At 42.5% G+C, this 238,017-nt stretch overlaps 3 protein-coding genes and 2 long non-coding RNA genes across 8 annotated transcripts; 3 read left to right on the top strand and 2 right to left on the bottom strand.

Annotated features, from left to right (window-relative positions):
• Nucleotides 1–3,513: 3,513 nt before the first annotated feature.
• Nucleotides 3,514–26,847, bottom strand: SCGN (secretagogin, EF-hand calcium binding protein). Its single transcript, XM_082236222.1, has 11 exons — nt 26,160–26,847; nt 24,570–24,640; nt 18,862–18,954; nt 18,431–18,520; nt 15,530–15,586; nt 15,250–15,327; nt 6,946–7,001; nt 6,584–6,629; nt 6,425–6,484; nt 5,234–5,302; nt 3,514–4,168 (listed from the first exon to the last, which is right to left on the bottom strand). Exons 1-11 carry the CDS (start codon nt 26,230–26,232, stop codon nt 4,040–4,042), a joined length of 822 nt encoding a protein of 273 aa, XP_082092348.1. The 5' UTR covers nt 26,233–26,847; the 3' UTR covers nt 3,514–4,039.
• LOC309539863 lies at nt 10,277–15,219 on the top strand. Its single transcript, XR_014223011.1, has 3 exons — nt 10,277–10,489; nt 12,723–12,852; nt 15,130–15,219. It is a non-coding gene; the product is annotated as an uncharacterized lncRNA (long non-coding RNA).
• An 8,790-nt stretch (nt 26,848–35,637) lies between the features above and the next one.
• CARMIL1 (capping protein regulator and myosin 1 linker 1) lies at nt 35,638–180,317 on the bottom strand. Its single transcript, XM_082234939.1, has 37 exons — nt 179,635–180,317; nt 174,672–174,769; nt 121,565–121,615; nt 118,408–118,467; nt 114,886–115,007; nt 113,490–113,587; nt 113,041–113,111; nt 112,804–112,877; nt 109,997–110,072; nt 108,667–108,755; nt 107,845–107,939; nt 106,304–106,390; nt 104,362–104,465; nt 102,200–102,277; nt 102,032–102,108; nt 100,704–100,808; nt 99,898–99,967; nt 98,409–98,490; nt 97,433–97,532; nt 97,281–97,335; nt 91,707–91,879; nt 91,338–91,406; nt 89,382–89,475; nt 87,952–88,050; nt 86,718–86,846; nt 86,410–86,541; nt 83,297–83,472; nt 81,420–81,507; nt 80,313–80,462; nt 62,504–62,570; nt 61,545–61,741; nt 60,707–60,813; nt 58,685–59,114; nt 55,458–55,530; nt 51,339–51,572; nt 50,555–50,695; nt 35,638–36,680 (listed from the first exon to the last, which is right to left on the bottom strand). Exons 1-37 carry the CDS (start codon nt 179,672–179,674, stop codon nt 36,559–36,561), a joined length of 4,113 nt encoding a protein of 1,370 aa, XP_082091065.1. The 5' UTR covers nt 179,675–180,317; the 3' UTR covers nt 35,638–36,558.
• LOC309538532 lies at nt 122,254–133,306 on the top strand. The gene is made up of 3 exons (XR_014222279.1): nt 122,254–122,343; nt 130,298–130,420; nt 132,371–133,306. It is a non-coding gene; the product is annotated as an uncharacterized lncRNA (long non-coding RNA).
• An 18,393-nt stretch (nt 180,318–198,710) lies between the features above and the next one.
• LOC309539136 (cytidine monophosphate-N-acetylneuraminic acid hydroxylase-like) lies at nt 198,711–228,899 on the top strand. Of its 4 annotated transcripts, none has more exons than XM_082234985.1 (14): nt 198,711–199,148; nt 205,301–205,504; nt 207,108–207,199; nt 214,524–214,633; nt 216,889–217,079; nt 218,188–218,335; nt 219,812–219,893; nt 220,230–220,367; nt 221,580–221,715; nt 223,040–223,183; nt 223,852–224,026; nt 224,697–224,813; nt 226,460–226,575; nt 228,482–228,899. In XM_082234985.1, the coding sequence occupies exons 1-14, from the start codon at nt 199,138–199,140 to the stop codon at nt 228,618–228,620; spliced, it is 1,803 nt and encodes a 600-aa protein (XP_082091111.1). In that variant the 5' UTR covers nt 198,711–199,137; the 3' UTR covers nt 228,621–228,899. The 4 variants fall into 4 exon arrangements, with proteins under 4 accessions (XP_082091111.1, XP_082091110.1, XP_082091112.1 ...); XM_082234984.1 differs by lacking the exon at nt 198,711–199,148 and adding an exon at nt 203,354–203,454; XM_082234986.1 differs by lacking the exons at nt 198,711–199,148; nt 224,697–224,813 and adding an exon at nt 203,354–203,454.
• Nucleotides 228,900–238,017: the final 9,118 nt, after the last annotated feature.

Here is a 238,017-nt window from a genome sequence, read left to right as displayed (position 1 = left end):
AAGTTGGAACATGCTGTTCAGTAAACAAAAATCCTCTCTGTGTTTCTGAGTTGTTCAGCATAGCAGGATAACCATCTGTGTCGCTAGGGAGAATCTTACAAACAAAAAAACTGCAAAGCAGGGTGGGGGGGAGGTCCCCCCCAGTTTCTCTCCTCCCCCCTGCAAGACTCTTATCAACAAAGCAGCTCATAGTTCTCAATGGGTTTGTTTTTTTTGCTAAGTTTTTTTTGCAGATTTGTAATACCAGGAAGGCCAGATAATTTTAGTTTCTTCATATTTTAGACAATTTAGCTAAACAATCTATTTCTTCTGCTTCAGAAAATGCATTATTCTTGACACTCTGTTTGACGGGAACTATTGAAGGCTTTTCCAACAGTTTCAGAAATGAATTTGGAATATTTTTCATGGATGTTAGACTTTCATCCCATCACACCGAAAAGTTGATACGGATAGGCAGGCAGCAAATTGAGTGTGGCCAAGACAGCCATTGACATTTGGATCTTATCCACCCCAGATGGCTTGTGAAAGCTACTCTTCTCCCTTAGCCACAGCGGCTCTACTGGAAAATGGACATGTTCTAAGTTTAAAATTCAGCTGCTGATCCACTTAACTTCAATACATGGAACGGGGAAGGAGGCACCATCTTGTCCTTTGCCTCAGGTGGCAAAATGTCTAGGACCAGCCCATCGAGTTAATAAGGTTCTTTTAGGTACAATTTTAATCTGTGTGCCATTATTTAGGCATAAGGCATTGGGAGCCAGACACCCATAAGCAGTTGGACTGAAACTGGATTTCCATTTCCCACAAGTATGCCATTTAGGAAAGAAGGCATTCTCCCATTGTGCTTTCCGATCCTGTCCAGCAATTCCTAGAAGGCACATATATCTATTGCAAACTCACTGGTTTTGCATGTGCAGCAATTATTTTTGAAATAAGCAGATTACTAAGGGCCTCTCCAGACTGTTTTTTAATGATATATTTTGCAACATGTCATTGATACAATAATAGAGCATTAGTGGTGGGTTTCCAGTGGACCATCCACACACCTGTTTGCTTTATTAGTTGCACACTCCTGAACTATAACACAACAAAAGTGTGACAACTCCCCCATTTGCCCCTCCATTCTGCTCCCAAAAAATTGTGGTGTAAAAAGTTGCAGGATCTTAGCAGGAAGTTATGGGATATACACTGATTGACAACATAAAAGTATGTCTGCCTTGAAACATTTGCAGTATTGAAAGGGGATCACATGTAACTGCCCCAATACCATTATGAGCACAAATCATATTGAATACAGAGTAAAAAAAACATCTGGAGGAACCACAATTATGCACTAGGAATGCATGTGAAGGGCAAAGTCCTTTGCCTGTGTAAGGAAGGGCAAGACAACCGATCTGTGTTCATAACATATTCTGCGGCATTCAAACAAGGCGAAGAAGGAAATAACTTTGTTATGTGTCTTCCCCTCTTCCTGAAATGGTAGTCCCTTTTCTGCCCACCAAGGTTTCCCAACACTCAATTATTTTACAGCTAGAAGCAGTTTTCTTGAATTTTAAAAACTTCTAAGTTTTAAAAACTTAGCTGAACTTCAAATATGTACCAGGTTTTGAAAGTAATCCCTCTTGGGGGCCATATGCGAAAATCACTTAAACCTCCCTGATGTTTTTCCCGGAGATGAAAGCCATCATATTTCTTATGTCCATTGGTTTCCTGTCCTTCCTGCCAGCAGCATAGAGCAATCTAGGAAAGTTAGTGTCTTTGCTCTCCAGGTCTCCAAATGAACTTCAGAGCTGGTGGAGGGTGGGAGGGAACTGGACATGGGTTTTGCACATCCAGCCCAACACTCTGGTCCTTAGCCCACCTGCTGCTCTCTCCAGATGTTCTTGGCTTCCAACGCCTATCAGCCCCAGCCAACATCTGGAAGCCACCAGGTTGGTGGCTACTGCTCTAGGCAGTGCCCCGTACTGGGGAGTTTTGCTGGCACTTCTTCTGATTTTAAATTTTTTGAAAAGAGAAAAGATTCTGCCCGGTTACCAAAAAAGGTGAAATACATTTCAGCCCCAGTCATTGTTTAAGTGAGCGATGCTTAAATTTTACCTGGATTGCAGCCAATCTGTTTGGCTCACAGTGAAGGCTCATGGAAGGTGGAGAAAAGCTGCAGCTGGTTAAACAGAGAGGGAAGCAGTGAATAACATCATGAACAGAGCCACAAAACCAAATCTTTCCCATTCTCTCTACTGGCACCTTATATAGCTGGTTGAGCCAAATGAGGCCTTTGCTTTAAGTCTCCTGTTTGGCATTCTATTTGCTTGTAAGCCTGGTTTGTTTGCAATAAAACAACTCCCTTGTATATTGAAATATCATAGAGGCATGTGTGGTATGCACATTCAGGACACAAACCCATATTTCAAGTTCAAATAGCAGCATGACTTCAATTGCCATCATCAGAGTTGGGAACATAAAAATGCAAAAAAAAAGTATTAGCGGTGGTGAAAAGGGGAAAGGAAGAGGCAGTTATCTTTAATTCCAAATTATTTTGGAACCCAGAAGTGTAGACCCACTGGAATCAATGGACTGAACTAACAAGCTGATTTATTTGAAGGGCTCTGCTCTGAATGTGACTAACTTCGATGCTATCCAAAATATATTAGACTTACATTGTATAGAAATGCAAAGGTTAAAAAAAGTTAAAGGTAAAGGCCCCCTGGACAGTTAAATCCAGTCAAAGGCAACTATGGGGTGTGGTGCTCATCTTGCTTCAAGCTGAGGGAGTCAGTATTTGTTCACAGACAGCTTTCTGTGTCATGTGGCCAGCATGACTAAACCGCTTCTGGCACAATGGGACACCGTGATGAGTGCCAGAGTGCACAGAAACGCCATTTACCTTTCCGTCGCAGTGGTACCTATTTATCTACTTGCACTGGTGTGCTTTTGAACTGCTAGGTTGGCAGAAGGTGGGAGAGAACAACAGGGGCTCACCCCACTGCAGGGATTTGAACTGCCGACCTTCCAATCGGCAAGCCCAAGAGGCTCAGCGCCACCCGCTCCCCTCATACAAATGTACCTGTTTGTGACTCGGCTAGCATTTACAAAGCCATAGAGCAAAATATGCTATTGTGCCTTAAAGTAGGGAAAAGCAGGATGGATGGATTCAAGCATATACCTCAAAAGTCTTGCACAAAAGAGAGCTGAGGTTTTTTCTTTTTTTGAAAAGAAAAAGTTGGAGCATTGTCAATTATCAATCTATGAGTTGAAGCACACAAAAGAGATAGTTCACACTAGACTAGAAGGACAGTAGATGGAGCAGAGACTTGATCTTAAACCAGAAAGACTTGGGACCCTTGAAATGAGACCCCTTGATCAGGATCAGCTTTGGTGCCAAGATTAGCACCACTTGGGGGGATATTTCTGTCCAGCCAAACCCTTGCTGTTTTCCAGCTTTGTCCTCCCCTGCCATTTAAAATCAGAGTGGAGGGTGTTACATATTATAAGTAATACACACACCAGTTGTACTCTGATTTCTAAACGGTTGCTTTTATTCTTTTACAAATACACTGCCTCCAACACCATCAAGCTTTTGTGCCTTAAAAAAAAGGGTGGGGGAGATACTGTGAGTATCACACACTACACAGTTGTCACAGACATGGACTACCAAGAAGGAACCAAGAGTTTTAGGGATATAGCTTAGGGAGCAGAGTACAACAAAGTATAGCAGTAGTCCTGGTACAATGGCCATGTATGGTAGCTTTCTGACAGACTGGGTAGTTTGTAGATATGAAACATGTTTTTAAAATGTGTAAGAAACCCCACAGACGAGATCTCCTTTGGAACAGCATGTGTGTCGTTACTGTTCATTACATGTATTCTGCTGGGCTGAAGACTTGCAAATGAAGATTCTCATCTGCACTGTGAGTTGCCTCTATCTTCTAGGCTCGGCATAACAGAGATTATTAACACAGCACTGGAAATGCTCTACGAGGACCAGCAGGCTCTCACAAAAGACAATAACTGGGAAGCCACAGGAGAAGCACATTCAGGTCTATGGGGCAATTTTGATTCCCAAACACAAGGCGAGTTCGGATTTTTGAATTTTCCCATCCTTGTTCACATCACAATGGCGAAGCAGGATCTGGCGGAACTTATCCAGGTCAGTGCCACTAATGCTGGGCTACAATGGGAAGGAGGGGAAAGAGAGAGAGAATTACTTTCAGAAGACAAAATATCCATTCTCAGGAGTTATTTTTCTAACATCAAGCACGAACGAGAATTCCACAGCAAAGAACAACAAAGAGGACAAAGGAAGAGAAGAGCCAGCAAATAGGAAGCCTCAGTACAGCTTGAAAGAAGGAAAGAAAGAAAAACGAAAAGGAGAAAGAATGGATTTGTGATCTGCAGCAGATGGTGGAGTGGCAGCACTTAGTTGCTCTCCTGACAGTTGAATCACTTCTGCTTAACATGAGGTGGAGGAGAGAGGTGGCAGTGAGATTGGCACAGTGCAAACACAGCAGCACCGGACTGGCTCTGCCAGTGCATTTGCACCACGCAGACCTTCTCACTGCCCCAGTAAACAGCAGCGGCTCAGTTGACAGGAAGTCAGGTAAATACTGACACCGCACTCCACTGTCTGCTATCTAAATAGAATGATGCTGTGTGTGTCTTCTCTAAATGTATAAACATGAATCTGGCCAAGTTTATACTACTAGTACTTCACTTGTGTGCCCAGTTTGGAGGATTTGGAAGAAGGGGTACAGGCGATGATGGTGCAAGGTATGTACAGCAAGAGAACATGCCCAAAGCCCTATGGTACACAGAGCTCTAGATGGTCCAATGCTTTCCATCCTCTTCTATAATGGAAAATGTTCCACATGACACAAAGCATTTGTGTGTGTGTGTGTGTGTGTGTGTGTGTGTGTGTGTTGGAACACTTCCTGGTTCAATGAAAGTATGAGGAAGCTTTTTGTATCTGGAAAACCGTGTGCACCTCAGAGCTGCTGTATTGGGTCATTCATAAATCCGTCACAAGGAAAGCTAAGTCCAGATGATAATTTATCACTTCATTAGGTTACCCAGGCACCCAAGTTAACAAAGTGACGTTCCTCATTCTTTATTGTTCCACAAAAGACCTGGAGTCAGTTATTTGTTTTGGTGCCTTATGATTTTAAGCTACTGAAACCAAGCCACATTTGTCACAAAACCTATGGGAAATAAAACATGGAAACCACTAAGTAGTCACCTTGACAAGTTCCATCATATCTTTTACAAATCCATCCACTTCTGGACCTTCAAGTGCTCCTGTCTTACTCTGGAATATATACATGTAAAAATCATACATTTTTGCAGACTAGAAACACATCCATCCATGAATACTTGGGTGCCTGTTCTCTTTCTGGCAATATTATCTCCAACCTCCCAAGCTATATGCCTATGGACATTCCAAATCATATGGAAAATCCACTGAATGCTCCTTGCTGTCTTGATAAGGTTTTGTCATGGCAACGATGCTACAAGGAAGGTGGTCATCAGAGCTGATTCAGACACTCCGATTCAGAAGAGAGCAAGACAGCTGTAATCCTAGTTGTCCCGACTTCTGCTATAACGGGTCTACTTGTGCATCTCACAAATAATCTGCCAGTGGCAGATCGTTCCCCACCTGTGCCCCGGGCATGCACCAGGGCACACCATGGGGCCGTGGGTGGAGCGCGCCACTGCAGCAGCCCCTCCCCACTGCTGAAAAGCGGGGTGCACACCTGCTTGCGGTGCCCCAAGAGCCCTGTGTCGTTTTTGTGTTTTATAGTTTTTACTAATAGATTTGTTGTTTATTCTCTTTGTAAATTGCTTTGAAGGTTTTCTTAAAAAACAAAAACAATCAAGCTGTATATATATTTTAATGAAATAAATGAATCCACTTGATTTCCCTGCATGCTATTCTAATGCAAAGTCTTGTAAAGTCTGATGTGCCACATACCCTCCAACAGTTCTCAGATGAACATAGGGACTTCCTATTCTATTTATTATTATTATACCCCACCCATATGACCACATTGCCCCCCCCACTCTAGGCGACTTCCAATATATATAAACACATCATAAAACATTAAACATTTTAAAAAACAACAGGTCTGTCTTCAGATGTCTTCTAAAGGTTGTATAGTCACTTATCTCCTTAGGTTGTTTTGCTTTTTGTTGTTGTTGCAAAACTCCATCCCTCCAACATTTCTCTGATGAAAATAGGGGTGTCCTACCATACCCTCCCAACATCTCTTTGATGGAAACAGGGACACCCTAAAGAAAAGGGGGACATTCTGGAACCAAATCAGAAACCGGGGTGGCTTCTGTAAACTTGGGACTGTCCCTGGAAAATAGGGACACTTGCAGGGCTTGCAATAATCCCAAACGCATGAAAGAAACAAAAAAATCATCTTACAACATCATAGTGTGCAAAGATTTTTTCAAAATCTCTCTTCCTTTCTTCTGTACTACAAGCCTGGATGGAGGAGAAAAAATATTTTTAAATGTTTGGGGATTTTTTTTTAAGGGAAAAGGGGGAAAGGTAACTAAATGCACTAAAAATTACTGTACTTACATCCAGTTTAAATTGAAGGAGAAAATTTTCCTGAAGAGCCAGAATTCTAAATGGAAAGAGGCACATGGTCATTTTCTCAGATACCAGTTATACAGAGATAGGCATTTCTGCCTGATAGATCTCACAAAGATGAAAGATGAACAGTCTGAGAAACAAAAGCCTGTAACATTATGAGTAGGGTTGTCGTTTTCTCTCTCTAGACAAATTCTAGAAGTGCTGGTTCCTCATGACAGGCAGGAATTCAACAGATTTAGCATTCAGGGTAGAGGGAAGACACAGCAATGGGGAAAGTTTTGCCTGTTGAAGCTACCACAGATTCAACACTCCCTTTCTGAATAAGCTGAAGAATCATTAGAAGCTACCTTGCTAGGTCATTGAGATCCAGTCGTCCATCTTTATTTTTGTCAAAGAGCTTCATCTAAAAAGCAAGATAAGAAAGCCTTTATGAAGCTGTCATTAATATAGGAAACCTGGCATACACAATGAGTCAATATACAGGGGCATTTTACTATTCGTAGTGATGCTGCCCACATTGCGGAGTCACATAGCCCTGATGGGCATAATGTCAGAAGGGGATCGAGATATGGATATGCTCGTACCCTTTCCAATCTGCGCCCCATCCCGAGGGACGAGGGTAGGGTGAGCAAGGATTACTCACCTCCGTCACTGGTGCTGTGCAATGCCAGGTCTATAGGCAATAAAACCGCCACCCTGCGAGATTTCTTTATCTCGCAGGGGGTCGACCTGGCTTGTGTGACGGAGACCTGGGTGCGCGAAGGGGCAACAGTTACCTTATGAGAGATGGCGCCCCCGGGTTTCTCTGTCCTCCACCAGTCGCGGACTGTGGGCCGGGGGGGAGGGGTGGCATTATTAATCCGGGAAGATTGTCCTTTCAGGGCTCTACCATCACCATCGATCCCCGGCATTGAATGTGTTGGCCTAGTGTGGGGCTCCGAGGAGAGCTTGGCTGTCTGGCTGGTGTACCGGCCACCTAGCGCACCAGCAGCCACCCTGTCAGGCCTATTGGAGGCGGTGGCCGGCTGGGCCTTGGAGTTCCCTAACCTATTGGTATTGGGGGACTTCAACATCCATGCTGATGCCACTCCCTCCTCACAGGCTCTGGACCTGGTGTCTTCCATGGCGACACTAGGGCTCTCCCAGTTTGTTTCGGGCCCCACACATCAAGCAGGCCACACGCTGGATTTGATCTTTGGCGTCGGTATAGATGTGATCATGTCTCCTTCGACGAAGGTGCCATGGTCTGATCACTACGCTCTGAAAGCCAGGATTGACTTTCCACCCCCACCCTGCTTAGGTGGCGAGCCAATTTGGGCTCGCCCGCAGAGGCTGATGGACCTTGAGAGATTCCGCCAAGCCTTGCAGGACCTTGCTCCCCCTGGCGACTCATTGACTGAGCTTGTTGAGGGCTGGAATGCCCAGCTCCTGGCAGCCATCGATGAGATCGCACCTAAGCGCCCTCTGCGACCCCGCAGAAACCGGGCTCCCTGGTTTACCGAGGAGCTCCGGAAAATGAAGCGGGACCTCAGACGGCTAGAGTGAGTATGGCGGGGTGCCCGTGACGGAGCCTCAAGAACATCTTATAGGGCTTTTATGAAAACCTACGAGATGGCGGTGAAGGCTGCTAAGAAGTCATACTTCTCGGCCTCCATTGCATCCGCTAGCTCTCGCCCAGCGCAATTATTTAGTATAATCAGGTCTTTAACGTCCCTTGAGGGACAGCCAAATTTAAATAACAAATTGACACACGGCTGTGAGGCATTTGCGAGCTTTTTTGCGGAGAAGGTCTTGTCGCTCCGCCATGACCTCCCTGCCAATTTGGATACAATAAAGGAACTGGAGGCCCCTCGACTGTCCTCGGGTCCAGTATTGGACCACTTCGACCAGATATCCCCAGCCGATGTGGACAGACTCCTCCGAGCTGGAAAGCCCACCACTTGTTCTCTCAACCCGTGCCCGTCTTGGCTGATTAGAGCGTGTCCAGACGAGGTGCGGGCCCTCCTGGGGAATATCATCAATTTGTCCCTTGGCACGGGGACATTCCCAGGGGAACTGAAGGAGGCAGTGGTGCGCCCGCTCTTAAAGAAAACATCATTAGATCCTTTAGATCTATCCAATTACCGCCCGGTTTCGAATCTTCCGTTCCTGGGTAAGGTGATTGAGAGAGCGGTTGCTGAACAGCTTGGTGGGTTTCTGGATGAAACATCGGCTCTGGATCCATTCCAGTCTGGCTTCCGCGCTGGTCATGGGACCGAGACGGCTCTGGTCGCCCTAACAGATGACCTTCGTAGACAGCTGGATCGAGGCGGGTCGGGGCTGCTGATTCTTCTAGATCTATCAGCAGCTTTCGACATGGTCGATCACGAACTTCTGGACCACCGCCTTGCCGACGTGGGGATCCAGGGCACAGTCCTTCAATGGCTGCGCTCGTTTCTCTCTGGTCGGGGACAGAGGGTGGCGCTTGGGGGGGAATTGTCATCGCGCCACTCCTTGGTGTGTGGAGTACCTCAGGGTGCAATACTCTCCCCGATGCTTTTCAACATCTTTATGCGCCCCCTCGCCCAGCTTGTTCGGAGTTTTGGGCTGGGTTGTCATCAGTATGCCGATGACACCCAACTCTATCTGTTGATGGATGGCCATCCTGACTCGGCCCCAGACACACTGACCAGATGTTTGGAAGCTGTGGCTGGATGGTTACGTGGGAGCCAGTTGAAGCTAAATCCTTCGAAGACAGAGGTCCTGTGGCTGGGACGGGGCGATATGGGATTGGGGGGGCAACTCCCATCTCTTGCGGGGGCGCAATTAGTGCCAGCACCGTCCGTTAAGAGTTTGGGTGTAATCTTCGACACCTCCCTTTCCATGGAGGCGCAGATTGCAGCTATAACAAAGGCGGCATTTTTCCACCTCCGCCAAGCTAAGCAGTTGGCTCCTTACCTCTCTCGCCCTGACCTAGCCACTGTGATCCACGCGACGGTCACCTCCAGACTGGATTATTGTAACTCGCTCTACGTGGGGCTGCCCTTGAGACTGACCCAGAAACTCCAGCGGGTGCAGAATGCTGCAGCGAGACTCCTTACGAGGTCTTCGCTGCGAGATCACATTCACCCGGTGCTATACCAGCTGCACTGGCTCCCGGTGGAGTACAGGATCAGGTTTAAGGTGCTGGTTTTAACCTTTAAAGCCCTATATGGCCTAGGACCCTCGTACCTACGGGACCGCCTCTCCTGGTATGCCCCACAGAGAAACCTACGGTCTTCAAATAAAAACATCTTGAAGGTCCCAGGCCACAGAGAATTTAGGCTGGCCTCAACTAGAGCCAGGGCTTTTTCGGCTGTGGCTCCGATCTGGTGGAACACTCTGTCACAAGAGACCAGGGCCCTGCGGGACTTGACATCCTTCCGCAGGGCCTGCAAGACAGAGCTGTTCCACCAGGCCTTTGGCCAGGGCACAGCCTGACTCCCTCCCTCGGCAATCTTCGCAGAGCTCTGGCCCAATGGTTGCTAGTGGCTTGAATTAATTAATTTTTATAATGAATGATTTTAGAATGTTGTTTATGTTGTACTTTGTACTGTTTTATTGTTGTTAGCCGCCCTGAGCCCGGCTTCGGCTTGGGAGGGCGGGATATAAATAAAATTTATTATTATTATTATTATTATTATTATTATTATTATTTGCCAAGGACTGGACAAGCAATCCTCTCTCCTTCTCAGATTTTATCATGGGACATTTGGCCAGATCACAAAACAGTTTTGAAAAAGTGCATTGTGTGCCTGTTGGATGTATACATGAGAATGATACCAACTTCCTTCTGTCTTTCCCAATTTTTATGGAACTGTCCTTGGAAAACATGGTGGAGCACCATCCATCTTCCTTCTGATAGACAGATAAGTGAGCGTTTGATCCGACTCAGTTTCATGATGAGTATGTTTGACAAATGCTCTTTCCCTCCATAAGCACGTGCTGCCGCTGGGAAATTTCAGGCTCTTAATGTCAGAGCACTCATGCTGATGATTGTAAGAGGTTCTCCCTGGTATATTCAGATTTCCCTGAACTATATTTTGATTGCTCCCCTCCAGGCTGAATCACTTCTCTTCAAAGTCCCCCCTCCCCCCCGGTCCTTTCCCAGCTATAGCCCTGTTGCTATAAAATGGCAATCACTTTCAGAAAGGAGAAAAGTAGCCTGAATAATTCATGATAAAAGAGGGTTGAGAAACTGAATTTATTTTTTTTAGGTGTTGGGAGATGACTACACTGTGTATCTCATAGATTAGCTGTAAAATATTCACCACTGGAATAGTGTTTAACTTCTCTTTTATGAATGCTACCTCTTTCGGAATGATGATGCTCTGAAAAACCTACAGGGGAAAATGTTATTGTGTATGTGTTTGTCTACACACACCTCAAGATGCATAAGGAAATATCTCACCCTCCCAGGGTGTGAGGCCAAAATTTGGTGTCCCTCCTAACTCTTGCCAGCTGTTCTGCTCAATTCACTGCATCATAGTTGTGGTGGACCCTAGGTTCAGGGTCCAGTGCGACAGAACTGGTTGAACTGCCCTAAATCTGCCTCTGCTGTGTCAGCTATGGTTAACCTTCACTAAGCTCCCTTCAAACCATAGTTTACAAAGCCTCATTGCCCAGATTGGACCCTCTATCTGGCCAAGAGGTTCCCCATCCCAGAATCAAGCAACAGCTCTCTCTCCTTTTCCCCACCCCTGAAATTTGAAAGACCAAAGTCTACCCCTGGACACAGAAAGCTGTAGTTAAGCTACAATGGAGGTAAAATATCCTGAACTTCCCACTGGAAAAGTCATGCTGAAGGACAAGGGAGAGGATGGAGTGTACAAGTCTAGGGGAAACAAGACTCATTCTCATAACACTAAACTATGGTTTAGATTCACCTCCAAGCCAGCCTAATATGAGCAGGACGCTTTCTCCCCTACCCCTTCCCGACACATTCCATAATTTTTCACAAGTTTCATTTTTTTGCTAGTGTCATGGGAACTTACTGCTCATAGTATTTTCCCATACAACTGTGGCGAGAGCTTGGCTACAAAAAACAAAGGGATGGTTTAATTTGAATCGGGGCTCATCTCCAGAACCTGTTGTTTTGCATGCCTGAAACCCAATATATCCAATAACAAGCGTAATCAACAAACATTTGGACAGATGTGGAGACAGCAAGGGAAGGAAGATATAGGAAGCACAGAGTTAATCCAAACAAAACCTCCATGGAAACATAGCACATGGATTTTTCATATGCCTTAAACTACCTGTGATTCTGTAGACAAACTAGATGCTGTTTTATTCAGTGGAAGCATATTGTGTGGTGCAAATGAAAGCCCAGCACTGACAGCTTGTCTGATATTATCATGACCTCCTACTCTAGCCAATGAATAACAATAGCCTTAGCCAGGATGTGATAATTTTGGCAGGCTAGGTAATGTGATTTGCTGATGAATAAACCAGTAATGAGCTTGCCTTGCATATGGCATTGACAAGATGTAGCTTTGTGAACTGCAGAATTTAAAAACATACTGGTGATTTAATAATGACTGTACGCTCTAATGTATCTGAATGTGATTGGGGAACATTAAAAACACTTCTAAAATCTGGAAGTCAGATGTAAGGAAGTAGCATTTGAACTTAGAAATTAAAAAGGGTTACACTGATACAGGGCACACTGGGATACAATAAGGGACACAGAGACAGTCAACAGAGCTAAGTTTCCACAAAGTGAACTGGATACATTTCTGAGTGGTTTTGAGTGATAACACCCTATAACCTTTTAAATGTGTTGGGGGTGGGAGTGGGAATGGGATGGGGTGGTGTTATTGGTTTATGGTTTTTTATGGTTTTTGTGTTCTTATGTTGTATTTTAAGCACTATAGAAATGATCCCTAAAAGTATAGTCTTTTTATGTTGTATTTTAATGTTGCAAAATCTGTGATGATCTATGGATGAAGGGCAGGACACTTAAGAATAAGAATAATAAGAATAATTTTAAAGTAGGTTTACTTCTTCCCTAGTTGCATGATTAAAGATAGAACTTAAAGGGGACATGACAGATGAATGCTAATGGCAAGGCACTTGTTGTTCATTTACCAAACCTTTTCCTTAGCTGATGATCACTCCTGGAACAACATGGTCTTCTCTTCTCCTTCAGCCTTTGATCCCACTTAAACTGAACGATGTGCTCAGAAACACACTTGCCCTCTAGAATTCATCCTCTCGTAAGAGAGTTTCAACAGGTATTGAAGGATAATTGCTCGTCACCTCCTTGGGACCTTTGTGGTAGGATTCCTTCCCTTGTCATCCCTCTTGTGCAATGTATACTTGAGGAGGCCACTTGACAAGGTCAATTTTGCAATATAAGGTCAAGCTTGTGTAACAGCTGCTTCCCATTTGCATGAAGTGCCTCAATGGCTCTTCCTTAAAAACAATACATCTCTGGGGAATGAGCCCTATCTGAAACCAACTCTCCTGTGGACCAATAGGTACTGGAACAACTTATTGAAAGACACAAGAAATAAAAGGAACTCACAAATACCTGATTCAAAGCCTACTGAAATCAGCCAGGTTGCTGCAAGATTACAATGTTAACATATGCAGTAACTCAGCAGATGGTATCCACAAATCAGTTGTCTGGGCGTGGATAGAAAAGATTTAGTGCCTGTTCAAATCCTTCTTGTGTATATCACAAATATTCTTAGAATCATAGAATCATAGAGTTGGAAGAGACCACAAGGGCCATCGAGTCCAACCCCCTGCCAAGCAGGAAACACCATCAGAGCACTCCTGACATATGGTTGTCAAGCCTCTGCTTAAAGACCTCCAAAAGAGGAGACTCCACCACACTCCTTGGCAGCAAATTCCACTGTCGAACAGCTCTTACTGTCAGGAAGTTCTTCCTAATGTTTAGGTGGAATCTTCTTTCTTGTAGTTTGGATCCATTGCTCTGTGTCCGCTTCTCTGGAGCAGCAGAAAACAACCTTTCTCCCTCCTCTATGTGACATCCTTTTATATATTTGAACATGGCTATCATATCACCCTTTAACCTCCTCTTCTCCAGGCTAAACATGCCCAGCTCCCTTAGCCGTTCCTCATAAGGCATCGTTTCCAGGCCTTTGACCATTTTGGTTTCCAGGCCTTTACCATCTTGTAAAGTATAAGTTTTCAGTCTAGTCTAAATAGGTTATAATGGGTTCCATCTTGATCATAATGCAGTTTATTTTTTTAAATAGTTTTTTGGGGGATCCATGAAATTGTAGTCTGTGCTTGTGATGGAGATCATGCTAAGTCCAGGCTGAAAGCAACTACATAGGCCAAGAACAATGCATATGAGAGAAAAAAGCCACACTAAATCTCAGTCAGATTGGGCCTGTGGGTTGGTGTGAAATATGGGAGCAGTACACACCGCAATAGTTTTATGATAACTGCTCTCAGTTCTTTTGCTATGATTTAATCTTTGCTTATTTTTCTGCTTTTCTTTTCCCCGTCTCATAATCCGGAAGACAGAATCCCTTTTCCCCGAGCAAGATGTTATTCTGAGGTACAGTCCAATTACTTATTCAAAAGCAAAACACAAGTCATCATAAAATAGAATAGGGAATAAATACTGGTAGTTGGTACCAGATGACTTCTGAGCACAAAGGAGATAACTTCCAACCACCACTGACAGCAGCTCAAGGCTGGGATGACAGGCTTCAGGGACAATGGCCACATTGGCCTAATTGGACTCCCAAGCTGGCCAAGAAGTTCCCCATCCCAGGATGAAGCAACAGTGCTGTGGCGTTTGCCCCTAGGATGCGTCAAGGAAAGAGTTAAAAATGGGTGTGATGCGATTGGCCAGTGAGAATGCGAGGGGGGAGTAAAAGATAGAGTGGGAGGTTTTGAAAAGACAGTTGAGGTCTGGGAGTTGACAGTTGAGGTTTGGGAGTTGGGAGTTGAGGTTTGTCAGTTGGGAGTTGAGGCTTGGGTGTTGGAGAAGGAAGAGGGTGGAATAGGCAGTGGGTTGGTTGAGTTGTATTGTGAGAGAGTGAGAGGAATTGTTAGGGAGTTACAGTGGCGTAGCGTGGGTTGTCAGCACCCGGGGCAAGGCAAGTAATTTGCGCCCCCTAACCCGTGGATTTGCGCCCCCTAACCCGTGGATTTGCGCCCCCTAACCCTAACCCCCAGATGTTGCGCCCGGTGCAGCCCGCCCCCCCTGCACCCCCCACGCTACGCCACTGGGGAGTTAGATAGATAGTTGGGAATAATTCAGTTTGAAGTTGCTAGGAACTAAGATTTAAGAAACTGACAAGAGTCAAATAAACCGAAACCATACGCTTATTCCTGCACTTAAAAATAAACTTGATTATTTGTTTATGTTAACAACCGTCTGGACTCCGTGTCTTCCCGTGAGAAGCGGGGTGGTGGCAGCGAAGAAAGCAACCGCAGTGGTGGCACAGGGTCAATAGACCGTGAAACGTCTGGGGGCCTTGTGTGATTGCCACAAGTGCTCTCTCCTTCTTTCCACCACCCCTTAGATATCCCCTGACCATCCTTTGCAACGTTGGTCCATCTTGTGCAACTACCATATTGGTTATCTAGAATTTCTGAGAATTTCTATAATAACATAAGTATTTGATAATATGCACTCTGCTCACCATGGTTTCTGTGTATTCTTGCAGCTTTGCCTTAGAAATGGTTTTTCCATGCTGCCGGAAAAGATCTTGCAGGAAGTTCTTTGTCAGGAAAGGAGAGAAGTAGTTTTTACTGTTTCAGATTCATACTAGGAATAATATAAAGGAATCAAGGCCTGTTTCATCAGACACTTCACAAAAACTAAGGCAGTTGCTTAAATGCACTTAATACGTTTTATATACGATCAAAATATACATATTGAGTAAAGAAGGCATCTGGATAAAGACTTCCTAGAGAACTTACTCTGAGTTCGGCAGCTGAAATAAAACCACTGCTATCAACATCATATTGGCGCCAGATCTAAAGGGGGGAAATGAGTGAACAGTTATCATCTTCAAATAGATGTTCAATACGTAACTATATCTCAGTCTCATTTATGAAGTACTATAGAACATAGCAAATGTTTGGATAGCGTGAGTTTGGATAAGTGATTATATTTTTCATAAGGGTTGCAACCAACATGGGAAGGATTTCAGACGATGGGAGTCTGTTGCAGCCCTTCAGTGGGCTCACTGGGTGGCAATTGTATGCCCACTCTCCTTTGTACTTCAGTCACAGGGAGCCACTGCAGAAAGAAAGGGCTGCTCTACAGTATCAGATGGAAAGTAGCCACCATCACACCAGGCCTATTGCTCATGAATCAGATAGTTTGGGAAGGAGATTCTTCTGTGCTCATGTTCCTTCAGGCTGTGCTGAGTCTCCTAGTAGATGAACATGCCAGACTCATTTGGAGCTATCCAGCAGCAGGTCAGAGTCAAAAATACGCAGGCAGGTGGAATTACTGATTTGCTTTTCTAAGACTGAGCATTTATTTAGCTTGTTCTCTAGATCTTGGCTATTACCACACCATCTCTAAAATAAACTGTTTGACGTGTACACATGCATGCGTGCACATCTAGGGCTGCCATATTTTGAAGAGCAAAAAAAGAGGGCACATTTGCCGACTTCTACTTTTAACCATGGATCGCTATGATGACTCTATCCACGAAAAAGAGGATGTGTCCTGGAAAAAGAGGACATATGGCGACCTTGAATGGCTCATCTCAGCATTGACATCGTGGAATCATTAACTAACATTTTGTTTCTTTCCAAAATATTTAGAAAACAAGGATTTTGAAACCTGGAAAAAACCTTATGTGTCACTGACAAGTTCCATCTAAAAGAAGTGTGTAAACAGACTTAAATCAATTTACATCCTTAACCTGGACATGTTGTTACCATGGCTGCATATTCAGATTCATTATTTGTTATGTAAACAACACAGCCAATTAAGGGACTAAGTGGCTATTTGTATTCCTATTTGTATCCCCTTGTTCTTAGTCATCCTAAGGTGGTAGTTGACATTAGATGTTATTTTTAGATTGAAACACTAGGCCCAGATTAGAAGAGATTTTATTTTGTAAAAAAAAATTCCCAGTGCACTTGATGGTACCCACCTGGAGCTGATTGATTGTATACACCTTGGATAGGGCAATATAAACAACTCAATGCCTCAGTTACAAAATTACAGAAGCTGAGTATTTCCTCTGTGGTGTTGTTCCAATTTATTAATTTTTTTGCTGCCCCTTCACTATGAAGCTCCAGTGTGGGTTATAACAATTAAAAATATAATATTAAAACAGTTAAAACAAAGTACAGTCAGGATAATAGGCTGGGTCCTAAAGTATACATCTCAGATGTCAAATGGCAGGATAGAAAAAGGTGCATCTTCAGCATTTGAGGAAAGTGACAGAATGAAAGTGTTCAACACACTTCTGTGGGGCGGGAATTCCACACTTTAGAGGCTACCACAGAGAATGTCCTCTCCTGGGCCACCACTGTGAATTTCTGAGGGCAGTCGAACTCCCAAAAAGGCCCTCTCTGCTGATTGTAAGACCTGAGAAAATCTGTAGGGAAGGAAGCTGTGAGTCATTTAGGATTTTAAACACTAATTTGAACACCTTGAATATGGCCAGAAGCAAACTGGCAGCCAAAACAGGGTTTGTATGAATTCTAAATGTAATCCCAGCCAGTAATCTGGCCACTGCATTTTGGACCAGTTGAAGTTTCCACCTCATTTTAAAGTATTGCTTAAAAAAGAATCAGGAGATTCCTCAGAGATCTCGCGAGTAATGTACAGTTTTGTCTAGTGCTCACAATGGACCCATTCTTGCCAGGACTCCAGAATGGCCCTCCTTCAGTGTCAATCCCATGTTTTATATTGGACTGAAAAGACAGAGAGTGATCTCGGAAGAAGAATGAGAATTGTTAGCTAGATCTTTATACGGTGACTTGAAACATTAACGTAGTAGGTATATTCTTTTAAGCGTCAAGCCTCATAATCTCATTTCTCAGATTCCAAAGTTCAAAGGCACACAACACTTTACAGCTTGTGTTATGTAATGAAAGCTGATAATATTATTCTTGAATTTAATAAACAGCTGTGCAAAAGATCCCCACAGACCATCTGTGGCCAAAAGCTGCACACTGCTTCTTCCATGGCTGATAAGTTCCGCATCATGCAAACTAGGCCATCGTGCTTCACAACGGAGAAGGATGATGAGGCTCAACATATATGTGATGGAGGGGGCAAATTAGAGATAAAGCAGGAGAAGAAAGGTCTACTTTTGAGAGCAAAGGTGTAGGTGTATGGGAGGATTCTGAACCTGCCCTACACCTCTCCCTCACTTACTTCCTTGCTCTCTATCACCTCCAGAGCTCTTTCCTGGACAAAATTCTAATATTGGAAGTGAGTGTAACTGGGGAAAGCACTGGTTGGGTGGAATTCAGAGCCAAGGAAGTGATAGGTACAAAGAGCAAAGTACAAGGTTACGCTTCCTGGAGTCTTTTCTTGGGCTCCCAGAATCTGATCCTCCATCTCATGCTTTGTACTTGATTGGGAAAGACCTGGGTTTAAACCAAGTGTAGGGAAGCTATGGCCTTCCCCAAATCCCTGGACTACAACTCTCATCAGCGCTGGTCATTGGCTATGCTGGCTTCTGGGGCTGCTAGGAATTGGAGTCCAATAAATTCTGGAGGGCTACATGTTAGCTACCCAAAGGTTAAACAAATGTGAGCCTCAGCGTGTGGCCAATATACCAACTAAAAGTATGCAATGCAAAATACTTTGAAAAATGGAAACAGACAGCAGGAAATTACACCCACCCGCATGAATTCCACGCTGTTGTCCAAAGGTGTTTCTCTTCGGAAAAGAAGCAGGAAGTTCTCATCCTCCGACAACAGAATACTTGCAAGCTAAAGTTTGGGGGGGCAGGGGGGAAAAGGTTACATTTCTCAAACTGTTCTCTATGCAGTTATTTTCATCATCATCATCATCATCATCATCAATGTTATTGTTATTCAGAATTAATTGCTATACCACAAGGACAGAAGCAGGGCAGAGCAGAGCAAAACTACAAAATCTAGCAGCAAAATCCTGACAGATGCTTTTGACAAAAGGACATTTGGACAAAAAGTTCCAATACTACATTATCTGAACGAACCGGTGAACCCACTCTTTGTAAGAGTGCAATTCTTATTCCTCAGCTGCCTGTCTTCTATTTTCTAACACTGCAAAATAAAAGGCAGCTAGGTACCTCTTGTATTTGTAGGCGTCCATCTGCAGTCAGATCGTAGGCTGACATAAATCGTTTTTTCACCCTCTGCACCTTTTCTTCTGTTACGGGGCTCTGTGATATGAAAAGCAACAGGTTAAGGATAAAACCAATTTCCCCGAGTACAATGTGTTCTCTCCCGTCTCTTTTAAGACCAGCCATGCAGAACATGCAGCGAATGTTTCCTTTAGGCTGAAAGGAGGGGAGCCTGCAGCAAGAGCCATTTTGTTCTGGTTTCCTAACACCCTGCCTTGAAGTCAACTTTGGAAGTGATGTGCACGCACACACATACATTATCAGAAGCGACTTGTTCCTTACCAAAATGACAATAGTCCAAGAGCACATGAAGCCACCACCTAACTAACATTAAGCAGGAGTGGGTCTGATCAGTGCCTGGATGAGAGACTTCTTGGAGGCCACATGTATGCCATCTTGAGTTCCATGATGGAAGAAAGGCAGAATATAAATGTGAGAAGGAAAAAGATTATCAGAAGAAAAGACAAAGTCATGGCAGCTAGACACATTGACCTATATTGCAGTTAGCTTAGCTAAGATTGGGAGCAGTTGGTGTCATGGAAGGCTCTGGTGAACAACAAGACAATAACTTTATTTAGACAAGAATAGAATAGTGGCAGGAAATGTCCTGACCATACCCAGATATAAATTAAGTGCAGTGCCACTTCGTGACCAAACTAGACACTCGCACTATCCATACAGATAGAAACAAGAGCTCACAGGTTCAGGACCAGACAAAAAAAGGAAGATATCAACCTGGCCTCTGAAATCTTCAAAGAGCAGATCGAACTCCTGGCTGGGGGCCATTGTGGCCAAAACATAGAACAGCTCTCCAGGTGATAGTTGCAAAGGGAGGCACCTAAAGGCAAAGCAATACTGCTGCTCCTGAAAAGGATTCGCTGCTCATATGCATCCACCCAGAGCAATAAGATGTTGTAGGTATATGTAGCTGCCTCTGCATGTAAGACGACCAACTCACCTTGCAGGTACAGCTAGGGATCTCTGCCTGAAACAGTGAACAACTTTTTGCACCAGAAGGGTGGGATATAATTGCTCAAATAAATGTCACCAGGCAGCCAAAACAACAATTTCACAGTGTTCCACACTGTACACAAGAGGACTCCTTATGTACCAAGAAGCCGATGACAGCTTGTAGAAATAAGATGGCCTTATTTCTACAAGCTTTAATACATTATGAGTAGCCTTTAAAGCCAGTCAGGAGAATATCAGACTTCAAGTGTTAAATACCCCTGAGCTCTGCCTCTGCTCCAAAAGTTAATTCTATGGGAGCCAGGTTAATTAAACTTCATGACACTTCCAAGATATTTTAATCCCATATAAAAAGATATTGTCTGCTTTAAATTCTTTGAAGACGTCATTAAAATAATCTTGCATACAACTGAACAATACACCAGGGGGGTTTTTTAAAAGAAAAAGAAAAAGGGCAAGCTTGGTTTCCCTAGTATCTTTTTAAAAGAATACCGCATGTTATTATAGTTTAAAAATTTCCAATGTGAGACTGTAACAGAAGTTTAAGACCAATTTAAAAACCACCAAAAAAGTAAAATAAAAGTGAGAATAGAATAGTACATATTTAAATAGACCTTCCTTTGTATAGTCATCTTGATCTTTTAAATTTAGCTTTCTTCCCGCAATGCCACGTGTATTCCATCAGCTAGTAACAAATGTAAGATTTGCTCCTGTATTTTAAGTAGAACATATATATGGCCAACCAAGAACTTCTCCTTGGTGTTTCAGTGTTCTGTCCTTATTTATGGGCTCTCATTTCAATGTGATATCAGCAAAGAGATTAATTATTAAGAGATTGTTTAATTATTTCTCCATTAAATATGAAATTAAGTTGCTAACTTTACCAGCAATCCTGCTGGATTGTGAGTTAAGTTTGTGAAGCCATTCTTCATTATGCTCAGAGGATGGATTTCAATGCCATTTCCATTTAAAATACATGGAAACAGTAACCAGGAAAAGATTGAGCCTAACTTCCAGGTCTGTTAGAGGGAAATGCAGCTATTTTGACACAAGCACACCATTTCAAACTGTCACCCTCAGCCACCCTGAAGGAGATATAATGGAAGTTTGCTGGCTGAACTTCCAGCTGAACAAATATTTTTAAAGAGGAGACTTCCAGTAGCCAATATAGCTGTTCCTTTAAAAAGTCTGAAGCTATGCACAAACTCCACAGATCTCCATTTGAACACACACACACAAAATGGTCACCACTGTAGGGCAACCAGAAATGAAAACAAACACAGACTCCTCCATTTCCTCATTCATTCCACCCCTTTCCCATTTTGCATGCCCACTGAATTCGGTCAGTCTTTTGTTCTCCCAGCTGGGGTTCCTTTTCTTGCCTTTAGCATTAGTTGAGAATGCTTCAGAGTAGATGAAAGAGAGGCAGGGGAAACATAGCGCTAGAGACTACAGTGGGCATTAGGGAGAAATAACAACAGGGTGCACAGAGGTTAAAAACAATAATTATGGAACAGTTTGCTATTCAAGCAGAGACAACTTTCGGAGTGCATAATAACTATTCATTTTATTTCGCCCGACACTTTTAATCTTCAAAGCATATAAGTAGAAATGGTTATTCTTGACAACAACTTAGTTAGGTTGCTTGGTAAGCAGGATCGTCTCATTCTGACGCACACCAACACGGTATGACAAATTCATAACTCAATAAGTCACTGTAAAACAATCCCCACTGGGAGATGCTCTTCCAGCCTCCAACTTGCTGCTCTTACAGAATTACAACATTGTTAGAGTCTACACTACAGAACTCTGCAGGACATCAAGGGCATGTAAAGGCAGAAGTGGTCCACACAAGAGGTGTGGCAGAAGAAGCACCAAGACAATGGAGAACAGGGTCACAGGGTGGCACTTGGGTGAAGATCAGTGAGCAAGCAAGAAGGAGGGATGCTTTATCCCCCAGATGCCAGTCATGTCTCACCTGCAAATGCCAGCATTGGCTTTTCAAGAGGCCTAGGAGAGGCAGAGGCAACCTTAGGATCAGGGGCTGAATCTGTCCCCTGGCTTCTTTAGCCAGCCTACCTACTCACAGGACATTCCCCAGGCCATGCCCCTCACTGGTCCTGCCCTCTGTCCTTCTCAAGAGCAATTGCTGGGCCAGGATGTGTCCTTGAATTGTGACAATGCCTCTTGTTTGGCTGGATGAAGCTGTTTGTAAGGGTAACCTCTGAGTTTTGCACGGACGGTACAAAGAGGACAGTCTACAATCTTGCTTTGCCCACTTGCCCCTGGCTCCACCACTGTCCTGTGACCTCTGCAAGCTTGCCCAGGGGGACAGGCAGTCCTTAGGTTGAAACAGTTCCCTGCTCCTACCCTGGGGGGCCACCTTGTCCCCTGCAGGATCTTACTTCCCACAAACACAAGCCTGCCCTATTCACCCTGCCCTTTAACCTTCATGGTGCCTGGTGTTTGAGGGGAGGGGAACAACACAAACATAACAATGTAAGAAGAGGCACCTGGATCTGACCAATGGCCCATCTTAGTCCAGCATCCTGTCCTCAAAGTGGCCGGTCGGAAACCTGCAAGCAGGACCCAACCACCAGAGCATTCTCCCTTCCTTTGGTTTCCAGCAACTGGTATTCAGAAGCGTTCCTGACTGTGAAGGCAGGGCATAACCCTCATGGCTAGCAGCCAGGGGAAGGGAATCTTTCACACTTTCCACTCAGTCCAAGAGATGAGAAGCAAATGATGTACTCTGCCCTTGCAGTCTGACTTCTTTTCCTTTCCCTCTTCCAAGTGTTTGGTAGGGAAGTGTTTAAGAAAGCAGGGCTTTGTTACTGAAACAGCAGAAACCCATTAAGATGTAGAGAATCACCTGTTGTTCATATATTATGAAATGCATCCTCCCCTTTAAGAAGAATACCAGCAACTCAACATAGTGGGAAATAATGTCTGAAGCAGCTTGCAGTGTTTGCTATGAGTAATTTGAGGCCACTTCCCCTCATTGGAGGTACTAAACCTATTACCAGTCATTCTAAGGTCACACAATTGCAGTTCAGAAATAATTTCTAATCATCCAGGGGTCTTTCCCATCTCCCTTTAACTTACTTCTCTCTCATGATTTTTCCTTGGATAGTAAAAGGAGAATCCAAAGAGTTAAGGTTTTATGAACGCAGGATATCTGATCACAAAAACAAGATCACAGTAATCAGAACTCATTTCCCTTTTTGGTGGTTTATGGCAACTGCAGATAGTCATATAATAGACAGAAGAAAGTAAGCACAAGTTGAGAGCATGGCTTTTTGCTAGTGGCAATCAAAAATAAAGGGGCAATATGTCAGGGGAAATGAAACAGAACCGCAAAGAACAGGACATGCAAATAATTGACTGTGCTGTTGATTCTACCATTCATTTTACAGCTGTTTACAAGCAGATCCATTTTCCTACGCAAGTGTCAATTACCTCTGGAGAAAGACCCATGTTAATTGATTTTGGAAAGCAGAATTTTGCATCTGCAAAACTAATCAGCAATGTTTTGAATAAGCAAAAGACACCTGCTGCCCTAACTCCCTTCATCCAGATTAATGTGTATGCAAACCTCTTGACTCACCTTCATTAATCTAAATGTGTTTTTTTGTCAGTAGCCTAGCATTTGCTTCATGCCAAAATTATGACCAGTGAGTGGGTGGCCAGTGCAGAGGGACTCAGAACACAAACAGTGATAAGAACGTTGCCACACCTGTTGCAAAAGGAACCTGAGCAGAACTCTCACACAAAGAACGTTATTTACTTTAGAATGTTGTTACTAAGAAAAACAAAGTAGATGGGGAGAGAAATATGGTTACACACTCTTGGCTTGGTCTAAAACAGTATGGACAGCATTGCCAGTGCCATGCATGGGGAGTTCTCTTTCTCTCTCTCTGGGTAGAATTTATTTATTACTGTATCTTGCATTTATACAAAATATTCAATTTTCCCCCAAGGAGCTCAAGGCATACAGCATGAGTCTCCCTTTCTCCATATTGCCTTCACAATACGAAGGTTAAGTTGAGAGTTGGTGATTGGCCCAGGGTCACCCAGCAAGCTTCATGGCTGAGTGGATATTTCAACTCCCAGGTACTAGTCCAATGCTCTAACCACAATACCACATTGTATGTGTCTTATATGTCTCATCAGGTGTTGGACAGGAAGGAGAGAGGTGAGTCACACACACCATACATTTAAAGTGTATGGCTTCCCTCAAAGAATCCTGGAAACTGTAGTATGTTAAGGGCATTGTAACTCTATGAGGGTTCCCCCACAATTCTTTGGGAGAACCATGGGCAGACTTTGGTAATCTTTAGTAATACGGTGAGCAAGGCTAAAATTTGGCACCTCCAAATGGATCTTTTCAATTATAGATCTTCTCAGTTTTGCGCCCCCTCAGCTCAAAACCCTGTGCAGGGAAACCTCCTGCACTGCCCTAAATTTGGTGCTGGAAGAAGCCATGCGATTTAAATGTATGTTGTGGACAATCCATGTTTCTCCTCCCCCTACCAAACAGCTGAGTGGCAGAATTCTCATCTTCCTGGAAATGCCTTGCAAAAAGAACCCCAGTTTTTGGATCTATGTTCAACACCAATTTGCAGAAAACTTCTGCATATGCTCATGGTTATATTTACATGCAGAATATAAGACACAGTACTTACTTCACTGCCCAGTGTCTTCAGCAGATGATGGAAAAAATTATCAAGCTCTTTCCCTTCTATGTAACCGTTGTCTAAAACCGATTAAAAACATATTACTGAATATTGTACCATTAATGTTCAGAATCTAAATTGAAGAAATAACATGCAACATAAACATTTCATAAATCTAGTAACAACTCAAACATTTAGCCAAACTGACACACATACACATAAAGAAAATGTGAATGTTTGTTTTTTACTTTGATAGATTGCTTAAACATGCAGTTACTTTATTCCAGCTTTCTAAGTTTAAATATTCCTCTTCTTCAAATAAATAAGAGATATGAAACTTTGTCCAAAATCCACCAAGAGCTTCTCTTGTTTCAGCCTCCTTTGAAATTAATCAGATAGCCAAGAATTGTATTGATACAAAGGTTGGAAAACATAGGTACAAGGTGCCAGGCTGCATATGCCAGAGCAGGCCTATAACTTTAGACTGCAATACATTTTGAAGTACACGAAAGAGGAATAAAGTGTTCATGCATGTATAAATGCACTAATCAGAGAATTAACATGTTTATTTAAAAATAGAATAAATACATCTAAATAAAAACAACAATAACAACAATAATAATTTATTTATACCCAGTCCATCATGTTCCAGGTTGTACACAATCTAGGGTTACAATAATGTATTAAGACATTTTGGGATATGTTGTTTTAGTGTGATGTTTAATGAAGAAGAACCATTTAAATCAAACTTGGATCAGCCTTGGAAAGCATAAATGGCAAACAACTGCAGGCAGGCAAGTGAGGGGAGTAGTGCAGAGGTCTCCCCACTTTCTCAGTCTCCAGCATAGAAATCAAGCAGACAGCTGGAAGCAGAGTGGGATTCTGCATTCCTCCTTTGTCAGCCTAAGTAGGCTGGTATTTTATGATTATTTTTTGCATGCTAGTAACTTTGGGGGTCTAATTTACAAGACTGGTTGACAGCGTAAGCTCCTTGGAGAAGGGACCTGTCCTTTTGCTTATGCTACTCAACACCATGCACACTGATGGTGTAAAACAAGAACAGTAAGTTCCTCAGGGTTAACATCGGTATTGAAACACAGCAGTGTTTCTTTTAACCAGCAAATTAATAAATAATAATAATAATAATAATAATAATAATAATAATAATAATTTATTTATATCCTGCCCTCCCCAGCCAAAGCCGGGCTCAGAGCGGCTAACAACAGTAATATAATACAGCATACTAAAATCAATAATAGGTGAAAAAAGTCAGCTGATCGAGGTCCACGAGGATCTGTAATTAGCCTTGCTTCTCAAATAAATGGCTTTAATCAGACCCACCAACCACCCTAATGTCCTCTGCACACCCATGAACACAAGACACTCTGAGATCAGGGGAATACAAGCATATGTCTAGTCGAAAATCGAATTGGGACGTGCAACTTGGAAAAGCAAAAACTTCCTTGCAAAGCAGAAAGAGAAAACTTGGACAAAGAAACACCCCAGCTAGCGCCCATGCCTACCGCCTTTTCTAGTCGCGCTCCGTCCCTTCCCTATTTAACTCCCGGGGTGGAAAGAGCCTCTCCCGGGCGCACTCACCGTCGGCGTCGAAGCGCTGCCAGAGTCGCAGAAAGGCAGCCGCCTCGAGGGAAGGCAGAAAGTCGCTGTCCATGGTGCTGACGCCGGAGAGACCGCGATGGGCAAAGGTCAGCGCGTCGCGTTGGCAAGTCCAAGTGGGCTGCGCGGCGCTGGGGCTGCTGGCCTCGAGTGCCCAAGAGGCGGGCGGGTTTTCAGAAGGCAGCCCAGCCGGGGACACGCCCAGGCTCCCCCCAAGATCCCACCTGCTGCCTGGAGAGAAGGTCGGAGCGAGCCAGCAAGCGAGGCAAAGTCGGCTGCTTGCTGCCCCCTTTCGTGCCAAAGTTTCCCTTGTCGCCTGCTTGGAGGAAGAGCTGCTGGGCTCGCCCTTGAAATGAGACTGCTGCCACCAACTTTTGTTGTTTTTTGTAAGGATATATCCTTGTAAGTAAGGCGAGAATATAAGGGGATTTATTGGTGCACGGAGGTGCAAGATGGAATTTAGAAGGCAGTCAGTCACCAGCTTAAAGGGACTTGAAGAAGCTTCCTCAGAGGAAGTCGAAACAGCTGCAGTATTAAAAGCGGTTAATGAGTAGGATTAATTCAGAACTGCATTCGCGGCAGGCAGAAGGGTCGGTTTGAAAGCTCGCTTTGCATGGAGCTCTCTCACTTTTTCTTCTTTTTATATTGCCAGAGTTTCAGAGCTGCAAGTACAGCAGCTGTAGAGGAGCTAAACGTGCATCACAAAGGTAGCCTATGGAGCTGTTGCTACTTTTGGAAACAATCCAAAAATCACCTGAAATGAGTAGAATGAAACCCATAGGGTGACTTTAAATCAAGATTTATTTATTTTAAATGAGGAATATAAATTAGTTATCTACTTCACAGAAAAGTACATTGTTAATTTGTGATGGGCAAGGGTGTGTGCATTGCTTTTGTTTTTTAAAAACCCTTCACAGAATTAGGGGTAAATAAATATTACATAATTGTAATGTTGCTCATGCACACAGTGAATTATTCATGAGTTGCTCTGAAGCACCACCTCTGTTTTTAGTTAGTTTTCAGAGTGGCATCAGAGAAGGATATAGCTGTTGTGCCTGTTTTTCAGTACAGTGGTACCTCGGGTTAAGAACATAATTTGTTCTGGAGGTCTGTTCTTAACCTGAGGTACTACTTTAGCTAATGGGGCCACTGCACCACCACCACACAATTTCTGTTCTCATCCTGAAGCAAAGTTCTTAACCCGAGGTACTATTTCTGGGTTAGCGGAGTCTGTAACCTGAAGCATCTGTAACCTGAGGTACCACTGTATTCCTCATTTGAAAAGCTTGCAGGTTTTATGAACCACTGGTGGCAGACTGAAATAGACTTATCTATTGCTCGGGGACAAACTGACCATGGGTTTCTGCAAATTATGGCAAACCTTGGTTCTTACGCTTTGATTATCAACTGGTCTGTGAATGCAGAAGATAAGTTATTAATGCCATATAACTCTTATCCCACATACTGGTGTTTAGAATTACATTAGTATGTGAAAGAGGAAAAGGAAAACAACAACAACAATTCCCTGTAAGTTTTCCATTCTACATATCTGTTAGTGTTGGCAAACCTTAGCAGTTTTGAAGATTAGGATGTGAAATGGCATTTCCAAGTTAGAAGTTAGAAGAGTAATGCATTGCAGGGGGTTGGACTAGATGACCCTTGGGGTCTCTTCCAACTCTACAGTTCTATGATATCTCAGGCAAGCATCCTGCAGAACTGTACTTTGTGAACACATTTGCTCTACTGCAATATTAGCTAATGCGCAGAATTTCTCTTGAGTGGATCACTATTCTAGAAAGTCTAAACACACACAAGCACACAAACAGATGAATTAAATCTGCCCAACATATAGTAATTTGGCAATTTGGCCCGATTGATAGCAAATGGCATAAAAACAAAACAAAAATCCACCCACTATCAAATTACACAAATAATGACTGGTGTGATATAGAAGCTTCTGAAAACAGACACAAAGTCAATGTTGCATATTGAGGTCTATGAGAGGGATTCTTAGCAGCATGGCTACAGTTAAAAGCTTGACTTGCTCCCTTCTTGCATGGCAACTGCCTATTTGAAAAGAAAGAAAGAACACCACCCTTTTGCTTTTCCTGTCTCTCTTTTCCCCTTCCAATATTCATTTTGACAGTGAGGCTTAATTTTTAAAGGCACCCTTTCTCAAAGGCTGACAGTTAATTGAAATACAATGGAAGTGTTGAGACAGCAATACAAAAGATTTCTAAATGAAAATTCCAGAAAAACAAAAGTACTTACACAACGCAAGTCCACGTTTGTCCAGCTGCTTATCCAGTTGCTTCATGCATAAGTGAGCAAGCTCCATTTGCAATTTTAATACCAGCTTTATTATATTTGGTGTGGCTCAGGGGTAGCTAACTAGTAGCCATACATCCGGAATTTCCCAGACATATCTGTGATTCATCCGTCGAAAATAGCATTTGGGCAGAATTCTCAGAAATCAGTTAAAATGTCCTGAAAAATCCAGGCATATGGCAGCCCATATCGGAAGTGTTGGAATTTTATTTTGGGGGGAGATTTTGCAAAACAACAACAACAACAACCCACCCCTGGTCTGCATGATGATGCATATGATTGACATGTGCACACCTGTCCATGTCCATACGAATAGAACCTTGTGTTCCCTGCTGGCAATTGGGCAACTGTTTGCTGGAATGTCTAAAATACCCTACGGTTATTACTTTTACACTGCTGACACCAGAGAGTAACCCGTTAGGTTCCAAAGGTATTTAAGAACTAGTACCAAGCGTCCAATCACAGAGATTTGCCTCTGGGCAGGTTAAGTTGGGAAATGGCTGGAGTCTCACTGGTACTGAGCTTCGTAGTACACTCAGAACCTATATCCCTCCAGATGATGCTAGACTACAATTCCCATCATCCATGTATGTAGGCAATTATGGTTGGAGCTGATGGGAGTTGCAATCCAACAACATCTGGAGTGCCACAGGTTTCCTGCCCTTGCTATATAAAAAAAGACAAGGGCAAGTGCAATAGACGCAGGTTTGGATCTTCTGGGTTCCAGTAACACTGTACTAGCATTCAGTGGCAAATAGCTGTCAGCTCAAAGGCTGTGCCAGAAGCCTGCATTCAAGAAAATCTTGGAGCAAGTTTGGCAGAAGTAATAGTTCACACAGAGGCCCCATTTTCTCTCACACCAGCCTGCTATGACAGCTCCCCTGCATTAACATTTTAATAAAAGAAATATATAGAAATAATAGAGCTAATCTTAAGTCAATAAAACCCACCCAAACCTTTTATGCTCATTGAGCAGAAAGCATGTGGCTGTTGAAGGCCATTAAAGAGAAAGGAAACTTGCCACAAGAACCGAAGCATTCAATTAACCCCATGAGGTCCCAAACTGACTAGAATCACTATTGTGCTCTGGGGTAAAGGGTTTCTGAAATATTAAAAGGGATGTCTCGAAAAAGAATTTCCCCCACATCTAATGAATGGGCTGGAGCAAACCCTTTTCATAATTCTCCACTCCCAGTTTTCAAGAGTTGGAGAATGGCAGCAATGGGGGAAGGTAGAGGAAGGGACTGGGAGGGGGCCACGGAATCAGGTAGTTTTGCTTAAGGGGTCATTTGGGGCATCTACAAAGTTTGCTTTATGTCAAATATGGGAAGTTCACACACACACCCCTATTGCACATTTCTCTTTCCCCACAGTAATTACCACGTGGGCTTGAGCATCCAGATCCCAATATATCTGTTCATGTGCTCCAGTTCAGTGCAAGGGCTCTGATAACTCTTCAGCACCTGGATAGCTCAGCTGGTTAGAAAGTGGGGCTGAGAATGCCAAGGTTGCAGGTTCAATCCCCATGTGGGACAGCTGCATATTCCTGCATTGCAGGGGATGGACTAGATGATTCTCAGGGTCCCTTCCAACTCTATGATTCTATTCTGCCACAACCATTGCATCATGCTACGAACCACTGATCCTGGAACATTTTCATACAGATTAGAACAGCTGTTGGGAACCTTTGACTACCCAGATCCCTGGCCATCGGCCATGCTTGCTAGGGCTGATGTGGTGCAGCAACATCTGGAAAGCTAAAAGTTCCCCACTCCTGTGTTAGAAGAACCAAAGGCAGCCTCATATTCAATATACCCATCTTGTGTATGGCTTTTTCTCCACACCACCCACCTAACCCCACTTTAGCAAGGTACTTGTAAAGAAGGACATCATTATTACATGAATAGAATGAAGATTATCACTATCATTATTACTATAAAATGTATTGTTAAAATTATTATAACTCAATCTGAAAAGAAATATTTGAAATAGAAAAGGTATTCTGAGTTTTAAATTTAACAAGCATTATGTTAAAGCCTGCAAAATGCATTTAAGTGCATTGAAAACTGGATAGGCTATTATGAAAGAAAATAAAAGGCACTAACTAAATTGTCTATGTTTGGTTGTCTCAGTTATTGGCTTATTTTGTCTTCATGATTGTATAGTAACACAATGCAAACAAGCTAAGCTTCTCGCACAGTACTGAACAATAAGTATTGACAAAAATGACTGCCGTTGCCACACTACATTCTATTTGCTATTTTGTAAGAATGTTCGCAATCAAATTCTCTTTTTGCAAAAGAAAATGACTGTCTCGCAGATGGATAAGTAAAGCCTTATCCAACCTCCCAACCCTCAAATTATCAAAAGCTGTTACAAGTTTCAACAAGCTTTTCTTCAAGCTGTAAGATGCTGCTAGACGTAGAGTGAAGCATTTATAGGAGTACTGAATTGTTCAGCATTCAGATCTGCCTTCCGTTGAACAAAAGCTTTCGATAAGAAGTACTGCAGAAGGCCTGGAATCCTAGGACTTGAACCCAAAACTTAGGAGAGCAGAGGGTAGATTCCTCTCCCACCCCCTGAGGAACATTATTTGCTTGTAAATATGTGGAGTACAAACTATATTTCTTAAAGATACTAGTCTCTGCTGTGCCTTGATTTCCCAATGGGAACACAACCCTGGGTGAGTACCTGGAAACCCCTGAAATCTTGTTGCTGCTTGGCAGAGATTAGGGGTGGTGCACAATCTCTGTAACAATGTTACTGGTGCAACATGGGAGCTGCTAGCCCATGTCACTCACCTGAAATTAGCACTATCACCTCCCAGATATAAGCCTGAAAGCAAGTTAGAAGCAGCAGTTACGAGAAAGAGTCGGAAACCAGGAAGTCCCTGGTTCCAATCTTGTTTTGGGTTTGACCTCAATAGCTGGCCTTAGGGCAACAGTTATCTCTGAGCCTCAGACATGCCACCTGAAAACAGGGAAAGTGCATCCTGTCTACCTTAGTTGGGGTAAGGTTTACTGTCAACGTATGTGAAGTCCTTTGAGCATGCAGGAAAAAGTAATTATTTTTTGCTGAAAGGCAGCTGTGGTCTAAATTATTCCACCACCATACAAAGCTCTTAAATATGGATTATGTCCATTGCCTTGGTCAGCATATCACAAGGTGTGAATACAAGGTCAGGTCAATAGCTGTGAATACCAATACTAACTTTCTTCAACAGACATACTTGTTAAGGGGAATAAATATAGCCCAGGATAAGTATCACAAATAGCCTCCTAAAGTTCAAACAATTCAGACATACAACTGAATGCAAAATTATGTGGAATTTTAGTTTTAACTTTATAAATGTGGAATGTTCAATGATAATATACAATTGCATGTCTGATGGATGATTTAAGACTACAAAGAAAACATGCTTATCTGCCTCACAGCATACAATTTAAATTGAACCTGACACACATGGTTCTGCCAAACAAGCCTTTTCAAAGCAGCTGAGAAGATATTTGATAGGAAAACAGGCAGCAGCCCACTAAGGGGGTCTTTGAACGTTGAAATAAACAGTCAGAGTGGGGGAATTGATCAAAGACATGCTGATAGCTGAACAAAGTTGACACACCACTTTCCAGTCAGACCCTGCTATGCAAGAACAGCTAAAATAAAGATTTGATTCTGTTTTGTTTAAAAAATGATCAAATCCTAACCTTATTTTATTTGTAATATTTATGCTGAACACCTGTGGTCTGAAGAACAGAAAGATATGAAAGCCTGCAACATTTCCACCAACATATTTCCTGCATATCCAGCAACAGTGAAAAGCAATTCACCAAGGCACCTATCTTGAAGAAATATGGAGAGTGGAACTCATAGCTAGATGCTGCTGATGAAAATGTGTTAGCCCCCTCTGGTTAACTGTTGGTGGAATGCCATGGACTTTTAGCTAGGGTGCCACAAACTTGTCTACAATGCTTTTATGTTGAAAGGAAGTAAAAGACTGGTCACAAGGATGCAATACCATGTAATGTGGGATAGTGAAGATGACTGCAGTGTGTGTGTGTGTGTGTGTGTGTGTGTGTGTGTGTGTGTGTGTGTTCAGTGAAGCTACATTGGTGCAACCCACAATCTCCCTCTGTTCATACTCTTAGTCCATTCACTCCCTTCTGTGTTGTGGCTTTGGGTAGAGAAATCTTAGTCTCACACTGTCTACAGGCAGTCTGTTTTAGCTCCACCCCCTAGTGATGCTCTTACTAGAAGACTCTTGTCTGACAACCAAGAGGAGGTACTTCCCAGAATTGAAAGAATGCCCCATTCTAGAACTACTAGATAGATCACTCTGTTACTAGCCAGGCAGGCAGGGATGAGTTGGAGAGCTGGACAGGCCCTCCCCATAGCATCTCAACACTACCTGTAGCCAAGAGTAGTTGCGACAGCAGATGGAAACAACTGCCTTTGCCAGCAAACTTCTTAGGAGAGAAAGGGAGTCTCTGCCCTTCAACTGCTGTTGCTTGCTGATCTGAATTATGTTTACACAAAGAAGCCTTTTTCTGTAGTGATTGCCTGACTTTGAAATACCCTCCCTGGGGAGGTTCAATTGGCATTATCATCTTTTTGATGCCTGCTTAAGCCATTTTTGTTTGCTCATGAAGTTTAAAAGGGTTACATTTGTTTTTGCTGCATTTTTTTTAGCTGTTGTCGTTTAGATGTATGCTGGGTTTTTTCTTTGAATGATTATGTTTCACTTTTATTTTATTTGGCTATTATTGTCAATTTCCTTGGAATCTGTTTAGATGAAGGGTGGCTTGAAATGCAATTAATTAATTAAACCATTCCCCCCCCCCCCACCATAGCTCTGGAAGGGAAAAAGCACAACAATATAAGCAAGCGTGGTCCCTTCCATTGTTGGCTCTGGAACCACATAAAAGAATCAGCAACCATCCCTCCAACTTTTTAATTTCAAGATTAAGGTGGCACTGAAACATAGTACTCTATGGACACTGATGGGACAATCATATTGGCAAACCTGTTGGGTTTTACATTGACTGGTAATGTAACAAACATCTATGCCACTGTCCCTTTGCCGACCTATAATGCTCCAGTCAACACTGCAAGCTGCATTAACTTCCAAAAGGGTTTTTTCTGCCAGAGGGTTTTGGAGAAAAAAGCTTATGGGAAATGAGGGGAGAGACTTACCGGTACTTCATTTCCCCATCTGCTGTGCCTTTCAGCAGTCATTTAGAGAGTTAACTTTGCTGAATTCAAGCAAATTGGATTTGTGCAGATAGCAACCCTATCCCTTTCCTGGACACGGTCAATCTAATTAAAACAACAGTTCTTCTAAGAGAGCTTTTATATCCTCCTCTGGTTCTACATGTTCACTTCCTCATTGGAAGAAAGAAAGAAAAATGACTCGAAAGATGGAAAAACCCAGGGTCACTTTGCTCTGCTCACCAGATATGGTTACGAACAACCTTCCTGAAATAATATTACCTAAACGATTATTGTAGAGGAAAAGATTAACGTTTCAAATGTTTAACCTTACCTTTCTGGTTTGCTTGATCCCATTTATTTTCATAGAACCCACTTATACTAATAATAATGGCTGTGGCATAATAGATTAAATAATGGTAGAGTTGACCTCTGCCTTCTTACGTGTTGAATTACTTCATTCGCTGTATATTATAGGTTGAAAGAGAAGATTGGCAGTAGTCCTCTAAGGTAAAGGGCTTGTCTTGAGGGCAAACCATGTTACACGTAACTGTCTGAACAGTCTTTATTTTTATTTTTTAAAGCAATTTTAGGATGCTACATTTTTTAGCAGAGAAGGATATAATACTTAAAAACTCTCCCTATCCTTTGCCAAAGCTATCCCTCTTTATGCAATTGCAAATGTCTATTTATAAAAGGAAATTACATACTGGGACCTTGCATGGAGGAAGCAATGCAAAGGGGCAGTGCTGAGCAGGAAAGGGTTAAGCATCACTCGTTTTTCCACTCAAAATGGCAGGAATATTTTTCATTTTTCTAAAAAAAATATGCTGTGGATTCACTACTCTCATTTGCATGTAACATGCCTTTTAACTAAGGCCTGGGCAGCCCTGCACACAGAGCCCTCCCCTCTTAAACCAAGGCACGCCTGATATGACCAACTTTTCTTAATTTAGCCTCCATTAGTTTTGATATTTGGTTAACAGTAACAGAACATTTTTTGTTACTGTTGGTTAAGCAAACCAATTAATGAACAGAGAGACATCGGTGTTTGATCCCTTGGTGACAGAGAAAGGTAGACGTGAAAAAAAATCTGTCTGGCAAAAAATCTGTCACTGGCAGAAACATACAGAAAGCATCACAATAGAATTGTGTAAAGATGATGTGTTGTTTTGCAGCAATATGCCTCATATTCTGCAATGTAACGTTCAGAAGAAATGATTGACTTTAAAAATAAAATAACGAAGTTTTTTTTTTGTCCACATGAAGTTACTTGCTACATTACGTACAAAAATGATTTGAAATAATTTAAATCAGTGTTTCCCAACTTTTTTTGGGCAAAGGCACACTTGTTTGATGAAAAAAATCTCAAGGCACACCACCATTACAGCCCCGTGACGTCAGCGCGCAGCGTCACACCGGGAGGGACGCACGAAAGTGTAAGTTTCAATTTCCCCCCCTCCCCCTTGCCGGGGAACCTCCAAGCTTTGGGGGTGGGGGGGAGGAGGCAGCAAAACGAGGCAGGAAGGAGAGCGCGGCTTGGCTGGGTGAGCTTTGGCAGGGGCAGGGAATGAGAGCCGCGAGGCGGGCGCTGCAGACGGAGGCGCTGCCCGCTGAGCTCGCAGGCAGCCAGGCAGGCAGGCGACGAGAGCCCTGCGCTGGGCGGCCTCTCCTCGCCGCCGCCGCCCCGCCTCTCGCCGCCCGACTCGCCCGCCTCCCTCCAGGCAACATCTCGCGGCACACCAGGCAACATCTCGCGGCACACTAGTGTGCTGCGGAACAGTGGTTGGGAAACACTGATTTAAATGCTAAGTTTGCCTATATTTAGGGTTTGAAAAAAATGTACTGGAGTATGGAACTATAGATTTATAATTTATAAATATACAAAGGCTTCGAGAGAGTATTTCTTTAAAATTAGAAATTCAAATTCCAGTTGTAAAATCATTTTTATTGGTACAAATATACATTATGAATAAACTCCCTTCAGCGTGTATTATAAGCAGATGCCTGTGAAATATGCAAAGGAAAAAAAATGAAAGATTGCTTTTACAGACAAGAATCTACTTTTCTTTCAAAAGTACATGTTAGAAGCTAGAGCAAATGCAGACCCAAGGTGCCCTCTAGAAAATACCAACAGTAATAAAATGTCCATTGGCCGCATTCCAATCAACAACAAACATTTACTTATGGATATGGAAGCATATCAAGTTATTAGTAATTCTGGGTTGTTGTTTTGTGCTTTAGAACAGTACACAAAATGTAGGATATTGTGTTCTTATATACAGTACAACAAACGAGAAAAAGGGTCTCCCAAAGGAGAATGTAAAAATCATATCCAAGCATCTAATATATATTATTTATACAAATTATTTTATTAGTGTGCTCTGTTGATATAATTACAATGTGCAATTGCATTCAGCAAGAATATATTTATAAAGTAAGTTGCGTGCAAGTTTGACACATTTACATTCAGCAGTACAACACCTCTCATGCTGTACAGTGTGGGTTAGTGTAAGAAATTGTCCAGTTCCTTTGCTTGGGGTTTCCTCCCGCAAAGCCCCGCAAAGCAAGGCATTATTTTTATAGCTGCTTCAGAGAAATTCAAGTAGAAGACATGAAAAAGTTGCTGGCTTTTGCAAAGGCGTGAAAGGGAATGTCTGGAATAGTACAGATCAGGAAAAAACAAAGGATCAGAGTCATGAAGTTCAGTTACCAGTGCAATCACCGACACTCTCCCCCCCCCATTTCCAAATGCTCCTCTATAAAAGGAGAGTAACTGATCAAAAAAGAGGGATAAGTGGTACCCTTACTGTTACAAAAGAGCACTGCCAAACACACAACCAACCAACTAAACAAAAATAAAATCTTTATCAGCTTCTTCACCAGAGTCACTGGACTTGCTTCCCTGCTGACCATCTTTACTTAAAGACCTCTGTTTCTGCTCCTGGTGTCCTGGGCTTCTCTTTGGACCTGTATCAGAAGACAGAATGTTGAGTTGGCAAGTTGAGGAGTGGACATCTTCATTTGCTATGACCCCAGAGCTATTCACTATGACCCCCAATATCTGCTCTGTTGCTCCAAATTGTTCATTGATTAGAGTTCTGTGTAACTCAAAAGCTCATATCCTACGTTCCAAATAGAAGCTGGTTAAAATAGTAAGATACGGCCAACATCCAAAGGATATCACAGATAGTGGCAGGATTTCCACAGTTATCATGTATGGCAGGGCACAATCAACATTGACAGGAACTGTCACATTTTCCTGAGCGGAAAGCTCACTAAGAGAACAGGCACTTTCAAAGCGGCACAAATCAAGTTAGGCCCTGCACATGGGGCCCTATCAAACTCAAAGAAGCCATGGCTGTAGTGCTTTTCAATAGTTTGGTACTTCTTGACCAGAAAGGGATCCATGTGCAACTTTTCCATGATTGGAGAGCAGAAATTACCTCATTACTATGCAAGTGGAAACACTAACTTGAAACCAACAGAAGGTGGCAGAAATACATTAATTTAAACCAAACCAAAACCTATGAGAACTTGTTTACATTGTAAATGTAGCAGCAGCTTTTATAATAAATGAACACAGCAATACTTAACATCTGTTTAAAAGGACAAGATATTGGTAGTTTTTAATCATATATAAAATCTACAACTAGCCTTACCAAGCAGCCAAGTTGTTGTTGCTGTACAGACAATTTTATCTCCCAAGGAGAGAAATGGTTTGCTTTTGACTTCCAATGCAATCTTCTTATATTGCACACATTGTCAAACTCATTTCATCATAGGCAAAAAGTGGGTAAATATAACGCAGGAGATTAGAGCAAATTGTTGCCTCCTTTTTTTTGCCCACAGCAGAATGCATGTTATGTGGAATGCATTATAAAGAACAATGTGCTTGACTATGCACAGGTCAACAATTATACCAATAATCCTTCCCTAAGATAATAACTGAAATTGCTCTCATTCTCTTTAAAGCTCTGATGAGTCACATATGGAATGAGGCATATTCTCAACACAGAAGAAATTCCTCCATGTTTGGCAAGTGAGCACATCTGCTTGTTTCCTATTATTCAGAATTCACCAAAAAGACAATTCCACTCTATTCATTATCAATGTGAAAACATACTCACTGGAAAACTAAATGTAAGACTAAGAATTCTGAGAGAAAAGAAGAGAATGGGTGAAAACCCGTTTTTTAAAAAAACTAATGTCAGAGCTGCTACCAGGTCCCAGCTCACATAGGACCACGCCACACAGCGTCCACTTTAAAAGAGTCTTTATTGAGTTACAGGTTTCATTTCCGAACTGCAGCGTGCAGCTCTACACCTTCTGCTCTAGGTCGGCGAAGACCCGTCTGAGTCCCCGCCTCTTGCACACCAGCTTAATACCCTAGCCTTGCTCCACCTCCTTCGCCTCTCCCTACGTCTCTGGGTCCTTCTGCCCCCCTGGGCCTCCTCCCTTCTACTCTCCTCTGACGCTGACCCCCCTGATCCTTCTGCCTCCTTGCGGCGGGCTTTAGGACCTGGCTCACTCTCCGGGCTGCTTACTGCTCCAGCTTCCGCTGCATTTGAACTTGGCGCGCGCGCCCAACTCTCTACTTTCCTCTTAACCGTTGCCTCGCTCTCTGAGGAGGGCGTGACCACCCCTGACTCGTGCCCTCCCTCCTGCTGACAGCCTCCGGAACCCGATGCCTGGCTACCTTCCTCCCTGCTGCTCTCAGTCTTGAGCGTGGGTCCCGACTTCCAGCTGCTGCCGCCCTCAGTTATGAGCGTGGGTCCCGACTTCCAGCTGCTGCTCTCTGAATCTCCTCTGTTCCCTTCCTCCTGGGGTGTCCCCCCGGATCCCCCCCTTGCTCTGCTCACTGGGGCTCCCTTTTGGGAGTCCTCTGACTCACTGCTTAGGCTTGGAGATCTCGGGTCGTCATCATCACTCATTCTCCCTTCGGCTTCCTCCCCCTCGCTCTCTGTTTCCACCCTTCTCTGCGTCTCTGCTTCTGAACCCCTGACATCCATCCCCCCCTCGAAGCCCCCCCTTCCCCCCTCCCCGCTGTCAGGTGTGGGTGCTGGGCGCTCCATCATCATGGGAGGGAATGCTGGATACAGGTCGCTCCCCGTGGGTGGCCGCCAACTGAAGACCTCCGAGTCTTCCCCCTCGCGGTCTTCGACGTTGACTTGTTGCTCTTCCATCTCTGTACCGCCGTGCTCGAACCCGAGGTCCTCCCCGAACACGTCCATGTCAGTCTCTGCGTCGGTCGCTCGACCTGGCATCTCCAGCCACTTCCTGCGCCATCGCTCCTCTGGTCGATCGTCCCACCAATACGAGTTGCCTGATGCCAAACCTGCCGGTGAACCTTCTGGGGAACGGGTGCTCCGTGCGGGTTCCCCTTCTGAGTCGAATCCATGGAACGTGCTGGAAGAAAGTGTGGGTGTGAACAACCAGTCGTCGAAGAAGCTCGCTGGCATGGGTTTGTGTGGGAAGAGGGCATGAAACTCGTCCTTGAGCAGGGGTTCCTCCAAAGCGTAGTCTGGTACCCAGCTATTGGCGCTGGCCCGGGTGCCCTCTCTGGCTAAGAGGTATTCGACTCCCTCTTCCCCCCATCTGGAGTCCAAAATCTCCGTGACCTCGTTGATGTGGTCCTGGTGCTTCACCTCCCGCGTCTCCGTCCGTTCCCGGAGCGGACTTGGCGCCGTCCCTGGCTCCTGGAACCTGTGAGGTGCCTTGTAGGGAGTGAGCACCGACCTGTGGAACACCGGATGCATTCTGGAACCCTCCGGCAGCGCCAGTCGGAAGGCTACCGGGTTGATCTGCGCTTCGACTTGGTACGGACCGATCTGCTTGTGCCCCAACTTCTTCTTGGCAAGCGACCTGGTCGGCACTGCGTGGGCTGCCAACCAGACCCAGTCTCCCACTTGGATCACTTCGCCAACCCGCCTGTGCTTGTCAGCTTGCACCTTGTAGGCGTGCTTAGCTAGCTCCAGCTGCCGTCTGAGTTGATCGTGGACCGCCTGCAGCTCTGACGCGAACGCGTCCGCCGTCTGTGGTTCTCCTTCCCCCACTCTCTCCAGTCCCGGGAAGGTTCTGGGATTCCTCCCATTGTTGGCAAAGAACGGCGTCACTCCTGTGGACACGTGCTTCGTGTTGTTGTAAGCGAACTCGGCTAGCGGCAGGTAATCCACCCACGTCGCAGGCTGTTGATTGGCATAGCATCTCAGGTACTGCTGCATGATGGCATTGACCCTCTCTGCTTGCCCGTTGGTCTGCGGGTGTCTTGCTGATGCCAGATTGACCTTGACATTTAGAAAACCCATCAGCTTCTGCCAGAAAGACGAGATGAACTGGCGTCCGCGGTCGGACAGGATAGACCGTGGCAGGCCATGCACTTTGAACACGTGATCTATGAACAGTTTGGCGGTTTGTTCCGCCGTGGCCACCTTCGCACACGGAATGAAATGTGCCATCTTGGTGAACAAGTCCACCACCACTAGCACAGCTGTCTTGCCTCTCGAGTTGGGTAAATCCGTCACAAAGTCCAGGGCCACCCTCTCCCACGGTTCAAACGGTGTTTGCAGCGGTTCTAACAGTCCCGCCGGTGGTCTGTGTACCGGCTTGGCCCTCTGGCAGGTGTCGCACCTCGCGACGTAGTCCGCGACCTCTCCTCTCAGCCTGGGCCACCAGAAGTCTCTCGCGACTAATTCCATCGTTTTCTCTGTGCCAAAGTGACCGGCCGTGGGTGCGTCGTGCAACTGTTGCAGTACCTTGGCGCGAAGGTCGTCTCCTGGTACATAGACAGCCCCTTTGCGTAGGAGCAAGCCGTCCCGCACCTGGAACTCGTCCGTGGTAGCCGTGCCTCTGAGCAGTTCCGCCATCTTGTCTTGCGCGAATGAGTCGTCCCGCAATGCACGTCGCACCGCATCCAGGTCTACTGTAGCTGAGGCACACGCCCACGCCGTTGGTGCGAAGATGTGCATGGCCGCCGCTGGCGTCACCTCTTCTAGGTATTGCGGTTTTCGGGACAGTGCATCCGCCATGATGTTGGTGTCGCCTGGGACGTACTCTATTCGGAAATTGAAGTCAGCAAAGAACTCCGCCCAACGTATCTGCCTCTGGTTCAGGAACTGAGCCGTGCGCCAGTGCTCCAGATTCTTGTGGTCCGTGCAGACCTGCACCGTGTGCTTGGCGCCGATTAGGAAGTGCCTCCACGCCTTGAAAGCTGCATGAATGGCCAGCAACTCCCTGTCCCAGATGGTGTAGTTCTGCTCCGACTTGCTGAGCTTTCTGGAGTAGAACGCTCCCGGCCGCCACACCCCCTGCGGGTCTCGCTGCAGCAGGACAGCTCCCACGGCTCTGTCTGACGCGTCTGTCTCTACCCTCAACGGTTTACTGGGGTCGATATGCAGCAGTTGCTTCTCCGATGCGAAGAGATGCTTGAGCGCTTGAAAGGACTGTTCCGCCTGCTCCGTCCAGATGAATTTCTTTTTTTTGGAGCTGAGCGTGTCCGTAATTGCTGCCGTCTGCATCGCGAACCCCTTGATAAACTTGCGATAGAAGTTGGCGAAGCCGACAAACCGCTGGACCTCCTTCCGGTTGCGCGGGCTTTTCCAATCCAATACCGCACGAACCTTGGTGCTGTCCATGGCTATCCCCTTGTCCGACAACTTGTATCCCAGGAAATCCACCTCCGTCGTGTCGAACTGGCACTTCTCCAGCTTGGCGTACAGTCTATGTTGTTGCAACCTGCTGAGCACCTCCCTCACGTCTCGGTCGTGAGCTTGCTGCGAGTCAGAGAAAATCAGGATGTCGTCCAGGAAGCAGACGCATGTCTTGTAGAGGAGTCCCTCCAACACGTGATGCATAAAAGCTTGAAAACAGTGAGAGCCATTTTGTAATCCAAAGGGCATAACTCTGTATTCGTAGGTGCCCAGCGGTGTGAACATGGCCGTCTTCCACTCATCGCCCTCCCGCATGCGGATGAGATTGTACGCCCCTCGCAGGTCCAACTTGGTGAACACGCGTCCCTTGCGCACCGTCGCGAGGAGGTCGTCAATCCTGGGCATGGGGTAATCAGACGGTTTGGTCATCTGGTTCAAAAGGCGGTAGTCCACAACTAGTCTTTTTTGGGGCGTGTCTTTCTTTTTCACGAAGAAAACGGGACTGCCCCCCACTGCCTTGGACTCTCTGATGAAGCCACGCTCCAGATTATGCTCGATGAACTGTTTGAGTTCCTGCATTTCATCTTCAGACATGGAGTATAGCCGCCCCTTCGGCAGCGTCGCCCCCGGTAGGAGGTCAATCTTGCAGTCATATGGCCGGTGAGGGGGTAGCTTGTCCGCCTCCTTCTCGCAGAAGACCTCCAAAAAGCTCGCGTATTTGTGGGGGACCGCTTGCAACGTTCCCAACTGCAGTTGTGATTCCTCCTCCTCTCCCTCCCGTCGGGGCAGGATGCAGTGTTCTGCGCAATAAGAGGAGCCGAAGATCAGTTGTCTCTGGTACCAAGCCAGTGTCGGACTGTGCCTGTCCAGCCAACTCATGCCCAACACAATGGGCGTGTCCGACAGTTGGGTGACATTAAAACTGATGACTTCCCTGTGGTTGCCAAGGCGCATCACCATCGGTGGCGTCTGCTTCACCACCTGCCCCCCTAGCAACTCTCTGCCATCCACTGTGACGACTTGCAGGGGCAGAGTGGCAGGCAATAGCTGTATAGCGTGCTGCTCCACAAAGCTCTGCGCTATAAAGTCTGCGTTGCTTCCAGAATCCACAGAAAGCGGCACTTCGATAGTGACGCCGTCGGGTAGCTGGAGAGATGCTGTGAGCTGCACTACTGGTTTGGGTGGGAGGGGATCCGTGGGTTGCAAGATTGCTGGGGACTGCTTCACAGATGCGTCTGGCTGGGCCCCAGTGCCTCCGTCTCCAGCCAGACATCGTCGTTTCCCTGCTGTGGTTCTCCTTGCTGCGTTGCTGCAGTCACCATTGCTGAGGCTGCAGTGTGCTTGTGGAGCCTCCGGGGACACTCCTTCGCCAAATGGCCTGGATCCTCGCAGATGTAACACTTCCTGTTCCCTCTAGGAGGCTTCGCTTTCACTGCTGCCGGTGCTAGGGCTCTGGCTGCTGACTGAGCCCTTGCACCTCCAACCTCCATCGGTTCCCCTCCCCCTCCTGGCGGAGGTGTGGATTGCGCACGCGCTGCTTCCCTCGGAACGAAAGAGAAACTTCTCGCTGCTTCGCGCCCTCCACGTCCTTCATCTCTGCACCATGGACGTTCTTCCAGCCTCACCCCCACAGTCAGCGCCCTTTGGACCACCTCCTGCGTGCTTCGGGGCCTCTCCCCCCTTGCAATTTCATCCTTAACCGCTGAACTTAGACCCTCCCAGAAGAGGTCTCTGACAGGGGGCGAATCCCGATCCCATTCTAAAGCACTGACCAGCGCAAAAAATCGGGCGTGATACTGCCGGACGCTCGCCCTCCCTTGTTTTAGTCCATGAATCTCCCGTCTGGCAAGATCCACATCAATAGTAGACAAAAAACACGCATCCATCGCTTTGATAAAGGCATCTGCATTCTGAAGCGCCGGATCTTTATCCCTCCACAAATTGCGCAGCCAGGCTTTGGCATCCCCATGCAAATGGGACAATATGAACCCCACCTTCTCTTCCTCATCTCTAAAGTCTTTTGCCAGCAGTTGCAGTGCGCACATTACGTCTGCTCTAAAATTAGGGTACTGTTGCAAAGTCCCATCGAAGTGAGCCACAAGCCCTCCTGCTCTCCGTGCCAATCCCACGCCCTCCGGTCTGGGTCCCGGTTGCCCTTGCTTAACAAGCATTTCAAACCTGGCGTGTAGGTCTCTGTAGGCGGCTGTAGTCTCCTCCTCCCGTTTCTTGGAAGCCAATACCTCTGAGGACAACTGGGTCACTGCCTCTTGCAGCGCGGAGATCCTCTGTTCTTCCGTCATCTTGCTAACCTTTGTGAGCTCGCTTACAGACACCCCTCTTCCTCCCCTAGCGGCTTCTGCTCCCGCTGCGAGGTTTCAGGTTTCTGAAGCTTTGAAGAGACGGGTCTTACTGTCAGAGCTGCTACCAGGTCCCAGCTCACATAGGACCACGCCACACAGCGTCCACTTTAAAAGAGTCTTTATTGAGTTACAGGTTTCATTTCCGAACTGCAGCGTGCAGCTCTACACCTTCTGCTCTAGGTCGGCGAAGACCCGTCTGAGTCCCCGCCTCTTGCACACCAGCTTAATACCCTAGCCTTGCTCCACCTCCTTCGCCTCTCCCTACGTCTCTGGGTCCTTCTGCCCCCCTGGGCCTCCTCCCTTCTACTCTCCTCTGACGCTGACCCCCCTGATCCTTCTGCCTCCTTGCGGCGGGCTTTAGGACCTGGCTCACTCTCCGGGCTGCTTACTGCTCCAGCTTCCGCTGCATTTGAACTTGGCGCGCGCGCCCAACTCTCTACTTTCCTCTTAACCGTTGCCTCGCTCTCTGAGGAGGGCGTGACCACCCCTGACTCGTGCCCTCCCTCCTGCTGACAGCCTCCGGAACCCGATGCCTGGCTACCTTCCTCCCTGCTGCTCTCAGTCTTGAGCGTGGGTCCCGACTTCCAGCTGCTGCCGCCCTCAGTTATGAGCGTGGGTCCCGACTTCCAGCTGCTGCTCTCTGAATCTCCTCTGTTCCCTTCCTCCTGGGGTGTCCCCCCGGATCCCCCCCTTGCTCTGCTCACTGGGGCTCCCTTTTGGGAGTCCTCTGACTCACTGCTTAGGCTTGGAGATCTCGGGTCGTCATCATCACTCATTCTCCCTTCGGCTTCCTCCCCCTCGCTCTCTGTTTCCACCCTTCTCTGCGTCTCTGCTTCTGAACCCCTGACAACTAAAAATCAGATTTAAAGGTTTGATTGCTGAGCTGCAAAACATGGTAATTTGGTGATATAAGGCCCATTTATTTCAGCACTGATTAGGTAAAAGATCGAACTTTTTTGCTGCAGTGCTTTTGTTCAACACAGCATTTAAAAACATGCAGGGATGAGAAGTACTTCCTAACATACAAAAATGAATAATGTTGTTGGAAAAGAAATATTTTTACGTCAGATATATATATATTTGCTATTCATTAAGACTGCTACCCTGTGAGGAACATGTAACTGTCTCCAAAATTGATACTGCACATTAGAGTTCATTTTCAGAAACTAACTTTCTCAGGAAGAAGTCTGAGGAACTGAGGCACATAGTGGTGACAATGGCCAAATTAAAAACTGAAACATCACTAGGTCTAGATGCCATCCACAGAAGAGTTCTTAAGGAATTCAAATGTGAATTTGCAGATCTTCTAACAAAAACATCACATGCCCTTCAGATCAGCTCTTATACCCGAGGACTGGAAGGTGGCCAGGAGAACAACAGTTTTATGAAGGGAACTAAAGGGGAGCTGGTGGGAGGTTTAAATGCAGAATTACCATGCATACAGAAGAACAAGTCTTGCTAAAGCAGAACCAGCAGAGCTTCTACAAGAGTAGGTCCTGTCTCACTAACCTATTAGAGATCTCTGAGAGTGTCAATGAGCACACAGAGGAGATCCAGTTGACACTGCGTACTTTGAAAATGCTTTCATAAAGTACCTCACCAAAGACTCCTGAGTAAGTTAATCAGTCATGGAATAAGAGGAAACATCCTCTTGTGGATCAGTAGGTGGTTAAGGAACAAGAAGCAGAGTGTGGGAATAAATGGACAATTTCCCCAAGGTACAGTTCCTAGAACAGTAATTCCAGTTAGCTCTTTTCTAGATTCGCTACAAAGCTGTAGTTCTGAGGAGCTGTCCAAGCTGAGCTGGGCTGTCCTGATGGCTCTTAAATCAGGAACTAGATTGGAATCAGGGCATCATTAAGGCAGGATTAAAAGGAGCATGATTCTGAACACCAGTTGGCTAGGAATCACAAATGGGGAGGGTGCTGCTGTGCTCAGGCATTGATTAGTCACGGTGGGAACACGATGCTGGTCTGGATGAGCAGAAGTCATCTTTGGCACTGATCTATACGGAAGTGCCCATGATAGCTGTTTTTATTGCAATACTATGTTTTCAGTCTGTATACCTTTGTATGTGAGAGCACAGTTTATAAATAAATATTTAAATAAATGCCTCTGGCCCTAAGACATTCCTACGTCTAGCATGTGGCAAACCTTTAGCATGTTTACACATACTGTTATTTTTCGCTCTATAGGACGCACTTTTCCCCCTCCAAAAATGAAGGGGAAATGTGTGTGCGTCCTATGGGGCAAATGCAGGCTTTTGCTGAAGCTTGGAGCACCGACCCCTCTCTCTCTCCAGGCTTCAGGAAGCTATCCATAAGCCTGGGAAGCCCGCAGGAGTTCCCGCAGAGCTCCCTAGGCTGCGGATAGCAGCCTGCTGCCCGGAGCGCGGGGCGCACTGAAGCAGAGCGCCCCACGCTTCGGGCAGATATCCGCAGCCTAGGGAGCCCTGCGGGAGTTCCCGCGGCTAGGGGCGGGGAATAATTTTTTTTTCTTTATTCCCCCCCAAAAAAAACTAGGTGCGTCCTATGGGCCGGTGCGTCCTATAGTGCGAAAAATATGGTGAATATATCCTACTATGCTCAGTGGGGCTTACTTCTAGGTAATAGGATTCCAGCCACAGATTTTGAGAATCTAACCACTTAATAAGGTTTTACAAATATATATACACACACATATAAAACATATATATACACACACACACATATATATACACATATATGGAATTAAATATTAAAGCACTTAGTCTGCTTTATACAGAGGAGAGTTACCAGAATTGCTGTGCTGTTCCTTCAGCATAAACCTGAGAAAGGAAAGCACTGAACAAAAATGCCTATTAAGTTGACTAAAGGTTTCAGGAGGGATGTATTGTAACTGACACTAATGAACTTCAAGCTCAACTTGTAAATACCGTATTTAATTTTCTAAGTACAGCTCTTCAAAGAGACAGGTGCTTAATCACTAGGCGTAATCAAACCGCTGAGCAGTTCATAGAATCATAGAATCATAGAATCATAGAATCATAGAGTTGGAAGAGACCACAAGGGCCATCGAGTCCAACCCCCTGCCAAGCAGGAAACACCATCAGAGCACTCCTGACATATGGTTGTCAAGCCTCTGCTTAAAGACCTCCAAAGTAGGAGACTCCACCACACTCCTTGGCAGCAAATTCCACTGTCGAACAGCTCTTACTGTCAGGAAGTTCTTCCTAATGTTTAGGTGGAATCTTCTTTCTTGTAGTTTGGATCCATTGCTCCGTGTCCGCTTCTCCGGAGCAGCAGAAAACAACCTTTCTCCCTCCTCTATGTGACATCCTTTTATATATTTGAACATGGCTATCATATCACCCCTTAACCTCCTCTTCTCCAGGCTAAACATGCCCAGCTCCCTTAGCCGTTCCTCATAAGGCATCGTTTCCAGGCCTTTACAGTTACACTGTTTACATTTGGAGTTGAGCATGGAGAATTGAGAGTGCTGTTGATTCTTGAGAATGTGACCAAATGTTAAGCCAATGGACTGGTTGGCATGTCATACTAAGCCAAACCATGGCTTAGGGCAGGTATCAGGGCTCCTGGTGAGGAGATTGTGGCCTCTTTGTTCTTCCCTTGTTGTTTTGCTGAGCTAAGCAGCAGCTTGACTTAGTGCAGCGATGGAGAAATGGATCTAGCTGGCCAGCTAAACCAATAAGCAGAAGTTTGGACTACATGCTAAGTCAAGCCATGGCTTAGCTCAGTGTTGTGCAGCAGCAAAAGAAGGGGGAGAGCAAAGGGACAGCTATCTCCTCCCCAGGAGTCTACACACTCATGTGTTCGCGCTTACAGTGGTACCTTGGGTTAAGAACTGAATTCGTTCTGGAGGTCCATTCTTAACCTGAAACTGTTCTTAACCTGAGATAACACTTTAGCTAATTGGGCGTCCTGCTGTCGCTGCACGATTTCTGTTCTCATCCTGAGGTAAAGTTCTTAACCCGAGGTACTATTTCTGGGTTAGCGGAGTCTGTAACCTGAAGCATATGTAACCTGAAGCATCTGTAACCCGAGGTACCACTGTAGTGTGACATGCAAACGAGCCCAATGTTTCGTACTGAACCAGCCTTCACTGCAGAAGCAAGAACCTCTCATAAGGACATTCCTTTTCTAGAGATACGCTACTGGGTCAGAAATGAATTGGATTAATATTACACTTGGAGATTTCTACAGCAGGCAACACCTGATGCCAAACTGCATAGGACAAAGACCTATGTACTACTACCTGAACCCATATAAAGGATGTGACTGTTGTGTCCGTTGCAGAGTTGCAAACATTTCCTGCCCCTTTAATCTGCAGCCCCCGCAAGGCACATGTATCACTCACTGCAGTAAATGACCGTGGCAAATTATTTCAGATTTTGAAGCCTGATTAGCTCAATCAGCAGCATTCTTAGCCTCATTTGTTTATACAGTGGTACCTCGCAAGACGAATGCCTCGCAAGACGAAAAATGCGCAAGACGAAAGAGTTTTCTGTTTTTTGAGTCGTTCCGCAAGACGAATTTCCCTATGGGCTTGTTTCGCAAGACGAAATGTCTTGTGAGTTCTTGCGAGTTTGTTTCCTTTTTCTTAAAGCCACTAAGCCGTTAATAGCCGCTAAGCCGCTAAGCCGCTAATAGCCGTGCTTCGCAAGACGAAAAAACCGCAAGACGAAGAGACTCGCGGAACGGATTAATTTCGTCTTGCGAGGCACCACTGCATTATACAATTTAGCAGCCCTAATAATGAAAATGTCATGCTTTACATATCCTGATATTTTGCATGCTTAGTAACACAACAATACACAAAAGAGAGAGAGAAAATAAGATGGCATTATTTCATCATTTTTGCCAAGCAAATCATGTCAATGATTTACTGGTAAAGGAACCAATTAACTGAGTGTCTTGGTCCACTTACATTTGTTTTGAACTGTTTTCAATGCTGCTTTTTAAAAATCTGAGGGTGTTACGGTGAAGAGTGGGGAATAAATAAAATGAATAATAATAAAGTTACGGGGGCAAGCGTGAAATGGGAGCCAGACATAACACAGAAGTATAGGTTGCACAAACAGAACTGTAACTTAAAAAAGGGGAGCAGGAGGATATAGCTTTTAACCAGTCCTAACATATACCAAGAGGTAACAATAGCAATACACCTAAAATGTTCTAAACGTACACTTCATACTTGCCAGGGAGCTGGGATGGACTGCAGGTTTCTATAGGGGCTGAACATGTGGTCAAAATTCATGGGAGGAGTGTTTTCAGTTACCCCACCCCTTGCTTTTGGAAACCTTATAAAATGCTTCTAAGCAGCTGCTGCTGCTGCAGGAGACGGCCTATGAGCAACATCATAGGAGGTGTGTTTCTAGAACAAAGGCGAAACCTTGGAGCTCCCTTGTTATTTTTGCTATTGGATGCTGCACCTTGTTTCAGTAATCTTGTTACATTTATAGTATTGAAATGTAGGGTTTTTTATGTTCTTATATTTGCTATTGTTTTGCTACGTTATTTTGGAGTTGTTTTGCAGTGTTTGTTTGAAATGCCCTCCTGTTTTCTTTGTTGTACGCTGCTTTGAGCATGGTTGTGGTGGTGTGTGTGTAAACGGGATACAAATAAAATGAATGAATGAATGAAAAATCCAGTTTTGCCTCTTTGTAATGTGTGAAATGTCTGTGAGCATCACCATACCTCCCTTACTCAGCAGATGGAGCACTGTAGAGCTTTTTTAATGAAAGAACTTATGAAGAGTCTGCTAGAACAGGTGAATGGACCATCAAGTCACCTCCCTCTTCTCACAATGGCCAACCAGAAGCAAGACCTAAGTGCAATCTGTATTGAGATTCGACTTCTGCCAGCCAATGACAGGAGTTCTCTGGGTCAAAGCAGATGGTACACAGAAGGATTCTTTGTATCTAATGCGCAGGTTTTTAGAAATGCGAATACTGCACCAGCTTAGGGAGTGGGAGTGATATTTATCGGGATAACAACAGATGAGGAGGGGCAATTTAACCTTGCCCTTGCATGCTGAGGTCTTGAGGAAAATCCTTCCCCACAAATTGGTATTTGCACTGGGAGGAAATCTGCATTTGATGCCCAGGGAAAAAATCAGCTTCAGAGGCAGCATTTTCTGCAGGGCTGCAGCAGGATTAAATTCAGTCTTCATGCCTCCTGCTGTCACAGTAACTACCAGCCCCTCTGGAGAATGCTAGCTGAATTGTTTTGAAAACCCTGCATGTTAAATGTAAAGATGCATTTAACATTAGCCTCCTGCCTAGCTTGGCCCTATGACCGAGAAAGAAATGATGGAGGCTGCAGATAACACAAAAGATAATGGGAGATATAATTAGCACCATGGGCTAGAATGGAAACAACCCCTGCAGAAGGGCGAGGCGTGTGCGTGCATGCAATTAGAACAGATAATATAGGTAAATTAACACATTATTATGACCAGACATTAAGGTCATATTCAGAATCGGGAACTTTGCAAACTGACTTCCAATAGCTGAGGACACGAACAATTATACCATGGGCAGTCAAACTAAGGCCCGGGGGCTGGATCTGGCCCAATCGCCTTCTAAATCAGAATTGCGGATGGTCCAGGAATCAGTGTGTTTTTACATGAGTAGAATGTGCCCTTTTATTTAAAATGCATCTCTGGGTTATTTGTGGGGCATAGGAATTCGTGCATTCCCCCCCCAAAAAATATAGTCTGGCCCCCCACAAGGTCTGAGGGACAGTGGACCGGCCCCCTGCTGAAAAAGTTTGCTGACTCCTGAATATTATACAAAAGGGGGGGGGGGGCTGGAGAAATATACTAGCATTCTCACCTTCGTGTGAAAGAGATCTGACAGCTGGTTTGGGGCTGCTCTGTCCATCTTTTTCTTTATCAGAAGGAACCCTCTTCAGAATGGGGGGAAGAAGAGCAGTTTTAGGGGAACCTGGACCAGATGGAGACTCTGGGATATCTTCTGTGGAAACACAGTGTGCACACAGAAAAATTCAGTCACCAGCTGCACAGCATCTAGGAAATTCGTTCACATAAACCCTCACACAACCAACCAACCAACCCACCCAAATGTACTGATTTAGTTTTTGAAAGCATGATAGAGGAGGAACAGCCTCAAAGCTAAGAGTCTCCTCTCCAAAGTGGGTAAGCTGGAAGAAATGAAAGTGCTGAAGGGCTACGTGGCAATAAAGCACAATAGAAGGGCCTAAGAAGTTGTTTAAATATGTTCCAACAAAGCCTCAAAAAAGTTTTAAAAATCTGTATTTCAATATTCAGAAATGTGGGGAAACAATTTGCCTAATCAGACACAAGAAGAATGTAGTAATCTTTGAGACCTTTAGGGCAGTACTATAATGCAAAGGCTACAAATTAGTACCTCAGTGTTTAGGGGAATATCTCATTCTCTCTTATAATTTACCATTGCAATCCCATTTCTAGCATTTAAAAGATTAGTCAGGATTAGCAGAGAACAATTGAAAAACGCTGCCAAACAAAATAATAACCATTATCTTATCTTCTGAATTTTCTCTTCGGTATTTAACTATTGATTTTTCCACACATAAGCCATTGTGCTAATGCTAGCATAGTGTACAGAGGCTTCTCACCAGTCCGAGAGGCAGATCGTGGCTTCTGAGGAACTGTTGGCCGTCCTGCTAGGCTGGGCTTTACTGCTTGGAGTGGAGGCTTTGGGCTGGTAGGTGTGCTGGAAGAACTTCGTGTCCTGGCCCCAACTTCTGTCTTTGGTTCAGCCTTTGTGATTTTCTCTGATGAGGTTACAACAGAGTCACCTTTACTCAGGGCAAACCGGTTCTCCGGAGAAGACTGGTGGAGCTTGGTAACTGAAACAAAAGGACCCAGCGAACATTGAGACCAGGGGTGCAGCATATTAAAAAGTTTCTAGCCTCTAGTAGGTGCAGAGAAAAACACAGAGGGATGTGTGTGGACTGAAAGTTACTCAGGAAAAATAAAAGCTGCTACTTTCCCCAAGTGTCCTCTTTTCTGACCAATGTGAATATAGTCATTGACAAGCAATATCAGTGAGGCATCCAATAGATTTTCCATCTCTGTGGGAGCTTTAGAAGGAGAATGTGCTCAGATTCCTGGAATAGTTTGGGCTGATATATCACTACTCTGACTTTAGAAACTGGCTTGATTCTCCTGGTCATTAGCACTTTAAGCAAGAGTTATGGTACATGATTGGCTCCTCAATGGGGCCAAGGTTGATGACTGTGACACATGAGGGAATGAGTGGGATAATCTGATATAGTCAGTTTCCATGGAGGAACACCTGAGCATTAGACACAAGCCTGATGATATGGAGAGTGGGTGAGTGCAGAATACTCACTCCTTTACTGTCAGAAAATACCACCACCAACCTATTATTCTCTGAGGTCTGGCAACAGCTGTGTGCTTCAACAGAAAGCTTTATGAGGCAGAGAGAAACTGGGCTGAGGCTTAGAAAGCCCCCAAATATCTCAATGGACCTTGGGCAGATCTACTCTCGTCATTTATAACATTAAAAAGGTGTTGTGAAAATGTGACCAACAGAGCAGCGAACCACCGGCAATGGAAAACTGCCATTAAGCTTTCTAGAGTGTTATATTGAATAGCGTTCAGAAGAACAATGTAGATCCAGCCCTTATGTCAGTGAAAGTCTGAAAATCGCTGAGGAGCTGCCCTGAAGACTGGTGTCCAGACAGGTCAACAGAGAAAGAGCCAAAATCCCTCAGTAAAGTCAAGGGATCTTGATTCACCCACCATTCAACCTAGGATGGCTAATTACATAAACATCTTGAAGGTTGTTTTGGGGTGGATGTATTTCACAGTTCTATAAAATACAATGGCCTGTGAATTACCATCCTGGAATTCCTCAATCACGTACTGAATTCTAAGGAACATAAAGATACTTAAGTCTGCCTGGGTGATGCTTTCTTTTTTTATTCTCAAATATATATACCGTAGATTCCGGCATATTAGGCAACTTGGCGTATAAGACGACCCCCCCAGCTGCTGCAGTGGCGACAGCTTCGGCAGCCTCCAAAGCAACAGCGGGTGGCAGTCTCCACACTGGGAGGAAGCTGCCCGGTGCCCACTGCTGCCTCGGAGGTAGTACCCGGCGTATAAGATGACCCCCCGACTTTTAAACCTCTTTTCCAGGGTTAAAAAGACATTTTATACATCAGAATCTACGGTAGCTTATATATGCTAGGCTTATATACACACACACATGTATAACATGTAGGTTTTTTGTGTCAAATGGAGAAAGCAGTTTTTCTACTTACTGAACATAATGCTATCCTACTGAAGCTACTTGGCCAGTCAACTAATGCAGAACATTATAACCCAAACTCATAACTTGGCCCAGCTACCTGCTATTTTACTTCTAAATTCAGAGCTAGGTGATTCAGGATGCAGGCCACTTTCCAAGACATTCTTCTAGCTTACATAGATGTTTTTGTACTTTGACTTGTACATGTGTGCATGCATTCTGTGGCTAAAAGTGTATTATCTATGCGAACAAGATGTTCTTCCAATTTTTAATTCACATTTTTGGGAGAGTGTTTGAGAAATACTGGTATATGTTCAAACATTCTTGTAAGATAGATCTGTGAGAACTAAATGTTCTCTATCCCAGAATTATTTAAATATATGGACCACATTTTCCCACCAGTAACATCTTTCTTTCCAATATATATTCTGTTGCCTTCAAAACCCTCTCCCCATATCCATCAGCTAAGCTCGTTTCAAAGAGAAGGCTTATGTGGTCAAAACCAAAAAGGATCTTAGCACATGCACATTGTATATATAGGGAGCAAAGCAAATGTTTGTGCAGCTGTTTATGTGTCATTTAGACACCATTTTCTCCCTGGAAGCATGAAACAGAACTTCCCTACCGCCTGAGCATTGCACAAATCAGCTCTGGAGGAATCCTTAGAACAGATTTTATGGTCACACACAGAGGTGACAAGCCACGTTAGTTCCACTGCGCAGCTTAAACTCCTTGCATTAGCAAAGGTGGAACTTTTGGCCCTTCAGATGTTGCCGAACTACAACTCCCATCAACCCCAGCAAGCATAGCTATTGACCATGATGGCGACTGCAGTTCAACAACATCTGGAGGGTCAAAGAATCTCTGCACCCACACTAGCAAAACTGTTTCTAGGTGGTCCAACTTTCCATACCAAGTCGGCCACAAGAGTACTTCAACATGGAACCCCCCAGGCCACACACTGCCTTGCTGTGTGTGGGGCGTTCAAAATTTGATACACCCTAGCCTTTGTGCTGCCTTTCCAAAGCTGGGTAAGTGAGGTGCTGGCTTTGGGAAGAAGGAGTGAGGGCTCTGGCAGGGTCCCAAAGCTCTCCGATCTCCTCCCCAAAGCTGGGAAAGCACTAACTAGGCTTGGGAAGGAGGTGGGAGGACACTAGGACCCTGTCAGACCCCTGATAGCTCCTTCTCAAAGCCCAGTGTCTTCCTTACCCAGCTTTAGGAAGGCGATGCGAGCTAGGGTAGTGGTGTGTCAAATGGGGCCACATGTTGGACCAACCTGTTTTAGCTGGATACAGCCCAATCTGTCAGGGATCATATAGTAGGTATACCAGCCACAGCCAAAAACAAACAAGACCACCTCTTCTCTTTATGCTAAATGCTTTCCCCAATTTCCCCTCTTCTTGACACAGATAAGAAGTTCACTAGGGCCACACTTTGCCCAGCTGTGCTTCGCACAGATGGAGTTGTTTGCATTTAATAAAAAGAGAAAATACACAGTTAGGATGTTTCAGGAGTTAAGAGAAGACGAGAAGCCAAAGTAGCAGTGACAGTGGCTACATTTTACATATTGGTTAAAGTCAGGCAGCCATTTTATATCCTTGAAGTTCCTTAAAGGAGTTACATACATTTTGTGAGGAACCATGGAAAAATGCCTTTTTTCACCCACAGACAAATGAACATTATTTCTGGCACTAATAGGTTCTATTCTACTTCTTAGCAGGTGTCTTCCACTCTAAAATTCCTTAAAAACTGAAATGTGTTTCTTCCGTCTCCATCTGCATTCATAAGGCAGATCTATAAAGGCTGGAGGGCAAATCCACAGCACACTCTTAGAACCACTTTCTTCTGTGTTCTGTGTTCCCATTCCCACTGCTGACTGGAACTTGATTTCCAGGCCTGGCATAGAGGATGCTACTAGTTAATTACTCCCTGTTGGAAGCGTTCTAGGTTAGCTTCCCCACAGTGTAGTGAATGAAAATGAAGCAAACTGCTAAGCAACTGACACCAGCTACACGTAAGACAGATCAGAATTCTGCCCTACAGAGGGAGTCAAGGAATATAGCAAAGTAGGTCAGCTTTCACAAATATACACAACATGTCTCTACTATGTAAAAATTGGACAGGATATGAGTAATATAATTGCACTTTTTTTTAAAAAAAGCAAGATTTCAAAAGGGGGTTGTGTCAAGGAGGCCAGATGTAAAAGAGGGCAGTTGTGCAGAGAATTTGAGCAGGTGTAGTTTGCACGGCAAGGTGTGGATATGAGGGAAATGGAAACTAATTTCCATGGTATTGTGCAGATAAGGCTCGGTCTGCATGGCTGTAATCACTCTAACAATCAAGTACATTCACAAAAACTATATTACTTTTAATCATTCATTTGTACTAACTGATCAGCAACAGCAAGCTTGTGGACACTAGTTAATGAAGTAGCATTTTACTAATAGCAACGCACCTGTAGCACCTCCATCCAGCCGTTCTGAATTCACTGAGAGATCTGTTGAGTCTCTTGAATCATTCCCTAGTTTCTTTAAAACAGAAAGAAAGAAAAGTGTGATAAGGAATCCTTGAAAATTAGCAGAATTCTCTGAACTTGGTTGATAGACCACCATTTTCCAAGGCTCTGGACTATGATTACTAGCATCATCAACATCCCCATCATCATTAAATCAATCATTATTCATATTCTTATTTCAATTATATCCTGTTGTTCTTTTTGCAAAGGACTCCAGGGGAACAAACATGAAATTAAAACATCTCTCTGTCCATTTTATGTTGGGCAGCCTTTGAAGAATGTTTGAAAACTCCAATTGGTACAAAACAGGACAACCAGACTGCTAACAAGGACCGGTCAAAGAGAATATATTTCGGTGGTATAAAAATACCTATAGTGGCTGCCAGTATGTTTCTGGGCTAAAAGTGGTGAGATGAGTGCCTTAGCCTTTGAAGCCCTGAATGGCTTGGGGCCCAGGAATCTTAAGGACCACCAGGGGGAAAATTCATTCGAATGGTGGAGCTCCCTTCCTAGACATGTGCACCTGGTACCTACTCAACAATCTTTTTTGGGTCCCTGGTAAACTCCATCCTGTTCACCTCTGCCTTTGGTGGCCTTTATTAAGGCCTGAGATCCTTGTAGCTGCCCTTTGCTGGTCTATCAGCTGTGTTTCTTTCTTTCTTCTTTACATCTAGCTTTCTTATTTTCACTGCAGGTTCACATTTTTGTTTTTAACTTTATTCATAAAGGTGTTAGGAATTAATTCAACAAGGCTGGATAAATATTTATTCCAATCTCGTTGCATATCTGCATTTCTCTTGCACTTTCTTCACTCTGCAAGGGGGGGGGATTCTGAACAGCCTTTTTTTTGGCCTCCATGTACTTACGGTTTCATTAAAAAAATGAATCTATTAACAGAACATCATTTCCCCATGATGATATCAAAGTAGCATTGTGCGCAAACTTAATTGTAATCCCATTCAAGCAGTTTAAATCCCATTTAGGAACATAAGAAGCTGCCTTATATGGAATCAGGCTGTTGTAGCACATCCAGCTCAGTATTTACGCTGAATTGCGGTGGCTCTCCTGGGTTCTATATGGGGGGGGGGCCCACCCTACCTGGAGGGGCCAGGGCTGAATCTGAGACTTTCCATAAACACAGCAGATGCCTTACCCCTGAGCAATGGCTCTGCTACTTCTGTACTCAAACAGGTGGCAACCAGTCGCGTGAACTCCCTTGTCCTACTTTAGATTTACTACCACCTGTGTGCCCCGACTTGATTAGTTTTTATATGGCATTGAACGCTTTTCTTGACACTGTGCTACATCACATCTGAACAACAGTAAATAACTATCACATTTCAGCAGTCCTTGGTTTACAAGTACATCTCTGCATTATAGGATGTGTAGTCTAAATTAGTTGTTATTGAACACCCTGAGTTGACATTTAGGTAAAGGTAAAGGGACCCCTGACCATTAGGTCCAGTCGTGACCGACTCTGGGGTTGCGGCGCTCATCTCGCTTTACTGGCCGAGGGAGCTGGCGTACAGCTTCTGGGTCATGTGGCCAGCATGACTAAGCCACTTCTGGCGAACAGAGCAGTGCACAGAAATGCCGTTTACCTTCCCGCCGGAGCGGTGCCTATTTATCTACTTGCACTTTGACGTGCTTTCAAACTGCTAGGTTGGAAGGAGCACGGACCGAGCAACGGGAACTCACCCCGTCGCTAACCTTCTGATTGGCAAGCCCTAGGCTCTGTGGTTTAACCCACAGCGCCACCTAGGTCCCTGAGTTGACGTTTACCGTAAGCAAAATCTACGCTTTGGGAAGATGGCTAGCCTGTGACAACCCACATGTTGCTGAACTACAACTCCCAGCATCCTTCACTGTTGGCCATGCTGGCTGAGGCTGATGGGAGTTGGGAGTCCAATAACATCCGGGCAGCCACAGGTTCCCCACTGCTGCTTTGAAAGCATTCTTCTCCCTGTATTTTCTAAAAGTTGAACACATCTTCAATGTGTGCACGTTTAGCTTTACATGCTTGGCAAAATTAAAATAAATAAAAATAAAAATGGGACGAGCATCCGGGAAATTTGTCCCCCCCCCCCAATCCCACCCACCATTAAACCCATTAGGGACACCTGCCTCTGCTGTAAATCAACTTCCTAGATGAAATTTCTAGATAACAGAATTTCATCTTAGTAAACTAGGCCACAAATAAAATAGATTTACTATCATGTACCCATATCTTATAGCTAAAACCATTTCTACACATAAATAAGGTAATGCACATAAATTACAAAGTAGGAACATACATCACACAGGAATAAAACATTAAATAACTTTTATCAACTGCATCAAAAAATCCTGGAGGTTAAGGCTCCACCATAAAAGCTTTTTGGTTGGAGTTTCTTCACTCTTTCTAGCCAACACCAGATTTTGTAACTTGTTGGATTAGGCCAATAATATCTATTCCAATTTCACATATACGTGTGGTACTCGGGAACGTAATCCCCACGTAAGTGGGAAGTCGCATGTATTTTTTTAACCTATTTGATATCTAACTGCACTTCATAGGAACTGCAAACAATACCATCTCCCAAATCTCATTAGTCTTACCGTTGCTTGCTGGAGAGTTCTGTTTTAAACCATCTCAAGTGCTAACTAAGCCATGCTACTTGGTCTTATTTGCACTGCATTTGTTCCTAGAGCTAATATTAAAATGTCTTCAAACACTAGGTGGAGCAAGACCACTGCCGAATATTTGCTTGAAGAGAAGACTAATCCCATATTCACTGATCTTTCACTGTTCCTGCAAATTCACACAAAAAACACCCCCACCCCGCCCAACATTTGCCATCTTTTCACCTAGCACACACCTGCTCCTTACCAGCAACTGTAGTAGGATTGTACTAGGTCGCACATCAAGTAGTAAATTCCTTATAGTTTTTGTTCCTACCTCAGGTACGTTTAAGCAGCCAGCTGTCACGTCAACACTTAAACAAACGTGCTAATTTTTTAATAACAAATACAAAAGTATAGAAACCATAAGTCCTAATGGCAATTTTGAGTATAACCATTTTGGTCAGAATCAAATGCCTCAAGCTGGCCGCCATTATTTAGCTATGTTGTTCTGTGTAAGCCCTCAAATGAACTGCTCGGACCATTAAAATGAAAATATCACTCACCTTTTGTGCAGATGCTGCTCTGCGCTCCTGCTTAGCTTTCATTTCTGCTAAAAGTCCACTACCCATCACTTGCACCCCATACCGACGTCCTCCTTGAGGACTGCCTTTGCTGTCACTCTTCTCAAGCTTTGAGGCATCCTCTGAAGACCCCTCCTCTACTGAGTCTGGCGTTTTCAGTTCCTCGTTTTTTTCAGTGTTGCCATTCTGTTCAGTCGATTTAACCTCCTTCTTTGCAGTGTCTGCTGTGGGGCCTTTGGCAGCACCTTTGGGTGCTGAGGGGTCCTCCGACACCAGAACAGTTGGAGGACGTTCAGATTTTGATCTAGATTTGATTAAATTGAGAAAGCCGCTTTTCCGAGAATCTCTTTTCTTCTTTTCATCAGTGGCTTCGCTGGAATCATTTGTGTCCGCGCCTTTTGTTGAGGATCTCCTAATAGATGAAAAGGGCACATAAGCCATAATGGCCTCATTTGGACATAATGCTAAACTACGGTTTAGTGTTACATAGACTCCTGTGCTTCTGCTCTCCATATCTGGCGAGATCACAAGGAGATTGGAAGCTTTCAGTGGTATTTTGACTAACCACAGTTTTGAGCCATCATAGAACTGTAGAGTTGGAAGGGACTTCAAGGGTCAACTAGTCCAACACCCCCTGCAATGCAGGGATCTCAGATAAAGCATTCATGATAGATGGGTACCCAAACTCTGCTTAAAGCCCTCCAAGGAAGGAGAGTCCACAACCTCCTAAGGGAATCTGGTGCAGTACTGTATTAAATTCTCCTTGCTTAAATTCCATGGTAATGCTGGCTCTAAATAAAGAATGCATTTTATATTACCAGAGAAGTCAATCTTCTCTGGTAGATTATGTCTACCAGAGACATAGTTATGTGGAGTTATCATACTTCTCCCTGGGGAAGCTCACCTGGTGCCTTCATTATATACTTTTAGGTGCCAGGCAAAAACATTCCTCTTCAACCAGGCCTTTGGCTGGTTAATATTCTACAGCCTTTTAAATGTGTCTGTGGGAAGGGGGTGGTTTGTTGTTTTGCTTTAATACTTCTGTTTTTATCTTGTATTTTTATTCTGTGAGATCTTATGACAAAGGGGTTTTGTGTGGTACCGAATTTTGATACCAACCTCAAAATACAGTGGTACCTCAGGTTAAGTACTTAATTCATTCCGGAGGTCCGTACTTAACCTGAAACTGTTCTTAACCTGAAGCACCACTTTAGCTAATGGGGCCTCCTGCTGCTGCCGCGCCGCCGGAGCACAATTTCTGTTCTCATCCTGAAGCAAAGTTCTTAACCTGAAGCACTATTTCTGGGTTAGCAGAGTCTGTAACCTGAAGCGTAGGTAACCAGAGGTACCACTGTACCTGCAATTGCTTCAGGTGAGCAAAATCATCCCTCCTACCCTAAACCACTTTGAAGAGGAAATGCAGCATTTAAGTACTGCTTGGCACACTTGTTTCACTGTCTGCTTTTCCTCACCACTGCCTTCCTCCTCAGCCTCCCTTGCTTATGCTACTCTTGAATCCTACACAATGCCCTGCAGTGCCGTGCCATGGCATGTAGCACTGGAACGTCACCAAGATAGGGTGAAGCATAGGTTTTGCATGCAGAAGTTCCCAGGTTCGATCCCTGGCGTCTCCAGATGTGGCTTAGAATAGACTCCTTGCCTCAAACTCTGGAGAGCCATTGCCAGTAAATATGGAAGATGCTGAGCATCAATGGTCTCAGTATAAGGCAGCTTCCTAAAAGAATGGCTCTTCTGCTTAAATTGCAATCATAAAGAATTCTAATGAACTTAAGTGGCACTATGGTGACATAAACCCAAATATATGGATATAGACATATTTAGCATATATAAATCACTTTAACTTACTATTGGCATAATTACGTCTATTACATTAGTGCTAGCAGTGTCATGTACTTGCTATTTTGAATTTTTAAAGACAGAAAACACCCCCCAAATATCTACAGCAGCTTCAGCTACTGTACCTTGCTGAAGAATAAGACTTACTTTGAATCCATTTTTGTCACCTTCTTAGTGAAAAATTCGTCAACGCCTTCATCCACTCTTCCCATAAGACCATTCTGTTCGCCATCTTGAGGTGCTGTCGTACTCACCTGATAAGACACATAAAGGTAAAGGGACCCCTGACCATTAGGTCCAGTCATGGCCAACTCTGGGGTTGCGACGCTCATCTCGCTTTATTGGCCGAGGGAGCCGGCATACAGCTTCCAGGTCATGTGGCCAGCATGACTAAGCCGCTTCTGGCGAACCAGAGCAGCACACGGAAACGCCGTTCACCTTCCTGCCGGTGCGGTACCTATTTATCTATTTGCACTTTGACGTGCTTTAGAACTCCTAGGTTGCCAGGAGCTGGGACTGAACAACGGGAGCTCACTCCGTCACGGGGATTCAAACCACCGACCTTCTGATCGGCAAGTCCTAAGCTCTGTGGTTTAACCCACATAGTTTTACTTAATATAGAAGCCTCTGGAGGTTCTATATTGCCAGTTATGGCTGTCAAAATCCGTAACTGTGTATGGGTTTGAGAAGCAACAAGTTTTTCTTATGAAGAGTGCTGACAAGAGGAAAGAAAAACGTGGCTATCAGAAATCTTAAAGCATGGCTTAAAGCTTGCACACTATTTAAAGAATGGAATAATAAGAATCCTAGAATTGTAGAGTTGGATGGGACTATGAGGGTCATCTAGTCCAACTCCCTGCAATGCAGGACACTTTTGCCCAATGTGGGGCTTGAACCCACAACCCTGAGATTAAGAGTCTCTTGCTCCACCGACTCAGCTATCTCTCCTATGAAGTAAAATATCACAACCAAGATTTTCACTCACCGCAGCTTGCGTGGGCTGTTGTTTTTTATTCCTCTTAGGCCTTAGTTTTGTAAAGTGCTCCAGTTTTTTCCCTTCCTCGGAAGGCAGCTCTGAGATAAGCCCAGAAGTCCGTTTGTCCACTCTTCCGGTAAGGAATGGGGGGTCTTCTATGTGGATGGGAACTTCTTCCAATGCTTTGTCCAAGTCAAACTCCATCTCTAAGAGAAATATTTGAAGTTTCTTATATTTGAACCTCTCCTTTTCTGGTCAGGTTTGTTAACATAGGCATAACCCTGTCAACAAGCCCCCGCAGTGGGAAATGGCATTTGTAAACAGACACGTATGAAATAGTTTGGAATAATTACAAATCATGCTTTGATGATTGGATCTGAGCCTCTGGATCACTTTTTCACCCCACCCTTTCTGCACTCCCTGGTTTGTGGCAACCCAGAACTGGAAATTATGGTTTGTACATAGTTTCCAATTCTGGTTTGGATATAATGGTGAACTATAGGATGTCTTAAACCAGAAAGGGTATGAGGGGATCAGAGTCCATAAGGGAAGGAAGAAGGGAGGGAGAAGCATGCGAGGGCCTGAGGCTTGACAATGACCAGGCCTACAGCATCTAAACTATCTTCACTCATAATGTCTTTAAATATAGAATTGTAGTTATCAAAGTATTTCATCTTTTTTTGCAGACACAGGTTCCTGCACAACTAACACTCCTAAAGAAGCTTGAGCATCAGTATCTATTTTGAATTGTTAATTTGTATAAGGTTAGCTGAGAGCAACAGACCAAATAATGCTTATATTCTAGAACAGGGATGGGTCCTTCATTGTAGTCCATCATCATATTCCCCACAGTCACAGTTTCCCCCTCCCTGGTCTATTTAGGTAAATCTTATAAAGGTCAATTTATGTAAATCTTATAAATCTTAAGGAAGTAGCTTAATAAATTGTGAAAAGAAACAACCACTTACCAAAAGCTCTGGATACAGGCCTCAGCATTCTACTGTGGATACTCTTCCTTTTAGACTTAGGAGTCATCTGCAGAATGAAAAGATGGCAGAACTTAATGCCATAAGTGGGGACAGAAAAGTTAGCTGTACCAGTGCAGCTGTTAGCTCTGAGTAAGACTGGAATATATTCTTCATATTATGAAGTCAACACAGCTGTGAAAGATGGAGCAAAAGCAAAGCTCATTTAATTCTGGATCAGAAATCAAGTGATCTGTTAATCAAGTAACGGTTAATTAAGCTTTCTGTCTTCAGAATCATTCTTAATGATCATTTATTGTGCTGGAAAGCATTCAAACCTGGTGTTCAGACTTTATAATGAGTGCAAATTCATCACATTTGATGAAATGTGGTTGGAAAAGGAGCAATGTCACATAGTGCCATCTGATTTTTAAAAAGTTACTGAGATTTCACAAAAAAGTATTATTATTGAACAATGGAAGCATTATCCTAAGCGTTATTTTTAGTCAAGCTACCTTTGAATGGTGTTTTCTATTTTTAGGCATTATACCGACAAAGAAAGAAAGAAAGAAAGAAAGAAGACACACACACACACACACACACAGAGAGAGAGAGAGAACAGATAAATTCCTTACTATAAATTGTGCATAGTGTCGTTTTTGTGAATTTATCAAATTTTGGTGATATCCTTATACAATGCTTTGGGGATTGACTTATTGTACCGTATTTTTCGCCCTATAGGACGCACCGGCCCATAGGACACACCTAGTTTTCAGCGGGGGGAAATCAAGGAAAAAAATATGATTTCCCCCCCGCAGCTCTGGGAGCAGCGGACAGGCTGCACGCAGCCTGTGCGCTACTCCAAGACCTTCTCCCTGCTTTTGCGGGAGGTGGCGGAATTCCCCCACCTCCCGCAAAAGCCCACAGGAGCCCCACTTGACTCCTGCGGGCTTTTCGACCAGGAGGGAGAAGGGACTGAAACGGCCAGTCAGTCCCTTCTCCCTCCTTGGGGAAAAGCCCCCAAGAGCAGCGCGCTCTTTAAAGGGTGCGCGGCTCCTGCGGGCTTTTCTAGGAGGTGGGGGAATTCCCCACCTCCTAGAAAAGCCGGGGAGCCCCTTTAAAGAACACACGGCTTTTGCCTGCTTTTGCAGGAGGTGGGGGAATTCCCCCATCTCCCGCAAAAGCCCAAAGGAGGGTTGGAGAGTAGCGGCAAGGCGTCGCGCGCCTTCCCGCTGCCCCCCATCCTCTGGGGCTGGCGATGGGGGAAGCGCTGCTTTCCCCCACCGCCAGCCTCAAAGAGCAGACTCTCCTGGCTTCAGCGGAAGCAACGCGAAGCCTCCGGAGCGCAGGCTTCAGAGGCTTCGTGTTGCTATCGCTGAAGCCAAGGAGTCTGCATTCGCCCCATAAGACGCACCCACATTTCCCCTTCATTTTTGGAGGGGAAAAAGTGCGTCTTATAGGGCGAAAAATATGGTAGTTTTAAAATGCTACAATAAAATAAGCCTAATGTTTTCTACTCAAAGCTGACCTTTGCCACAATATTCACAACTTTCCTTTCTATCTTTTATGAGTTATAACAATATATGAAATACTCATTGTATTAGGCAGCCTCAGCATAAAGGGTTTCAACTGTAACTGGTTAGTAGTTCACTGTGTACACTTTTGCTTAAAACCTGCGCTTTTGGAATCACTGTACTTGAATGCATTATTTACTTTAAAAATAAGAGTAGAGTTCACAGTGATAAATCAAAGCCTGAATGTAAAGACCAAAAAGAAATTAATGAAACGATGATCCTACAAATATACTTGTTACTCATTCTAGAACCCAATGAACTCTGAATGGGAGTTTCCTCTTTGATATGGCAATCTAGCCTCCAGTTTAGTTGATCTACCTGTTCACACCAGCTGAAAAGAGAAATGAAGCCCTAGGGGATTATCTTGCTCACGTTTTTCTTGCAGGATCAGACGGGTGAATTCAAGTCTAGCTAGAGCCTTTTCAGCTGTCAGTGCCATTAGAAGGGATAATGAACGGAAATTCCAAATGGCTGAATAAATAAATAAATAAATGCTACTACTGCCCAACGATGAAAGTATTGCTAGGTAGCATTATGCATTATTTGTTTTAATCAAATGTAAGTCACAGTGGAGAAAGCCAGCACAGAAAAAAATTGTTGAACAGACTTCATACAAAGTTTATCTGGCCAGTTCACACCTAAGCATGAACATCTGAGGGTGTGCGTACTCACAACAGGAACTGTGGTTGCTTTGTTCCTCCCCTGGTCCTCCTGTTGTGGTGTGACCTAGTTGGGCTTAGTGCTAGGACTTAAGCACTTAAGTTTGTTCTTGGCCTACCTATACCCCTCCGCCCAACCCCCCCCCAAGACAAATAAAGCACAGACAAAAAAAGAAGGCAAAACACCCTAAACAAACAAAAGCCAAAGGAAAGAATCCAACTCCCTCAAGTAAAAAAACCAAGAAAGAGCAAACACAATAAAAATAGGGAGGGGCAGGGGGAGGGCCACAAGTAGAGTATCAAAGGGCATTGTTGTGCCCATCAGCACCCTGCTGAGAACTTCAGGTATGCACCATCATCAGAATAATCTCATTATAAGCAACAGTAGTACTCAACAGGGAAGGCTTCAGGTGAAACCCCTAAAATACCGTATTTTTTGCACCATAACACTCACTTTTTTCCTCCTAGAAAGTAAGGGGAAATGACTGTGCGTGTTATGGAGGGAATGCCTACGGGTGGCATACCTACGGATTTTCCTCCTCTAAAAACTATGTGCGTGTTATGGTTGGGTGCATGTTATAGAGCGAAAAATACGGTAATTTACTTCATACTACTGTGGCAAACACAAAAAAGCCACAGAATCAAAATAGGAAAGGATACAGATTTAGGGTGGGGGGTGGGGGTACCTCTTCTGTAAGCTTGATGAGCCTATTCCTATTATCTTGTTGTTGTCTGGGTAACCAGTTCCTGAACCAAAAAGTACAAGTGAAAAGAAACTAAATGATGCTAACCAGTTAATTAGAATCTGAGGTACTTTGGTGCACAACAATTATGAAGGAGAACAGGGTCTGATTAAATGCACACAGAGAGCCCCGAGTCCCCCTGCCCAAATTTTCCTCCTCGCTCCACATGAGTTTCTTTTGTACTGCCTTCCGTTCATGCAACACAACATGCTATTTTATGTTTACAGTTGTTTTCCTGATATTTCCCATGTCACCCCCACCCCCAACACACACACTCACTCCATGTACCCTCCTTGAATCCTGCCTCTGATTATTCCCCCTTCTGGTCTCAGCTGGTCATCAGGATCTACAGCTTCCTGGCTCTTATTACGCTACATTTACGACAATGTCCAATATATTGTTAAAGCCATGCAAAGTAAACAGATAATTAAACAAAAGCCTAGATTGAAGCAATTTCTTTAATGGGCACTGAGAGGAACATTCCTGCTTAGTTAACTGAGCTTTTGATAGCAGGTGGATGGTGGCTATTGGACACGCTCCACCTGCTTTGAGTAGGATTGAAGAACGTTGTTAGATAGATGGGCTGTAGTCAGTGAAGGAAAAAGGAAAGGAGGGCTTGATAAACACACTGTTTGCTTTTGCAGGACTGAATGCTGCCTTAAATATTAGCATGGGTGCATGTTCCCTCGTGCACAGCGTGCATATTTATAAAGAAGCAGACATTCCAAGCATGCCGAATGTCTTCAGTACTGCCTTGTAACAATAAGCCAGACAGTGTAAAAGACTTTCTACTGCTTATGGAAGTGGGGGATCATGAAACAATATTATTATTCTAACTGACTAAACCTAAGAGTAGTGGCACCCCTTCATGGATCACTGCCTTGCCGTGGCGAAGGGGCTTGAATAACTCGGAGAAGCTATGAGCTATGCCGTGCAGGGCCACCCAAGATGGACAGGTCATAGTGGAGAGTTTTGACCAAACGTGATCCACCTGGAGGAGGAACCGGCAAGCCACTCCAGTATCCCTGCCAAGAAAACTCCATGGACAAAGACAACAGGCATATAAAAGTTATGATGCTGGAAGATGAGCCCCTCAGGTCGGAAGGTGTCCAACATGCTACTGGGGAAGAGTGGAGGACAAGTACAGGTAGATCCAGAGCGGATGAAGCGGCTGGGCCAAAGCTGAAAGGACGCTCAGTTGTGGATATGCATGGAAGCGAAAGGAAAGTCCAATGCTGTAAAGAAAAACATTGCATAGGAACCTGGAATGTAAGAACCATGAACCTGGGTAAGTTGGATGTGGTCAAAAATGAGATGGCAAGAATAAATATTGACATCCTGGGCATCAGTGAACTAAAATGGACGGGAATGGGCGAATTCAGTTTGGATGACTATCATATCTAATACTGTGGGCAAGAAACCCGTAAAAGAAATGGAGTGGCCCTCATAGTCAACAAAAGAGTGGCGAAAGCTGTACTGGAATGCAATCTCAAAAATGATAGAATGATCTCGATACGAATCCAAAGCAGACCTTTTAACATCACAGTAATCCAAGTTTATGCACCAACTACTGGTGCTGAAGAAACTGAAATTGACCAATTCTATGAAGACTTACAAGACCTTATAGAAGTGACACCAAAGAAGGATGTTCTTCTCATTATAGGGGATTGGAATGCTAAAGTAGGGAATCAAGAGATAAAAGGAACAACTGGCAAGTTTGGCCTTGGAGATCAAAATCAAGCAGGGCAAAGGCTAATAGAGTTCTGTCAAGAGAACAGGCTGGTCATCACAAACACACTTTTCCAACAACGCAAGAGACTACTCTACACATGGACATCACCAGATGGGCAACATCGAAATCAGATTGATTATATTCTCTGCAGCCAAAGCTGGAGAAGCTCTATACAGTCAGCAAAAACTAGACCTGGAGCTGACTGTGGCTCAGATCATCAGCTTCTTATAGCAAAATTCAAGCTTAAACTGAAGAAAGTAGGAAAAACCACTGGGCCGGTAAGATACAATCTAAACCAAATCCCTTATGAATACACAGTGGAAGTGAGGAACAGGTTTAAGGATTTAGATTTGCTGGACAGAGTGCCTGAAGAACTATGGGTGGAGGCTCGCAACATTATATAGGAGGCAGCAACTAAAACCATCCCAATGTAAAAGAAATGCAAGAAAGCAAAGTGGCTGTCCAATGAGGCCTTACAAATAGCGGGGGAGAGAAGGCAAGCAAAATGCGAGGGAGATAGTGAAAGATACAGGGAATTGAATGCAGATTTCCAAAGAATAGCAAGGAGAGACAAGAAGGCCTTCTTAAACGAGCAATGCAAAGAAATAGAGGAAAACAACAGAATGGGAAGAACCAGAGATCTGTTCAAGAAAATCGGAAATATGAAAGGAACATTTCGTACAAAGATTACCATAATAAAGGACAAAAGTGGTAAGGACCTAACAGAAGCAGAAGACATCAAGAAGAGGTGGCAAGAATACACAGAAGAATTATACCAGAAAGAAATGGATGTCTCGTACACCCCAGGTAGTGTGGTTGCTGACCTTGAGCCAGACATCCTGGAGAGTGAAGTCAGATGGGCCTTAGAAAGCACTGCAAATAACAAGGCCAGTGGAAGTGATGGTATTCCAGCTGAACTATTTAAAATTTTAAAAGATGATGCTGTTAAGGTGCTACATTCAATATGCCAGCAAGTTTGGAAAACTCAGCAGTGGCCAGAGGATTGGAGAAGATCAGTCTACATCCCAATCCCAAAGAAGGGCAGTGCCAAAGAATGCTCCAACTACCGCACAATTGCACTCATTTCACACGCTAGCAAGGCTATGCTTAAAATTCTACAAGGAAGGCTCAAGCAGTATGTGGACCGAGAACTCCCAGAAGTGCAAGCTGGATTTAGAAGAGGCAGAGGAACCAGAGACAAAATTGCAAACATGCGCTGGATTACGGAGAAAGCTAGAGAGTTCCAGAAAGACATCTACTTCTGCTTCATTGACTATGCAAAAGCCTTTGACTGTGTCGACCACAGCAAACTATGACAAGTTCTTAAAGAAATGGGAGTGCCTAATCACCTCATCTGTCTCCTGAGAAATCTCTATGTGGAACAAGAAGCTACAGTTAGAACTGGATATGGAACAACTGATTGGTTCAAAATTGGGAAAGGAGTACGACAAGGCTGTATATTGTCTCCCTGCTTATTTAACTTATATGCAGAATTCATCATGCGAAAGGCTGGGCTGGATGAATCCGAAGCCGGAATTAAGATTGCCAGAAGAAATATCAACAACCTCAGATATGCAGATGACACAACCTTGATGGCAGAAAGTGAGGAGGAATTAAAGAACCTTTTATTGAGGGTGAAAGAGGAGAGCGCAAAATATGGTCTGAAGCTCAACATCAAAAAAAACGAAGATCATGGCCACTGGTCCCATCACCTCCTGGCAAATAGAAGGGGAAGAAATGGAGGCAGTAAGAGATTTTACTTTCTTGGGCTCCATGATCACTGCAGATGGTGACAGCAGTCATGAAATTAAAAGACGTCTGCTTCTTGGGAGAAAAGCAATGACAAACCTAGACAGCATCTTAAAAGGTAGAGACATCACCTTGCCAACAAAGGTCCGTTATGGTTTTCCCAGCAGTGATGTATGGAAGTGAGAGCTGGACCATAAAGACGGCTGATCGCCGAAGAATTGATGCTTTTGAATTATGGTGCTGGAGGAGACTGTTGAGAGTCCCATGGACTGCAAGAAGATCAAACGTATCCATTCTTAAGGTAATCAGCCCTGAGTGCTCACTGGAAGGACAGATCATGAAGCTGAGGCTTCAATACTTTGGCCACCTCATGAGAAGAGAAGACTCCCTGGAAAAGACCCTGATGTTGGGAAAGATGGAGGGCACAAGGAGAAGGGGACGAGAGAGGATGAGATGGTTGCATGGTGTTCTTGAAGCTACCAGCATGAGTTTGTTTTTTTTTTTTTTTAATCATATTTATTAAAATTTCCAATAATAACAGAATAGGAAAATAAGAAAGATAAAGGAAAGAAAGAAAAAGAGAAACTAACTTAGACCCTTCTTTTCATAACCTTCTTTCTGGGACTTCCTCCTTCCCCTCCCGATTGTATTCCCCTTTATCCAAGTTGGTTCCACAAGTTCTCATCCCCAATTAAACCTAATATATTATACTCATAAACCAATTTAAATTTACACCATCTTAGCATCACTCCTCGTCTTATAATAGAACAAAATTTTCCCCAAGATCCGCTCTCATTTCTTCCACGAGTTCCCCCTTTCTAAAAAAAAAAAGAAAAAACAGAAACGTAAAGTATCAAAGTTATAAAGAATATAAGATAGAAAGTATAGAGAAATTCAAAAAGTTGGTTACAAAGCCTTTGGATTCTAAGGTTCCCCCTCCCTTCCCCGGTTTTGATTCCCCATGTCCATTTGTCTGTATGTTGTCGGCCTGGAGATCTTAAGTCCACAGCCAAATTTATCTCAGTCCATCATGCTGTTTTCTTCGGATTTGATTGTCTTAATGATGTTTAACGTCGAAAATCCAATCTAATAGAGGCCTTTAATTTTCTTTAATCTTTTGTTGCTCCTCCCATTATTCTTTCCGTGTCGTATTCAGTCATCTACTCTTTTATTTCTTGGTTTCTCAGGTTTCTGTCTTGTTCAGCTGTCAAAACATTCTTGTTCCAAAATTTAACGTCTCTACAGAGGTTTGTTATTCAGGGACACAGACTTACGTCCAGTTCCTTTCTTGCTTCAATGGAAGATTCTATTGTGTTATAGTCACCTCTGTAGACAAAATAATATTTCAGTTCTGCAGCTTTCCCAGGAGATAAGACCTTTACACATCCCAGAGTAGTTTTCCACATACGACACTTGTAATGTCCCAAATCCCCTCTAGAGGGATTACAATAACTTTGTATCCTCTAATCCAAAAGTCAATTTGTTGTTTCTTTTTCCCGACAGTTTATATCCATATTTATATCAAATTGTAACAAAATTAACCAGCAAAGAACTTGTAGCAAGGTCCTCTTTATAATTTCCAGTTTTGACAGCTCCTTTGACAGCTGTCAAAATCTCCATCTCTCTTCGCCAGGCTGTCCGAATCGCCCCGGTTCCCAGGGGGGGGGGTTGCTTTTTCCTCACCCTCGACTCCTCTCCTCCAGCACAGTTCTTATAATTCACATCGTGGAGTTGGTAATTTTTATCATCAATAAGCTTCTGAATAGATCTTGGTTTCTCAGTCCTTGTTTTAGCATGTTTACAATCAGGGAGGGGACTGACTTCCTTTTTTGGATCCCCTCCCGCTCGTGCCAAATCCGGAAAAATTTTTCTTTTTTCCTCCTTTTAAACCCGGTTGCCCAATTACTCACGGGTTGTTGATCAATTGTCCGAATTTCCTTTGGAAGAAGCCAGCGCTCTCCGCCGAATGGCATGCGGCTGCGCCCGGCAGGGGAAGCGGAGGACTCAAAGCACCACGCTACTCCCCGGCGCCCGATCCGTAGCCTTTAAAAAGGCTCTTTCACAAGCCGGGAGAGCGATAACGGTGCCAGCCGAGTCACCATGTCCACGGGATCCGTTCCCGTGGTTTCTAAGGGTCCCCGCGTCGCCGGCGCGGTAGGACCCAGCCCCTGCCGAGCAGACTCCCTCCGGAGCTCGGAGGGAGTCCGCCATTCGGCGATGGCGCCAACCCGGAAGTCGAAGCTACCAGCATGAGTTTGATCAAACTGCGGGAGGCAGTGGAGGACAGAAGTGCCTGGCGTGCTCTGGTCCATGGGATCACGAGGAGTCAGACACGACTAAACGACAACAAGAGTAGTGGCAAGGCAGAGACAGTGATTGTGTCCTACAGCCACCAGGCTGGAGCAATTAATAACTGTTACACTGATACACTGATCAATTTGTCCCAGCCATACAAAGAAAGCACAGTTTATCTAACTTATTTCATTAATAATTTCTGGCACGAGATCATCTACGCATTTTCTTGGTGACTTTAAATCAATAGGTCAGTTTTAGTTGGTAAAACTGAATGCAAGTAATCTTTTAAGACATGCTCAGTGCTGCCATACTAAAAGCTTAACTGAAGATTGCTGAAAACGGCAACTCTTCCGTTTTCAGCAAAATGGGATGGAGCAGGGAGGAATCTTGTGTTTACCTATCTATGGCAACTATTACGTTTTGAGTGAATATGGTAATGAAGTGTATACAATATAATCTATTTTCTACCTAATTAGCATTTTGGTACCTGCAGAAGCTCATGTTCAAGCCATTTTTTACCTGCATATGTTAAGACAGCCTTCTCCAACTTGATGCCCTCCAATGTTTCGAACTACAACTCCTATTGGCCCCTGTCTTCTCTAGCCAATGTTCATGGATGTTGAGAATTGTAACCCAAAACACCTGAAGGCTGCTAGGATGGGGAAAGCTGTGTTAAGACATTCTTCTTAAAAGTTCTGCCCATACAGCTGAATTTGAATGGCATTTGGTTCAGCAGAAAGATTGACAGATAAGCAGACGCCATTCATACATACCTAAAGGCAACCCAATTATAGTATGATTCTAAAAGATATTTTCATTATTAGTCTACTGTACATTAGTCTAGTGTAATGTAGGATGCATGAGAATGCACGTGTCTGCTCATTTTTCAGGATGCAGTATGAATAGCAAATATTCCATCAAATGTAGGAATTGTAGAACATATATATGATTTTTACAGGTGGCAATGCATATGGGTTTACCCACACCTGCATAACCACTTTTGATAAAATATTTGCATCTGTGATGTGACCGTAACTCTTTTCATAGAGACCACGAAAAGCAGAAACAGTATGCTGAAGGTGATGCAAACCAAACCTTCACAAATTGAAAAGGAAAAGTCCTACAGTGCAGAAGGAGAGAAAACATGTTCTTCCAAGTACTCAAGTTACACTCCAACTCTAAAGCAAAATGGTGGCGCACGCCACTCCAGATTTCTGGTTGCTTTGTTTCAACAAAAAGTATCACCTGTTGTATCCCACTCTATAATAGCAAATGTCACCTGCAGCACTTGTGTTTGTTGCTCCTCCTGAAACCATAGCCTGGCTGGCAAACGATCAAGAACAGAAATGGAAGTGTAGAATTGCCAGAGGGTGTGGGCATCTGAGGAAAAACTGGCAAGAAACCTAGTGTATTGATTCTTCCACTGCCCAAGGGGAAAAGTAGGGATTTCTGTTAGATCCTCTTATAACTGGAAGTGGAAATTATATTTTAACACGTACGGAGAGCTTCAATCTTGGTATTAGGGGGAAACTTTACACACCATTGCTTAGCATAATTAGACTTGAAATGACTCCAGAAGAGGTTATATACAAACGTTTCCCTGTTTCCGCTGCCTCTGCTCTATTCCTGTTACATAAACTTGCTGAATGCATTTTCATTCAGATCAGATCCAGTCTCTTTTCCTTTTCTCCCTCTCCCCGTCAAAGGTACGAATATTGCATGCTTGAATGGCATTTGCCAAGCAGAGACAATGCAGTGCAACAGAAAATATGTCACCTGTGCAACAGCTACAGTGGGGCTAGCCAGGGTTTTTTTGCCCTGGGTGAAGTCTCCAGAGGGGCACCTGTATGTGTGGGGGTGGCGGTGTGCTAAACTGGATCTCCGACTCAGGTGTAATAAAGCTTAGTTTTGCCCCTGGGAAAACCCTACCTTCTGTTCCTTTAAAGCTTTGTTTTCAATAAACTGATCTTAGCATGAATGCACAACTGAATCCAGAGATTTTCTTAGCCATTAACTAGTGCTATGTGAACATTATGCTTGGTATTGTTCTCATGTCTTCTGAGGGATATTTCAAATTCGCCACACTTTACGCTGGCTGGAACATCTTGTAAAATCCAACTTCGCTTCCAAATTGTCACCTGTTTCTGTTAATAGCTGCACACTGACGGTACGGCATTTCCCCCAACAGATTAGTAAGGCACTACAGAAGCAAATGGAGCAAGAAAAACAAAGTAGGTAAGAAACAGCAAAGCTTAAAACAAAAATACTTACACTTGTACAGCAGAGAGTCTCCATGCAGCCAGAAGAGAAAGATAAAAGAATATGAATGGGCAGAAGATAAAGCAAGAGCAGTTTCAAGGGAGAAGAGTAGGGAGAAGCAAGCAGTGCTGAAATTTGGCAAATAAAAAAAAAATTGAAGCAGAAATACTGAAGCAAAGATAAGCAGAAGATACAAACCTTTCACATTAAGGCAAAATGGGAACAGATTTATATCAGGTGCAGGCAAGCTCTCTCTGTGCTTTCATTTATGCTTTATTACTATTCCCTGAAGAGGTGAAGATGACTAAAAGGGGCAGGGGAGCATGAAGACCTCCAGTGTAGAACCTCATGCACTTTCAAAACATTTGAGGATCATGATTTTTAATTGAAATAATGTAAGCTCCTGGCTCAGATGACTGAAGGGCCAGTAGCTCCTTGAACCTGAAGTTATTATTACTATTATTCTTTATACTGCAGCACAGTTCAGTGTTACATTTCAAACATCTGGGAGAAATAGACACTTGGTAGAAGACATCTTCTTCTGGTCTATGTCCAAATGCCATTAACAGAGTTAACATAAATGAACAAACAAACAAACAAACCTCCCAAAGCTATGTGCGTTATCCAGAAGAGAGTTCAATAGAGATTATTCCCAGGTAAATGAATACAACTATACAATGGTTTTAATCGCAGTAATAGAAAACAAACAAACAAACAAACAAACAAACAAACAAACAAACCATGTTCCTCCTTATTTGTAAATAATGCATGTGGTATGAATACTAGTGTTTCCACCAAATTACATGTATGTTGCATTTTAGTTTTAACACAAGGATATTTATTTTAAAACAGTTATCTAACAGAGCATTCAAGTAGGGGAAGAGAGGAAAAGCAAGTTCCTTCAGCATTTGCAGAGGAGTTTTACGTAACTTCCTTAACAGTCTCAGTCACATAAGGAGTATCCTAAATAATTCCATTTTATGGAATGCTAATATAGCATCTGGTTCACTGTATGTAGTACAACATACTTCACTGTAGTTCAAAACATTTCAGAGTAAAACACTCCTCTTTGGGAGATTGAAAAGCTTACAAGTTCGTAAAATTGAAACACACCTTATTCTCAAACAAACAAACCCTCCAAGAACCAGCTTGAGACAGAGTAAAATTATATTCTCTCCATATTTGTGTCAAACACCTGCAATTTCATGGAATGCTATACACATATAATTTATCATCTGGTTCACTGTATATAGTCCCTCTTCCTACAACTAAGACAAAGTGAAATGGTTTAGGAAATAATATTTCACTATTTTGTTTCGCCACACGCCTGACATCTAGATTAAAACAGAATCATTTTGAGTCCATTTCTATCCTCTGCTGAGCAGGCAGGACACAATACACAGCTCTGAATGCTGCTGCAAGTGTTGGGAGCTGACATCATACTATTTTAAAATTTATGAATGGATTTTTATCCTGGTCTTCATGCCATAGCCCTCCCAAGGAGGCTCTCAAAATTAAAACAACTTAAACAATTAAATACATTGTACTTTATCCGCCCCAATCAAAAATCAGCAGCAGTTAAAACTCCTGGCACACAACACTTCAGCCAAAGAGAGATTGAAATAAATATTTCTTCAGAATCCATTTAAAGGTAAATAAAGATGGGATCGTATATATCCCTGTAATGAAAGAATGCCATAGGTGTGGGGGCCACCACCCAAAAGCTCCTCTTGCTGGTATCATCCACTGGACTGGTGGAACTTTCCAGTAAGCCAGAGATCTCATCTTTGAAGTCAATCTTAAGGCTGGGCAAGCTGACATAGGTATGGTTGGTGCCTTTGCTGAAGCCTTAGTGCAGGTGGAACAGTCTTAATTACATATACAGAAACTTTGTATACTTCAGAAGAGGAGAGAAGGTTGCCATTTGTCTCTTGCACCATTCTATGCCTATGGTTCTAAATTGACAGGAGTTTTGTTCCAGCTAGCAGCTGTAAGCAGAGGATTTCCCTTTAATTTTAGGTGGAAATGGAATGTGCCATTCTTGTTTCACCCACACTGAAATATGTGTTCCTGCTTGGGCAGGAAGAGCCATAGAAGGCTGCCCAGAAGGGAAGTGGAAGGCAAAACCTTTCCTTACTTTTTTTAGACTGAACAGCTAAATACTTGTGTGTTAAACACCATGGCAGCGAGATGCATGGAGCAACATTCCTCTTCAGGTATCATTTTACTAGCTTACTTGCTGCTAGATCCAACAGTTGCTCCAATACCAGTCACAGAACATCTGAAGTCTACCACTATGAAAGTTGCTGCCACGCTGTCATTAACAATGTAATGTCTGAAGAGCCTGGTTGTTGTTTTTTGGCAGGTTTAGCTATCACACAACTAAGGGGTGCATCCAGATTGTACAATGTTCCTAGGCATACGTCCTGCCTTTAAAACTCTGTGTCTGAGCGTTGCTGAGGGTGTTTTTTTTTGGTCCCAGAGCTTTCCCCAGGAAAACCCACGTTTTACTATTGAATCACAGCAAATGGCAATTGGGTTTTCTGTGGGATAGCCATTTACTCCAATTCAGCAGTAAAACAAGGGTTTTCTGGGGAAAGTTCCAAGACAAAAAACAGCAGCAGCCTGCTTGAACACGGAGCTTTACAGCGGGGGACCTGTGTCTGAAAAGTGTGGAAGCAAAAGGAGGTATGGATGAGCTGCAAGAGAAGTATGACAAGCACTAAATTATGCCAGAGCACCACGCAATAGCTCAGCTTCCCATACAATAATCCTCGACTGAGTTTGACCATTGTCGGTTTAAGAGCTCACCTGCAAGTCAACTCCACAGAGCAAAAACAAAAATACTTAAATATCCTGTTCAACCTTACAAGGCCACTTCAACTACAACACTAACAGCACTAAGCCTTTATCCAACAGTAAAAGACAAACTCTTAATTTATAAAGTAGCCTTTAGAGAGAATCTTCTTCCTTTCCTTAAGTCTGGACATTAATTCTGTGCCAGTGCCGTGTGAAGATTGCACAGTCATAAAGAAGATGAAAAAATGCACACTTGCCTCTTCTCTTCAGGCAGGTTATGATTTAGTGCTGAAATCGAAGTGAATGAACCATGAAATACTGTGAAAGAATAATGGAGAGTGATCTATATTTAGCACATAAGTGTGAAGTCTCCAGGCAAATTGGAGTGGTCTGAACAGCCTAGGAAACCTGACCAAGGGCTAAACTAATCATGAAAGACATTAAAAAGAGCATGTTGAGGGTAATACTAAAAACAAAAAAACAAAACCCAGTACATAAAACATCAGAACAAAGTGTAAGTAAGCTTGCTCAACATTAGATCAATCAAAGAGTCCTAATTAGCATTTGAAACTCTGTGGTATATTCTTCTTACGATAGAAGTCAAATATCCTTTAACGCATATTTGAACACACCAAGATCTGCAGTGCAAATCCCAGGAACAAATTTTATTATGGCTAGATTCATAAGATGTTTCAGAAGGTAACTCTTTCCCCTACTGATGGGATGAGGCCTTTCATCACAGACTAATTTTAGATTTTCTCGCAGTCCTTTTGCTGCTGTGCTCAGAGTGGGAGCTTCTCCTGGACATGACTTCAAATGCTTTTCTTGAATTCTTGGACTCAAACAAGAGCCAGATCTCTCAAGCTTGCACCAGAAGCAAAAGCTCCTTAATGGAAACACAAGCAGTGGTTTGAAATTTTTAAGTAGGGGATCATCAGTTTAAGCTTGAACTGTTATTTGCTTCTCAGAATAACTTCTACCTATCTGAACACTCCCACTGTCACACAGAGAAATCTTTGAAGTAGCAATACAATGCTGAAATTGTTACTGCATTAACATTAAGGACACAACAACCATAGATCAGACCAAACAACATATAGCTATTTGCAATAGTTCTCTTATGGCTATTATATCAAAAACTATTGGGGTACAATCCTATGGTCCCCCAGGAAAGTGTTCCAGGGATTATGGGTTTTTCAGATTCCCCTCTCTGATGTTGGGGAGAGATATGTCTACCCTCGAGAGGGAGATTTGATCTCCTGGCTATGGAAAGATAATACTGAGAAGTATATGAAGGGAAATGTCCCCATCTTTCTCTTATGTGCATCACTGAGCTTTTAAGAGGGAACAAGAACTGAAGCAGATTTGAAGCCCTTCTCTGGCAAAACCCAGCGCCAAATCATCCACTCTCATTAGCTTCCACTAGAAAGATTCTAATTTGGAATATTATGCTTTTCTTTTCTCAATTTTTTTTAAAAAAACATTGATCCATCAGTTAATGCAGACATACCACTTTAATTGTAGTTTGTCTTACAAAAGAACATAATAGTCTGCTGGTTGGGATGCTTGATTCCACTGCCAATGAAAACTACACATTCCTGAGTAAACAGCTCATTCAGAGTTTTGCAGATGTAGTGATCACTTTGCCCCTCAAGTATTTTATAACTTCTGATGGTAGCTGAGATGTATGTAAGGGGAGGAGCTATTGCTCAGAGGTACAAGCATTTGGTTTGCATGCAGATGGTCCCAATTCCAGAGGTCTTTAGCGGAAAATATTTCATGTGTCAGGGTTGATGAGGAATTCTGTCCAAGGATTTATCAATCTAATTTATATCCCACCCTGTTCCCCAAAGGACCACTGGGTGCCACACAACAAATGATACAACAAAAAATCATTATAAAAACAAATCTGTTACAGATGCAAACTGGGAAGCATACTAACTTAAAATACTTGTTGAAAGAGGACAGTCTTCAGTAGGTGCTGGAAAGACAACAGAGATGGTGACTGTCTAAATATTCAAGGGGAGGGAATTCCAAAAGGTAGGTGCCACAACACTAAAGGACTGATTTTTACATGTGCTGAACAGACTTCCAGATAAGATGGAATGTGCAGGCAGTCCTCATCTGTACCAGCCAATGATCAATTGAGCATACAAGGAGGGAAATGATCTTGTAGGTGTCCTGATCCTGAAGTATACAGAGCTATACACACTAAAACCATCATCTTGAGCTTGGCCCAGTAGCCAATTGGCAGCCACTGCAATTATTTCAACAGTAAAGTAATGTGTTAGTGATATCCTGTCCCTGTAAGTGGTAGAACCACTGCACTTTGCATTAGCTGCAGCTTCCAGACCAGCCTCACACGGAGAGAATTGCAACAATACAGTCTGGAGGTTACCAGAACTTGGACAATGCTGCTCAGGCTATTCAGGTCCAGACATGGCCATAACTGACTGACCAACCAAAGTTGGTAGAAGGCACTCCTAGCCAATGAGGTCAGCTGAGCCGCTGGCAACGATGATTAATCCAGGAGCACCTCTAGACGATGAACATGCTATTTCAAGGGGAGCATGACCCCATCCACAGAAGGCAATCTGGACTCAGGAACCACCCACACACAGCACCTCCGTCTTGTCAGAATTCAGTGTTTATTCCCCACAACCAGCCCACCACTGAGTCCAGGGCTTGAATGGCCTCTCCTGATTCAGATGTTACAGAGGAGTAGAGTTGGGCATCATCAGTGTACCTTGATCCAAATAACCTAATGACTTGAGCAATCTTTTGTCAAACAAAGCTCAATGGTCCGACAGTGTGAGTCAGTAGAAGACTGTTTTAGAAAGTATAGCCAATATTGTTCTGTAGCCAATGCATTTTAAAAAACATTTTCTTAAATTTGTAATTATGGTCAACAAACCACTGCCAGCTGCACTTACTTGATTCTGAACTGTGATACAATTGCCAAGACATCTATAGTTAGGACATTTGGAAAAATAAGAGCCATGAAATAAAGCAATGACAGGCAGTTATGCCCCTTATTTACAAAACCGCCTACAAGAGCTAGTTAGATAACATGTACCATCAATAATGCAGCATGCAGAATTCATGCTGCTTGCTGAATGAGTTATTTGATTATTTTGACCCAGTTTAGCTCTGTATAAAAGATCAGTCTCTAGTGTACATAATAAATAATCAAGAGTCTTGCAGTACCTTGAAGACTGAGATATTTATTGTGCCATAAGCTTTCATGTAGTAAAGTCCACTTCATCAAATGAAATGTTATTCTCAGTTGAAAGGCATGTGTGTGCATATGCACAAACACTGGACAGAAATGAAAAAAATGTGTACATCACAACTCCCTTGAGAAAGGTCACTTAAGTGTCAAGACTCAGCCGCCTTACTTGAGCTATCTGCTGAGCAGAAGAAAGATTCACACACACAATTTTCAGTTTCCTTAAAGCCATGAACAAAAGAAATCCATATAAACAAAAAAGTCTGAGCCAGGGGCAAAAAGGATCTATACTATTTGTAAGAACAGATTTCCAATACATTCATGAGATTCATAATAAGCCTTGGAACGACAGCAGCAGCAACCAAAACCTGCCAAGCATCCGCCACTAAAATGAGCATATAATAAAAAATGCAACTACAGATAAAGATAGCTCAATGGCTACCTGGATGGAAAGTTCTGTGCTGACAGAAGCAACAGTTTGCTGCTGCGGAATGGCTTGATTTATTGAGGTAATCATTCCCTGTGTACTGCCAGTCACTTATAGAGAGGTAGCAGCATAGCACACACTAAAAGATACCATAAAAAGATAACTACAAGAAATAAAAGTGAAAAGGAAAGGAAAGTGCTACCTTTCCTTTTGTCTGCAATATGTTTCTTGGACAAATGTTTCACACACCATCCATATTTACTAGCTCAATTTTTTCAATAACAACAAGCAGAAGTTTAAACGAGCCAGAATGCCGAGATCTAGACAAGGGCAAAAGGTGTCTTACCATGCATGTATCTAGGTCTTCCAAACGTTCGATTTCAGTTAGCTCCTCAACTGTGATGATGGAACGTTTTGCAGGTTTTTCCTCTGCTAGTTCAATATCTAATGATTCCTGACTGGGAAGGGGCTTGCCTCGCCGGGTCAAATGATCAGCCTAGAGGAAAGGTTGAAACAGGAGAAAGTGCTCTTAGTAAAAATGAAACACTGGCCAAAAAAAAAGTTTGATGCAAATGGTGCCAAAGAGCAAGAGTCAACTCAAGAGCCCTTCACAGAGCAACTCCTCCCAGAATTGCACAGGGCCTTGTAGGAAATCTAGTTCACACCCACCTCCATGCAGGAAATCCAGAACTAGAGCATCTCCCAGAGATGATTGTCTAGCCTCTGCTAGAAGAGCCCATTATCCCTCCAGGTAATTGGTTCCTTGCCAAACAGCTCTTAATCTCAGGATGTTTCTCTTTATGTTCAACAGAATCTACCCTCCTGCAACTAAAGCCCATTATATTTAATCCTGCTCGCTCTCTCTGCAACAGGTGAGAAGAAGACTTTGTCCTCTTCCAAACAACATTCTTCAAGTATCTGGTTTTCCTGCATTCTAGTCAAAGATCTGAACTCTTGAGCAACAATTCTCTGACTATATAACAGAGATTACAGAGGGTTGAGGATGTATGCCACATGACAAGCCTGTTTTTAAATGCATATCCAGTTGAGTCTTTGTCCCCTTCATCCTCATTCACATTGCTACCTTACTAGTATCAATGTACACAGTATTATACAGATATTTTGTCCATTATGGGTGTTAGGGACACTGTGGTCTTCATTTGTGTAACTACAACGTGTTACACAATCCTAATTGCAATTACACAATCCTAATTACACAATCCTAATTGTTACACAATCCTAATTGCAATTATAAATTGATTTCTTACCTGTCCTTCACCCTAACATTGTTGGGTGGATTATAATTAAAAAATATGATATAAAAGAACAGTTTGAAACAAAACAGATGGGTATATATTTGGAAGCTACAGTGCAGGTGAGTGCAATGTAACAGGCAAATCATGCTGAGCTGTTATAAATATCTTGAAATACTCAGATCTGTGTCAGCACTCACCAGTTTATGATGGCAATGTGACAGTGCGTCAAGGATCTCATCTACGATTCGGTCTGAGAGAAATGAGGCCACTGTCAACTTCACTTCACTGTGTGAAAGTTGAGAATAAGAAAATGAAAGCTTAATTCACACAAGAGTTTCCGTTATTCTTTACACTACTGGCTGTATGATGTAAAAGTTACAAAGATCTCAAAATTTCTCCAAGGAGAAATGTATGAATGTGTATGTAGAAACAGAGGACATTTAATAATTATTATTAATATTATGAAAATACACAAAATGCCACACACTCTTTCAGCAAATATGGTGAATTATTTCTATCACAAAGAACCAGATGTATTTCTACCTTGTTCCTATCCTTCCATTTGCAAAAAAATAAAAATGAGAATAATTTATTCCTTCCTTCTGCGATACCAATCAGACCATTATATGGTTGTAAATTGCACTTATTACAGTGCAGTGTGACAACAACTTCAACAGAAGTATTTGTACTACAAGGCTGGAACTTCTGGAAGTGTTATGTTGATGTTGTCTCAGGGTCCATTTCAAAGATCTGGCACTCTATACAGATGGAGTGCCTTAAATAAACCATACAACAACCAATGTTGATACATGACATAGTTCATGCAATTGTGCCACTGCAGAATGTGACATCAGTTCAGATGCATGTGTGCCACTGGTTTGTACCAAGCTGCAAAATGTGAGAACAGAGTAGGAACATATGCCCTAGAGCATCGTATGGCACTTCTGAGCCATGGATGCTTAACAGTTATGTGCAAGTCTTATAGTATTTAGGGGAGCACAGTTAGGCTGCCCTCGTTTCCTTGCAAGGTTGCTATAACATCTGCAGTGGTCCTGACCATTGTATCAATAGAATTAGATTATAAACTTTTTTTAAAAAAGCTGATGAATTTGCAATTTTGTTACAACTTATCTCAGGGCTTTTGCTTTTGTATTAAACAAGATATAAAACAGAGACTAATTGGTGTAGTAAATAAACCAGGTTACATAGAGTACATGGACAGTAAATCAATATTTCTTTTGCTGATTTGTACTCTGTAGAGGTTTTATAGGAAACATTTCCTTTCCAAACTGTGTTCATCTTCATTTTTATTTGTGAAAAGGTGTATCTGGAATAGAGATTCTAGGGGATTTCATTCAGTCTGCATTTAAGATACCAGCCTGAGTTGCATTTGCCAATATACAGATTGGAATGCATTATCTTTTGGTTTTCACACTTCTCTGAAGTTTGTGATATAGCTCTCAACTAAAAAATAAAGAAAAAAATGCCTTCAAAAATAATGTGGAATTATTTTTTTGCAGTGTTTTTTTTTTCAAATTTCAAGACTGATGTGGACTCAGAATGAAAGGGACATATAAAAGAGCATGTGTAAAATTGACACAGACCGTAAATAGATGGTTCTACCCATCCCTAATCTGGAAGCCCCCGCCTCAATGGTGATAGCCAACAATTCTCAAGAGATCAAACTAATGAATCATATTTAAAAATCAAATAATGAAATTAATTGTATTCTACATTAGCTGTGGTACCATAGCCTGAACTTCAATTTCTATACGTGTTTTATAAGACCTTAGTTCTGTGTCAACAAAACATTCTAATCAGAAAACAAAGTTGGACATGCAAGAAACCAGTATGTCTGTTAGGACTTTCTGGACCATGAGATGAGCCATCAAACACTTGGGACATCCAGGGCATAAGTGTTTGACTTAAGGGAGGTAGAAACAAACTAAGTCTAGAACTGCTGGTATTCCCCATTTGCTGTTGCAGGGACAGGTAGATGTCTGTTTTTAACAATGTACAATTTAAATATGTGCCACTGAATCCATAGGCGAACCGATAAATCATACCGACTTACCTAATTTTATTACGAATGTCAATGCCAGACTGCTCCAAGAGAACGTTTTTAACAAATGTCCGTGGAATGGAAATCTTTTCAGTGCCTGACTCAATCAGATCTTGTCTTATGTGCGCTTTCTTCATTGCACTTGGACAGAGATTTTCCGCTGCATCAACCATAGACTCAAGCAGTGTCTGTTGCACAAAGTGAAGGAAGGCAAACTTTTTCAAGAAACCATCTGAAATACTGCATGTGCTGCTTTAATGCTAGGGCCTGGTGATGTGCAACTCGCAAATTATGAAGAGTCATCAAATTAAGTGCCAGTTCCTACAGACACTTTCTTCTACCATGCAGTTTATCCCTAGGCAGATTCATATGAGAACGTCTTTTGAAATTACCCAACATATTTCCAGCATGAATTGTGATACCAGCTCTAGATAACTTCAAGTTTGTGTGTTGGCAGCAGCTGAATAAGATCTACACAAATCTTAGCAAGAATTGATTGCAAAAATGAACAAAAAGGAGCAGCAGCAATGTTTTTAATTGAATATAAAATACAGAAGAGGAAATGATATTTAATCAACACTGATCTGCTACCCACTAGACATATGAATGCTAATTCAGTTGCTTCAGTATTAAAGGGATAGTAGCGTAAGTATAGACCTCTATACCATTACCTACAGCAAATAGTGACCTGTTTTAATTTTTTTAACAGCTGTCTACAATAAGGAATTTGAGTTTAAGCAGAATGCACTGCAGTCTTAAGCAGCCAGACATTGCTCTCTTACATGAAAGATCTCAATAAAAATCTGAACAGTGGCTTTGTTTCTAATAATTCCAAGATCTTAACCCCCCTCCAAAAAAAAACAACCCATCATCAAATAATGAGCAATGACAGTACAGTGGGATTGAGCACATCTATGAAGTTTGCAGATCAGATTACTTGAAACTGACTTTGGTAAAATGGAAGTTGGAAGAGAAACTGAAATACTTTGGATGCCAAAAGTAATTCTGAATTTACAAAAAAAAAAAGTGGTTAGGTTTTTCTAATAAAACAACTTTATAGATAAACATAATGGTGGCACTTTAAAAATTAAAAAGGGTCAAGCAGCCAGCCAGAAGAAGCAGGGTGATGGGGTGGTTTGAGTAGCAAGACTGACAGCAGAGCCAGCATTTGATTCACTGGGGTAAATGTCTGTCATTTCAGTTGTGCAGTCAGAAGAAAGCTGAACTCACACACCCTAGCAGAACCACTAGGAGATCCTAGTTTTGCAACTGTAGCTTTTGGCATTATCCCACATACTAGGCTTGGATGAAAGGCTTGCTCTCAAAGGGTTATTTCTTCGGTGCTGCATTGGCTAGGATTTCATCAAGTTATACATGGTCTACTTTGGTGGGGGGAGGCTGGAAAAGAAGGTCTTTCCAACTCTATGGCCATGTTCAGACAATGAACAAGTTGGGTTTTTTTTGCCAGTGGACACCTTCTCTTTGCTCCTTCGTTCGTGGCACCAGCAATCAAACCAGAACACTTCCAATTAGCTACAGTTTCCTGGTTTGGGCAAAATGGGAAACTGTGGTTTACTTGCTTTGGAAAAAGCCAGAATATTAAGGTGACATCAAACTGTGGCTACCCTGCCTTGCTCTGAAGAGATAAGCATAAAATGGGATTTCCAAGCCCTACAACATAGGAAAGGGCTGCACGCCTGGAAGCCTTAAATCCTGGGAACTTGTGGGAAGATTTAAGTTTGTCCCTTCAAATACTTCGGCACTCTGGGGATTTGAATCAGTACTTTAAATTGTAACATTTTCTTCCTCATTAACTCCTCTAATTTAGATTTTTTTTAATAGCAAAGTGGTGTTTCTAAAGTTCTTCATTACCTTCCCACTGACTGAGGCATTTTCTTTTTTTGCTTCTTATGAGCAGAAGTCCAATATGTAGCTTTAGAGCTGCTACTAAGTTCTCAAATACACTAACACAACAAGCAGTTGGAAGCAGAAGCCATTGCAGGAGAAATTCTAACACTCTATGTGTGATGATTATGCTTCCCCACAGATAACCCTGATGGTGACAAATTTCCACTGAATTTTAGGCATTGCTTTTTCCACAATGGAATAGATGCTGCTTACCTTCTCCTAATAATACCTCCAAGGGCTGATTGCAACAACTAACATAATGCCGCTGGGCATTATGATTCCCTTTTAAAATGGCATGATACATTCTCCCTAACTTAGTTTTATTCCAAGTATTACTACTGTTGCTGGATTTTCTTTTAGGCAGTGAAATAAATTACAGCAGGGGTGGGGAAACTTTGGACCATGTGCACGCTGGGTCGTTTGTGGAAAGTCACGGCAACCTGTTCTACATACAAGACGGCAGGTAGGTATGGGCAAGACTTCAAAGGAACAATTGAGAACTTGAAGTAAAGTCCTGATTGTTCCTTTGCTGGAGCACAGCACACTCCCCCTCGCAATGGAAACTGCTTCTCCTTCCTTACACTTCTCTTTGAACCTCCAAAAACTGGAGGTTCCCTTTCCAAAATAGTTTTAAACTGCTCTTAAAACTTCATGTTTTCTGAAGTTTAAGGAGCCACACAGGACTGTTTGCAAAAGGGCTTTCAAGCAGCCCTGTGCTGAAATTTGAAAAATCCTGAAAATCAGGGCATCAAAGCGCAGCATCACCTGATGTCACTCTGACGTCAGGTGATTGACAGGTGGGTGCTTTCAACCTGCCATGAACCACCATTTGAAGCAACAGCAGCAGGTATGTTCTATGCTTAAGATGACTTTTTATTCCCTTGTTAATTATGCTGTTTTAAATATGCATTTTATATTTGACTTCCTTCAGCAATGTTTTCTTCTGAAACTTTTTTTGTTAACGTTATATGTGCATTCTGTTAGCTGACATACTTTGTACTGTTTTATTTTATTTCTTATTTTAATCCTTTAAGGTAACATTTTCATTTCCGGTTAATTATGTTGCTCTGACTGTATACTTTATATCTGACTTCCTTCAGTAAAGTTTTACTCTGGATTATTGTATTCAAAAGTTTTAATGTGTTGTAAACTGCTTTGCTTTCCCCCCTTTAAAATATAAAGTGGTATAGAACGGAACTGAAAAATAATAATAATACCTTGAGTTGATCATCAACGACTCTGGTAACCTCCCCAGCCATCGATTCTAGTGTCTCCTGGATTGGGTTGGATAAGGAACCATTTGCTCCTGCCCATGAAGGTCCACCAAGATGATACAGATTGGGCAGCAACTGTAAAAATTATTGCAACAAATTAACTCAAATTAATCATTATCTACAGAATCCTGTTAAGCAGGTAAACGTAAATAATATATATTTAAAAATACTTAATCTACATTAATATTGTAATAGTGATTTATTCTATTGGAATTAGTACGCCAGTAACATAAAAGCCTGGCACCACTTACAGTTTTGGAGTTCTTCGCATCTTTCATAAGTCTTTCTGCCGATTTCAGATCTTCCTGTATTGTATCAACACCACAGTTTCTTAAAGAGTTGATATGGTCTTGCACTTTGACACATATTCTGTCGATCATCTACACAGAAACAGAGCGGGAAGAAAAGATAATATTAGCAACCGTCAGAAAAGCTCTAAAACATTTTCATTCCCAGTATTCTAAGTAACCTTATGGGAGTCACATGACGGCTAGAGGCAAAAATGGGCAGAGCAAGATTAATCCAGAATGTGGCAGCTAGACTAGTGACTGGGAGTGGCCGCCGAGACCACATAACACCAGTCCTGAAAGACCTACATTGGCTCCCAACACGTTTCTGAGCACAATTCAAAGTGTTAGTGCTGACCTTTAAAGCCCTAAACGGCCTCGGTCCAGTATACCTGAAGGAGTGTCTCCACCTCCATTGTTCAGCCTGGACCCTGAGGTCCAGCGCTGAAAGCCTTCTGGCAGTTCCCTCACTGTGAGGAGTGAGGTTACAGGGAACCAGGCAGAGGGCCTTCTCGGTGGAATGCCCTCCTATCAGATGTCAAGGGAATAAACAACTATCTGACTTTTAGAAGGCATCTGAAGGCAGCTCTGTTTAGGGAAGTTTTTAATGTTTGGTGTGTTATTGTGTTTTTAATATTCTGTTGGAAGCCTCCCAGAGTGGCTGGGGACTCTTCTCTACTCTCCATCCAGGCAAGCAAGAGGCATTATCAGAATTCAAGGACACAACCCAACCATGCAAAAACAGTAAAGAAGGGTGTAAGGCAGAGCTAGTGAGAGATGTGGCCTTGGGGGAGCCCCATGGGTCTGGCAGTGATGCTAGGAAGGTCACATTTGGCTCCTGGGTCAAATCTTACTTCAGACTTAGAATGGCGGTTTAGCAGGGGATGGAAAGAATCTGATGCTCAGGAATATGTGTTGGGATCCAGAGTTCTACACATAGTCAGTTCAAATCATACTCTTAGGTTCAAAATCTCCCTCCCCACTGAAGCACCTCTGAAAATATGCTCCACAAGGTTGGGAACCCTTCAGAATAGAAGGTTGGGCAGGAGGTTTTGTGGAGAAATTAGTGAAAGTTATCTCCCCTCCACTTCCATTTCTGAAAACCTTTTCTGTGAGTGGAATTTTATGAAGAGCAATTTAAATCCAACCCACTGAAAATTACCATAGTTGTTTGTTTGTTTAAGTGAAATGCATTCACCTGCTGTGTTGTGCTAGTAACTATGCCCTGCTGCAGTCTGTATGCTTGTTCCTGTAGATATTTTCGGGTCTCATGATTGCGAAGCAAATAATTTTCGATCTAAGAACAGAAGTAAAAAGTAAGTTAGGAATATATGTGTATGAGTATGCACACAAACAGTTAACGTATTTGTTTTTAAAAATCAAGTGAGAAAAACAATGAAAGAAATGCAATTTCACACAACTGAAACAAAATGAGTAAACGAGATTGGATCAAAAATGAGTCAAAAGAAAAGGGGAGTACTATTTGAGGCAGGAAAAGTATTATTATTATTATTATTATTATTATTATTATTATTATTATTATTATTAATTTATTGAATTTATATACCACACAACACCTGAAGGTCTCAGGGCACTTCACAGAAAATAAAGCAAAACGTGTTTGCCATCACCAGCTGTTCTGATACATCCCAATATTTAAAGCACAAAACTCAACAGCCACATTTCTCTGATAATATTGTTAATATTCTCTATATCTGCAGTCACTAGCAATCAGTAAACAGAACATGTACAAATGGCATCACACATACATGTATTTAGATTGAGGGACAAGTGAAATCCTATGGAAAACTTCAGCAGGTTTCCTTGCATTAAAATGCAATTGGGAATTCCTTAATCCAGTGGATTTAGATAGTAACAGGCACAAGTCATTGGTTCAGTTTTCTCCATGGTGGTGCCTTCCTTTGCAACTTTTGGGTGGGGCCCCAACCACCCAGTCACCGGAGACGCAAAATTGTTTTTTTTAAATAATTACTAACTGGAAAAGGATTTCTGTTCCGTTGTTTTTAATTTGTGTTCTAACTGTAATAACAAATATTATTTTCAACATTGTAATTACAAGTTGTTTTGAGTACTGGAAACAGAAAAGTAACTAAATGTATTTATAAAATGGGATAAAAGTGGCAATCACCATCATGTCCAAAGGTACTTTCAATTCATTGATTTTCACATATGTGAAATCGGGGGGGCGGGGCGGACGACAACGACCCTTTTGTTCCTTAGATTGAGGCAAAATAACTGTTCCAAAAATTAGTCCGTTACCTAGGTGCCTAGGAGTACACATGCAAACATACACATCCATTTTATTTGTGTTACGTACCAAAAAATTCCGCTTAATTAGCACTACATGGGACTGTTTACTATTATGCATTTATTTCTGTTGTTTTCACTTCCCACACTTCATTTGGAGGGAGAGTTATTTTCACGCACTTTTGGATATCATAACCTTTGCAAACATACTTCTATGGGCCCCCAGGGTTAACACACACACACACACACACACCCCTCAAGAATTTTGTTCATTCAACCGTGAAATGACAAGCATTTAATAATATTAGTTTCTTTGCGTCTCCCTGTCCATCCCAATCTATAAGTAACTGTAGGCAATACCTTTTGAAGTGCCTCTTCGGTTTTTTCAGGGCTTGTTTTAAGTGCTTGAGATGCATCATTCACAGGTATAGGCATGAATCTTAATGTATAATTTCTTTTTTAAAAAAAGATGTAGAAAAAAATCAGGTTAGAAAAAACAATTATTTCTAATGTTTCTGTAAACTTCCTAGTCCCTTTATCAAATTCACACATTTTGTTACACACAAGCTGAAACGCTGTGTCAATATATAGTTTCCAGGACTACATTTCAAAATGGCTTTGATACATAGCTGAGATGTAAAAAGTGATATATATGGTGTTCTGCAGTTTGCAAGTAGACAGAAATAAGGGGTGCCACTGTATATGTATTTTATAAAGTAATGCAGGATATATGTTATTTAAATAGAACAAGCAAATAGGAAAAAAGAAATTTAAGCAGTCTATCAATGTTACTCGCATGCCCAACAGGTGTACTGCTAGCCTATTTAAGTTTTCTGACAACAGATGTAGCAACTAGATCTTCCATGCAAATATAAACTGCAGAGTTTTCCAGTATAAAAATTTGGAATGAGGGATAACAACCTACTTTAAAAATATGACTAAATAATCCATAGGCTTCTGCAGAATTAGCTTGCAAAACTATAGCCCTTTGTTTAATGAATACATTACGTTATCCACCAAAATGTCAGTAACTGTGGGAGTCTCGACCTCTTCCTGTGTTATATATTGACTTATTTTTCACTGCTGTGATCCTAATCTATGTTTGGAGTTTTTGTCTCTTGGATTATAACACATTTCTAAAGAGTTATTTCCCACCCTGCAGCCCTGATACTGTCCTGAAAATTCCAATCATCATAATGCACAACAAGTGGGTTTTTTCATAATTATCTCAACCCGATTCTAGACTTTGCATTTTCAGTCCTGCAGTGCAACCATCAATAAATCACTCCCTATTGAACCAAAGTAATTAAGATGAGAGAATGCAACACTGTTTGTTGTTCTTCATAATGGTTTTCATATTTCTGTAGCAAATATATAACTTCACTGTTACAGTTTGAAAAACTCCCAAACCAATCATTTTGATGCTGTTAAAAAGGAAAACATTGTACTTCTTTTACTCTGTTGTTGCCAAAAAATGGATACTTTGGAAGAAAGAAATAGTTTATCTAAAGTAAGGTTAATTTTATAATGCAAAAAACAACTACCTTGAGAACAGAAGAATTAGTTACATTACTTGATCTGGTAAGAAGCATACGGTAGAAAATGTTTTCTAATAAAGATGTGATACACACACACACCCTTACCAATGTTAACATAAAAGGCTGTCTTCCCCGCTAAGAACTTTGCTGATCACATCTGGGGCCCCATGAGGGAGACAGAAGGTGACCTGAACTTCTATGCTCAGTAAATAAGATGTCACCTTTAGAAAATCATAGCTGTTGTATTAGCACCAACATTTCCACTTTCTGTCAGATAATTTCATTCTCAATCTTAAGAGCAGCTCCCCCCTTTTCATTTATCTTGGCAGATGGAAGAGAAGGCACATATTATAAACAGGATGCCAGAGAGTATTTTCCTGTCAACAGAATGTATGTTGTCAGTCTGTGAAGGGATTTCCTCACCCCAAGTTTGCCATTGATCTCAGTACTGCCAGTTAACTTTTCATTAACTGTAACTTTAACAAGATGGCACCGTTTAAGCATTAAGTGCCACTTGACTATTTTTTAATTCCACACATTAGGATAGAAAGTGATAATGAATTTGAAAATTGGTAATCAGCCAACAAATGTTTTAGTAACAGAGTACATCCATCAGTACAGATGAGAGAATGCAAATATTAGGGATTCCTCTGCCATTCAGACCGTGCAGATCAAAATGATTCGTTGTCTATTTTTGCAAAGCAGTATTGTAACATTAGCAACCAAAAATTGGGTCCATCTTTGTGACAATTATAATACACAACTGGGTGGAACTTACTTTTCTAGAGCCACTGCTATATCTTGGAAACCCTGGGCAGAGATATTATTCTTGTCCCATATAACAGTTCTGTTGAGAAAATAGAAATGACACAGGTGCACTGATGAAGTTGTTTTTTAAAAACAAGCAAACAAACAAGCAAGCAAGCAAACAAACAAACAAACAAACAAACAAACAAACAAACAAACACATATTAAAAACTATCAGTACTAGTGCATTTCCAGTATTTAGAACAGAGTAGATCTGTATGTTTGGTCTGGGAGATTAGACAATATGCAAGACACTCATGAACAAAGCATGGGTTAAGGCATGCAAGACAGACATCGTTCAAGTTAAGGAACATGTTATGTTTAAATATGCACATAATACCTGAGTTTGGTGTTTATTTGAAGAGCCTTTGCTAGCATTTTTGCTCCCATGTCTCCCATGCCGTTTCCACTAATATCCACTTTTGTAAGAGATGTATTGCTGCCCAAAGCATTGATGATAATAGTAACCTCCGTCTTCAGCTTGGAATCTGCTAGAGACAGCGACTGCAAGGGCTGCAGAGTAAATAAAGAACAGGCAATATCACTGCACTACCCCTTAAAGGTAAAGGGTAAAGGGACCCCTGACCATTAGGTCCAGTCGTGGCCGACTCTGGAGTTGCGGCACTCATCTCGCTTTATTGGCCGAGGGAGCCAGCGTACAGCTACCGGGTCATGTGGCCAGCATGACTAAGCCGCTTCTGGAGAACCAGAGCAGCGCACGGAAACGCCATTTACCTTCCCGCCAGAGCAGTACCTATTTATCTACTTGCACTTTAACGTGCTTTCGAACTGCTAGGTTGGCAGGAACAGGGACTGAGCAACGGGAGCTCACCCCGTCGCGGGGATTTGAACCGCCGACCTTCTGATCGGCAAGTCCTAGGCTTTGTGGCTTAACCCACAACGCCACCCACGCACTACCCCTTATGCTAGCCCAAATACCGCCTTTCGAGCATCATTAGATCAACCGGAAGCACAGTTCTGCACAAGATGCCTTCACAAAGAAAGTTCTAAGTGAACTGCTACAAATGTAGAATTTTACACTACAAAAGAGTAATACATTCCATCATATTATTTGGAGCTACTGCGAGGCGCAGGCCTGGTTCATATGATCATCTAAATCAGGGGTGGACAACCTGTGGCCCTTCAGATGTGGCTGAACTGCAACTCCCATCATTCCTGACCATTGGCCATGTTGGCTGGGGCAGATGAAACGTCTAGTTCAGCAGCATCTGGAAGCCACATATTCCCCACCCCTGGGTCCAGACCATGGTGCAGATGGCTGCAAATGAGCTGCAACAAGTTCTGGAGGTCCCCTTCCCTTCTCCTCGTCTTTTGTGCACATGTTATATAGAGTAAAAGGCTTTAACCTTTTAAAAGGAAAAACACACTAACAAAACCTAATGCTCAATATATCAGTTTCTAGACATTATAGACAAGAAGAGTGCTGCTGCACTGAAGTCCTGCTTGTGGGCTTCTTTTGGGGATCCAGTTGACCACTGCTAAAAAAACAATGCTGGACTGGATGGGCTACTGGCCTGATCCAGGAGGCCTCTTGTTATAACTATGCTTATTATTATTATTATTTTGACAGCATCTAGAAATATAACATACCCTCTGCATCTGAATCTGCAGCTCACTGTCCAACACACAAACACAAATACACAAATACACATGCTGCAGGAGATCTAGAGATGGCTTGAAAAAGATTATTTTTTTCTTGCCACCGCTATACAGTAAGATTAAAAACCCAGAGGGATGGCGCTAAGTTGGAGCTTGCCATTATTCAAACTAGGAAGGCAATGCGCTGTGACTACATAATTGAAAAGCCTGTCCTTGACAAAGAAATGTAACCGTTTTAGTTTTAATGACAGCTATCAAATTACTGTATTAATTCTCCTAATCTCCAAGTGCGCCCTTACTTTATTCGCCACATAATTTAGAGAGCATTAGCTTCACATTAGCCTGGTGCTTGGGAACGGTAGCAAAAGTTTAATTGAGGTGCTTCGTGCTTTTGTCGTAGGTTCTAGCACAAAACTGTAACAGTACAGCTCATCCTTCTGAAATAATAATCAGCTCAGCAATGCTTGTTTACAGCGTGCACAGCAGAGGAATTTTTAAAAAAGTTAATCGGAACAGAATGCAGGAGTTCACCATCATTACTGAGAGTGAGCAAGGGATAAGCTTATCTCTTCAATAATATGTACCATAAGGGATGGGAAATCTGTGGCCCTCCAGATATTGTTGGACAACAGCTCCTACTAGCTCAGCCAGGATGGCTAATGCTTGAGGATGATGAATGCTGTAGTCCAGTAACATTGAGAGCGCCACATCTCTCCTGTGGGTGCAATCCTCCTTCCACACTAAGACCTTCCTGTTCTGTAAACTTGCTTTCTCTGCTTTCATACTAAAAGTGGGACATCTGGTCTTCAATCACAGTCTCAGGAAGAGCACAACTTATTCCTGCATCCAATTGACTCTCAATTAGCTAATTATCCTGGTCATAGTGGTAGTTAAAGGTAAAGGTAAAGGTACCCCTGCCCGAACGGGCCAGTCTTGACAGACTGTGGGGTTTGTGCGCCCATCTCACATCTATTGGCCAGGGGCCAGCGCTGTCCGGGGACACTTCCGGGTCACGTGGCCAGCGTGACATCGCTGCTCTGGCGAGCCAGAGCCGCACACGGAACGCCGTTTACCTTCCCGCTGGTAAGCGGTACCTATTTATCTACTTGCCCCCGGGGGTGCTTTCGAACTGCTAGGTGGGCAGGCGCTGGGACCGAGCAGCGGGAGCGCACCCCGCCGCGGGGATTCGAACCGCCAACCTTTCGATCGGCAAGCCCTAGGCGTTGAGGCTTTAGCCCACAGCGCCACCCGCGTCCCCTGCATCCTGCATCCAATTGACTCTCAATTAGCTAATTATCCTGGTCATAGTGGTAGTTAGGCCCATGGAAAAATTAAGAACTATTCACCCCAAACATCCTTGAAAAGAAAGCCTCTGTGTTTACCAATCTTAGGCCCTATGAGGGGACTGGTAGAGGCTGGTAGCCTGGCTGTGAGGTAAATTCAAAAACCCTGAATAGGGTCTGCCAAATGATCACACTACTATTTTAATATTTTAGTATTTTGACACTGGATAGTCATTGGTATAAAACACACCCATGTAATAAAAACCACAAGATTTCATGATTATTATACAAAAAATCAGATTTTAGAATGAATGGATCCAATACTCCCAAACATTCTTATGTCAACCTAAGGCAGACATTGCACTAGTCTGTCAAATCCAATAAAATGAAGGCTTTAAATACCATTTCATATGACAACTTTCTTACACACTACTCTGCATGAAAGCATCTATGCCAATATGCAGAGTAGTGTGTGAAAATGGCATGAGTTTCTGTGTTATCATAATTATACCCTGAATTGACTCCTGCACTTGAAACCAGGTGCTGTGCCAAGTATCATCAAGTACTGTAATTCCAAAATTAGAGTTATTTTATTCTTAGGGAACCCATTCCAACACTTCACGCTCCCATCATGTAACACCAGGAAAATTAGAGGTTTGTCTGCAGACTGAAGTCGTTTATCTATAGAGGGGAGATAACTGTCCTCCCCTTTTCCAATTGTCCAGGTGTGGATATTTGTTCCCCTTTTCTTGCTCAGGATTGTTTCTGTGCGTCTCTGATACTCGAGGGACCTTTTTGCCTTCCCTATTCCAATAAATCCCTAAGAGATAAATGATTACAAAACTCTGGATTTTTTTTACCTATTTAAGGATGTGAAATTGCACCCTCCTAATTACTATTTGACTCATCCCTAGAAGGAGACCTCTCCAGTTCCCAAAAGAACTTTCTTTCTGACTCCAAAATTTGACTCACTCCTCTAAAATTGGGAATGTGGCTCTATTCAGAGCTTAATAGATCACAATTGCCCTCATCATCATAATGCCCCTGGGGGGAATTTGAAGGAGAGACAGGGATAAAAGAAAAATCAATCTGCATTAGTGGACAAATGGTTGTTAAAAATAGCTCAGAGCTGTTTAGTGGTCATTTTGTTTGGAATATTTCTCCATATAGTCGGTCTTATCAGTTGTCCAGTTCAGAGACATTGGTTGCCTAATAAAATCAAAGACAAATAATCTGCACTTTTATTAATACTGGCTTGAGATGAGTCATACTTTGATACATTAAGCTTAATATAATGATAATTTAGAGGGCAATTCTTTGCTCTTGAGTTTTGAAAGCAAGAGATCATAGAACCCTGAACCAAATCCTATGAGGGTCTGGAGATCAATTATCCCTGGAAGAGAGACATGAACTGGCATTTAATGATTAGGATGCTCCAATGATTTATTAATATACTGTTAAGATTTCAGCATCAAATTAAATCTCACTTCTAGAAATAAGGTATCATTGGAACCATTAGCCAGGTTGTTCGAAATCCCCTGGAAAATATCTACAAATCCAGTTTCTGGATAAGAACAATAGGCTATAAAAACCAATTACTCATATGGGGGAACTGCAAGGAATCTTTCAGTTTTTTAAATGCTCATTCTGTCCAAGTGGTCACATGAAATCAGATTCGATTTTTGAAGCAGCTTAGGGGACCTAAGGCAATATCTAGTTAGTATTAAAATTAGCCTGTAAAATATAAAATTGAAATAAAAATGTATATACAAACAATAAAACAGGAAACAGCCCTGATGAAGTCAATATAACAGAGAAATTTTTGATCTTGCAAAATTTAAATCACTAATAGTTTCCAGGAGTTCCAAAAAGTCTCTCAGAGGTTAAACACACAGGTTTTCATACTTGTATTTGCATGAATACTTAATACTTAACATAACCTCAGTGTTATCAATGACAGTTCTAAAAATATAATAAAAAATCTTGTGGCATGCAATAATGAAAAAATATAAAAGCAAACTGTAACAAGCATAAATCCCCTTAAAGACCCAAGCAAACTCTAACTCTGTGCCACCCCAAAGTTTGATGTCTTTTGATACTGTCTTTTGGTGCCACTGCCCCTTCCCAGAAGCAACATCTTTTGAAGTTTCAGCCACGAGGGACGGGGGACATGACTGGTCACCTGGCCTAAATGGAATACATATGATCTTGCTGTTAGTAGAAAGAATTCATTTTTGGCAAGAAGCCTGGCAGTTATATGGTGTCACTTAGCCCTGGGTGGAACCTACACTCCCATGCCAACAGCTAGTTGCTATGTACTACCTGGAACTGTTTGGTCCTGCTGGTAGTTAATGTAGGAGAGACCAAAGGAGGACAACCCAGGCTTTGCTTTCCTACCAGCAGGTGACTGGCATTGTTATAGACAACAATGCCAACCATCTGCTTGACCGATGTAGGAGGAGAACCAGTAAATATAGATAGATAGATAGATAGATAGATAGATAGATAGATGGATGATAGATAGATAGACACAGACACAGACACAGACTCATTCTGCACTCAATTCTAAAGCAGTCAAACTGTTGATTTCTATATTCTTTGGACCTAAAAATGAAAAACAAGCTATTTATGGTGAGCAGGTAAACTTCATATCACCTCATAACATCAACCCCAGACAATTGTAGAACAAGATTTGGATCTCAGGAGTAAGGGAAACTGTTGTTAAAAAGGCAGGGAAATGGATCTTTGAATATTTGTTACTATCTATAAAGCACAAGTGTAGCCCCAAAATCAATCAGACCCTGCATAGAATCTTAAAATGTTTCAACACTTTCAAAAAAAAGGTTGTGTTTTTTTCAGTGCATAGCTCATTGTTTGCTATATAAATTTGAACTGGTTAAAAAATAAACCTGACTAATGCTTTTGCCTAGTATATATTGTTGACTAATAGCTGCAGGTGAGAGATGGTGGTGTTTAAGACAACATTAAAGTAGTAGGGTAATGATACTCACCGAATCTTCATCTTGAATCATTTGTACTAAATTATCAAGTACAGGGGACAGATTTCTGAAAGAGGCAACAAGCAAGAGAAAAGGTGAAACCAGCAGTTTTTATTGATTATTCCATTTTAAAAACCCCTCCCACAAATAAATAAAAATCTTACTTGGATTTCATGTTGTTAAAGTTTTTTCCTAATGCCAAATGCCTTATTGATCGGTTTTTACTAAGCCAGACTATAAGGGTTGAAAGGTCAGATTCCAGGCCTGCGAGGAACCAGATGAAATGCACAGTTAAAACAGATCCCCACAAATGCATTTTGTCACAGGGGTTTCACTCTATAGTTAGAGAGTACTTTCACACCAATTTCCTTAATTAGCAAGAGCACATGCTTTGGTGGATGAAAAATGTGATCTAGTCCCTTATTTTCCTATGGAAAAGCAGTTTTGAGAAGACAATTTTAAAAAGGAAACCAGTAGGTGGAGAAAGGGTTAAGTGGCTTCTTTACTTCAAACTGCCAATTTCCTGAAGATGCTTTTCCCCAGGAAAGCGAACATTGAGCATTGGTTACATGCACAATAGGTACTTGGGCTCTCAGCATAATGGCTGCTATGCAGACAGCTATGTGTTTCAGCAAAGGAAGACTCTCTCATTCTTTTGAGAGTTATGGCCACAATATATTGTTTAGCTAATTTTAGTTGTTTTGAAAAGCAATATAATTCTCCAACAATTTGATCCTATTTTGAATGGGTTCAATAACTGCTGCCCAAGAAGATTAATAGCATGAGAATAAAATGATGCAACAAGTGTTTTGCTCTGTGTTTAGACTAAAAAAGAACATCTGACGGAAGTATATTTCAGCATTAGGCTTTTAAGGGTTTTGTGGAAAAATGAGGTTGATTGTATACTTAATTATCCTGTTCTTCAATCCCCCCCCAATAGCCTATTATATAATGAAAGTAGACTTACTGCTCAATGCTAACTATGTTTGCTCAGCAAGTCAGATTGCTTTCAATGGGAGTTTTGTTCAAATAAAGCAAGTCCCATCAGGTATGCAGTCTACTTGCAAGTAAATATGCATAGGATCACACCATAAATCACCCACATTCCTTAATCCTCTGTGCAGACATATGAGCCCTTACCATTGTCTGAAATATCAAGGCTGGCAATATTATGTATTTCTGCTATGCATCCTTCTAAAACCTGCGCACCTCCTGATCTTAGCTAGAGGGGGAAAAGAAAGCATTAGATAACTTTTCACTGAGGGAGTGCTGAGAATGTGGAAAGCAGAGGTTTTAAAATAATGCAAACTATAGTACGAATAAAGCTGAAGTACCAGTACTTCATTTTTTCTGAAAGTAGCTGTTAGCATTTTGTTTTTTGCTGCCCTATCGAACAGGAATAATATCTCATGACAAAGTGTATGCTATAAAGGATGATGATGATGAAGAAAATACAAACTACATGCAATATCCTGCTGCTCCTTTCATTAAGTTCAAAATAGCTTCCCAATTCTCCCTGATCTAGGCAGTGATCAGCTTCACATCTGCCTAACCTCTATTCTATGAAAGTATGACACGTTCTGCTCTAAAACAACCAAAGCTCTCCTGCGCTCAAGTATCAGCAATTAAAAAGATGCTCTGCAGAGGGAACATGCGTAGTGGATAGACAGGAAGTGAGCTGCTTTGGGGTTAATAGTTGAGAGGCTGCAAGTAATAAATGATGTGTACTTACACAGTGACCAAGCTAATGGAAGCAGGAGGGGGGAAAGTTAAAATACATCAGAGCTGAGCAACTAAAATAGAAGTATTTTCTGCAATAAAATCAGCAGTACATAGCAACGAAGTTTTGGATCAGAGTTAGTAAGTCAGCAGTTAGTCACAAGATAAAACTGAAGCGGTGAGGAAAGGAAATATTTGGTTTTTTTCTAGGCATGATGAAGCCTTGGCTCTGTTGTGTAGACTAAAATGACCAAGCAGCCTATAAGGAAAAGCAAAGCTGATATCCCGCTTGATATTAATACATTCCTCTCAGAATCAGATAAAACTAGGAAAGGTTCTCTGGCTGCTTGTTTGCTAGAAGCTGGGCTGGCACTGGGGTATTTAAAGTGGGCAGCTGAAAACTAATTGTACTACTGATAAAAACAAAACATTCACAAGTTTTCAACAGCACCAACAAGACTACTGTCATGCACAGAGGGCCTAACCACTGGGGTCCTGCTAGCTAGGGATGATGGGAGTTGTAGTCTAAAGGAAGATGGAGAAACAAGTTTGGGAAACACTGGACTAAGATAACCTTTTTCAGTTTTGCTTACAGTGACTCTTTCTTTCAACAGCAAGGCCATAATAAATAATAATAATAATAATAATAATAGACCTTCATCTGAATTTCCTCAGTTTCAAAACAGATTGTCATTTTTGCTGCTGCTGTTCAGAAAATCACAGCATAACAGATGCATGTCTGTACAATAGGTGCAATTGTACACAAGGCCAGGCATGTTCTGTAAATGTGCAACAGGTTTTAAAATTGGCTTAATGCTTCTTCAGCATGGCCAACACAAAATATACAGAAACCATTATGTTTAAGGAGTATAATATAATCATGACATTATAGATTGTAAGCATTTCCTACCTCACAGCTGCTCAGATCCAAAAACACCTCCTTCACATTTTGGTTACAAGCGAGACCCAGTAAGAGTGCTCTGAAAAATGAATTAGAATTATTATTATGGAACAATCAAGTCACAAGAGAAATTCTTGTTATTATTTTTTTTTTGTATACTGTATGTGTTATTGTTGGATGCTTCTTTGAGAACTACATGGTGGAAAGCGGGATACGTTTTAAAATAAACAAACAAAATATTTACTGAAAGGCATTGGCAATGTAACTAAATGCACTGTATACACCGTATAATTAAAACATGGTTTGGAAGTGTCTCCGTAGGCCGGCACACTTGCTCCCTCCTGTATACAGGTTGCTCCTCTATGGTTAGAATATGGTGCCTACTGGATAAGGTTTGTCTAGGACCTATTATAAAATGATAAGTTAGCAAAAGGGAAGAGGGGCCACATGAGTCTGCAGTGTCCTGAATGATCTAAGCCAAGTCAATAAGTTCTAACACCTTTCAGTTAAACAGAATTAAAGTAGAACATTTATTAATGAAATACTCAAACATCAAAAATCAAGCAAATTAAACTGAACATGAAAGAACTGAGTAATTTTACTATTCATAAAACAGGAACTGTAAAGAAAACACATAACACTGCAGGGAATCAAATACATGACTATTTATAAGCCAAAATCTGCAGAACATTTTTTCGGTCTATTTTATTCATATGAAATCAACACATCCTACTATCAACTTTCCTGCCTACTCATAAATTTACACAAGGGAGCGTCACAATGCAATTTAAAATCTTATGACAAAATTCACTTACTTTAGCGGCTCAGGAGGAAGTTTAGTCCCTGAAAGGTTGATTTGCATCAAAGCAAGGGAACTGCTGAAAAATTGCTTGAAGGATGGGGGTACTTCCTTGCCCTTTCTGTAAAGCAATAAGCAGATAGAAGTCAGCATCCACAAACCTCTAAGATATCCTGCTAAATCTGCTGTTTCCTACATAAGGCTTGTGATCATTGTTATGTATGTTTGCAATCCAAAGAGATACAATTGCTAACTCTTATCAGAATGCAATAGCAGCATTAATTCATCAGCCTCAAATGTCTAGATCAACAAGCATCAACCAGCAGAAAACAAACAGGAACCACTGGGTGGTATCCAGTGTGGACTGGTGCTACAGAACTTCAGTTTCCTCCCCTCTACCACCAATATCTGCTCTGAAGGGTCCCCACAACCCTATGGAAATGAATTTGAGTGCATGTTGGAGCTGGAGGGGACAGGAGAGGAAGAGAGAACTCTGCTCACATAACTGCCTTGCACAAGCAGAGCTGCAGCTTTGGATATGACCATCTAAAAATAAACTTATAGTAGTGCACATGTTTTATTGATACAGGCACCCCCCCATTTACACACATTCAATATGTGCGCAACTGTGCGTACATGTATCATGCCGAACCCAGAAGTGACCCATGAATGTCGCAGAAAGGGGCAGAACAGGGAGGGTGGAATAGAGTATTTGCAGACTTCTTCAATGGCATTTCAAAAATATGCAACTTCACTTAAATATGTGGCTTAGAACATAACCCCCACATAAATGGGAAGTTGAATATACAGAGAAGCTAGCAGCAAAACAGAGATGAAGTAAGAAAACTGCTTTGGTCTTGGATCTCATAAGAGGGGTAGGAAAGAACCAACACCCAGCTGTTTCACTTTTTCTTTGCCCAGCCCTACCATATGACACTTACAGTAAATAATCCCTTTTCAAGTATAGTTAGCGTGGCAGAGGTAAAGGACAACTGTAACATGTACAAGAGGTATTTTACAAATGACTTTTCATACACAGTTATCACATGATATACAGAAATCATTGCACGTGGCATACACCTCCCCAAATCACCACAGAGTCACAGCATCAGCAAGATTCCCCACCTTTTTTATTCCTTTTTATCTTCTAGTTTCCAGCCTTATTTACCTACACTGCCATTTAATCCAGTTTCGCAGTGCATACAACCTAAATGCTTTAGTTTACAAGTCCTGGTAGTATCATTTCACCAGATAGAGTGTTTTTACAGCTCTAAGATTTTTTTTTGGGGGGGGGGAGTTTCATGATACAGTATCTAATTCACACAAATAACGATAAATGCTGACCTGTGAGAAAAAACTGTTCTGGATAAGTTGAGGATGGCAAGATGCTGAAGGCAGCCATGGAGAAGTGCTCCACACATCTAAATTGTGAATAAGAAGATAGTAATTTTACACATAAGATAAGCCAATATGAAACAGGAAAAACTGGACTTCTCTTTAGTAAATTATTACCATGTCTAATGCACACTCTGTGTTGGATAAATCCAGATGAACAATCGCGTTTGGCTGGGCCAAAAAATTATACAGGAACTATAAGGGAGAGACAGAAAAAGGAATTTTAAAAAATAAGCTTCAGTTTTCTTCTGGTATTCATATCCACTTCTCTGATCTTGAAGGTAACCGCTGCCCTGACAAATATTCATATTTCACCCTTATGATACCATAACATTCTGGTCCTTAAATACCAAATACCTCATAAGTACTAAGAAAAAAATACTGCCTACATAAGATCAAATAGTAGCCTTGACACATGCATGCCTCAGTTTTAAATAATCAATTAACTACTCAGTTTCAAGGAACCATTATTTTTAATTACAAAGTAGATTAGAATACCAGCCACCTTTCAGCCAAATAATGCAAAACAATTTTAGTGAAACTCTCACACAAAGACAGCTATTAAATTGCAACTGGATCTAGTAAGCCAGCTGCATCCTCCACCCAGAATTAATTCCCACAAGGCATTTCAGAAATAATTTCATAGACTGAAAATCTGAGAGGTTTATATATATATATGTATGTATACATGAATAAACATTCTCATAAAAAGGGGGGGCTGACATGGGCCATGTTATTTGTCAAGGTGTGGCAGTTCACAGAAACAAGCAGCTAAATTAAGAGCCACTTTCTTCTTTTGCTGAGGGCTGCAAATCCCTATAAGGACACCACATTGGCTACTCCCTGCATAGAACCTACGATTGGGGTGGAAGAAAGCAAAATCGCATTCACCCCACCCACTGGTGTGGCTACCCTGCTTTTCGGCCCACAGGGCAGCCACTGGATTCTATACTAGGGCCAAAGCAAACCAAATTCAAACTGCGCCACAATTTGGAGAGAGCAAACTCTGCCCTCAAATGCAGTTTCATTCACTTTTCCTGATGTTTCTTGAGGCAGGGTTAAAGAGAGGACATACTGAGGAAGCCAAAACCTTCCTTCCACTTCTAGCCCTTCTGACACAGCAGTATCTGCACTCAGCTGAAAGGGATTCAAGTACACCTCACTTCCCCTCCATCTTACAATGAGAAGTACCATATTTTTCCGTTTATAAGACTAGGTTTCCCCCCCTAAAAAATAAAGTAAAAAATTAGGGGGTGTCTTATACATGGAGCTGTCTTAAATATCAGTCCCCCAAAATATATACACGTCTTATACATGGGGGCATCTTATAGATGGAAAAATATGGGATATTGCTGGTATTGAACAAAACTAGTGTTTCCCCCTGGCGAGAGGCAAGGGGGTGCCGAATTTTGAAACTGCACAGGGTGCCGCTGATTATTTTTTAAATGATTTCATACATTTCAATAGTTTTACAGTCATTTTAACATTTCAAAACTCGACTTCCTTCCTCCTCTTTCTGCGGTTCCTTAAATTTATTTTTATCATTTCCTGCAAATTCTAACTTAACTAATTATTTTATTCATCTACTTTAATTAAATACTCTTACGAAACTGCAGTTTATTACAATAACCATGCCAATGTCCTTATCTGTTTACAATTTCCATTCTTTTATAAAAAGTTCATTATCTTGATTTCTTAGTTTTCCAGCAAGTTTAGCCATTTCTGCATAGTACATAAATTTTTGTATCCATTCTTCTTCTTTCGTTGGAGGTGCCACTAAAATTTGAGAACGCAAGATCCACCACTGGTGAAATAAAGCATGATATTTGGTTCAGACGTGATGCTAAACCAAGGGTTCTCTTGCTCATGGAAGAACAAAGCCAAAGTGATGTGCTCATTCATGGTAAGCCATTTACTATGGTTTACTATGATAGGTGAACCAGCCCATATTATCTTCCACAACAACCTGAGCCATAGGTTAGGAGCTTGCTATGTTGCTTTCTTCACAGGTTAAGGAAAATAATGGAAGATAGCTGACAACCTCAGGGGATTATTCCTTTAGTCCCTATAGATTGTTATGCACATCTAGGATCAGAACTAAAAGGTGGTTCACATGACACATTCGATTGGCAAACTGTCTAAAATTAGGCAACTTGGGAAAATGAATGTGCTTTCTACTATTTCCAATTCTCTTGCGATGCTGCCTTCACTGGTATTTACTTCACTGATTGCTTTAACACAACAGATTTGTTTAGGAAGTAGAAAAAAGTAGCACCTACTGAAAGATCATCACCCCGAAGAACGTTCCCTGAGAGATCAAGGTGGGTCAGCGTGGTAGCTAAGAGCTGGTTGGCACTCAGTGATTGAGAAAGGCTGTTTACCCCTGCAACAAAATGGTCAACATTTGCCTTTGTCGTGCTCAGTAAAGTATTAACATACACTCTGCAAATATACAGTTTCTATGAAACATTTAATGATTTCCTGTTCTGCACCTCATCAAAAGAACATGAACAGCAATGAATATTTAAGATAACAGCACTGCTGGAGAGACTGTGCTTCCCACATGCTGATCATATTCAGTGGAAGCTTGGTACATATAGAAGATGGGGGAAAAAAACAAGTCATGCAAAAGTCTGTGGGAGGCTGATCTCAGAAAATAAACATTTCCTTTCTTAAGGTCATAAATGTGGCAGCTATATGGAATTGTTACAGTCCTGTTGAAATAGGATCAACCATTTCACAAAGAAAGAAAAGAGTGATAGGTACTGTGCAGGCTACCAAAGGTCTCCAGTCTGTATTCAACAGGCTTATAGGCTAAATGAAATTTTTTTTAAAGGTAGCATGGGAAGGAGTTAGATGGGAATGAACTGGCAGTACAGAGGAAGTCAAGCTTCAGTGATCCAGGGAAGATTCTGCAGAAGAATTAAGTTTTCAGAATCTGATAAGAGATGAAGGCTGCTTCAAGTTAGAGGCAGCCGGGGGGGGGGGCATTAGGAAGATTGGAATAAAAATGAAACATCACAGCATGCAATGCTATAATTTATTAAGAAAAGCATTAAAAAAACCCCGCTCTTAATTGCTGTGCTCCAAAAAGCAGATCTAGGACAACCAACAACGAAGCTGCAAGGTTTAAACCAAACATGCATTGCAATTAACCATGAAAAGGAGCACAAATAAGGAACTCAAGAGCAAGCATGCATGTGCTTGAAAAGTGTGTGGAGGGCCAGGCTAAGGGAGAAGAAACCCACTCCTGTATTCTCCTGGGATGAATTTACAGGTGATAAGCACAACCAGTTTCTGCATCTAATCTTTAATTGTAATAAAATTCAGCCTTTAGGCTTCCGATTAAATTTCCCAACCATGGCTAAAGCAATGAAGTGTTGTCCTTAAGCCAAGCGAATGTTTTAGAAGATAAGCTAGGCAGAAAGCCACAAAGCTTTAAGAGACAAGATTGAAGGGGCTTTTTAGAGACACACACAGAGAGAATGGAAATCACGGGTTTTTGTAAGAAGAGCATCTCACATACAGAGACAGACATAAGAGCTCAAAAGAATTTGTTTTTGTTAGGAGTGCTATTTGAGTTTGCTTGCATCTTTGTAAGAACACTGAAGGGCTGACCTAGTATAGTGATTATAGTTTAAGGTGTGGTGCTTGGAAGCTTCCTGTACCTGATTCTAAACAGAACGTGCAGAAAGAAATCCTTGAAAATGGCAAACACAACATTGACTAAGGTTTCCTGTGCAACTGCTGCTCCTTCATCTGCCTTGACCTGCCATTTAGACACATCCTCCACTTTTCTCCACCACTTTTTAAAGCAGAGGTTGGGTGGCCATCTGCCATGGATGCTTTAGCTGGGATTCCTGCATTGCAGGGGGCTGGACTAGCGGACCCTTGAGGTCCCTTCCAACTCTACAGTTCTATTATTCTACTTGCCATGCAAATCATGCACTGTGCTGAGCAAACTCACTGCAACTCTACCTGTGTATTTTTGCAGTGCTTGTGATGGCAACTGCTACTGAACTGGAGCTCAATTAATCCTGATGGTCTAGATTACAACATCCAACGGGGCAACAGCTCATAGTGTGTTGCAAAACATTTCCGGCTCTATTTTGCCTGCCTGATCATGAAAGAAAAGTTCTGAACTGGAGAAAGCACTCAGATAACAGAAGGGAAAACAAAAGCTAATGTGTCATAATGACTTGTACATTTAATTGAACATACCTTTAGGCGATAATGAGGTTTTTGATAGATTTAATTGTGTCAGCCCCTTTGGTAGTTTGGCAAACTGAATACTTAGTGAGGACACACCTGCAGAAGAACGAAAAACAAAAAAGACTCAGGAACTAGAAATGGGGAGGTGTTTACATCATAAATATTTATGTTTCAATATTGAGGTACAGTGTGGTCCAGTTGACACAACAGTATGTCTGGACCTCAAAAGCTAGGTTCAAAGCACTGCACATACAGTGATGCATAGTTTGGCTTCTGGCAAGTTGTTTTTACAAAATGGAACAGACTTCTATTTTGCATGGCTACTATAAGGCTAAGTGGAGAAAGAAGGGAAGTGCCTTGCACATCCACAGACAAGAGGTATATAATGATGCCTTAGCCATTAATTACGATACACCTACGCTTCACTGTAATTATCAGAATAATCACTTTCCTCCCCTAAGGCTACCCTGGGAGCTGTAGTTTGGGATGGGCTAAAGGTTTGCAACAAAACATTCTGCACACTGACTAGAATCTTCAAAATTATTTGGGGTGAAACCATAAAAAGTTAGGTAAAGGTAAAGGTACCCCTGACCGTTAAAAAAAGTTAAACTGATACAAATATGATGGATTTGTACTGCAGATATGCCATCAAGAAATGACCCTAAGTGCACTTACTGGGAATACATTCCAGTAAAGTTAAACATTAACGGTAAAAATAAAATACATTTCAGCGTCTCTTTTATCCCAGAGGAGAAGATCAGAGCAATTTCCTATATGAAATGAGTATTTTTAACAAAAAGAGTGCACGCTAATATGTATGTGGAATGTGTGAGAAAGTTAATGAGAATTCCTACCCTTTGATAATGTGCAAACGAGGTTTTAAATATTTAGATTTAAGGAAGGAACAGGAAACCAGATGATGGGCAAGTATCCAAGCCCACCAAATTACTTAACTGACACTTCCTAGAACTGAAACTGAATCCCTGGGATTGAAACATGATTCAGTGTTATGCGGAACAGCGATAAGCTTATCATTCATTATTTCTGTCCTGACTGGCTGCTCTAGATGCTTACTATACCAGTGACAGAAAGGACCTCCTCTTTCGCCCAAATTGTATGAAATGCTAATATTTAAGCTCATATTACCAGATACAAATGTATTATTTACTCAAAACAGTAACACTTCTCCCTAGGGTGAATATTATGGTAATTCTAAAGGCTTTGAAAAATACAACATTTGTGGCCTATTAATTCCTACCTCAGTTCCAAACTAATTACCCGCTATTGTTTTTTACTTAAATGCCAGCAATTTTTGTGAAATCAGAACAAAGCTAGGCTTAATTAAATTTATGACCACTATAACTACTAAACATGACTTGCAGTTTAAAGGGACAGTGACTAGATCTTCAGACATTTGTGAACAAAGGGTATTTACGAAGCAATGACATCCGACAAAATGTTGTATTGTTCAGACAAAAGCTGAATGAAACCACACTAATCCTCTTATTGGGTGTGTATTAGGAATGGAGAAAATTTAAGTGCTACAGTACCTCTGTCCTCCAGGGGGTTGCCAGCAAGGTTAATTGTATGAAGTCCTGAGTTGGGATTATGGGATAGGGCATTGGCCAGTTTCTGTGCAAAATCTCTTTAAGAAAAACAACAACCACAAAACATAGGATTATATTAAGGCTTGCAAAGTTGCATCACACCATATTTAAAAGCTTAATATGAAATGACTACTTAAAAAGAATGAGCATAGAATTAGGGAAGCTGTGTACAACACTGCCACTATGTACCAATTCTCTTTTACATTAAGGGTGGCTTTGCCTATACACTGGGTTATGCATTAGGTTTAGCTTCTGCGTGTAGCGCTTAACTAGCCATGCAAAGGCACAAGCATGCAAGGGAAGGAAAGATGTCATATTTATTGGACAATGTAATACACATTAGTGGGCTTACAAAAAAAAAAAGATGTGGTATTTTCTTTTTGCATATCTGCCTCTATGAGAGAAAAATTACGTAATACAGTAAGAGAATTTGTGCAAAGTTACTCTAAGTCACACCTGTTCTCACAAAGCAACAATTTTCTAGGTCTGGGTGGTTTCTCCTGCAAACCCTAAATATTTATTTTGAAGCATCACATATCTTATTTACACTCCTATCATGCACTGCAGTGTTAGGTAGGTAAGAGGCGCAATTTTGTACATTTTAGCAATTCTAGGTATGCCTACTCAGAAGCAGGCCCCATGGAGTTCAGTAGGACTTATTCTCAGGTAAGTGTGTATCGGACTGCAATTTCAAACTCAAAGCTCTTTCTAGCAATATCGGGATTTGCTAAATACTTATGCTATTTAAAGAAAAAATGGACTTACGTTCTAAGACCTGCATTCTCCAGTACTAGCTCTTCCAGTCTGTTAGATCTGCTCACCACTCTTAGGATCTGCTCACAAACATCAGCAGACTGTCAAAGACAACAATGGTGTAATATTATATATCAATGAAATCAAGTCAGTATGAGAATGCAGCAAATAACAACCTGCCTTCATACCCAAAGCAAGTGCCTGAAACTATTTTAATGTGGTTGGGCTCCACAGAGGGGCTCTAATGTTCTCTTAAGTGAATCACCACATACAAAATGTCCACATCAAAGCCAGAAGCCCACAGAAAGGCATGGATTGGTGGACATTTCAGGTGTGAATACGCATACCATGTAGAAAATAGAAAATAATTGGTTCTACTGAGCCTATGGTTAACAACTGGAAGCTGGAAACTTAACTGTCATTGCAACTCTAAGAGATATGACAATATTTATTGCCAACTGTTCTTTATTAGTCCCTTCAAGGAAAATACTAAAGGGGTCTCCAAGGTTCAAGGAAACCTCCTTTTAAAAAGATAAATATGTGTTAGCTAAGCCCTAGAAATGAAGTGACAGATTTAAAAGGAAATTTCTGAGTTGGGTGTGATTGGTGCATTCAGTGGGCCTTTATCCATTCTGCCACATCAACACTGGACCTGCTTTCATGATAAGTCATGCAGACTTTTAAAACTAATGTGAAAGTGAACTGAAAACTGGAAAAATGAGAAACCAAAATTGGCAGATTCGTCCATTGCTAAGCTCTCACAAATGATTTCAAATTAGATTATATATATTTTTAGTGCATTGACTTTGAAAATTTCAAATAATAAAGGTAACTTTCACTCAAAAGGGCTGCTTAACTTATAGATTGTTTAGGGGGGAAACCCATGTCCCTCTTCATCACCTGAAACAACTTGAGGCATCTAAGATGTTTCAGGATGAACCAGGAGATTCCTGGCATAACCAGGTTATGGTGGCTTAACTCCCTCAATCCCTTGGCTCAGTGAGGACCCAGCTGGCTGATCTAAGCCTGTTGGATGTTAAGCCCTGAAAAAGGGCATTTTCCCTTTGCTCAGCCAGATGCTAAACAGAATAACTATACACTGGTTTGCCTTACACTGCTTACTTTATGCCAGCTTCTTGTGTATAGGATTTCTCCTTTCATCAGTGTTTGAAAGTGAACATTGCATATTTAATTTCACTACATTCTACTGCATGCAGAATTAAAGCAAAAACATTTATAGCTGCAAATCCCTCTTTTCATTTGGATAACCACACCTTCATAAATTCCACAACACTAGTTATTTTATATGAACCAGATAGTCACCCTTCACCCTAATACTTACTAACTTTAGATCCTTGGAGGAAAGCTTTGTAAACCACTGGTTGTATTCCAGGGCAGCAACTATTGGTATTAAATCCCTAGGGGGGGAAGTATCACATATTGAGAAAAATGAAAATTATAAGCAATGCATGAGAGCGATCAACTTGGTAAAATGTTTTATCTTTATGAGAAGCTGCAATTGTCAGGTTTACAGGCTACATTCACATGCAGAAAGGATTGACCCTTGATAGGTTAGTAAAAAGGTTGGAAGTCTTTGTCCAGTACCAGAATATGTATTGCAAACATTCTATTTTAGGAAATATTATATTCTCTCTTTTTAGCAATACTTACTGATTATGTAAGCTTGTTTTTGGAATATGCATCGTATCTTCTCTTTTGTTTTTCGTGTGTATGTGTGTGAGCCCCGTGTGTGTGTGTGTGTGTGTGTGTGTGTGTGATGTTTTAGTATTTCAAGACAAAGTACCTAAAACGTGCAATAATTACAATTTTAGAGAGCTTTGTAGATCTGTAATAAAAAGTAGGTGGTAAGAGGGTATGCAAACAATTCTGTTTAGTCTGGTTTTTCAGACTGGGCATATTAGATTGGGCATTTTATATTCATTAAAAAGTGAGCACCTGTTTAGAATGCGGTTTCAGCTACTGAATTGCATTTGGTTTTTTATCAGCTTGTGTCACATTTAATCAGTGTAGTAATCATAATTGAGTGCTAAAGGCTTTTAGGCAGCTAGATGATTTAACATAATCCTATGACTGAATGAATCCAACAAAGCATCTCTTCCAGTCACCTTTTACTCTAAAGATACTGGTGTCTTGTGAAAAGATAATAAAACTTCCCACACGGCCTCTCCTTTAATTGTAAAGGATTTTAAAAGTAAAACCCTAAAATGAAATTCATTCCTTTAATCCTAGACTCCTTAATTTGATATGCTGTCTCTCTGTCAGCTTCTCCATTAAATTAATACCAACAAAGGCATACTGTTAGATGCTTCCATACTAACTACAGCAAAATCGTATTAAGTGTTACCATAGCATTTAGTATGCTAGATAGCTCAAAATAGATCTTTAACATTCCTGATCCATACAATAGGACCTTAAAGTTCTAGTTCTCTATAAAGCAATTACTCTGGAGGAGAACGATTTGTACTAAAATTGGTCTGAGTTTTAAAAGTAAATTTTCATCTATTTTGTTCCTGATATTTTATTCTCAATTTTTTTATCTGATACAGATGTTTTTATGTATACAACATCTCCTCTAAATGTCTAGCCCAAACCAGTACATGTCTACTCAGATGTAAGTGTCCAGTGTGTCCAGTGTAAGTCTGCATATGTTTTTGGCTGTAATCCTATGGTTACTTCAGATTGAACACATGTAGGAGGTTTCATCGTTGTTTTGGTCTATGCCCCACGTAAAAATGACTGTTCAGTGTTGCGCCTATTAACAACGTTGTGTGCTATAAAATACAGAATGTGTATGGTTCCTGGGTCCCTCGGGAGGAAGGGCAGGATATCAAACTATAAACTTATTTATAAATTAATAAGTTTCAAATAGGAAATAAGGTTTATTTTGTACGAGCTTACACTAAAAGCTAAAACGAAACATGTGAGAAAGGTATACATTAGCTCACTTCAGATGTGACTGGCAAATCAGTGACTGGCCATTGTGAACAGGATTTGGGCTCATGCCTTCAATACCTCCCTCCCTGGTTTGAACAAACTGTAGCTTTGCTATGTTTCCTGCCACCCCAATCAGGCAAATTATGGTTTGTGCATAATGAGATGACAATGGGTCATTAGCACCCTCAGCCAGTATGAACTGGAGTCTGATCATGGCCACTATGATTAGAATCCAAAGATCTAGCTTAGGTACGCCTGAAGATTTTCCCAGAGAGATTTCCTTGAGTGTGCCGAATGCTGACAACAGGCTGACATACAGTTTTAAATCCCTACAAAGCTAACTTACTATTTGCATGCATGGCTAACTTGTGAAAAGATTTCTGCACCACAGTCCTGCATTGCATTATATTCTTCCAGTCTGCAATTATCTCCTAGGCACTGAAATTCTGACCAGACGTACAACATCAAACACCATATACATTTTTGTTATCATTATCTAATGCCAGTATCCTAACTGTGCCACAGATACAGACATATTAAATGCCCAAGAACAAATAAACAGTAGCCTGCCATCTGAACATAAGAACAGCTTTCTGGAGCAGGCCAATGGCCATTTAGACCAGCAGCCAACTCGCTGCCTAAGGGAAGCCTGCACACAAGACCTGACAACAAGAGCACTTTCTCCTTCTGTGGTTTCCATCACCTGGTATTCAGAAGTGTGCTGCCTCCAGCCAGGGGGGCAGAGTGTAGCCACTGAGCTACAGGGAGCACCATGTGGGAGTGTTTTCTGTGGTAGTGAATTGCACCCTTTAAGTGCAACCAAATAAGTGTGTTGGATGGAAGCATACCAGCAGTTGCTTCATCTCAAACACTGCAGATGATTATAGTAAGGTTACCAGATTTTTTTCAGTGAATCCGGGGACACTTTTAACTTCCTACTAAACAGATGGATTTGGTCAGGGGACTGATTTGTAAATCCGGGGACTGTCCCCAGGAAACGGGGACGTCTGGTAAGCTTATAGAGGCATCACAGCAAGCTCACAATGTCACCACTAGACCCAAGCATTGCTCTACATTTCAACGGTATACTGAAAAAGTAAGGTTTACAGATGCACGCAATACTGAGTGCTGCGAAAGTAGCATGGCATATTGCTTTCGACCATGAACAGTTTTTGGAATGTCTCGGGTGCTTACCTGTGGTCAAGATGACTAAAATCTTGTAAATTCAGCTCCCTGGTATCTTGAGTCAGATAAATTGTATCAACATCCTGGTTGGAAAAAAAGCACAACAAAATATATTTTACAGCTGGGATGGTAGAAAGGTGGTGTTTGGGTTTGGTTAGGGCTTTTATAGAATAAAATAAATAAAACCCCTCTGTCTTTGCACAGCTAGGTGAAAACAACCTCTGCCAATGAGATTTCTGTACTTACCCACTGAACTTCTTCCCTATACGGAAAACCAAGCCAGTCACAAACACACGCATACATTTGAGAAAAACCTCCTAGAAACAAAAGAAGCAACACAAACCATTTGTCTCCTTTGGGAATTGGTACTTCAAGCTGATGCACATATCTTAAAGACTCAGTATATTTTCCTCTCTTCTGAGCACAAACATGCTGCAGGCACAATGTGAAGCTAGCTGAGTCTAGACCACGTTGCCTGTACAGCAAGGCACAATGACGTACAAAAATAGCACCTTCCCAAGCCAGTCGCAACGGCACTCTACTCTAACTATACCTTAGAGCTAATTATACCTTTACCAAAAAGCCAAGCCTCTCCTAGAAATAGAACTAAGCCTACCATAAATAGAATACTGTTTCCCAGCACTGGCGATTATACTTTTGTACATTTCAGTCTAAAAAAAACCATGCACACTCACCACATGGTCCTAACTCTGCCACGGTTTGGCTGTCCCACAATGTCTGGAGATTAGCCAGTCTTTCTGGCGGCTCCATAATTACTTTTTTCATTATCCTTCTGCATGCAAGAGGAAAATGCACATCTGAATTAGAACACAGGTGAAAATGTAGCCTGCCCATATTTGGGTGGAATTCAATGTATGTAGTGCTAAGGAGATTGTTCTGCCAGTGCAAGCATTTCCATGTGTTGCTCTGGATTCTGCTAACATAACCAAGTAGCTGAATTCAGCCCTTTATAAATTTAAAACATTTCTACGCCATCCTCCATAACAATTACAACTATATAAATAATAAGTTAATTAAAACCTGATACAATAAACCACAATTATTGAGGCACATGACTGATTACATGTTTTAATGTGTTTCATTGTTTTTTATATTTTTTAACAGTTTTTAAACCTCACACAGAGAGAGAGAGAGAGAGAGAGAGAGAGAGAGAGAGAGAGAGAGATGTGTGTAAATGCCCTGGTCTCCTCTGGGAGGAAGGGTGGGTAAATAAAACAAATAACCATAATAAAATACAACAGACGACAAAGCAGACTGAGGGATTATGCAAATTCAAACACTTGGGTACATAAAAACATCTTAACTCGGTACTGAAAAGATTGCAAAATAGAAAGCAGGCATACTCCTTTATGGGAGGGCATTCCACAGCCAGGGCACCATCACAGAGAAAGCCTTTCCCCATTGTGATTACATAAGGAAAGCATATGGAATATGGCCTCATGGGAAAGTTAAAACACAGGAGGGATGGAAAGAGGTGTTCCTTCAGCTACTTTAGTTATTATACTTATCTACATAAGTGCAGAGAAGGGTAAATTGAAGAAGTTAAGCTTTCGGTTTCTCTCCCCCCCCCCAATTAATCACACTTCAGATTTATTACATTGGCACTTGCAACAATCAGAGCTTTCCTGGAGTGAAGTGGTTGTTGAACACCTCTCTGCTAGGCCAAAGGGCTGGTTCAACCCACACACTGAACCATGTGAGAAGTGTCCTCAGTCAAGTATATTGTGTCAACCAAGTGATTACAGAAGTAATTCTCTGCAATTCCTGTGATCACAGCAACTTAGAAAGTAGGTAACAGTCACAAAAACTGTTGGTGATGATTTATCGATCAGGTATATGCTGCAGGCTTGTCCACAGTAACCATAGATTGGAGTGATATCCAAAGAGGGCAAACTATGGTCACTGCTAAAACTGCACTTTTTGTCTCCAAATCATAAGCTGAAACCCACTTCAAGCCATGGATGTCTGAACCCTGATGGGGTCACACATACACATACACAAATATAAAGAGAATCTGGCTGACTAATCGAATATCAAATATATGTTACAGTTTTCCCAATGAGTACCTACACAGGAGACAGACCAGGGAATATCCTCCTAAGGCATGTTCCAACATGTGCCAAAACTTCATGCACATCTTCAGATGAAGTCAACTTCATAGAAATGTTGCATTTTTCAGTTTCTACAATCAGCTGCATAATGAAGTAGGAAAAATAATGTTTCTTGTGTATATCATTTCAATAATAAATATTATGATGAAAATCTAATAACATTACTGTAAAAAACAATCAATCCAAGTAATAATCTATGTTCCTAGAAATGTGTTTGCTTCATCAACCAATAAAGCCACATATTCATGCCAAAACAGCACTGTAACAATACTGTTGGTGTTATCAGATCAAAAAGTCTTGACTGTGGTGGTTACCACCCGGCCATCTTACAAACCTAAAGGTAAAGGGACCCCTGACCATTAGGTCCAGTCGTGCCCGACTCTGGGGTTGTGGCGCTCATCTCGCTTTATTGGCCGAGGGAGCCAGCGTACAGCTTCCGGGTCATGTGGCCAGCATGACTAAGCCACTTCTGGCGAACCAGAGCAGCGTATGGAAATGCCGTTTACCTTCCCACCAGAGCGGTACCTATTAATCTACTTGCACTTTTTGTGGCGTGCTTTCAAACTGCTAGGTTGGCAGGAGCAGGGATTGAGCAACGGGAGCTCACCCCATTGTGGGGATTCGAACCGCTGACCTTCTGATGGGTAAGCCCTAGACTCTGTGGTTTAACCCACAGCGCCACCTGTGTCCCATCTTACAAACCTAGCAAGGAACTAACACAGGACGCTAGACTGAGTAGACTTGAATGGGCTTTGGTTTGATGTACCAGGGCCATTCTTGTGTTAGTTCCTTACAAACCTAGCAAGGAACTAACACAAGAATGGCCCTGGTACATCAGACCAAAGCCCATTCAAGTCTATTCAGTCTAGCATCCTGTTCTCACTGTGGCCAACCAGATGCCCATTGGACACCCACAAGCAGGACTTGAGCACAACCAAACTACTTTGTCAGTCTCCCACATCTTTTTCTAAGTGATAACACAAGAAAGAAGATTCCACCTAAACATTAGGAAGAACTTCCTGACAGTAAGAGCTGTTCGACAGTGGAATTTGCTGCCAAGGAGTGTGGTGGAGTCTCCTTCTTTGGAGGTCTTTAAGCAGAGGCTTGACAACCATATGTCAGGAGTGCTCTGATGGTGTTTCCTGCTTGGCAGGGGGTTGGACTCGATGGCCCTTGTGGTCTCTTCCAACTCTAGGATTCTATGATTCTATGACATCACAGAGGATATGGGAATGGGGCTGTATCAGCACATCACTGCACCATTCTGCGGCCACCATCTTCCTTCGCGGGAGGAGGAAGAAAATGGAGCCCGGCGGGGCCCGCCGCGAGAAGCTGCCGCCGCCTCCCATCCCGCTGCCACAGCAGGGGACGCCTCCCAAGGGCAAGGACGGTCCCAACAGCCGCCTGGAGAAGGCCAAGCAGTGCGCGGCCCAGCAGGAGCTCAAGCAACGGCAACGGGCCGAGATCTACGCCCTCAACAGGGTGATGACTGAGCTGGAGCAGCAGCAGTTTGACGCCTTCTGCAAGCAGATGCAGGCATCCAGCGACTGAGGACGGAAGCCACGCTCCAGACGGGCCACTCGGAAGACCAACACTTTCCCACCCATGGCTGCAGGCAGCGGCCAGGCAGAACTGAACACCCAGGAGCAGGGAGGAACAGCCAAGCTCTGCTTCCGATGACACATAGCTGACCCTGCCTTACTGGAGTATTCCCCTGGCAGACCTTCCTTGAGTGGAGTTCTCCCTTGAAAATCTGTTTGTTTGTTTGTTTGTTTTTAAAAAAATCCTATTTATTACTTTGGATTGAGAAATAAAGTTGTGTTTTTTCAAAAAAAAAAAAATCACTGCACCATTCTCTTGGGAGAGAAGAATGTGCAGAGATCACCGCAACTGATATCTTCCCACTTGTGGTGATGGGATCACATGTGAAACGTGTGTATGTGTGTGTATGTTTGTTCAACCTCCAGGTCAAAAGTGCTAAGCTATGCCAATCTGATGTACAGGCACAGAAAAAACTGGTGACAACCTTTACTTTTAAAAAGAGACTACTAAAAATAGTAAACAATTGGATTTATATAGGCCACTTTAGAATCAAATTGTTTGGCGCATATGTAATCCAATTTTGACTTTTGTATGTGTGGCTGTAGGCACTCCAATATATCAAGTGAAATATGGTCCTAGCACTTTCAAGAGACATATTCGAAGAGTGATACACTCCATCTTCTCTACTAATTAATCCTATGCCCCACTTAAACATACTGACAAGTGACAGTTGTGTGTAGGGTCTGAAACTTGAATATTCCCTGCTTCCTTTGTACACTATGGATCCCCTCCCGACTTCCTGGTTTGAGACAAACCTAGTCTGCTGTTACATCTCTGAACATGGCAGACCACCATAAATAGAAACCATAATTTGGTATCCTGTTTATGGTTTGTAAAAATCTTGGGTTTGCTCAGAAATGTCATAGCAAACTATGATTTGCTATGAAGCAAGAAGTCAGGGAGGGAATTGTGTGTGTGTGTGTGTGTGTGTGTGTGTGTGTGTGTGATATGAAGGAAGTGTGGGTGTCTGAGGTTTAGGCTCATCAGTCAAACCACATTTAGATATATTACATCTGAACTGACTCAATGCTTTTCTTTGAAAGGGTAACACATACGGAAAAAGGATGTAACGGAATGCAAACACATGGATTTTTACACGAAAGCTTTGCAAGTTGCAGACTAAGTTGAGACCTCCGTGTATAGGGTGGTATATATATATTCAATTAATTAAATAAATTCCTGCCTCCTCCTTCTGGAATACTTTCAGATTCTGCTTTCACAAACATTTTTTTTATATTTTATTTTTACCAAGAAGGAATGAAGTGACATTGGATCCCCCCCAAAAAAAAATCTTGTATGAAAGCAAGCATGCATTCAGTACAAAGCCAAGTCAATCTGATTTATTGTACTCCAAGTTACAAACTCGCCCCCAATTCAGTATCTACACCTGCTTGCAAATAAAGAATCCAATTGGTGTCCCTTTGCTGACAGAAGACGCTTTAGTCCTAAGAGTCCTTCTAGTATAATAGCAATCAAGGCAATCTTTGCAATTCCCTACCCCCTGCCTGCCCACCATAATCTTCCTTTCCCTTCCTCATGCTGTTCTCCAAAAGATCCCAGAACCCTCTGGAGCAGATTTTTGGAACATATGGTAGGGGAAGTGAACAGCCCAAGATTGCTTCAATTCCTATTCCATCAGCAAAAGGCTCTGCTGGAAACCTCCACTTATGTCAGCAGAGGAACACCAATCGGTAATAAGCTATTACCAACATAATTCAGACAAGGCTGGTATTCCATGCACATTTCTTTCTCCATTGGTTTCACCTAAATTAGCATTGGAAAGTGGGGGTGGGGGAGCACAGCTGCCTAATTAGAACATTTCTAATCTGCTATATAGGATTACTGCATCGTTAAATACATTCATAACTGAAAAATTCACCTGGCCAGGTTTATTGCAGGTGATTCCTTGGATTTCCAAGTAGCTGAAAGTTAGTTCTAGCTGTAATTCAAACAGAAAATTACTTCGCTTTATATCGAAACACAGCAGTAAAAGGACAACAAGCAAAGATTAAACTATTCTACATAGAATGAGCGCCCAGCCAAGTATCCATTAATAAAGCACATGTCCTTAGCTAGTGCCCTCCCATTGTTTTGGACTACAATGCCCATCAGCCCAGCCAGCACAGTAATAGGGTAGTTATGAACTTTAAGCTTAAAGGCTCAACTCATCTAAGGAGCTTTCTAGTTAGCTAAGTATGGTGGATCCTCTATTTTCCAAGAACCAAGCCATGGACCCCCTACTTTTGAAAATTTTTGATATCTCTGTTATAGTTTTTGTTATGTGAATGGTTCCATGGAGCCCCTGGGTGGGCTACACAAACCCCCAGTTGGGAACCACTAGTCTAGGGAGCAAAACACATGCAAGATAATGAGCCTGAAGATGAACTTGATAATGAATCATTCGGAGTTCTACCCCAAATGAATTTAATTCACAATTAGTTCACTTTGAAATTATGGGAACTACTTTCATGCATAGTTCTAAGATTTTTGAACTAATTTGTTAAACCAGATTTGTTCATTGCAAGCACTGGTTAAGCAAGTTCTAAGTTTATTTATGAACAGCGTTGAGTGTTTATTCCTTTAAAAAGGGATACAGTTTCTATCTTACAGCAAAGAGGGGAGGGGAAACGGCATCTCTCCTCCATGCCTCAGCAGAAAACTTACTGCAAGTATATTAATTTGCAGATTGAAAGAACAAATTTGCATTGATCATATGTTTCTGTCTGGCTCAGCTTTTCTTTTTTGGGGAAAAGAGATCGGGTATTTTTTCAACAGTGCTAAATGTATTTGACTATATTCTTATACTTCCTAATGTAACACATTTTATTTGGCATGTTTACGAGAATTCAAATTTGGGTAAAATTACTATACTATTACTATAATATTAATATTACTATACTAATATTTCTATACTACAATTAAACCGTGACTAAAATGTGCATGCGCGTATATATATATATATATATATTCATTCTCAGGAAAGAGAAAATCAAGCTTCACTCATGTTTTATTTTGTGAGTCTTTCTGAATTTGTTTTGTATAAAAGCAGAAACAAGGACATCTGCCAACATCATGTTAGCCAGAGTCCATATGGAATGAACGATTATCTCCAGATACAAATTCATCATCTGCAAAGAGCACTGGAGTCTTTCCTCTGCCAAGACAATCAGTTCCAATTGTCAGGAGAATCAAAGCATTTCATGGAATATGCTGTTAGACAAGTCATAAGATGCAATTTCGGTCTCTAGAGAACAGCAGACACGATTCCACTGATAATAAATAATGTGGCACAGCAGGCTGTATAACATTCATGTTTTTAAGCTGCAGATACAACTAAGATTGCCAATGAATTCTGGGGGGCGGAATTCAACCCAGCAGCAGGTTTTGGCCCAAACAGATCAAACCCATGGTACTGTTGAGAAAGGGATACCCACCAAATTATTTGGTGAGTCTCTATATAGTTCTCCGCTGCTGTGTCAAGATGGTGCAGGATGGGGAGGTACCAGCACTCACGGTGAAGATGGCAGCAGCAACAAGCCCAGGCATTACTAATGACATCAGACGTGTGTACCAAGGTCTCAAAAGCATCAAGTTTTCAGAAGTTGTCGCCTCACAAATTTTATTGAAAAATGTACCCAAAAAGAGGATTGTTTGATGGAATTATCTTAATACTTGCAGAGTAGTTTAACCAGCTATAAGTAGTATTCATTATAGTACTCACCTGCAGACACAGCACTAGACAATGGGCCTGTTCATAAATTGCATAAATATATGTAGATGAGCTGTGGAGGAACTTCAACTCTTGTTCGAGACACAACTCCATGCCACATCCAGTTGAAAATGTGAATCCAAAGTGTATTTAATACAAATATTCACATTTCGATTCATGGTAATCAAGTTTAGAAAACTTGTATATACAACCGTTATAGAGGCTAGTTTTTCATGTATCTGGATTTAAAATAACAATATGTGTTTGTGAAAAGGCGGTTATTGGATAGCTTTTGTTTTATTATGCATTTTTGTGTTCTCATTTTGTACTTTTACGCTGTGAACCATCCTGCGATCTTCGGATGAAGGGCAGTACAGTCGTACTTTGGTTCTCGAATTTAATCTGTTCCAGGAGTTCGGTTTCCAATTGGCTACAAGAGCTTCCAGCATCCAATCAGAAGCCGCGGAAGGTGAGTAGGATGTTTGGCTTCCAAAAAATGTTCGCAAACTGGAACACTCACTTCTAGGTTTGGGAGCCGATTTGTTCAACAACTAAGGTGTTCAACTACCAAGGTACCACTGTATAAAAATTTAATAACTATTACTACTACTACTACTACTACTACTACTACTACAGATGATCCTTTAAGAGATCTACTTTGCCAATAGTTTAGAGTGCTAATACAAAGAGTTCAAAAATATTGTAATGGCATGCTAAATTGGCTTCCAGGATACTCAGACAGCTAGCTACTTCACAAGTTCAACAAGGACAGACAAAAAAAAAGAAAAAGAAAAGGAAACGAAATCCATCTTTTTAAAAAGTTTGGTAAACTAGGCCCTATGTAAAATTGAAAGAACCCATCAAAAAGCACAGCAATACAAAGCTTTTCCTGCTAAATGAAATGTAATAGGGCTGTGATCTCTTAGCACTCCATTTCCCAACAGCCACTGCTACTCTGTCTGTATTCTCTGACCTCTAGGGCAGAGGGCTGAGTTTCTGGGGAAAGGAGGGGAAGCAGGGAGAGAAAGAGAAAAAGTAGGTAAAGTGGTAGAGCCTGAGAGTGGGTCTGTGGGGGCTGGCGAAGCACCACTGGAGATTCAGAAGTGGGAGGAAAAGAGTAAATCTAGCAGTTTTGAAACAAAGATAGCCCTGACTTTGTTGCTAGGCAAAAGGAGTCTGCAAAAAAGCCTTGAAGCAAGTCCTTAAAAGTCTGAAGTTGTGCAGACAGTTGTGTACCATTGAATTGATAAACAGCGAAGCTCCCACATGAACAACATTAACTTAAAAAGTGAAATTTACCATGCTACTGGACTGAAAAATGCCTTACCTTGGTAGGAATACGAGAAGTTAACAGAAAGGCCCGACATGATGTTAGCACCTACAAAGGAAAGAGCAAAAGTTGAAGTCAATGTTTAGCTGTTTTAAAATAAACGTCTACAGCATGATATAAACTCTTGTTACCAACAAGTAATTTTATAAACCCATCTTTGCTCAGGATGCAAGTCTCAGTGAATTCATTGGTATTGGCATCCAGATGAACATGCACAGGTGAGCAGCCGTTTATCTGACGGTTTGTAAGTACTGCAAAATATATACTTCCATCACTGATATTTTCAATTGACTAAATCTTATACATGCTCGGAATGATAACAGACCCCACCACCAGACCTTCTTTGAGTCTAACTGGACATTACTGGGAGCAAGTGGTTTCCAATGACCCACATCTTCCCTGAAAGATATGATGACTTCACTGTGCTCTGGGCATCATTTTCATGATGCAGGGAAACAATGAAAGTGTTGATGTCATATGACAAGTTTCTTGGATGCTACTGGGAATATTCAACAGGTACATCAAAGTTTGTCACAGCGACATGCTCCCACAGCATGTTGAAAACTATTAGTGCATTTTGTTTTCAAACTGCAAAAAGAATTTGTCGCTCCACATTTACCAACAACTTGAAATACTTTTTTTCTGCTAATCTCTAAGGAGAATTAGGTTTCCATGAGACCCCAGGATTATCAAAACATTTGCAGAATCTTCAAAGTGAACAACAGGATTGTAGTATCAACATTTCCAAGATGAAAAGATTAACTACAATGCCAGTAGTAAGTGCTATTCATTATGGTAATGTATTAAAAATAGATTAACTATTTTTTTAAAGAGAAGAATTCATGACATCCACAAGGAACTGAGCATGGTACAAAGACTCTGTCACATGTTACTTATGAGAAGGAAAGTTCCATTCATTGAAAGGGATCAGAGCAAGACCACTGAACTTGCCCTCAGTCATGTGCACATTGATGTCCGCAATAAGGCAGCCATGAATGCATCTTAGGGTGCCAAACATATCAGGGGGTAGTCAGTTGCATAGCCTTGCCTCTCCAACACAGTCTCCACCTTCAGGTGAGTAACAATTGAAATGAGTTTTAGACATAGCATCCTCTGCTGTACAAAGTAACTCTCCCACAATCCTCTGTGCTCATACATGAGAAGACTTACCCAATTTATTTATTTTTTAAAAGATATTTATTGAAGTTTTACAAATTATATCAAACAAAACAATACACAAACACAAACAAAAAAAAAGAACAAGTATAATTTCAGAACCTTATTTTCTTAAAACTTACTTCACCGACCTCCTCTTTCTGCATTCCCATTTTAAATATTTAGTTCAGCAAATCCTCACCCTTAATTTTATCTAATTGTCAACCCTTCTTTTCTTTAGACTTACCCAATTTAGACCCAGTCCCAGCACCAACACTTCTTGCTGCAAGACAAATCCCTTAATAATAGCTGCTATAAAGTTCCCACTCTGCAAGAATTCAACGCTACAATAGCTAAAACTGAGGAGGGAACATTCTGCTCCACTCTGACAATGTCATGCTCTCTCCAGCAGGGGGAACAAACCCATCAGGCATAAACAAGGAAGAATCACAGTGGCCCAGGCCATCCCCCCTTTCAAGCAGGGATGGATAATTTATCCACTATGAAATCCACAAGGTGCATATGTGGAGCTCAGTGACAGAAGGTTGTTATACCATACCTCTAAACTACTTTAATTAACTTTCAATGAAAAATATAGTTCTGCAGAGAAGCTATTGGAAAACTGATTATGGAGTGATTTAACACACATGCTTTACATTCATGGGATGAGCCTCAGGATTATTCCATTGTCACAAGGTTGCATAAACTGCTGACACTGGACCTGTTCCCAGATGGCTCTATTAACAGCAACACACTGCCTTCCACAGAATTAAGTCAGTCTGAGAGAACTATGAAAACAACCATTTTAGGTTGTCATGAAGGGATGGACAGTATGTGGTGCTTTTTTATTGATTCATGGAAAACCACTGTAGAACCTTTAATGCTAAAGAATCTTCATTCTGTTCTATTACAAAATTTGGCTTGGTCACTTTCAGAGCCATTTAAATATGTCCATTTTAGCCAACTATTAAGGGATCACACAGGAAACAGCATCAAGGGGCCTATCTTGCATTTTATAAGTCATACCTTATCAAGTATTTCTTGTAATCAATCATACCTACTCACATAAAATTCAGACCACCTGTGGTCAACTAGGATAAGAGGGGATAGATAGATGATAGAGAGAGAGAGAGAGAGAGAGAGAGAGAGAGAGAGAGAGAGGTGTCAATAGAGGCACAGAAAGAGAGTCTACTCATCATTAAAGGCCAGGAATAGCTCAGCTGGTGGAGCACGAGACTCTTAATCTCAGGGCTGTGGGTTCAAGCCCCACCTTCGGCAAAAGATCCCTAAATTGCAGGGAGTAGGACTAGATGACCCTTGTGGCCTCTTCCAACTCTGCAATTCTACGATCTATGAACATAACGTAAAAATAATTGATTGTTCATCTCTTGTATTACATACACTACCTTTTTCCCAGATGCTATGATTTTTGTTGTCTGTATTCACCAATGTTTTGAAGCTTGACTCAAATCCCCAAAGTAAATGCATGCCCTAGCTACTGTAGCTTTATCCATCCCTGATTCAGATAAGCAGCAATGTAACTTTTAACAGTGGGTAGGCGTAGGTATGATTTCATGCAAGAAAGGGGGCAAGCATATGCTCTTGCTTGTGATTCCTTAACTGTGGTTTAAATATTAGGATCTCCACAGCCACCAAGGACTCCTAGCTTCAGACACATCTGAATCAATTAGTCAACTGCTTTAGCAGAGGCAAACCACCAAATTCCCCATCTTATTCCCAGCAGCATCTTTGTATCTCCTTCAATGTAGGATAAGCAATTTACTATTACAGTAACTGTTTATCACAAAAGTTATCAACATTATTCTGCGCACAGCTGTACTTTGTTTCATAGCTAAACAAGGATCTGCTACTGCTTAACAAGGATAACATGTGACTTCTATCATGATCTGCAGTATTTGAGCACCTGAGATTAACCTAACTGAAACGCAACAAAAACGGTTTACTGTATAAATACATCATGGCCAAGTGTCTATCAATGTATACAATGTTCTGCAATAATTTGAATTGATAGGTCTTTTAACTTATTTTAAATATTTCGTTCATGTGTGTATTTAAACAACAGAATAGGGAGAAATTAATGCAGTAACGTCCTTAGATGCTCCCAGGAGTATTTGGAAGGTGACTTGGATAGGTACCAGCAAGCACATAACAACGAGCTGTGACCTGCATGCACAATGGCATATTTTATTGATGCCAACCTTATATGAGGCAACAAATGTCAGTCAGGCAGCAGCTTAACATCACACAATGAAACTTCAAACTGCCCTTGAGGTACAAGACCAATGGTAACCATTAAAAATTGCATTGAATTAGATGTGTATTTTTCTAAACAACATCAACTCTAAACTGTCTGTCTTCCAGCCTCTGAAAAACTGTGGTGTGTTAATTATTTTAATGTATTGTTCCTTTTTTCATGAGCCATTACTTGTTCATTTTTAAAATATATTATGGCTTTGGAGTGCATTTGCATGTAGAACCAGTATGGTGCAGTGGGTTAGTGTGTTGGAGTAGGACTTGGGCGACCAGGGTTCAAATCTCTACTCAATCATGAAACTTGATGGCTGACCTTGGGCCACTTACAGTCTTTCAAACTTATCTCCCTCCTTCACACAGTTGTTATGCATGGAGAGAAAACAGAGGAAGGGGGAGAGACAGTTTGAGCATATAGCGCCAATCCTGGCCCCAATGCACTGGCTGCCAATTAGTTTCCAGACCCAATGCATAGTGCTGGTTTTGACCTATAAAGCCTTTAACAGCTCAGGACCTCAATACCTCAAGTACTGCCTCTCCTCATATGAACTGAACTGGACCCTGTGATCATAATCTGAGGCCCTTCTTCATGAGTCTCCTCCAGAAGACATCTGGAGGATGGGCAACTGACTGTTGATAGGAACAGATAATTGCTAGAACCCCAGTGCTTTAAAACTTGAACTGGTCCAAGTTCAAGGTCCTTGTATTAATTTGCAAGGCTCTTAACTAGAGTCTAGGATTCCTCAAGCACTGCCTAATCTCTCATATCCCTGCCCGATCAGTGAAGTTTGTGGGGAAGTCACTGTTAGTGGTCCTTCATGGTTCAGGTGCACAATCCACCAGTGATCAGTACTGTTGGCCCAATTTTATGGAAATCCCTTCCGGTTGAGGTCAGACAGGCCTTCTCCCTGCTGAACTCCTGACACTCAATGAAGACTTTTTTTTTATTCTAGCAGGCATTTTTAACTGGTCTGGTTTTATAGAAATAACTGATTTTTTCCCTTTTCTGTATTGTAATCTCCATACACCGCTCACAATCGTAGTATATAAATTGTTTAATTAATTAAAAATTCATTGCCTATAGGGATATCACAGGCAGCATAAATAGGAGTTTATAGTGCAATTCAGAACCAGTAAAATCACTGGGAAATTGGAAAAGGGCTTGTGCTGTGTTTTGCACTACCACCCCTTCCCCCTGCATTTCATGAACTCTCAGCTTAGATCTTAAAAATGTATTGCATGCTTACATTTTTCAATTTTCTAGAAAATAAAAAACTTAATTATTTTATTAATAGTTTCGTTCCTGTTGTGAAAAAATCCTGCAAATGTTTTACTAAAGGCAATACATATATCATTTCAACACAACCCAATGCATTGAATAAGCCATAATAAAAAGCATATGTATATAAAATTTATTGATGCGCTTATCACTTTTGGTAATGCTATAAAAACTGTAATGGTCAGAACAATACATTTCACTGTAGCACCACAGCTTCCTTACATTACATTACTCAGCAACCCCCTCAATTCCCAATTTACTACCTTTCCTTTTTACTTTTGAATACTACATGCTTTTCTTCATCACATGTTTTTCTCCTGCACAGAAGCAGTACAATCTTTGAACCAAAATTTAAAAAATTCTTCCAGTAGCACCTTAGAGACCAAGTTTGTTATTGGTATGAGTTTCTGTGTGCATGCACACTTCTTCAGATACACTAAAACAGAAATCATCAGACCCTTATATATAGTGAGAGGGTGGGGAGGGGTATTACTCAGAAGGGTGGTGGGAATGGGTGATTGGCTGATAGGTGTGGTAAACCTGTTGACTGACTATTAATGACTGCAATTGGTCTTACAGGAAAAAGCAAGGGGTGAGATGGCAAAAAATAGCTTTATCATGTATAATGAGATAAGAACCCAATGTCTCTATTCAGACCAGGTCTCTCCATGGTTTTAAGTTTGGTAATAAGTTGCAATTCAGCACCTTCTCTTTCCAGTCTATTTCTGAAATTCTTTTGTAATAAGACAGCTACTTTGAGATCTTGTACAGAATGTCCTGGGAGATTGAAGTGTTCTCCTACTGGTTTCTCTGTCTTGTGATTCCTGATGTCAGATTTATGTCCATTTATTGTTTGGCGTAGGGTTTGGCCTGTTTGCCCAATATAGAGCAGAAGGGCCCTGTTGGCACACACAATGTTAGAAGATGAGCAATTAAATAGTCCTGAGATGGTATGTTTGATGTTGTTGGGGCCAGGAATGGTGTTGTCCGGGTGTATGTGGCAGCAAAGTTGGCATCTGGGTTTATTGTAGGCTCTGGTATCACTGTCCATGTTACGTCTGGTTGTTGTATTATTGTTGGTGAGGAATTGTTTAAGATTGGGTGGCTGTCTGTAGGCAATGAAAGGTCTTCCTCCCAGAGCTTGAGGAAGAGAACTGTCATTGTCTAGGAGAGGTTGTAGATCTCTGATGATGCATTGAACTGTTTTAACTTGGGAGCTGTATGTGATTACTAGTGGTGTTCTGTTATTTTCTTTTTTGGGTCTGTCTTGCAGCAAGTTCTCTTTGAACCATTTGCTATGTGCCAGGAGGTTCTTTATTCCTGAGCAAGTCACAAAGGTGCTGTTTTCAACTGGAGGCTTATAATAGGACTTCTATACATGCTTACCCAATAATAAGTTTTACTTCTGAGTGGACATGCCTAGATTACATTGCTAATCTTGAAACTCAAGGTTCACTGAAATTGCATTGGAGTATTACCTATATCTATCTTAATAAATTAAAAAATTGTCCAGTAGCACCTTAGAGACCAACTAAATTTGTTCTGGGTATAAGCTTTCATGTGCATGCACACTTCTTCAGAACACACTTCTGCCTGCACACGAAAGCTTATACCCAGAACAAACTTAGCCGGTCTCTAAGGTGCTACTGGACAATTTAATTTTTATTTATTTTGACTGCATCAGACCAACACGGCTACCTACCTGAATCTATATCTATGTTATTTTACTTGTTTCAGACCTATTTTAGTTTTTACCATCATGTGTGTTTTAGATGAGACACATTTGCCATTTTCGCTTGCATCCTTAGCACTGGATAATTTCTAATTAAGTGATTTCTTATTATCTATGCATCAAGATTGGAGTGGCAGCTTGAAACTCAATTTATCCTTGGAGCAACATGGCTGCTTCTCCACCTATTTCAATCAAGTATGTTTACAGCTTGTGGAAAACTGTCTCCTCACCCCATGTTGTCAATCTAGTTTTAAAAATTCCAGAAGGTGACAAGAACGTCTGTGCTAACCCTCCTCTATCACCCAAGGACATCACATTTCATTCTACTGCTTCTATTCAACACCCCCCTAAATGGGATAGAAAAAGTTCTCATCACCCATGTCTATCTTTCAAATAAATTAGCTTATGCCTGCCCATTTCCCCTTGGCACAAATCCAAGGTGAAAACACACTAAGGCTTTGTTTAGACTAAGGATTTGCCTTTCCTATCTGCTTACCAGAGTGATTGTATCGGTTTGCACCTTTAGTACAAAAGCACTTGGCTGCTGCTGGCATTGGTGCCAATCTAATGTAGGCTGCCTGTGCAAATTTAAAAAGAGACTGTGATCCTATGCCATTTAAAATGGAGTGGAACTTTGTCAAATGTCTCTGAGATCAGGATTTCAGCCTAGATAACTTGACATGCAAGTAGAACAAGTACCAATGCAATTGGTGCACAGGCTTCAACCCATGAATGGGAGCAGTAAGAATGAATACTGCTTTAGAGTATTTACATAGCAAGCTTCTCTCTCAACTCTGAAGCAACGCTTTCAGCCAAATGGGCAGTCATTCCCACATCCAGCTGGGTGTACTTTTTATTCAAAGGGGAACTTCCGCTGGCTGTTAATCTGGATACAGCCGCAGCAAATTTCCACCAGGCAAATGTGGAAATGACTATGCTTTTGACTTCTACCGTGCATCCCAGCCACTCTGAGTAAGCCCCAGCATGTGTGGTTGAAGCAACGGTTCTGCATCACAAAATGCAGGTTTGAGCCCCAGCATCATTTTAGAATATATGTTCCACATGAATTGCCGAGATTATTCTGTGAAGAGATTGTTAGAGAGAAGATCCATCTTTAAGAAAGATTAGACCAAGATGGCCTTCCAGCGTCTGTAATCACCTGCAGGGGTGCCAAGTTGAATAAAATGGAGGGGGGGCTCAGGTAAGTCCCACCCCACATAATTGATCACAATTATTGATAACATACACCATTTAAATGACAATGTCGATCAATTTGAATGGCAATGTCCAGGCCCCTCAAATAATTTTTTTTTGGAGGCGAGGGACCTTGGTCGCTAGGAGTTGGTTCTTAAGATCACCTGAATATTTAACTTTATGTATTTTTTCCCCTGATTTTGTTAAATCAAGTGAGATCTCTGGTCTACCCAGCATAGAATTGTGTAAGAAGCAACTCTCAGACAGAGGCTATTCCCAGCCCCATGTGGTCCTTTAATTGAATATTTCAGAAACTGAACATGGGAGCTTCTTGCATGCAAAAACATGATCCCTCTACAAATCACAGAACTAGTAACAGAAAACTTTTTCCTCCGTCTTTTCGGATACATCTGTTTCTTTCTGTACATAGATATGAGACATTCAGATTGCTATTTCTTAAAACTTATTCCAGGCACACATAATATTATCATGCTGGCCAAAAGTTGTATTCCAGTTCTTGAAGGTAACCAGAGAACTAATACACAATTATAACAAGTACGATATTGCTTACAACATTTTAAATATAAACTTCCTTGTGAGCACTTGACCTAAAAAGAGAGGTAAAAACAAGTAAGTGAAGCAGCAACATGGGCTGTAGCCTCATACATGTCATACTCGTACTTTTTCGGGTCCCAACTTTCTCTTTTTTCTTTTTTAAAATGGGAGACCACCATAAATGACTGCATTGTTGCTTTATTATTGACGAGTTTTAAGAATTGTATGTAGTTGTGAATATGTATTTGAAGTGTGTGCATACAGAACCAAAATCACAGTTGTATTCCATAAGAAGAGCCAAGTATACATTTTACTGAGGACCAGGCAGATATTAATGATGGGTTTATATTTAGTTCCTTGCCTACTTTCCTAACTTTCTATCTAGATCTGTAAACAACTGACAGTTTCACTAGCAGATAAGACTGAAAAATACTCTTGTGCACACAGTATGCAGTTTTGGTTCTATACAAAAAGGAGTCCAGCAATATATTTTGCTTATTCAGTAGTTTTCCTCACCCAATTCCTTATTTTTCTCCGATTGTAGATGTCAGTGTCAGTATTTTACAAACCATACCAGGTTGCTGAATGACAGACTTGCTGAGCTTAAAATATTGTGGAGGAGGCATGAAGTCAGCATATGAGAATTTAAGTGGAAACTGAATGTTCAGTAAGTGAAGAATACAGTAATTATTCTAAGCACCCTTTTGTTGTTAAGTCTATAAAATAGTCAGTATTCGAGCCAAAGAACCTACCGTATTTTTCCAGCGTTACAGGACTAACAAAACAAATGAAGTTTGGTCAGTGGCGTAGCGTGGGGGGTGCAAGGGGGGCCAACCGCACCGGGCGCAACATCTGAGGGGGCGCGCTCGCCGCCTCCGGAGTCTCCGAAGAGCCTCGGGCGCAGGCTGTAGCACCAGGGCCACGGCCAAGAAGCCGAAGCTGAAGAGCCCGCTGAGCGCCGCGCCCAGGCAGGGCGCGCCGGGAGGCACCACCGCCAGGGCCCGGCGGCAGCTGCAGCACCTCGCCACCATTCCGCCGCCAGACTTGCTCACACAGGCACGGCCGCCCACCGCTGCTGCCTCTGGCGGCGGACACGTGGAGAGAAACAGCGGCAGCCGAGCGGGAGACTCTCCCTTTCTCACTGCAACGCTCCGGGGAGGGGGCGAGGGAGAGAGTCAGGTGGAAACGCGCACGCGCCCCCCAAGCCGCATCTTCGCGGGGGTTGGGGGGCGAAGCCGCCGGGTATTTGCGCCCCAAATTGGGGCGACCGCAAAAAGCCACCCTGCCAGCAGCAAGCTTCAAGGTCAAAGGCTCCCTTCGAGGAAGCTGCGATCCTCTTTCCAATTAAGTCCCCCCCCACCCCAGCTCAGTTCAGTGGGAGGTGGATTTCCCGGGTCTCTTGTCCCTTAGAGGGCGCCTCTCATCATCCCGCCATTCTGAGAGCAGGGAGGGCGCCTCTCAGGAGACTTTCCCCCGCATTTGCTTTCCCGCTCAGGAAAGCGCGCACGGCCCCGGCTGGATCTGCAACTCTTCTGGTGAGCGAGGTTTAAACCAGAGGCAGGCGCTCCTTCTTGGACGGATGCCTGGAAGAAAAAGACCCCGCGGTCTCTTCCTTTCCTTCCCCTGCAGAGACCAGCCACGTCCCTCAGCCGAGGCCGCCTTGCTTCTCAAAAGAGCCGGTCTACTACAGTTCGTGGCTGCATGGGAGAGCGCTGCTTTCCTTGCAAAAGGCCCCCAGGTTGAGTCGCCGGCACCTCCAGCTATGAGAGGATGGGAGCAGTGGCGTAGCGTGGGGGGTGCAGGGGGGGTCGGCCGCACCTGGCGCAACATCTGGGGGTTAGGGGGCGCAAATCCACGGGTTAGGGGGCGCAAATTACTTGCCTTGCCGCGGGTGCTGACAACCCACGCTACGCCACTGAGTTTGGTATTTTCCTAGAAATAATCCATAGAAAGTCCACCAATTCACTCTTCTACATAATAAATTTAGAAATCATTAAAAAATAGAAGAGAAGACATCTGCTTATGCAGGTTCAACACAAGAGCTTGTTAAAATACAGGGATGTCTGTGGGAATGTTGATTTCATAATCAGACCTCTTTCCCAGGGACAAGATCACTAGTAACAGCAAGAAACTTAATCAAAGTCTTCTAGCATTCCTGGTCCTTTTTCTGTTTTCAGTGGCTAACATTTTGGCACTATGTGCCCTACAGGAAGGTACCCCAGAGCCAGGGAGGGCACATGCCATCAGCACCCAGTTGGCTTGAGAGGAGTCTGGTCACCCTTCATTTTATACCACCTTGGCAGAAAGGCAGTATAGATCGGCAATAAATAAATAATGGTAAAGAAAAGGGCAATTATCTGTCTATAGGCTAGAATCCCCATAGCATTTAAAGTTTTCGTGAAGATTTTTCATTTCTTTCATAAATATGTTTTACAGTAGTTTCTGTAGCACAATTCCTTCCAGCTCTTGAAGTCATTATATCATAGACTCAAGCACTGTTTACGCACAACAATCTGAGTACAGATTTGAAAACCAGCTGGTATTGATTAAGCAAACTTAAATCTAGTGATTAAACAGCACAAAAGTCAGACTGTAAACAACCTTTTTTTTTTTTTAGAACATCGTGTGATCAACGGCAAAGAGGCACAACAAAATATTTTTGGCTGCCTTCACAACTGCAACTTGTTTCGATCAGAATAAACTCTCCCGCCCTTACGTGACATGAACCAGATATCTGGTTAACAGTAGATCAATGGTTTACTTTCAGACAGTCTGCAAGATCACAGTTAAGGTCTTTCCCAGAACAAAAAAATGGCCAAGACAAAGATAATGCTCATCGCATTCTTCACTGCTGCACTGGATACATGGCTGAAAAGGATGTAAATATGAGGTTTACACATTTTCCATGTCAAGAAATTTCTATTTACGGTAAGTTTGTACAAATGCACCAAAGTTTTAAATTTGATGCCTTTCAAGACAGACTTCCAAGAGAAAACATAAGGCAGCCATCCATCAGCTTACAACTCTAATCAGCCCCAGCCAGCAGTGCCAATGGCTAGGAGTCGGGAGAGTTTTAGTCTAAAACATCTGGGAGGCACCATGCAAAAGATGGCTGACATTAGGAAAAAGCAAATATCCAATTATCGTTTGCTTGGTTTCTCCAGTTCCCACAATACAATGACAGCAACAAAGGCTCCCTTTCCTTTCACTCAATTCATCCACAAATAAAATGACTCACTTTGCAGCCAAACAGGGCACTGCCACTTTACTTGTTCACAAGTAAAACACAACAATGTCTTGGTGCGCTATAGCAACTAACAATGATAGGTGGTACCAAATGGTAGCAGGTGGATGATTGCTACACTTGCCAATTCTGGGTATTCTTTACTAACTGAATGAAATCCAAAACTTTGGTAATGTTAGTTGCTGAAATTGCACTTTTAAGGTTGTGTTACAAGAAAGCTCAAGGAAGTGTTACTGCAATTTGTATCTTAATTCCAGTGACTCTGCGTCCATAGTGAATGATGATTGTATCCACTGTATTTCCTCACACAGATTCGGAAGAAGATGGGCACCGAATCTTTCAATAAACTGCTGTACATGTTGCAGAATATCTGCTTCGATAAAAGCAAAGCTTTACTGTTTTATCTTTCTTCAGAAAACTGGGCAACAGTTGGAAACATGAATAGAATTTTCTGAACCACAGCTCAAACCAGAGTTTCAGCATCGTTTTCACTATCTTTGATGTTGAGAAAGAGGACAAGTTATCATCACACCATTATGCTTGTGTTTTCTTACCAAAAAATAAGTATCCATTACTTCCAGAAGGATTCAACTGTCACTCATCTTCTGTCTCTTCTCTCACATTCTTCTACTTTCATCACTTTCCTGTCTTTCTGTGCCTTTCTGCCTTCCTACCTTCTTGCACTATCATTTGCTGTTCTCTCTTGCCCAGATTCCTGGATCTGACCAGTGGCCACAATCTATGGCTCCCAGGATCAGGCCAATTCAGTCTGTGCCACATGGGAATGAGGATGTTGCAGCACCCCTGCTCCTTATAATTCTCACATCCTGCAGCCAGACTTCTGTCATCACCTTCTAGGCCCCCAGATACTCTCATGACGGCAACCACAGAGCAACCAAGCTACCTACTGCAGTAGACACTTCTGAATTCTAGTTCTCAGCATAATTCCATTTTTTGGAGAAATCTAGAAAGCCATAGAAAGTACAGTGGTATATCGGGTTAAGAACTTAATTCATTCTGGAGGTCCGTTCTTAACCTGAAGCTGTTCTTAACCTGAGGTACCACTTTAGCTAATGGGGCCTCCCACAGCCACCGCCACACGATTTCTGTTCTCATCCTGAAGCAAAGTTCTTAACCCAAGGTACTATTTCTGGGTTAGGGGAATCTGTAACCTGAAGCATCTGTAACCTGAGGTACCACTGTATCAAGAAAGTGAAGTGTGTCTTTACACTCCACAGAGATCTTCCTTGCTACAGGCATAGAAAGGTGGGGCATATGGCTGGACTGAAATCTCTCTTATTGAAAAAGGTTCTTGCAACTCTCATGGAAATTGATAGAATGAGTGTCTCATCAGAATAATGTGTTCTAGCTCAGATGCCACATATAGCGCTCCTTTGGTTTGGTCAGCCTTAACTGGAGGGACGAGGGTGGCGCTGTGGGTAAAACCTCAGTACCTAGGGCTTGCCAATCGCATGGTCAGCGGTTCAAATCCCCGTGGCGGGGTGAGCTCCCGTCTTTCGGTCCCAGCTCCTGCCCACCTAGCAGTTCGAAAGCACCCTTACGTGCAAGTAGATAAATAGGTACCGCTTTATAGCGGGAAGGTAAACGGCGTTTCCGTGTGCTGCGCTGGTGCTGGCTCGCCAGAGCAGCTTCGTCACACTGGCCACGTGACCCGGAAGTGTCTCCGGATGGCGCTGGCCCCCGGCCTCTTAAGTGAGATGGGCGCACAACCCTAGAGTCGGACACGACTGGCCCGTACGGGCAGGGGTACCTTTACCTTTACCTTTAACTGGAGTCCAACATGGCAGCAACACCTTTGCCATGACCTACCTGCAACAGCCTCACAACCCACCTGTTTCTCCCAACTCACTGGCTGAAGACCAAAGGTCTAATGTCTCTGTGGGTATGCAAATGCTCTCACCACCACGGGTTTCCAGATGTCTCTCCCAGCCAGTTAAAGCTGAAAAGAGTTATGTAAAAGTTTAACATGCTTCTGTTTGCCCTCCAAAAGTAACAGGGAGAGCCAGGGCTGGCAGTGTACGGGACTTCTACTAAAGATGGGTTGTAGTTCTTTTAATTAAAATGGGAGTCAGTATCTAGAACAGGCATCCCCAAACTCAGCCCTCCAGATGTTTTGGGACTACAATCCCCATCATCCCTGACCACTGGTCCTGTTAGCTAGGGATGATGGGAGTTGTAGTCCCAAAACACCTGGAGGGCTGAGTTTGGGGGTGCCTGATCTAGAATATGCAGCTACCACAGTACTACCCTAACTTTAGATTCCAGTAATAGCTGCATAAAGGTAGGTTTAGCGGGTATATCTGTACTGGGCCCAGAGCCAGCATAGGTGCAAGATTCTGAGCTCTCTCTTTTTTAAAAAAAGTTGCTAGCCCATTAGAATGAAAGATATGAAACTAAAGGCACAGGCACTATTTGGGGGGAGAGGAAGGCTTTTTGAGAGATGAGGCTACTTCTGCCTTTCAGTGTTTTAAGCTAATGAATGATGTCAGATCTAAATTAGAATCATACAAACCAGACAGAAGAGCCCAAAATAGCCTGAACATGAAGAAAGGACTTCCGGGGTTATTTGCAAGCCTTTTGTGTGTCTTCTTTGGTGTCTCTTAATTCAGGCAATTGAAAAGTGATGTCAGGTTTATTCTGACCCTCTTTTTTGAGGGATGAGGGAGCCTCCCTTGGTACAAAAGTGATTGTTGCCCAGAAAAATAATAATTGAGAAATCTAGGGTTTTAAGTGTAGTTGTGAGTTGTGGCTCTTTGTTTGCTCTTTATTTTTCTGAGTGAATCAATGTCAGGTATGCTCCAAGAAATCTCTTATTTGAAAGTTTTATAGACAGTTCCAGTAAGAAATATTGAGTTTCTACACAGCAGGTGGCATCCACAATGCATCGTGTGTTCTACCGACTAGCTCACTATACTTTATCAGGTAATTGTTCACATGACTCCTATTTCTGAACTATGCCCTACATCTAAAGAGTGAACTTTGAGCTCACCATTTACCATATTCGTGCTTCGTCATTCAAGGTACAGACTGGGAAGACTTTTTAATAAAAGACAAATCACACATTCATGACACTTGGAAGACATAACCAAAGTTTAATTAACGAGCTTAAAAGGTAATTGGAAGAGCAGTCGTATCACTTTCTGAAGACGTGCCAACTTGTCTTGGCATACACTAAAAATCCTATTAACTCAGATGCAGAATAAAAGGACAGACGAACTTGGCGGGTATCAGGATTACATCATTATTGGGAATCACTTTGTGAAGGAAAATCCATCTAGTTATTGAAGTGTTCAATTTCTCTGTGGCCTGTAAACAGGGTGAAGTGACTAGTGAAACATACCTGATGATACAATACAAAAGCAGTCACTTACCTGGTTCAAGTTTGTATCTTGGTAATGCTGCCCAATATTACAATTTTTGTTACCGGTCTGACTTGCTTTTTGCAAATCTGTTAATTTAATTTCAACTTGGGAAGTAGATAACACCAGTCGTACAACTGAAAATTAGCACTGAGACTAAAGGACGGCTAATGTTTCTAGCTAGCTTAATAAACATGGATGAATTACCAGAATGGAAACTGAGGTAGTCTGTTGCCGGTTCTTTTTTTAAAAGAGTTTTCTGAAACACCTTAAAGGCTAATAAATGTATCTTGGCATAAACATTTGTGGACTAGAGCTCACCAGATGCACAGAAACTGAAATGCAAAGAAACATGAAACAAAAAATAAAGTAAAAATAAAACCCTGATAAATCTATAGGCTTCTTTAAATAGTACAATGGGTTGTTTGGGAATCATCTTCCATCATCATCACCATCATCATCATTATTGTTATGTGCTTCATCAAAATAAAAACAAAACTACAAAAATTCCGAACAACCTATCACCCCAATCAAAACAACTGTCTCTTTAGTGTTCCAAATTTCAAACCATCTTCTTAGCTTGTGAAAGTTGACTGTGTCAGAGTACTAAAGCTTCTGTGTCAAATAAAACCCATTGCTAAAAATGTGTCAATCAAATTCTAGCTTATCCTTTAAAAAACCCACAAGATTTACCAAATCCCAATTGCACAAGTTTGAAAAAATTGACTACACTGCCAAACAGTGAAGTGTAAAATATTTGCTCCTATATAAGTGTTAAATATGTTTTCTTGAGGTTTTTATAGGCTTTTATAGAAAAGGTTGTCTTTGTAGGAGCTGCAGGACAGCCCTCCAAAACAAACATTATTAACCCACTACCCCATGCAACTGCAGGCAATACAAATGTATGGCTCTGTCAGCAGAGATTGTGCTGATCACAAATGCCTATGAAAGGGAGGAGATTATGGAAAGTCTGTCCTCGACACCAACAAGTAATACGAGGCATAACTGAACACACAGAAGCAGGCAGATGAATTTAAGTCAAGCCAGGACTAGCTGGTATCCCACTGAAATCAATGGGACAAGTTCAACTCTCTTAGCCTGAATCCAAACTAATACCATTAGCTCTGCTCTACAAAAGTTCTTTTAAACAGATTTAGACAACCAGTGGTTGATGGCAGAAAATTACCATTTCAGTTAAAAGACCTTTTAAAAATGTCAGGAAATGTTTTAATGGGAATGCATAAAAGCAACCAGCCTGACCCTCTGAACATCAATCACATTTAGAAAGCAAAAACCAGGGAAAGCTTTCATCTTTTCCTATCAGACACTCTTCTATAGCGAAGCCACAGCTTGAGGCAACTACAGGTTTCAAAGACTTTGCCGAAAGCAGAATGACACTTTCTTTTCCTGTTGTTGTTTTCAAAATGATTTTTGTTGATTTCCTCTTACATAGCGGTACATTTGTAATAAAAATATTTTAAGTTCGTTAACCATAAACAGTGCTAAACAAAAAGAGGCCCTTTAAAGTATCTAACTTGTTTGTAAGATATCTAAATAAAATTGACAGTTTCTAACCCCCACAAAAAACAAGTTTCTGGAACAGGTCAACGTTTTTAAGATAACTACAAAAGCATAGATTCAGTTCACTGGCAAAGGACAGAGAACGTGGCTAGATTTAGAATGAGGTAAAAGCAGCACAAAAGCCAAATTAGGTAATATGCATTGGGGAAAGGGGAAGAGGAACAACGTATTTATTTTGCTTTGCTTTTTGAGATCCTTACTAAGGGCATTCTCCCCATTATGCAGTGTGTGCAGAAAAGTCACACAGGAACTATTATATGATGATGATGATGATGACGATGATGACGATGATGACGATGATAATAATGATAATAATAATAATAATTTATTTATTTATTTATACCCCGCCCATCTGGCTGGGTTTCCCCAGCCACTCTGGGTGGCTTCCAACAGAATACTAAAAACAGTACAGCATCAAACATTAAAGACTTTCTAAACAGTTGTCTTCTAAAAATAAAATAGTTGCTTATTGCTTTGACATCTGCTGGGAGGGTGTTCCACAGGGCAGGCGCCACCACTGAGAAGGCCCTATGCCTGGTTCTCTGTAACCTCACTTCTCGCAGCAAGGGAACTGCCAGAAGCCCCTTGGTGCTGGACCTCAGTGTCAGGGCTGGACAATGGGGGTAGAGATGCTCCTTCAAGTATACAGGACCGAGGCCTTTTAGGGCTTTAAAGGTCAGCACCAACACTTTGAATAGTGCTCGGAAACGTACTGGGAGCCAATGCAGATCTCTCAGAATCGGTGTTATATGGTCTCGGCGGCCACTCCCAGTCACCAGTCTAGCTGCCGCATTCTGGATTAATTGCAGTTTCCGGGTCACCTTCAAATGTAGCCCCACGTAGAGCGAGTTGCAGTAGTCCAAGCGGGAGATAACTAAAGCATGCACCACTCTGGCTCGACAGTCTGCAGGCAGGTAGGGTCTCAGCCTGCATACCAGATGGAGCTGGTAGACAGCTGCCCTGGACACAGAATTGACCTGCGTCTCCATGGACAGCTGTGAGTCCAAAATGACTCCCAGGCTGCGCACCTGGTCCTTCAGGGGCACACTTACCCCATTCAGGACCAGGGAGTCCTCCACACCAGCCCGCTCCCTGTCCCCTAAGAACAACACTTCTGTCTTGTCAGGATTCAACCTCAATCCGTTAGCCACCATCCATCCTCCAACCGCCTCCAGACACTCACACAGGACCTTCACTGCCTTAACTAGTTCTGATTTAAAAGATAGGTAGATGAACACCCAGCCCAAACCCCCTGATGATCTCTCCCAGTGGCGTCATGTAGATTGATATCTTTCTCAGGGTTATCAGTGCATGTCCATACTGTATGACTGTACTGGAGTTTACCATTAAAATATTCTGGCTATGAGGAAAAAATGATAGTAAGTTTTCCCACAGGACTATGGATTGGATGTGATTTCTAGCTATCTTAATTTGGTGAGTAATATGAAAATATTTATCCAAAAGGACAGGAAACTAAAAAAAAGCATTTGTCTACACCCAGTTTTGGCTATGTCAGAATGTTATTTACATTCTTATTCTCTGCCACAAAGGCTGCCTGGATGACACAAATTTTAAACAAGCAGTATCAGATTTAATGAGGTTCCCATGAGATTCTTAAACCTAACCAAAAAACACATTCTTTCAGTTATGAATCATAATTAAAATGATTTCTTGGGCTGGCATCCTTCCTGCTGAAATTCTTCACAGGGAGATGAGAAAGCGGGAGTTGAACATCAAGCTCCAGGAAAGGTTATGAGCAGGTTTTTTTTTTCAGCTGGTAGTTGTCAGAACTCAATTCCGGCTCCTTTCAGGTGAACGCCATTGCCATTCTAAGAGAATGAGGGAGGTGTTCATGGTGAGTTCCAGCACCTTTTTCTAGAAACTGGTTATGAGTGTCAGAATGCAAAGAGGAATCATATATGAAGCCATAAGAGGAGATTTAAGGTGGAAGAGAGAAGGGGGAACCTATGGGGTAAAGAATTAATGTGCAGAGCCTCAGTACCTCACCACAAACTAAACGAGCCACAACTGTCGCATGAACCATTTCCTTCTTGTGGAACTCAGCAAGTTTCTGCATATCAAAACAATGTGGATGTACTGCAAACTAAGATACTGGCTTATCTGTTTCTTTGGCTTTCCCTTGGATTCTTGGAATGACACCGGAAATAGTACTTCGAAATGTAGAGGAGGGGATGAGATAAAAGCCAGCAGAGTACTGCACTCCAGTGAAAACATCTCACAGTATTCCTAGATGTGTTTCAGCAGCATTTTTTTTGGAAACTAAAATCCAAGTGAAAAACTGGTTATTCATAAAGATGGGCTAAGATTTAAATGTAGAAGGTTCTTAAGGCATTGATACATATCATGCATTGGTGTTCCAAACAAAACTAAAAGGACTCTCTTGCATCCAACTAGTATTGCTTTCTTTATTTACATGAACAAGTATAACTCTGGACTCCCTAAGGCATTCAAACCCTTTAGGTTGATTTCACTTCTCTCACAGGCCACTTCACTTGGCTTACATAATTATTCAAATAAGAGAAATATAATATTACTGAAAATAAAAAAATTCCTTCCAGTAGCACCTTAAAGACCAACTAAGTTAGTTCTTGGTATGAGCTTTCGTGTGCATGCACACTTCTTCAGATACACTGAAACAGAAGTTGCCAGATCCTTCTATATAGTGTGAAGGTGGGGAGGGGTATTACTCAGAAGGGTGGTGGGAATGGGAGATTGGCAGATAGCTGATTCCTTCTTAAGGAATAAACGGACATAAATCTGACATCAAGAATCACAAAACAGAGAAACCAGTAGGAGAACACTTCAATCTCCCAGGACATTCTATACAAGATCTCAAAGTAGCTGTTTTACTACAAAGGAATTTCAGAAATACACTGGAAAGAGAAGCTGCTGAATTGCAACTCATTACCAAACTTAAAACCATGGAGAGACCTGGTTTGAACAAAGACATTGGATTCTTATCTCATTATACATGACTTAGCCATTTTTCACCTTCTCACCCCTTGCCTTTTCCTGTAAGACCTATTGCAGTCGTTAAGAGTCGTCAACAGGCTCATCTCAGCTATCTGCCAATCTCCCATTCCCACCACCTTTCTGAGTAATACACCTCCCCACCTTCTCTCTATATAGAAGGATCTGGCAACTTCTGTTTCAGTGTATCTGAAGAAGTGTGCATGCACACGAAAGCTCATACCAAGAACTAACTTAGTTGGTCTTTAAGGTGCTACTGGAAGGAATTTTTTTATTTTGACTATGGCAGACCAACACGGCTACCTATCTATAATATTACTGAACAACTTGTTTCAAAAATAGTCCTGTCCAGGAGATTATTGAACAGTTGAAGAAATACATTTAAAGGAAATGACAGTGCTGTCACTGAAGCTATTTTATGCAGGGGCATTTATTTAATAAAATACCAAAAGCAGAATGGGGGGGGGGGGAACGGGACCAGAATATAATGTCAAAGATGCCTATAGCGCTTCAATCTATATGATATAAACAGAGCCAAGTGACTCAAGTCAGTCAATGGTACTAACCGGGAAGAACAACATCAAGATGCCAGCACTTGACAGCTGCTAAAAATATATTACCACCAGCAGCTGTCAGTTACAGTTGAAAACTTGAAATAGTTACTTTTACAAATCAACCTACAATTTTTCCATTCCTAAAACGTACAATAGCCAAACTTCATCTTAATTCTAAATGTTGTGGGAGCAACATCAGTATTTCAAATCACAAAATGTTATGTCAGTTTTGGGGTTTTCTCACAAAACTGACAGAAGCAGTTCCAAATGCTAATTCCTAGAGCAAATGACCACAGGCTGCATTCAAATATTCTGAGAGCAGAATTCCAGCCATAGAACATTTTAAGAAACATTACATTTTAATGCTCATTTGTTTATTTGTTTTATTCAAAACAGTTCTATACTGCTTTTCATCAGCGATTTCAAGGTGCTTCACAGCAAAATAAACGTATTACCAATAAAATAAATGCATTAAACTGTAACAATATGGAATGTATCTAATTGTTGTTGCTGTTGTTGTTTAGTCATTTAGTCGTGTCCGACTCTTCGTCACTCCATGGACCAGAGCACGCCGGACACTCTTGTCTTCCACTGCCTCCCGCAATTTGGTCAAACTCATGCTGGTAGCTTCGAGAACACTGTCCAACCATCTCGTCCTCTGTCGTCCCCTTCTCTTTGTGCCCTCCATCTTTCCCAACATCAGGGTCTTTTCCAGGGAGTCTTCTCTTCTCATGAGGTGGCCAAAGTATTGGAGCCTCAGCTTCAGGATCTGTCCTTCCAGTGAGCACTCAAGGCTGATTTCCTTAAGAATGGATACGTTTGATCTTCTTGCAGTCCATGGGACTCTCAAGAGTCTCCTCCAGCACCATAATTCAAAAGCATCAATTCTTTGGCGATAAGCCTTCTTTATGGTCCAGCTCTCACTTCCATACATCACTACTGGGAAAACCATAGCTTTAACTATACGGACCTTTGTTGGCAAGGTGATGTCTCTGCTTTTTAGGATGCCATCTAGGTTATCTAGTAGTCTTCAGCAAGTGTCAAAGGACTCGGGGTAAATGCTTGTTGCATTTTAGAGGAGGGGTGGTTCCATAAATGGGAGAGAGAGAATGCCCCCCCCCCCCGCAGTTGCCACAGGATGAATTTTTGCAGAAGGGATTTGACCGAAGATCTCAATAAATAGTGGGAGGTACACATGGGAGATGGAGTTCCTTCAGTAAAGTGTTGCAAAATATATAGAAAACTGGTTGCAAGTAACCATCTATGATTAGAAAACCCTTCTCATTAAATCTGTTTTATTTAAATTAAAGGTGCACATTGAACTCAATTCTCTTGGCAAAGATAATTACAGGGTCCTGAGTGTGCAATGCAAAACAGAGAGAATTCCATTCAAGGTATTCTCTTTGCTATATGTAGTCTTGAAACAAGAACACTGCCAAATGCAACTTTCAGGCGATGCTTTCACTGCTGAATTCTGAAACCCTATTCAAATGTACATGTAAATAGATCTTTCAACAATTTGCATTTCAGTTTCATGGGGAAAATATTAACTACAACAGGAAATTCTTCCTAGAGTTAGAGTGATGTATTCAGGGATATAGGCACTCCTTTGCAATATCCTTTGTCTGGCCAAAGTCCAGGATCTTAACTGCCAGAGATGAGTCAATATGTACACTACAAATGCAGATCCGGGGGGGGGCGGGGATGTATATTTCTAAAATTTAGCCCCCACAAATTTATTACGCTTTCAAATCCAGCCTCTGTGTGGAAACACATGTTTGTTCTTCCATTGTGTCCAATGAGACTCAGTGATCCAAACACACTTTATCCAGGCTGGCTCACAAAAAGGCTTAACTAATCAGAAACTTGTGAGATTAAGCCCTGCTGCCTTGCAGCATCACATGATGTCAATTATACAGCACACAGATAATGCTGGAGACAGAACAATCTACAGCTTCTTATAATGGAGCAACAGCTTTTCTGCCACACCTGCTTTTGAAGAGGATGTAAAACAAAATCACTGGCCTAGTTCTCCCTTTGGTGATAATCTATATCTAGGTTATAGCACTTCTGGTATAAGACAACCCCTCTGAAGCATGAGGGGAAACCAAAGAGGATAGCAGCCTTTGAACTGGGGGGAAATTGTTTATTATTTGAGCATGGTGGGATACAGAGCTTGCTATAGTGTGGAAAAGGGAGTAAAACTCTTGAATTCTTTCATGCAAATACAACATCAGCAAACAGTCTTCATCAATAACAGGCGTTCAATGCTGAATCATAGAATTGTAGATTTGGAAGGACCACAGAGGTCATGTGGTCCAGCCCCCTGCAATGCAGGAATCTTTTTGCCCAACGTGGGGCTCAAACCCACAATCCTGAGATTTAAAGTCTCATGCTCTACCAACTGAGCTATCCCACAGGCTCATGGAGACAAAACCTTACAAAATGAACTAGCTGACATGCTGCTACAAACCTGCCATGAAACCAGATGCAGATTTGTCTATTCAGACTGATTAAAATGAAAGCATTGCTATTTAATTAGCGCACGGAAGAACTTGCCAAGACGCTTTCCAAAAACATCTTATGAAAAAATAATTATTAATACCATAAAATGTTCAGCTCTGCATTGTTTCTAAAAGGCTCACTTTCCACCTTGCTGATTGCAAGCTGACTTAAAAATGTACTTGCAATGTGTTAGCCCACAGAAAATCCTCAATTATTACCACTGAGAAATATTTCTGAAATGGCACATAAATCAACAACGATTGAAGTTTGGAAATTAAAAGACACCAAACATTTTATTAAACATTTCAGCTTGCTCGAACAGTGCCTGGTGTTTTTATCAACAATGGCTTGAATCCTATACACTTACCAATAAGCACCCCATCAAAATCAAAGGGACTTACTTCCAAGTCGCTGAAGTATAGGACTGAGCTGTATATCTTCCTTAGAATTGTGCTGTGAAAGTTTGATGATATTATATGTGCTTACTCAGAAGTAAGCTCAAGTGTATAGGAATGCAACATTTGTAAAGTAGGGCAGCCACTGTTTAGCTCTTCTAAAACTAATTTCAAACAGAAGAAATTGGAGTAGATGTTTAATTTACCCACTGAGAAATTACCTAGTACTACAGATTATACTGTAATATCGTACTGATCATCCTCAGTGTAGCTGTTTCCCATGACTGGGAAGTAAAAGCACAATCTGCAGTTACAGGCTTGGGCCTAAGCCCTTTCACTGCCACTAATTGACCTACTGGCCTTCCCTACCAACAGATTACCAAATGTGACCTTTGAATCTTGGCTCCTATATCCTGATGCAACGGGAAAGTCTTCTCAGCCTGCCTGTGCCAATTCTAGCAACGAGTTCAGAACCACCTTTGGTGACTGTTGATTATGAGAACTGGGCTTGATCTTGCAGCAAAGGCTGCTTAGACATGGCCTGTCTCCAACACAGGCTAGCACAAAATTCCATGCATAACACACAGCACTGTAGTGGGCGGTGGAGCTCATTAGCTTTCAAAAGCACTGAAAGCTACAACATACTCAGAAGAGAAACCACAAACTCACTTGCACAAATGACAAAGCCATGCTACCAAATAACGTCATTTATTTGGGCATGCCTCAAACCTTTCTCACAGTATGAAAAATACCATACGGTTGCTTATGAATGGTCCTTCATTCTGTAAGGCGGGGCTTGCCTCTTTTGCCTGCAGTGTCCAAGTAGGAAAGACATGAACAGAGCAGTGATGTTTTCTGCATTTGGATGAAAACAATAAAAAGAATGAGAAAGTGATCTATTACCCCTTGCCCACCTGCCAGAGAATTACAGCGGAATTTTCACTGCTGAAAAATAAATCATTGGACATGCTAAATCAGCAGCCTGGCAGTGACAGAACAGTCTGCAGAGTTTCTACACAAAATGCTCTCCGCATGCTGGGCTGCGAAATGGGCTGCACCAAGAGCAGTAACAAACATGCAGGGTTCCCTGCAGTGATCGTTGTGATTTTATTCAACCAAAATGCAACTACAGAAAATGCCCAGAGCCTGTGGCTGAAGGTTTGGGCTGGATAAGGCAACAAGCTTAATTCAGATAAGTTGTAGGTGGAAAAACTGTCAGTTCCTCTCAATGCTAAGTGGAGATGCTCAGGCAGTGACGCTGGTTTTGGGTGTTTCTTACCAGATTTGGCTAGTTTGCCAGCTTGCCAGCTGCAATCCTGTCTGGAGAGAATGGACTTTGTACTAGGGGCATCCAGTTGGAATGTGCTCTTGCCCAGGGTTGCATTTAAAGACAGCTCAGAAACTTCAACAGGAACAAAATGCAGCCACCTGGCTGCTGGTTGGAGCCAGGTGGTCTGAGCATATTACACCTTTACTGTACCAGTTCCACCGATTACCAGTATACTTCAGTACTGAATTTGAAGTGCTTGTGGTGACGTTTTAAGCCCCTAATTTTTGGAGACCAGGTTACTTGATAAAGAACTGCTTGTATTCATATCAATTTGCCCATCTGCTTCAGATGCCCTTCAGATGTAAAACTTGATTCTCTATAAGGTTAAGTAGGCCCCAACCATCAATACCCTTAAATAGGTCTTAAAGATGCATCCTTTCATGGCTGCTTTTAATAGTCTGTGGGTGTGCCTAGGCTTTTAGCATGGCCATGTTAGTTTATACTGGCTTTAACAATATTTTGTACTAAATAGAATGTAATAAAATGTCTGTATTTAAAAGTGCATTATGTTTTATTTGTGTACATTTTGTACACCACTTTGGGAAATACCTTGTTTGAAAATAAACTATTTGAAAATAAACTACTAAGGTTTATTTCAAAAACAAAATAAGAGGCATGCTCCTTTTCTCTATATTGTATCCTATTCCACCGCAACACTAGCCACACAGGCCTGGAATCTGAATGCCCATCAAATTCAAAAAGAGCTTGGGAGGCAGAGCAAAGATAATAAGGTGTCTTATGCCAGCTCAGATTATTTGTGCCTTTACCCCATATTGTCTACTCTGACTCCAGGATCCCAGGCAAGCATCTTTCACCTCCTTTAACCTGAAGTTGCCAGTTTGAAAGAAGCTGGGAAAGTGGGCTGCCCCCCGCAAACAGATCGGGCAGTCATGCTGCCCCTCAAAACTTAAACTTGCAAAATTTAAGCAGCATATGAACCTAGTTGCTCCCTCCCCTACCCTGAGGTCCATTCTACCTGCTTTCCACTGCTGTGGTGCTATAAGCTTAATGAATTAATAATTATATTTGTACCCCGCCCATATGACTGGGTTGCCTCAACCACTCTGGGCAGGAAGGTATCTGTAGAAGGACCAGACATTTGAAATATAACTCTCTTATTTGCACCAGAGACCTAACTACTTTGGCAAAGCAAGCAAACAAATTGTGGGGTGTGTGTGTGTGCAGAGAAAACAATTCAGCCCCTGTAACCAATTCAGGACAGGATTCAGTTATGCCTTATATCAGAACCAAGCATGGTTATAACCTCCCATATATCTGCAGTGGCAATTCATAATGTAAGGTTCCTGTTTGCTGTGTGTGTGTGTGTGTGTGTGTGTGTGAGAGAGAGAGAGAGAGAGAGAGAGAGAGAGAGAGAGATCAATTTTGTGTGATCTGTACAAGTAGGACACAGCTTACTTCCCATGAAAAGAACACCGCTGAACCGGGGGCGGGGGGCGCAGCAATTACTATACCTGGTAGCCATGTTGTGTTATACCACACCTGACATGGCAGTCTTTTGTGACAGGCGCCCACAGCACTCTCTCAAAATTCAAAATGTGCCCCTGCTCCAAAAAGGTTGGCAACCCCTAAGTTTCTGTGCAATTTTGGGTTGTTGTTTTCTTCTTCTTCTTCTTCTTCGTAATGGCAGAAACCTTAAGCTCCCATGCCCAGAGAGCGCTCCTTCTTCCCTTTCACATTAGTTGGTCATGAGGGTCTTGGGAATGAATAAGAGGTCACCTTCTCAAGAGCCAAAAACCTCTCACAAAGACCCAGACTGGGCCTAAAACCTCCTCTTTTAATACTATCCAATCAGTTAGCTACTGCTCTTTAATGCAAGACCCGGTTCTTAATAGAGCTACACCAGGCAATTATGACAGTAATAATGAACATGTCTTAGCCTGACATTTACAACAACTTAGTTAACAGTTCATCAAGCACAGATTCATGCACACATTTAGAAATGGTGTTTTCCAGCACTCACATTTGTATTCTTCTTTAAGAATTGACCATCTGGTTTCTGAATTAAGAGGGTACATTAAGTCACTTTCTCAAACATTTTTCCCTGCAGACACAGGGGATTTCTTCCAAATAAAACCCCCAGCCCAGCAACTGTTGAACCAACAGCTAAAAATCATACAGCCTGGAATAAAATGATGAGGCTTTTACAAGATTTTGGAATACTCACCATAATGGGGGCAGGAGAGGAATGACATGTGATATCTCCCTGGAAGGGATGCCTTTGGGGAAGCCACCTCTTCGTCTTCCACCACCTGAGGCAGCTACTTCACCCCACCTCATGGGTGGGCTGGCTGTGCCTACACATGCACACTAGGGGCTTCCTTATAAATGTTTATGGACTTTCTTTAATTGTTAGGGGGTGCAAGTGAACATTTGTTTTTGATAAATCATAGGTGTTTTTTGGGGGGGGCACACACACCACTGAATTAAGCAAATCTGTTTTCTATATCAAGTCTCCAAATAAAATGAAGTTGAAAATGTGTCCATTCCAAAATAGCAGTTTTTTAAAAAATGTGAAGGAACCCTAATATAATTTAAGAGTGACTAGTAGGAAAATCTGAAAATGTGTTTCCTGCTATGCCAGGCACAGTCTCAGTAAGAGATACAGTGATAAAAATAATAAAAGCCTTTATTCTTTTGCATAACTTTCAATGATTATGAGTTGCACGCACCAGGCTTTGTTTTTTACATGACTTTGTAAGTATTCATAATGGTTAATGCATCTGTATTACTACATCTCACACTTACTCATTTAAAAAGGATTCCTCCTTATGGCTTAGTCTCAACTGTAATAGTACGGTTGACAGAAAATATGAGAGAGCGTCTTGCCTGGTTCTGCTTCCCAGGCACTCAGCTGAGACATGCAGGCTTCCAAGAAAGCTTTTGCATGCTAATGTATGAACAGTACTCAGCTCCTGCTATTATTTTCTAAATATATCTGTAACTCTTTTGTAGTTTGTTTAACTATCATAAGCCTAATCCAAGGACCTCTTTTCTTAAAACTAAAAGAGTCCTTTTAAAGTTACCTGCAATGTTTATAGGAAGAGTTAGTATAACCGAAAATTAACTATATCTGCTGTAAAACAGAGTTAGTTAATGCCCTTATTTTGGCTCTAGTAGCCCTTAAGATTATAGAATCATAGAACTGTGGAGTTGGGAGGGACCACGAGGGTCATCTAGTCCAACCCCCTGAAATGCAGGAATCTTTTGCCCAATGTGGGGCCCGAACCCAAAACCTTGTGTCAGAGCTGCCACCCAGTCCCCGCTCACATAGGACCAAGTCCGCCAGCGTTCACTTTATAAGAGTCTTTATTAAGTTACAGGTTTCATTTCCGAACTGCAGCGTGCAGCTCTACACCTTCTGCCCTAGGTCGGCGAAGACCCGTCTGAGTCCCCGCCTCTTGCACACCAGCTTAATACCCTAGCCTTGCTCCACCTCCTTCGCCTCTCCCTACGTCTCTGGGTCCTTCTGCCCCCCTGGGCCTCCTCCCTTCTACTCTCCTCTGACGCTGACCCCCCTGATCCTTCTGCCTCCTTGCGGCGGGCTTTAGGACCTGGCTCACTCTCCGGGCTGCTTACTGCTCCAGCTTCCGCTGCATTTGAACTTGGCGCGCGCGCCCAACTCTCTACTTTCCTCTTAACCGTTGCCTCGCTCTCTGAGGAGGGCGTGACCACCCCTGACTCGTGCCCTCCCTCCTGCTGACAGCCTCCGGAACCCGATGCCTGGCTGCCTTCCTCCCTGCTGCTCTCAGTCTTGAGCGTGGGTCCCGACTTCCAGCTGCTGCCGCCCTCAGTTATGAGCGTGGGTCCCGACTTCCAGCTGCTACTCTCTGAATCTCCTCTGTTCCCTTCCTCCTGGGGTGTCCCCCCGGATCCCCCCCTTGCTCTGCTCACTGGGGCTCCCTTTTGGGAGTCCTCTGACTCACTGCTTAGGCTTGGAGATCTCGGGTCGTCATCATCACTCATTTTCCCTTCGGATTCCTCCCCCTCGCTCTCTGCTTCCTCCCTTCTCTGCGTCTCTGCTCCTGAACCCCTGACATCCATCCCCCCCTCGAAGCCCCCCCTTCCCCCCTCCCCGCTTTCAGGTGTGGGTGCTGGGTGCTCCACCATCACGGGAGGGAATGCCGGATACAGTTCGCTCCCCGTGGTTGGCCGCCAACTGAAGACCTCCGAGTCTTCCTCCTCGCGGTCGCCGACGTTGACCTGTTCCGCTTCCATCTCTGTACCGCCGTGCTCGAACCCAAGGTCCTCCCCGAACACGTCCATGTCAGTCTCTGCGTCGGTCGCTCGACCTGGCATCTCCAGCCACTTCCGGCGCCATTGCTCCTCCGGTCGATCGTCCCACCAATACGAGGTGTCTGACGCCGAACCCGCCGGCGATCCTTCTGGGGAACGGGTGCTCAGTGCGGGTTCCCCGTCCGAGTCGAATCCATGGAACGTGCTGGAAGAAAGTGTGGGCGTGAACAGCCAGTCGTCGAAGAAGCTCGCTGGCATGGGTCTGTGTGGGAAAAGGGCATGAAACTCGTCCTTGAGCAGGGGTTCCTCCAAAGCGTAGTCTGGCACCCAGCTATTGGCGCTGGCCCGGGTGCCCTCTCTGGCTAGGAGGTATTCGACTCCCTCTTCCCCCCATCTGGAGTCCAAAATCTCCGTGACCTCGTTGATGGGGTCTTGCTGCGTCACCCCTCGCGTCTCCGTCCGCTCCCGGAACGGACTCGGTGCCGTCCCTGGCTCCTGGAATCTGTGAGGTGCCTTGTAGGGAGTGAGCACCGACCTGTGGAACACCGGATGCATTCTGGAACCCTCCGGCAGCGCCAGTCGGAAGGCTACCGGGTTGATCTGTGCTTCGACTTGGTACGGACCAATTTGCTTGTGCCCCAACTTCTTCTTGGCTAGTGACCTGGTCGGCACTGCGTGGGCTGCCAACCAGACCCAGTCTCCCACTTGGATCTCTTCGCCAACCCGCCTGTGCTTGTCAGCTTGCACCTTGTAGGCGTGCTTAGCTAGCTCCAGCTGCCGTCTGAGTTGATCGTGTACCGCCTGCAACTCTGACGCGAACGCGTCCGCCGTCTGTGGTTCTCCGTCCCCCACTCTCTCCCGTCCCGGGAAGGTTCTGGGATTCCTCCCATTGTTGGCGAAGAACGGCGTCACCCCTGTGGACACGTGCTTCGTGTTGTTGTAAGCGAACTCGGCGAGCGGCAGGTAATCCACCCAGGTCGCAGGTTGTTGATTGGCATAGCATCTCAGGTACTGCTGCATGATGGCATTGACCCTCTCTGCTTGCCCGTTGGTCTGCGGGTGTCTTGCTGATGCCAGATCGACCTTGACATTTAGAAAACTCATCAGCTTCTGCCAGAAATTCGAGACGAACTGGCGCCCGCGGTCGGACAGGATAGACCGCGGCAGACCATGCACTTTGAACACGTGATCTATGAACAGTTTGGCGGTTTGTTCCGCCGTGGCCACCTTCGCACACGGAATGAAATGTGCCATCTTGGTGAACAAGTCCACCACCACTAGTACAGCTGTCTTGCCTCTCGAGCTGGGTAGATCCGTAACAAAGTCCAGGGCCACTCTCTCCCACGGTTCAAACGGCGTTTGCAGTGGTTCCAGCAGTCCCGCCGGTGGTTTGTGCACCGGTTTGGCCCTCTGGCAGGTGTCGCACCTCGCAACGTAGTCCGCGACTTCCCCTCTCAGTCTGGGCCACCAAAAGTCCCTTGCGACTAATTCCACCGTTTTTTCCGTGCCAAAGTGCCCGGCCGTGGGTGCGTCGTGCAGCTGCTGCAGTACCCTGGCGCGAAGTTCGTCTCCCGGCACGTAGATGGCCCCTTTACGTAAGAGCAAGCCGTCTCGTATCTGGAACTCGTCGCCCTTCGCCGTGCCCTTGTGCACCTCTGCCATCTTCGCCTGCGCGAAGGAGTCGTCCTGCAACGCCCGCCGCACCGCATCCAGGTCTACTGTGGCTGAAGCGCACGCCCACGCTGTTGGCGCGAAGATGTGCATGGCTGCCGCTGGCGTCGCCTCTTCGAGGTATTGCGGTTTGCGGGACAGTGCATCCGCCATGACGTTGGTGTCGCCTGGGACGTACTCTATTCGGAAATTGAAGTCAGCAAAGAACTCCGCCCAACGTATCTGCCTCTGGTTCAGGAACTGAGCCGTGCGCCAGTGCTCCAGATTCTTGTGATCCGTGCAGACCTGCACCGTGTGCTTGGCGCCGATCAGGAAGTGCCTCCACGCCTTGAAAGCTGCATGAATGGCCAGCAACTCCCTGTCCCAGATGGTGTAGTTCTGCTCCGACTTGCTGAGCTTTCTGGAGTAGAACGCTCCCGGCCTCCAGACCCCCTGTGGGTCCCTTTGCAGCAGGACAGCTCCCACTGCTCTATCGGACGCGTCTGTCTCTACCCGCATCGGTCTGCTGGGGTCGATATGCAGCAGTTGCTCTTCCGACGCGAAGAGACGCTTGAGTGCCTGAAAGGACTGCTCCGCCTGCTCCGTCCAGATGAATTTCTTTTTCTTGGAGCTTAGCGTGTCCGTAATGGCCGCCGTCTGCATCGCGAACCCCTTGATAAACTTGCGATAGAAGTTGGCGAAGCCGACAAACCGCTGGACCTCCTTCCGATTGCGCGGGCTCTTCCAATCCAACACCGCACGAACCTTGGCGCTGTCCATGGCTAGCCCCTTGTCCGACAACTTGTAACCCAAGAAATCCACCTCCGTCGTGTCGAACTGGCACTTCTCCAGTTTGGCGTACAGTCTATGCTGCTGCAGCCTCTTCAGCACCTCCCGAACATCTTGGTCATGGGCTTGCTGCGAGTCGGAGAATATCAGGATGTCATCCAGAAAGCAGACGCACTTCTTGTAAAGGAGTCCCGCCAACACATGATGCATGAAAGCTTGGAAACAGTGAGAACCGTTTTGCAATCCAAACGGCATCACTCTGTATTCGTAGGTGCCCAGAGGCGTGAACATGGCTGTCTTCCACTCATCGCCCTCCCTCATGCGGATGAGATTGTACGCACCTCGCAGGTCCAACTTGGTGAACACGCGTCCCTTGCGCACCGTCGCTAGTAGGTCGTCAATCCTGGGCATGGGGAAATCAGAAGGCTTGGTCATCTTGTTTAAGAGGCGAAAATCCACCACCAGTCTTTTTTGGGGCGTGTCCTTCTTCTTCACGAAGAAAACAGGACTGCCCCCTACTGCCCTGGACTCCCGGATGAAACCGCGCTGCAAATTGTGATCTATGAACTGTTTGAGTTCCTGTAATTCGTCCTCAGACATGGAATACAGCTTCCCTTTCGGCAGCGTCGCCCCTGGGAGGAGGTCAATCTTGCAGTCATATTGCCTGTGCGGTGGTAGCTTGTCAGCCTCTTTCTCGCAGAAGACCTCCAGAAAGTCTGCGTATTTGTGGGGGACTGCTTGCAACGTTCCCAACTGCAGTTGTGATTCCTCCTCCTCTCCCTCCTGTCTGGGCAGGATGCAGTGTTCTGCGCAATAAGAGGAGCCGAAGATCAGCTGTCTCTGGTACCAAGCCAGTGTCGGACTGTGCCTGTCCAGCCAACTCATGCCCAACACAATGGGCGTGTCCGACAGTTGGGTGACATTAAAACTGATGACTTCCCTGTGGTTGCCAAGGCGCATCACCATCGGTGGCGTTTGCTTCACCACCTGCCCCCCTAGCAACTCTCTGCCATCCACTGTGACGACTTGCAGGGGCAGAGTGGCAGGCAGTAGCTGTATAGCGTGCTGCTCCACAAAATCCTGCGCTATAAAGTCTGCGTTGCTTCCAGAATCCACAGAAAGCGGCACTTCGATAGTGACGCCATCGGGTAGCTGGAGAGATGCTGTGAGCTGCACTACTGGTTTGGGTGGGAGGGGGTCCGTGGGTTGCAAGATCGCTGGGGACTGCTTCACTGATGCGTCTGGCTGGGCCCCAGTGCCTCTGTCTCCAGCCAGACATCGTCGTTTCCCTGCTGTGGTTCTCCTTGCTGCGTTGCTGCAGTCACCATTGCTGAGGCTGCAGTGTGCTTGTGGAGCCTCCGGGGACACTCTTTCGCCAAATGGCCTGGATCCTCGCAGATGTAACACTTCCTGTTCCCTCTAGGAGGCTTCGCTTTCACTGCTGTCGGTGCTTGGGCTCTGGCTGCTGACTGAGCCCTTGCACCTCCAACCTCCATCGGTTCCCCTCCCCCTCCAGGCGGAGGTGTGGATTGCGCACGCGCTGCTTCTCTTGGAACGAAAGAGAAACTTCTCGCTGCTTCGCGCCCTCCACGTCCTTCATCTCTGCACCATGGACGTTCTTCCAGCCTCACCCCCACAGTCAGCGCCCTTTGGACCACCTCCTGCGTGCTTCGGGGCCTCTCCCCCCTTGCAATTTCATCCTTGACCGCAGAGCTTAGACCCTCCCAGAACAGGTCTCTGACAGGGGGCGAATCCCGGTCCCACTCTAAGGCACTGACCAGCGCAAAAAAGCGGGCGTGGTACTGCCGGACGCTTGCCCTCCCTTGTTTTAGTCCATGAATCTCCCGTCGGGCAAGATCCACATCAATAGTAGACAAAAAACACGCATCCATCGCTTTGATAAAGGCATCTGCATTCTGAAGCGCCGGATCTTTATCCCTCCACAAATTGCGTAGCCACGCTTTAGCATCCCCATGCAAATGGGATAGTATGAACCCCACTTTCTCTTCCTCATCTCTAAAGTCTTTTGCCAGCAGTTGCAGTGCGCACATTACGTCTGCTCGAAAATTGGGGTACTGTTGTAAATTCCCATCGAAGTGAGCCACAAGCCCTCCTGCTCTCCGTGCCAACCCAACCCCCTCCGGTCTGGGTCCTGGCTGCCCGTGTTTAACCCATGCTTCAAACCTGGCGTGGAGATCTCTGTAGGCGGCTGCCGCATCCTCCTCCCTCTTCTTGGATGCCAGTACCTCCGCGTTCAATTGGGTAACTGCCTGTTGCAGCGCTGCAACTGTCTCTGCTTCCGTCATCTCTGCTAACCGTCGTGAGCTTGCTCCCAAACACCGATCCCCTCCTCCAGCTGCCTCTCTCTCCGCTGCGAGATATCAGGTGTCCGAAGCTTTTGTGAGACGGGTCTTACTGTCAGAGCTGCCACCCAGTCCCCGCTCACATAGGACCAAGTCCGCCAGCGTTCACTTTATAAGAGTCTTTATTAAGTTACAGGTTTCATTTCCGAACTGCAGCGTGCAGCTCTACACCTTCTGCCCTAGGTCGGCGAAGACCCGTCTGAGTCCCCGCCTCTTGCACACCAGCTTAATACCCTAGCCTTGCTCCACCTCCTTCGCCTCTCCCTACGTCTCTGGGTCCTTCTGCCCCCCTGGGCCTCCTCCCTTCTACTCTCCTCTGACGCTGACCCCCCTGATCCTTCTGCCTCCTTGCGGCGGGCTTTAGGACCTGGCTCACTCTCCGGGCTGCTTACTGCTCCAGCTTCCGCTGCATTTGAACTTGGCGCGCGCGCCCAACTCTCTACTTTCCTCTTAACCGTTGCCTCGCTCTCTGAGGAGGGCGTGACCACCCCTGACTCGTGCCCTCCCTCCTGCTGACAGCCTCCGGAACCCGATGCCTGGCTGCCTTCCTCCCTGCTGCTCTCAGTCTTGAGCGTGGGTCCCGACTTCCAGCTGCTGCCGCCCTCAGTTATGAGCGTGGGTCCCGACTTCCAGCTGCTACTCTCTGAATCTCCTCTGTTCCCTTCCTCCTGGGGTGTCCCCCCGGATCCCCCCCTTGCTCTGCTCACTGGGGCTCCCTTTTGGGAGTCCTCTGACTCACTGCTTAGGCTTGGAGATCTCGGGTCGTCATCATCACTCATTTTCCCTTCGGATTCCTCCCCCTCGCTCTCTGCTTCCTCCCTTCTCTGCGTCTCTGCTCCTGAACCCCTGACACCTTGTATAAAGAGTCTCATGCTCTACTGACTGAGCTAGGAAGAAACCTACAATGCAGGATGATTTATTGCTCGCAGAGTATATGCCAGTGTGTTACCTGGACTGATGGGTCAAGTTCCATACATTTTTGTTAGAGAGAGGGGGGGAGAGGAAGGGAGGAAAAAGAGTCAGGGTTTACAGGTTTTCTAAGGAGGCTTAGAATAAACTGCACTGAAAAAGTGCTCCTTTTAATTTCAAATATTAACTACAAGGAATGCAACCTATCTACATAAAAAGTTGCTTTGTTCACTTTCAAAGTGGAAGTAAATGTAGTTACCGCTGCTTGAAGAAACTAGTTATAATGTCACTAAATGAGCAAAAGTATACGATTACTCATTTTTAAAAGTGGCATGGGAGCTCCAATGACCAGCAGTGGCCAAGCCTGCAAACTTAATACCTTCATTCACTGGCTCTTATAAGCGCCAGTCCGGCCTAAGCCATTTTATCTGGAGTATCTCAATCTAAGCATATAGGGTTACCTCAGGGTTGGTGACTGAAGAATACAACCTGCACACAGAGGAACTGACATTTGGATTATTGGAAATACAATGCCCATGGAATCACCAAATTAAATGGCTACCCAAAATATATTATTCCTTCAAGCTTTGTTAAGCAAATGACAGCTCACCACGAATTCCCCCCCCCCACAAAAATGTGTGTGTGATGACAGTAGGAATGTTGAAAATTATAACAAGTCTTGAAATGTTAAAGTAGGAACAAACATGAAACAGATGTTTGTTCCCTTTTTAAAAATCCTTTACTATCAGCCTAGATAAATCAATTTTATTTACAAAATTTAATTCAATAGCATGTGGCCATGCCTAAATTAAACCATACACAGAGCAAACTTATTGCAATAATTGGATATAACTCTTAAACTTGTTTACTTTCCACTTGAGTAAAAAGACAAATATTCTCTCATCTTTTGCTTGATTGCCTTTGTGAACATGCTCAAAGTACAGTATATACTTCAAATATATTATTTTCTGAAGTAATGTGCACATGTACCTTGCAGAGAGAGAGAGAGAATACATGCTACATGTTTTCATGACAAATTATAACTTGAACCTCTGCACAATGAAAAATAATAAATTCTAATAAAAAAAGTGTAAATCAAGCAGCATAACTAGGAATGATTAAATCATCATAAATACAGGCTGCAATCCTATTCCTAATGCCCCTGGAGTTGCTTTAGAGTAATTAGACTGGGAATTTCATTACTCTTTTAACTGGCTTACAATTAACAGGCCTATAATCCGCTTCTAATGGGCAGAAGCAGTAGTTGCCAGTCACAACATCTCACAGCAAAGCACTCAAGTTTACTGTACCTTGAGTTTCCTACTCAGAGTAGACTCATTAAAATGAATGGCCATGGCCAACTTAGAATACTGTCAGGGAACTGCCATCAGCTCAGAGGCGAGAGGTGGAAGGGCAGTTGGGTTACAGGGAGCCTCCAAAGATCGTGAGAAGCAGCACTTCCTCTGCGGAGGAAGGAAGCCACACCTCCAGTGGGGAAGGGGCTCGGAGGATGCAAGGGAGAGACACAGCACTGAGCATGAACAAAGCGGGGGGGAGGCAGGTCCCCCTCTGCCTACACCCTCTTTGCGCAGTCAGTTTATGCGCAGAGAGGGGAGGCGTAGGGTGGGGGTCAAAAGACTACTCTGCTGGGGAAAGTTTAAGGACCGCCCACTTCCAGATTCTGCTAGTGAGTGAGCAGACATGGAATTGAGTCGATCTGCATTGTGAACATTTTGGACAGATAATAAAGCCTTGAAAAGACCTTGCCTGTTTGCTCTCGATCAACCATGCTGGCACACATAACAGATACATTAAAATTAATTGACCTGGGTAAAACTTTGTTGGCTACAACCCAAAGCTTTTTAAATTTTATATTGCATAGACTGTGCCAATGAGGTATGTCGCTGACCACAATATGAATCTGTTTCCGCACAGGACAAACTAGGTGTGACAAAAAATGCATAATCAGAAAGCCCACCGTGGTCCTTTAATTAAAGAGCAGGAAGATTCTCCCCCCAAAACCACAACACACAGGGAGACCAGGTTTAACCCTCCCTCCCCAGCCACAATCCTGACAAGCTCCCCAGCCACTACTATTATTATTTTATCTGATGCGTTTCCTGAGATAACATCCAGTTTGCTCATGAACATCTAAGCAGGCTCAGGTTACTCACTGGAAACATTGCTTCAATGGCAGCACTTTTGATTTTCCCCATACATGAATGGTTGCATTCATTCTTTACCGAGGAGAAAGTAAAGAGATGCCCTCAATGTCACCATTGGGCTAGAAGCTAAACTCACTCCCTACTGCTAAGAACCCCTGAGTCAAGGAGAATCAAACATGCTCCTATCAGCAGAACCCCATCTTATGTTCTGTGACAGAATGCGGGCAAGTAGCTGGCAGATAAATATTTTGTTAAAATATGCAGGCAATACTCAGTGTTTGTATTCCACCAACATATGGACTGTAGCACTTATTTTATGTTATGTTGTTGTTGCTGGAATATATTACCGAATCTCAGCTGTTGTAGAAATGCACATTTTAGAAACATAATTTTGAGGCTGCTATCCTTGGCATCCTGACTTGAAAATAAGTCTCTCTGACAGCAGTGAGACCAGGTGCTAACTCAGTAAACCTGGATTCGGCTGCAAGTCCATTATAACTTGTGCCTGCAAACTAGGCATATATTGGCACGTTCTGTTCTGCTTGTGGATCTGATATGGGAGGGAGGGCCAACAGCAGAAGCCGATGGAAGGCACTCTGTGCCGCTGAAGCCACCTGAGACTCAAGGGACAGCGATTGAATCCAGAAGGTTCCATGGGGCCGAGGGACATTCCCAAAGCATCACCCTCTGAAAATGACCATCAAAGTAGGACTGGAACCACCACAAAGCAGCTCCACCCAGCTCCAACAGCTACTCCAGAAGGATGTCATAGTCGATGGTATCAAAAGCTGCCGAGAGATCAAGGCGAATTAGCAGGGACACGTTCCCAACAGAGGTCATCGTACAGATTCTTATTCCCAAATTATTCTGCTGGTGATTAAGGTTTTTTTTAGCAGCTATACTTATGCTGGTTTTTACTTTGTTTATTTTGCAGCTTATTTTATTTATAATTGGTTTTGATGTTTCAAATGCTAAATTTTATATTTTTGTGTGTGTGTGTGCACAGTCGTACCCTGGAAGTCGAACGGAATCCGTTCCGGAAGTCCGTTCAACTTCCAAAACGTTCCGAAACCAAAGCATAGCTTCTGATTGGCTGCAGGAAGCTCATGCAGCCCATCGGAAGCTGCAGAAGCCCCATCGGACGTTAGGGTTCCAAAAAAAGTTTGAAAAACGGAACGCTCACTTCCGGGTTTTGATCGTTCGGGGGCCAAAACGTTCAGCAACTAAGCCGTTCAAGATCCAAGGTACAAGTGTGTGTGTGTGTGTGTGCGTGCGTGTGTGTGCTCAGTCAAGAGGTAAAAATTTGGAGAAAATAAATGAAAAGACAGCAAAGCCTCCCAAGTTGCTTTCAGCTCAATGATGGTTTGCATCCACCCAAAGACAGCTCAGCCCTCTAATAAAAGCCTAGCAGAGCAAGATGAAGGTTTCAACAGAGGATAGAGGTGGAATAGGGAGGAGAAAGGAAAGTAGTGCTTTTAAGTATTTTTTTATGGCCATGTCTGTGAGCCAGAAAGGTTATTAAGGTTTGGGGGGGGGGAGGAACCCAGAGACATTATTACAGAATATGTGCTACAAAATAAATTTATATTACAAGTGGTTATACTTGGAATAGGTTCATATTCTTCCAACAATGGTGTATGTGGGCAAACATTGTGAAAACGTAACAAAATCCCCCTAGCTAATGTGTTTATGAATATTTACACCTTGGGTTTCAGTGATGATCTGGATTATTAAACAACTAGGAATGGATGACTAATGTGTCTGGCTGGCTAGCCTACAAGATATGGAGTACAAAAAGAAAAAAATATTAACTGTCCCTGCAGGGACAAGTAACGCACCAAGTTTTGGTTACCTGAGAACCAACACATTCTGCTGTTTTTCTCTATTTCCTTCTCAGTTTTCAAGTAAAAATCAGTTTCATTAGCAGAGCAAATCCTATACTCCAGAAGAGAGATATGCAGCTACTACTACACTGGCACAACGTTCATCATGGTTTTTTTGCTTGTTCAACCCAGAATCAAAATGGAAAATTTGGGCACATCATGAACTTCACTGCACCTTGGTACACCATGAACGCCATCATAAACTGTCTAATAAACATCTACCAGATCAGTTAACTGCATGAATCCTGAGCAGTCATGTGAACAAGTTTGCCAATTCATAAGTGCAATAACTTCCTAAATTTGTAGCCTGGGGCCATTTCTCTCTCCCTCTCTCTCTGTGTGACCACTCTGCTGTAAACATCTAAGGCCAATGAACTTGCATATGGGAGCACAGAGTAGAGTGTTATTAACCTCTTCTGGGTACAACCATGCACATCAAAGAACAGTAGTATGGCAAGAAGAAATGCAGCCAGTGGATCTTTTCCCTGTGACAGCACCTACAAAACAGGAAAAGCTTGTCTGGTGTATTTATCCCTCTCATACAGTGGCTAACATACACAAGCCCCAACAACTGGTAAAACAAGTGGGCATTATCCCATAATAAGCTCAGATAAGGACTCCTTACAAAAAGACCTTAAAAAGATACATATCTTAAAGTCTGTTTTTAAACTAAGGGTCAGTGCAGTAAAACAACAGTGAAATTCTTCACTCTTTTCAAGGCTATTTGCAAGAAGCAAGAAGCTGCAGTGTAAATAGAAGTTCCTGAAAGAACAAAAACCACAGAATGGAATGTGCTGACTGGCCAAGTAATAGCCTTTGAAATGACACTTTAATACCAGCAACATTGTTGCCAAGCTTTCAGCGTTTTTCCCGACTGGTTAGCAAAAATTTTGTTTTCGTGTAGCTTTAGTTATTCAATTAGGTCAGCCTTTAACGATGTCTAGTTGTTGTGGGAAGCAACCATTAAAAATGTAAATAATTTAAATTAATCTAAATGGATGACATTAATGCCCAAATATATACAGAAGTAGATTATGAATTTAAATAAATATTGCAAGCATACTTACTATATGGTACATTATTTCTACATTTTACAGCATGATCATCAAATGATTAAATATGCAGAGCTTATTAGTACAAACAAACAGTTATGATTTTCTGGGCAAGAAGATCAAGAGATGAGTGTAGAAATTCTTGGAAGATACTGGCAATACAGTCATCCCTCGAGCTGTGTTTGCTTCACGTTGCTTTTTTCATGTTATGAACATGGCAAACCTGGAAGTGTTTACTTCTGGGTTCACCACTTCGCGGATGCGCAGGAGTGATCTGCGTGCTTCGCACATGCACAGGAGCATTCTATCGTGTCACACACACACACACACACACAGAAGTGGCACTCTACTTACTGACTTTTTGGGGTGCGACCAGCACCCCGGAACGGATCACGTCCTTAAGTAGAGGTACCACTGCATTGACACATTTCATTATGGCTTCAGGTCTGGTTTCAGAACCAAATCAGCCTTTGATTCCCTGACAGAAGTCCATTATCAGGAGAGCAATCCTGTTGCTCTTACTCCCATTTTTCAGGGACTTTTCATACCATTGGTCCTGGCATCCTCTTGGACCAACTCTGTGGGATAAGAATTGGTGGCACTGTACTATGGTCCTGTAGAATCACAGGTTCACAGAGGAGGGTAGCATTGGGAAACTGCCTTGTCAGGTACATCTACTGTTGGGAGTGCCCATCAGTAGTCACTGGAGGCATAGTAGCCTGGAGTGCTTTTTCTGCTCCTGCTGGTACACCAATGACGGCTATTCCTGGATAGGAATAGCTTGGCAACAGTGGTGCAATGGTAATCTCTAGACCGGAATATTGCAATGTGCTCTATCCTTCAACCCTTGAGGTTGGTTCAGAAATTGCAGCTGGTGCTGCTGCAGCCCGACTTTTGGCCAGCTCTATATCAGCACATTTGTTAAACAGTGGTATATAAATGGAATAAATAAATAAATTTGATCCTGTACTTAACCATTTTATGATTTTACGATGTTTTAATGAATTTTTAATTTGAGGTGCATCACCACAATATTTTATTATGAGCTGGGAGTTTATGTATTTATAGGTAAATATTAAAAGAAAATTTAAAAAAAGATATCTCAAGCACATATCGCAGAAATGTATCAATAATCTGCAGCAACAGTAAATTTCACAAAGAAGAAGGAAAAGCAGCAGCAGCAATAGCCCATGTTCCTTTCACTAAAGGAAATATTCACAACTACCACACTGCTTCCAGTTTCTCTTCAGGTACAACACACAGTATGTTAAAAAAAGAAAGGCCATTGATCTCCAAAATTTGTCCTTCACCAAGTCAGTAGAATTCTTCAAAACACAGAGATTAGGAGCCCATGCAGACACAACACTCCATGCTCCTTAACAATGTTTGATTGTTAGGGCAAAGGCTGTCTCTCTCAGTAGAAAATCTGTTCTACATTCCCCCACTGTTTGGGGTTATTCTGGCACCCCAGTTCATCACAGCTGCTGCTAACCAGGGTCTGCTTTTAACCTGTGTTAAGCTACGCATGTATGTTACCGTATTTTTTGCCCTATAGGACGCACTTTTCCCCCTCCAAAAATGAAGGGGAAATGTGCCTGCGTCCTATGGGGCGAACGCAGGCTTTCGCTGAAGCCTGGAGAGCGAGGGGGGGTGCGCACCGACCCCTCTCGCTCTCCAGGCTTCAGGAAGCTATCCGCTAGCCGTGGTAGACGCAGCTCTCCCACTGCTAGCAGAGAGCTTGCCGGCACCCAGAAGCTTGGGGCGTGCTGAGCTCAGCACGCCCCAAGCTTCGGGCTTCGCTCCACTAGCCGAGGGAGAGCCGCACGAAGTCTCGCGCAGCTCTCCCACGGCTTGCAGATAGCAGCCTTTTCTGGGGGCTGGAGAAGCTCGGGCTTCCCCCGCCCCAGCCCCGCACCTGGGGGGGAAATTTTTTTTTCTTTATTTCTCCCCCCAAAAAAACTAGGTGCGTCCTATGGGGTGAAAAATACAGTAATTTAATGGTGGTGCCAAGGAAAATTTTAACCTGAACTATCTACTGGGCCATATTTATTATTGTTGACCTCAGAAGTCAAAAATTTCCTATCCTTTCTTTACAAACAACAGCAACTGAGAAAATAGTAAGGTTGCAAATCATTAAAAACATATCAAAATGTAGCTTTAGATTATTTTTAAGAATGTTACCTACTCAATTTCAAACATGTTTATGAACACTACTCATAGCAAATACTGCCTGTGTTTCTGAAATACACCACCATATCCCTGAAATGTATTTCCTGCAATGTTTTCATCCATATTTATACACATATACTTTGCCATTATTGGTGCCAGTAGAATTTGACTTACAGGCCTAGACACAGGGAGGTCCAAAACAACTGCTGAAGACAGAAGCCCAGAATGGCGAAGCAATCAGGGCTGATACCAGTTTGTTTTGTTTTGAACATTTAGATGAGCAGCCAAAGCCAAAACTCCAGTGAGAGTAGGGAAATGAATATCAGAGGTGTCCTCAGTTCCTCAGTCATTCCTTCACTGCACAACACATGTCTTCATAATTCAAAAAAGAAAAAGGGATCCATTTGGGCTTTCCCACTGTTGCCTCAAAACTGGGAGGATAGCTGAACAGCCAGGTCTGAGGACCACCTGCCTAGGAAACCCTCAAAGGAAGTCAGTTCTGTGGTTTATGTCACCATCTCTATCCTATTCTTAAGTCAACGTTCTCTTTCAAAAAGTAGCAATGTCAAAAAGAAATCTACACAGAGTTCAAGAACTCTATTCCAGAGCTTAGATCATCCCCACTCACAGCTGAGTCAGCAGCTCCTCTGGAGCATGCCACAGCAAATAAGCAGCTTAGATCACCACATAATGAAGTCCTCAGGTGAAGTCAGGTTGCCAAAAGGAATTTTAAAAGAAACCACATTTAATTTAAGGCACATCCTGCTGTCAGTAGTTTGGACAGTATGAAGTGATGAAGCAGGGGAATTTATAGGAAAAAGGAAGTGTGGAGAGCCCGAGATTAGAACAGCAACCTAATTCTCAAAGGCACATTGGCCTGGATTACACAACATGGTAAGACCAACTATGGCAAGCTCCTCTCTGGTCTTCTAAACTTCCACACCACCCTGAGCTAAGGCACCAGGTTGGGAAAGCCTGTCTAACAGATGAGCAAAGAGAAGGCAATTATAAAAGTTTCAAAGTTGATTTAAATTGTTTTGAATGCTTTAACCCACCCTGGGATGTTAGGGTAAAGATAGAGAAATAAATAAACAGCTCTGCTTGCAAATGCCTTGTTGTGTTCCTCGGGGCAATTTCCTACCAACCAAGGTTAGCTTAATGTGCACTAAAGCTGAAGTCATTAAAGGTGAATAAACACATGAAGTGACTGCAGCATTAAGCGATAACTAGCATGGCAGACCACATACAGGCAACAAATTCAGCCACACTATCTGCATTTCGTGTGGGGTAAAGCTCTCCTTGCCACATATAGCAGGAACCGGTACTGCATTTACCCCAGGAAACTGACTTGTTTGAATTGGTTTTGTGGAACAGCTTAAAAACCAACAAGTGCCTTTTTTCACGTCTAATTTCATAGTGATTCAAGACCTGCTGGTACAAGTGATACCCAAGTCATTTATCATTTAACTCCTTTTATCCTTTCTTCCTTAATACCTTTTTCTGGCACTTTTATAATCCAGATATAAATCCTCTACGACTGCCTGCCATTTGAAATGTTAATGTTGCAAACCAACATTCCAGAAGCAGAATTTGTGCCGAATGCTCGGCACACACTGTTAGCACTAGGTAATCAAGATAAAGCAAGTTTTATTTCTTTAAAGCTCATTGTTTAGTTTTTATAGGGTTCATCTACTTGGCACTTATGAGATACCTAGTTTTCAAAGGCTGCTCTTTTCTGGCTTGGCCATTAAAAAACAAACAAAAAACAACCACCACTATTGAGTCCATTTGTTTCATTCCTGCCAAACATCTGACAAAACATGAGCCAGTCCTTCCTGTTTATGCCCTAGGAAAAAGTCAGTTCTAACAGTGTAGCCCTTCAGAAATGCAGGGAGGTGCAGAATGCTGTGTGTGTACACTCATCCCTCTGGCAAACCCATGTTGTATTTCATCAGTTTCTGCAAAAGTGTACTTTAGAAAAAGAGCCAAGTTTCTGAACGAAAACTGAGATGTCTGAAATTCTTACTTAGGGACAGCATTTCTCCCCTCTTTTCCTCAAAGCCAGTACATATTTCTATCAAAAGATAATCAAGCTCCTATTTTACTATACCACATTAGGTAAGCAGTCAGTCGTCATCTCCCCAGTTGTTAATACAAAAAGGGAAGAACACATCAGAAGGTTATAGAGACCATCAAGTATCTCCTTCCTATTAAGAGGATATTAGTAATATATATATATATATATATTACTATATATTACTATTATATATTATTATTGTTATTATTATTATTATTACTATTATTGTTATTATTATTAGTATTATTATTATTATATAAGAGGATATTAGTAATATATCCACAGACGCAGGTGGCGCAGTGGTCTAAACCACTGGGCCTAGGGCTTGCCGATCAGAAGGTCGGCGATTTGAATCCCCGCCATGGGGTGAGCTCCCATTGCTCTGTCCCAGCTCCTGCTAACCTAGCAGTTCGAAAGCATGTCAAAGTGCAAGTAGATAAATAGGTACCGCTCCGGCGGGAAGGTAAACAGTATTTCCATGCACTGCTCTGGTTTTGCCAGAAGCGGCCTAGTCATGCTGGCCACATGACCCAGAAAAACTCTGCAGACAAACGTCAGCTCCCTCGGCCAGTAAAGCGAGATGAGCGCCACAACCCCAGAGTCATTCATGACTAGACTTAACTGTCAGGGGTTCTTTACCTTTTTAGTAATCTACAACACTCAACAAAACCAATGAAGCAATATATACATGGCAACATACATATATACTATGAGCAAATATTTCAAGTGGGAAGCCATCCCTCAACATCAGTTACTCAAAACAGATGTCTGGAGGAAATACACGCCCTTAGATGATCTATTCCTATTATGTTAATTTAAAAATCAAGGGCATGACCCAGAAACAAAATACTGTCAATGAAGCTTTAACCAGAGCCCAAGCAGTCACCAGCATAAATGGCAAAAAAAGAAAACACACATGCTTTTAAAAGCCCATCAATTCTGACATGCAAAGAGGTCAATAACATTTTTGAAATGTGTATTGACAAAGTATTCTCTTGCCACTGTAAACCAAAAACCCTCACTTCCTTTCCCCACCCCCCCCGAGTTTTCAGTCTTCCCTTTATAACATAAAAACCTGAGGTATCTATAAAATGAAAGTTATGCAATCATGTACGGGCTGAAAAAATCTGGGAAATGGAGGTTGGGAGGAATATGCCCCATATTTATCTACAAACTTCAAAAGTTGCTACACCAAACTGATACAGAATGATACAGAACAGTTGTGGGAGAGACAGAATATTCAATAGAAAGAAAGTGAAGGCATACTGAAAGAGGATGTTAGGGTGAGGTCTTTAGAATTGTCATTAAATGCCCTATATGCAGTTATTTATTTATTGTTGCATTTATATCTTGCCCTTCCTCCAAGGAGCGCAAGGTCATATTCACAAGGTCTTTGTTTGATATGCTTTCGTCATACAGATTTCTATGGGGCAACTACACTGGAGGAAATGAAACAGGTTTAAGGACTACTATATATCCGAAACAGCTTGGTCAGCCATCATACTTCAACTATTTGCATTTTGAATCAGAGATTATTCAAGTCAAAGCTTGCCATTTAAGGAAATTAGCAAGGTGAGGAAAAAGGGGTGGGGGGAGAACTCTTCTGTAAATGACTGATCTAGCTTCTAATCAGAATAATGATTTTACCAAGGCTCTCTCTACTGCTTTGGGGAAGCGATGCTGAAACAATGCATCGTCTTGTTTTTCCCTTAACTGGGCTCTTTACTTGCAAAATGCTGGACATTAAAGCTCTAACTAGCCATGCAAAGTCACATATGCCTGACATCATGTCTAAAGAGAGTCACCTAATGCAAACACCATTTCAAGGATCCAGAGCAAGTGCTGCAGCAGCATACTAACACACACAGGCTGACAATTCGGTTTAGATACAACATCAGATGCATGCCCCAGCATCATGTTTAAAATCCGCTTGCTGACTTGGGATTACAAGTAGAAGATAGTTGTTGCAGCAGTTGCAATATCTCACAAAGGCACGATTTCCCCCTCTAGACCTATTAATTAAATCCAAACCGCACCTCAAACAAACATAACCTTGCCCAAATTGCAATGTAACACAGACTCCTATATCCGCTGGAAAATTACAAAATGAATCTCTTTCATGCAATGATACAGACTTTGCAAGATGTCTTTTTAAATCAATGTACTGAACTAGAAAATCAAGTAAGACCTTCAATGTTATCTGGAAACTTCAAATGGTACAAAGTGTCACTACCAAAAACTAGAAAGTACTGTTTAATTTGCACAGATTATCTGGACTCAATTTACTGTGTTTTTCTTTCTTTCTTGCATTAAAGTTGCAAATGCCTTGGGACCCAAATACGTAAAGAGTATTTTTTCCACACCTTTTTCAACATCTGTACATTGTTCCACACCTTTTTCAACATCTGAGGTCTTAGGCCAAGTGATGAGATCATGGCCTTCTCAATTACTGTGCCAACTGTATGGAATGCCCCCCCCCAATACTGTGTGCTTCGAATGCCAGGTTAAACAAACAAACAAAACCCTGGCTCATCAAGAGGACCTTTTGGGATTAGTTGCCCTTTGTGCTTGGTTCCTCCTGGTGCACTAGGGTTTGTTTTCACTTTTTAACAAATTGCTTTTTGATGTTTTCGCTCTTGCTATGGCGATTCTATGTACTGTTTGCAGCTTTGCATTTGTTGAAAGATAATGAAGGATACAGATTTTAAAAATAAAACGATTAATTTGCTTCATACTGCCACGGACAGAAGGCAATCCCTTCTTTTATCTGTTAACACTATCTTATGGCAGCAAATCTAGTTTTACTAAAAGTAGAAATTAAGAAACACACACACACCCCACAAACACTACTAATATTATTATTTTATTTCTGATGGCGCCTAAAAGCTAAGAGTGAGCAACTTGCTCTAAGGCCATGAGTTTATGGCAGAGTAAGGATTTGAAACACTTGGTTTATTGCTCAGTCTCTTAGCCACTTCTGCTACATAAAACACAGGTGTGATGCAACTAGGCACAAAGAATGTTCACAGATTGGTCTCCCAGGCATTTGATGGAGTATGATAAGAGGGTTGATGGCCTACTGAATTGGAATGTTCTTTCTACTAAAGTCCTGTTGTTCTTTTTAGTGTGTGTGTTCTTTTTGTGGATGAAAGAAATGAGTTTTTATTGGAATGTATTACTTTTCATTTCATGCTATGTCTTTTTTTTTTTTTACTCTTAACCCTATAAGTCACTTAGAGACTTCTCTGTAGTAAGTGATGAATGTCAAGTAACCACAATTGTCTCAATTTCTGAATAACCAAAGGAAAAAAATGAAGGGAACTATCCAAAAGAACGTGGAATCACAAACTTGGGGAGCGGGGACAGAAGGAAAGACTATAAGTTAAAGATGCTTCTCCTGGAATTAGAGAAGAACTACTACTAACCCATCTCATTCTTAATGTGGGAGGAGGGAAGCAAGAGTGAAGTGCAAAGTTCAATGGCACTTGTAAAACAAAGCAGTCCACAGTTCTCCCTCATACCTAAAAGCCCGCCTCCTCCTCAGCATCTCATCATGATAATGACAGGGTAGTTTCCTGACAAAGTTATAACAGTATGGCTTCACCCCAGTTCTGGAAGACTGCCATGCTGACAGTCTGCTAAAGGTCAAGGTTAGGCACTTTCTGAAGCACACTTAAGTATTTATTTAAGTAGGACTTGTGGCCAGGGAGAGGCACAGAAGAATTTTGTTTGCATCCATTGTTTTAATTTTCTTACACTTCTATAATCAATTATGTTTTCCCCTTGTCATTCACTTATAGAATAGATGGAGATCATAACTAAGAAGAGATGCGGTTTTAAGTGTGAGTGGGATAAAGATGGAATTGAAGAGGACGAAAGAGACGAATGATGTGTGACTTCCAACAAGTTTTACAAGATCTTGTTTGTTTTGAAACAAGCCAAAGCCACAGGACTTTATACACAAGAAGTATCTTTTAAAATATGGATACGTTGGGTGCTATTTTCCACACACACAAAGATTGTAGTTTTCTGTCCTGCTCCTGACTTATCTGCATGCTTCTATTTCCTTTTACCATGTTAAAATTAGTTATCATGCCAGGAAGGAACCCTGAAAGAGCATGACAGTCTTCCTTAGCCCTGCCAAGCACAGAGCAAGAGGTTACTCATGGCACTGAGAGGAAACTGATGACGGTGAGGGAAGAAGCCCAAGGTGAGTACTGCAATTCTTAAAAAGCTATTATATCAACAAATAAACAGCAAGTAAGCACATTATAATTATGAAGTGAATAGCAGCATTGAGTTAAGGCCAAATAGCCAAGAAAGCGCCAGCGTATTACACCTTCACAAGTTCTGTACTGACTGCGAATTCGCTCCCAAACCAAGTTCTAGGTCTTAGTATTAGTGTATAAAGTCCTTAACAGCTTGGGACCAGTTTACCTGACGGACTGCCTTGCCCCCTGTGTCTACTCAATCCCTTCAATCTGCTGAATTTGCACTCTTATAAGAATGTTTGCTCTAAATCTACAGGAAGTTGAGCTTTCAATGTGACATCACCTATGCTCTGGGAATCCCCTGCCTATCAACCTTAGTCAGACCCCTTCATTATGTTGTTTTATAAGCCTGCAAAAAACTTGTTTCAGCAAGCCTATCTGGACATGTAAGAAGTTATGTATATCTGCTTTAAATCTTGCTGATTTTATTTGTGTGATATATATATAGGTAAAGGTAAAGGTACCCCTGCCCGAACGGGCCAGTCTTGACAGACTCTGGGGTTTGTGTGCCCATCTCACATCTATTGGCCGGGGGCCAGCGCTGTCCGAAGACACTTCCGGGTCACGTGGCCAGCGTGACAACGCTGCTCTGGCGAGCCAGAGCCGCACACGGAACGCCGTTTACCTTCCCGCTGGTAAGCGGTACCTATTTATCTACTTGCACCCGGGGGTGCTTTCGAACTGCTAGGTGGGCAGGCGCTGGGACCGAGCAGCGGGAGCGCACCCCGCCGCGGGGATTCGAACCGCCGACCTTTCGATCGGCAAGCCCTAGGCGCTGAGGCTTTAGCCCACAGCGCCACCCGCGTCCCTGTGATATATATATATATATATATATATATATATATATATAGAGTTCTTTGATTAAGCAGTATATACATTCTTCAAATTAAAAAGAAGTAAGCCAAATGATTAAAATAAAAGCTTGATTGTGGTGTTACAATTCAAGTTTGAGCTGACCAGCACAATCCTAACAGATATGTCAACTTCGAGAATTTACCCAAGGCCAAACAAAAACAGCAAGGAACTGAAAATAACTTCCAGAAATAGGAAATAGAGAAAACAAGTTGCTAATGCTAAAACACTTGGACAGAATGTCCTGTACTGTGGAATAACAGAGAAAGTATTCTTCACCACTTCAAGGCAGTATTTAGCTGTATTTCCCACCTATGCACCCACATTTAAATTCATCCATCACTCTCACAGAGTATATCAAATCAGAATGCACATTTGTCAAACTGATACATGCTTCCCTAGACAGCATGCACAAAACACTAAGGCAGAGACCATAATTGTCAGTAAGTTCATAAGGCATTTTAAGGACTTTGACAACCTTCACTGTTGATTTTCTTCTCACTTTGCGCTTCTCCTTTTTTCAGCTCAAAGTTCTTCCAAATGTCCCAAATGGTTAACAATTCTTCCTGAAGAATCTTGCTCCATATGAATTTACTAGTCACCTAACAGTCTGCCAACTAAACTTTCAACAAACACCTAGTTTGTACCTATTTATCTACTTGCACTTTGACATGCTTTCAAACTGCTAGGTTGGCAGGAGCAGGGACCGAGCAAAGGGAGCTCACCCTGTCGCGGGGATTCGAACCGCCGAGCTTCTGATCGGCAAGTCCTAGTCTCTTTAACCCACAGCACCACCCGCGTCCCTTATCCTTATCCTTCCCTTATCATTCCCTTAATTTAAAGACAGGTGCATTTACAGATTTTGATGAAGATATGTATCAGAGTGCTGACTGAAACATTGTACATTCTTGTTGTGGAGGCCATTAGCTTGAACAGTGCCACAGAGAGGTACTTTCTATCAGAATTGTGATGTTAAGGTCCCTCCATATGCGATTTAGCCAAACTAAGTCTAGTAACATCTGCTGTCCTTGGTGGCTGGTGCTAGCATGAAAATGCTGCATTCACACATGTGACATTATAGTCATTCAAGTCATCAGGGATGACATGGAAACACTGAATACAATTGCACTAATAATACCTACTAGAAGACACTTTCAAACAATACTGAGCACTGCCACATGGAAGTGCTTTTTCACAATCTCCATTTGGGTCCTCACTGTAACATTTAAGTCATTTAGCATTAGCAACCTTTGCGTGGCTCTACTCCAACACAGCTGTCTTATAATATATTCATGCTGGTTTTGTTCCATAACCAAATCCCCACTTCTACTTAAAGTTGTTTTTATTTCCCTGAGTTAAATAGATCGTGACTTTGAAAATTAGTTACCAGGAGTGCTTTCCCTAATCAGTAAAAAAACAGCACACTGGCCTTTACCAAAGCCATGTCAGAAGCTAACTGTTGAGATTAAACAAACTGGGAGTGAAAGCAAGACCTAGCAGAGTATGAAAACAAGAAGAAGAAGAAGAAGAAGAAGAAGAAGAAGAAGAAGAAGAAGAAGAAGAAGAAGTGCTGAATGTCTAAATAAACCAAATGATTGCAAATAGTACGTGAGGATAAAATCTTTCATTGGGGACACTGTGAAGTAGATTAGCTACAGAACTTAGAAACAACCCAATATTCATTTTCCTCTTCTCCCAAATTTATGTGAATGTTTAGAAAGTCAAAATCTACAAAAAAGTAACCCTAAAAATCAACTATTAAGAATTCAAGCTGCAATCCTACAAACACTTGTCTCCATCACCATGTCCTATATTCAAGCTACACAGAAGTTGCCATTTTGTAAATAGATCAGTGAAAATAATTTATTTGTTACATTTTTGTAGCACCTTTCCTCCTGCAATGTGAGGCACCTAGGGCCATTCAACCAAGTAGATTCCTGTTTGGAATTTCTTAATGAAGCAGTCCAAGTTAATGAATAACTCCAAGCTATTTTTGACCTCAAAATAAGAAAACAGCAAGCAGAAGGCAGTGAATTGCCATTAGCATGAGGGTGATCCTTACTTTTTTGTCCAAGATGTTTAAAAATGTTTAAAAACCTCAGAAATGACCTGAAAGCATATGTTACTCGGAGTTTCGTTTACTCATTGCTCATAATGCCAGAATGTAGACATTCTGGGGCACTAAGATAACACTCTTAAACTGGCACTTGTACTCAACCCTCAACATTAACCTTAATGTAACTTAGGATCCCTTTTATGAGGGCTAGCCCACAGGGAAGATGCCCGTGACATAAAAGAGTATAAGTAAGCCTCAAGGTCACACACTCTGGAAGAGTTTAGAAGCTTTTGCTTCTACTTACCATAACTACACTTTGTGCAAACTGAAGAACTATGGTTAACATCACATACCATTTTGTTTAACACAAATCAACTTGCATATGGAAAGTCAGGAATACTCCAATATATTCATTCACAAAATATGTACACTTCAGTCAATACCTTTAAACTGCTGCCTTTCTATGCAGAATACAAAGAAACAGAACTTTCCTATGACACTTCTTGACAAATGAAAGCAGCACTTTAATTATACACATGGTTTGTGGTCTAATGAACAGTGCCTATATTTTGTACTTGGACACCCATAGCAGAATTAGCAGTGAGAAGTGCAAAAGGGTGATAAGGAAATGTGAAAACACTAAACTTTAGCTTGTTTCCCAGCAAGTCCAACAGAAATGCAATGTATCAACTATATCATCTAGCACCAATAACAGCAATAATTTTGTGCAAGTCAAAAAGTCACTCACATTCTATTATGTGAATGAACTGATCAGTTAAATGAATAATTTTTTTTAAGACAAAAAATTCTCCATCAGTCAACATGCATATTCCAGACCTAAAGTAGGGAGAGTGCAAGGTGTAGAATTTAGGGCCATTTTTTTTTAAGAGAGGGGGAGGGAAGGAAAGAGGGAAGGAAAGAGGGAGATGGAGGGGGAGAGGGAGAGATCCTTGCAGAGACACTGCATATAAGATACGTCAAATTCTTTAAGTAGCTGATCCCAGAAAGAGGTATGGCATTTATTAATATCACTAATGCTCAGTAAGTATGCGTCAAATGAAGAAAGCAATCAAATTGTTCATAGGGGAGTGAGCATTTAACACTTTTTGAACAGAAGCTTACTGCTTCTTGCCTGCATCTGATATGCATAAGCTGGCAGGAAATCTTTCAAGTCTATGACAGCTGTTGTGTTACAATACATCAGGCTCAAAAATATTCCGTGAATCTGATAGTCATAATACAAACTGCTTTCTGCTGACAGCCTGTTCTCCTTCACACCTATGTAAACACATATACACATTGTGGAACAAAATTTCAAAACTGTTGTTCTGGAGGAATCAATTTTGCTGTTGTGAACAACTGAATATCAAAATCAACTGTACATCTGCTTGATCCTTTTTTAAAAAAAAAAATCAAAGTAATTAACCTGAAGAAATGAAAGAGTATTTTTTTTCTGCACAAACCTACAGGTAGGATTATGTAAATTTCACAATCCTAATTCATGTTCCCATAAATTAGCACCGGACACAAAATTAAACCAACAATATGGGCTCTCTTTTTTAAAGAATGTTTTAAAAAAGAACTTCAAAATGTGGACAAAGCCTGGTGAGAGTTCTGAAGCAGTAGGTTGAGCATTATTTCCAGTAGTTAACGGGTAGAACTTCAGTGTTCCCTCCCTAACATTTTACACAAGCAGAACATGTTGCTCCCAAAGCCTCCAAAACCCCATCTAGTACACATAATTTTAAATTATTTGAATTATTTAGAGAGTTCCTCTGTGCAGACTTTGGCAAAGGAATGGGAAATATTTGGGAAGCATTCCCTCTGTTTTGTACTCTTGCTACACAGCTCAAGCACCATATTGGCAACTTCCCACGCAAGCATGCCTCCATGAACATTAATTTGAACATACTGTAGATAACTGTCTTTATCTGCTGTACTCTTAACTTGATAACACTAGGCACAAATCTAGATTTGTCAGGCCTCCAAATATCTTCTAGCAAGAGCCCATGATCAACATGACTGTCCCCTCTCCCAAGTGGGAGAAGTTTCTAACAAGACAGAGCTTTGAAACAGGCAAGGAAGAAAACCCATTGCTTCTGCCCTCCCTGCCGCCATGATTACAGAACGCTCTTCCTTTCCCCTACTTCTCAGGTACACACACTGAGAGCCTGCAACAGGCATGAAGTCGGGGGGGGGGGGAGGTTACATGCCAGTTTTTCTTCACCTGAGCTGTACAACCAAACTCTTTTCTTTCTGCCCCCCTCCCCCTACAACTACAATACAGAGGAAATGAGAAACTTTAAAAGCCAGGCAACTTTTTCAAGAAGAGGAGCAAGAGTCTAGCAAATTCAGTTCATTTAAATTAAGAGAACACCGTTTCTGAGGGCTTGGAATAACTTGTTCAACATGAAGGACATAGTCATCAGGGCAAAGGAGCGTACTTACCAATATTTTGTTATCCACTTTGTCGCTCTTGACTTCTAGCTTAACTTTCTTCTTCACTGAAATTTTTATCTTCCTCCCAATCACATCCTTGACACTTTCTGAAATAGTGAAGAATATAAAATTGCTTTCACTGTTAAGAAGTAAGGTAAATATGAAATTATGCTACTATTATACTGCCAAGCAATGCTCTTGTTTCCAAATAAACTTAAATGACTAAACTAAATGTTTCCACTGTTCTTAGTAAACAGTCAAACCACACATGCCTATACATTCTCTACTGCACTTTGGAAATCTGCACTCCTTTGTCGTTGAGCATTAGGTAAATAATACATTGTAAACAAAGAAAAGTCTAAAGCGGAAAGCATAGGTTTACTTCCTCCTCTTACCAGAGAAAGACATCTATGAACTAAGGTAATCAGATACTGAGGCACTCAAATGTTTGATCTCATTCATATTCACAACAGGCTCTCACATTTTGGAAGTCGAATAATGCAGGTAAGATCCAGTGCCTTGTAAATGCAAGCTGTGTCACCCCCTAGATTGCAACATCAAAACAGTTCTATGTGTTCTTATCTGAGAGCTGTAGAATGGCCTCTCCAAAACATAGAATGGATCTCAGTCTAGGAGTTCAGTCTCCTAGGGCCTGTGTCGATTTTTAGTACCTTGAAAATGAGTCTCACAAACAGGAATCATCTCCATCCCCTGAAGTACTCATGAAAGTATGCAAGTTGCAGGCAGACACTACAGTACTACAGTACAGTACTGGTACTTAAGGTGCAAGTATGGAATCCTCTTAGATGAACATTCCTGGTTTAGCACTGAAGTACAAAACCAAATGTAAGGAAAGCTGCCACGCTGATACACCCTTAAAAAACTATGCTGAGCTCACTTCTCATACCATTTGTCACTGGTCTCAACCAACCTCATTCTCAATTTCACACATTTTTATCACTCTCTGCAAGGACCAGACCAGCACCAGTCATCCAGGGCTGGATTTAGGAGCATGAGACTGCCTCGAGACACCAGATTTGGGGGTGGGAAGGGGAAAGAATTTGTCACAAGCTATCTACTCAACAGCCAAAGCAAGTACTACAAACAGTTCAACTTCACTTATAAAGCTCTCACAGCATGGCTAGTGTTGTGTTAATGTTCTTTTGTTTCCATTATTGGATAATTTTTAGCCTCTGTGGCCATTCAAACAATGTGCAAGCAGTTGTGGTCAGATCCATGTGTACAAGTCGATCGTCTTAATATTAACAGGGATAAGTAACTTATGCAAATCAAGTACTGAAGTCATGGAATAGACTATAAAGCTAGGTATATTCAAAAATTGAAGGGGGGCATCAAAAGGTCCTCATTTGGTCTGAAGCTGGCCTGCAGACAACATGGATACCACCATCATTGTTGCTGCACATGCTCAACACACAATCCAAGATGAAAACGCCTTTAGAACACAAAGATGCCATCATTTTGCACGCCCATCAGTAAACAAGATAGCAGCAGCCACAGTTCATTGTGGTTAACTAAAAATTCATCTCCTAGGAAAGACTTTGCATCAATACCCATTAAAATACAGTAACATGTTGCCAAAGATACTGCAGGTTTTTCTCTTTGACATCTGGTGGGAGGGTGTTCCACAGGGTGGGTGCCACTACCGAGAAGGCCCTCTGCCTAGTTCCCTGTAACGTGGCTTCTTGCGGCGAGGGAACCGCCAGAAGGCCCTCGGCACTGGACCTCAGTGTCCAGGCTGAATGATGGGGGTGGAGATGCTCCTTCAGGTATACTGGACTGAGGCTGTTTAGGGCATTAAAGGTCAGCACCAATTGTGCTTGGAAATGTACTGGGAGCCAGTGTAGGTCTTTCAAGACCAGTGGTATGTGGTCTCAGCGGCCGCCCCCAGTCACCAGTCTAGCTGCCACATTCTGAATTAGTTGTGGTTTCCGGGTCACCTTCAAAGGTAGCCCCACATAGAGCGCATTGCAGTAGTCCAAGCGAGAGATAACTAGAGCATGCACCACTCTGGCGAGACTGTCCGCATTAGGTTTTATACATTTAAATATATGCTATTATGTTTTCATGACTATCTTCAAACAACTTAACTAATGCATCTTGGTATCATGTCTCTTATAACACATTAACCTACAGTGCAGAACAGCAAGGTATCACTGCTGCAAGATGATCCACCCAAAGTACTAAGGCACCTGCACTAACTGAAACTGGAGGAAATGTTGATCCACCCTGAAGACATAGGAATACCTTCAAGAACACACAAATGTGTATGATCAAGCTTTAATTCTGAAAGCTGACAGATGTTAGGGTAAGTCATATTATATTAACCGTAACATCTAATTTATGTTTACAATAGAAGACAGCTCACCTTTGTTTTCCTGGATGAGCAATGCAGCCTAATAACTCATTATATATGAATCTATGCAAGTGTCTGCCTTTTTAGACATTATATCCATCTAGAAGTTGGCAACAAATGATTCAAATATACCTGATAGTTCAAAATATTGTTATTTTTATATCCAACTCTTCCCCACCCCTCTATCAATGGGTAAGTTTCTTTACCCCCATTATGTGCATAAAAAGAAACAAGCAGATTTCTTTTCTGGCGTCCTACAGTAACCGAACCAAGATGCTCCTGCACTATTTACCCATGCAACTATAACTCTTTTCCTATCCAAATATTCAGAATCATTACATACATGACGAATTTAACTATCTATGCACTGCCAGACATTGTGTCAAGACATTGTTGAAGTATGCATTATTTGCACAGCAAGTAATAGTGTCGTTTATTCAAAGGAGGTGATAAAGCAGTTCAGAAATGTAACATATATATATATATATACACACACAGGTAAACAGTTTCAGGGATCCATTTGTGTGTCACATTCTAGCACAGTAAACAAAATCCAGAGCAGAGCTGTACAGGTGAGGATTCTTAATAGACTCCATTGAGTAATATGGGTCAACAAAACAAATGGGTTGCAATCTGGTACACGTTTGGCACCAAATACTGCTGCTATGATCTGGCTATCTGATTTCACCAGGGTAATATTAGTGGAAGGTCTAAAGTTATTACAGTGGTACCTCGCAAGACGAATGCCTCGGAAGACGAAAAACTCGCAAGACGAAAGAGTTTTTCGTTTTTTGAGTTGCTTCGCAAGACGAATTTCCATATGGGCTTGCTTCACAAGACGAAAACGTCTTGCAAGTTTGTTTCCTTTTTCTTAAAACCGCTTGAAGAGGTGCAGTTGTGACTCGACCATGCTTCGCAAGACGAAAAATTCGCAAGACGAAAAAACTCGCAGAACGAATTAATTTCGTCTTGCGAGGCACCACTGTAATCAGGATTATGTGCAATAGCACCTTCATTTCCTTTTCGTGCTCCTCCACACAGTATAATTTTTTCCAAACAGTTTCTTTTCAAGTGCATTTGTAGAAGACTAAATAACATATGCAGGTAAACCTAAAAGGATTGCCCTCAACTTATGCCCAGCTGTTTCAAGAAGCAGCCATCATATATGTACTTGCATTAGCAGTAAAGAGATTAGAGGAAGAGGAGCAGTGAATGGTGGATAGTCAAGATAAAAAGATGTGCTGCATCTGGAAGGATAAGAAGACTTGCCTTTTGCTGGAAAAACCACTATGCCTCAGGCTACAATCCTGGGCACCCTTAATGTAGGAATAAGCTTCACTGAACTCAGCGAGACATAGTCACAAGTAATATACCTAGGATCAGTTTCAGTTCCTTCTCTGTAAAATGGAAACCCCATGAAATTTCATGGCATGTTTGAAGTGGACCAGGCAAAGGAAATATTGTTGCACACCCCATGAATCTTTCTGATATGACACACTCAATATTATAATAGGTAACTAAATCTTGTTCTGAACTGTCCTGGGAACTTGGCTATAGGGCAGTCCATAAATGCCTAAAGAGACTACTTACCCCAGTAAATAATAATTTTCACAGGGATGTATTTTTAATTAACAAGGGCTGAACTGCCAGCCATATTGGCTCCCAGTCCATTTCAAATCGAGACACAGGGAAGGGGCTTTTTGAAATCTCCCTATCCACAGTCTGAACAGCAACAGATGCTTTGGCAGTCCTCTCCTTATGCACCTGAGCATCTTAAGCCCATCCGCCTAGCAGCTTGGCTTGCAGAGCGAAGCAAGGTCCATAAGCAAAACACTCTGGAGCGCATTTGCACCGGAGAAGGAAAGGCTAGGAGGTTCTGCCTGCTTTTTAAGCATCACTTTTCGCACGCAACCTTGCAAGACCACCAAGCGATAGAATAATCCAAGAACCCTTTCCCATTCTTCGCGCGCAAGAGACTCGACATACGTCTGGGGAAGAGCAGAGGAGAGGAGAGATCATCGCTAGGGTTGGAGGCTCCTATGGGGCCAGATGGGGAGAGCCAGCAGGGCAAGGGTGGCGAGGAAATGCTGGCGTTGAGAAACAAGCCGCCCCTCGAGAGGGTTAAAGATTGCTTTCACTTAGTTGGCTCACAGATGCCGAAAGCTCCGCTCCGTTTGCCTAGTTAAAAGGCTGCCTAATCTTCCCCTCCGCCCCGTAAGCAAATCTCCTCCAGCAGCAGCGATGCCAAAAAACAAGGGAGGGGGGGCGGGCGGAGGAAACGAGAGCTGCTTCAGCTTACAGACGACCCCCCACCCCCCGCACCTTTCCAGCCGTCTCCCAGAGAAAACAAGTAACTGCAGCTTCCCACCACGCCTCCCCGTTCCCAAAGGAGCATTTAATGCAGAAGACAACAGGATATGGGCGAGGAAGGCGTCGGGGGGGGGGCAGGCAGGCAGGCAGGCAGGCATAGACTTTAGCCCTCACCTTAATACCCCTGACAGGAAGCGACCCCCCCTCCTCCTCACCTCTCCCAGTTAAGTGCCCATTATGAACCCAGGAAGAGAAATGGGGAGGGGGGGAGGCGAGGGACATGCTTACCTAGCAACTCTTTGGGAACGTCGGAGCTCTCTTCAGTCATCGCTGCCCCCCGTCGTCTCTCCCCAGCGAGGTGTGTGCGCGGGTGCGCGCTGGTTGCCGGGGACAACTCGCGCCTGCTCGCCGCGACAGAACTGCCCAAAACGCAATTATTTTGGGGTAGGGAAAACAGGAGAGGGAGGGGCAACGAGCCTGCTGCTGCTGCTGCTGGTGTCTCTCTCCCCCTCCTTTCTACCCTTAAAAAAATCGGTAGGTTTAAAAAAAAAGACCCCAAACCGGAGGGTTACTTAGGAGATTATTGCTACAGGACGCCTCTCCATTTCTGCTGCAGGGGGAAGGGGGCGAGAGAGGTCCAAGGGCGGAATGGTCTCCCCGAGGCAGAGACCGCGGCGCTAATCCCCTTCTTCTTCGCCGCCGCCGCCGCGTCTGCGCTCGTCAGGCTCGCCTTTCCTCCTTCCTCCTTCCCGCTTTCCCCTCCTGCCTCACGCAGCCGCCTCCTGGCTTGAGGTGCAAGCGGAAAGCGTGGGTGGAGGAGGCGGAGGCGGAGGAGGACGTCGTAGTGGCGGTGGCGGCATTCCTTACCCCCGCAGAGAAAAGCCCAGCCCCGGCGAAGGGCTTCGCTTCGTACGCGCCCACACGCGCGCCCGGCGGCTCCAGCCGAGAGGCGGCCTCTTCACCTCGCGAGAGCCGCCGCCGTGGAGAGCGTTGCGCGCTCTCTCTCGCTAAAGCAGCAGAAAGACTTTCTACTCAGCCGCGTTTCCTGCCAGCCCTACATTTGCAACAGATTCCATGCGCGCGGCCAGGGAGGGAGGGAGGAGGGAGGGAGGGAAGGGGGTGGAAGAAGAATTAAGGACATTTGTAGCAATCTCCTTGGTCCCTCCTCCCTCCCCTCTCAAATCACAGGATCCAGCAGCAAAGAGAGCGCCGGAGAGAGATCAGGGGGGCCATCTGCTGGTTTGAGGCGGTCTAAACCTGGGCAAAAAAAAAGGGATCCCTTCCCTCAGCCCCACCCACTACTCCTGCTCCTGCCCCCACCCCCACCCCACCATGAATCCCCAAGCAAGCGGTTGTTTTGAAAAACTGCTTTGGAGTGAGCCGCATCGAACTAAATGGGTTTTGATTCCGAGTAGACACACATAGGACTGGGCTGGAATGCACACTTACCTGGCAGTGAGGCCTCCTATTGAACTTCCTCTGAGTAACATCCAAAGATTCCAGCTCCTTTGCACTCGGAATTCTCATCAGATGCTTTACAATTTTTTTTAGATCTTAAAAGTGTCTAGGCTTTAAATTTTGGGGTTGGTTGTTGTTGTTTTTTTAAAAAAGTATATTGCATATTTTATTGTTGTAAGCTGCTTTGAGACCTGCAGTGGTGGAAAGGGAGAGACACCTTTTAATAAACAAATAGTGGGGAAGCTTTGCTTAGCTGTTTACTCCTTCCTACCCAGTTCTGTACTGGAGGTGTGATCTTCTGGGGAAAATAAAGGACTCTCTTATGAATGCTGATGTTCCTGTTCAACACTGGAATGTATGGGACTATTGAATAAGGCCAAAGGCCGGTCTAGACCTACATTTTGTTTTGACAGTGGCCCACAAGATGCCTATGGGAAGCCCACAAAGATTACATGGCATGGCAGTGTAGGGGTTCGTGTCTAAAAAGAGGTATTGGGGACCAGTAATCAAGTAGTGCCAGCCTCAGGCACTTAATAGGGTTTGACTGTGTGGCCTTCTGCTGCAGGGGTAAAAAATGGATATGGAACAAAGGGGAAATGCACCTTATGAATGCTTGTGGAACCTATAATCCTCCAGGTACTGGTAGACTAGACAGCCCATTGTTAATACTAGCTGGAGGTGAGGTGAGTTGGAACTACATCTGGAGGACCGCTGGTTCCACATTCCTGTTTTACTACTAATAATAAGAATAAGAATTTTTATTACTTGTACCCTGCCCATCTGATGGGGTTGCCCCAGCCACTCTGCACAGCTTCCAACAAATATAAAAACATAACAAAACATCAAACTTTAAAAAAGTTCCCGATGCAGGGCTGCCTTCAGAGGTCTTCTAAAAGCTGGATAGTTCTTTATCTCCTTTTCATCTGATGGGAGGGCGTTCCACAGGGAGGGCGTGACTACCAAGACGGCCCTTTGCCTGGTTCCCTGTAACTTCACTCAGTGAGGAAACTGCCAGAAGGCTCTCGGATCTGGACCTCAGTGTCCGGGCTGAACGATGGGGCTGGTCACTCTGTCTCTACACCATCACCACAAGTGCTGTTATCTGCTTGGTAGATAAAACCTGCTGTTACCACTACAAGCATGTTTAACTTCAGGAGCTTTACCTGGGAGGGAGGCCTGCCACGGACATATTAATGGATGGTTCAAGATCCCCTGAGGGCTTGTGCCATTTGTCTAAGAAGAAGACAGACTGGCCAGCTGGCCATGTACCTAGAGTTTCTTTTTAGTCCCACGTGGTTTGAACTGGTAAGAAGAACAAATGAATTCGTTAAGTCACATTGATTGTTAATTAATGCTTTCTGCGCACCCAGTGGCACATACAGGGTGTTCCAGAGCAGCATCTCTAGGAGTCACAAAATTAAATAACAATTTTTAAATGGACAGCAACAGGGCTATGGGCTGAAAGGGTAAAATTATGGATACACTATTGTTACAAAAGAGGGTTTTTTCATGTAAAAACGCAGTAGAGACATCTTCATTGTCCACAGAAATTCAGGACAGTCAACATTATCATTACTTACTTTTTTTGCTTCTTTTCCTCTCCTATCGTCTTCTGTCCTGCTTCAACAATCCCTTTATTATCTTTTGCCCAAGATAAGCTTTTCTGCAATTCCTTTGAAGCAAGAAATTCCTTTCCGTCATATAAGAATGCAATGCACAAACAGTGCCTTCTACTTTGTGGCCTGACTGCAAGACGGGAGTTCCTAGCATATATGTTTCATTTATTTTGATTGTATTAAATGAAATTATTTTTGCATCAATTATGTTTTAATTAACTTTTCTTCTTCAGTTGGTTTTGTCAGGCTTTGCTCAAAATTGCATGTCCAAACGAAAACTTGTACTATCATATAATCACCACTCATTTGAATTGGGTAACAGCAATTTAAGGATTTGGTTTTAATTCAGCATCAAAGGGCTCTTGCCTTTTTTAAAAAAAACCCTTGGCAAAGACTCTGTGCTTTTCAAGAACTGCCTGTTTGGCATCAGTTCTCCTGGTGAACCTCCTCTTTCTTGCATGGAAGCACAGTAATAGGGAGACTGCATCTGTTCAGCCTGCCATGTATTAAAGGACAGTTCTAGCCTAATACATATTTCAAATATAATATTTGCTTTTTTCGTATACATTAAAAACATATGTAGAGGACAGGCTCTGCAAGTAGAAGATCCCAGGTTAAGTCCCCTCTCAGAAATATTGGCCAACTGCTCCCAGCTGTTCTTCCATGTGTAGAAAACAACACTGAACTGGATGGGCCAATGGATTGAGGATAGGAATGGGTGTTCTCACTGTGCTTCACATTTTTCCTTTCCTGCCCTGGGGCCTCCTGGCAGGGGCAGAGGAAGGGGGTGCGGTGTGGGTGGACCGCCCCAGGTGTCTTCGCTGAGGGGGGTGACATTTGGCGTGCCGCCCGCCCACGACTCCCAAGCCTACCGCGAGCCATCGGGGGAAGGGAGGGAGCTGTATCGCTTTGCCGGCGGTATTCCTCCCTTTCCCCTTCGTTTTGACAGCTGGGGGAGGCTTTGGAGTCATGGGCGGGGGATGCGCTGAATGTCCGCCATCAGCGGCTTGCTCCGCCCCCATGGGTGGCGGGCGCACGCGGCGCTCTGTGCACCCAAGCTGCTATACCGCGCCTGGGAGGGCACCCTTCATTCCCTCCCTTTGGGAGCACGCACGCCCTGGGCAGCATGGGCATATGCTTCGCCGCTGCCTCCAGGGGTTGAGGTGGGGAAAGTTCCTGCCAGGAGCACCATCACTGCTATGCAGCATATGAAATATATGGTCGCAGCACCCAGTTCATACAACACAAGATAATTTATGCTGGCAGCAAAAAGCCTTCATAAGCCTAAAGTCTTTAACAACTTCCTTTTCTCTGTCTTCCTTCATGCACTCATGGCAATTTATTGAGTTTAGTCTCAGAGGTCAGGTACCAAGTCTAGTTGAACTGTGGCTGTGTTGTGTGAAAAGCATTGGTGGCTTTTTCTTTTTCTTTCTGTTGATGTAATTACGGTAAATTCCATACGAAATTCAAATTCCAGGCCCCCCCCTCAGTTTGTTTTTGTTTTTAAAAAAACCAACAGAAAGCACAGGAGATTCAGTTCATAGAATATCCATTCATGCCACTTTTACGACTTACGATATCGTTTCCCAAATTTACCCACTTTTTCACATTTCCAGCAGGTATGGATATAATTTGCTCCACTTCCCACACATTAACAGCAGACGTTTCATTCATTCATTCATTATTTAGATTTATACCCCATCCTTTATCACTTTCATGATCCCCGAGCAGAGAATTGTTAACAGGTGGGGGTTGCTAGACACAGAGAAATCAAACACCAACTTATAAGGATGCCATCTACATGGCAGTAAGAATTTTATGGGGTTCTCCTGTGCATGCCTGACCTTGATTTGGAGGTCACAGGATGTTTATGACATTTTGTAATATTTGAATTTATTTACAGATATACAGGTTGATTCACAGCTGAATATTCCATGCCCGCCCATCAGATTTTGTTTGTGGGTTGGTGGGGTGCAGTCATCACCTTAAGATCCTTGCAGAGAGCAGCTCAGTCATCTTTGTATATTTTAGCCTCAATCTTGTCTTTCGCATCTGCAGAACAGCAGGCTTCCTTGCATGATCAACATTCCTTAAGGGGGAGGGAGAAGAGCCTAGCTTGACCATTCCAGCAAGCAAAGCAGTCCAGCAGGTTTGACCAGTTTTGAATTGGTTAACTCTCTCCTCCAAACTTAAGACTCACTGGACTTCCAGCAGTTCCTCGAGATCTCATAACAATTTCTCAAAATAGTTCTACCTTATGCTACTACAAGGCAATAAAGCCGGACTGTTAGAGAAAATAATTTCACAAGTTACATCACTAATATCTATTGCAAACGTTTTATTAACTTCTTACTAATGTGGACCGTTAAAATTAATCTCCAGCTTTGTTACTATAAGGACCATTACATTTTTATCTGCTTGCCACTCTCTTGCAAGAGCCCTGTGTGTTCTAATTAGAGCTAAGCAAAAAAGAATAACTGCTGATGTTTGTATTTTCAAAGGAGTGCTGCAGCCATTGTCACACTGTAACCCAATTATCGATGTGCAATACCTCCTCTGCTCCACCTTATTAACTGAAGAATGGGTGTTTTTTACCTTGCCTAGGAGCATCTTTTTCTCCCACCCCTCACACTATTTCCTTAATATCTAGTCTGAAGATGACTTCTTCTTACCACTTTGTGAACATTAAATGGATTTGTCTGCCCCTTCCTTCTTTCCTACCAAACCTTGCAGCCTCCTTACACTCTCTCCCCTCAGTCCTTGCCCCCTCAGGGTTGCGTTCGTAGTACAAATGTTGCAGCCTGAAAACAATAATCATATATAGAACAGAAGAAGAGTGCACTCTCTTCCCCAGTCTTGAAAACAGAGATTATTTCTCAGTTAGAACTGCTATTTTTTGTGCTTGTGTTGTATGTGATTGATAAAGCTTCAAAGGGCGTTACATCCCAGACATAGGAGCCAACTCCTTGGTGCCGAGGTCCCTTTGCCCCTTCTCAATAAAATATTTGAGGGGGGGACAGCCCCCCCAAAAGTTGATGTGCATTGCCATTCAAATGGTGTGCATGTGCCTCATCATGTGATGGGGCGGGGCTTACCCAATATTTTATTCAACTTGGTACCCCTGATTCCAAATCTGCAATCAGTCTTGAATACAGTGGTACCTCGGTTTAAGAACAGTCCTGTTTACGAACTATTCAGTTTATGAACTCCGCAAAGCTGGAAGTAGTGTCCTGGTTTGAGAACTTTACCTCGGTCTAAGAACAGAAGCCGGATGGTAGAAGGGCACCGGCGGTGGGAGCCCTCATCAGGGAAAGCGCGCCTTGGTTTAAGAACGGTTTCGGTTTAAGAACTGATTTCCGGAACGGATTAAGTTCGTAAACCGAGGTACCACTGTAAGTTAAAACTCAGGGCTTGTCCACATTTGAGCATTGTTTAGCTGTTAATGCTGTCCGCCCCATTTGAATTAGACAAGAGTCATCACCAATTGCATATATTTGGATCGGAGGAGGAACTTCAATCTTTTCCATTTATAGAAGTAGTCATTCCCTTTTGTGCTTATCCTTACCTTCCAATTTGTTGATTCTGTTATCCCAATTATGTATTGACAGGGCTCATATGCCCAGATTGCCATGCCCACCTTGTTTTATGAAAATCTCCCCACACAGGAGGTATACAAAAGCACACAGGCAATTGAAAAATTGTTTGCACAGTTTTCTGCTTTTGTGCTATGTTACAGAAAAATCTGGGTGCGGGGTTACTCTGCCACCCAGCTCGTCGGACTAAGTCCGTGGGTCCCTGCAGAAGAAAATGAGCTCAGCCGGAGACAGGAGCAAACTGCAGAAGATCCAAGTTTATTGTGCAACAGGTTCAAGGCGAGATTGAACAGCGAGAAAGGGGTGACATGAAATTTTGAAATTTCCCTCCATGTCCCAGAATACAGTGCAAAATACATCCCAGTTACATCATGAATACATTAAGAAGAGGTTGGGTCACACAGGATTAACATATGGTGGAGGGAGGGGGGAATATGCAGAGCTGGAGATATGCGCAGATAAGCACATCCTGAGTACCTGATGAGAAGACAATGGTCCATGTATGCATGGTCTGCCACCTGGCCTTGCCCGGAGGAAGGGCTTGGCAGAGTGATTTGACAGGATTAGGGTCTTGACACCTTGCTTGAGGGATTATGGAGGACAGAGGAGATGTCATGGAGTCCTAGAGAAATTGAGCAAATTGGCACGTTGATTTTCTATGAATTTTATAGATTTTAGCCCCTTTTGACATTGAAAATTGGAAATAAATGGATATATTGTAGCGAAGAAGGAGGTGAAGAAGACATGCCCTCCCTTCCGTATCATGCTAACATGAAGGATCAAGGGGGGGGGGGCTAAGCGCCTCACACACCCTTACTAGCAGGCTGGAAAAGAAATGAAAACAATGGTAAATTCTAAGCACATAATTTTCAGATTGCTGCTCAATATTTCTGGTGTAGATTTTTTTTAAAAAATGTGGCCTGCTTGTGCAGTTTCGTAGTTTTGTGCAAATCTGAGGGAGGGAGGGAGGGAGGGAGGGGAGGGAGGGAGGGAGGGAGAGAGAGAGAGAGAGAGAATCCATTCAGGAGCACACTGGAAATAGGAGCACAGCCAGAAGAGAAATTACCGTAAATGGAAGCACTGAGGAAATAGTGGGGGTAGCAGAAAGTGACCATTGATCCCCCTCAAACACTAAAACAAATTATCAGAGGGCCCAAATGGCACTGTTCAGAACCTGATTTTCCCCAACTTATTGGATCATTCCCTTCCTGGGTAAACCAAAAATTACAGGCTGATGTCTGTGGGTAATGTCATGTGGACTATGCACATTAAATGTGAAGGCACCAACATAAGCCAGTGTAAGGATTAAAGATACCAGTTAATTAGGACCAGAAATCCAAACCACATAAGGGAAATAAAACAACCCATTTTATTTAACAATACTACAAGCTCAATAAATTTGTCCCAGAAGCTCTCTATCACAATATTATGCTCAAAAAGCTACCAATCACAACAGCAGATGATTGCCAAAAAAGTGGGGGAGACTTACTCAACGGCAATCAAACATGCACCTTCAGCTATGGCTGGTCTTCCAGTTTTCTGGCAGAAGTAACACCAAAACCTTCTCTGGCTGGTCGTTGGAATATGTGAGTCAGTCCTAGAAGCTGCTGGACCACAATGAAGACTCAGAAAAAGTGGTTTTCATGAAAGGCAGTAGGGACTGGTCTGTATCTCAAAGATAAATGTGTCTGTTATCAATGTGTTACAATGACTATGTATGTAACACTTCCGTTAATTGTGAACTCACAAAACTGACTGCAACACGGTGGGGTTTCTGGCAGTAACCCCCCTGCTTTTACTGAGGTGGTAGAGTTATCCATTTAAACAGAAAGAGTTAGGGTTACCTACAAAGCACATTCTGTATAAACATTAGGTCCCTGCTTTGGTATAAATATGTTTCGAATTGTAGTTTTTATTTCTGAGTTTGCCACAGTGCCGGATCGACAGATTTTGTCATTGGGACACAAGCCTGCACTACTGCCCTCCTCGGTCGCCTTTGTGGAACTCACTTGCCCTCCCTCTCAGAGAAAGGGAGGAAAAGTATCTACATTATCTACTGATCTATAAATCTGTAGACATAACTACTTTTTATGCTATTAAAAGCAAGCTGCAGCAGAACCGAAACAGCAGCAAGGCTCTTACATTTTTTCTCCCTTTACTACTGTCTTTTTCCTGATTTACCTGCCCATTTTAATTGTATTGCTGCTGCTGTTTTCATGTGACTACGCTGAGTACAGTGGTACCTCAGGTTACATACGCTTCAGGTTACATACGCTTCAAGTTACAGACTCCGCTAACCCAGAAATAGTGCTTCAGGTTAAGAACTTTGCTTCAGGATGAGAACAGAAATTGTGCTCCGGTGGCGTGGCGGCAGTGGGAGGCCCCATTAGCTAAAGTGGTGCTTCAGGTTAAGAACAGTTTTAGGTTAAAAACAGACCTCCGGAACGAATTAAGTACTTAACCCAAGGTACCACTGTACTAGGGACGCGGGTGGCGCTGTGGGTTAAACCACAGAGCCTAGGACTTGCCTATCAGAAGGTCGGCGATTTGAATCCCCGTGACGGGGTGAGCTCCTGTTGCTCGGTCTCTGCTCCTGCCAACCTGGTAGTTCGAAAGCATGTCAAAGTGCAAGTAGATAAATAGGTACCACTCAGGTGGGAAGGTAAACGGCGTTTCCGTGCGCTGCTCTGGTTCACCAGAAGCGGCTTTGTCATGCTGGCCACATGACCTGGAAAAACTGTCTGCGGACAAACGTCGGCTCCCTCGGCCAATAAAGCGAGATGAGCGTTGCAACCCCAGAGTTGGTCACGACTGGACCTAATGGTCATGGGTCCCTTTACCCCTTTACCTTTACCAATGTACTGGAAGGGACTCTGCTTGCCTTAGACCAGGATTTCCGAAATCACGTCTTCTTCACTATTCTGGTCAGTAAATGAGCGGTTATTCACTGGATCAAAACTGGCTGTCAGTTGTCTGTTCTTTTATTCCTGCTAACTGCAGTCACAGCTTGCCTTTGCTTTGCAACTTTATTATTAATCTTTATCCTTCCCCCATGCATAAACCACTGCTGGCAGTAATCTTAACTGTTCCACTGACAGGAAAAATTATAGGGTGTTCAACACACAATGATAATTCTCTTTCTCTGGCACTAATTCATTTGCACTGCCATCAGGAAAGTCTCATCAAGCTTTCAATGCATTATCACTTGCTTATTGATAGGAGACATTCACTGCCTGCACATTCTTCCCAGGAGGTCAAAATGAGCTTGCATTCTGTGATGTCCTGTTGAATTTTCTACCCTGGGAAATTCTGTTAGTTCCTCGTTTCAGCTATCTGGACTGCCAGCAAAATTAGCACAGAAGAAAAATGCTTTTAACAGAGTGTGAGATACACATTTTTATAAACATATCAGCCTTTTCTCCAGATAACAGGGTCTGGCATTTGTGACACAGCTAAAATTATTTGGATTATCTTTAAGGCTGCCAAGAAAAACCTCTGCCAGGATTGATTTAAGAACATTTTGCACATTGAAGGGTACACCTTCACCTTTTCTCAGGAGCTTTTTTCCTTAGGAGCTGTCAACCAAATCCCCCCCCCCCGCTCAAAATTGTTTTAGCATTACAGGGTTGGACACGTTTTAAAAAAGTAAATTCGAAGTCTGTGTTGTTGTACTACTTACCTCACATCTTCCAGTCATAACACCAATGTCAGAAAAGTCTCAGGTGGGTTTCTCTTTTGAAAAGGAGATATACCTAGAGGCACATCACCCTTCTTTGCCTACTTGAAAGCTATATAGTTTTATATATCTGTCAAGAGCCAATTTAAGCCTCATACATACATTTAGGAGGATATGTAGCTGTGTCTTCTCCCCCCTCCCCAATTTATATCCTGCCCTTTCTCCCGAAAGAGGCCAGCACATAAAATAAAATCATAAAATAAACTACGGAAGCATTCTAAGAACATTCTCTCAATTTTAGGGTTGCAAGGGTTTTCAATTGTCAAATTCCTGGGTAAACGGGATTTTAATTTTTTTTAAAAAGAGAATTGTCATGAAAGTCAATAATAGTAATTATTTATTAGATTTGTATACCACCCTTCATCCAAAGATTACATGATGAAGGAGACAGACAAGAAGGGAACCACCACTGAAAAGGCCCAGTCGGAAAGCCTTCAGTGGCAACACCACTAAAAAGGCCCCACCTGCCGATCTCACAGGGCATGCCAGCCAGTAAATCACACAGCTCAAAGTTGGAGTTAGCTGTTTATCAACACCTTTCTGATTCCAATGGAATGGAGAGGTGAAATTGTGTGTCATAAACATATAGATGACACTGTGACCCAGATGACAGCTCTCAATTGTTTCATATAGACATAAAGTAGCACAGGACTGAATGAACTTTTGTGGGACTCCACAGACCCCAAGCCATGGAGCTGAGTAATGATCTTCTAGCTTCTGCAGGTAGCATCAGAACGTCTATACAGTGGTACCTTGGGTTACATACGCTTCAGGTTACATATGCTTCAGGTTATAGGCGCCACTAACCCAGAAATAGTACCTCGGGGTAAGGACTTTAGCTCAGGATGAGAACAGAAATCACATGGCGGCAGCGGGAGGCCCCATTAGCTAAAGTGGTACCTCAGGTTTCAGGTTAAGAATGGACCTTCAGAATGAATTGATTTCTTAACCTGAGGTACCACTGTAATACAGAACTTCCAACTCCTACTTCCTTGAGCCATTCCAGAAAAACACCATGACTAGTGGTGTCCAAACTAGCTGAGAAACAAAAGGGTCACACAGGTTTGTTTTGTCTCTCTCCTCGTTGTCACAGAATATTGGGTAGCGTATGAATGTATGAAAACATATTTTGGATTTGTCAGCCATGAATCCTGCTCAGCTAAAAATAATTAGTGGTCTTTCCATTGTGTTTCACAAAGGATTCAATAAAACCCCAAAACATGAATTTCCTTTGATATTTTTTTAAAAAATTCATTGGTAATTTGTTTATTTTTTAAAACCCATTCACAACCTGAATGTGTTTCAAAATCAGAACTTGGCCTCACATGATGCAGAAATGGCTGAAAACCTAATGAGAAAGCAAAACCTGCTGAAACCTCCTAAAATAACAGGAAGGTGGGCAGGGACATTCCCAGGAGACCAAGGAAGAACTTGTAGTATATTGCTTTGCTAGTACTGGTGTGTGATTTTTGCCATAATTAATTTTGTATTGGGAAAATGTGATTCCCCCCTCCCTCCAACATCAAAATATAGGCTGTCAGCTCAGCAGCTCAGGATGAACATGAATACAATTAGACTCTTGACAAAGCTCATTAGTATTTTATCTGCAGCACTGATGGGATTATTCAATGGGGGGAAGGTTGTTCTCACAAATTTCCTAGCTATGATTACAAAAGGAGAGAGAGAGAGAGAGAGAGAGAGAGAGAGAGAGAGAGGAGGGATGGGGGTAGGGAGCAATTACTGCTCTTTATTTTTCATCTCTCCTAGTCCTAAATGCATTAAAATAACTGAACGTGATAGAGTAATTCTAGACAGGTGAGGCTCAACTGATACTTTCTTTCTCACAAAGCAAAGGTGCTAAAAATGTTATCATATGTTACAGGACGGGGAATATGAAAGCATTTTGCACTGCCTGAAAATCATCCTTGGCTGCAATGCTGTGAGACAATGGAAGAATAATAAGATATGACAATTTGGAAAAAGGTGTTTGTAACTACAGGTGAAGACTCTTGAAGAAGAATTCCTTAGTCATGGAGCAGAAATGTTATAAGGGCTTTAAGGGCTCAGGTAGTCCTTAAGTAACCTTGGACCGAAGTTGTTCAGGGTTTTTTGTATCAATATTGCTTTGGGGGAGGGCAGAATAGTTTTATTCCTCTCAATACTTTTATACTGTGGCTTTGCATTGTTTTCATTCTTATGTATACCACCTTGAAATCCATTTTTGGATGAAGGTACAGTCTTTTAATTTTTTTAAAAAAAGGATAGGTGTCTATGCAAAAAAATGGGGCTGCCCTATTGATATTTCAGGTTTCATTTATAAAGGTGTGGCATAGCACTCTGGATACAGTGGTGCCTCGCAAGACGAAATTAATTCGTTCCGTGAGTTTTTTCGTCTTGCAGTTTTTTTCGTCTTGCGAAGCACGGTGTCGGAAAAGTTTTGGAAAAGCTTCAAAAATCACCAAAGTCTTCAAAAACCTCAAAAAAGGCTACCACACCGCGTGCTATGAGTTGCTCCTCGAAGTCAAGTCGCAACTGTATTAACGGTTTTAAGAAAAAGGAAACAAACTTGCAAGACGTTTCCGTCTTGCGAAGCAAGCCCATAGAGAAAATCGTCTTGTGAAGCAACTCAAAAAACCAAAAACCATTTCGTTTTGCGAGTTTTCCATCTTGCGAGGCATTCGTCTTGCGAGGTACCACTGTATTTGGAAAGATCATACACCATTAGTACAACATATGCTTTGAATGGAGAAGGTACCATTCCCCAGCCTCCCCAGTTAAAAGGATTTTAAGCAGTAGGGGTGGAAAAGACCCAGCTGAGGCATCAGAGAAGTGTAGATCATAAGATTAGGGTTTGCTAGGTGAGAGAAATGCATGATTCATTGTAAGGCAGCACCATATATTCATGTGAACATATTCACCTACTTTTGGGGTGGGATTGCTGAAATGAATGAGCATTTGTGGAATGCCACCTTGGCTTCAATGGGATGTAACAAGATAAAAATGGCTGCCGAAATCAGAATCAAATAAATAAATATGAGGCACTTGGTAACCACATGGCTTTTTTACCCTGTCCCTCCTGTGACACTGGAAATTCTAAGCCCCATTCCACAGATGGGTCACCAGAATTCAGCTGTTGAGAAAAAGGGGACCCCACAGACCTAGAACTGAGCTTGTTCCCACTCCACAAAAGGCTGACTTAGATTTGGTATTATAGAAGGTGCCCTGTGGAGTCTAAAGGGTGTGGTACATACTCCTGTTTACTCCAGGCGCTGCCAGCTTCCGGTTTGGGAAGCAGTTTACACACAACATTATCGACAATCCATATCTATCCTGTCGTTTCTTATGAAAACCTGTGGTTTGGTGCCTTTCATCCCAAACCAGCCTCAATCCAAATTGAGACAAAGAACAATTTAGCTGCGTTTTAAGACAGCCAAAAGCTATGTCCACAGTTACCTCAGGACAAATTCTTCTTCCTTTGAGATTCTGGGTTCCTCTCTTCCTAATAGCAAGGAACAGCAAGGAACTGTCTGATTTTTCACCACGCCCTTCTTTCTGGTGAGAAAACTGAAACTACAGTAACCATCTAACAGTTCTTCATGTGAGGGAGGATTGACACCTAGTGGCCTAATGCTGTCAAAAGAAAGAAAAACTGAACATGTGATTCCCCCAGTATTCTGAACTTCTGTAGGGTCATGTTGTAGACATAAAATATATTCGTGCACATATAGATTATTCAGAATTAAATAATCTGGCCTAGCATAATCTTTTCCCTTTTATCATTGACTAACACAGTGCTTCCTTGTGCTTATGTACCTCTAAAGAGATGTGTGCCTGGAATGGCAAATTGTCTTCCTCCAGATGAACTGCCATCATTCCTAACTATTGTTCATGCTGGCTGGAGCTGATAGAATTTTTAGTCCAATAACATCTGGAAGGCTAAAGATCGCCCACTCCTGGAGTATACTCAAGATCACGAAATGGACATAATTTTTAATTTATTTATTTATTTTTAAAAAAAACTGATTCCAGGGTTGTGGGTTCAAGCCCCACATTGGGTGAAAGATTCCTGTATTGCAGGGGGTTGGTCTAGATGACCCTGGTGCCCCCTTCCAGCTCCACAATTCTATGATTCTACATTTTGTAACTTTTTTCATATTTCTCCCCGCCCCGAATTCAATCAAAGCATAGCATACCTCTGGAAAGTAAGTTAAAAATATTTATAGCCTACACATGAAATAAGCAGGAAACAAATATACTGCACAGAGAATAAAATCAGTGTTGCCTATGTAAATTAAATGATAGATCAAGGATGACATGCTTGTGTCCCAAGACTGATGGATGTCATCAATAACTTTGGAAGGGGGGAGAAATATAAGATAGACTGAGAATGATCAGTGGCCATGTCAGTAGGACAATTTTTTGTTAGGGAGACTAATTGGAACTTGCCTTTTCAGTAGGTAGCAGGAGCAGCTGTACCACCTCCTGGCACCACCACTGCTGCTGCTTACCAAACTTTCTGCTAACCTGTTCTATTTCTGCACCATCCCAGTAGTGTAGACTTCCGCTTTCCTATGTTAGAATTGAACTAGGTGCTAAACTGGATGAGTTTGGGATTAAGTGGACAACTGAACTGCAGAGGCCAGCATGTATTCTTAGTGGAATTATAACTCTGCAAGCATCAAAATATCTTTAGATTTGTGACCACAGCTGATCTAGCAGAAAATCATCTTGCAGATACACTAGGCTCTAAAAGTGTACGCTAAAAGTGGAGAAACTCTAAGCATGTTTTATGGCCCTGCCCAGTTATGACTTCCTTTTGACATGCGGAAATGAAACATCTCAGTTTTATACAAGTAAGTAGGATTTCTCTACCTATCAATTATTGTTAGGATACTTATCTGTGGCATGGAACACCAAATAGACTACACTGGGCAACAATTTTTTACTTTTTGAATGTTGTCTAGATTTCTACAAATGATTTAGAGTATTTTTGCACTGCTGAACCAGGAAATGGCATCCGTTTCTCTCCATCAGGTCAGGCTTTTGTGCTATGTTGATTTGAAAAAAATCAGATCTTGTGACAAAATCGATTACATTTTTGTGGCATTATCAGCTGATTTTTGTCAACACATATCATCCTAAATATGTTTTTAAGAGAAAAAAATGTTTTTCCAACAACATATATTGATTACCTGATAGAAACATCAATTACTGTAAACTGAATGGTGGGCATTGATAAAGGTAAGTACACATAAATTGCATGTTGCTTCACCATTTTTCAAACTTCAGGGCTTGAACTTCCATTTCTTGGAACTCCTGGAATGCTCAGCGGCAGGGAGGTCTCTCTTCAGAGTCCAACAGTAGTCAGCCATCATGACTGTGTCCCAGCGACCCTGATACCTGGTCTCCATCTCTTTCATGTCCTGATGGAATCTCTCCTCCTGCTCGTCACTCATTGAACCCAGGTTCTCAGGAAACCGGTCCATATGTGAAAATAGGTAGTGCATCTTGACGCTCATGTTGCAGCCCAGGTTTCTGAAAGCAGTCAGCATGTTGTTGACATATTCTGCGTAGTTTCTGGCCTTATTGTTGCCAAGAAAGTTCTTCACTACCAGAACAAATGCCTTCCACGCTTCCAGTTCCACTTCGTTCATTGAGTTTCCGAACTCTGGATCTCTGATGAGCTGACGGATCAGAGGACCATCAAAGATGCCAGCTTTCAACTTCTCCATGGTCAATCCTGGAAAAGCCTGCCACAAGTAAGTGAAGCAGTCACCATCCTTGTCCAGAGCCTTGGTGAACTGCTTGATTAAGCCGAGCTTGATGTGCAGCGGTGGGAAGAGTATTCTGTCTCTGTCCACCAGAGGGTCGTTGATGACGTTCCTTTCTTTGCAAGGCACCAATTCCTCCCACACAGGCCAGTCCTTCTTCGTGTAATGCTGAGCACGGTCCCTACTATCCCACATGCACAGAAAACATGAGTACTTGGTGAAGCCAGACTGTTGTCCCAACAAAAAGTTCACCATCTTCAGGTCAACACAAATAAACCACTTATGCTGATCATAACCAATTTTCTCCAGCACATACTTCACCGCTTCATAGTTCTCCTTCAGTGTACTTGAGTGAGCCAGGGGTATAGAGGCAAACTGGTTGCCGTTGTGTAGCAGAACACATTTCAGTGATCGCTTGCTGCTGTCATTGAACAGTCTCCAGTCTTTGGGTTCGTACTGTGGCACTCCAAGCTTGAGCAGAAGCTGCGCAATATCTGCACCAAGTCCTTCTCTTCCGAGAAAAAACGGAGGTACTCTTGATGCCTGTTGCGGAAGAAGCTGATGCGAGCACGGTCAGAGAGGAGGTTTGTTTCCTTCAATCTGGATGCCAACAGTTCGGCAGAGTCCTTTGACAAGCTGAGGTCATGAACTAGATCATTCAACTCCTTTTGAGAAAATGGATGTGGAGCATCATCTTCAAGAACCACTTCTTCTTCATGTCCTTCAACACTGGAGGCATCTTCGTCACTAATGTCAGGAAGTTTTCCGAAGATGGGCACTGGAATTTCATTACAATGAGCTACAGGACGACGTGCTGATTGAAGATCAGGATACTTGAGGCTGCTCCGGTTCTTTCTGTTGATCCCAGTCACATCAACAGCGCAGAAGTAGCAGTCAGTGACTGCAGTAGCAGTCAGTGTTGGCTCCCTCCAAACTATGGGAATTCCAAAGTTCAGACTCCTCTTGCCATTGGTCCACCCACGTAGAGTCTTGGTGCATGCCTTGCACACCATGTGTGGGGCCCAAGCTTTATCCTGGTCACCAAGTTTAATACCAAAATAAGCATGGTAAGCAACTTTATGCTTTGCCGCACCAATTTATGGAAGATTTCAAGGTTTTATGACTTCAAACTGATCCCTTTTTGACATAATCACCCAGAACTATTGGACCTGAATACTTCTTGTCATTAAAATAATCATTTCCAATCAAAACAATTATTCAACATGGCATTTTACCCCCACCAACTTCTTCTAAAATGCTCCACACAAGCGTACATGTGAACAAAAACGTAAAAAAAAACATGTGGCCATAGCTCAAAAACTTGAGCTGATTGAGCAAAACCAATGTGATTTTTGGATTCAGCGCATCAGATTCGTCCTAAATCAACTGAAAAAACGCAGACAACAAATTTGTTGTTGACCAGTGATTGTACAGGCAGTCATTGTGCCTAGGATTATTACCCCTAACTACACCACACACAGAACAATTAACAAAGGACCTTGGACTTTATTACCCATAACTACACCACACACGGAACAATTAATAAAGGACCTTGGACTTTATTACCCATAACTACACCACACACGGAACAATTAATAAAGGACCTTGGACTTATTTGTAAACGGACCTGAAATTTAACAGAGTAAAAGGCAAGTGAAAGAAATCGGGAAGTCTCAAAAGCGAAGCTGTCTATATTCTGACCTCCTAAATCACACCTTAACCATAGCTCCCTCTCTTTCCCTCAGTAGCAGCAATGCTTAGCTTTGGAAAGCCAATTGTGCAATGCTGTCCTGCCAGCCTCTGCTGATTTTCATCATCATCATCATCATCATCATAGTTGTATGCTGCCTTCCCATAGTTGAAAGTATGCTCAAGGCAGCTTACCACATAAAAAGATTTACATAATTAGAAACATAACAAAAGTCATAAACAGTAAATAAAACACATCAAAAAGTACACAACCAAACCGAGCAATTTCCACATAAGTTATAAGTTACAAGTTATGTTCAGATTTTTATTTAGGTTGTAAGTTATGTTCTTTGTTTCTGCAGATAAAATCAATAAAAATATAAATTAAAAATAACAAATCGGTCTACTGCTTAACGGTAGAAATGAGTTTTGGCCTTTTCTTTCATCTCTCTCAAGACCCAGCCTTGCTATATAGTTTATCTTTCTTATCGGGCCTCATTGGCCATTTTAGTCCCAGGCTTTCTGTATAGTGTATCTCTATAATGAGGTCCAGCTCTAGGTTTGATTAGTCATGGCTCCCTATAAATGAAAGGGGGCCCTAGGGCAAAAAATTATAAAGGCTCCTCTTGATCCTAAACACCCTCTTTTCTGTTTCCTAAGATGAAGAAGAAAAGGCTCATGGATTGGCCATTTCAGCTCCCCTGTCTGCCCCCCTCGAAAGATCTTCTCTGGCTCCCTCAGCCTCGTGCTCTGCTCCCTCAGCAGACCAGTGCTAGGAAAGAAGGTACACCCAAGCAAAAGGAGGCTAACAAGTGGATTGTCTATTTAATCCTAGCTCACTTGAATACCTTGGAGCAGGCATCCCCAAACTAGGCCCTCCAGCTCTTTTGGGACTACAACTCCCATCATCCCTAGCTAATAGGACCAGTGGTCAGGGATGATGGGAATTGTAGTCCCAAAACAGCTGGAGGGCCGAGTTTGGGGATGCCTGCCTTGGAGGCCGGACCCAGCAGGAACCTTCTGGTTGTACTAGCCACTCAGGCAAGGATCAATCCAGTTTTCATTTCCCGATGGAAACAGTGCTTTGCCTGGGGATGGGGTTCTTCAACTGCAGCAGTCGTCTCCGCTCGCTGCATGTGAGCAGGTCTGGCAGCCATAGTGGTTCCCTCTGGGGTCAATACTTGACCACCTGTGCATCTGGTGTCGGAGCAGACATCCTGAGGTGGCTTCTTCAGCTGCTGCTCTTTTTGACTCTTAGTCTGGAGTTGGGGCAATGCCCTTTGGAGAACCTTTGCTCACACTGGCTTTCTGTTTTTTTGCTTCCTTCCCCCATTTTGGTGACGGAATTATGTGAGTTTATTTTCACTGCTCTTTCGAGAGCACGCTAAAAATACAAAGAAAAAGGATACAAAGAAACATTGCTGTTTCCAACACTCTCACAGTACTAGATTTAAATAAGAAAACATAGCTTGCTGCTGCCATGTGAACTTTGTGTGACACACTATCTTCTCAGTTCTTTATTCCATAGTGGGCGTACCTCCACCGTCACTCTTACCATGGATCTCAGCCATTCCCTTTTCAGCTGGCATCAACACCTGTGAACCTCACAAGCATATGCAAGGTGTTTTCCAGTATATGCCAGAACATAACCTTCATTTCTAGATGTACACCATTGTGTATATAAACTGCTGGCAACCTTATTAAAAGTAAATGATTTTCTAGTGATCAGTTCTCAGGCTTTTTTCCACCTTGCTATAGCTGCTGTAAAACTCTCAAAACTTGTACGGTGTCAGCTCCACTGGAGTTTACAGGTCCTTCTTCCAGAACCAGCCTATGATGTTCGTGAAGCGGAATAAAAATTTATGACTTCGTTGTTGTTGCCGCCAGGGATTCAGCATCATTTCTCTCCTCTAACCTGTTGATCCATTATGGAGAAAAAGTAAGATTTCTATCTTAATTATTCTTCAACATGTATTATTTTTAAATAATGCAAGAGATATGCAGAATAACGAGTAGTACAAAAAGTTTAATATATAAGGAAACTGATTGAGAAAGCTGACATATTTGGAATAAACTGCCGCTTTTTATTTAGTTTTCCACAATTTATCTTAACATCAGGGCATAACAGCAGCACTGTAGCAATTGTATACCATTAAATTAAGAGCATATTGTATTAACTATTCAAATATATATTATACTATTTGCATAACACATATGCTGTGCAGTGAGTGCCATGTGAGATGTAGACTTTCTGTAGACTATAGCACATATTTAATGTTATGTAAAAAAAGTTCCTTTGCTATGTCTTATGTGTGAGTGGATCTTATCCATTCCCCCCATAAGTTCCCCCCATTCCCCCCATAAGTTCATTTACATGACATGAGACATGTGGTTGCTTCTTCCATTAAAATAACAGCTGTGTACGAATAAAGAAGCATGCATTTACGGGAAGAGGTGATATGTACATTTATGTCGTCTTGAACCTGAGTCATGATCCTATATAGTTTAATAGTACATATTCAACATATATTATATTCAAAACCTTTGTATATATTATATCTAGGAAGTTCCCCTCAAAAACTTACAAATCACAAACGGCATGCATTTTTTGTTGGGCAAAAAGGCTCTGTAATTTATCAGAGGCTGACTTGAGAAATAGCAGTCATTTTGATTGTAGACATTGGCATCACCTAATGAACTACTTTAAGGCAGCACATCCATACATTTCTTTTCTTTGCATATAGCTTTATATTCTCAGTGGATATGTGTGTTTGCGATGGAATGGAATTTCTTAATGTACCGGTACATGTTAGTATTTGAAAGTTAATTCCAAGAACAAAGATAACAGGTGATATCCAACTAAGCCTTGTCCAGAATAGAACCATTGAAATTAATGGACTTAAGTAATGAAGTTGGGTATCTCCCAATAATTCTTAGCAACAATTCATCTCTCACAGCTGGTCAGCTGAGGAAAATATATTGAACAAGTTAAAATAATTTAAATAGCTGGAGCTTTCGTTTTCACCCTGTAACAAGTGGAGCAAACATTGTTATGTTTTCAAAGCTGGAAGCTGAACACATAACATGAAATGTGTTAAGCGGAGGAGAATGTAATTTGATAATTCCAGCAAATAACAATTTAGATTAAGTTTGTAGGGTGTTGAGATATATAGACTGTTAAGGATAAACTTGTTAAGGATCTAGATACCGTACAACTTAAGTTTTTCAAGGCTGACCTAAACCACCTGCAGCATTTCCACATGCAGAGAGATGATAAATGCTCTTGTATTTAGCATATGGTGTGTGGAATTTTAGCTACGTATTGAAATGTTCTACCATGGATACACTTCTATGTAGGCTCCAGATGGAGTAGAAGCAGTCAGGAAACATTTTTAGAAAATCACGGTTTGCAAACGGAATGGACTTGATATATCCAATTTACTATATTTAAAGCAACATTTCATTAGACTATAGGATACTGAAATACACCTTCTTTAGGCAGCAGTAAAGCTTTCCCATATCCTCTCCCCCAGTGCCTAAAATATTTTAAACCACACATGCTAAATACAATGATTAGTTGAGCCACATTAATTTTCGAGAAAGACATTTCCTTTGAGCTTTGAAATTTTATTTTTTTAAAAATAATTTTTATTAACCAGCCAATCAAATCAAATCACATCACATAAGTTCCGAATTACAAAGCCGAATTTTAAATTTTGTTGAGGGGACCCATATTTCAAGATTCGAAGGGGGATTCTGATCATCTTCTTGCTACTGTGTTAATGTCCAAATCAGTCCAAACAAAGTTCATAATTCTATCCAGTCTTATCTTGCTGTTTCCACATCACATCTTGTTCATATATTTTCTCTTTTTTCTTTATGATCTCTTCTGATAATCTCCTTAAGCCGATAAACATCAATAATAATCCTGTGTGAATTTTTCCGTTCTTCCAATCCTCAAATCAAGATGGTTTCCATATTTCATAGATAACATCGCTCTTTCCATCTTTAATTACAGAACTGTCGTTCTTAAGTCCCTCTGAGGAGTCTCACCCACAATATAAAGACAGCTTTATTTATCCTCCCAGACTTAAGTCCTCCGACAGAACTTCCCAATATGGCAACGGCACTTTTAACTGCGTCATTCCAAAGCCCTTATACATTCCACACTCTTCTCAAAACATGCTTTGGTTCGAAAGTTTATCTCCACACAGCCTTAAATCCACAGCTTAAGTCCTTAAAATGACATTTCTGACTTGTGAGGGGGGGGGGAATCTTGTTTAATCACATAAAGGAAAGAAAGGAAAGTTCCCCCCCCCCTCCATCAGTCCCTTTGCCATACCGAGTCTTGGCGTATCTTCTCATGAGTTATACTTGTTCCTCCGACTCGTCTTGTTTTATCAGAGATCTCTTCTGTTAGCAGTCTTTACTCCCCCTCCTTCCTTGAAATATGTGCATTCGCTTCTTCCTAATTGTTTCTTTTGAAGTTCTTGCAGCTAGTGGTGCAGATCAGAGACGGCGTCCAAGAGCGCCTAAATCCCACAGAAGGGCATTGTGCCTAGTGCCCCCATCCCCACAAATTCGGGGGTGGTATAGGGCACAGCAGGCAAGGGCAGTCTCCCCCCCCAATCTTGGGGGGGGGTAGGGAGGCTATTTACTCCCATCACAGCCTTCAAATTACCTTGTATGGGTCGGAGAGATGTTATTGTCAGCCATCTTCTGATGCGCCCCTAGTGGCCCCCCCCGAGCTTTGAAGTTTTAATCGATGACCACAAAATGTCCTTGAAGGACATCACTCCTATGTGAACATTGCAGGTCTGGTTGCAGCAGCGGCAAAAATTAATGATCTTCCTCATTCTTTACTGAATTGATCAAGCACAAGGAAAGTCCCACAAGTGGGGTGGGGGGAAGGTGTGGGAACAAACCTGGCCCCAGTCAGGAATCTCTCATTTTGCAGCCTGTGTATTTCCAGCTGACTGCACATAACAGAGTCCATTAATTTTGGCTTGGCTGCCTGGGTATCCTGCAACAGTTGCAACAATCACCGTAAGTTACCGTAAACGCTTTGTTGGGGTGTTGTGTTGAACCTACTTAATGGGAACAGGATTACAGGTAGACCTGGATACTGATGACTTAGGAGACAGGCACAATCCCAAACTGCCGGCCTGTTGAATGATCAGATAAGATCAAAGCACATTTTGTTTTATCCTCAATCCATCTGCATACCTTCTAAAAATACAGGTTTATGTACACGTCATCCTGTTTTTATATATAAAATTGAGGATATTATAGTAAGTTAAATTACATTTAAAAGAAAAAAAGAAAAAAAAGAAAAAGAAAGCTGAAACAGGAAAAAAAAAACATTTTTAAAAGCAGAGGAAAATAGCAATAAGAAAACAACTATAAATTATAATTAAAGTCACAAAACTATATAGTATATATATTTAGATGAATAAATGAATTGTTTCCCTCAAGTATACATTGATTCATGTGTCACTATGGTTTCAACAAATACATTCCAAAAATCATTTAATTTGTTCACGCATAATCATTGTCTGAAAGTGATCTGTTCATAGGTTGCAAGAGTTGTCACATCATATATCCATTAATTGAAGGAGGGCACATTTTTATCCTTCCAATGTATGAATAGAACATCTTTTTGCAGATGGTAAAATAACTTGCAATGGTTCTCCAGCCCTCCTTCACCGTTTGAGGCGGGAATTTTTAATGGCAGAGGGTTCCTCCTTTTTTGCACCCTCTTACCACTATCTCTTATTACTTCTGTACAAGTCACACACAAAAATATTTAAATTAAAGATATCTTGCCATCAGAGGGAAATCCCATTCTGTTTCACCACTTGAGGTGAAACAGGAAGATATTGCCCTCACCAAAGTCTCACTTACTGGGGCGTCACAGTGGCAGCTTCTGGAAAAATCTCTCAGGTGACAAATGGGTTTCAATAGTTGATTTTGTTGTCATTTTACCTGTAATGCTTTTCTTATTGCTATATTTCTTATTGTTAATGTGTTGCTTTCCCCCCATGTAATTTTTATGGAAATTCTAAAATCAGGGGAAATTTACAGAAAGAAAATAAGAAAGAAAAAGAGAGAGAGAAGAAGCTGAGGTGGGGCAGAAAATTAGGCAGCATCGATGCAGACATGGAACACAAGTACAGCAGAGTATTTTTGAAGTTTAAAAATACAAAGGAAAATACCACAATAATTGCTGATATGTTGAATGTGAGGTAGATCCAGGAAAAATGTTGGTTTTAATTCCCTTGCTTTGTTATCATGTGATATAATACAACAACAACAACAACAACAACAACAACAACAACAATTTATACCCCGCCCTCCCCAGCCAAGGCCGGGCTCAGGGCAGCTAACAAGCAATAATAAAAACAAGTTGAATGAGCACAACTTAAAAACAAAATTAAAATACAACATTCAAATATTGAAACTTTAAAATATTAAAAGGCAGCCTCATCACAGGAGGAGAAAGGAAAAAAGAAAGAGGGGGAGGGAATCAAATTGGCTCCAAGCCAAAGGCCAGGCGGAATAACTCTGTCTTACAGGCCCTGCGGAAAGAAATCAGATCCTGCAGGGCCCTGGTCTCATGAGGCAGAGCGTTCCACCAGGCTGGAGCCAGTGTTGAAAAGGCCCTGGCTCTGGTTGAAGCTAATCTAACTTCCTTAGGGCCCGGGACCACTAGGGTGTTGCTATTTATGGACTTTGAGGCTCTCCATGGGGCATACCGGGAGAGGCGGTCCCGTAGGTACGAGGGTCCTAGGCCATGAAGGGCTTTAAAGGTCAAAAGCAGCACCTTAAATCTGACCCTGTACTCCACCGGGAGCCAGTGCAACTTGAAAAGCACTGGGTGAATATGCTGCCATGGCAGAGACCCCGGGAGGAGCCTCGCTGCAGCATTCTACACCCGTTGGAGTTTCTGGGACAGCTTCAAGAGCAGCCCAGCATAGAGCGAATATGAATAATATGAATAAAAGAAGAAACCAAGTATCAGTGTGTTGATTCTTCTTGATTTTTTATCATGTAATCCATGATAAATTGTAATAGTGTAAATTGGAGGAACTATCGGTCCATACATTTCCTTATTCTTAAAAGAATTGAAATCAAACCAGACTGCAAAAAAGCTGTATTTTTTATTGGACCTCTTGTAAACTTTCAGTTTATGGGATTGTTTTCCTAACAAGGCTACCTGCCAATAGTCCAACAAGGCTACCTGCTAATAGTCCAACTTTACTAGCTCAAGCATTTGCCAAGACCTTGCTATAGACATCCTTGTGGCCATCAAAATATGAGAGATGAACTCGATATTTTTAAGGTCTTTATTGGCATCAGGGAATAAATTTAGAAGCGCCAAATCTGGAGAGGGGACAACAGTTATTTTGTTATGCTTATTGTATATGATTAGTATATGTGTTACTATCAGCCACCTTGAACATTTGGTGGAAAGGTTGGTTATAAATTTCACAAATAATAAATGAATAAATAAAATGGAAAGGGCAGGAGTACGTTACTTCTAGATCAGGGGTCAGCAAACTTTTTCAGCAGGGGGCTAGTCTGCTGTCCCTCAGACCTTGTTGGGGGCCGGACTATATTTTGAAAAAGAAAAAAAAGAAGGAATTCCTATGCCCCACAAATAACCCAGAGATGCATTTTAAATAAAAGGACACATTCTACTCATGTAACAACACAATGATTCCCGGACCGCCCGTGGGCTGGATTTAGAAGGCGATTGGGCCGGATCCGGCCCCCGGGCTTTAGTTTGCCTACCCATGTTCTAGATACTAGGGAGATAGCTGAAATATGCAAAAACCCCACCCCTGATGTCCTTTAAAGAGACACACGTTTTAAACCCGAAAATAAACAGGAGAAGAAAAATGCTGTTGTTTCCTTGTCATTGGTCCAGCTGAATCATCCCAGCCCGGGGTTTGGGCAAGTCTTTGAAAGAGAATAATAAATATTGGCATGCAATTTGTTAAGCAAAATGAATTCTGAAGATGTTTTCTGATATGAGAAACCCAAGCTTGTTTTGTTATCTCTTACTGCTCATTATTCGGTTTCAAATAGTGTGGAGCAAACCAGCAGGACGCTGCTGTCACTTACACCTTCTGAGGCGGCTGCACTCAAGGAAGGGATAAATTTCCTAAAGAACAAAATGGATGGGAAGAATTACATCTTGTACAAGGACAAGGATACACTCCGTGCATGCAAGAACTTGTGCAAGCACCAAGGTGGATTGTTTATTAAAGATATTGAAGATCTGACACAAAAGTAAGGCCAGACTTTGCCCCATTTGCGCTCTCTGTTTCTGTTTGCAATAAATATACTCCCATAAACTGATAAGCATGGGAAATGCTGAGAATTCAGATAGACTACGATGTAGCATGCTGGGTTGTTGGGTTTTTTGGCAAGCTGATTGGTTAAACTTGAAACACTATTCCTTCGTGATGATGGGTCTCAGGATTTGGCCCAGTGGGAATGAGTCCATCTTAAAGATAGACACTGGCGGCCACTTGCCCTCAAGTCCATGATGATAATAATAATAATAATAACAATAATTTATACCCCACCCATCTGGTTGGGTTTCCCATGAGAACAATGTATTTTCTGCAGCAACAACAAAAAATAGTGTAGCTAAGGATCTTCATGATGATGACTGAAGTTCCAGAGCAGGCAAGTTGCCATAGAGGGCACCCCCTTTCCCCTCAAGTCCTCTAAGATCACCCCCTAACTCCACAGAACTGCACCACCAATGAGCCTGTTCAGAGGTGGCTTAAAGAGAGATGCATGCTTATTAAAGCATTTAAAAGCTCTATCAAGGAGACCATCATATTCAGATGTATATGGCTGGAAGCAGTGGACCTGGGGGTCTCAAATATCAGTGGCACCCTATGTGATGCAAAAAAATTGGCAACCGCCTCCCCTTCCCACCTCTGGCATTCCATTCTAAAGCATAATTGCTGTGTCCCCTGTGGAGGTCCTATGTTCTCATGGATTTAAGGGTTTCATTGCTACAAGGTATGGTGACAGCCATGAGCTCAGATGGCTTTAAGGAGGTTTTTAAGGTGCGACTGAACTGGTTGCACTCTCCTAAATCTGCCTCTGTGGCAAGTTAATAAAAATGTTTTTGCAGTATTTCTGCCATTTCTTCCTTAGCTCCTTCCCCCTTTTCTACCTTGTCCTGCCTTGCTGGTCCTTTCCCCACAGTTTTTTAAAAATGTAATTATATATTAGATGTAGCATATACTTTATATGTACATATCATCTTGTCTTGTGCAATATTTTATATCTTCCCTGCAATTCCTAGAGTTTGGTCAGAATGAAATGGTGACTGGTCACTGATGCCTCCACTGCAAAGTTCTCTAGTTCTCTAGCCTGATACCTCACATATTTGACCCAGGATAATCCAATATTGTGCTTTATTCTCAGCTCTGCATTTTTGTAAGTTTAATAGATGTTATTACTGTATTGAAAAATCACTTGAAGATGTTCCATAAGAAGCATTTCCTAAATGAATGAAATAAATAAAATTGGCCCAGCATTCTGGCTGTGTGAGATATTCAAAGCACATTCAAAGCACATTGTTCCCCTCAAAATGTTCTGGGCACCGTAATTTTTGTGGGGGGTAAATGTTAGAGCCCATAATCCTCCAAAGGGAAAGGTCATGTTTCAAATGTGCTTTAAAGGTAGTGTGTACCCAGACTCTGACTATTATTCTATCCTAAAACTGCTTCCTTCTCTTCGTGCAATGCATCTTTCCCAACAACATGGTATTCGAGTTCATTGGCTAGCTTCGTGTTGCTAAATATTGCTCTAAGAATTTACACTTTAAAACCCCATCATTGTTATTTCTGTTGTTGACTTTTTAACCTAGATGTGTACGTTGCACTAAGCATAACTGGAAGCTGGATGTGAGCACAATGAAATATGTTAACCCCCCAGACAGCTTCTGCCAAGATGAACTAGGTAAAATGTAACATCTGCTGCAGCTTTTTATAGCAGTGGCACCTTTGTTATTTTCTTGCTCTGTGGCTTAATAGAAATACAAATCCAATTTGCTCAAGTTGAAGAGTTTGATTTGATTTATATTGCTTACTTTGTTCGCTGTCGTGCATACAAGTCAAAAACAGTAAGATATTGGATTGGTTTTTTAAAAGCCAAGCATGGCAAATGGTAAAAGCTATTTTTAAAAAAACAAAACAACAACAACAACTTTTTTTCCTACAGTAAAACATTTTTGAGTAAACATCTAATATGTTGAAAAGAAGAGATCTGCAGGATTTCCATGGGGAAGGAATTTCACAATATTGTCAGGACTTCTCTGAAAAGGCCATCATAGGCATTCACAATTTCAACCACTGGGTTTGGAAATATAGAGCAAGACAGGCTCATAAGTGTTCAACAAGAACCAGGAATATGGAACAAAACTGGTAACAGCTGGCATTCTGGCAGTTCCCTCTTTGCGAGAAGTGAGGTTACAGGGAACCAGACAGAGTGGCGCTCGCCCTGTGGAACGCCCTCCCTTCAGATGTGAAGGAAATAAGCAGCTATCCTATCCTTAAAAGACATCTGAAGGCAGCCCTGTTTAGGGAAGTTTTTAATATTTAATGCTGTATTGTTTTTAACACTCGATTGGGAGCCACCCAGAGTGGCTGGGGAAACTCAGCCAGATGGGCAGGGTATATTATTAACCCTAACTCTGGATAATTATAACTAGGGAGGTTCTGCCCCCAGTTTGCCAACTACGTATCACTCCCCTCATGGTAACACCTTAGACCTTCTTTCCACCCCAGCCAACTAATAACTACTGCAAATGCCCCCTTTGCTCCCAGATACTTCCATCTGTCCCCCTCCAATTCCTTATCTTTCCCTTCTGCCTGTCACCAGAGGACTAAAACGGTCATATTAACCTGCCCTTGCTGGCTTCTCTCCCCAACCCCATTGTCACACCCTTTTCTCGGAGCTGCCCCACCCTTTCCCTGCCTTTATAGCCTGGATAAACTTAAGTAGTAGCAGGCAACACGTGGCTAATAATGTTCTAACAACATCTTCATAACCTGTATTATTTCACAGTTCTTGAATAGAGAACATGTGGTGGAGATACAACTAATAAAACAAGTCAATATTGTAGGAACAAAATGAGAGAAGGTAATCAATATCACTGAGGCAAACAAGCCTTTCAGTAGTCCCAATCCTGCAATCATGCTCAAAGCGTAGCATCGAACAAAAATAGACAATATAGTCCAACGGTATAGAAGAAGGCAAACAAGCCTTTCAACAGTCTCAATTATATAACTGTGTATGAGCTTGCAGGGCAGCAGTTGAAGAAGGAGCAAAAAGGGTTTTCTTGTGTGTGTGTGTGTGTGTGTGTTTCTTTGTGGCTGATTAGCTGCTCTCTCTGTGCAAAGGTCAGAGGGGGCAGGGTTTCTGTTGAGGCAGGTGATTAGCTGTGGGAGGAGCTTATCAGAGCTTGCAGGACAGTTTGATCCATCTTTTAGATTTAGGAGAGCTTGTCTCAAACGTTTGTTGGGGGAGACCTAGGTTTTTTAGTGGGGGGAGTTATTTGCCCTGTCTTCACGCTTTTTATGATGGAGGACCGCTGTAGCCACCCCCAACGACACGTTCTCAAGATGGAGGGGGAGGGAACAGCTGCAGTCGCCTGCGATTCCTGCGCAATGTTTGCCATCTTGCCAAAGGTTGCAGGCAGCTTTACCTGCAGCAATTCCATGTTGATTGCCCTCTTAAAAGACAAAGTCCAGCAACTGGAGGAACGTGTAGCTACGCTCCAAAGAATTAGAGAGCTGGAGCTCTTCTTGGAAGCAACAGAGCACACCGTCTCCACCAAGGAGGAGACAGGGGACTCCCCTGAGAAGGAGGCTATTTCACCAACACAGGAGCCAGATATATGGAGAAACGTGACTCAAAGAAGTAGGAGGCCCAGGGTTTGCTCTGATTGTTTAGAAATACACAATCGCTTTGAGGTCCTCTCCCCTAGCATGGAAGACGAAGAGCAGACTCCATTTGACGATCTCTCCCTCATTACAGTCGATCAGGTATATGAAGACGAGCAGCAAAGTCAGGCCTCAGGGAATGTGCAGGTGACCTTGGAACGGACAGCTCACGCAAGAACCCCGACCAAACCCAAGAGGAGGCGTGTAGTGGTGATAGGGGATTCCCTACTGAGGGGAACAGAAGCAGTGATCTGTGGGCCTGACAAGATGTCTCGGGAAGTGTGCTGTCTCCCCAGGGCTAAGATCCAAGGTGTAACTGAACGACTGCAAGGAATCATAAAACCCACTGACAAATACCCCTTCCTCTTGGTTCATGTGGGAAGAAGAAGAAGAAGAAGGAGAGTTTGGATTTGATATCCCGCCTTTCACTCCCTTTAAAGAGTCTCAAAGCGGCTAACATTCTCCTTTCCCTTCCTCCCCCACAACAAACACTCTGTGAGGTGAGTGGGGCTGAGAGACTTCAAAGAAGTGTGACTGGCCCAAGGTCACCCAGCAGCTGCATGTGGAGGAGCGGAGACACGAACCCGGTTCCCCAGATTAGGAGACTACCGCTCTTAACCACTACACCACACTGGCTCTCGAACCAATGACACTGCAAGCAATAGCCTCCAGAAGATCAAAAGAGACTACTAGGCTCTGGGCAGGAAATTGAAGCAATTAAATGCACAAATTGTCATCTCATCTGTTCTCCCAGTTGAACGACGTGGCCCAGGGAGAGAGGGAAAAATAGTGGAAGTGAACAGCTGGCTTCGCAAATGGTGTAAACAGGAACGGTTTGGATTCTTAGATCACGGACTGCAGTTTCTTGAAGATGGACTTCTGGCAAGCGATGGGCTGCACCTCACAATGGTTGGGAGAAATGTTTTTGCCAAAAATCTCAGAAACCTCATCAGGAGGGCTTTAAACTGACTAATGTGGGGGAGGGAGACAGTGCACCTGAAGGTAGGAGTCTATCAATTGATGAAGATGATCATCCAAATGTCATAGACCAAATGGAGCAAACAGCACGCAGACCTAGTGGTGGGAGGAAAAAATCCTTAAATAAGAGACACGGGGGAATGATTAATGGACTTCAATGTCTGTACACTAATGCGCAAAGCATGGGAAATAAACAAGATGAGCTTGAGCTCTTGGTACAGCAAACTAAATATGACATAATAGGCATCACTGAAACCTGGTGGGATAAGTCCCACGATTGGAATGTAATAATGGGGGGATACAATCTATTTCAGAGAAACAGACCAGACAAGAAAGGAGGAGGGGTGGCGTTATATGTCAGGGCTGTGTATACCTGTGAAGAGATCCAAGATTTAGAACCTCAAAGCCAAAGTGAGAGCATTTGGGTCAAAATAAAGGGAGAGAAGAATAACAGTGACCTCATTGTGGGAGTTTACTATAGATCCCCAAGCCAAACGGAGGACATAGATGATGCCTTCCTGGAACAGATGGCCAAGCATGCAAAAGGAAGGGAGATAGTAGTAATGGGGGACTTCAATTACCTGGATATTTGTTGGATGTCAAACTCAGCCAAGAGCATAAGGTCACTGGCCTTGCAGACAACTTCATTGTCCAGAAAGTGGGAGAAGCAACAAGAGGAACAGCCATTTTAGATCTGGTCCTAACCAATGTTGATGACCTGGTTAGTGGGGTAGAAGTGGAAGGATCATTAGGCGCGAGTGATCATACTCTTCTGAAGTTTACTATATAGTGGAAAGGAGCAGCCAAGCATACTAGGACTCAATTTCTTGACTTTAAGAAAGCCGACTTCATAAAACTTAGGGAAGTGCGGGGTGAGATCCCATGGACAGTAATACTAAAAGGAAAGGGAGTTTATGATGGCTGGGAGTTTGTTAAGAGGGAGATAGTAAAAGCACAACGTCAGGCAATACCAATGAGACGGAAACATGGAAGGTGCCTAAAGAAGCCAGGGTGGCTATCTAAAGAACTTTTAACTGAGTTAAGATTTAAAAAGGATGTGTACAAAAAATGGAAAAGGGGGGAAACCACCAAAGAGGAATTCAAACAAATAGCCAGCACGTGTAGACACAAAGTCAGAAAAGCTAAAGCACAGAATGAACTCAGGCTTGCTAGAGAGGTTAAAAGCAACAAAAAAGGCTTTTATGGGTATGTTCGTAGCAAAAGGAAGAACAAAGAAACAGTGGGGTCACTCAGAGGAGAAGATGGTGAAATGCAAACAGGGGACACAGAAAGGGCTGAACTCCTCAATGTCTTCTTTGCCTCAGTCTTCTCCGATAAAGAAAACAATGCCCGACCTGAAGAATTTGGAGCAAATGATCCAGCAAAGGAAACACAGCCCAGAATAACTAAGGAGATAGTACAATAATACTTGGCTAGTTTAGATGTATTCAAGTCTCCAGGGCCAGATGAACTGCATCCAAGAGTATTAAAAGAACTGGCAGATGTGATCTCAGAACCACTGGCAGTCATCTTTGAGAATTCCTGGAGAACAGGCGAAGTCCCGGCAGACTGGAGGAGGGCAAATGTTGTCCCTATTTTCAAAAAGGGGGAAAGAGAGGACCCAAATAATTACCACCCAGTCAGTCTGACATCAATACCAGGGAAGATTCTGGAGCAGATCATTAAGCAAACAGTCTGTGAGCACCTAGAAAGGAATGCTGTGATCACCAATAGTCAGCATGGATTTCTGACAAATAGGTCATGTCAGACTAACCTGATCTCGTTTTTTGACAGAATTACAAGCCTGGTAGATGAAGGGAATGCAGTGGATGTAGCCTACCTTGATTTCAGCAAGGCATTTGACAAGGTGCCCCATGATATTCTTGTAAAGAAGCTGGTAAAATGCGGTCTTGACTATGCTACCACTCAGTGGATTTGTAACTGGCTGACTGACTGAACCCAAAGGGTGCTCATCAATGGTTCCTCTTCATCCTGGAGAAGAGTGACTAATGGGGTGCCACAGGGTTCTGTCTTGGGCCCGGTCTTATTCAACATCTTTATCAACAACTTGGATGATGGACTCAAGGGCATCCTGATCAAATTTGCAGATGACACCAAACTGGGAGGGGTGGCTAACACCCCAGAGGACAGGATCACACTTCAAAACGACCTTGACAGATTAGAGAACTGGGCCAAAACAAACAAGATGAATTTTAACAGGGAGAAATGTAAAGTATTGCACTTGGGCAAAAAAAATGAGAGGCACAAATACAAGATGGGTGACACCTGGCTTGAGGGCAGTACATGTGAAAAGGATCTAGGAGTCTTGGTTGACCACAAACTTGACATGAGCCAACAGTGTGACGCGGCAGCTAAAAAAGCCAATGCAATTCTGGGCTGCATCAATAGGAGTATAGCATCTAGATCAAGGGAAGTAATAGTGCCACTGTATTCTGCTCTGGTCAGACCTCACCTGGAGTATTGTTTCCAGTTCTGGGCACCACAGTTCAAGAAAGACACTGACAAACTGGAACATGTCCAGAGGAGGGGAACCAAAATGGTCAAAGGCCTGGAAACGATGCCTTATGAGGAACGGCTAAGGGAGCTGGGCATGTTTAGCCTGGAGAAGAGGAGGTTAAGGGGTGATATGATAGCCATGTTCAAATATATAAAAGGATGTCACATAGAGGAGGGAGAAAGGTTGTTTTCTGCTGCTCCAGAGAAGCGGACACGGAGCAATGGATCCAAACTACAAGAAAGAAGATTCCACCTAAACATTAGGAGGAACTTCCTGACAGTAAGAGCTGTTTGACAGTGGAATTTGCTGCCAAGGAGTGTGGTGGAGTCTCCTTTGGAGGTCTTTAAGCAGAGGCTTGACAACCATATGTCAGGAGTGCTCTGATGGTGTTTCCTGCTTGGTAGGGGGCTGGACTCAATGGCCCTTGTGGTCTATTCCAACTCTATAATTCTATGATTCTATGATTCCAATTATATATTCAGCAGTACAACAGAGAGAAATAAAGCAATGACGGTTGCTGTAAAAGACAATGAAACACAGCATTTACTGACTAGTGCTTGATTAATAGAACTCAGATAGCTGCTAAAAATTTCCATTGCATGATATCCAGAATGGCTCACAGGCTGAGCCCAGGTTCCATCAGCGGAAGAGAACAGGGTTCTTCTGGTGCAGCAAAGACAGAGCTATATATCATGGAATTTTATGTTCAGAGGGGTAGATGAGCAACAGCTTCAACCTCCAATCAAAGAAGATCTTGGAACTTTGCTCATTTTGTTATGTAGGCAGGTGCTTTGCTCTTGACCAGACCAAGGGAATACAGTGGTGTCTCGCAAGACGAAATTAATTCATTCCGCTAGTTTTTTCGTCTAGCGATTTTTTCGTCTTGCGAAGCACGAAATCCCATAGGAATGCATTGAAATTCAATTAATGCGTTCCTATGGTCAAAAAAAGTCCAAACAAAGCCAAATTTGGTACAACAAGAGTTTATTAAGTGCTCTTTAAAGTCACACGTACTGTAAAGAGCATTTCAAAAATTGAAGGAACAATAAATTAAGTTTGTAAACATGACAGAAAAACATTTAAAAATCAACAAAGTGTACAGTACATTTTCTAAAACTCTGGGGGACCACTCGAAGAAGGTTCCTCTTCCACTCTTTGCTTCTTGCTGAAGAACCCCCTCCCCAACTGTTCCCCCAGCCACCCACCACACAGAAATTCAAATCCAGATTTTTTTAAAAAAAACAGCAGAGTGGCCCAATGGTCACAGAAAATCATAAAAATGCAGAAAAAATACACACAAGCTTCCAGATTCTTGCAAACCCCTCCGCAACACCAAGTCTTTGAATTCCAAACACCCCAACCCAAAACCCAAAACCCCCCCAAAAATTTTAAAAGTTTAAAAGAAGTTTTGGGAAAGCTTCAAAAATCACCAAAGTCTTCAAAAACCTCAAAAAAGGCTACCACACCGCGTTCTATGAGTTGCTCCTCGAAGTCAAGTCGCAACTGTATTAACGGTGTTAAGAAAAAGGAAACAAACTTGCAAGACGTTTTCGTTTTTCGTCTTGCGAAGCAAGCCCATAGGGAAATTCGTCTTGCGAAGCAGCTCAAAAAACGGAAAACCCTTTCGTCTAGCGAGTTTTCCGTCTTGCGAGGCATTCGTCTTGCAGGGCACCACTGTATCTGGGAGACAGGTAAACAGGAAGAGAGTTCTCTCTTTCCTCCTACCAGACAGTTCATTGAGAATCAGGCAACGAAACAAAAAATCAGTGCCTATGTGTTGGCTAGGTTTAGGGGTTATGAATGAAGCAACAGCAAAGCAGTGGTTTATTTCCTCTCCTCCTAGTTGTTGAAACAGGTCCAGATAATGGATTGGTGCTCGTTGAACTGAATCCTCCAAATCCATGGGATACAGAACCCAGAGGGCCTGAAGACCTGGCTTTTGGGGAGGTGCAGGTAAATAAAAATCACAAACTTTTTATGTACTGGGGCTTGCCTCTGTGGCCTAGTGTGCACATGGTGCTGAACTACTGTTTGTTTAACAAACTATGAGTAACTCATGAGTTTTCCCACAGACAATTACAACAAAATACAGCTTCTTTCTCCCAAGTCTAGTTCATTTCCAAGCTATTATTACATTGTGATTTTTTTCTTTTTTACCTTTAAAAAAAATTAAATTAAAAATGCAGTAAAATGTGTGTGTGTGTGTGTGTGTGTGTGTGTTTTGATCCCTCAGACTGCAACAAAATCAGAAAATTGCACAAGTAAATTTACACAAGCAAATTTACTATTTCCAGATTGTGTACTTTTGCACATTTCTTGGGTGGGGAAGTTTTTGCTGTTGTTGTTTAACAAGTTGTGTGCATGTCCTGTCAGCACCTAATTGGCATAATCAAAATCAGAATGTAGGGACAGACAAAAGAAAATGCTCACTGGTATGAATGGGAAAGATTGATGTTCCTCCCTAGAGACAAATTCAAACACAAACACATGCAGGTTTAGACTAGTCTGGTCTAATCTGAATGGGGGAAAAGTGAATTAGCAACTAAATAATGCTCAGCAAGGACAAGCCCAGAGACCCCCAGTTTCTCATTCTCAACATCTTTCACAGTAAAAATTGTCACATTTCATTCAGCCACTCTGTAATCTTCCTATCCTCCTCCAGCAATCCTGAAGTTCTGGATACACCTTAAGTTTGTGGCCTGTTTACTCAGCATTCTTTCAGATTTGCTTGCACAAATCTTACATGTTGTTAGATAATGCCCAGCCTTTATTAAGCATTCGTTCTGATGATCAGGGATGATAGGAGTTATAGTCCAGAACATCTGAAGGGAACTTGGCCTCGGCCCAGTACAGTCATACCTCATGTTGCATCCGCTTCATGTTACGTTCTTTCAGGTTATGTCCCATGGCAACCCAGAAGTACTGGAAAGGGTTACTTCCGGGTTTCGCTGCTCGCGCATGCACAGAAGTGGCAAATCACAACCCGTGCACGCGCAGACGCGCTGCTGTGAGTTGTGTTCTTTTCATGTTGCGAACGGGCCTCCGGAATGGATCCCGTTCGCAACCAGAGGTACCACTGTATACCTGAAGGAGCATCTCCACCCCCTCCTTTCAGCCCGGACACTGAGGTCCAGCTCCGAGGGCCTTCTGGCAGTTCCCTCACTGCAAGAAGTGAGGTTACAGGGAACCAGGCAGAGGGCCTTCTCGGTAGTGCCACCTGCCCTGTGGAACACCTTCCCATCAGATGTCAAGGAAATAAACAACTATCTGACTTTTAGAAGACATCTGAAGGCAGCCCTGTATCAGAAAATTATTTATGTCTAATGTTTTACAATGTTTTATGTGTTGTAAGCCGCCCAGAGCAGCTGGGGAAACCCAGACAAATGGGTGGATCAGAAATAATAAAATCATTACTGTTATTACTAGGTTGGGGAAGTCTCTCTATGTTTAGTGTGCCTCCCAAGAAGGGAACATATTCTCATCATGGCCTTCTCATGCGTCTCCAAGAGGATCTCAACACAATGCAAGTCTCCCACCCACACCAATTCTGAATGCTCTTAGCAGTTCCTATTTGGCCTCTGCACAAAGTTTAGATATGCTAGCTACCCATCTGACTGGGCACCCTCCCTACTCAGTGTTAGCCAGAAGCAGGGAGGTGGGGAAACAGGAGCGGATGTGCTTGTGTAAACATAAAGGTACAGAATGTGTGAAACAGAAGTGGCAGTATGTGTGGACCTTTGGGGAGGGGGCACAGTGGAAGCAGACAAAGCAGAGGAAATATTTTTGGCAGTGAGGCAAGGTCACCTGGTCTCTTTTTTTCCCTCTGGGGGTGGCCAAAGGAAGAGGCACTCTCTGCCCAGCTGCATGTTTTGGGGTGTAGCAGCCAAAGAGCAAAGCTGTATTTTCTTCTGCAGAAAGGAAGCGGAAATCTTCTCTAACATCCGCTCTCAAAATAGCACCATGGGGACATAATAGAATCATAGAACTGTAGAGAAGGAAGGGGCCCTGAGGATCACCTAGTGCAACTCCCTGCAATGCAGGAATATGCAGCTGCCCCATACAGGGATCAAACCTGCAACCTTGGCATCGTCAGCACCACGCTCTAACCTACTGAGCTAGCCACACTAGGAAACAGTTCTTTTCTTTTCAGGCACACGGAACATGACAACACTGATCCATCTCAGTCTTGGGTTTCTGTCTGCTCTTAGGTAACTTACATAACTCATGCATGTATGGACCTCAAACTTGGAGACAGAAGAATGATCTTCGATCCGTGGCTCGTTGGCCCTGCTTTTGCACGTGGATGGTGGTTGCTTCACGAGCCACCCGGCGACTGGTTGGAAAGACTGTGTCGTGCAGATCTAATTTACATCAGCCACATGCATTCTGATCATCTCAGGTATCTGTGCATATGATAAAAAAGAGAGGGGAAATTACTTATGCTGTCATCTTAATCATTCTTACCTGGGGCTGGTGGTGTGCAAGCTGTATGGCTTTGTCCTATGCTGCTCTGGTGACACAGGCATATAAGGAAGCATATAAGTAGGACAAGCCAAAGTTCTGCCTCCTGGATGGCATTTATGAGGCAAGGAAGAACATCATTAGCCGTGCCATTCTTGTGCATAGTTATTGATGCCTGCCACCCCAGTCTCCAAGCGGGTTGAGATTCCAGGGATCCCAGGCGCTTACTCAGGGTTCAGTTTCCTTCGGAATGAGGGGCAGTGGAGACTGTGGTGTCTGTAGAATATATGGTTTATTTACACATATATACAACCTGAGCCTGTGATGGAGAAGCTTGCAGCATTAATGGCCCAAGAGACCTTGCTTTTCCCATAGCCACAGCATTGGATTCAAGCAGAATCCAATATGCCTATGGGTGGCCTTGAAGTGAGCTTCACTTGGCTTGCTCACTCCCCTGGAATCCTGGTCCCGTTATTTTAGTGCCTTTCACTATATATAGCTGACGCACACCCCAGTAAAATGACTTGAGGATTGACTGAGAGTGGCCACCAAGACCATATAACACCAGTTCTGAAAGACCTACATTGGCTCCCAGTACGTTTCCGAGCACAATTCAAAGTGTTGGTGCTGACCTTTAAAGCCCTAAATAGCCTCTGCCCAGTATACCTGAAGGAGTGTCTCCACCCCCATTGTCCAGCCCAGACACTGAGGTCCAGTTCCGAGGGCCTTCTGGCAGTTCCCACACTGAGAGAAATAAAGCTACAGGGAATCAGGCAGGGGGCCTTCTTGGTAGTGGCGCCATCCCTGTGGACACCCACCTATCAGATGTCAAGGAAATAAACAACTATCTGGCTTTTAGAAGATATCTGAAGGCAACCCTGTTTAGGGAAGTTTTTAATGTTTGATGTTATATCCTGTTTTTAATATTCTGTTGGGAGCCGCCCAGAGTGGCTGGGGAAACCCAACCAGATGGGTAGGGTATAAATACATTATTGTCATTTGTTTGTTTGTTTGTTTCCTACTCTCCTGCTTTTCTTACTCTCCAGTTACCCTACATTGAAGAAACTTGCAGAGAGGAGGCCAGATGTTCCCATTTATGTTGGGAAGACAGAACGGCCTGTATTCTGGTACCTCAAGCAGAGTGGTGTAAAGCTGACCAATATTAACATTGTCCCATTTGGAGTTTGGCAACAGGTCTGCTGTCTTGACATATTCTGAAGTTTATATTTTCTTTCTAAACTATGGAAATAATCCAGAAGTTTCTAATCAGAACATTTCCAGACCATGAGTAAGCAACAGTATTTTTAAATAAATAAATAAATAAAAATCCCCTAACACGCAATTCTTGCACACCACCCAAATTTCCAAGTGGCTTGAGACTCCAGGTCTTCCAAATGCTTATGCAGGGTTCAGTTTCCTTGGAATGACAGACAGTGAAGACTGTGGTATCTTTAGGCTATAGGGTTTATTTACGCATACAACCTGAGTTTACGATGGGGCGGTTCACGGCATTAACATCCCAGAAGGTCTTGATTCTCCCATAGCCACAACCTTGAATTCAAACAGAAATCAAGAATGCCTCTCCCTCCCTCCCTCCCTTTCTTTCACATCTCAACTCTTGTTTTTGCTAGTTGAGGGAGGGGAGCCCACCCATTTGCCCTCTGGAGTGTAGCTGCTTCCTTTGTTACCCTAACAACTCACACTTAGGGCCATTACCAAGAAACTGGCCTGGCTATTCCAACAATTGAATACTTGCTGGATCCGGGAATTAGAAGGGACTCAGACATATCGCCTAATACCCACCCACCCCAACAATATTGACAGAATTAGGGAATTGAGGTCCCAATGCTCCCACTACTCATCACTTAATAACCAAAGCAGTTTGAAATATGTTTCTGGGTTGCCACATATATATCCTAAGATGGAATGTAAACATATAAGGTGAGCTGATGAAGCAAGACTCCTGACTCAAGTTGACTCTGCTTCATGTTGACTCTTGTTGGGGGCATGAATGAGTGTTATTTGCTGGTTCCCGAAGCAGCCACTAGCTCACCACCTCATGCCACTTGGACATGTCCAACCAGTTCAGAGACAACTGGGGGACCTAATCACCACACTATCATCTGATCCACAAGGAACTACTCAGCATTCCTCAAAAACATCCTATCCTTGCTGCCACTAAAATGTATTATGAGGAGGAGGAGGTGCATTACTAACACCAATAACACCAGAGGGTGCGTTACTAACAATAAGTTTAATAGTAACAAGATGCTTATGGATAAATAGCCATGCTGCAGACTGTTGCTTGCAATTAAGGATGGGTAAACCTGTCAATGTCAATTTCTATTGGTTTCTATCCCTCCTGATCTTAAACACAGTTCTCAACAGTTCTACATAACCTTGCATTTAAAAAACCAACCAACCAACCAACAACAACAACATGTTCATGGAAGTTGATTAGGATTTTATTCAAATTTATTCTATTATATGCATGTTTTTATGCAATTTCCCCTAATATACACCTTAGGGAGCCACAGCACACAGATGCCATTCTAGATTGCATTCCAATAACTTTTTAAAGGGATTACAACCAATCATAGACCCTATTTTCTATAAATAAAAATGTCCATGTCAAAATTCATAGTAACATGTGTTTTGATTTCTTTTAAGGTGGACAGGAATCTTAGATTTATGATACTGATGGATGGTGTTCATCCTGAAATGGATACTTGCATCATTGTTGAATATAAAGGTACCTGAATGTAACAATAATTACTATGTTGCATTTGATACTTTTTATACTGTGTTTCAAATAAAAAAGTGGAATGATTCAGATACTCTGTATGATTAGTGCAATTTTTCTATTTTCCAGCTTTGACCTACTTTGAGGTTATTCGTAACGTCAGATTATTGTACAAAAGTAAAGAAAAACCATTCTTGCTCCTTTACACTTCAGGTTTCTATCAAAAGCTCCTAGTGCCTAAAATATGGTCCTTTCACCTTGCTCTGAAAAAGCAGCCAGTTCTGGCCTGGTCTTGCTGGGAAGATGTTGGGACACAATTTTAATTGAGAGTTTATCTTTGCATAGGGCACAAAATTCTGAATACAGTGGACTGCACCAGGCCCAATGGTGGAACGCTTCCTGAGAAGGTGGACCTCATGATGAGTGACTTTGCAGGTGGAGCGTCAGGATTCCCAATGGTATACAGCGGAGGAAATTTCACTGGTAATGAACCAATGGCATCTTTTAGATAAGGTGTCCGTTTTTCAGAATATTTTGAAGCCTCCATTGGCCAACACTTTTATTTCAAACCAAACACTCCCCTTATCTCTTGAGAGACAAACTAGCAAGTGCACACAGCAACATAATGTGTGCAATTGCCCCAAAGAAAAACTTGGAGGAAACATGAGAAGAAGCAAGAGCTCTTTCTATGTCACGGGTCAGCAAACCTTTTCAGCAGGGGGCCAGTCCACTGTCCCTCAGACCTTGTGGGGGGCTGGACTATACTTTGGAAAAAAATAAATGAACAAATTCCTATGCCCAACGAATAACCCAGAGTTGCATTTTAAATAAAAGGACACACTCTACTCATGTAAAAACATGCTGATTCCCGGACTATTTGTGGGCCAGATTTAGAAGGCGATTGGGCCAGATCCAGGCCCCAGGCCTTAGTTTGGCTACCCATGTTCTTTGTTGTCAGATACCAACCCAACAACATAAACCAGGCATAGGCAAACTCTGGTCCTCCAGATGTTTGGGACTACAATTCCCATCACCCCTGAACACTTGTCCTGTTAGTTAGGGATGATGGGAACTGTAGTCGCAAACATCTGGAGGGCCAGAGTTTGCCTAAGCCTGGAATACCCCCTTGTCTGTTGTCATGTACAGGCATTCTGGGACCCTGCACACTTAACTGAAATGCACATAAGTGGGAGGCCTGCCGCAGTAAATACATCTTCCTGCCCAACAGCTGTGTTGAGTGGGGTAGCGTGGCAGTAGCAAAAGCTTCCGGTTGCTATTTTTGAACCCTTGGAGTCTTATTTTCTGGACTTTGGGTTCACTGATGTCCCTCTGGGGAGGGTCTCCTTGTGAACCACAAGGGCTTTCCAGCTCTCTCCTGACATTTCAGGTTAGAATTGAATTATTTATTTATTTCCTGGCACCATGCATATACGCAGCTGCATGCAAGTGGGGTGTGTGTGCCTGTAGCAGTGAGAGAGATCTTCTGTGCAGTCTCTTCCCCAGATCTCTTTCCACTTGACAGATGGCCCTTCCAGATTTCTCTTGCTCTGCTTCAAGTGTGAAGGTGATGCTGATGGAGGTGATCAATAATAATAATTAGTAATGAAGAACATAACTTAAAATCTTTGTGGGACAATTAAGACACCCCCCCTCGGATTGCACAACATAGGTCCAATAAGTGCTTTCGTTTTTCAGAGGAGAAGAAAGCCCAGTTTATTAAAATCGAAAGGAAGAAGCTGTTGAATTACAAGGCCCAGCTGGTTACTGATCTGAAGCCAAAAATCTACTGTCCTTTTGCGGGATATTTTGTTGAAGCTCATCCTTCTGACAGGTACTATCTTCCTGTTCACTCTTTAGTCACCAGTTGTATCACAATAGGTTTGCACAAATGTGATCAGTGATGATGTGTGAAGCAATGTGTGAACTGAGACAGAGCTAGCCTGTAAGATTTGCACTCATCCAAATTTTGCAGTGCATTTCTCCAGGCAAACGGTGTTTTGCAAAAATGCATATATTGGGGAAAGGTGTACATAAAAATAAAGATATTAGTGAAAATAACATACAAAAATGTGTTACAGTAAGGGAAATTGCTTGCAAAAATGTGCACGTTAGTGAAAACTGCATATTAAAATATGTCTATTAGGAGTAATTTGCACTAAAATGCTGGTGATTTTTCAGGGTGATTTTAAAAACGAACTGCAAATTGCTGGAAAATGTGGAGAACTGAATTTCAGACTGGAAAAAAAAGAAAGTGAGAGAATAGAAATTAACAGATCCTTCCATTCTTATTGCCTCCCCTTTGCAAATAAATAAATTAAAATTCCACCTGCTTTGAATTTTTAATGGGGGTGGGGGTTATTATAGGCCATTCTGTGTAATGTGTGGTTAGCCTTTTCCTACCTAATAATGATGTGATTAGCATTTAAGCCTAAGAGGTAGACTATCAAATAATGCTGGAATCAGTGCTGTGTGCCTTTCCAACCTAGTCCCATAATTTCCACCATGGCACAGAATGTATTGACTTATTATCGATTGTTAATTGGCCTTCTAAATGTGGAATAAATCTTCCACTAGTAGAAAAACTGTTTTATTATTGCAGGAGAGGCTTGCCAGTAAAAGTGAAATTACAGTAAATCCAAGGTTGTCTTGTCCTGGTCTGACAGCAGTGAGGCAGGGCAGGACCACAGACAGCTCCAAGTGAATGAATAACTTGCTCTGAGTAGAGTTAAGATTACGCTGAGCTTTTAAAGTTTTGGATCCCAGACTACTTCTCCTTAACTGCATCCTCTTGTTGAGGATAACTACAGATTCTTAAGCATTCTGACCTGAAGAGAGGGACTCTTCATATGTTCCATAGCCTTATTGAACTCGCTACACCATCAGTAAGGTATTGTGGGAGATAAAGCAATAGTTTGTTAAGGATGCTGGAAACTGTGATTCTGTAAGGGGGAAACTACACTTCCCATGATTCTTTGGGGAAAGTCATGTGCTTTAAGTGTATGGTGCAGATCTGCACCATCTATCTTCAACTATCTTCCACTTAATCTTGTTCTCTTGTACAAGTGAACAATGCTAGTGGCTATTTTCCTTTCACTCATGACTTTGTGTCTCCAGTGCTATGGAAACATCCAATTGTGTGTGTTTCCTTAACCTAGTTACATTAAAGAAACAAATATAAAAAATGACCCAGAGGAGTTGAACAGACTAATTAAAAAAAAATCTGAAGAAGTTTCAACATGGACACCAAAACCTGGAGCCACTTTGGACCTGGCAAGGATGCTCAGAGATCCAACAGACAGGTAATACTAATGTACTTCAAATTAAGTATTTATTGAATTTCTATAATTAGGTTTTGAATGTTGTAATGCCAATAAATCTGTTAATCAGTTTTTGTTGAAGTGCTTCGCTGGTGTGGGCAGGAGAAGCATCTTCATAAAGTTGAGAAGGGAGAGGAAGTCTTGAGATTGAATTTGAGATCTCTGTGCCATTTCATGTGGCTAACAAGCACCCAAATGACCCATTTGCCTTTGAAGAGCAGTAAGGAAAGGGCTCTTGCAAGGCAAAGTTAGGGGCCATTGTGACATCAGCATGTAGTGGACCAGTCTTCTTCTTAGGTCCCTTGCTAGTTTAGCAAAATATTTTCCCCAAACAGTCAAAGTGTCATTCTTCTATCCATGTTGAATAAATCTACCACGATAGTTTTCTGTGAGTTGAATCCAGACTGCCCTTAAATGTTGCCCTGGAGAACTGTAAATGGGTGTAAAATGCTACCTTGCAACAACACTGAAGGACGAGTCATCTGAATTATTGCAAGCTGGGGGTCAGTAGATAAATAAGAAATAGAAAGTGGGGCTGTTCATTTTATCTGCAATTAGACTTACTCTGTGAATCAGAGAGATATGCTCTGCATGGATTTTGACTACAGTTAGTCAATGCAGTTATTAATTGTCTATTTTCTCTCTCTTAGTTTAAGAATTGTTGATCCTCCAGAATGGACAAAAATTTTCAAGGACTCATGGGATTTTAAGCCATACTTACACACTCTTGGAGCTGCAGTTGATGATGATATTTTTCTCTATCCTTCCTGGGTGAAAGAATATTATCTATGGGCTGGATTTAAAGGCTATAACCTTGTGATAAGGGTGAGTAGGTCTATACAAGCATTTATCAAATGCAAGATATTATTTACTTCATGGACAAATTCTAAAAGAATATCTGTTTTCAACTGCTTTAGCAAAGAAACGCAAACACCTTTTAAAGAACAACATGAAATGGATGGCGACAGTTTGGGCCATACAGTTGCTGTTAACAATTTTAAATTTAATTTTGGGATATACAAAAATTTAAAAATTTCAACTTTTCGTACATATACCAATTAAGATGACAATTATATTTAAGTGACAGTCAATATTTCTTCTTGAACTATAAATCTCTCTGTGTGTGTGTTTTTCTCTAACACAGGAAGACAATTTCTTTTATTCTCATTTTAAAGGAGCCCTTCTCTTCAAAGAATTATGACTTCCTACCTCAAATTCAGCTCATAAAAAGTCCAATTAAAAAAGTCAAAACAAATAAACTACTACACAGAGAGGACAAAGATCTTGAAAATTGAAACATAATATATTAAATATAAGGCAGCAATCCTAAAGTCGCATACCTGTGACTAAGTAAGCACAACTGAATTCAGAAGAACTTCACGGTTGAGCACCAAGAGTAAATGGGAGAATCAAGCAAAATCCAAATAGTTTGGGGGATTGCACAACATCTATTTGAAATGACAACCTCCTCTTGTTGTTTATATCCCATAACTAGGTAATAGAAACTGATGATGATTTCAGTCCTTTGCCTGGAGGGTACAACTACTTAGTGGATTTTTTGGACTTATCTTTTCCATTGAAAATACCAAACCGGGACTGTCCATTTGAGGAAGTAAGGATTACAAATGTATATTTTCTCAAGTTCTCAAATATAGAAATATATATATATATATAACATTTCCTTCAAGGACAACAATTTACTTTCACTTATTTCTGGTGACAGGGATTTGGGGGGGGGGACTATAAAGCTGTGTGTGTTTAATTCAGTATACTAGCACTTAGAATGCACAGTTCTTATGCTTTTTATATATAGTTTGTTAAAATATTGTCATGGTCCTCACTGTGTGAAGTGAATCCCTTTGAGCTTATTTATGCAACACTTCCATGCCCTTGTTGTTTCAGAGTGTTCAGCTTATGATACCACCACTCAGCCTTCTTTCAATAGTTTTGTAGCAGTGTTGGGATCTGCTTTCAGTTTTGCTGTGGCTTCAGTTCTTGACCCAAGCAGAGAAATTCCTGTCATCTTAAGGTTAATGTGAACCACCCCAAGGATATGGCATTAGCTGCTGGAAAAGGCCTGAGCAAAGGCTAAGATAAAAAGCAGGGTGGGGAAGAGGGCACTTGAGTGAAATGCAGAAAGGGAATATGGGAAAAGGCAGGAAAACAGAGGGCATGAGACTAGGCCTTCTCAAAATACAATATGGCAATTATAAAGTGTCCTCCCAGACCATTAAGACTCCTGCTTCTAGCTCTAGCTCACTCCACACAAAACGTCCGCTGATGAGTAGAGTCACAAGGCAGCTTCTCATTTTAATTTAGGAAATGCATTTGTAATTTTGAAACATACAAGAACTACAGTTTGGTTACAGCCAGCACTTAGAAATGTTAGCTGGCCAAACGTATGGACAGCAACAACTGTATTTCAAGGGGGCGTGTTAGGAAAAGGGACAGAAACCTGTTTATTCTCTCTTTGTTGTGTTATTTCAGGATGCCACTAAGAGTAAAAAACAGTCATGCCTAATGATTTTTAATATGAGAAAATATTATTTGTGTTCACACCAGAACACAGCAGCAGAATTAGATACTAATTATGCTCGCACATTAACACTAAACCATGATTTCTTTAATCGTGGCTTGTTCAACAAACCATCAGTTGTCTCATAGATGAGCAAACAAACCATGGCTTGTTTTTTCAAAGCTTGGTTTTCCGGCTGTGGTTACCTTGTGCTTAGCAGTCTTAGAAGCATCTTCACAAGCAACATTGTTGGGTTCAGACATAACATGAAACCATAGTTAAAGCAAGCCATGGTTCATAAGCCAACAACAAACTATGGCTTCACATCATGGTTTGTTGGCAGAAAAGAAACAATGGTAAGTCTGCTGGTCTGGATTTGCACATTCAAACAAACCATAGTTAAGCTAAGCAAGCCTTAGTGATATGTATGAACTAGGACAATGTGGTTATGTCATGGGCATCTTCCAGAACAGAAGCAGCGCCTAGCATCCAAACAACCACACAACCAGTTTTGTGTGCCAAAGGGAGTTTTGGACTTGTGCTTCACGAACAGCTGTGTCCCCAACACCACCACCACACAGCAAGCTACCTTTGAAATTGAAGCAGAACTTTCAGAATTTTCAGTAGGACGGAAAGAAAGAAAATGAGAACTGAAGGTGGTCTTTGGATTCTGCCTATTGGTTGTATTAATGTATCAAATAAAATTGATGCCAGATTTTCATGCACTTTGTCTTTTGCTGCAGATAAAAGCCCGAGTTAGTGTAATGAGGCACACAGTGAAACATGGATTGCTCTGGGATGATCTGTATATAGGATTCCAAACCAGGCTTCAACGTGACCCTGACATATATCATCACCAGTAAGCCCATTTGCTAATGCCAGTCACTAGTATTTGATATAGAATTGTTTCAAAATTGCTCCTTGAAAGCATACCTGTAGGTGTAAATCATTAAGCTGGTGTCAACTGGCATTGCCTCATTGATTATAGTTTTCCCATTCCTTATGCCTCTAGAATACAATGTAAGAAATGGATTCTGTTGTGAACAGAAGCCTGTCTTGAAACAAGTCACTTTATCCCTCATAACAGTTCCAAAGGGGAAAGATACAGAAGCAGCTGTGACTGCATCTATTATTATACAAGTTTGAAAGTCCATGGATTTTTGGGGGGGTTTTTTTAAGCAATGAGAGGGGTAGAAATGTTCAAAGCATTTTTTAAAAAAGAATTGCAGCTGAACAATTATCACGTGGTCCAGAAAGCATGTTACTTAAGCCTGCATTTATCTATTCTGTCTCTTTGCAAAACCAATAATTACTTAATCCCTATAACAAAACAATCTAATCGGATTTACTTCTAATTAACACACTTGGATCTATACCTAATAGCAATCAAAAGTTAAGAGTGAGTCTTGAAAATTCCATTCTTTTTTCCTTCATAAATACAAAGGACTCAGTGTCATTAGACACTAGTTTGTACATCCCGTTTGTCAATGTATCATTCATTTTCTACCAAATGTTACTTCATTTTGTACACTGCTGCTGGGTCTTGAACTCAGAGCCTTGGGGTTTGTGTCCAGCTGCCCCTTTTTGGTGAGACACTGTATAGTTCAGTACAGTGTGCTCAGACATTGGACTGACTGCACTCACCTAGGTGGGCTATAGGATCCTTCTGGACAGGAAGAAAAGTTTTAGAGGGCTTCCTGGTCCAGTCAGGTCTGCTTCGGCAACAAGGGCTTCCTGAGCTTTGTCATGATTCTGTATTCCTTGGTCCTGCTTGGCTTCTGCTCCTGTCTCCTGTCTGCCTTCTTGATCCTAGTTTATTCTTTGGTTTTGACTTGCTCTACAGTCCTGACTACTGGCTTGGCCTACAACCCTTGAGTCTTCTCTGATGCCAGACAGAGGTTGCTATCCATAACCCAACCTTGACAGCAGCCAGCCTAAAGTTACCAAAATATCTTCAACTGTAAACAAAACTGATTTCAGCAGATGAGCTGATACAACCATGCAGCTTCCTAGTGGTGCTATGCACAAGGATAAGATTGTAATTATCTGGATGCTTTAATAGATCATATAGAAGCTTTAAATTCTGTTAATGTTTAATTGTTTTTTTAATGATTCCACACACACACAATCTTCTTAGCTGTTTCTATTTTATCTGTGAACCACTTTGAGTTCCTTTCAGGGGAAAATGCAGGATATAAATAAAGATAATAATATTAAGCAAAAACAAAACAAACAAACAAGTGTTCACAAATTGCTACTGAAAAGCTGTGTGGTCTTATCACCACGTATGTTGCTATTTCACCCTGGAACCAGGCATGTGAAGCTGCCATATAGATTAGAGGCCATTGGTTCATTGAGCTCTGTATTGTCTGCACAGTACATCAGGAGTGGCCAACATGTTGAATCCAGATGTAGGACTACAAATCCCATAACCCCCAGAGAGCATGGACAATGGGCATGGATTATGGGAGTTGTAGTCCAACAACATATTGACCAACACATTGGCCAACCCTGCTGTGTACAGTAACTGGCCGCTCTCTAAGGTCTCAGGAGTCTTTCCCAGCCCTGCTATGGATGGTGGGGATTGAACCCAGGATGTTTGCATGCATGGGCTTTATCACCGAGTTACAATCCTTTTCCCAAGTCCATGAAGGGTTCCCAAGCCTGTGGACTGGGACATAGTGAACAAGTTGATCCAAATTTAATGTACCGGTAGCTACTGTCCTTCTGTGTGTAACTGTTTTTGTTTTCTTATATTTTTAAAGGTTTTGGAATCATTTCCAAATAAAACTTCCTCTGACCCCACCAGTCTTTCTTGGCACAATGCAAACAAAATCTGAATTGAAAGAAAAATGTTGTGCAGCCAACCAAGTTGATGATAAGTGCCTGCCTACTAACGTTTAGTCTTCTCTGCATCCTCTGTGGAAAAGTGAAATGGATAAAAACTCTGCTATGGTTACTGAATAATCGTGTCCCTACACTATGTGAATTTCCTCTAAAAACAATTTAAGATCCACTCACCCTCCCTTCTGTCATTGATTTTCTTTGCGAGTACTACCTAGAAGTACTACCTGAAACTATTTGGTTGGTGTATGGAATTTTGGGATACTAAAATTGTTTTAACTACTTGTTGCCTAGAAAAACCTTGGTTATGGGGTGATGAAATAAAAGCAATAAATCAACTAGGCTGTGTGCACCTTACCATTTACTGTAGCTCCAGTGGACTTCAGCTGGTTAGAGCATGGTGCTGATAACACCAAGGGTGCAGGTTCGATCCCCACATGGGACTGCTGCATATTCCTGCATTGCAGGGTGTTGGACTAGATCAGGCATAGGCAAACTCGGCCTGCCAGATGTTTTGGGACTACAACTCCCATCATCCCTAGCTAACAGGACCAGTGGTCAGGGATGATGGGAGTTGTAGTCCCAAAACATCTGGTGGGCCGAGTTTGCCTATGCCTGGACTAGATGATCCTCAGGGTTCCTTCCAACACTACATAGCAGATGATGCTATCCACAATCCACAGGTATCTCATAGTTTCTTCTGCAATACTGTGTTCTGATGTGCTTTTCCACAAGCCAGCTGTACTCCAACTTGAGAATCATAGATTTATTCAATGCTTGGTGAATCCCAGGCGTGAGCAATTAAAGCATTTCCCTGTGTTTCATTCCTTTAGGAGTTGAGAATGGACACCAAGAATTCCATCTTACCTTTTCTATAAATGATAATTCTAAATGCTGTGTTCATGTTATGTGTTGAATACATGGTATCTTATTCCCTTGTTTCCATTTTGATTTTTGTTAGAATTTATTGACATGATTCACTTTAAAATCTTTAATAAAAGCAATGTTTTAAAATATCCAAATCAAGCCGAGCTTTTAGTTTTAAAAACAATTTCCCATTTTTCTCTCATTTTCTGATAATTTATTTGTCTAGTTGTTTATTTAAGCCCAGGGCCTTGGAGGGGAGAGGGGGTGGAACAAAATCAAAGTGAGCAGTCATGGTGGGTAATTGTTTCTGTTATTTTTCTGGCAGGAGAAGGAGTTATGCTTCGTGTTTTCTGTATTATTGGTTATGAAAAATCAGTAAGAGGGTAAGTTGGGAGGAAATTTGAACAAATGAAGGCAATCATTATTTCCAAACTTGTTGGAATGGAGAAACATTGCATTCTTCTGAAAAGGAAGTTCTCAGGGTTTGCTGAGTTCTCTAAAGTCATTGAAATCATAATAGTTTTCATTCCAATGAATCAGGAGATTATAACAGAGCACCTACACGTCGCTTTTGATTTATCTCTCCGTCCCACCACACACACACTAGCTGGCTGACTGAATCCAACCATGCCATTCACCACTGCTCAGCTGCTGGGATAATTGAAATAAAGCACTGAGAGTGACTGCTCATTCATTAGTTTCCAGATATATAGGCATATAGAAGTGCAGCTTGATAGGGTACATGTGATTACATTCTTTATGAAGTCAAGCTAAGTGTGATTCATGTAATGGGCACCCCTCAGATTTTGTAAGAATACTTGAGTCATTGTGCATTGTTGTACATAATGCATCAATGACGCAAACTCTTTCTGGCCTTTCTGCCATTCCCCAAAACCCTGACTCTTCACTAAGTTTACTTGCCTCGTTTGATGTTAAACCACATGGAAGTCATTTCAAAATAACTAATTATTGGTCTTGTTTTAAGCTGAGAAGTCTACACTATGTAATTAACTTTAATGGGAGCATTTGGCATTGGCCGCTGAATGCGGGTGTGGATTAAATGGCCCATTCTTGAGAACTGGTTATGAGTGGACACTGTAGCTGTGTACTCACCACACATTTAAAGCACATGCCCCTCACAGAAAAAGAATCCTGGGAACTGTACCTTGTTAGAGCTGTTGGAAATTGTAGCTCCGGGAGGGTGAAACTACAGTTCCCACAATTTTTTTTTGGGGGGGGGTTGTTTGTGTTTTTGTTTGCTTTAAATGTTAATGTGTATTCAGCCTTTGTTGGCTGTTACAGTAGTTAACAGCAATCCTAGAGCAACATTGCTGTTTTGGAAAGCAAATGCCAGGATGCCATCTGGATAGTCATTTCAAAAGGCATAGGGGATTTCAGGCCATTCTTCTGCTTTATGAGAAGTATTCACTACCACCCACATTCCCTGAGCATGCCATGATTGATCCAAGTTATCCTGTGAAAAAAATGATGCGAGGGGCAAAAATAAAGGTTTGTTCACCCAACAATTTCAGCATGGGGCCACCCCAAGAAAAATGGATCCTATACCGACTTCAAGTCCATGATGGACCAGCTTCAAATCATGAGCAACAGTCTCCATATTCTGAATATAGTTTTGAGACACATGAGAGTACAAAACCCTACAAGGGGGTTACTTGCAACATGTCAATATACAAACTCAGCATGTGACCTACCGTATTTTTCGCTCTATAACACGCACCCGACCATAACACGCACGTAGTTTTTAGAGGAGGAAAATCCGTAGGCATGCCACCCGTAGGCATTCCCTCCATAACACGCACAGACATTTCCCCTTACTTTTTAGGAGGAAAAAAGTGAGTGTTATGGTGCAAAAAATACGGTATTTCTAATTTACCTATGGGGCTGAAATGGGCTAGATTTGCGCAGGCTAAACTTTCCCACGCTGGTGGTGCTTGCTCCAAAGGCAGCAAAAATCTCAAAGTTTAACCGAGTGCAGAATTTTGCCATTTCCATTTACGGTGCTCGCTGATCACTGAAAAATAACCCAGAGGCGGCATCACATTATCTTCAGAGGGTACAGCTTACTTATTTTTAAGGTTGACACAGAAAAATTATATTAAACAGCAGTGCAGATATTAGCCAGAAGGTGGCACAAGAACAGTGTTGTATGAAGCTCCATAAGAAAAACATGTCAAAAACTGGGTTTCTGCATGCCAAGATGGAATAGCTCCCCCCCACCCAATAAAGTGTGCTTGAAGCCTGGTATATAACAATAATTAGTGTCTTGCACTGTGCAGCCATACTTGGACAGGTCCAGAGCTCCAGGAGCCTGGATTATAACATTTATTGCCATTCTACAAGAGACTAAAAGAGACTTCTGTTAGGCCTGACTACGTACCTACCCTGGGCTGCTTTCTGATGGTAGCAGCAACAAAACAAGCATGTCCACCTTTTGCACTGTACTAATGCACTAGCTCTGTTGACTGCTAATCACCCATTTGAGGGCTAATCACTCCAAGCATATTTCAAGAGTTCAAAGCTCTGCTGGAACGCATGTTCTCCATCTTCTGTTCCCCTCCCCTGACAACCGTTGATGCCACCAGAACCTACAGGGACCGGTAGCTCAAGCTCTCCCACCTGTGGTCCCATGAAGGAAAGGTATTTTTCAAAATGCCTTTCTTTATTGTCACCAACGAAGAGCAGTTCCCTACGGGCTCAGCTGCTGATAGACCTGGCATGGGGAAGAGAACCTAAGCTCTCTTCCAAGCCTGTGACAGTGAGCTCTCATAGCCTTCTCCCCCTGTTTTTGTGGGTGAGGATCTGTAGCACTCCCTCCTCAAACTCTCCTCCCCTTCCTTTTTCCTTTTTGGAAGGCCTCTCACCAAGGCCTACACTTCTGTATTATGTACTTAATCTGTGCGTGAGCATCTGAGGGAGACGGGGTCATTCGGACAATGGCAAACAGAGGCATTAGGGCATGGTGGTTGAATGAAAAAGAGGGAAGTGAGATGATTTCAGCAGGTGTAGCTTGCACTACACTCCCTCTTCTACACAACTATTAGAGGTGCAGGAACAATGTCCTCTTTTGTATTTTTTACATTCAGGCAAAGGGAACAGGGGGCATATTTTTATTGATTTCAGACTTATTGGAAGCTTCCTTCAGGGTTTAATTTAGGAAAAATCCACTACATTTTGAGATGCTGGAAAGGATGGATAGGAGGATGGTTGGCTTGGTAAGATTTCTGTTGTTGTTGTCAGCTTCCTTGAACCATCTTTGGGGAGGAAGTGGAGTTGAAATATTCAAATAAATAAATAAAAGTGTGTGTTATGAGGTGCAAATTTTGGCCTTACAAACCTGCCAAGAAGTCATGGAATTTGTGGCTTAAGCATGCCTCTCAAGGTGCTCTGGGTGCTAAATGCACCCTCAGGAAATGAGGGGCGTGTGAAACATAGACCACAATTCTATACCCAACAGAACTCAATGGGACTTGCTTCTTAGTAGACATATATTCAGTTGCTCTGTCAGGGGAAAACACACTTCTGTGTGTTCCAAGAAATTGTGATTGGAGACTGGAGAACGATGGTGTTACAAGACTCTTGGTTGAAAAATGAAATAAGCTGCCAATTCCTAAGCATGTTTGTGTGCAAGTTGCTCCATCAAATTCAACATTTCAAAGAAAATGTATTTAGGATGGGAACATAAATGTGAAATATAACATTATTATTTTTTCCAGAAATCCAACATGTGGGAACAGCTGCCCCCCGCTGTCCCCCCAAATAGCCTCTGGCTCTTCTGACCTCCAATTCCGAGTTTCAGTGCTAAAAATCACAGCCGCTACCAGTTGCACACAATATGCGTTGGAGAAAGGAGACAGAAAAAGAAAAGAGATTCTGCTAGCACAGTTCAAGGGCTCTCTCCAAACCAAGGCTGAGAAAGGGGGGGGGAATGAAAAGATGGAGCAAAGGGAGGAAATCTTGATTCTGAACCAAACTCTTTTCTGTTCTCTCTCTCTCTCTCCCTCCACCTTGTATATAAATTTTGTTAAATAAAGAAACACTGAGCATCATTGCCCTCCAGACCCAATATGATGACAGTGGCATACCTTCCAATATTCCTCTGATGAAAAGAGGGATATCGTATTCCACCAGCATCATAATTTTATTATTTATACCCCGCCCATCTGACTGGGTTGCTCCAGCCACTTTGGGTGGCTTCCAACATATATAAAAACATGATAAAGCATTAAACATTTAAAAAGCTCCCCTCTACAGGGCTGCCTTCAGATGGCTCAGGGGTCTCATAACTCCATACCTTCCAACATTTCTCTGATGAAAATAGGGACATCTTAAGGAAAAGCATAGCATTTGGGGGCCAAATCAGAAACCGGGATGGCTTCTGTAAATCGAGGACTGTCCCTGAAAAATAGGGACACTTGGAGGTTGTGCAGTGGGAATAAGGCCCCACCTCCTCCTCTCTCCTACCAGCTGGGAAAGGATGGGGACTGACGTCTCATGGAGGTCAGAGAGTCCCACTACTCTTTCCCCAAGCCAGGAGAAGGGTTGGGGCTCTTCTAGAACTGACTCCCACTGGCCTCTGAGAGGTTTGTAAAGCAGCAGACTTGGAGAACGGAAGAATGGAAAATTCTGCATTTATGGAGTGTTGCCTGAAAAGATTTTGCTGCAATTGCACTAGATCAAAAGCTTAGAAACAGGCACAGAGCAGCATTTTCCAAAACCATTGAGATGACAACAGGGAAAACAAAACACTGGAGGGGAATAGCTTGAGAAAAGCATCATCTGGATTTTAATAAATAAGTGAACAATGGTGTCAGTGCTGGGGAAAGCAGCCTTGTGTGGAAGCACTCTCAGTGATGATACTCAACATGATGGATGGGGAACATGATAGAACCGCCTACCCTTAACATCTTTTGTCTGAGCTCCAGATGAAAAGGTGGGGGGAAGCTGCAAAACTCTTGCCCATTCCTTGTCATTCCAGGAGCAATTCCATGAGATTGCTTCTCAGCTGTTAGTAGTCAGGGAATGATTTATTGACTTCTGTCCTGCAACGCCGATAACTTGTGTCTGTGCACAGAAATGTGAAGCAACGCAACCAAAACTCTTGGAATCTTCCTGTTTAAGAGCCACGGTTGATCGGATGTTATTACCACCGCAAATATCAGCTGTGAGGGGATCCAGATTGGGAGCCATAAGTTAAACCCTGTCCCCTCAGCACCATGCCCTAAGTCTAGATATGTGGGCCCCATTTGCTTAATAATACCAACACAATTTGTAGTTGAATAATATCACATGTTTTTGTGTGTGTGTTTTTGCTCTAGTTGTGGCGTACATGATTCTCCCCCTCCCCGTTTCTCCCTCACAACAACCCTGTGAGGGAGGATGGGCTGAGGAACTGTGACCGGCCCAAGTTCCCCCTTTGTGTTTCATGGCTGAAACCGGTTTCCCAGATGCTTGACCAATACTCTAACCACTACACCACATCAACTCCCTCATCTCCGAGTCCTGTCTTTCCCTGGGACTCTTCTGGTGGCACCATTTTGCCACTCAGTCGGTGCAGCATGAGACTTTCAATTCCAGGGCTGTGGGTTCAAGCCCCACGTTGGGTGAAAGATTCCCACATTGCAGGGGGTTGGACTAGATGACCCTTGTGGTCCCTTCCAACTCTAATTCTATAATTCTAAGACTCAGCAACAAGCAGGAGAATACATGAGGAGACTCGGGAGTGTACCAGCAGGGGCCACTATGTGGCAGCAGAGAGGACCAGGCCTTGGCAGTTCAGATTGCAGGGAGCTGCTGGGAAGCTGTTTCTATAGCAACAAAGCATCTCTGTTGGTTTCCCATGCTGCTTTCATCTCTTGCAAGAAACTCCTCTTTGGGCCTGGAAAGTTGATTCAAGGAGTCCTAGATGCAGATAAGACTACCGTTATACCAGATTATATGGATATAATCTGGAAAGAGCCAAGATTTACTCCCCTCTCATGTCATGTTCAAGAAATGACTGGAATATTAGATAAGATTTCAAGGAAGAGAAAACAGATTTTTTGGGGGGGGAGGGAATAGCAGACAGCTCAATAGCAGAGTATTTGAAAGATGGAAAAGGGCTAAAAGTGATGTTCAAAGGGAAATGATATTAACCATTACCGTGGCAATCAATGCAATTTCTATGTTATCATCTGGTTGAAGTATCACTTTTATGCCCATCAGTGATTATTTTATACAGAGGATTATTTCACTTGCTGTTGCATTCTGATGGACATTTCAATAAACATTTTAACAGTAACTGGAGAGGGGCAGGGGAAGTAGCACCTGCGGGGGTTTTAAAAGCTTTGCTACCTAATGATCCAAAGTTTTCTGTATCTGATTCGAGTTTCAAAGTAATGTGGCTGGGTGTGACTTGGCTCAGCAGTTTGCATTCTTCACTGTGCAATTGAAAGACTGGCTCACCCCAGTGATATTTCAAAGTAAAACTGTGGCGAGAGGACATGCTGCTATTCTTTCTTTTGATGCTGACACTTTGCATTCTTTTATGGAAAAATGAGTTGGTGGAAATATAGGAAGGGAAAGTAGACTCACGCAGCTAAGCTTTTCTGAAATTTCCTTTCGCACTCTGGATGCAGATTATTTAATGCAAATGGCCCACCGAAATCCTTTGTGTTACATGTTTAAAAATATATAGCTTGGAGCCAGTTGAGCGTAGAATCACTGACATCTGCCTACACAAAGGTAAAATGTGTTGGAAGTGCTTTATTTTGCAGCTTGAGGAGCTTGTATTAAAGAAGACAAAAAGCGAAGGCACCAACTGGTAGAAATATCTAGAAAAAATTGCCATTACCTACACATCGTGTCATGTCTGGATGAAAATACCTGCCTTCTCTATCATTTTTGCTCACCCTGATTGTAGAATCCGCACCTGGGAAAGGGTTTGGTCAGATTCTTCGAACCTTGGTTCTTGCCTGGGCATTGGAAAAGCAGTCTATACAAAATAGGAAAGCTATTTATGTGAAGGTTGTCATTGGCTCAGAGTGGAGACAGGTAACAGAATCATAGACTCATAGAGCTGAAAGGGTCGCCCCCAAAGTCCATCTACCGTAATTCTATCTTCTGCAATGCAGGAATCACAGCTAAAGAATCATTGACACGTGGCTGTCTGACTTTTGTTTAAAAATCTCCACCACCTCATTGTGAGGTGGTTCATGCCACAGTCAAACAGCTCTTACTGTCAGAAAGTTAAATAATAATAGTAAATAAAAAGTTATTCCTAATGTTTAATCAGAATCTCCTTTCTTGTCATTTGAATCCATAGTGGGAGGCATGCACTGTAACACTGTTATCAACTATAAACCTTGTGGCAACTGGGGCTGCCTGCTTGGTAACTGTTAACATGTTTATTTACAGTGTTATCTTATTCCTGTTTCCTCAGGAAAGTGAGCATAGGATTGCAGCTTTAATGTGCAATTTATTTTTCTAGCGAAAGCCTCAACACTGGAGATTTATGTAAATTTCTCAACAGTTAGAGGGAACTTGAGATGGAAGATTGTTCCCTGCTGAGGGTTTGAATGTCACTCTAACTTCAAAATAATTCTCTTTGTTAAGAGGAGAGTTGTTACTGGCTCACTACCATCACAGAGAGCTTCATAGGCGCACACTTGCTTGTAAAAACCTTTGCCAAGCTTAGCAGAATACTGTTGTTTGTTTAAGGTTGTCAGAGTAACTATGGATTTTGCGTGGTATCAAGTAACGCTGTGCACACACCATCCCTTTAAAGCACATTCAAAACACATTATTTCCCTCAAAGAATTCTAGGCACTGCAGTTTGTGAAGGGCTGCTGGGAACTGTAACTCTGTGAGGCCTAAACTCCAGTGCCCAAAATTCTTTGAGGCATAGAATGTGTTTTGAATATCCTTTAAAGGGATAGTGTATACACAGCCATAACCCTCATGTGTAAATGCACTGAAATCAGTGTGATTAAGTTTAACATGCTCACCAATTACAGAGGGTCAGTTTTGAGAAAATCAGCCACTACCTTTTAAATCTAAAAATGCATTCAAAGGAACAATGGAATCTGCCTCATACCAAAACAACCAGTTGCCCCATCTTGGTCAGTATTGTGTACTGAAACTGACTGACAACAGCTCTCTGAGGTTTTCAGACAGGGATAGTTCCCAACCCTACCTAGGGATGCAGGTACCCCCCCCCCCCAGTGCATGTGTTCACAAGGGCGCACATCTCAATGGTAGATCATGAGCTTTGCACACAAAAGGTTCACGTTAACACCAAGGTTGCAGGTTCGATCCCCTATGGAATAGCTGCATATTCCTGCACTGCAGGGGGTTGGACTTGAATGATCCTCAGCATCCCTTCCAACTCCACAATTCTACAATCCTTGCATCTCCTGGTACGTCTGACAAAGAACTCTGTGTGACAACCTTGGAGAGCCACCTGGGTGGTTTATCTTGTCCACAATTCGGCTCCCACAGTGGCCAACCAGAGGCCTTTTGGGAGCCCAGGAGGAAGACATGAACTCAACAGTAACTCCTTCAGCAACTGGAGATGCTGAAGAGACAGACTAGA

This window comes from Podarcis vaucheri (assembly GCF_965113315.1).
Source record: "Podarcis vaucheri genome assembly, chromosome: 8".
Classification (NCBI taxonomy): domain Eukaryota; kingdom Metazoa; phylum Chordata; class Lepidosauria; order Squamata; family Lacertidae; genus Podarcis; species Podarcis vaucheri.
The sequence above is the reverse complement of the archived record's forward strand: the minus strand, read 5'-3'. Positions and strand labels throughout refer to the sequence as shown.

Excerpts from the sequence above, each read along its gene's own strand:
- SCGN (XM_082236222.1), bottom strand. The coding sequence starts at position 26,232 with ATGGACAGCGACTTTCTGCCTTCCCTCGAGGCGGCTGCCTTTCTGCGA. Across the intron at positions 5,303-6,424 it reads TCTTTGCACACTATGATGTT|AGTAAGACAGGAGCACTTGA; the intron begins GTAAGATGATTT and ends TATATATTCCAG. Across the intron at positions 4,169-5,233 it reads ATATGATGGAACTTGTCAAG|CCCAGCATTAGTGGCACTGA; the intron begins GTGACTACTTAG and ends TTCCCATTGTAG.
- CARMIL1 (XM_082234939.1), bottom strand. The coding sequence starts at position 179,674 with ATGACTGAAGAGAGCTCCGACGTTCCCAAAGAGTTGCTAG. Across the intron at positions 104,466-106,303 it reads AACCTCATTATCGCCTAAAG|GGGTAAACAGCCTTTCTCAA; the intron begins GTATGTTCAATT and ends ATTTTGTTGCAG. Across the intron at positions 81,508-83,296 it reads GACATTCGTAATAAAATTAG|TGAAGTGAAGTTGACAGTGG; the intron begins GTAAGTCGGTAT and ends ACTTTCACACAG.
- LOC309539136 (XM_082234984.1), top strand. The coding sequence starts at position 203,369 with ATGGAACACAAGTACAGCAGAGTATTTTTGAAGTTTAAAAATACAAAG. Across the intron at positions 214,634-216,888 it reads TGGCTTTTGGGGAGGTGCAG|GTAACTTACATAACTCATGC; the intron begins GTAAATAAAAAT and ends GTCTGCTCTTAG. Across the intron at positions 224,027-224,696 it reads GCTATAACCTTGTGATAAGG|GTAATAGAAACTGATGATGA; the intron begins GTGAGTAGGTCT and ends TCCCATAACTAG.